The sequence below is a fragment of the Myiozetetes cayanensis genome, unplaced genomic scaffold (genome assembly GCF_022539395.1).
Source record: "Myiozetetes cayanensis isolate MyiCay16 unplaced genomic scaffold, myiCay2020 scf10, whole genome shotgun sequence".
Taxonomy (NCBI): domain Eukaryota; kingdom Metazoa; phylum Chordata; class Aves; order Passeriformes; family Tyrannidae; genus Myiozetetes; species Myiozetetes cayanensis.
The window spans coordinates 20,289,661-20,574,640 of NW_026086605.1; the positions used below are offsets into that span (position 1 = coordinate 20,289,661).

The 284,980-nt window shown below is 42.9% G+C and overlaps 7 protein-coding genes across 10 annotated transcripts in view; 5 read left to right on the top strand and 2 right to left on the bottom strand.

The window, feature by feature from the left end:
• Positions 1-1,421: 1,421 nt before the first annotated feature.
• Positions 1,422-42,678, top strand: PIK3AP1 (phosphoinositide-3-kinase adaptor protein 1). 2 transcript variants are annotated; one of them, XM_050305711.1, is made up of 17 exons: positions 1,422-1,522; positions 7,152-7,568; positions 19,064-19,212; positions 20,042-20,186; positions 21,661-21,803; positions 22,950-23,082; positions 23,472-23,668; positions 25,908-26,097; positions 31,515-31,610; positions 32,113-32,292; positions 33,082-33,144; positions 34,071-34,276; positions 35,859-35,931; positions 36,255-36,410; positions 38,139-38,209; positions 38,392-38,501; positions 39,299-42,678. In XM_050305711.1, exons 1-17 carry the CDS (start codon positions 1,510-1,512, stop codon positions 39,351-39,353), a joined length of 2,397 nt encoding a protein of 798 aa, XP_050161668.1. In that variant the 5' UTR covers positions 1,422-1,509; the 3' UTR covers positions 39,354-42,678. The 2 variants fall into 2 exon arrangements, with proteins under 2 accessions (XP_050161668.1, XP_050161669.1); XM_050305712.1 differs by lacking the exons at positions 1,422-1,522; positions 7,152-7,568 and adding an exon at positions 15,816-15,869.
• Positions 42,679-43,983: 1,305 nt separating this feature from the next.
• Positions 43,984-88,465, top strand: TM9SF3 (transmembrane 9 superfamily member 3). The gene is made up of 15 exons (XM_050338677.1): positions 43,984-44,145; positions 52,024-52,219; positions 57,249-57,371; positions 60,299-60,459; positions 63,190-63,267; positions 64,212-64,343; positions 64,871-65,037; positions 67,621-67,715; positions 69,620-69,750; positions 78,330-78,469; positions 79,996-80,064; positions 80,159-80,305; positions 80,461-80,544; positions 80,655-80,731; positions 85,192-88,465. Exons 1-15 carry the CDS (start codon positions 44,053-44,055, stop codon positions 85,257-85,259), a joined length of 1,761 nt encoding a protein of 586 aa, XP_050194634.1. The 5' UTR covers positions 43,984-44,052; the 3' UTR covers positions 85,260-88,465.
• Positions 88,466-96,578: 8,113 nt separating this feature from the next.
• Positions 96,579-184,081, top strand: TLL2 (tolloid like 2). 2 transcript variants are annotated; one of them, XM_050305322.1, is made up of 21 exons: positions 96,579-96,729; positions 128,981-129,091; positions 145,685-145,762; positions 148,329-148,499; positions 148,750-148,867; positions 149,256-149,434; positions 149,750-149,855; positions 155,190-155,314; positions 160,060-160,175; positions 162,096-162,198; positions 164,964-165,080; positions 168,281-168,426; positions 169,371-169,566; positions 172,143-172,268; positions 174,030-174,190; positions 175,519-175,699; positions 176,909-177,034; positions 177,833-177,960; positions 178,746-178,959; positions 179,995-180,245; positions 181,438-184,081. In XM_050305322.1, exons 1-21 carry the CDS (start codon positions 96,579-96,581, stop codon positions 181,570-181,572), a joined length of 3,039 nt encoding a protein of 1,012 aa, XP_050161279.1. In that variant the 3' UTR covers positions 181,573-184,081. The 2 variants fall into 2 exon arrangements, with proteins under 2 accessions (XP_050161279.1, XP_050161280.1); XM_050305323.1 differs by lacking the exons at positions 96,579-96,729; positions 128,981-129,091; positions 145,685-145,762; ... (1 more) ...; positions 148,750-148,867; positions 149,256-149,434 and having other exon boundaries at positions 149,810-149,868.
• Positions 184,082-193,604: 9,523 nt separating this feature from the next.
• Positions 193,605-199,732, bottom strand: LOC126653276 (cytochrome P450 2C9-like). The gene is made up of 9 exons (XM_050340831.1): positions 199,525-199,732; positions 199,022-199,184; positions 198,375-198,524; positions 197,934-198,094; positions 197,371-197,547; positions 196,785-196,926; positions 196,165-196,352; positions 195,008-195,149; positions 193,605-194,176 (listed from the first exon to the last, which is right to left on the bottom strand). Exons 1-9 carry the CDS (start codon positions 199,702-199,704, stop codon positions 193,995-193,997), a joined length of 1,485 nt encoding a protein of 494 aa, XP_050196788.1. The 5' UTR covers positions 199,705-199,732; the 3' UTR covers positions 193,605-193,994.
• A 3,740-nt stretch (positions 199,733-203,472) lies between these two features.
• LOC126653275 (zona pellucida sperm-binding protein 4-like) lies at positions 203,473-208,642 on the top strand. The gene is made up of 12 exons (XM_050340830.1): positions 203,473-203,671; positions 204,023-204,144; positions 204,223-204,325; positions 204,886-205,041; positions 205,363-205,550; positions 205,732-205,829; positions 206,180-206,310; positions 206,513-206,702; positions 206,777-206,924; positions 207,858-207,936; positions 208,248-208,364; positions 208,500-208,642. The coding sequence occupies exons 1-12, from the start codon at positions 203,473-203,475 to the stop codon at positions 208,640-208,642; spliced, it is 1,674 nt and encodes a 557-aa protein (XP_050196787.1).
• A 2,552-nt stretch (positions 208,643-211,194) lies between these two features.
• On the bottom strand, positions 211,195-242,894 carry LOC126634681 (uncharacterized). The gene is made up of 9 exons (XM_050305232.1): positions 242,645-242,894; positions 231,930-232,783; positions 224,682-224,843; positions 221,969-222,155; positions 220,721-220,875; positions 219,459-219,485; positions 217,836-217,954; positions 213,914-214,033; positions 211,195-213,421 (listed from the first exon to the last, which is right to left on the bottom strand). Exons 1-8 carry the CDS (start codon positions 242,688-242,690, stop codon positions 213,937-213,939), a joined length of 1,647 nt encoding a protein of 548 aa, XP_050161189.1. The 5' UTR covers positions 242,691-242,894; the 3' UTR covers positions 211,195-213,421; positions 213,914-213,936.
• Positions 242,895-264,129: 21,235 nt separating this feature from the next.
• Positions 264,130-284,980, top strand: part of HELLS (helicase, lymphoid specific) — a 21,015-nt gene continuing 164 nt past the window's right edge. The window contains exons 1-22 of one of the 2 annotated variants that reach the window (XR_007632208.1): positions 264,130-264,173; positions 264,261-264,382; positions 267,953-268,075; positions 269,314-269,373; positions 269,863-269,899; positions 269,992-270,056; positions 270,536-270,577; positions 271,314-271,538; positions 272,123-272,305; positions 272,569-272,712; positions 273,319-273,515; positions 274,191-274,287; positions 275,218-275,379; positions 275,897-276,039; positions 277,203-277,341; positions 278,780-278,863; positions 278,951-279,070; positions 280,013-280,129; positions 281,071-281,230; positions 282,233-282,294; positions 282,629-282,725; positions 282,934-283,010. Coding sequence is in view for 1 of the 2 variants with exons in the window: in XM_050340865.1 (XP_050196822.1) it covers positions 264,278-264,382; positions 267,953-268,075; positions 269,314-269,373; positions 269,863-269,899; positions 269,992-270,056; positions 270,536-270,577; positions 271,314-271,538; positions 272,123-272,305; positions 272,569-272,712; positions 273,319-273,515; positions 274,191-274,287; positions 275,218-275,379; positions 275,897-276,039; positions 277,203-277,341; positions 278,780-278,863; positions 278,951-279,070; positions 280,013-280,129; positions 281,071-281,230; positions 282,629-282,725; positions 282,934-283,010; positions 284,626-284,723 (2,475 nt within the window). In the remaining variant the exon portion in view is untranslated. Of the gene's footprint in view, positions 264,174-264,260; positions 264,383-267,952; positions 268,076-269,313; positions 269,374-269,862; positions 269,900-269,991; positions 270,057-270,535; positions 270,578-271,313; positions 271,539-272,122; positions 272,306-272,568; positions 272,713-273,318; positions 273,516-274,190; positions 274,288-275,217; positions 275,380-275,896; positions 276,040-277,202; positions 277,342-278,779; positions 278,864-278,950; positions 279,071-280,012; positions 280,130-281,070; positions 281,231-282,232; positions 282,295-282,628; positions 282,726-282,933; positions 283,011-284,625 lie in introns of those variants that run through there. The other variant, XM_050340865.1, reaches the window with a different exon arrangement.

Sequence of the window (284,980 nt, forward strand, 5' to 3'; positions counted from 1 at the left end):
TTCGTGTGATACTTCAAGGCTTTAAAGAAAGAAAGAAAGTAAAAGCTCATTTTATAAGATCACGTTGAAATCCTCATCTAACATCAGAGAGATGATTTTCTTTTTAACTTTTTATATTGGAATGTAGAAGATAAACAGCTTTACAAGTCAAATAATGTGGAACAATCAAAGTCGTACATGTGGTTATCCATCTGTTTCAATAGTTTTTAATATATGTTTTCTATTCCATAATAGTCAATTTATTTGGCTAGAGACTCTAGTTTCTGATTAGTTAACTTTTGTCCTCCAGATGAATCCCAAATGGATTCTGTGTTGGCACTTTTCTGCAGTGCCTGTGTGTTCTTTATTCTAGTGTGTGTTTTTGGGATGATTCAGATGGGAAAGTTATGGTTTCTTCTTTGCATACCAGAAGTTTCTCATAACACTGTGCTCAGAAAGTACTTTCTGTCCTAGTACTTCCTTATTGTGAGAGCAAACAGTTTGATTTTGGAAGACAGGCTGTGGCACAAGTTTGTAAGCTTAAAGTGGGTTTTGAGTAAAGAAAGATTTGGAGATAACAAGAGAGTTTGACCAACTTCTAAGAGTTGAATAGTAGAAAAGAGTTGGTTCCTTTCTGCTTGTAACCATCACAGTTCTAACATTGGTGTTGGTGACACTAAGCTGCATTCAGAATGTCCACCTGACTGCTTGCAAATGACTGCCTTGACTGGGAAAACAGATTATAAGAAGTCTGCTTTTGCTGTGCTAAGTGCATCAGTGGTGCTCAGCGAAGAAATGTTTCTGAATCCAAATCAGTGCAAATGTTTTTTCTAAGTTTGCAAAGGAATAGGCAGAATTTGTGCTTTGCCTCCAGCAACAAAATTAATAAATTGAGTCCTGCTTTCTGAACTCTAACAGTGTCCTTCCACTGCTTATTTTCTGTGTACTCAAACATGAGCATGGGCATACGGATTCTGGTAAATCTAATTTGAAAGGCAGCATCTTCTAGATCAAAACCTGTAACATCAGTCTGCTTCATTCTACATGAAACAACTTGGTTTTTCCTCTAGGAGTTTTCCTTGCTCATAGGAGACAGAAGTCAAAACGTAAGTTAGCTGTATGCATAAAGCAGGTTTCGCTTGTTCTCTTCCACGACTCTTTCTCCCAGTTTCTCATGACTGAGGGTACGGAGTTTCTGTATCACCGTAACATAACTTTTCCTCGTTGTAGCGCTGTTCCCATGGCCACCTATGGAGTATGTGCCTGGAGCCAGCTGGAAAAGGCAGCTTGGTGAAGAGTCCCGCCGAGCACCGGGAAGGCGAGGCGCGGCCGGGCGGGAGCTGCCCGTGCCCGGCTCTGCAGGGGGCGCCCCCGGCCCGGCGGGCGGAGGCGGGGCCGGGAGGAGCCCTGGGCCGTGCCGAGCCCTGTGCGAGCGGGGAACGGGGACGCGGCACCGGGCTGAGGGCTCCCCGCCGCTCCGCCGGCGATGTGAGGAAAGGGAAGCCACTCTTTCCCCGCCAGTCCCGGACCATGGCGGCCCCCGGTAGGTGCCGCGCCTGTCGCCCCGGGAGCCGGGCGGAGCGGCGGGGCTCGTCCGCCCGGTCGTGCCGCGCTGTGCCCGGCTGTGCCCCCGCGGCCGTGCGGTGCGGTCCGGGAGCGGCTGTCCCCGCTCGGTGCCGGTCCCTGGGGCACAGCGGTGCTGCTGCGCGGCTCTGCGCGTCCCGGGCGCCCCGCTGCTGGGGACAGGGGAAGGAGGGTCCGCTCCCCGAGGTCAGGGGAACCCTGGGGCTCTTCGGAGCAACGCTGGCTCCTTTGTTCGCTCTTTTCTTTTTACCTTGCCTTGCTTCACTTGGCTTGAGTTCAGGGCAGGTGCTGGCAGAGCTGTCCTGCGTCTTAAACGCACTTCGGGTTGGCAGATCGGCGAGCTCTGAGGGAGGGTATTCCGTAGAGGAATCTGTCCCTGTCCGTCTTTACTACTTATATGTTTCTCTGTGATGTTTTATAGGTAAGTCAGTTCTTCCTAAATACGGCTTTATGCCCCTACACTGCACTTCCTTTTGGGGGTATGACTTGGTACCCCTTGCGACAGTGTCTTAGGATCACGAACTGAGCTAGGTTGCCATAACTGAAAATGTTTTAGCTAACATATGTGCTGGAAAAGCTACCTAGAACGGAGCTGTAAACTCAAGGGGACAAGGGGTTTAGCCTGTATTGTGTAAGTCTTGCTAATGCCCAGTGTGCAAGTTCCTCTTCTTGCAGGGAAGTGTATGTTTTATCTAAAAAAGGAAAAACGTGCCATTCTCAGGGTGTAAAGTAACGTTTGCGTTTCACTGGCGCGTATCTCCTTGTGATGTAAAAATAAACTAAACGAAGGCCTCAGGAGACTCGTGGGCAAAACTACTTTTCTCCTTATAAACAGAAGGTGATTTCACAGACACTCTTAAAAATAGAACAACTTTAGATTAACATATCATAATGCAAATCTCATGTTCCTATCACTGAAGTTTGGTTTGCAGAAATTTTATTTGCTTTGATTTGCTATTTCCTCTTGCTTGTTTGCAGCACTTTATTTAAAATGAAGATTTTCTATTCCAGTCAAGGTAAGAAGTCTCACTAGGATGTTAATAATTATTGCAAGTGATCACTATTACTTTGCATTCCATCTATGCAAAGAATGTATTTGTTTCCTCATACATCACTTAAATACATACACTTCAGACACTGAAATATGAAAAGTGCTGAGGACTTCTCTTAATGACCCACCAATAGTTTCTATCACCTCTTGGAAGTGCTCCCTATTTTAAAAAATAAGGAGCTTGAGTTGGGTTTTATTTATACCATAGGCAATTGCCTTTCATGAAGAGAGATTATTATTTTGGACTGCAATATTTGTGTATCTTCCACACATGGGAATCTCAAACCAAACCGGAACAGGCTACATAATGCCTTTCTTATGTAGTCAGAATTGAAGGTGGATTTTTTCTAGCAGATGAAAATAGATTTGCTCCCCACTGTATGGGATCATCTGAGCTGGAGTAAAGGATTTGTGGCTCAGTTCTTTACCTGATCTCTGGGCAATGAGAAATCATGATGTACTTCTGAGAGGTATGTGAAAGATGACACAGAAAAGATGTGTATTATTACAGGCCCTGAATTTTCTTTATGGGACCTACAAGTACAGTTGAAAACTTTATGATCTGTAAATTGAAAAAGGTCAAACCCTTTGGCTTGTGGAATGAAATAGTAGATAATAACAGTTGATATTGTAAGATGTAGTCTTACCCAGAGCTGATACGCCAACTTCCCACAATATTCTTTATCTATTTCAGTGGTAATCAGAACCTTATGATATGACCATAAACCATTATCCCATGCGTGCTTTTAACTTGAAGACTGTCACCTTACTACTCTCAGACATAGTTCGAAGATGAGCCTGATTTGTTTGCTTCTCAGAGAGGGACTGTGAGGGCATGACACAGTCTATCACTATAGGATACTTCTATTCACTTGCCATGGTGATTGCCCAGTGATTTTCACTGAATTGTTTCATCCTCTTCCATTCTGCCTGCCGTTTGTAAGCTAGGGAAAGTTTGTATCATGTTCTTTGTCTGTTGTTTGGTCTGTGGGCCTTAGACCTCAGTTAGTGGTCTTAGGTATTTGTATAATACTGGCTTGTAATCTCATCACTCTGTTATCATTGGTGTATAATGGAGTGTGCACCTAAGCAGTGAAGAGGTAGTTACAGCTGGAAAGGAGTATAAAGATTATGGTTTATCACTGCAAACTGCAACAGACTGCACCTTCATGATTTTCTATGAAATAAATAAATATGCCCCGCAATATTGTTAATAGCGCTGATACTTTGTAAACAGAGGCAAAAGTAATTTTAATACCCTAAGTTCAGGAATGCAGAAATAAGGTATTGTTAAAATTTAAACTAGGTTACTTGTAAGAGTGTGAAAGATTATTGAGATGGTCGGCTGGCACAAGTCTTTCTTCATCATGCTATTTTATATAGTTTTCCTATATTTCTTACTTTATTGAAAACTTCCTTGTGTTTGTTTTTCCAAAACCGTCCTGTCAAAAGCATTGTCAAAGCATCTAAGGTCAGGGTTTAAGGAAATAAAGTAGTTAGTTTTCACCTAGGCATTTCCCTATCTGTGTACAATAGGCAGAGTATACACGGTGCTTTGAACTGTGCTCTGTGAATTTTCCTGTAACTGATGTGTGAAGAATTGTGGAAAAAAATGTTTTGTATTCTTCATTACCCTTTTCCCTGAGGACTGAACAGTAGTTGGTGCTGCAAAGGGAGCAATTTGGTTAGACAAATAATAGCAGAAAGCGAGTCCTGTGTCATCTTTCTTTTAAAAGAGAATGTTGCAATTGAAGTTATTTCTAGATTTTTCTTTTATTTGAAGCAGCTCCAGTGCTGACTTAAGCTTTTTTAGCTCTGCAAGACCCACTTCCAGTATTTTTGCTTATGAACATAGAGTGTTTCTTTGGCTGTAAAGGTGGAGTCAGTAATTTTATTTCTCAGTTCTCCTTTTAGTAGTATTGTTCCTCAGTTTGTCGTGTAAGTGTAGAAGGCTGTAGGAATTGAGGTAAGAGGGCCTGAGGAGAGCTGGCACAGCTCTGTTAAGGGGAATGGCGCACTCATAGAGCAGCATTAGCTAGGGAATCAGTACCTTTCCTGAACACTGGGTGAAATTCTTTCCTGCTGGATGCAAAGACTGCGCTGCTCTGGCAGGGAACTTGCAGTGAGTCTGTCAAGTTTGCATCTTGCGTACATATCAGAGAAGGGAGGCTCTCTCAGATACTTAGTGCCACTGCAGTGCAATGGGTTTTTAAAATCAGTGGCTCCTCCACCCTGTCTCCAAGGTCAGCTGCTTCCTTTCATGAAAGGGCTGGAGAGGGGCCTGTTGGCTAACAGGTTTAGTTGTGGAAGATGTGCACTTTTTAAAGATGAATGATAGGTGTTCCGTTTTAAGAACATTAAAATGCCTGGGAGGCCACTATTGATTTTCCCAGAGACTGGAGGTGGGACTTCTCCTAGAGAGCATTAGGGCAGGACTTTAGGAGCCTTGGACACACCTCGGAGAGACACTGTCTCCCCATCTGTCAAGAGTGGGCTTGGCTGGCCATGATGCAATGTGTGGGCTCCATTCTCAGCAGACAGTTGTGCTGTCTTTTCCCGCTGTACTGCATGTAAATCAGCATGTGACTGTGCAAGCAGAAGTCTGTGGAACATCACCCTTTCTAGAATAACACTTGAATTCTGCTTGGTTTTCTTGTTTTTGCTCATGTGATTCTGTCGTCTTTGTCAGGTGGTGTTCAGCCACCACTGTGATATTTTGGCAATAGTGGTGCACTCACTGGCGTGAAAGCCATCTTTTTTTTCACAGCAGTTCTGCACTCTTAGCTTGAAGGTCCCAAGGTTTTGAGTTCTTTTGGCTGCTTTATGAGTTTGCTGGATTCCCTCCTTTGGGAATGCTCTCTCCTGCAAGCCTCCATCTGGGGTCAGGAGCTGTGTTTGCTCAGAAACGTGCAGCTGTCCTAGTGAATACTGCAGAACTGTACTGTCCATGGTGTCCATGGCTAGGACATCATCCTTTCACTGCTAGAGACTTCCCATTTGTGCAAGTAATCATAACACTATTGAGCACAGAGCACATCTCATGCTTTACTTCTAAAGTGTATCACTTTTGTTGAACTACAGTTTAAAACTGCTAATTGTATAGGTCAGGGCAGGGGTCCCTCAGCCTAGATGTCATTTCAGCCTTAATTTCTTAATGAAAGTTCTGGAGAAGGTGGTAGAACAAAATCTTTGGAGGCTGTGAAATTTTGGTTGAATTTTTATATGCTCACTGCAAAACTGTCATCTTCAGTTCTGGTAAATTCACTCTCTGCAGGTCCTCCTTTTGGCATGCCAAATTTTAGGCACTGCCTTCAATTTTAATTAGAAAACTCTGCCTTTGCTTGCTTCTGGATGGACATGGGTTGGAAATGTTGACACTTTGAAAGAGTCAGACTGAAATTAGAAGAAGACAATTTGCTAATACGATTTAAAATGCTCAGCTCTGAAATTTACCATGGGACTAGAGCTGTAACCTCAAATTTGGGTAACTTCACAGGTAAATGGGAAAATTAAATTTAGCCTTATAGGTTTTCCTGGGATTGATGGGAGAGGACTGCATCATGTCCTGCTGGTTCAGTCTGCATCTGCTCTTCTTAGCAAGCTGGTAACAGTTTTAAAAATACTTTTGTTCCAGAGCACAGAAATGTATGAGTCTGTAGGTAGAAGCTGTCTCTAGAGAACTATGGAAGAAGTCAACTTTGGTGACGATATTTTGTACTGTGTTATGGCCCCACTATTGTATTTATTCTTTCCCTCTGAAGAGAGGGTTTGTCTTGCCAAAATTGTTGGGAAACCTTTGTATGACAGCTCTGGGGGAAGGACTCTTAACGCAGGCTTGCAAAATGCCTGAAGGCTGAGTTACAGAGTTGCTGTTCTGCGAGTGCTGGGGCTGGTGTATCCTTAGCTGCATGCATACTTTGCAGGCAGTTTGCTTTCTGCTGCAATGAGAACAAATGTCTAACACTATGGAAGCCATAGTGACTTCCTGTACGCATCGTGGGACCTCATTTAAATAAAGGGCTTTCTTATTTTAGACGTGTTGTTTAGTGTATGCTCCATTTGATCATGTAATTGATCATGTAATGAGAATGGTTGCAGTTGTGCTGCACAGACCCTTTCCTTGCCTAAAATGATTCAACTTCATACGCAAAGGTGAACTCCCCTTTTCAAGCGAGTTTGTTTTGGAGGTCTGGTTTTTGTGGTTTTTTATTTTCCATCAACATGCTTTAAATCTGTAAATCTCGACATGTAGTTTGCTTCACTTGAAACTACTCTTCTTTATAGGAGAGCCTTCTGAGAATGAAAAAACTACTTAAATTTTGGTGGAGTAGATGCAAGTAGGAGTTCATCCGCCCTTAGAATTCCTCTGTTTCTGTGAACACCTCACTGTGGATAGAACTACTGTTCTTTTGAAGTGCTTTATAGCTTCTGACACAAATTATAGAGACAGAGCTGTGGGTTTTTTGTTGGAAAGCTGTGCGTCAGTTCATGCTTTGAATTTAATCTTTTTTCCTATGATGGTCTTGCCTCTGTACAGGAACCCCTGGAGAATATGACGTGCTGATTGTGTATGCAAGTGACGCTACTGAATGGTGTCAGTACCTCCAGAACCTCTTCCTCTTTACTTGGCATATTAGAAAGCATCGGATTCTGACCTACCAGCTGGAAGGCGAGTCTGCCATCTCCCCCCAGGAGCTGGACCTGTTCAGCAGAAGTCGGAGCATCATCCTTTTGCTTTCTGCAGAGCTCGTGCACAGTTTTTATCTTCCTCACGTCCTGCAAAGCCTTCAGGAAGCTTTATGGCCTCCGTGCAAAGTAGTCAAGCTGTTCTGTGGCGTTACGGACTGTGACGACTATTTGACCTTTTTCAAGGACTGGTCTCAGTGGCAGGAACTCACAAATGATGATGACCCTGATGCTTACCTTGCAGCTGTCAAGAAGGCTATTTCAGAAGGTAAGGTGGTAGCCATGAAGTTGTGCTTTCTGGTCAGAGGTTGGAGGAGGGAGATACATTGTTCTTATTTTAACACTGTTAAAGTTCTTTACTAAAATAGAAAACAAAAGCACCTTGTGCAACCCGTGTAAACTAGGAATTTTTACACGCAGGTTTTTCTATGCCTGATTAATTGGTCCCTAATTCAGAAAAGTTTACCAAAGACTCACAGAGAACTTCTGAAGTTGAGGTTGTCGTAGGTGCCTAGTTTTGAAAGAAAATCAAAAATTAAAACTTTACCTTTAGTGTTCTGCCTGTAAATATTGTGCCCTGAAATTTATTGACCCAAATTACTGGAAAAATGTCTTCTATGTATTTAAGGAAAAGAATCATCTTTTCCTTCAGACTTACTTTTCTGTCATACCAAAACCAAAAGTAAGATTGTCTAATATGTATTCTCTAGCACCGGGCTTAAAATCAGAGATGTAACCATACGGTAACAGATCAGCTTGTTACCTATGATGGAAAGGCAGAGATTAATTTGAGAATTGCACTGATGGCCTTAAAAATAATGCAACCAATCTAAAAGTGATCACCTTGTAACTAGCACAGAAGTATTAACAGCTGGAGACTATAGAAGCCCAATGAGTTTTAATTGATTCAGAACTTTCTAAAACTCTATAAGAGCCTGTGGTGTTTCTTTCTGTTTCTCTTGAAGTGAAGATGGAGAGCTCTGGGGAGTCATGCTGGTCAAAGATGTTTTTATGACATTGCCACATGTAGGTTTGTGGTATTCTTTGTCAGTCTTAGCAAGATTGGAATCTTGCAGTTGCATCTGGGACTAAGATTTGTCTCTGTTTAGAGGCATAAATGAGGCAGTGCAGTCTTTTAGTGTGTCTAGTGTTTTGTGCATAAAGATGCTTTATGCTGGGATAACAAGTGCAATATCCACGATAACAAATTTATCACAGTAAAAATAAATTGTAAAAGTCATGATTTTGGCTTAAATGGTCCCCCTGAAAGAAGATAATTTAGGCATTGTGCTGAAGATGTCATTCTCAGATAACTAGATCACAACAGATATTTCTTAGTAAATTTTAAAAATCTGCATAAGCTGAAGTTTGCATCTCCCTTTCACACACCTCTAAACCATCTTGGATTCCCATTGTATAACCTAGAACTAAAGTAGTCTTTGCTTTTAGTCTGGAAGAAAACAAAAAACAGTGGCTGAACTTTTATACTCTGAAAAATAAAACTGAACAGAGATTAAATAGCTTTTCTGACACTTTCTAGCAAAAGTAAAAGTTTAATTATTGTATTTCTCCAAACTTGGGTCTAGAGCATGGCACCAATGTTTTATTGATTTTTAAATATGCTGTTCAAAGTTAGGAAGGTTTAAACATCTCACTGGACTATTAGTGTTAGAGTTTTTACTTAACATGTCCGAGGACTGTCAGAGTTATTTTAGGCCAGACTAGGAGTAAGTTCTCCTGTAGTTGAAGAGTATGTGAGAATACAAAGGGATGTTGATCCTGAAATCTTTCCCCAGAACCAGCTCTCACCAGTCTCTTCAGGCTTGCTGCATTTTGAGCATCAATTTAGTGAGCTGCCTGTCAGACATCTCTGTCAAAACTTTTTTAGGGAAAGGCTCTACAGTCCGACTTTTCATAGGTGGACATGGACTTCTTCTCCAGAGGTGCTGTCTGTGCTGCAAGTTAGCACGTGCTGAAAAGAACTGTGCTTTAGCTTTATGTAAATGGTGTTTTGAAAGGGAGATTGTGCTTTGGATTTTTGTTGTTGTTTCTACGTAACAAAAAAAATCAGCTTATTTTCTATTTTCTCACTTTAATAAGCATACATTGATGTCAAACTGAATTCAGCATATCCAGAAAATATTTGAATGAGAGAAAAAAATCAAACTCATTTGCCATGGAACATGCTGTAGCATGGTACAGATGGTTTGGTACACAAAGATTCAGAATTTCTGGACTTCTGTTACTGTTGTGAGAGTCCTACCTGATGAGAACTGTCATCTGTGTGCAATGTCAGGTTTTTGATCTGTGCACATCAGAGCAGTTGCAAGGCAAACCATCTGGTCTCATGCTGACTCTTGTGAAGGAAGAACCTAATTAAGATGGGCTACTTTCATGGCCAAAGTATTTGGATGAATGTATCAGATTCTACTTCTGTGGGGGGAAAAAAATGACTGTAACTTCTTCCATTGTGTGATTCTACAGACCACGTTTTGTGAATGGCCTCAAATGCAAATGTTTTGATGTTTCCTCTGAGAAGAAGTCAGTCCCAGGTGTACATAGTTCCCTTTTTGGGTGAAACTGTGAAAACTTTCTTCTTGTTTGGTAATAAAAAAAAAATTCAGTTTGGTTGCAGCCAGTCCCAGCATGAGTGACTTAAGGTACAAGTGTTTGTGACAGCAGACCTCTCCCAAAGAGAAACACAACCTAGCTCTGCTCCCAGGACTTCATTGTTAGGATTTTAGAGGAAGTCAGGAGCTCTTAGAAGGTCTTAGTTAAATCATAGCAGATTGTGAACTTTTCCTGAGTAAGGCAGCCCTCAATTTTTACAGCACTTAGCAGAGAAAGTTTATGGCCATATTTGAAATTATTTGGGTCTGGGTGTCTTTCTCTGGGAAATACTTCTCTTCACATGTGTTCACCAGTACTTCTAATGGCAGTGTCAACACACACTGAAAAACTAAGCCTGATGCTAAAATGGCTGAACTTCAGCTTCCTAATTGTTGAATCCTGGGCTAGTGGGGCGTGTGAGACATGATACAGTGAGGGCAAATTCTGCTGAGGCTGCACACTGGCCCTGCTCAGGCTGTGCTGTTGCTGCTAGCACAGCTGTTGGCTGCAGTTTGTTTAGGGCATCATGGGAACATGACACCCCCAGACATCACATGCTGAAACCTATTTTAATTTTTATTAGTTTGATATGAATTCAGAAATGAGGAAGCACTTATCTGGCCTTGTTGAAAACTGTGTGCTGACATTGACTCTTGCTGTCTTGTTGATGGGGTATTTTTACTTCTACAGTTTCTCAATTCTAGCAAAATGCAGAGGGCATGAAGGTTTGCATTTGCAGGCACTCCTGTTATCTCTGGGGAAGTTTTTCAGGTTATGCAATAGCTGTGCTAAGAACATGGAAATCATAGAATTATTAAGGTTGGAAAAGATCTCTGAGATTGAGTCCAACCATTAATCTAACATTGCTAAGTCCACCACTAAACCATGTCTGTAAACATCTACAAGTTTTTTGTAGATGTTCTACAAAAGCCACATCTACAAGTTTTTTGAACATTTCCAGGAATGGTGATTGCACCATTTCCCTGGGCAGCCTATTCCAATGCTTGACCACCCTTTCAGTGAAGAAATTTTTCCTGGTATCCAATCTAAACCTCCCCTGGCTCAACTTGAGGCTGTTTCTTCCTGTCCCATTACATGTTGTTGGGAGAAGAAATCAACCCCCACCAGTCTACAGCCTCCTTTAAGGTAGAGAGCAGTAAGGTCCCCACTGAGCCTCCTTTTCTCTAGATGAAACATCCTTGCTCAGGATGTCTCTGTACAAGCCAGCTCAGGTCTGGCAAGGTATAGTCACCAGTCAGGGTGCAGTGACCACCCTGCTACTTCATCCCTCTCGTCTGGCTTGTGATATCACACCATGCTGTGCTGTGTGCAATGAGCAGCTGGGAGTCTGTGCCATGCAGTCAAAGTCAGTGACCTTTCTCTTCTTCATGTGTTATCAAATCTCAGTTGGTGTTTCAATTGCTTCTCTTTATTTCAGCTTCATACCTATGTTGTCTTGAAACATTTCAAATTTCTTACTTTAAAAGCTGATGTTTCCAAAGCATTTATGAATTAATCAGTGACTTTGAACCTGTATCCAAGCAAACTCTTGCAGGTTGTCATCTGCCTGAGATTGCTAAGGTGATACCTGAATGTGACAGCAGCTGGGCTGAAGGAGCTGAAGGACAGGCTGAAGGACAGCAGCTGCTGAAGGACAAGTGCAGCCTTGGCTGTGCAGAGCTCTTGTGCAGTGAAACAGACAAGAAGAGGAGTACCAGCAAACTTCTTGTGGATCAGAACTGGATATAAGAAGTTATATGGTGAATATGGAGGACAGTGGGCAGTTAGTTAGAAGGAAGATGAGAATTTTTCTGGAACTCTGTAGATCAGGAAGAGATGGAATATTACTCTACCTAGTGAGGGGCTCACTGAGAGATGCCAGAGACCAAGGCAGTGAGCTTTTTTGAGAGGGAAAGGGCATAACAAAAGCCACATAAGCTGTATCATTCTCCTTCCTATTTATGTCAAAGAATTGAATTCCTGGCTTTCTTCTGTTGCACTGATGAAATAACAATGAAACTTGAGAGCACATCACAGAATCGTTCAGGTTGGAAAGGACCTTTTGAGATTGTCTAGTCCAGCCTTTCTGCTCAAGAGTGGTCAGACAAAACAGGTTGCCTGAGATCATGTCCAGTTGGGTTTTGAATCTCTCTGCAGGTGGAGACTCTGCAGGACTTTACAACCTCTCTGAGCAGCCTGTTCCAGTGTTTGACCACCCTCAAGAGTAACAAGTGTTTTCTTGTATTCAGATGGAACTTAATGTGTTTTAGCTTATGCTCATTGCCCCTTTTCCTTTCAGTGGGCACTATGGAGAAGAGTCTTTGTACCTCTTTTTCATTCTCTCCTATCTTATCAATATAAGATCCCTCTGAGTCTTCTTTTCTCTAGGCTGAAGAGTTTCAGCTCTTGCAGCCTCTCCTCTTATGAAAGATCCTGTGGTCCCATAATCATCTTTGTGGTCCTGTGCTGGAATCAAGCTGTAAAGATAAAGCAACCTTGGAATAGGCTACTTGGAATTTAAGGTCAGGTTGGACAGATGCATTAGATGTTCTCAGGTGTGTCTCAGCCCAGAGGGATGAAGTTGTAGTATGCAGGAGATTCTTTTCAGCCTGACATTTGTAATTATTTGATTGCTAACTTTTGCTAATAGCTGCCATTTAGGGCTAGAGACCTAAATTCATAAGGATTTTTTAAGTTTGGCAGGAACTGCCATTTGGTGTTTACTTCTGGCTCTTAGTGCTCTGTGGAGGAATATGTTCTGAGTAATCCTATCTCAGATAAATATATTCAGCATTTATTTCTGCAAACTTATTGCAGTGGCCTTGAAGACATGAGGTAGCATGCAGTCCTCCCTCCATTGCCCCCTTTTTATCGCTCTTTGAAGTGGAAAAAGTAAGTGAATTCTTAAAACTATATTTTTTTCTGTTGCGTTGAAGCAGAAGGATATGCTTCTCTGACCCTGCTCTTTGAAGAGGAATGGGTGAGGTATTAGTCAGCCCTCTGGGTGCAAATGAGAGTCCACTTTGTTATATGGGAGCTCAGCAGCCTGGCTGGTTCTCACTGCCTGCCAAGGAGAGGAAACTCTGACACCCTTGCACAGGAGTTAAGGCTGAGAGAACATGCTGGTAGCATGCCTCTCATTGCAGATGCTTGTGTGGGTATAAATGACTGATGCTGGAAACACAGAGACTTCAGAGATCTGGTTAAAGCAACTGGAGAACCCAAGTGATACTGAGAGAAATGTATGAAAGTCCTTATCCATCTGTAGCAAATGGGATCAAGCAGTTGAAGTAGTCTTCCCAGCTGCAGGATGGATGAACTGTGTGTCATCAAGGTGTTTCATAAAGTCCCAGTTTATGCACATCAAAAGCAGTACTTCATGGCTTGCCTTTCATGACAGAATAAAATTCAAGCAGTGCTAGCATAGGTGAACACTAGCTTTCTCAGCAGAGACCATGAAATGATAGCCCAGAAATAGTAAAGTACAGAAACTGGTGTGGTTAGGAAGTGTCAGGCTATAATAGTCTTCATGCACATCATAAATACTAGTATTTCTCTGTGGCTTGTGGTTCTGATAATCTTCTCACAAGTTGTTTTATGGTAGTGTCTAAAACCAATTCTTGGTATCTGCCAATGTGAACTGCAAGGCTTTAAAACACTTGTCCAGTGACCATCACTGATCACTTTCTCTCAAGTCTGGAACAGCTGTAGTGATTTCTGAAAAATCTTTGCAGAAATGTGTGGTCAAACCAAAGATGCTTTACTGAGCAGGTCTGAAGAGATCTGTGGAACAGAATTCAGATTGTTTCAAAGACCTTTGTTGTGCACTTGGACAGTTTCTTGTTTCCAGGACTGCATTTTGTAGAATTTTCATGGCTGTTTGTTATTACCTCAGAAAATTTTTGATGTGATTTTCAAAGGTGACTTGAGAATAACAGTGGATCTTGAGTTTCCCAGGGGAAAGTTTCATCAGTGGTGTAGGCTGACCTTATCATGGAGTGCTGCGTAAAAGTGGTCTGCCTCATTCTTCACCTTTCATCTGTCTGGAAGATTTGGTGTGGCATTGGACTACAAGGGTGGTATTCCAAGAGAGACTACATGAAGGAGAGGGAAAGTGGGACTGCCCTTTCAATAGTAAAGTGGTCTTAAATCTGCTGAAACCACTTGTAGAACCACACCTTCAGTCAAACAGTGATCTCCTCATTGAATGTTTCCAAAGCAGCTACCCAGCTCTCTGTGGTGGAATTCCAGCTTCGTAGGCTTTTACAGGGAACGTCTTTGCTGTCATTCAAGTGTTACACATTGCTCTTAAACTGAACAAAGGAGATACGACAAGATGAGATACTGAATTGGCAAGTTGGATGTTTGTGTTTCTTACCTGTGGCTGCTCAGGAAAACTTGAATCATTGGTGGATGTAATGTGAATTCTTGGCACCCTCAAAAGTCATGCATACACTTTGTCAATATGTGTTGTCTCCTTCTGGCACAGGGGATGGAAGTGAACTATTCTGGCCTCTCTTTCTTGAGATTTTGGTCATGTACTCCGTGTCTGTTTTCTGGGTGACCAGAACCCTGCTTCTTCCTCGGAAAGTCTTTCCTGCCTCTGTCCTGTTCCCATGCACCCCAGCTAGTTCTTTACGTTTATACACATTATCCTGTCATAAATTGACCACTAGACCTGTGAAACCCTCAGCAGAACTTGATATAGTAAAATATACCTTATTTCCTGATGGAGGATGAGAAATAGTTTATTGTAGTTTCCAGCTTTACACAACATATGAAACATGACCATGCTCTTTGTAGAACTGAAAATCTGTTTGTAGGTGCTGTGCTGTGCTGCTGCCTGGGATGAGGGGTTTGGAGAGAAGGGGAAGTTTTACAAAGTCTTACATTTTCCTGTGTTTTGTTCTTCTCAATTGCTTCTTTTCTGCTGTTTCTTTCCATTCTGTTGAAAGGGGAAATGTTGCTACAGTATAACCCCATTTTGAGGGCTTATCACAAGATGTTTCACTCATGAGTGCTTATCTCCTTGGTAAAGAGGTTAGCATGATGAAAGATAGCTTTCCCCGCATTCCCTGACTTTCTTTTGGGGGGAGTGCTCTGCCTGCTTCTTGCAAATGCAGCTGGAGTTGCTCTGGGAGACTGTGTCCTTGTTAACATTTGGAAAAGGAGACTGGCCAATTGCAAGCTTCAGATAAAAGCGGGAGCTCTCTTGGTGGGCCTTCTGTCTTGCTCTGGGCATACTGGGGTGAAAGTCTGAGGCCTCGTGACAGCTAGTTGTCTCACCTGCTCAGTGGACAGAGTGGGAAGTGTTCACAGATGCCAGCCGGGAGTTGGTCCACACAGGCAGCACTTAGAGACCCACTGTTGCCCAGTTGTGCCATTTGCATTACTCTCTGGATGACAAAGTGATCTGGACAGACTGCTGACTCCTTCCAAGCATTCACGTGTCCCGTGGTGTAAGGGCTGACTGTGAAAAACCACAGCTGCCGGCTCCATGCCGATAGCCTGCCAGCTTAGCCGGGAGGAAATGGATGACAGAGCGAGCTGTGCGGGCTCTACAGCAGCAGGCCAGAATAACTGGCTGCTTCATATTAGCTTTTAAAAGTGCTAAATGGCTCTTGAAGCACATGTTCATGCCTCCATTTTCCCTGGGATTTTCTCTGGGGTGAGTTTCTGCAGGGCAGCTGTGCAGTGAGCTCTGCAGGGCAGGCGAGAAGGGTGTGGGGCTGCTCTCTGCAGCTCAGCCACTGGCACTTCCCGGGGGGGACATGTTCTTCAAGGGGAAATGCGGTTGGGTTTCTTGGACCGCATCTCCTCCGCTTGCTGCTTGTTCTCACAAGTATTTCACAGACTGTCAAGTGAGGCCTGAGGTAGCCTTCGTTTAAAGGGGAACAGAAAGGCAGAGCCATGAACTGTTTTGACCTACAGCACCTGCTCATGGAGAAGCTCAATTCAGGTATTCATTACTTTTCTAATACGTCTGTTGATCTCCTTGGTGATGGCCTCTCTAGTGTAGGTATCATTATAATAATATAATCACTTAATCTTTATATGCAAATAGGTTGCGATTACTCAAGTATCTTAGTGAGTGGGAAGCCTGATCTAACAATGCTTTAGAACATGGATATTATCGAATGTAATGGGATGGTTTCCTCTTCCAGTTCTTGAGTTCATGAGTCAGTCAGTCATACATGATTGGAACTTACAAGATGAATCATAGGATCATTTCACTGCTTATGTGGTACTTTGCAATTTCAGTATTTTCTGAATGAAAAAACAGATGAGTAATTCATACCCGAAACTCTGAGTGCCTGTTCCATCAGCTGTTAATCCAATTACTGATTAACATTGCTTGCTTCTTCCTGCATTACCTAACAGCTCTGTGCTCACGAATGACCTCTGGGTAGCCACCTCTGTTACAAGAATGCAGAAGTGCAGGACAGGGTCAGGCAATGGCAGAACTTCCTAAAAGCTCTAGTTATTCTTCATCTGTTAATTTTTTTCTAGTATCAAATAACATCATTAAAGCAGAGAGAACAGGGGCTTGTTTTCTTCTTGCCCCCTGTCTTATCCTTGCTTACTGTAGATGTTGTAGCTGAGATCCACAGCTTTAGGTTTAATTTTTCTCTGAAAAGGACCACATGTTGGCCAAATGAGGTAAAAATTACCACACTAATGATTCCATATTGGGTTGGGGATGATACCTTGAGGATCAGGATATTGGCAAGTGTCCATTTATGCATATATTGCAGGAACATTAATGGTTTGTTGTAATTTGGTCATTACTGGCTCTCTCATCTGCCTTGAGCTTAGTGTTTCTGTTTTAGTCATACTGGAAGAAAGCAACAGAAATTACAGAGAGACTATTCTGGTAACAGTTGCCTTTTCTGCTCCCCAAAATACATGACATTTTGCTCTACATATGCCAAATATCTGATGTGATAACTATTGTGTAAGGGAAGGATGTGGGATCAGTGCTGTATTTTCTCCTATATGCAGCTGGGCAGCCTGGCACTTCCAGGTGGGAGTAGTGCATGTTTCTCTCAGAGAAGGGTTCCCAAAAATGTGTGTGGCTTTTGCAGCTGATGACTTTGAACAGTATAGATTAAAATATTGAGTTAAGGAATATAAAGCCTTAGTTCATTTTCTCTGATACTTGGTACCACTGTTTAAAAATCTGAAAGACCACCTTCAGTACAGCCTTTAGCCTTGTGTCAAAGTAATTGTTTAGTCAAATCTTCAGACTTGGGTTAGTGCAGTATTAAAATCTATTTGCTAAGTTACGTGCATTGTTTTAGGTTTATTTAAGAAATGTCAATATTAGTGGTGATGCCTTAGTTGAACTTTAGAGCTGTAAATTTTTGGCTCCAATCTTTCTACAGCAAACATTAAAGAAGCAATCTACGTGTACTCATGTGAGTAGGCTTAGTTGCTATGTGGAGAGATTCACATACTTAGTTAAGTGTGTGCGCACCATTGTTTGTGACAAAGATTTCAGCTGAATGATTTGCTAAAGTTTTGTGGCTTAAAACTTGTCTCTAGAAAGCAAAGTTGATTTATTATAATTCCTAAAATCCCATTTAAATGTATAGAAAATATATTTTAAAAAAGTGTGTGAAAAAGAATTTCAAATATCTTAAGTCTTTGGTAATAAAAATAATAATAATAATAATGATGAAGAAGTCTAGATTTAAATTCCTGACTGACTTCAACGTTTGAAACTAAGAGGACATGAACTCTTAGTGGTGGCCTGCTTTTACTAACTTTGGCTCTCCTGATTTGTGGAAACTTAATGTACTTGAAGATTGAGGGATTCTGAGTAAAATCTGAACTCTTGACAAGCTTGACTGGATGGATGCCACAGGTTAGACAGCATGGTTGGTCACTTAGATCTTTCTCTTCAGGACAGAGCATTTTAAATAGAACATTTTTTACTAGTATAAAAACTCTGTCAGTCCAAATCTGAGGTTCTATCTAGTAAGTAATTTGTACTTCTTTTTACAGATGTGTTTTATCCTAAGTAGTAAATGACAAATAACTTTCAAAATGTTGTCTTAAATTCTTGACTGCTCCACAGTTTTCCAAAGTTTGGGAAATTTTGGTCATGGGAGATAGTTTTAAGAATTGATGTCAGTCTTCTGACAAGGCGAAACTCAGTCACTTTCACCCCATGTTCTGGGAGACAGAGGGAAAAAACCTAGTGGGACCATGTGAATCAAAGGTAGAAACTAGCTAAAAAAGTGTTCTCTACTAAGTAGATACAAAATCGTCTTTTGTTTCTTTTCTCTAGTTGAGAAAAGTATTTCCTGGCAGGGGTAAGTAATCTATTTTAGTTCTGGCTAGGGTGGTTTCTTTTCAGTCAGTGATATCAATTCAGTTTGTTTGCACTTCCATCAATATCTGTGCTGGTTTTGGGAAATGGGAGCAAGAACATTGTTTTGTACACACTTATTTTGGGCTTACATATGTTTACTTCTACTCTTGAGACTGCTTAGGTAAAGTGCTGTTACTTTCAATGCTAAGGCTCTGGTACATTTCAATTTCACTCTTGTAAAGATACTGGAGCTTATAGTTGTTGCTCAAGGAACAGAACCCCTTCATGCTACTGCCTCATGGTGTATTCTTTGATGCAATAATAGTCTTGGGAGTTTGGGTGAGCAACATAAGCAGGGTTGAGAAAACTGAAGATGCTACTGACATGACAGAAAAGTTGGGTTTCATCATTTACTTTAGGAAAGGAACACTAAAGGCTGCTGGCCATCTTACAGTGTATCAGAGTGAAGCTGGAGTCAATTGAGTCCAGTTGCTGATCATTCTTACATTAGACATTCACATATTGATTTTCCTGTCTAACATGAGAGGGGATTTTCCATCTCAGCAAAGAGTGGCATTGTTGTTTGTTTTGTAAGCATATTCAGTGCTATTCCCCCACTTTTATGTCTTTGTGAATCTTCCCTGGAAAATCTCTTAAGGGAAAAAAAGAGGAAGCTCTGTAGTTTCCCTTTCCTCAACTAGATCCCCTTTTCTCTTTGAGAGGAATGGCAAGTTCCGCCCCACTACCTCCCTGGCCATTTCTCAGGATGGATGAGCGTGATAGGCATTTTCAGCAAAGGGGAGTGATGTAACAAGACTCTCTATGCTTTATTTTAGACTCCGGATGTGACTCTGTGACTGATACAGAAACAGAAGACGAGAAGAATCCAGCTTACTCCCACAGTCTTGCCATGAGTGAAGAACACGGATCATCCAAGAGCACTGGGGACCATCCAGTGGTGCAGCCTGACCGCATACAGTGTGGGGTACTGTATGTCCACTGTTGGGCTACGTTCTCACTGTGTGCTGGTGCAACCCATTATGTTGCTCTGTAATGGTCAGCTTAACAGGCCTGGGAATTAGTCCCAAATTCCTTTTCTGTCACTTTCGCTCTCAGCCCCCTGTCCTCAGTGTCTCTTTTACGAGCTTGGTTCCCTAGGCCCAGGAATAGCTTGGTAACATGCAGTGCTCAGTGCAGCCAAGACTGCTGTGTCGCTGGTTGACAGTCTCATTAACACAGATGCTTGGCTTGTGTGCTGCGAGGCAGGTTCACACCCTTCCCTTCCTCTGTTCTGGTGGTAAGTGGAGTAAGGTGATTGTAATGAACAAGTTAACTCCAGAGCTTGGATGCAGTCTAATATGACAATTCTGGTTTGTGCCTCATAAGTGACTCTGAAGAGCTTGAATTAGGGCTTCTTGTGTGAAAAATAGCACTTTTTAGTATGGCATCTCCTCAGATGGAAAGAGCCTAAGTTTCTTCTTTTCTTTCTATTTAAAATGTGGCTGTGCTGCTAGAGCGAAGAGATTGATAGAGTTGAAACTAAATCATTTTATAAATCTAGCTTTAATCAGTATATAAATCTATCTGAATAATCTATAGTTTTATCAGTTTAATCCATGTATCTGTGCTGGTGCAACCTGTAGCAGAAGCCACCTGCCCAGTTAGTCCATGACTGGAAGATGCTCCTGAAAACCATTCAGGACTGTGAAAATGACAGATGGTAATTCATGTGTTAGTTGCAATGATGACAAAATTCCTAGAAAATGTACTTAACTTTGTGTTGAACCTGTGTGTTGTAATGCCTTTTCTCTTAGGTGCAGACAACAGTTTATATTATCATGAAATGTAAACTAGATGGTGAAATGAAAACTGAAGTTGAATTCTCTCCAGAGAATGCATCCTCTGTGCGTGTACTGGCTGAGATGGAGAATGAGTACACAATCTCTGTGAAGGCTCCAAGTAAGCTGGACTGAGATTTTCCCCACCTCCTTCCCCCATCGCTTCCTTTCTATCTCAACCTGCCTGTCCTGAGAAGTGCCGGAGGGTAAAGGTTGCAATGCAGAAAAAATTGAGGCTAGAAAATCTTGGACTTGCATTCTCATATTTTGTTATACTTTTGTGATGAGGAGCTAAGAGAGACTGTTGCTTGGGGTCTCTGTTTTCCCCCCAGCAGCAGTAGGTTGCAGTATGGAAACACCTTGAAGCTTGTAAAGCATGTTGAACTTAACTGTGTGATGACCACCACCACATTAGCATTGGCAGGGTACCAGTGTGCTAGTTAAATAATTGCATGACTATGACAGCTTAATGTGTAATGATCTCTGTGATTAGAACTGAAACTATTCTGGCTTGCCTTTTAATTTATGTATGTTCTGTCACCCTAGATATCTACATTTACAAAATTAAAGGTTGTCTAAACTTCAGATTCACTAAACTTTAGGGGCACAATTTCAGAACCTTAAAGATTGATAGTTTCCCAGCATTATTTTATTTAATCTACTTTGGTCTGTCCTCTTGGAGAGTCATTGTTCCAGCTCTGAGAATAGAGACTAATAGTCATTATAGTAACTCCCATAAAGTCAGTGAGGTGGGTTGATTTAAAGAAGGTTACCTCACCCACATATAAAGGTTCAGTTTAATCTGTCTTAAATTTAAGACTTATAATTTAAGCAAAGACCTCAAAACTAGCTTGTATTTGAATTACAAACGTGATCTTCACATTGATGGAGTGTACGGTTGAAGTTCTGCAGTTTCTAACAGTAAGAGAAGTAATTTTTAATTCTTTTCTTGTGTGACTGTAACCATTTCATCATTTCCTGAGTTGCTAACGGGGAAAGATTAATTCAGTGGGTTTCAAAATATTTGTGTTTCAAAGAGAAAGTCCAGACTTGTGAATGCACACTAGACAAAACATCAGGAAGCTCTCAAAGTGCAGGTAGAAGAAAATCCTATGCATGGATAAAGTTGCAAAGCTGGAATTCATTTAAATTGATCTTATTTAGAGACTAATGAGGCTGACAGAGATTACAGAATTCTCAGTTACTTTTCAGATTTCTCTCCCTTCTCTTGTATTTTATGGCACGGCTTTAAAGAGAGCTCCAGAGAAAGCCAGGGATGGAGAGATGTGAGGCTTTCTAATTTGAGGTGAAGTACTGCTCACATCAATGGTCCAGTCTACTGTTAGCAGAGGACCTAGCAGGTCACAGGCTATGTGCACTGATATAGATATTAAGAAGGTAGTTACGAAGTACTTTCCTATTTAATGTTCAGACCAAGGTCATGACTCTTTTTATGACTCTTCGTGAATCAGTACAGCAGAAACTGTTTTGGTATCCATCTGGCATTATATCCAAACTCCTGTCCTCACAGTATTTGGTGCAAACTCATGGCTACTGTTTGTTCTAATGGTGATTTCTGCACTTTCTTTTCAAAGATTTAACCTCTGGGACAGTACCTCTGCAGATATATTCAGGGGACTTGATGGTGGGAGAAACAAGTGTCACTTACCACACGGACATGGAAGAAATCAGCAGTCTGTTGGCTAATGCAGCCAACCCCGTGCAGTTCATGTGCCAGGTAACGACTTTAGCAAACATAGAAACTGTGCTTTGGAAACCAGCTTCTTCAGAGGCTAAGACAAGTGGGCATAAGCAAAAGTGCTTGCCGTGAAGTAGCTCTTCTGAAATGAAGAAATGCAAGGTCATTTAGGGATTATCACATGACCTTAACACCCCCTTCTAGCGAAAGCATGGGTGCTTTTTCTGTCTCTGAAGGACATAGCTGGCTGAGTCAGGTTATCCAACTAATAAAAAAAAGTGCAGTCAATCAACACTCACATTTAGATCTTGATGACTTGAAAAGCTTGGAATTACAAAACTTGGTATAACAGAAAGTACTGTAAAGAAATAAACTGTTTGGGAATTTGTACCTAAGTGTTCTTGAAAAAGATGTGAATAGAAACAAAGGTTCATATTATCTGAAGGAAGCAGGGTAACATAAAATTATTTGTTTCCTCTTAGCACTTCTTTAACAAAGCCACTCCTCAGTTTTCATATTGTATTTTGCCCAGTTGGGGTACCTGAACCCTCTTAGAGGGGTAAAGCTTGCACAAGGCAAGCTCTCAGGTGTGTTGCCTTGCTGCCTGCCTGCATGTCCCTGGTTGGCCGGGTAGCAGAAGCCTACAGAGTAGTGCTGGTAGTCACCAGTATATCTGGGGCAAGGGAGACTGTGTTTCCTTTACTTTTTAGTTCAGCTTGTGAAGAAGTTGGTACTGGTTGATGCCTGTGCTTGGGGAATAGGCATATTTCCCAGTGGCTAAGAACCTGCTCAAAAGCCAAACCCAGAGTTTATACCAGAGTAATTAAACATGGGCTAGTGCATACTTAAAGCAGGAGGAACACTTCATTGGAACAGTTTCAGAAGTAAGATTGTACCTGTCAAGAAAGTAGGAGGCAAGAGTTTTCTATGCTTGCAGTTGAATGAGTGACTTTCTCGTTATGCTCTGTCTTCTTGTAGAGTGTATGATTCTCATCTCGTCAGTTTAATGATACTGTGTTTCTGGACCAGGAAGCTATTCATGTTCTTTGCTTGACCTGAACATTTCTACCTTCCATGTTTACACCTGCTGTTTTCTGATTGCGTTTAATAAAAGCACCATAGAAATCTCACCTTAACTGAATCTCCAAACTCCTCCAAACAAAAGCACTTTCCATTTATCTCTAGGCCTTTAAAATCGTGCCATACAGCATAGAAGCACTGGACAAACTGTTGACTGAGTCACTCAAGAAGAACATTCCTGCCAGTGGTTTACACCTGTTTGGAATCAACCAGCTGGAAGAAGAAGATATGACAGCAAGTAAGTTGAAAGATTCTTGGTTTATTTTTAAACTTTATTTGTATCCCTTGTTTTACCTTGAAGTGCCTTAACGCCGTGGAATGTGGTACCTGCATAGGCTGCCTCAAGAATCTTGGATCTCAGCCAAGAAGCTAAATTTCTGGTGATTTCTTTATTAATTTCTATAGAAAGGGGATTGCCCTTGAGTCAGCTGACCCCTTTTTAATTCTATTCAGCAGTCTCACTTCCTAAATTGTGACAGATGCAGCTGGGTAGACAGCTTCAAACACAGCCAGAGTGAAAAGATGATGGTCCCCAAATGTCTCCCATATTTTCTCCTTTGTTTCTCGCCTTTGTCTCTTTTGCTGCTAGAGAAAAACCTGCATTCTTACGGGTTCCTGTTTTCACAGATCAGAGGGATGAGGAGTTGCCAACACTGCTTCACTTCTCTGCAAGATATGGGCTGAAGAACCTCACTGCCTTGCTGCTTACATGCCCTGGAGCGCTGCAGGCCTACAGTGTAGCCAACAAGTATGGCCACTATCCAAACACCATAGCAGAAAAGCATGGCTTTAAGGATCTCCGCCAGTTCATTGATGAATATGTGGTAAGAGGAAGCAGCAGTCTTTCTGCCTTGTCCCACAGAGAGTGTGGGCAGTGGCACCGAGCTTGGCACTTAAGTGTTGCGTGAGCAGGAGTGATGAGATGATAAATTGTGCAGTGTAGTGTGTTAGGGTGTAGAACACAGACATCCAGCCACACTGAAAGCTTCCAGGCAGGAGGGCTAGGTGTGCTTCTCTGGAGCTAGGGAAATTCCTGGAGCTTTTTCACAGACCAAGTAAGATGGAAGAAGAGACTGCCATGCTGGCTTTCCTTGTCATCCATTCATCTAATGAAGTTTCTGCGGGGATGTGGTTGGGGCCTGGTGTACTCCTCTAACTTCTCATCTTTGGAAAACTACAGTCCCTTCATCCTGCTTACTTCAGGGAGTAATATGGAAACAGAATATTTTTGAGAAGATACAATTTGAGGTGTATCTGAGGTACAGTCAGATTGACGTACAGTCAGATGAGCTTATTGGCTCATTCACAGCTGATCTGTGCAGTCTACCTCCTCCACTTGATATCATTTCTTCCTGCATCAGTATAGCTGTTCGTTCCCCAGTTGCTCTATCTGGGATCCCAATTCACAATTCAGTTCTCTTTGAGCTAACCCCACCCACAGGAAGCAGCACTCTGACTTGTCCAGATTATGACATGGACCTGATTCCAGCTGCACCAAGCAATTGTTTCTGTGGGGTATGGGTTATATGGAGTTTGGGTATGCATGGAGTTTATCCTTTCTTTTCAATTCGAACTGTTTCAGGCCTGTATACTTCAAAATAACAAGAAACTCCTTGACTCACATCGTATGAATTCTATTTGCCTTTGCTTTCAGTTGAAAAGTTGTGTGTAATTGTCCTTAAAAATTGTCAGAATGGAGGGTGATAGATCTGTTAGTCTTAATGTGGTTCTGCCAGCCAATTGCAGTAGTATTTAAATCCTATTTAGGAGGTATGGGTGGTTCTTGGATTTGGGGCTTGCTTCTTGATATGAGCATGAATTTAGGATTATACATTAGAGCTAAATAAAAGTTATTGTGCGTTCTGAGATCAGGAGAGCTCAGGTAATGAGGGTAAATGAGAGATGTGCAGGAAGTCCTTCCAACCTCTTATTGCAGTACTGTGCTCCTCCTGTATTCTCTCCACCAGCACAGTGACAACTGTGTTAAGAGCAGGTCCTGCTTACTGACTGTCAAGCTGTGCAGCATAGTACCAGAGCACACAAATCATCTGCACTGGTGTGACAACTGCAAGGTAGTGACTAGAATCACTACTAGTGTGGATATCTGAAAATCCCAGTGAACCCCTTTACTCACCTTATTTTCTCTCTAGCAAAGGTTCCTCTGCACCTCTGTAGAGCATCTTATGAACTACTGGCCTGACTGATTTTGACCATGGAGGGAAGCTTGTGTAGACAGTTTTGACCCACATGCCCTGTGGATTGAGGGCCCTTGAGTTGTCATTTGTGGATGGAAGAATATCTTGTAGTATTTTGACTGGTTAAGATGGCTGTGCTTGTGACATAGCTGGAACTTGGGAGTAGGATGGGATGAAACTTTACATTTTGCTCCCTGGTGTGGTTTGGTGAAGATCTGCATTCTTCCCCTGCTCCATGTTGCAAATATGTGAAAAAGGGTTCTGCTGTCCTGTGAATTAGAAGTTGCCTGTATTATGTGAACAGCTGCCTGCTGTGAGGTTTCCTGTTAATATCACAGGAAAGGGTCTGTGTACTCCCACTCTGGGTGTTGTACATGCTGCTGCTAATGGCCAAGAAACTGAAACTGAATCTACATCAAAGCTAAAACTTCACTATCTTGCAGGTGCTCTGCATGTGGCAAGCTTTCCCCCTTATGGTTAGCTACGCTTGCCCCAAAATAGCCTTTGACAAGCGTTTGTATTTTTAGAATGAGCTATGTTTATGTTCTGGGGGTTTGCAGATATTGGGTAAGACACAAAATTTAAGGGGTAAGAGGCTGTAATGGCTATTCAGAATGTGTTAGCACCAACTTGTTTCACCTTCCTTACCTATTACTACAACATAGATCTTGAAGGCTTGGGCCCAGTCAGCTGTAGTGGGAATTTAATTCATTTGAGAAGCCTTAATCTTTGGGAATGGGCTACCTTTAGGTGTTTTTTTCCATAAGTGATGGGAGAATGAGGAGAATCATTTGCTTGCTTTGATTATCCACATTCTTTATTTAAATGAAACTTGAATTTTTTTTTTCTTGCCCTCCTTCCTCTCCAGGAAACTGCAGATATGCTGAAGAGTCACATTAAGGAAGAGCTGATGCAAGGCGAGGAGGATGAATCTATTTATGAGTCCATGGCTCATCTGTCCACAGATCTGTTAATGAAGTGTTCCTTGAATCCTGGCTCCGATGAAGAGCTTTATGAATCCATGGCTGGCTTTGTCCCTGGTGCTCCAGAAGATCTTTGTATGTATATTCATAGAATCACAGAATCATAGGATGGTTTGGGTTGGAAGGTACCTCTAAAGCTCACTTCATCCAACCTCCCTGCAATGAGCAGAGACATCTTCAAGCAGATCAGGTTGCTCAGAGCTCCTGCCTCTCATACACAGTAGCACCTCAGTTACAGCTTTTCTGCTCTCACCACAAGGAAACTAAGCTCCATCTCTAATATTGGCTGGCTGAGAAAATTGTTCTTTTTTTTTTTTTTTGATTACTAGTGTACAAGATCAAGAGCTGTTTCCTCAGTGTTTTGAGGACTCCCTGAACCTTGAGCAAGTAATGTACCATATAGAAGAGACTACATTTTCTACCATGTTCTGCTTCTCCCTCCTGAGAACCGGTGGCCTAAGGGCACTCTTGACTTACAGACTCCCACAAAAAAGATGTGATTTTACTGACAACAGGGAAACGGAAAAAACAAGGGCTGGGCTTTATTTAGCACAACTTCAAAGCAAAAGAAAGGGAGCATATAGAAATACATATACTGAAAAGATTATAACTGAAAAATCATTATTCTAATCCAGTCGGTTTATGCAGATGTTTTAACTTTTTCACCATTCCATTAATATTCAGCCAATTGCTAATATCAAGTTAAATACCTATGTTAAGCAATTGTAAATTTGCTTTTCTTACTTACCTACCTATTTGGTCTGGCTTCATCCCACTGACATATTTTATGATTCCCATGATGAGCAAAGAATCTAGCTTCTTATAATTTAAGTACCTCCATAAGGACTTCTAGTGTTTCTTCAGGTTTTAAGTGTGCTGCCTCCAGGGAAAAGTTTCCTTTCTGAAACACTTTTGCTTATAGGCTATATTGGTCCTGGGCTGTTTTTCTGCTCTTTTAGATTACATGATACTATAAAACACATTTTCCTTGATTATTGAGTCCAGAAGACTCTGTCAGTTCTTTGCCTGAACTCATAAATTCTTCTCTGCAAGTTTTGTTTGGTCGCTGCAGGGATGATTCTGCTACCAAAACCAGGATTGTTCTGCCTTCAGGTGGAGATAAGCACTAAGTCGGGTTGGACTTGTAAGAAACAAAGCTGCTCTTGTTCGCAGTAATGGGGGTGAGAGTTTCTAGATGATTGCAAGGTCTGCCTGCAAGCAGTACACAGCTGAATGGAGTTGATCGACTAAGCCTGTGCAGGGGGAAAAAGCAGGCTTAAAACTACTAAGCCGAACTTGTTTTCTTCAAAGCCTGAAATGCCCATATCTCCCAGAAACTATGCAGGGGATATTCCTTTCTTTCATGTATGCAGATCAAGCTCCCTGTGATTTATCACTTTTGAACTGGACTCTGAAAAGCCTCTCCTGCTTCTTCTGGAGTTCTAGTATATTGCCTCTGCACACAAAGCTCTGCTGCCTTTTATTCAGGAGTCTTTTACTGAAATTCTCTGTTTCTCTTATGTAGTCTGTTAGTCTTTGCCTGAAGAATATTTGCAGCTTGTCTGAACGGTGCTTAAAAACTACCTGTATTGTAACAGGTAAGTTTAAATTGGCACAGTTCTTGATGCTTAGATTGGTTCTCTCAAAGTTAAAGGTGTTTCATTATTATTTAGAACACAAGCAACACACAGGCAAACCCCCACTGAAATTAATGGGAGTGCTGGCTGGTTTAGAACTGCCATCACAAATGAAGGATGCAAGCTATTGTACTGACTTAAAGGTTTGTGAGGATGAAAAACTCACTAGGAAATCATAATTAACTACTACTGAGGTACTTTCTCTAGGAATTACTCTTATGTGAATAGATACGACCGTGGTGTGGAGGACAATACCTGGGCTGTTTTAAGTAGCCATACAGTGTGCCTATTTATTGTGGTCAAGGCAGGCTTCCACCTCAGCTTTTCAGAGACTGATCAAAGGAAGGTTAAATACCACAGGGTCAATTTGTCTGGCAGGAGGAACTGGTTTGAGAATAAGGTAACACAGGACTGGAGCCATTGTAATGAGATAAAAGCAGAAGCAAATACTTGGATACCAGAGTGTTCTGTTGTATTTTTCATACCACTTCTGATTTTTCAATGCAGTTTTACTTTTTTTTTTGTCTCTGCATGTGGTCTTGGAAAACATTTTCAGAGAAAGTGCAGAAGCTGTGGAAGGGCCCTGTTTTGCTTAAACTGACACTGCTTAAGTTGCACACACCTGTGTTGCATTACTAGCTGTGCCTTTAAGGTTTGGAATAATTGATGGAATTTAAAAAGATGGAAAAGGTTTTGTTCATCTACAGAACACTGCCTCCCCTCCTCTGAAGGGGAGCATTCTTTCCCACCTAGGTCTTAATGACCTGAGTAGTGTAGGTCATAAAGTATTCCTAACCATATCAGTGGGTCCTTACTAGCTCTTGCTGTACCCAATTTGCTGTTTTTTACTGAGTTTGAATTGCCTTCTTTAATTTTTTTATCATTAATCTAATTGTTCCTTCCCCAGAAGAGCACTTCCCTCACTCTTCACTCTTACTACACTTTTAAAATACCTGTGGAGTTAAATATAATTTTCCAGAATTTGCTTCAGGTTTGTGCAGGTTGCAGGTAAATGGCATTTAGCTGAGTAACACAGTTGCTGAACAGCAAAAAGAGAGGGTTGCCTCCATTGTATTGGGCTGGTACTATGAACTACAGTATCAGATAAAGCACTTTCCTTGTTCTGCTTTCCTTCCACCAGCACCTCCTGCTGATTTTTGCAAAACAGTATTTTGAGTAGGCTAGAGTTGAGCACAGAGGGACTTGGAGAGCAGGGCCTCTTCAAAGTGCTGCAAACCTGTTTGATTTGTGTGAAGATTAAACAGTTTGGTTTGTGTGTGGTGTTAATGCTCTTTTACTTTGGGAAAGAGTTAGGCTGAATTCTCAGTGTCCAAGGTCTGACAGTGACAGTAGCTGAGAGCTGGTTGAAACATCTGGACTCATAACACTGTTTCTATGTTTATGAACTGTGTGGACAATCAAACTCTGTATAGTGTGAGTTTCATGCAGAGATGTAATCCTTTAACCTAGAGAGTTGACTAAAGTCTATTGACTAAAGTCTAATTGACTAAAGTCTATTGTCCTGTAATTTGCAGACCTCCAACACCTAAAGAATAGATATTAGTTCATGTATGAATAAGTTGTGATGCCCTTATTCTACTCTCTTGCATATTCCTTCCCTCCTCCACCATTTTATTCTCTTGAGACCAAACTTTCAGCACTGTTCTCATTGATTTTTATTTTTGCCTTAGTTAATGCAAGAAACAGTAACCTCCTTGTCATCCTCGAGCAAGCTGAGAGAACTGTGCACAAAAATATAAATGCTTATAAAGTTCCAAGTTGTGATTTATGCCAACACATTGAATCTTTTGTCTTGCATAATGAATCTCTGTAAAGAGGTAGCTTGCTTTGTGTGCAGGAATACCTGGCATCTAGTGTTCACAAATATTTACAGAGGGAAGGGTCTTCCTACTTTCTAAAGGGTGTCCACACATGGATATTTTAGCTGTTGCGAAGGGTCTGTAGGTCATAGTTCATCTTCTGTATGTCTGTTTGCACGTTGGTTGAGCTCTCTTCTGAAGCTTTAAACCCTGCAAAGGGAAACTGACACTCTCTGAATAAATATCTTTTAGCTACTAAATTCTTACTTCTAGGAACTGCTTAACCCTCTTCCTGCTAACCCTTCAGACCAACTTTCCCCAGTAGCTTCAGGAAAATCTGGTGACCTTTCCTGTAATACCCATTTGTGTGTGCCACCTTCTTGTTTGTCACTTCTGTCTCACTAGCCGGTTTTTGCAGCAAGTGGAGCAGGTGGTGTCACTGACAAATTCGAGAACTTCTTTTCAGTTATGGTATATGAATGAGGTGTTAGGTCTCCTCTGTATGCAACAGGCCTGTGTTCAAGAAGGTAGCGAGGTGGCAATCTTGTCTTCTGAGGAGAACTAGTTAGCTGATTAATTTAACTATACTATAGAAAGCAAAACCTGCAGTACCCTGTTGCACTGATGGTTTAGTAATCCTGCAGAGCACAGCCAAAATTGGGAAGGTACTGTTTCCTACACAGAGAATGAAAGGAACTTTGCACACCTGTCATGTTCTGTTCTGCCCCCAAGCCCATAAGGAAGTGGCTTTCCTCTGGGCCTGTGTTTGCTACAGGTTCATTTCTAAAAGCTATGCTAAAAATAATCAAGGTGGCTATAAGGTGGAAAAATTCCTCTACAGAAAACTTCAGGTCTGTAGTGCTGATTCTTTAGCGTGCTCAAATGTCAAATCTGTGCTTTCATGTAATGCAGTGACACGTACGTGAACTTTGTATTTGGTTGATGGTGAGGAGATTAGTTCCAGCAGCATGCAGTGTGGCACAGACAGCAGAGCTCCTAAGAAGCTGCTGATGTGGTTAATCCACACAGCATGCAGTAGTGCTGTGACTATGTTGGAGGTATTCCTGCAAGGTTAAATCTAGGTTGAGTGCAGTCACATGACTGTCAGTGAGTCCTTTGACAATTGTTGATTTAAAAAAAAAAAAGAAAAAAAACACACCACAAAATCTTGCTGGCATATTCTTATTCCTTTTTCACAATCTCAGCTTTGCAGGAAAATGATAAGAAATATTAGAAAATATAAAAATACATTAATAAAAATATTTCATATTCTGGCATGTAACCCAAACCATCTAGTTTACATGGCAAGAGAATTATGACACAGTAATAGATATGCCTCAACAATTCACTTACTAATCAGTCTTGTTTTTAATATCATCAGGAGCATGGTTACCTAACAATTTTAGTTTTAGGATTAGTTTTAGGGTTACAGTGAGGTTGACCCTTTTTTTAAAAAATCGGAATTCTTTATGTGAAACACTGAATTAACAAAGTATCTTACTGTTTGTTGTCACTCTTTTCTCAATACTGGATTATCATCTGACCCCCTAAACACCTTCCAGTCTAACTATTTAACTCAGCCAACTGTTTCGACTTTTAGCTCAGAAACAAAACAAACACTATTTTCTGGGTCATGGGAAAATTGCCTTCAGTGTCTTGCCTTGCGAAATCGCAGGTTTCCTCTCGGGGAGCAGAGGCCAAAACTTTCATCTGGCCAAAATACTCTCAGTAGTAACCAATACTTGGTGCCTGCTTGAAGTGTTGTCAGAACTTCTCAACAGCAGTGTTAGTCATCCTCAAGTGTAAGCATCAGGCAGCTGGAAAGGATTTGTGCAGAGTGGACTGAACATGGCAACTCAGAAACCTTTTTTGAGGAAAATATCTGGTCAGTTGCCCAGCTTTTTCTTTGGTTGTCACCGCAAACCTAAGGTCCGGTCAGAAATACCACATCAGTTTATTGTATTATATTACATTGTTCCACACATTTAAGAATATAATTAACAGGTTCATCATTCTGATTTTTTTTTTTTTTCAGATGTAGAGATGCTTCAGTCCAAACCAGACACTCCAGCTGCTGGAGATGAAGTTTCACTAACTACAAAAGACTCAATGCTCCGCAGGTTTTTAGAAGGTGAGACCTGTTTGGAGGGAGGGATGGCAGCAGCACAGTTAAAGCAATTAAATAGAATTTGATATTTCTCTTAAGGATAGGAGATAGTCCACATTGTTTGCTTATTTCAGACAAAGGAACAATTCTCTTTAGTACTTTGTAGACTGTCATAAATAGGTTTTGGAAACCAGTGCTCTGCTTGATTTGTTAACTATTACAGTATTATGCCACTAACTGTTCTTCAAGTTCTTAAAAGGAGTTAGGAGGTTTTTCACTATTTCTTCACCAAAACAGGTGGTGCAGGTTTAGTGGCAAACAGTTATACACTACTAGATGTTCATGACTTTATCAAGTCAAGTTCTGTCCTGAAGGGCTTTGGCACTCTAAAGTCACTGCAAAACTGGCTGCTTTTGCCTGTGAAATGGCCAGCTTGGTAAAAATGTGGTACATAATGCATCTGGAGGGATCCAGTGTTCAGTGAAGTGACCAAGTTGTTATTCTTACAAACTGTACTCTGTTGTAGGCAGTAGCGTGGATGTGCCAGATTCAGAGGAAGGAGTTTACGAGCCGTGTGTTGAAGATGTATACTACCGGGTGGAACAAGATACTTTTCCACAGGAAATGGCCAACAGACCTCCAGTTCCTGTTCCAAGACCAGAGTCTAGTTCTCCACAGCCAGACAATGAGCTGTACATCTCCAAAAGTGAGTTGGGTACCAGTGGAAATGTAGACTAGTCAACTGTAGTATGGCATTGACATTGGCTTCAGTTGCCAAATAAATGCCAAGAAAGCCTAAACTTTTTGAGATCCCTGTATTATTTTACTCTGGAGTCGGACCACCTTTAGGATCCAATTTCATATGTTTTTCATCTTCTGTCTACTCTGAAAATACGGGGATGTTGTATCTCAAGACTGTGGCCTGAGCTTGCTCTTAATGAAATCAGCAGGATGACAGATTACCCCCAAATGGTATAAACAAATCCAACTAAATAGGAAAGATACTGATATTATAAGGACACAATCAAGCTAATAAATTGAGACATTGCTGCTCAGTAATAGTATCATTGATTCAATCACATTTATATAAGGCATGGTTTTATATCTCGAGATCTCCCTCTGATGTGGGGTTTAATTGAAACTGAAGAAGATTGTGCCTCTTAGTTTGCTAGGCAGTTTTGGAAATCTCGGTCATATTTCACACACACAACAAGAACCACAGTACCATGTGAGAGAGTAATTTCAGTGACTTTCCTTTCTCCAATGACAGGACTATGGGGAGAGCATGTCCAGATTTCTTTTAGAGGTAACTGGGCTAAATTCTTTGAGGTGAATAGAAAGGGAATTCTGCTGTACAGATCTTTGTTTTCTTCAATGGACTTAGTAGGGTAACAGAAGCTGTAATGCACTGCAGAATTGTACTTCCCATATTCATCCTTGCTATTCCTGTCTTTGTGAGATGCATTTCAGTATCTAAAGAATGTTTGTTTTGCAGTTTTTGCACAGAAAGCTCAAAGACCTGAGAATCTTTATGTCCCTAGAGGAAGGATTAAGAAAGGTAAGTCAGAAGTTCACTGAAAATCCTTCCAGTAATCCAAAAGCAGATCTGCTGAGATAGCTTCATTTGCATGAAATATGACAGAATAGACTGTTTTACAAAGTTTTGGTGATAATAGTCCTTTATGAATGACCCAACCTTTTTGACCTTATGTGACATTGGAAACTTTTATAACTATATCCTTTTATCATGTACTCTACATGTGTCCCCTGTCTTGGAGTTGATATATCCTCAGTCAGGATCATAATGGTCATTGAAATCCTTTTTTATGGTGTGAACCATATTACTTCATGCGAATGATGTCCCACTTTTAATGTTCTGTATATATCCACTCCTTGTTAATCATTATTTCCCATGATTTCACTTTTAGCGAACTGATTGCCAATGATCTTTGCAAATCCAAAACTCTGTCCTTATACTTTCATTTCTTATCCTATGCACTATTAGAGTGCCAGGTACCACATCTAAGCTTTTAGCTCATGTGTTGGGAACTTCTCTCTATGTTACAAATGAGTTACAAAATGCCAGCATCAGTAGAATGAGTTTTCAGTTTCTGGACTTACACTGTACAAATTACCTAGGAAGAGTCTAGCTTTGTGACTGCCAAGGTGAAAGCTCTGTTTTGTGGATTGCTAAGGAAGCTGAGCACTTTAAGGAATGTATTTTGTTATGTTCTCTTAAATTATGATTTTAAGAACAGATATTATGTCTGGAAAGTATTTGTGTACAAGGCTACCTCTCAGCTGGGCTTTTAGCCCTAACAAATAGCAGGATGGCCTAAGATCAAAACACTTCTTAGGAAACTTAAAGTCTGTAATATTGATTTTTTTTTTTTTCTCATCTAAGAGTGCTTGACCTCTTTGTATTCAGTGGGGAAGGCAGATACCACAAGTTCAATAATACTTTTGGTGGTGTTCTTTCTTCAGAGACAATAGTCAGGCCTGTAAGGGACCTGTCTCAATCAAGCATATATGATCCATTTGCTGGAATGAAAACCCCAGGCCAACGGCAGCTGATTACATTACAGGAGCAAGTGAAAATGGGCATACTCACTGTGGATGAAGCTGTACTTCATTTTAAGGAGTGGCAACTGAATCAGAAAAAGAGATCAGAATCATTCCGGTTCCAGCAGGTACAGACTTACTTTACTGTTTAAGAAGTACAGCTGTCTCTCTAGGTTCTATCACAAGCCGTTTCAGAGCGGGTACATTCCTTTCCCAGTTGGAGCAGGCAGACTGCTAACGCAGTCCCCCAGCTAGCACACTTCTCTCCTGACACGGAGGGGCTGTTCCCAGGCAGCAGCAAGCAGGTAGCTGTTTTACAGATCCATTTTTCTTGCAGCAATATTGTTAGTTTTTGGAGATCTGTGCACTACCAATTGGACCAAATCCAGTTGGCTAAATTACCTTTCCAGAGGTCACCTAGCAGCTACCTACTGGCAGGGGACTTCTGGCATGAGCATTTAGCTTGTCAGTTCTCATCCATTTCAGATCATTGAAGACTGTGTCCCAGATGGTGTGTTGGCTGTGAAGTCCTAGGTGGTAGATGGTCTAATCCCTCCCTGGGTGATTGTTGATGGCTCCAGGACTGTTCTTTGCAGCTGGGCAAGGTCTAGAAACAGTCATTAGTAAAAGCAGAGTGTTTGGGTGGCTTGACTGAATGAGGGGAGTCATTTTGTTGGCAGCAGCGACATAATGACTGATGTAACTAGCTTACATAGTTTAAAATTTTCATTCTCTAGTTCGAGGCTCCCGCTTTAAAACCTTGCTTGCTTCTTTTGCAGCCTTTTGCTCGTGCTGTGGCAGTCTGCTCTCACACTTGAGGTGCTGGTCTCCAGTGTGTGTGATGTTGTTTTGGAACTGTCGGAACAAAGTCGAGGCTTTTCTCATTCTCACTTGGAAGGGTTTTCTCTACCCAGAAACAGTCAGAGGAATCCCTTCTCCCATCAGTGAAGAACACAGTGCTACTTTAGCACTTGTCTGTAGAAGAGATGAAGTGGTATGCTCTGTGCCCCATCCCATGAGCAGCTTTCAAAGTCTCTGCTCCAAATCTTGCTTCATGGTACAGCAATTGCTTCACCTACTTTTCCACTGATTCCACCGTATTTCCTCTCAGATATGTACATATTTCCCTGCTGAAAAAAGTTGTCTTTTTTCTACCCACCATTTCACATGGTAAGGTGCAGTATGCTGCCATACAATGGTGAAGAGACTTTGCTCCCAGTTACACTTCCAGGTGTCCCCTCTTGCTTCACTGGGGATGTCCTGAATTCTTTGAGTTGTCCCTCACACTCTGGGATGCGTGGCAGCCTTTTCTGTCCCTGCAGTCAGAATTACCTGTTTATTAGTACAGAAGGGACTTTGCAGTTATTTGATTGTGGGTCTTGTTTCTGTGCCAGTGTCACAGTGAAAACAGAAAATAGAGGGAATTCTAAACCCAATGTGCTGCTTATCTGCAACTGCCAGCGAGTGTATGAACTGGACCTTAACATACACAGTGAACATCTAAAAAATCTTGGTTTCTGAAAGGCACACATGGATTTCTGAAGGGAGTAGATTAAAACCTGTTGATATGGTTTGGACTTCAGCCAGGTCTAGCAGGCTTTGTTACAGCTTGGCTGCAAAGTTAGATGAAATATAATATTAGTTTTGTCAGAAAGCTGCTCATCGTCTTTTAGCCAAAGCCCTGAAAAAAGTATCTTATGATGTTTCTAGGAAAATCTGAAACGTCTACGAGACAGCATAACCAGGAGGCAAATGGAGAAGCAAAAAAAACACAAAAGTGCAGGTAACAGTCTCTGATTCACACATTCTCTGGTAATGAAGCACCTAACCATTTTAATAGGCTCTTCAGGCAGGAATATGTCCGTGTATATGGTATTTCTGTGATGTTTTAACATGCACATCCATGTGCCAGTTGGCAAAAATGTAGGGAAGTTTCTTCACTCCTCAGTTTCACAGACAAGGAAAATATGCCCACATCTGTGGAGTGCATCTTGATTCATTCATGTATAGTTACGATTCTCCTTATGTGATTGTTCTTAAGTTCAAAACCTTTCTCGGAGGCTATAATTTCACAGGTCCTTCTGAGGTGTTCATTTTCCCTTCCAGATTTAGAAATTACAGTACCCATTCGACGTTCTCATAATACTTTGGGGAGACCAGAATGTGGAATATATGAATACACCCCCAGGAAAAACGTTTTTCCACCAAAAAAGGAGTTAAAGCGAGGAGACTGGAAAACAGAAAGCACATCCAGCACAACAAGTAAGCAAGCCCTGAGTGTCACCCTCTCTACAGGAAACCTGGATGGAAAACACTTCCCCAGCCTGACCCTCGAGTCAGCTCAGGGGAGAGGACTTCTGTTCCTGAATCCCAGCACTGACACTGCCACCCCAAACCCTGCATGCCTCAGGCGGGCTGTTCTCAAAACTGTAAAAGCAACTCCAGGTGTACATCAAGTGGTTTGGGCATCTTGTGTCTGCATCTCTGCAGGAGGAGTACCTGAAAGCTGAGCAGAAGATTCCTTTGAGTAGTTCTGGGGAAGGCATACCACCTGTCTGCAGTTCTTAAAAGTAGATGGCAGCTGCTCACTTACTGGGAAGGATGCTCCTGTGCTGTGACTGCCAGCAGGCTGTGTGCTCTTCTGGCCTGAAGGGCATATTTATATTTCAGGCTGGAAACCGGTCTCTACGTGTCATTTCCTCAATTGTTGTAGAAAAAGGACAGCATTTTTCATTGGTAACTGTGGGACCTCTTGAGTGACTTGAACAGTCTGCACATTTTTATTATCTTTGGTTTTCATTAGGTTTAATTTGTGCAAATTAAATCCCTGCATTCTTGCTCTTACTGCAGACTGAGCAATTCTTGCAGAGAGCATTAGGATCATTTTGGTCCTCTGAAAGGAAAACTGAGTCCCAGTGAGGTTATTACCTTTGACTCTTGGCAAGATATAGCTGGCACACATCGGGAGTAGGTGCCTGAGGCAGCCTACTGAACCATTAACTTGCATACAAGCAGTTGTGAGAGAAATGTTAAAAGTCTGCAGAGTTCTCTGTGTGCAGCTTGGTGCTCTTTCTCATGGTATGATTGTGAGAATGGACCATACTACAGTAGTTAGCACTCTTAAGTGCTGCTGTTTGTACTAGCTGATAAAGAGAGTTATGTTACCAAAGCTAGTAGGGAGGGGGACTGCGTATTAGGAGAAAACCTGTAGTTACCATTTCAGTATAGAGGTTTCTGAACATTAGTGTCCCAGTATTTCACAGTCCTATAGAACATCATCTGTCTACAGCTGAAACCAGCCATAACAGTGTAGGATATGTTTGTGAGTTGCTGTCACCTTTGGAGATGGCATGACTGATTGCAAAATAATCCCTCCTCTGAGTCCGTGACAGTTGAATGGGTTTGTATAGATGGTTACTGAAGGTTGTTTGAACAAACTTGTCATTTTAGCTTAGAAACAGACTAGGAAACATTCTTGCAATGAGTGAGGGTTGTTGTGAGAGGAGGTGGTAAGCAGCTATTTGGAACAATTACTTCTCAAGCAGTCACTTTTTCCAGTTATGAATATGTGACAGTGCTCAGAGCTGTCTACTTTCATGCAGTTGTTAAAGATATGGGGACTGATAATTTAAATATATATAAACGCTGGGTGTGTAACCCTTGTGAAAATATTTGCCTGACTTGCCTGGTGATATTGGCACCAGATCTTTTCAGTTAACTTATGGTTATGAGCATTTAACAGAAGACTGAATCTAGATAGGGCAGAAGTCTTCTAGAAAGAAAACATAATTGAATGGTGTGGCCCTGTGGTTTGTATGAAATGCTGCTGTTTGGATCCTGAACATGTGAAAAATAACAGTGGAAATAAATTAAGCAAGAATTAAATTATGTGTGCAAGACTTAAGCATGGGGTTAAAAGAGCCCTGAGTTAGTGATTTGCAGTTAAATCACCAGAATTTAATAATCAGTTTGTTTTCTCTTGCTTTCTAGGTAGTGCAAGTAACCGCTCCAGCACTCGGAGCATACTGAGTGTCAGCAGTGGGATGGAAGGGGACAGTGAGGTAAGCTCTCACCTTTGCTATATACCGCTGTTCTTAAGTACATGGCTTTCTTTTCACACAAAAAAAAAGGAGCTCAGAGATGGCACTGCACTTGCAGAAATGGAAAAATGTAGCCACTTCTGTTGTGAAGCTAGCAAGAAGCAAGTTTTGCTGGTCTGTAAAGACTTCTCTCTGTTTTGTAGGACAATGAAGTCCCAGAAACAACTCGGAGCCGCAGCCCAGTCGCCCACCAAGCAGAGAGGCTGCCTTTTCCAGAAAGGCCTCCCAGAGTGCCTCCTCGAGGTGCAAGCAGGTAAAGCTAAAAGGCAGTTCAAACATGAGTTTTCCATGAATCCATATGGAAGCCTTGGACAAAATTCGAGGCAGGCAGCAGAGCAGGAAGCAAGTATGTCTTTGAACAAAATCTACCAGACTGTTATCTGTCCAACACACACCGTTAGGAATTGTAAGATCCTTGTTTCTCATCTGTAATACCTGGACGAATCAGTTTCCTAGTTGGTAGAATTCCTACTGCAGTGCTGTCACTGAGGTTCTTGCACGGCACCACAAACTTCAGTAACTTGTAAACATTCCAAACAGTGCAAGTCTATGAAGTCCAAGCCCCAAAAAGTTATCTCAGTACAGATACTAATAAAATTCTCCAACTGCTAAAGCAGTAATTACCACTGTGTGGGTGCAGCAAGTTCTGTATGTTGGCTTGGCTCTGGCAAAGAATATAGTTGGAATTTATCTGTAGTCTGTTGGAAAAAAGATTTAGAATCTTTTAATCTGTTCTTACTGCTTTTCATATAATATTCAGGAGAAAGCTACCATACTATCAAAGTTGTACTCCAACCAACTATTATAGCATCTCTTTACAGTAATAGTAGAATTACTGCAGTTGAAGAGCAGAAGAAATAGCTTGGACAGGAACAGGCTTTGGCAGCTTGGCATCTGCTCTGTTGCTGAATCACTGATAGCCTGTTTTTCTTCCTGTATGACTATTGCTTGTACAGTATTCTCACATATGATGTTATTGCATATAATGTGTTGTTCCAGAACTCTATTTTCTACTATTTTTACATGCATTTTTATTCTGTCTTTTTATAGGCCTGTAAGCTGTGAAGACTTTTATCCTCCACCTGTACCACCAAGAGGTCGCTGAATCTCTCAACAGCTGTGGAATATGAGATTTTTTCTTTTTATACATGTGTTTGTACAGATATTTTTTTGCTGTCTTAAATTATTTATTAGCAGGACCCAAATGTTTTCATCCCCTTCCTCCTCCCTGAAGCTCTGATGACTTTCCCCATGATTTTCACTGAGACTTCTTGGCCTTCCATATCTTTTTTTAGTTGGAAGAATTTTGGTGCTTTGGGGCTTCAAGAAAAAGTGTCACGGTTGGGAAGGAGAATGCTGATGTGTGTCTTAGGAGCCCTGCACTGACATGAAGTTTCCTTTTGACCAAGAAAACACACATGTCCTTTTAAGAACTAAATGCTGATAAGCATTGTTACTAAACCCCTCAACACAGTCTGCAAGGGCTTGACTGGAAAACATACTTGAAAAACGAAAGAAAATAAGTTGTTTGAAGAATGCTCATGACAGCAGGAGCAGGTGAATATACTGCTGTTAGGCAAAACATTTTGGGCACAGATATACTGACCTTTCAGAAGGCATAGCATCCTCCTCCAGCAATCATTAAACCATGGGAGGATGAGAAATTGTCTGTCCTGAAGAATGTATTTTGCATACAGCCTTGAAAATGCCTTTTCCTTTCCCTTTCCTCCCTGAAGAGGACAGACATTAACAAGGGGGTTGTGTGTGCTGAATTTAACATGAAAATTTCCAAGGTAGTTGGTAAGGAACCTGCTGTATATCACAAACCAACTGTACTTAAACCTTTTTTTTGTGTGTAGGGGGTGGGTATGGTGTTATGAAATCGTAAGACTGGCCTCTCAGAGGAAGGAACTGGTGGCAGTACTGTGTTCTGTATCTCTTACATGTGGTCATCACAGAAGCAATATGAAGGCATTTCACTTCATGCTCAGGAATAGTACAGTGAGTCTCCAATTATCAGTGCACACACTTCACAAATACCAGCTGTGTTTTAGCTGGCTGCAGTGGAAACAGGCAGCCTGGGGGCTGGACTCTCCTTGCTCTACAGTTCCTTTCTAGCAATGTGAATCCACAACAGCTGTGTCCAGCCTTTTTTCTGCCTAAGGGCTTACAAACTTAAGGAGGCTTCCTGGTTTGGCTCTCTTCCAGACCTTGAAATCTTTTGTGCATATCCTGGCCCTTGGGCGACAAGTATAGTCTTGGTTGTCCAAGAGTGACACAGATGGGAATTCTTCAAGATAACAATCAGGGTGGAGAATTAAGCATCATTACCTACTTGGTTTTCAAGCCATTCTCCCTCTCCAGCCCTGAAAAAGACATAGATACACCTGTGTTAGGTGATCCCTCAGGTGCAGGTAGGACACATAAAGCTTCTGTCCAATCATGTCAGCTCCTCTTCATCTGTGAGAGAGCAGGTCACAGAGTTGCAGTTCCTTTCTCCTGTAGGGTGGCAAACCCAATGTGTGAAGCTGCAGGAGTGACAAGACAGCAACTCTGACTCAGCCAGTACTGAATGAAGATGGAGAAGCCCCTGCTGCTTTCAGGGGTATAGGCACATGTTAAATACCATCTATGCATTGAGCTCCCAGTGTATGACTCCAAATATCCTCTCCTTTTGATGATAGAGGGATGCGGGTGTTGTGCTGCAGACCTATAGTTACAGAGGTGTCCTTTCTGTTTAGGGTTTTTTTCTTATTTAAAGGACCTCAGTGCCTTCTCCAGTAAGTCTGGCATTATAGACTCTCAGTTACAGTTTGCTCTTTGTTCACAGTAGTCAAGGGAACAGTGAGGTGGGAGCTGCCTTCCTGTGCTCCCCTTGGAATGAAACAAGGTTTCCACCACTATTAGGTCAAATTGGAAGCAGGGAAGGAGGTTTTGGTGCTGAAATGAGGAAAACAGTAGCAAGGATAAGTGAAAGAATTAGGGATAAATGAAATAAACCAAAAGAGGAAATTCACCACCTTGATTGTTTTCAGCTGCCACATGCTTTGGTTTGCAAACTCCCTGGTTCTGTTTAAATTTCCCCATCTCCTTAGTGCTGGTTGCAGCTGTGTCCCAGAGCTTGGAGACGTGATGTGATAAGAGGAATTTATCTGCTTCCACATCTGTCAGGCACAGCATAAGGTAAAATTGTAGGATGTGGGGAAAACGGTAATAAGGCAGGAAATTAAGAGAAAAATATAAAAGCATATTATGCAGAAGATTTCCTTTCAAGGCTATTGGACTGAAGCACCCCAGGGATCCATCTTCTCAAGCTAATTTTTAATGTACCATACTTAAGCGTTTGCCTTTGCACAATCCTGATAACATGTCTGTGAACTGGAATTTTATTGTTAGTGCTGTGATGAGATGGTTTATATCTGAACTGCTGAAAAGCACCTCATAAGTAGCCTTTCAATCCCTCTCTCATTTGAAGCTCTGATACTTCCTTACTCTGACCTGACCTATCATACAAAATCTGTTTTGGAGGAGAGGTGAGCTGGGACAGGTGGAGCTGAGGCATATTATAAATGCATTCTGTTCAAGCCCCTTCTGCACTGCCTAAGGGAGGGAAATTGAAGATGCAGCTGTAGTTTCAGGCATTCCTGCCTCACTTCTGCTGGATTAATTGCGGATCTCACTGACCAGCAATCGCTGCAAAACTATCACCCTATCAAGGAGAAAAGGAACAGTGCTAAAACGGCTTCACTGTTAAATGCAGGTAAACAGCGGGGATGCAGGCATGACTTCCAAGTCTCTTGCAGGCCAGTAGAGATGCCCCTGCTTAGCCACCAAAGTGTATGTTCCACACAGGTTGGATTCATACAGTTGCTTTAAGCCTCTTACATCTCAATATATGGAGTCCTTCTATCTCTAGACTCCATTTGTGCTGGTGAGCACGTGGTGTGTGTTGCTTCCACCCAGGATGAGAAGTGTGGTGAAACTGAAGCTTAGAAGAGACCAGTGAAGAAAACTGCATGCTACCAGATTGTTGGTCACTCAAGAATATGCTTGGGGGGCAGAGTGGGAATGAAGAGAAGAGTGTTTCTGATGGACATTAGAGTTCAAGGACTGAACAGATAATAAAGTTGCTGGTAAAAGTGGCCTGGCCAGCAGTGGGGGCATCAACCAATCCACCAAACTCATCTGGCAGCTGGCTGGCCCAAGGGAACTGTTTGCTCTTTGTACAGCATGCCTTGAAAACTCTGCTGCAGCAGATAGCTCTGGCTGGCCCTGTTGCTGACTGAGACTTTAATGCTGAATAAACTGAAGATGGTGAAGCCTCCTCTCTCTGTCTCCCAAGGGTAAGCTATTCTGTTTTGGACTGAGATGCAATGACTAGAAAGAAGCATATGCTGTTACCAAAGCTGTCTAGTTTTTCTTTGTGTATGTGTGGGTAATATAATCAGGGCTTTTGCATAGGTTTTGGCAAGTATCTCTCTCTGCAGGGACCTTCTACCAAAACAGGCAAGACACAGTAGATGCTCTATCTGGAAAAGGCTTTATACAAATGCATCTTGCAAAATATGTTTGGGTTGGTAGACTGACTGTGTAAGACCGTAAGGAGAAAAGCTTCTAGTCTAAGTATGGTGGTCAGTGGTTAATAGGAACATCTGTTTTTGCATCATTCGTACAAAGCATGGATGGCAGGTACCAGCACTGAGCAGTGCCTGCCTTCTGCTCATGTCCCTCATTGTCTGTTTGTTGGCTTGTGCAATATTTGAGAAGATGGTGTAGCTCCCTTTTTTTTTTTTTTTAATATCAGATAGCCTCTGAATGTTTTTACTGTATGTGTTGTTTAAAAGTTGTCTGATGAATTAATCCTTAATACCGTGAGCTTTTTGGATTGGGGGATTTGTCTGGGGTTTTTTACTTTGGACTTTTAGCTTGATGTAGTTCCAAGTTCACAGGCAGGTTTGCAGGCTTTATCTTAGCCAGCACTGATGGAAACCTTCCCCTGGGTTGGGTCCGGTTGTGGCTGTGTCGCCTCAGTGCCCACCCTCGGCCCCTGCAGCTCCTACTGCCTGTGCGAGGGGTGTGAAGGGTGGGACCCTGTACGATACAGAATCAATTAGGCTGGAAAAGACCTGCGAGAGTCCAAGCTACGACCGAACACCACCCTGTCACCAGCAGCACGGGACTAAGTGCCGTGTTCGGTCTTTCCTGAAACACCTTCAGGTATGGTGACTCCATCACCTCCCTGGGCAGCCCATTCCAATATCTGATCACCCCTTCCGTGAAGAAATTCTTCCCAGTGTCCAACCTAAATGTCCCCTGGTGCCGCTGGAGCCCCTGTGCTCTCGTCCAGTCGCTGGCTTCCTGGGAGAAGAGCCCGACCCCCCTGGGTACAGCCTCCTTTCAGGTGTTTTTGGAGCGATTGTCTCCCGTAAGCCTCCTCCTCTCCAGGCTGCACCACCCCGGCTCCCCGAGCCGCTCCTCCCGGGACTTGTGCTCCAGCGGGGACTCCCGCACAGCCCCGCGCCGCGATGTTCCCAAATAACTGCAGATGATTGAATCGATCAGGATGTTTCGATTTTATCAGGCGTAATTAAACCGGGTAAGAGCAGACGCCGCTCTCGCCCGGCCCGCTCTGTGCCCGCAGCGCCGGCGCTCCGGTGCCGCTCCCGTGGCGCTGCCGGGCTGCCGTAGCGCCCCCGCGGTTCCGGCGGCCGGGCGGGTGACGTGGCGGGCGGGGCGGAAGTGTCGTGTGCGGCGGGCGCGGGCCGGTGCCGCGGCGGGGCCTGCTGGGTTCGCCGAGGCCCGAGATGGCGGCGCCGGGGCTGCTGCTGCCGCTCCTGCCGCTGCTGCTCCTGCCGCTGCTGCCGCTGCGCGCCCGCGCCGACGAGCACGAGCACACGGTGAGGCCGCGCCCGGCTTCCCCGGCAGCGGCGCTCGGGGAGCGCGGCCGGGCGGGCGGGACGGGGGGCGGCGGGCCGCGGCCGCGGGAGGAGCGGGCGGGTCCGGCCCCGCGGGGCTCCCCCGCGCCGCACGGGCTGTGGGGGAGCGCGGGGTCGGGCCCCGCTGGCCGGTCGGGGTGAGCGGGGCTCTCGGGGCAGGGCCGCCGGGCTCCCTGATCCGGCTTGCACATCCTTGTGCGGCCGGGCGCGGTGTCCCACCTTTTCCTGGAGCGATAAACGCCCCGGCAGGTACGCGGGCTGTGTTTGGAGAGCGCTGTTTGCCCCTCCCGGCAGGATGTTTGCTCTCGCTGCAGAGCACAGCCCCGCTGTGACAGGGGACGGGCTGCGGGGCACAGCTCGCCTTGGGAGAGGGGGGGATAGCTGGGAATGGGCTGGGGAGCGAGGGCAGGACAGGGACACTGACTCGAACCCCTCGGGAAAACGGGTGATGCGATACTGCTGACTTGAGCGTTCACCCATTGGCGTGAGCGCAGGTTAAAGTGCTTGCAGTATTGCCCAAAAAGAATCTTTAGGAAGGGCTTCCTCAGTTCCAGGTTTTTACGTCAGTGTCGTTTCCCATGGCTTTCGGTGTGGGAGGGTGGAAGACTCTGCGATGAGCTGAGATGTGATTTTGGAACGAGACCTTGCCAAAAACCATCCCTGTTTGCTCCAAGTGTAGAGTGTGGCTGTGATTAAACAGTGTCTGTCTGGCTGTCAGGACTTTCAGTGCTCTCTCGATCAGCCTGGCTGGCGAGCGCTTGCTCAGTTTCTTTAAGACAGCTTTCTCTAGATGTACTGTGGTAAGCTTAGTAAGTGTTCTTAATAAAACAGATTAACGGTATTGGTGGTTTTTGTACAAGGAGCTGTTAATTATTTGCCTCGTTCCATGCATTTTTGAGGAATTGAAAACTGCTTAGGGTTGTCTTTATTTTTTTAAAAGGAAAAGAATTTATCAGTGTTACAGTTAATGACAGAAGAGTTAAGCTAATATTGAGTATTTTCAAGGAGCAGATATTCTTTGATAGAGTTTAGGTCCTAGTTTTGTTACTGAGCCTGTGTTTTACTTTTCCACGGAGGTGAGATGGTTTTCAGTATAGCACTGTGTTTATTTTAAAGCCTGGTTGACTTAAGGGATTATTCGTTATTAATGCTGGTAATCTTCTGGGGGAACAAGAAATCATAATGCTATCATTTAATTTATTAGGTTTTGAACTCGCCCTTCAAAAGTGATTTCTGATGGTTTTTAAGTTTTCTGAATGATTACCTAAACAATTACCAGTGGAAATCACAAATTCCTTTCTAAGGGCTTGTCGCTTTTTTTCACCTAAATTACTCAAATCTGCTAGATTATAACTGTCTTTTGGTTTAGTATTCTTGTTTGCATGGTGACCAGTTTATTAATGTCATGTGATAGGTTAGGAATAGTTGATGTAGAAAGGCAGTTACCTTTTTTAGAAGGCTGTCTCCTTGCTTAGATATTTTGATACTTTAATCTTCTATGGGAGATTGGACTGGAAGCATTAGCAGCATGAATGAAACACGAAGAGAATTTTGTAGTAATATGATGATTTTGAGATCAAGAACCTGAAGGAAATATTCCTTAAACACTGCATTTTCATGAATTTCAGTTTTAAATGTGTTTATAGTTGGAAGATTAATTTTTCTATAATCAAGGTGCTTTACTACATTTCGGAGTCTCTGCTCACTTTTGGAGGAGTGGAGGGGAAATTTAGGATTTGGTAACCTCAAAGTGTAAATTTTCACTAACTTTAAGACTGGAGACCTATTTTGTGAATACACATCCGTATGTGCTACCATTTCCTTATTAACTCTCCAGTGTGTGGCTTCTTGTGCTCAAGCACTTGGGCTGTCTGGTGAAGGTGTGTCGGTGCATCTTGCCACAGTTTACTTTTAGCTGCTGATGTGCAGGACCTTATCAGTACTGAGCCTGCTGGGCATGCAGAAGTGCTCTCTTAGGTGTTTAATGCCCTGTGTTAGCAGGTTAATATTTTTAATGTGGTTGCTGCAGCTGTAATATGTAATAGTGTACCATACTTATAAAATTATACAGATGTGTGCTATAATATATTTTTAGGTCTATAAATACTATTGTTTCTGGGAGTGATAGGTATGGTAGTGTCACTGAACCAAAAGCTAAATCCTTTATCTTAAATTTTCCTTTAAAAAGCACATCTGCATTTATTTGGAGGAAGAATAGTGTAAATACAATTATAAACAAATGAATATTTAAAATCAATATTCAAGATAATTTGAATATTTCAAGAGAAATGGGGGTTTCACACAGTATTTAAAATATCCGTTGTCAAAAGGCAGTACAGTAGCATAACTTCAGACCACAGCAGAGCAGTATATCAGAAACTAACTGATAACCTGTCTGCTGATACTTTAACTTATTGTCATGCTTCAGAGTATGTCATGCACTTGCTCACTGCCTGTATTCTATAATTGCACCATTTTTTGATAGTTCTCCTTTTATTTATGGAAGTAATATTATCAGTAGGGTACTGGTGGCCTTATCACAATGTATGCTGATCCTGCAGAAGTAGGGCTGGTCTGCTTTCACATCTTCTCTTGCCAGACTTGGTGGAGTTGATGATGAAACAGACAAACCATAAAAGCATTCTGAAATATTCCGAGGGTTTTGTTGCAGGGGAATGGTCTGAGGAGTAGGTAGCATTTCAGTTTTAACGTTGCTTCAGTTTAATTGTCAGTGCTCTTGTAAGCATGGAAATACATGACAAACACTGAAAAATAAACAAAACCCAGCCTATACTGTGTAGCAAAATTCCTAATTTGTTATGTTTGAGAAAAATATTTTTATTTGACTTACATCCCATTGAAGTATATTAAAGCTCTGAACCTGTAAGGCTTGTTTAAAATTAATACATAAAATTAGGAGCTTTGTATAGTGTCTGAAAATAGTCAGTTAGAGAACCATTGTGGAAAATATTTCAGCACATGCAAAATATTTATTTGCATATGAAGTTGTGTGCAGATGAGCAGCCCGATTCCTCTTTGAAGTTCTCCTGTTTCCATTTTGAAGAGGTGAAATAAATGTTGTGGAATTGGGACGTGGCGTGCTTGAGCAATCTTGTGCATCTAGGAAGTGTAACAGTTAAAGTACTGCTTGTACAGTAGTTCATGCTGTGCTGCTGGTACAGTTCTACCCTCGTTTTGGTGAGGCCTACAATTCAGAGAGAAAGGAAGAAGTGTTACTAGAAATAACCTACTTTGTCCAAAGGAGGGCATCCACAGTTTAATAGGCTATGGATGTAACCTGCAAGCATTGAGTACTATGACAGTGTTTGATAGAGTATCTGGGAACTAGAAGCCTGGGATATTACTTGCCAGTTGAGTCTTGCTTGCTGCCCCCTCTATTTCCTGTCCTGCTTTTACAGCTTTGCTCTGCAGGTAACAGAATGTTGGTCCTTTTTTTTCTCCCTGAAAGATGTACATTGTGGAAAGCCTCATTCCAAACTTCAGTTTGAGAAAAGGACTAAAATTGCATACTTTCTGAAAGCAACTGTCTCAATTTAAATTTATTTTACTGAATCATCACATAAGATTTGGCAGTTGTAATCCTTTCCCTCTCTCCATTTTTTTTTTGCAAAGTGTTTTCATGGTTTAAAGAACATCAACAACTTGACGGTCTCATATCCTTGTCTGCAACCTTTTGTATACTGATTTAATCTAACCTTAATAGTTTTGTCGAATAAATAGTTTATTTCTAGAGTTACCATGCTAATTTCTGCAGTTGTGCAAAGAGAACATAAAGTTGCTTTCCACATCATGAGTGCCCTATTGGGCAACAGGAAAGGAAGATACATGTACTATGCTTAAGGTAGTGGAATAGTTTTTAAATCATATAGACACATGGAAGTTGTATTAAGCCCCAAAGTGGTGCACACTCCCAATTTTTCAGTAGTTTTATTGCATGGAAGAAGTCCACACTTGGCCAGACAGCACAAGCTGCATAGCAGTTCAGTGTTCTGCAGGGAACTAGAGTAGACCCATCTATTCAGGCAACAAGGCAGCACTACAGATGGGTTGGACGTGATTTTAGCTTGCACATGCACAACATCTCTACAGCCCAGTGCTCTGAACAGGCAGTGGGACCATATTGTGCTGCTTTGGAACAGATGTCCCCAGCTGTGATGAGAGTTGTAGCTGATATGTAGTTGCGCTTGAGGTGCGGGTTAGTCCTTCACCACCTAGTTGGCAATTACAGACAAAAGTTTCTAAAGGTTTATCTCCCCTTAATCAGATTGTAATAGCTATATGGTAGGTAACTTGTGTTGATGCTGGGACTTTTCAGGCTGTCCCTATAAAGAGATCATTATATACTCCATATAGTTACTGAAATTACTGAGCTGATATTAGGCTTAGTGCAGAAAAATATGGAAAGCTTACAGAATAAGTACTACTTTTTTTATAAATTACAAGTAAAATACAAATAAAATTGTGGATTGTAGTCTTCTCTCATACATGGAAGTGGTGAACTCTGTGAATTGTGGCACCGTGACCAAGTTGTTAAAAGCTGGTGTCTATGAATATAATTAGGATCTCTGAGCTATATGCTGTATATTATCCTTTTATATGAACCAAAACCAGAAGAGCGTGCTGAGTTATACCACAGTTCAGATTGCAGCATCTTGTTTGTTGACCTTCTTTGTCTTGTCATTTACTATTTTCATCTCAGCTTATTTTATGTTCTCTCTCTTGTAGTGTGACCTTTTGCTGAAAGGTGTGTTGTATGTAAGCTTTCTCTCAACCTAGAAGTTGTCATATAGAGGTTACAGTAAAGTCCTACAAGATACTCTAGTTCCTTGTCTTGCCTAAATAAGAGTTTTCCTTTATGTTGACACTGTTATTTGTTGTAGATGTTTTGATATTATGAGGGAACTAATGAAAAATAAACCCAAAAAACCCCAAACACCTCAAACTCTTTAATAGCACTGTGTTCTTGCCACCAAATTACCCTACCATTAGGCTAAGAATATAAGGATGAGATACGTCATGACAGGGAAACATGTTTAAATGTGAAAGCTCGTCTTTATAACTGAGAATGAGCAAACCCCCAAAAATGTAGGGAGAAGACAATCTGCTTGAGTTTCTACTAGACACCACCTCCAAATTTAGGCTGAAGTTCTTAAGCTGGTTTTCTTCCTACAGCCCCCTTAATTTGGGGAGGCCACTGGGAGCACCTGATGGACTGCAAATTGCTGTGACTCAGGACTGCTTAGAGTGAGGTGTAGCCTGGGCTGGCTGAGGGGCTGTGTGTGTTTATGTAGCCGTCCTGGACAGATTTCTCTTGTGCTGTTTTGGGGGGGGTGCTATGAGAAAGGAGGAAGTAATAAATGCAGACTGAATTCTTTGCTTATGTTTGATTTGGTCCCTTTTCTCTCTGGAGCAGGCTGATGGCATCTTGGAGTCACTGTGGGAAAAACTTATAAGCCCTAAAGGATGACTAAACACCACGCATATAAGAGACAAGCAAAGACCAATTTTTTTATTGCAGATGTTGTAATTACAATGTAGTTACATTATCAGATCAGAAAATGTAGCAAGATTTTGACTAGTGTGTTCGTATTGTGTTGGTTTCTGCCGCTTCTGTCACTTGTGTTATAGTTCCAAAAATGCAGCGATCCCAGCTCAGTGTAAAACAGGTCAGAAAAAAGCGGCTAAGTATAGCAGTGGTCAATGCTTTCTTTATTGAGGCACTGTCAAAGAAGAACTCACAGACCTAAGGATGCTGTCATATTCTATTACTGAAGGTTGAACAGAGACATAGCTCAGCTCACATGTAAGCTGTTCATTACAAGGAGTAGTGCTAAAGTGGGCTCTTGACAAGTAAAGACCATTTTGAGGAAGGGCTGGAAATATGTTCTGCAGCTGTTAGAGGAAGAAACAGAAGACATGCTAGACATAACAGTCTAGGAAGAGATATGGACCAACTTGTCCCGTGCTACCTTGGCAAGAGCTAGAGGCAGATTCGAAGTGCAGATTCCAGAATCTGCTGCTGCAGCTGAGGGAGTTTGAACTGTGATTTTTCTTTCTTTTTTCTTTCTTTCCCAACTTTCTTTGGATAACTACTGCATTGGTATAACCATTCTGGTTGCTGGCAGAGAGGAGTAATGTCTGCTTTCTCTTGCTGTGTTGTTTACTCTTTCTTTGATCCTTCTTTGACATGCTGTATCTGTCAGAAGTGTTCTGATGTGTGTGCACTGCAAGTGGGCAGGTTTGTGAAACTGATAAGTGTTTGGTCTCTGCTGCAGCTCAGAATGAAATAGGTAAGATTTTAAGTTTCTTATTGGAAATCACTCACATAAGAGGCTGGAATGACCCTTGTACATCTTTGTAAACAAAAAAGGTGAGGTTTGTAATAGAAATGATGTGTTAGTTTAAAGGGATTAAATTATTTTCCAAAGCATGTTTGTTTAAATCCTTGAGTTAAACTTTTAAACACCTCATCTGAAGAATTTATTGCATTCCACGTGCACCTAATTATTTGAGTTAACCTCTTGGTACAGCTGTGGTTATTCAGAATAAATGGAGTTGAAGAACCTTTGTTCATTTTTTAAAAAGGGAGATGCAGAACTGTATTCAGAATTTCAGTTGTGCACTATGAAATAGTTATGGCTAATTAACATTTGACTTTCTTTGCTTCTCCAGTGTGTTCTGTGTCTGTGGTTTGGTCTTAAAATAGTACTTTATTCTTCTGTACCTGAAAAAAAAAAATCAGAACCTATGTGATGATTGTGCTTTCATGTATATGTAGTTATAATTAGGTGTTTTGCCTTAAAAGTTATATCACTCTCCCTCCTATTCTGTTGAAGTTATAGTGGGTGAAGAAGTTGTATTGTCTGAGAGGCTTTGTGTAGTAATCAGCAAATCTGATATCTCATCTAGCTGCACACAGATATAGTGCAAGTAATTATCTGAGATCACATAATTCTCCTGAATTCATTCAGTATTTGAATTCTGATAGATTAGTGTCTTTAAATACTTTTTTGGTTGTTCAGAAGTAATAAGGGCTTGAAAAAAATTCCTGGCTCCTAGACAAGGAATAAAATTTTTCTGGCTAACAGTAACTGTGGAAAGTGAAGAGTGAATGTTCCCAGGAAGAATTTTATGGCAGCCACCAGACTGCTTGCTGTTCTGTTTTTTTCACTGTGAGAATGTTGGAAATGCATCAAAATACAGTTCTTCTGTCTGACTTCTTTGCCTCTTGGCTATAGTAGGTATCCAACAGTTTGATTTTAGTGCTTCCTGTGAGGCATTGCACTCTTCTGGGAATTTTGAATGCAGTTTATACCATCAGTAAAATGAAAGGGAGCTGCATTTTAGGAAGATACAGTATACATGTCACTGTGGGTAGATTACTTCATTTCTTTGCTAAGATCTTGTATAACAAGACATTAATTTGATTTTTCCTTTTTCTCAGTGGAGATAAGCAGAATTTTGCTTTGAACTGATGTGTTTCCACAAAATTTGTAAAAAGTTATTTATTTTTGAGACTTCTACTCTCTACATCTTCTGCTTCTCTTTTAAATTTGTATTAATCCACTTCATTTGATACTTCAGTGATAGGCTCTAAGAAACTATATGATCAGCTAAGCTTTTTCTTTGTTAGAAAGCAGGCTGAAAATCTTACCTAGAATCCCTGTCACCCAAAAGTCAAAAATACTCAATTGTCTTTATATGTCACTGTTGCCTGTGATTCAACAATCCTGCTCTCCTAGTTAACATGAATGAGAGCTTCTTGAACATTTTTATTCTGCTCAGATTCTCATCTAACTCAATAACTTTATCTTTCAGTACCAAGATAAAGAGGAAGTTGTTTTATGGATGAATACCGTAGGACCCTACCACAATCGCCAAGAAACATACAAATACTTCTCTCTTCCCTTCTGCGTGGGATCAAAAAAAAGCATCAGCCATTACCATGAAACCCTAGGGGAAGCACTTCAAGGGGTTGAATTGGAATTTAGTGGTCTCGACATCAAATTTAAAGGTAAGCAATTCACAGTGCCTTTAGTCACTTAAAAAAATACATGAACCCTTAAAACTTGGGGGTTTTAACTAGAACTGAAAATTTGTTGCTGCTAGCAACTGAGTGTATCTTGTACCCTTCAAGGTTGTCTAGCACAACTGACTTTTGAATTTACGGTGAAGGTTTCATCTGTGTGCCCTTGAAGGAAAATGCTTGCAGCAGATCCGTGCTTCTGAAGTAACTGATTACATTTTAAAAAGTACAACTAAGCTTTTTTTGCATATGAATGTTTAAATAATTACTGGAATTAATATTCTGAAATTATTCATTCTGAAGATGTCATTTTTCCTCTCATATTGAGTACTTTCAGACTCTCTGCAATTGCAAAGGAGTAGCAAGGGCTCAACATCTCAAAGTTCTACCTTCACGCAAAGTTAATTATTGTTTCCTTCTAGTTACTGTCTCATTTAAAATGCCTTTGACAACACCTTTATAGGATTGGGCCTAAGTCATCATATGCCTGTCAGGATGAAGCTGGTCTGTTTTTTTTTTCCTGTTGTTTCCTTCCCTCTCCATCTTTCCATACTGTTCCAGAGAAGACATTTAACTTCTTTTGCAAATACATTTCTTGGTATTAGGGGCATAATTTCTCTGTGTGTGTCATTTCAGATATCTGTAAGTGGTAGTTGCAGAGCTTCAAATAATAACAGGTTCTTTTTGTCTCTGTTGAATTTTAACATAAATTTCATTCAATTTATGTTTCTGTGTATATGTATCTTTTTTCCTAGAATACTACACTTCATTGCATCACTAGTGCTTAACTGGATGGAGAACTTAAGCATATTATTTCTTGTCTAAGCATTTACAATCAGATGGGATTTAGTTTCTGTAAGTTGTAAAAGTTTTATCCAAAACAGGACATCTGCAAAATAAGAGACTTGATGATGTTTTTGTTATCAGTAGGATAACAAAAATGGAATAAAAGATTTTTAGAAAGTCCGTTAATACCATAAATTCTTTATAATTTTTAAAGTTGCACAGAGGATAGCATCTCCGCATTAAAAGAATTGGTGGTTGAATCTTTCCTTTTAAGAAAGGACAAGTACCTGCAGAAACACTGGGAAATAGTCCTGTTACTGGTTTGTAACACCTTGTAACATGCTGAAAATTGTACTCAATATAGGAGAAATGGTTTTCCTGTCAAAATTCATAGAATATGCTCAGAAACACGAAGTGAGAAGAACAGAGAAGAAAGCTGGCAGTGGTTCAACACAATAAAATGTCTGTTATCCGAATATGATAAATACCTGTCTTCAGAGCTAGTTTGGTGTGTAATTTTTACTTCCTTTAGTTGCCTCAACTTTACAAAGAGATTGTTTTATTCCTATGATAAGTGTACTCTCTAGGTGCAGCACCAAATTGAAAAGACTAGGTTTGTGAGTTAATGTTTACTTCTACAAAGTATCCCATTCACAGAATTTAAAAAAAAAAATTAATTATTAACACCTTGGTGCTGAGTATAGGTTGATAATCGTTATTGGACCTGCAGTGAATTTAACTCCCAACCAAAAGTGGCTGCAGGTCAGATGTTTGGATGTTTTCTATGAAGCAGATGATACATGGTAGCTGGTTGATTATCAAGTGTGTGTACGTGTTCTGTGAAGCTGTACATGTGCACTTCTAGCTATTTTTCCCTTACAGTCTGTGTCCTCTGGATAAAAGATGAAGACCATAATCTGTTTCCTGTTAGCTGGCATCCAGCAGCTTCTGCATTTCTAGCATTGGTCCATGAAGTGAAATCTGAATGGGAGTCAACTCTGGTTTACCATCTTTAATCTGCTGTTAAAAGTATTATTTTTTTTCCTAAATTTCAGAGTAACAAGTATAAATTAATTGTAACAGTAGTTATTAGTAGTTATTTAATATGAAATTATGTAAAATTTGTGAAATCTAAATTACCTGGATATACAGGGTTTTGCAGTAAAAAAATAGAGTAGACGGTTGTGGTGTGAGATTGATTTTTTTTTTTTTTTTTTTTTTAGGCTTAAAAGCTGTCATAAAACCAGTACAGTTTATATCCAGTGCATGTTGGAAAATTTAAATTTCACAGCTAGCCCTTAAAATTTAGCATTTGTATAAAGAATTCTTTTCCAGTTTGGTTGTTAAAAGGTGATGGTAGCTCAGTTTTTTGGCGACTCTTTAATGGTAGACCTTGTTCTTTGCTGAAGCTGTCTTCACTTTTTTTTTTTTTTTTTTTTTTAAATAATAGTAACTAGATAATATCAATGAAATTTTTTTTTTAATGGATAAGTTTTATCTCAGTGTGATTGATATGTGGTCTGATCTCTGCAGCACCAGTGGTCCAGATGGAAACAGAGCTGTTGGTGGTTTTGTGGGTTGGGTTTTTCAGTCGATTTTTTTTCTTTTGGTTTTTTTTAAGGGCTAGATGCTTATGTTTTGGTACCAATAGATTCACATTGTCTTAAGAAGAAGATATGGCTTCAAGGAGTGTTGAGTATCTAAAACCTGCAGCTGAAGTAAATTGAGAGCTGCTCAAGTCCCATTCGATAATAAACTTGTACAGATTTTCTTCATAAATGTGTGAATCATATCTGAGTTAACAGGTAACCACACTTTTCCTTATGTGTGTTTGGGATTATGGCAAGACTAACAATTACAGGCATTTTTTTCTCTTGTGTTGTACGAGTTTACAAAATAAAATTATATTTGGATTTTATACTTCTAGGATTTTATCCTCTAGAGTGAGTAAAGGTGAAATAGAATTGTTCTAATAAAATAACTTCTGCAATAAAAACCAGTTCCATTCTCAACATAGTTTTACTGTACAGCAATAAACGTGAAGCTGCATGTTCATCATATTCAAAGAATTATTTAGGCTGCAGCTGTTACTAACTGAAATATTAAACTGTGTAAGTAAAACTGGCACTTGAATCACTGGGCATTGCTGGTATTTTTGAACTAGAATAAGAAAATTATGGTTCTGCAAAAATGTGTTCTTCTGAGAGTGGAAGTTACCACTTGAATTCTCATAGTGGTGACTGGTGGGGCAAATCTACAGTATATTCAAGAACCCAAAAACTAGTGTTTCTTTTTGTAGTTAAAAATGTGTCATATGAAAGGATACCTGCAATCATACAAGACAGCTGGATTTCCCTTCTATTACAATATGAATTACATTGTTCTTATATCACAGACCTCAAATCTGTATAAATATGTGTGAAGAAAGTAATGAATTATTAACATACATTGTAATATAACTTTAAGCTGGTTTAATTTACTTGTCAAGCTAAAACTAGGGTAACAATGCTTCTTAATTAATATGTCACGTTCTTTATTCAAGTGTTTGGATTGACATCCTCTGTTACACCTGAGACCTAGTAAATTATTAAATGTATTGAACATTGGTATCATAGTGACTTCAGTTAGAAAATTAATTTTTGATATTGCCATACAATGCCATTTAGACAAGATTAATTTAAAGATAAAAAGGATTTTTTAACATACTTGAATTTTGCCCTTTTTCAGAAGTGTTACTAAATGTCCATACTTTTAATGGAGAACTCTACCCAGACTTTCTTCTGCAACACCTCCTGAATATATGGCAGCCATTCAGGATAATGTTCAGTGTTGTACTAGGACGTGGTCAGATATAATGAGGTTTTATATGGTTTACATGTTTGATCTCAGTTCATAGGAAATTTGAAATTTGGCTAAGCACACTTACGTTTTTAATGAGTCATGCTTTAATGCTTTTTTAAAAATTTGCTTAATGAGCTACAGGACGTTATTGAAGCTGTATGACATAGCATGTTGCCTCTTTGACATCCCTGATGTAGACACAACACAAAACATACCTTTAACTTCACCTTCCTCTTGGATACAAACCTGCTAAGAACTCTCTAACATATGCAAAACTTTTGATCTGGTAAAGCTATAATGAAGTAGACATCAGGTTCCCCAGCCACTGAATGCTGTTCTAAGCTTCTTTCATTTAATCATTTAACACAGTGGATTTAAGCTTAACCATCTAATCCTGTCCTGTAACTAAATGACAGCTTCAGCATTCTCCGTGGCTAGAGAAAGGAGCGCTTGTCTTCATTCACTTGTTTTAGGGGGAGGTGGGAGGAACTGTACCTGTGTAGTGTGGCTGAGGGTGACATCCTGTACCATGTGATGTCATGCCTGTGTTTTGTGAGAATTGAATGAGATTGTTTCTAGTGATGCTGCTGGGGTTTTGTGTATGTGCCCTGGAGTAACTTGTAACATACTTGATTAAGATTTGACTGTACTATCTCTATGATGTCCTTTGGTATTTTATATACTAGAAATGGGTCCTCAATTCCAGTGATGACAAAAAGAGCTGAGGAGAAGCTGGAATTCTTTACATTCACTGTGTTTCACTATTTGCCAAGTGAAGAAAACTACTAAGAGGTGCATGAGGGGGGAATTGTCTGTAAATCTGTTGCTGTTTGAATTCTTATAAACATGTCTTTTTTTTACTTGAAAAAGAAATATTAGGGAAGGAAACTGTGATTTGAAAGAATGGCTGCTAACTGCATTACTTAGGGAGAAGAATAGCTTTCTGGCTCAAAGAGATTTGTTTTATTTTCAAAATAATGAGAGTTATTATACTAAACTAGAGATATAATATTGCACATAATAACAAATAGGTATTTGTTAATATTTTCATAGCTCTTGTTAAAGTAGAAGAGGTCTCATGATCTGACCAGGTAAATCTTTCATGAGCTAATGGTTCTTAATTTAGTGTGGGTGAAGTAGCAAAAGGATACTTTGAAACCTTTCCTTATCCAAGCTGTGGGAAGCTTCTGCATGTGGAAGAGTAGATTTATGAAAATAATCATGTAATTGCTTTAACGGTTCCTTTTTAAATGTCCTATTTTGTTACTTACTTGAGGATACCAAGAGGGCTTGAAGGTTTCATCAGTGTCCATTCCTCCAATTGCTTGGTTTGCCTTCGCTTTGAGCCAGCTCGCTAATAAATCTTCAACTGTGCTTTAATTTTTTGCAGACGATGTAATGCAGACTACTTACTGTGAAGTTGACTTGGACAAAGGGAGAAGAGATGCATTTGTGTATGCTATCAAAAATCACTATTGGTACCAGATGTATATTGATGACTTGCCAATATGGGGTGAGTGATATTATGTATAAATAACTGGATTACACCTACACCTACCTGAGTACTATACTAGTGGGTTTCATGGAGTTATTAATGACTAAGCTTTGTTACAAGAACATAAAACATACATGTAAACCTAATCCACAAGAATGTAAAAACAAATAATACAGCCTAGAGAAGAGGAGACTGAGGTCAGACCTCCTTGTGGTCTTCAGCATCCTCACGAGGGGCAGCGGAGGGGCAGGTGCCAATCTCTTCACTCTTGTGACCAGTGACAAGGAAGTGGCATGGAACTCAAGGAAGCGGCATGGAACTGAGTCAGGGGAGGATTAGGTTGGATATCAGGAAAAAGTTTTTCACCCAGATGGTGGTTGAGCACTGGAACAGGCTCCTCAGGGAAGTGGTCACAGCAACAAGCCTGACAAGAGTTCAGAAAGCATTTAGACAATGCTCTCAGGCCCATGATGTGACTCATGGGTCATATTGCACAGGGCCAGGAGCTGGGCTCAGTGATCCTGATGAGTCCCTTCCAACTCAGCATATTCTATGTGGCCTTTATGAACTATTTGTGTAATTGCTGGGATGCTTTTTAAAAGCATGCACGAGTGACAGTTGTTGCTGCAATATTTTTTAGGTTTTTGGCCTTTCAGCAAAAGATCAGTGAATGATTTTTCTAGGCTGGTGGCAGGTATGTAGGCTTTGGATTGCCGAAGGACGATGGATGCTAAGCTGAATTCTTTGGAATCCTATGTGGCTAACAAGTCTTGGAGGCTTTCTTTTTCAGGATTGTTTTTTCTGGTCATGCTTTATCACCTCAAATGCTGAAGAACAAATACACTTACTAAATCTTCTATATATTGACTAAATTTTATGCTCTCAGCTAAAAAAATCTGTTTTCCTGTGATTCCAGTGTTTTTAATGTTTCTCAATAGTATGCTTTGTATGCACAAGAAATCAGCTAATGAACATGTAGAATCTGGGTATCATCTTTGTGAGATATTAAGAGGCTGGGTTTGCTAGTTCTTGAGAAGGAGGACCTCAAGCTGTGACATGTAATAGATTGACTGCAGCATTATAAGAATTGGTAATATTATGCAAGGGTGTAATCTGACATCAGGTGTGAAAGCAAGCAGTGCTGACAATTTTGGTCTGTATCTGCTAGTTTTACCTAACTAGCAGAACTAGCAGATTGGTCAATCAATATTAGCCAGTTTTTTATTCAGAAAAATTAATCAGTTCTTGATGGGGGGCTGATAAAGGAGCGGATGCACCTGAACTGATCAGAAGTGTTTATCTGCAAGTCTGAATGAGTCTTTTAGATCTTTGCACTCCAAGTATAGTTTATAAAACTGTGAATATGGCTTATCTGCATTAATTGTGGCATTGAGATTTGCTGCTCTTTGAACAGTTTTTATTGTAAATATTTCTGTTATGAATGTGGCATGAGTGATACTGTACACACGGCTCTGCCATTTTGCTGCTGGTTTTGAGTGTGTTGGGTAGACTTGCCTAGTGGCACGTAAAGTGGTGGCAGATAGAGATACTAAAGACAAATATCTTTTGCTAAGTGCATTCAGATAAAATTATTCCAGTTTCTGTTGGTTCCTGAATTGCTGTCTCACAGTGGAGAGACGAGGCTTGACTGTTTTGGGACATTCCCTGAGTATATGAAGCACTGTGTTAGTTCACTCCTTCTGGGAGTGATTGATCAGAATGTCCTTTTAAGTAGTTTAGAGGTCTGTATTGCCATGGTTTTGGATAATACTCTGGGGACAGATGGTATGCCAGGTGCTAGGCTGTATGGAATAGGCACAAACTGGCACGTGTGCTGTGTGGATAGCATATACAAGGCAATCCTGACAGATGAGCATGAGTAAAAAACATGACAGAAAAACACCACTGCGCAAATTATAAAAGACAGGTGATGCACAAGTGCCATTCCTTCATATTCCTGCTGCTTTGTGATAGCCTGTTCCATATCCTTGTTACTTTTTCTCCCATTCCCCCCTGCCTTTGTATATCTTGAGTGCTGCTTTTACTGTGAGTTTCCATCTTGTACATCTTGTATGTGATCTTTGGTATGATGGTCTTGATATCTAAAGTGACACTTGTAGCCTGTGAACATGGTGACTGCTAGACTTTTTTTTTCTCTCCAGCATAGTACAGTCCCTGGAATTTTTCTGTAGTAGATGAGACATTTTGCACTAACTTACTGAAAATGAAGAACCTAAACATAAAATGGTTTGAGTTGGATGGGACCATAAAGATAATTTAGTTTCAACCCCTCTGCCATAAGCAGGGACACTTTTCACTAAATCTGAGGTTGCTCAGAGCTCCATCCAACCTGACCTTGAACAGTTCCAGGGATTGGGCATCCACAACTTCTCTGGGCAGTTTGTTCCCGTGCCTCACTACCCTCACAGTAAAGAATTTCTTGTGAATATACATTCTTGGCAAGCAATAGAAACTTATGTGCAAATGAGAGCAAGAAGCATGTGTTGGGGAGTCAGCTAAAGAGGATTACAGAGTGAAAGTAGAATTTTTAAGAGGAAGAAAAAAAAGTTAGGAGATAGATGGGAGACTGGAAATTATAGAGGTCTTGGTTAAGTTATCTTCAGGGAAATTGGATCTGTATTTAGCTAGTTGTTTATCTGGTAAGAATTGCAAATAAAGGTAGAGGAACTGTTGTTGCATCTTCTACAGTGTTTGTAGCTGCATGCTTTTTGTTTAATGCCATAATAAAATGCTTGGAGAGACCTATGGGTTGAAGGTAATCCAGGTATTAGAGTGGAAAAGAAGACCATAATGTCTTCTGTGTTCTCTTTAGTTATGTTGCTTTTTTAGCTGGCAAAACTTTCATAATGCATATTTTTAAAAAATAAATGCACAATATCTGAAAGCATACCTGTAATAGATGCTTACACTTGTTTTCTATGCAGGGATTGTTGGAGAAGCAGACGAAAATGGAGAAGATTATTACCTTTGGACTTACAAAAAACTTGAAATTGGTTACAATGGAAATAGAATTGTAGATGTCAATCTGACCAGTGAAGGAAAGGTGAAACTGGTACCAAATACAAAAATCCAGATGTCATATTCAGTAAGTAATTTGATGATGCACTTGTAATATGAAATTTTACATGGTGAAATAGCTCAGAAATAGGTACTTCTGTACTTACAATATGTACTGCTACATTGGGCTATATTAGAGGAAGATGCATCTTCACTCCTTCAAATATTTTGTTTAATTGCTGAAACACCTTGGTAGATTTATTAATAAGAAGTGTAAAATGATGATATTTGAGACCTCTAAGCAAGCTGAAGCTTCTATTATCTGCAGAAAAATGTTTTGCATCTCCATGCCGAAAAGGTATGGAGACTTGAAGTACAGAGAACCCTCAAGTGTATTCATGTTTGGACCTCTGACATTTGCATCATTTGAACTGGATTCTGAGCTAGGGCAAAATCCCACTGTTGCAAGCCTTTAGTATCAAAGCTTTTTTTTTTTCTGCAATTCCTGTAGAAATTTCTTATTTATATAACCTTATTAATGAGGTTTTAAGGTTTTTTCCTGAAGCTTTCTGCTATTGTATTGAATTGCTGTCATAAAAGTTAATGAATAAACAATATTTGCTATTGAGATAACAAATTGATTTTTCAGTTTTCCTCCTTATTTAGTTGATGTTACTTAAATCTGTAATGATTCACTTGTCATGTTCACCACATTTGTACACTGAAACTAATTCTTAAAGCATTGCTTTTCTACAATGTGTTAGCAGCAGATGTCACCATAAGATTTTATTTCAGAGGATATTCTTGCTGCTGTTACATTGGTCTTGTGCTGAGTGAGTTGTATAGTTTGAAGTGCAGATAATTAGGTTTTGTATGTGCTTTTTAGAATTACGTTTGCACTAGTCTCCCTATTTCTACTGCAAAATCAATAGTAGATATTCTGAAATTTGCTATTTCAAATTCCACCAGTGTTGTGAAGTCCATTTACTCTGAATTTTAAGTTGGACAGCACTGACTAGCTGCCAGTAATGAAAATAACATTAGATGTTCTCTTAAAATACTTTTTAGTTCTGTTGGCACCACTGGGCAATTGCTGGGGGTGTGTGCTCTTTAATTCACAGATTGTCTCTGATGGATTTGTTCTAAGCACTGCTTCATAGTGGCAGATGCTCGAATGAGAAATGTATCTGCTTAACAAAATGTTGAAAGCTATTAATGTTTTGAGCTACTAATCTTGAACAAGTTTGTAATTTGAACTGAAGAGCATTCATATCAAACCTCAAAGGGAGTAGTACTCAAGTCTTCAGGTTTTTAGTCAGTCTCAGGATGGTGGTGAGTGATTGGGGTATTTAATCTACAGTTGTATGCTTTCTTCTATACTCAGTAAAAGAACATGTGTTGGATAGTTCTTTCTCATGTGTTTCATAAAGATAGGGACTTAAAAAGGGACTGCATTTGTTTCAATATCACTGAAAATCCTGATATTTTTAAATTCCGGCATGCTTTGGAAAACAATTTTAGGGTTGACTTGTTTTAATTTTTTAATGCAATTTTGGAAATTAGATGCAATCTTGCAAAAATTCTCAAAAATTCGTTGTGCTACCATATTAGCACCACGTAGTTAATTAATACAGTTAAATTTTCCAAATCCAAAGGAGTCCTCAAGGAGCAGCTTGGGGAGTAACTGATACTGTTACCCTGTGATAGTATGCCCATAAACACATACTTTGCCAGCTGATTTGGAGTTATTTACTGGCAATTGAAGTGTCTAGATTGCAGAATCCTGTGGTCTTACAGGTTTTGGGCTGCAGCTTTTAGTTTTGTAAGCCTTTAAAATTTTGATGGCTGTCTGTTAGGGTCCAGCTTGATCTCTTTTTTCCAGTTCCTTTCCAGTGAGCTTGTATCTCAGTTCATGCTATTTTTTTCCTATTGGCATCTGTTGTAAATCTTTTCTTATATCTTCTCATTTCCCACACTTCTGCTAGACTACATCTTTTTCCTTGGGCATTGTACTCAGGGAATTTATGTACAGGTGATTTCACTGAATCCCAGTCTCAGTTCATGGTAGCCAAACAGATCTCAGTTGCCTTTGGGGGAGCAGAAGCACACGGTGTTGTTATTGCCCAGTGAACACTGGTGAGTTCTCCACAAGCCTCGCTTCATAAAATGCAGCACATGGAAATGTTGAGAAAAGGCAATGTGCTGCCAGCAAAAAAGAAAAACTGGAAAAAAAAATCAAGTGCTTTCTAACATGTCATTCTTGAACATATTTAAACATTCTTTCTTTCTTTAACCTTTGTTCTGAAATCTTGGGCAAGTTTGGGAGGATTTTTCAAAGGTTTTACAACTATCTACTGTGGGGAAAAAGCATCATCTTTGAACTATTCATTTTACAAAACTGAAAAATAAGAACTTTCGATGGATTTGGGTTTTTGTGCCTTCAGTATGAGTATCTTTACAGGCTCCTTCTGTAATCAAGAAAAAGCTTTTTTGTATTTGACAACAAGTTTGCATCTTTGGTTAGCCTCACAGAGACAGTGAGAACTGAGGCAGCGCAAGACTGATTCTTCTTTGTTTTTACACATAAGCATGTACAAGAATAGATCCATGAGGCAAGGTGGCTGATGTTCATTCTATGTTTGACCTGTGTATGCCAGTCTTTAAGAACATCATTCCATTGGTTTTGCCAAAACCTGGATTCATATTGAAAGAAACATCTTAAGTGGCTGATTTTTAATATGCCTTCTGGGTTTCTCTAGGTGATTATAATTGAACAAACTATAATGAGCTTTTAAAATGTAAACTTTTCTCTCTCTAGGTGAAATGGAAGAAATCAGATGTGAAATTCGAAGACAGATTTGACAAGTATCTTGACCCATCTTTCTTTCAGCACAGAGTATGTATTGTTCTAAGAAACCTTACAAAATAACCCTTTGAAATGGTTGCTTTAGTTCAGATGATGTCATGGAATTTTTGGATGACATCTTTGGTTTTTCAGATGTCCCAGGTGTTCTGGGGCAATGAAATGGGGATCTAGGACTAGTTTTAAGCAACAGGTTGTTGTTGCTAAAATAGGATGACTCCAGTCCTTTAGAGTGCTTCAGTAAGTATGCAGGCAAGCTACAAGCTTGCAGAATATACAAGGCAGTTCAAGGAGATATATTCACATGATGAGAAGCAATGAAGCTTCAGGGAAACTGTGCAAGCTGAATAATTGCATTTATGGCCATAGGTATGCTTCTTTCTAAAGTAAATGCAAAGAAAAAGGCATTAACCTAAACCAGTTGGTGGTATCAGTTGCGATGGGTTAAATCTGGGGTTGTGATGTCCTTATGGGTAATATACTGAGCTGTGCTACTTTCTGAAAGTAGAGATTTTGCGTTCTGTTTGGAGCCCAGTGAAAACCAGAAGTTAGGCTTGTCAGAGGAAGAATAATTGCTGCTGCAGATTTTGATCCTGTGCAAAGCAATCGTTCCTTTGGATTTTTGGCTGTGAGCGTCTCTTTTGCTTCTTAGACCTCTTCTCTAGGAAGGCAGCAGTACATTGTGTTGCCTTGTGTTTACCAAGGGAGCGTGCACAGCCAGTTGTTCAAACTTATCACAGCTTAGCTAAGCAGCAGCTAACATTGTCATGGACAAGGCTGGCTCTTGAAAAGCTTTATGGATGGTGCTTCACAGGCTAGTTTTTGAGTGACTTTCTGAAAATGTAGTCTTACAATATGGTTTATTGTTACTTAGCTAGTGTTGACAAGCTGTCCTGCTAGGCAGTGATTTATCCTTATTGGAATAATTTGAAACACATTTACAGTTCTAAACCTTAAGGGTGTGTTTTCTTTTTTAGATTCACTGGTTTTCAATTTTCAATTCTTTTATGATGGTGATCTTTCTGGTTGGCCTAGTGTCTATGATATTAATGAGAACTTTGCGAAAAGATTATGCAAGATACAGCAAGGAGGAAGAAATGGATGATATGGTAAGAACAGTGTTCATGCTTTAAAAACTTTTTTTAAGGCTTGTTGTTTTCTTGTCATTCATTCATTGTGTTAGGAGCTCTGAATGGCTTTCCTCAGTTGGACAGAAAAGTGCCTTTTGTGTGTCTTGAAAGTGTTGCTGGTTTTCTTTATAACATGCACCTAGATTGCAAGCCAAATTCTCTCCATAGTCATTGTGTTAATGTTCATATCCAGCCTTAGGTTAAATGAAGTCCATTCTGACTTGGTAGTGTACACCTGTGTATACTCCTGAATACTTCAGAGGATTTAGGGACAGGGAGGGATTCTGATAGATTTTACTGCATCGTACATTGAGGTAGTAATTTTTTGTTGTCTTCCATAAGCATCTGAAAAGTAAACTTTTCTCCTAGGTTTGATGCATTCAGAAGAGAAGACACACTTGCACTTGAAGTAGCTTTAATAAATCAGACCTTTTGTTTATATCTAGCTTGTGTGTTTGTCATTAATTGTCATGACTAGACTTAAAATTTGTTGTTGTTGTTCCCAGGACAGAGATCTAGGTGATGAGTATGGGTGGAAGCAGGTCCATGGAGATGTGTTTAGACCATCCAGTCATCCTCTAATATTTTCATCGCTTATTGGTTCTGGCTGTCAAATTTTTGCTGTGTCTCTTATAGTCATTGTTGTTGCAATGATAGAAGATTTATACACAGAGTAAGTATAATTGTGTCATGTCTTCCGTATATAAATGTTTAAATGAACAAAATAATTACAGAAATTTGATTCTAACTGGCCTGAAAAAAGTGTTTGAGAGTCTTTAGTCATTATTTGTAGATCAGATGTAATATTAAGAAGTGATCTTTTAATTTGTAATGAAACTTTGTCCTACTGTTATCACGAGTTGGTCTCCTTTGATTTTCTCTTTTAATGCTTGCTTTTTGCATTATTTATTATGAAACTAGTTTGTTGTTCTGCAGAGTCAGATGTAGATGATACAGGAAATAAATGTTAAAAGCTACATATTTCACTCTTGGTTTCATCCAGATGGACAAGATATTACTATATTTCTAACCCTATATTCCCTACCCTGTCCTGTAAAGGCTGAAGTGGGAATATATTCAGTTGTGAACAGTCCTGTTTGCTACTGACAATGCATTAAAGTCAATCTTATCCACAAGTGTTCCCAGGAATGGAGATGTAATTTGTGAAGCTCTTTTGAATACAGTGCTCAGCCTGTGTTGATGTAAAACCTCCTCCATCAATAGGTGGGCTGTGGTCCTGACTGGAGAGAATTAATTTAAAACAAATAGTACTCAAGTTTAAATTTAACACACTACTTGCAATTCAGCTGTTAGCTGTTAGAGATTTTTGGGTTACCTGTTTGTGTTTTGGTTTGCTTGGGGTTTTTTTATAGCAGGTTATTTTTTTACAAGTGCTTTGTTTTAAGCAATGACTAAACTTTCAAATCTCTATTCTTGAATTTCACCTGTAACTATTGATTTTAACAAGTTGTAATACTTCTAATGTGCCACTAGAGAGAACTCTTGGTTTTGAATTTAGCTGCCTTTTAATGCTGTGTTTAAAAAGCCCCTCTGTAGTTACCAGCATCTTGGCATATTTCCTTTTTTCATATGGTGTTAATCCCTTTCTTGTGCCCTATGGTTATATTTCTATATAGGTGTACATACACACTTCTAATTGTGCAGCATGTCAACCCTTCAGAGGAAATTAAACCATTTTAGACTGTTTATGCACTGTAGGGAAGCTGTGAGTTAGTAATGTCAATTGTGAGATGTGTCAGAGCAGTAAGTTTTAAAAGATATGTACACTTAGTCTTTTATTGTGATAGGCCTTTCTATCACTTTCAAAATGAATTTAATTCTGGTCAAATGTAATGGAAAAATTTGACCAAATCTAGTGCAGACAATTCATATGTTTAGGAAAACACTGATGTGAGTGAAGAAGGCTGTAAACCAGAATTTCAAGAATGATTGCCTGTCACTGTTCTTCAGGTCTGTTAAACACCTGGGCATCATGCAGCTGATGCCAACTTAAAGTCTCACAGTGAAATTTGGTCATGTCAGTTATTAATTTATTAATACTGGTTTGTGTTTTGAGAAGCATTTGCATTAGAGTATTTGAAATGTGAGTAAGCTTGTGAATAAGAAATTTTGAGATATTTTAGATTAACAACTCTGGTCTTTTTACCGATGGTCTGGTTTTACATGTGCCACTTAGGACTACCTGGTCTTTGGAGTTTTGCATGTGTTTCTAAATTGTGTTAAGTTAGGATAAGTTTTTAAGAAGCAAATGTTAGTAAAGCAATCTTCAGTGTGTGTGACCATCAGGAATATTTGGTCATGCAGTCATGGAAGCCTAAGTGCTAAAGATTTCTTCTTTGAGTACAGCAAGCTTCCAGTAGTGGTGCCTCAAAAACCAAAATGGCAGTAGACTAAAATCTCTCAGAACAACTACTTTGAAGAAAGTACAGCAAGCTGTCTGAAAATCTACTGCTATTTGCTGTCGAAGAATAGCAGAGGGATGTGGGGAAACAACTCTATTTTAATGAATAACATTTATATCTTACTATTCTTAGACATGAATTTAAAAAATATCTTTGGAAATGGCTTTTGTGATTTAAAATCATTAGCTTTGCCTGTGAAATTTCAGAAAAATTATGCCAAAATGAGTACTCCGACATTTAATGAGGTGATCATTTAAAAATTACTAAGTTATTCTGATTGCACTACTCAGTGCTGATGTGTGACTTCATTATAGTATTTATAGTTTCTAAATCTAATTTTCTGCAAGATGAACACTTTCTGTCTTAAAAGTTAATTTCTGAGGGATGGCAGAAACATTATTCACAGACTTAGTATATTTTTTTAATACTGGCCTTTTCACATTTTATCTGCAGTTGAATCTTAGGCTTAATGTTTGTCATGTAAATAGCTATTTATACACAAAGTACACATGTCCAAATGTCAGAATATTTTTATCAGAGGGAAGATGTTTGTACTCCAGTGAAAAATAAATGCATGTTAGAAAAGAACATAGTATGTCAAAACTCTTTTTCCCAAACAAACAAACTTGAATTAAGGTTGGACAAAAGCTTTGGATACAAACAGTTCTCATTCTTATGCAGATTTCCCAATTTAAGCACTGTTAAATTTTTGTATTACATAAAAATATTAAATAACTGCTTCTGCTAAAAATACATGCCTTGCAGTATTTTTTTTTTTGCTCTAATCATGTTTGGTTTTATATTTCATTTACCAAAAAAATCCCTTCTCGTAGGAGAGGATCAATGCTTAGTACAGCTATATTTGTTTATGCTGCGACATCGCCAGTGAATGGATATTTTGGAGGAAGCCTTTATGCTAGACAAGGAGGTAAACTGTTTTCATGTTTCAGCATTTTCATTGCATTGTTAAATGGAGAAGTTATTATTTTCTACTTTGCACCAATATAGATAAGTGTCCTTGTGGAGTTAGGTCATTCAGATGGAATCCATTGAATTCTGAATAAACAAAACCATTTTGAGTATATTTAACTTTCATATTATCTGTTCGGTATTGGCTACACTTTCTAAAGAGGTAACTGAAGTCTTAGGTTAATTTAAAAGTAACAAGAGCTAAAGAACTGTTAGCAGTTGTGACATATGAATTGCTTGTTATAGTCTTGTATATAATTGTTTGGCTCATGACATCCAGAGTTTAATAGCCTCTCCCTTTTCTGTTACACACTGTTAAACAGCTCATGTCATTTCTGGATGACTCTTACACAGTCCTCCTCTGTAGGTACTAGGGGATTATGTAAGGCTAACAGGAAAAGGATAAGTATAGATTATTTACTACTATTACCATTAATTGGGAATGGGAAACACTTTATATCATCTTTTAAAGAAGGTTATTCTACTTTCTGCTATGTGCTTGACTTTATACTTTGCAAATCACAATGAGCATCAGTAGAGAGCAGAAGCCAAATAAAATTGACACAGCAGATTTGGGCAGGCTGTCTTCAAATGCTCCCCATTGTGCCTCTGAGTTATGACTGGTTAGATCCTTGCAGTCCATTGGCTTCATCCATTCTCTCTGCTGCAATAAAAGTAATCAATATCTATTATCTTCTAGAGTACTTTAGAAAAAATAATTCTGGGAAGTTCGCAAAAGAAAATTTATATCTTTTTAGCATGATATACTTGTTAGTATTCAGTATCAGCTGTACTCTTGAGTTTGGAGGCTAGATGTTTCTTTTCACGTGGCTTGCTTATAAACCTAGCAATTTGTACAAAAACACATCTAGGCAGATTAGGGTTGCTGTTCTGATATGTACCATGCTGTATAGTTGAGCCAGATTTGCCTTTTTTTTTTTACAGATTGAACATGTATCAAGCCATGAAATGCTGACTATGTTGGCTCATGGTGAAAATACATATGATGGTCTTGGAATAAAAAAATAAGCTATATTTTTATTGTTTTTACTTACTGCATATTAATATTATGATGTATTAAATTTAATTATAGACAGTATTTAAGAGCATAAAAAGTACAGGGAATACAAACAGTGAAAATTTTTAAGGTATTGCCCCAGAGAGTTTCTTTGAGCTCCTCAGGGAGCTGTAAACTTAGTAATAACTGCTAACAAGTGTTGCTGCTCCCTTAGAAATCACTTTCCTTCTACCTTTTCTGCTGTTGAAGATGTGAGGGGTTCAGTTCTGCTGTGTGCTAAATGCCGTGGCAGTTTGTTGTATACCAGGGATAGCCAGTTCCTTAATGCGTCCTGAATGTGTGGAATCAGCTTATTTGGGTCAAGACAACATGGAGCAGGTGCTGCCAGGAGGCAGCTGTATCACTGAGTTGTCCTGGGAGCAGTGCTGAGCTCTCCTGTCTCTCGGAATGTGAGCAGGCTCTGCACAGGGCCAGCTCTGCTCTCTCTGTCTCTACTAATCTGCAGCCTACATACACACTTAGGTTTCATATCCCGGCTCCTTTGGCCAGCTTAGTCAGCATATGCTGTTCTTCAGCTGAAATGTTCTCCCGCTGTATTGCTTCTCCCGTCTTTTCACCTGGCCTACTAATTGATAATTGTGCTGCACCTTGTGAGTTACCAGGAGTCAGATGAAACTGTTAGTTCACTCTTGGCTCTTGTATTGATGTAGTATGTTGGTATTTAATTCTTTCACCTTTTTGTGGGAGAAGTTGTCTAACATCTAAATCCTGGAGAGCTTGCTAACACATTTTTAAATAAAATATACTGTATCTCACTGGTCTCATTGGAATGTCCCTTCTTACAGGAAGGCGATGGATAAAGCAGATGTTCATCGGAGCATTCCTCATTCCAGCAATGGTGTGTGGAACTGCCTTCTTCATTAACTTCATTGCCATCTATTATCACGCTTCAAGAGCTATACCATTTGGAACCATGGTGAGTCATTTTATTGGAGAATTTAAACACCACTGTAGACACAGAAAACCACCGGTTTTATTTTTTAATCTAAATACAACTGTGAGTCATAGCTTTAGCTTCCTAGTTAGAAATTTATTGTAGGAGGGGTTTAAGATGCTTCAAGTATAATTCATTTTAATCACAATAGCAACAGCCGCTGGATGCCAAAACCAGTCTTCTCTTTGCTTAAAATGATTCTTCTGCTTTGTGTTCAAGCTTAGTGTTTTAAAAACGTGGGAAGTTAGCAATGTGAATTTTCTTCTGGATGCCCAGTGCACACCAGTTGTAATCTAAAATGAAATACAGAAGGATTTCAAATGAAAGCTGCTTCCAAGTCATTGCAAGGAAGCAGAAAAATAAAAATAAATTATGAGATAAGACATTCCAAGGAAATCTGTGTTTATGAAAATGACTCACTGTTTTCACTTTGTGTAGTGCTATTGAATATCCAGTTATGGTCTGTATATTTACCCAATCACTTGAAAACCTATGCTGTTGGATTACTTTTTCATTTAACCATGATTTTGTCAGGATTTTGTTTGTTGTGTTGGCCCTTTCAAGCAACCTCAAATAATCCTGTGAATACAATGCAGGAAGTAATCACTTGCCACTTCAGCAGAATTTCTGTTTGATCTTGCAAGGGGTATTATTTTAGAGTAGAAATTTTTTTGAAATATGCATCATAAAATTGCTTTTTCTAATTTTGTGCAGTACCACTGTTAACTTATAAGAATATCTTCATACAGGGAGTCTTGTTTTCTTTTCAATATCTGTAGCAAACCTTGGAATTTAATAATTTTTATAGCTTTCTTCTTTGCATATAATTTTTTGTGATATGTTACATTGTTCAGACCATTCAGAGATGTTTGAGTGACCTCGGATTTCTTCTTAGTTTAAATCTACCACAAAAAGAAACTTAGTATCATGCGTTCTTCTTATATATTGTATTATTTGGAATATAATTGAATTCAGTATGTGACTGGAAATACTTCTTAAGAACACATTTTTAATGAATGAATGTGATAGAGATTATAACTGATAACAACAAGATAGGCAATTCTCAGTTTCAGGCAAACACTTTCAATTTTTTACTGATGGAAGAGTCGTTATATGTATCTTGCTGGATCTAGTCATCTCCTTATTAACAGTATTTTCAATGCATGCCTAAATATCAACTTTTTACACTGAATTCATTGTTACTAAACTACTAAATATAATATAAAGCTAAACATGTTTATAAACTCTTCACTTTTTTTTTTTTTCTGATTTTCTTCTTCAAGAAATTACACTAAAATTCTATCTTTGAATATGTTTGTATTAGTCGGTCAGTGCCCCAAAGCAATATTGTATTGTTTTTTCTTCCTTACACTAGCAGCCATGTACAATACTGTCATAAAAGTTTACAGCACTGATCTTTGATATGTGCGAAGAGGCTCTGTTTTAGTGCTGAGCAAGCAGTTATGCTATCGCATTTCTCACTTGTATTCCCATTTGGAGGCCAGGAATGCTGAGGGAAGGGAATTCCACCTGTGCTGAAGTTTTTCTTGTGAATTTGTTCAACTGATTTGTATTTTAAGATCATGGGAACGTGCAACCAAAAGCAAATGGATATATAAATCTTCAGGGTTCACTTAACCAGAATGTTAGGACTCTATTCACAGTGATTTTAATGTTCACAAGTTTTTATGAGAGTGTTTGAATCATTGTGACTATGGCAATAAAACTTGAGCAGAGTTAGCAGGCGAGCAGGTTATGAATCGGAAACTTCATCAGAATGAGCAACGCTCTAATGACTTCAAATCAACAAGCTGGTTTGCAGAAGGAAATAGAAATTGCTTGCAATTACCATGTTATACTTCAGGTTGAAGTCCCCAGGAAGCCCTCTGGCTTTATGGATGAGGTAGCTTTGTAGCTTTCCACCTTTGTTTTCAATGTAAAGAAGTGTCCGGAACTGTAAAATGCAAACTTGCTGCTACTGATTTCTTGGGGAAATAAAACCTCTGTAATCTAAATGTTGGACGGTGGCAAGGTGTGAAGACCTTCCCCGGATCTTCGCTCGTGAAGACTGACCATTATTATTATTATTATAATCTAAATGTACTACAATGCAGAAGTTACTTCCTTTTACCCTGGCATGTCTTGAAACCACCCTCCTTGATTTAAATTGCTGACAAGAATTGTCCCCTGTTCTTGACTGCTGCAAATCTGGAAAAAGCACAAACTGAGCTGCTGGAAAAAGTTCCTGAGCTAAAAGGTTGCTGAGGCCATTCTTGCATGTGTCATCCTGTGCTTTGCCCATTTGGCATTGCCACTTCCCAGTGAACCTAGGGAGCCTCTGTGACTTAATTCCTCCCTCCAGATAGATTTTTCTATGGAATTTAGGCAAGGGCAAGCTGATAGTATCAAAGCCAAGACACATCCAAGCTAACACCTAGTTGCTGCATCCTGCTATCTGCTCTTCTACACCTTGTCTCGAAATGCTCAAATTGATTGGGCTCTTCAGGACCTTCATGCATCTTACTGACCTTGTAGTCTGTTTTGAGCATAAGAACTTCATTCACCTTGTATAACTCACTCCTGTTGTTTGGAGTCTCCACAAAGATGTGGCAGGACCTGGGAAGATCTAGAGCTTCTTTCTGAATTCATTCTTCACTCTTGGGACTCTTCCCTTAGCCCTTTTGGAAATATGTGCAAGCTATCTTACCTCTAGAGTGACAAACCTTCTGCAGTGAAATACACCATGAGCCTGAACTCTTCCCTGGGATATCTTTCAACTGGCATTCCTTCAGAATGCAGTCTAAAATGTGATAGATTTTATTCAAATATGAGAGCTTTTTAAAACTTTTTAGTTTAAAGCTTTTCAGTCCCTAGACATATAAAGGAGATATAAAAATCTCTGCTTTTCTCACTCATCCCTTCACCTCTATAGAAATGCAATGGGTCCTGTTCAATTATTCATTCTTTTGGAGCCCAGATTTGATTTTTTGCATGTATTTTCTATATTATATCCTGTTAACTGGTGAACATCAAGTTCTGAAGTTGGTGGACACCTTGACTTACCTTCTGTTGATGTTTGTCAGTCTTTTCAGTGTATTTATCAATCATCTTTCTATTTTGTTGTGTTAGAATTATATGTAAAAAGTGGAGCATGGAACATTAAAGAAGAATTTTGAATAATGGCATGTGAAGTGACTTCTCCATATATGTTTGAGGAGCGTGGTAGTAGTTCTGTGCAGAAATACTAAGTAATGCAGATTTTCTATTGAGTACAGCATGACTGAATTTGAAGGTGCCATCTTAATTCGGGCATTTCATAAGTTGTGACTGCTTACGTTGTTCTGTGTGCAATACATAATTTAAAGATTTCCATTAAGGCTACTGTGACTAATGTAATATTCTGACTGCAGAATCCATGCAACTTCTATTAACTGTTTAAGATGTACTGGTTTTGTTTTGTTTGAGCAGTAGATTCCTTTGTGGCTAGCATTTCCAGTGTGCATTTTTAATGATTTAATTAAACAAGGTTAAGCACGCTGAATTTCTCTTGGGATTGAGACCCTGTTTGCATCTTTTATACCTTGTTTCGAAAAGAAAAAAGTGTTTCCTCTGACAGAGAGCTTAATCCAGGCTGCAGCTTTCCCTGGCAGGTTTGACTTGATATGAGTATTGACTGCCACCAAAAAAAAAGAGGACCCAGTAGTGCCAAAGATTTTCATTCCCTGAGCCAGGTAAGGAAATACACCTGGCTAAAAATAGAAAAAAATCCCATTACATACATTCAGCAGGATGCTTCCTCAAATTGCTTGGAAGTGACTGTGGAACCCTTGGTCAGAACCCTTAGTTTTGCTGAAAATAGACACAGCTTAATGCTTCTGCCTTCATTTTCAGCAGTTCAATTTATTAGCCAGAACAGCACCCTAGATTAACAACTTGTAATAAAATTAATACCACTTTATTTTGAAGCCTTCTGTTCTTTTCTTGTTCCTGTAATGTTTGGCCAGATGATATACTGAAAACTGTTGCACTGAACAAATTCAGTAACCTCTGTATGGGAGAGAATCTCATGACTGAGAGTGCAGTTTTGGTAGCTGACAGGAAAGATCAAGCTGCTGCTTTGACAGTCAATTTTTATTGCTTTTCTTCCCTGTGCATTAAGCAGTCAAGGCACCATAGCCTGCCAGTAGCTGTTTAATATTAGATATGCTCATAAAAATTTTAATTATCACCTTTGAATGAAGTTTAATCTACAGTTGTCAGAAAATATGAAACACATGACACTAGGACATAAATTATATCCCTCCTGACAATGTTTCCTTTCAAATACGGAAAACTGAGTTCTGCACATTCAGTCAAGGACAGTAGGATATTCTTTCCCCATCAAAACAAAGCAAAAAGGAATTAGAATGCAGGCTTGTTGAGGTTGACAGTCTTTTCTATGGCAACTAAAACCTGCAAACTAAATCAGGAGTTTGTGTACAAATAAGATATTTTTACAACAAAAATGCAACAGTCAAAATGGATTAAGTATTTTTTAATGTACTGGCTTGGTACAAAAACCCATGTAATTGATCTTCAGTAATATGGATTATAGAGAACCTGTGCTTGTTTGCTTGTTTAAAAATCAGCTTTGTTGGTGTAGTATATTTACCTCTTTGCATTATTTATGTTTTATGAAGTGGTAGTTAAAGTGTTTCTCTGAAATTCTCTTGGCTGATGTTACAGTAATACTTGGCTTAAAAGGGTCACAAAGACCTGACTTACTTATCTCTGCCTGTCACACAACAGCTGTTATTTGGGTTTGGGTTTTTTAGTGTGTTACTGGTGATCTCTGCAGGGAGGCTTCTGCAGGAGGGTAGGGCAGGTATGTGTCTTGGTCCTGCCTTCATTTCTGCTTACCATTTGTGATGGTGAAATGGAGGCCAGTAAGTGCCTGGACTGCTTTTACTGTTGTATTCTTGATCTCGAAAACCTTTTAGGCAGAAATCTCGTAATTTCATCATTAAGACACTTGTGTACCCCAGTGCCCTGTGTTTGCTTCATTTTGGATTTAAACTCTGTGGGTTTAGATACTGCCCAGCCTGCATCATCACTATCCTTGCCATCTGTGGCAACAGGACTACTTGCTTAGGTTGGAGGGGGGCCACTGTCTTCACCTTAGATCTGAAATTAGGAGGAATGTGCCTGAAAAGGTCGAACGGCCAGCTATCTCCAGTCATCTCTCACATCCAGAGAAGACTATTACTACCAAGAGTGAAGAAATTAATTTCACCAATTATCAATCTGAGCAGGTAGACTACCTGTGATTCAGACAGCAGGTGGAAAGCAAGAAAGAAGATGCTACTGAATTCATCATGGTGTGTACAACCAGTATCAGTTGTGTTGGTCAACCTACCAGCAAGTTGCTGTCAGCAGGGTAGGCTTATCTCAGAAGACAGAACATTCATGTCTCTTGTTTTGGACAGCTTATCAGAGGCAGGTGGGAGTAGAAGGCATTGCGGAGCCTGCACTATGGCCTATCCTTGCTTGCTCAATTGGGTCTCCTTTGCACTGCAAAGTCGTCTGAGATCATTCCATACTCCTGGATGGCTTCATGAAAAAAGGGAAGAAAACATGCTTCACTTCCCACTGTCCTCAGAACATAGCATAGTGCTGACAGGTGGCAGTTCACTGTTTAAAAAAATGGTGACTTTATCTAATGCTGCTTACTGGGTCTCACTGAAGATGCCAGCTGTTCTGTCTGAGATCAGTTCATTTTTCAGCTGATGGTTAATATAATGGAAGATGTTACATCATTATCAGTTATGCTTTGATCTGATAATGAAACCAAAAGCACTCAGATTTTCTGACAGATGCCAGTTATAAGTGTGCTGAGGACAGCTTGACTGTATTTACTGAAGCCATTATTTAAGGAACCTTGGTCTGTCTCAGCTTGTTTTAAGCAGATGAACATTTTAGATTTCAAAGCTGCTACTTAGTCATTTTTCTGGATAACACAACAGCCAAGCCCTGCTGGATCAAGTTGGGTCTTCTGCTTGCCCACCTGATTTGAAGCCATTCAGCTCTGCAATGCTTGTCATTAGAATTAGATGTTACTGCCAGCCTTTTTTCAGCTAGGAGTTTGCCAGCTAATCAGTAATTAGGCCTGAATGTTCCATGCTTGGATCCTTGTCCAGGGTTATATTCTTTCTACGTATATTCCCCATACTAGCCGTGCTTTACCAGATGGACAAATACAAGCTACTAAGTGTTGTTCCAGGTGATCTTGGAATCCAAGGCTATTCCCAGACAGTTTTTTTATGCAGTAAAGTAGTGGATTCACTTTCTACCACTGTTCACAGCTGGGAAATTTCTGAGATCAAGAAATTAAGCTACAGTCATCTTGATAGATGCAGAAGACAATTGTGACTGGATGAGCAGTACAGATGCCCTTTCACGCTGCCTGGGTCTGAGCTTTCTGCCTCAGCCAGGTATGAAACCTACCTGCTAGAACACCACAGAGCACCATGGGCAGGGGCCACTCAACACACCCAGAGGGCCTTGCTGCAGGAAGCAGAGCACACTTTTCTTGAAAATGGAAATGGTTTCAATATGTTCAACTTAGAAACTCTTTGAACCCTATCCAGATCTTAATTTTTTAACATCTTTTCTACCCACTGCACTTCAAACAAGCTGGGACTTTTTGGTGAGGATTTTAATAAAGGTAGCACTCAAGATGATGTTGTTTGATGTTTCTGATACTTTTTGACGTTTTTCTCTGAAAATTCTCATCTGCTCATTCATTTAGTCTGACCAGTTTTCAAGGGCAGAACCTGCATCCATTAATGGAGCAAGTCGTATACTTCTGTAATTTATTCTTAGGCAACCTCAGTGTCCTACCTAACATATTATGTTTTTTTGCCTGTGGTTTGTTTTGAGTAATGGAAGAAGATAAATGGGAGCTACTAAATATGAATTGATTGTGTAAAACCTGCCTTAATATTCTATTATTTATACTGCAAGTGTAAGTACTACTTAGCTTCTCCGTATTTACCATTGAAGCTTCATATTTTAGTGGCTCATGATGTAATTCTTTAATAACCTCTCCTCAAAGATATACAGAGCAGTCTGGAAAGTGCTTCTGCTTGTTGACCACCACTTTGGTTTACCCCTTCTGTGAAGCATGAAGGCTTGCTCCATCCAGCCCCAGGCAATGTTTTCCATTCCCATCTGACCTAAGCTAGTAATGATATACAAGTCATTAACAGAGGAATAACCCACTGACTGTAGTCAAATGTTGCCTTGAACTTGTGTGATTCACCTAATGTTGAGTTTGTATTGAGCTATCATAGTTCTTGCTTTTCAGCTGCTTGCAGTAGATTTCTGTAGATGTAACATACATGAACAGCTTTTATTTATCCTTGCAGTAGCTGCTTCTTAAGCAAGTCAGTGTGTGACTCTTAAACCTGTTCCTCTGTCCGTTGTTTTGCATTAATGTGCTGCCATGGTTTGCATTCTGATGGAGTGAAAGACAAATACAGCTTCTTTCTCAGGAGGCACCAGGGTGTACACAGAGCCTCAGGCAACAGTGCCATTAAAAGGCAGTATTTTCATATGTTTGCATAGAAAAGGTCACAGGGTCAGCATTCAGAACTGTGGTTATTGCATTATGGGCAACTGTTCTGTCTTTAATTATCAATATCAAAAAGTTACCGAACTGTCTAATGCTAATTCATTTTGTGCTGACGAGTTAAGAGTAGTGAATGTCTTGGTAAATACTTGAACTTTTCCTGTTTTGGGAGATAAACTATGTTGCCTTCAAGGAATAGCAAAAATAGAGCTACATAAGTATACTGGCAAAAAAAAGATGATTCATGGTAAATTTTTTGGGAGGTTGTTCCATTGGAAAGAGCTGGAACACTGGCTTGATTTTGCTGCATTGTGCATAAACTGGAATTCTCTATGTAAGTAGGGCCATTGTGCCTCTAAATAGTGTAATCTTTGCATACCAGTGGTCAGTGTTTACTTGGTCGGTCTATATTCTTAATAACCTAGTTGGTGCAGAGTGGAAAAAATTGAACCCAAAATTTTGATTGGTGACATTCTGACACGGCTTTGCAATTCTCGTGTGGGTCTTTTTTTTATTAGATTAAAATTTTTTCACCTAACAGTTGTAATTTTGTGTGCAACTGCCTAGCTGCTAGATGTTAATTCCCAGGGATAGCACTCTCTGCAAAAGTGTAAGAGACACTGATGACATTTTCTGTTATGAAGTACCATGAAGATTTCCATTTATTTTCTGTGCAGTGTATTGAGTATAATGATTAGGTGGAAACAGTAAAATGGTCTGTAATGGTTCTGTTCTCTCAACTGATTCATGAAAATATACTTAATAATGTTTATTAGAAAGTTTCTCAGGAAAATATGCTTCCATTTGATAAACTAGGTATGTTGACTAATGCTTCATAGTAGGAGTATAAGTCTACAGCAATAACTACTAAGGACTAATACTGGTGGGTTATCTTCTTTTGTTGTCTTATACGTGGTTTTTTTAATTACAACTTCAATTGTTTTGCTTACAGGTGGCAGTGTGCTGTATTTGTTTCTTTGTCATCCTTCCACTGAACCTGGTTGGTACGATTCTTGGCCGAAATCTGTCAGGACAGCCTAATTTTCCCTGTCGTGTCAATGCAGTGCCTCGTCCTATACCAGAGAAGAAATGGTAAAGATGAGCATGAATGTTAACTAGAAGTAATCACTTCTGTACATTTGAAATAACTTCTAAGGTGTTCAGTTTTTCTGGAATAACTTTTTATTTAAATTGAGTTGTGTCTAAAAGAACAGCTCAACTGATGTTTCCATAATACGATTTTTCTTTTGAATTAAAACACCATGGTTAATAGTTGTAGCAGACTTTACATCCTGGATCACTGAATCACGTTTTGCCTGAAATGCCTTTTAGCCCTTTATAGAAGGGATGGAGCCAATCCAGTTCTTGTCTAGTATCTTGAAACTAAAACCTCTCCTCTTTAGTTAATGCCTCTTACAGGTTTAGGATTTGAGTGTGCCTTGGAGGCAGAAGTGTTCCGACTAATGGTCTCTGTGTACAACCCGAGACATATTTGCAGGGTGATGGTGGGAGAAACTTGCAATGCTGTTCCCAATTCTGCACTTTTGTTGATGGCACAGAGCCTAAAATATTACAGATGTATGGTTTGAATTGTGAAGAAGCTTTCATTATTTTTGAAGTGAATGTAAAGGGGTGCCTAGTCTCAAAAAGTACATGCAAGTTTTTTTAAAAATATTAATCCAGTCATTTTTTCCTATTAATTTCATTCTGAAGCAGAAGCAGCAAGCTATGGAAATTAAAATATCCTCAAAGGATTTTTTAAATAGATTTTTCTTGCTTTCTCTGTTCAGAGGAATGGAACAGACAAAGTGAAGGGGGCACTGAAACGTGTACACCTGTGATGTCCATGAAGTGCATCACACTTAGTCTGTTTTTAGTGGTGACTTGTGCAGCTCAGAAGTGATTTATATTGTGACCTGTATCTTGGGAATCTGATGGATTTTTCTGGATCAGCATGACAGATAAAAAGAAATAAGATACTTCTCTTGAAGATGATGAAATAGCATACCATCAACTTAGACAAGTCTCCCTATAAATAATAAAAGAAGCTGCAAATTAAATCACTGGTTAGCAGTTAGAGTCAGCATCATCACAAGTACTACACAGAGGTCATCTTTAGTAAGTGACAGTATCATCTTCAGGTAGCTGAGTATTCATTTTTAGCCATATGCTCATGACTCAGTATAGCATTAAAAATAAACACTGGTTCTTAATTATATAACCATTATCTTGCAAAATTTTCTTTGTACTGTTTGTAGCCATCAACAGCACTGAGTTTTCACTGCCTTCATTCAAGGCTAGTGGATGTCATGAGGCTTGATTGCTTAGTCCCCTTTTGGGCAAGAGAGATTCTTTTTGTGGCTTTAAGGCTGGTTAGATGGTTAACCTTATCGCCTGTAGGTGATAGGTATGAGTGTTATGTTCCTGAGAATAACTCCTTCTTTTATCCCTACACATGACATTTTTGAGGGAATCTTCTTTCTAGCTGGTATGAGACAGAAATATTCTTGTTAGTATGCCTTTTAAATAATGCCCTGTGCTATATTAATTATCTGGTCTTAATATGTTTATAAATGAAAAATTAAAATTGTCCCTAACCTAATCTTAATATCTTTCAGGTTCATGGAACCAGCTGTTATTGTTTGCCTGGGTGGAATCCTCCCTTTTGGATCAATTTTTATTGAAATGTGAGCATGTCAGCTATTTGACAGTTTGATTAAAAGTTATAATAATTTAAGTTTAATTACAAGATCATCTGCATATTTTGTTTACTTTCTTCAGGTATTTCATTTTTACTTCATTCTGGGCTTACAAGATCTACTACGTTTATGGCTTTATGATGTTGGTTCTGGTTATCCTCTGCATTGTGACCGTTTGTGTGACCATCGTTTGTACGTATTTCCTGCTAAACGCAGAGGATTACAGGTGGTAAGTATTGCGTTATTTGCCTAGTGAACCACACTGAGAGTTTTGTAGAAAAGTAATGTTTCTTCAGTCTAGATGTGTCTTTTCCAAGTGCACTGTGCATCTTCTTGGGAAGCCTTTTGGCTAGATGCATGATGGACATGTGTGTTTACTTTTAGGCAATGGACGAGCTTTCTTTCTGCGGCATCAACTGCGATTTATGTTTACATGTACTCCTTTTACTACTACTTTTTCAAGACAAAGTAAGTGGTAGTTTTTTTGCTTGAGTATCGGATTACTGTAGTGCCAAGCAGGTTTATTGAAAAAAAACTGAGGAAAATACCTAGCATAAATTCCTGTCTTTCTTTTTCAGGATGTATGGCTTGTTTCAAACATCATTTTACTTTGGTTATATGGCAGTATTTAGCACAGCTTTGGGAATAATGTGTGGTAAGTTTCAGATATTTTGACATTTTTCTGACAGAATTTTTCAGACTGTCTTATTTCTGAATTTAGCTCATGCTTTTGGTGGTGGAATGTGTGTGTCTGCAAGGTCTGCTCAAAAAAGCTTAAAATCTTTCAGAAGAATCTGAAGAGTTCTCTGCTTATACTTTGTTCTGACCTAATATAAAAGATTTTTGTGGATTGTGTCTTCTGGTAGGAAGATAATTTATGAACTGTGCAGAGAATTTCACCTTCAATGCAAACTTGAAAGACTCAATATTTGGCAAGAAATTCTTCAAAATAAATTCCAAATTAAGTTGAATCCATGCTAGCATTTTGCTTCGCAGTGTTTACTATTGCCCCAAGACAAGGAGCTGGGTATATCCATTGAGGCATAAATGGTAGCACAATACTGATGACAGTGCAGTCTGTATCTTGGGCATGTGTGTATGAGGGTGACCAGAGCAGAAAGGGCTGAACCTTCAGTTTAACATTTGAGAAATAAGTATTGAAATATTCCCAGGTGAGGAGAGTGCAGAGTGCTCCTGTGTGCAGCTGGATTTCATTGCTTTTTTTAAGATACTGTTTTAATAATGTTGAGAGAAAAACATAGTTCCTGGCATGGAGGTCATCTGATAAAGTCAAACAAACTTGTTCACCTGTTAACTTTATTTTCATCCTCTTCTTCATGACTTTCAGAAAGTGCTTCTTGATTCTTTTGCACTTTTCTGTGATGTTATTTGCCTTTTATGTTTGATCTTTATTTAATGCTTCTTAGCAGTGAATGAATGGTCCTGTAGCTAACGGGAGGATTTCTTTTAGTTTATACGAGACACATGACGTCTTACAGGAACTTAATTCTGTAAAGTATAGATTTCTTGATATCTCAAGAGAGTGGGTAATATCACAATGCTTTATAGAAAGTGGAGAGAATTAATCTCTTAACTGTTGAGTACCTGTTCCCCTTTTCTCTCATACAGTCTAGTTTTGCTTCATCAGGTTCTTGGCACATTACAAGACTTCCCTGCTGTTTCAGTAGTCTTGCAGCCATTTTTTTTCTTTAATAGGCTTATACTTTTCAGCTCTAATCTTTTCTTTTTAAAGTGCTCAGGCTGGTATTGATTAAAATGTGTATGATGCAGAAGCCAAGCTTGCCCACCAGTTTCTGTAATAAAAATGTTTTTTAAAACATGGAAAAGGAAGATTGTCAAATGCTTTCTACTCATGGTAGGACACTATTTGATGGAATATTAGAGTAAAATCCAAATTTATTCAAAAACAGAAAATACTTTAGCACACTAAACTTTATTTTCATAGCACTATTGAGATTTCTTTTTGTCTTTTTAAGTGTGTTGGAAGAGAAGCTGTGAGATTCCTTTTTACTGAGAACTCCCATTTTCAGCATGTGGAGTGAAGAAAAAAAATCCCCTGTCAAAAAGCATTTGTCTAGGGAACTTGCAGCCATTGAGGTCTAACAAAGACATTTGTGTTAAGGAATTGTTCAGTGTGTGTGCTCCTGACTGTACGTGTCCTGTGAAAAGTGTGCGGAGCTGTTCTGCGGGGGCTCACGCGAATGGGCGCGCTCGCTGTCACACAGTTGGGTACGAGACCAACTCGTTAGGGCCCGAAGCAGCCGCAGGGAAACTCTGTGGGCATGTGTCATCCAGCTCTGGTTTTAATGCCCCTGACAATGCCTAGTGAACTCAAACCCCACATGTAGTGGGATGCTTTGATTCACAAAGTTTGCTGCTCTCTGCAGAGCATCTCAGTGCTGGGGCTGGACCGTAGGGAGCCCATGAGAACTTCCAAACCTTTTGAGCTCCTCATGTTTCCTCTTAGTGACAGAAAAGAATAAAACTTATTCCCCAACTTAGTGGATGGCTTAGGAGCTACATGGTATAGAAAGGCCTCTTGCAATACCACACTTCAGCATCCAAATAAATACTGTAAGTATGCCTGAAGGGCTTTTAAAAAAAATTCTGTACTTTCAAAGGCACAACTGTAGTAAGTTTTAATTGCTTTGAAGTAATAGATGGGAATTAATCTTTTTTTGTTTTGTAGTTGCTCTTCCTAAGTATTTGAATATTTTTCTTTATTTAAAAGCTTGTTCTGCTGAAATGTGATTGCAGTCTATTTCTACAAAACCTATATAGGCCATAACCAAGTTATAAATATCATCTGGTAAGGTGTTTAATACATAAATAAAATATTTCCCTTTACTCTGTTCTTTTTATTCAGATGAGCCAGCTGCCCTGCATTTGATTCAGGAGGACATTCTTTAGTCCTCATTGCCTAGGCTTTCCGCCTCCCTGCCCCATGTTTTATTCAATGCCTGTGAAGTAGCCTTGAGGCTTAACCCCTGCCTTGGGTATTGGCCACTAGTGGCCTTCATGGATAAGGCTCCTGTGATTCACAATAGGTTATGATTTGTTTATGGGGATGAGAGCTCGTGGTCTTATGTGACTGCTGCTCTCTACTCATCCCCCTCACTTCTATCTCATGCATTCTCTAGATCCCAAGTGAAACACAATTAATGCCTTGCTCTCTCTAGTCTCTGTGATACCTGGCATCACATCACTAGAGGAACTCTCAAAGAACAAGTTCTGCAGTGTATCTGAGTTTAGCAACTAAAATGGGCATTGGGTCTGTTGACAGTGTTTGCTTTAACAGGAAAAACATTACGAGTGTTAAAACCAGAGTCCAGTGCCATTATTTTGTCCATTTACTGCATAAGACAGATTAATTTCTTGACAAGCTACAGAAGAATCTGCATGTTCCTCTGTGTGATTCTAAGCTCACATCACCTCTCTTCACAGCCCGCATTTGGGTCTGTCCAAATGCTGTAGTGGTCTCCCCTTGGATGGGCAGGCTTTAAAGCAACAACCTGATCTTGTATGTGCTATATTTGTTTTAATTGAACCCTACTTCGCCCAAGTTAGTAATGCAGATCTCTCATTGGCTGCCCACCAAAATGGTTGCAATGATATTTATACAACTTGAAATGTTGTTCAGTACAAAAGCTGACTCCACAGGCTCTCTACCACTCCAGAAATATTGAAACAATGTATCAGGTCTGCCTCGTGCAGATTTCCTGATTAGGTCTGAATTTTCAGCTTTTGGGGGTCTAAAAATCAAAATCTTGTGACAGTTTAGTGGCTGACTTCATAAATTAACACGTCATCCCCAGGACTTAAAAACTCTTCAAGATCTTCAAGAATAACTCCTTAGACAGCAATGCCTGCTACAGGTCTATAGGGCTGTAATTTATAAAGGCAAAAAAAACCCTTTATGTTTGTACTGGAAAATGAAGGTTTGGCAGAAAACTTCTAGCATTGGTTAGACTTCTCTATTTAACATGTCTTCTGCAATTCTGATGCATCCTACTTCACTGCAAATGTTTCATGCTTTGCTCTCTATTGCTTCAAGGAGGGAAAATATCTTTTCTCTTTAGAGGCTGTTCTTTACCAAGCATCCAAGCATTTAGTGTTAGGAGTTCTCTGTAGTGAGTTACAGACCCTGTCTTCTCTATCCTTCCCATATTTTATGACTGTGCTGGCAGTCTGACAGCAGTAGTCTAATTCTTCTTTATTTCCAATTTCATTTCAAACATGATAGTTAGCCAAACTGACTTACTCTCATTTTGGTTGGAAGAGATGAAGACATTCCCTGTGGATAAGACCACAGTACTTACTGAGCCTGGCAAACCTGGGCTTCTGGGTTTGACCAGCTAAGTTGCTGAATCTTTTTCTGAGAAGAAGTCTTGGTCCAGTGCATTTCTTTCATTTTTCTGGATGTCCTTAGTACTGCAGTATTTTGGGTTAAGCATAAACTGTTGCCCCTATCAAAACCCAGTGACCTGTTCTTTTATTACTGCTGTGACAATGCATACTCTGCTCATGACTCTTACTAATTTAAAAACCACAGGTTGCAATTTCCTTTAACTACTAACTGCTACTTGTTTAATCTCTTTCTGCAGACCTCCTTGGAGTGTAAGACTCCTGGGATGGGGATCTATTATTATTTGTGCCTTGTGGGAGGGAAAAAGCCATCTGCCAATAAAACACTCATCCAGAAGGCATGTAACTTATAATAAAAACCTGCCCTCCCATCCACCTTCCCTGCAGAGTGGGTGATTGTATGTTTTTTACCCTCTGTTCAGAAAAAATGGACCAGGTTATTGGCAGCAGTGGGGGGGCTGCTATATTTATCGAGGCCAAGTGAGCATGGCCTCTTGGTAAGATGGCTTAATGGATTTAGATTGCTAGACTAGGGAAGTTCTTGCCAAACATTCAGGGGGAGCATGGATAATTGGAGTTAGAGAACAAGTATTGCAGGTAGATAATTTTCTGTGTGCAGGGTGCATGCTTTGTGTGACTTTCTCTATTGAAGTGCATGTGGTTTATTTTGCTGTCTTACTTTGATGATCAGCTCTCTAACATATTCAATGTTTTTGGTTTATTTTGCAGGAGCTATTGGTTACATGGGAACAAGTGCCTTTGTTCGTAAAATCTACACTAATGTGAAAATTGACTAAGGAAATAAGAAAATTGAACTATGGATCAGTTCCTCTTTTCCTGGGGATGAACTTGCACAGCAAAAAGCGAGAAGAGATTTGGGTTTTAACACTGGGCACTATATGGGTCTCCATTTTGTGGATGGCTTAAAGTAACATCTATTCCATTGATCCTAGGTTCTTACTGACTGCTTTCTCCAACTGTTCAGAGCAAATGCTTGGATTATATGCAGTAGGCATTACTACAGTACGTGGCTAATCTTCCCTGCCCACCCCCCCACCAAAAAAAAAACAACATCAAAAAACAAAAAAACCTAGCTCATTAAAGATGAATAGACTAGCTCTCTTCAGTGAAGAGGACAAACGGTTTATTTAAAGCATTTGTTCCATTCAATAAAAAGAGGGAAACTTGGCTGCTAAAACTACTTGATTAGTAGTCTTCCTGGTACTCAACATTTCTAAATTATGTAAAAATACTGTTCCAGAAAGATTACTCTTCTGATTTTTACTGCCATTGCCAGGATAGGAGGTATGTTTTATATTTTGACTCCAGGTGCTTTTTGGTTTATTTGCGATATCAACTACCCTACACTCATTTGTTTAAAAAATAATTTAAAAATATATAAAAAACCCATATGCATGTAATATATCAGCTCTTGTTCTAGTTGGACCAACTTCCCTTTATTTATCTTTAAAGTAATATCCAGCTACATCTTAAATCCATCCAAAGAAAATACAGTCTGAAGACGGGGTGTGATCTCTGCAATGCAATTTACTGTACAGTTAGAAAGCAAAATGTTAAATGAAGAGGATTGTTTGTTTTTTAATGAACACTCTGAGGTCTAGATTAAAACAAAACCAACATTTTAACTGAATGTCTAAAGTGATTCTCCTTTTTTTTTCAAGTTAGTCTTGCATTTTTTTGGGTTTGGGTTGAATGAAGATTTTCCTTTAGACATCATACAAGGGGTAATAAGTGTATATAACATTAAATAATGTAACTTAGGTGTAGATCCCAAATGTATTTGGATGTACAGATTTACTACAGAGTACTTTTCTGATGATTCGGTGTAAAAATGTGTGAATTCGGGTGGCTTTTTACATCTTGCCTGCCATTGCATGAAAAGTTGGGGTTTCTTCACAATGTGTGTATGTCATGCTTTTCTGTTTTATTTCTTTCCTCAAGCTCTTACAGGAATTAAATTTGTAATTTCGAACATTTTAATTTTTGTTAATCCTATCTGAACACTTGTGTAACATCCAAAGCACAGTTGCTTTAAAGTGTTCAGAAAACTAAAATAAACTTTTCAGACAAAAATGTATTGATTGTGAAAATAGATGAGTTTGCAATTGAAAATGTTTGAAAAGGCATTACTGCTGAACACCAGTTTCTGTATACAGTATAAGTGTGGTTTTCATCTATCCAACCCCCATGCTTTGAATTCAGAATTTGCTTACAACTATATTGTGTAATACAACTCCAAAGTGAATGACCAACCCAAAAAGATTCTTCTTGGCTGTGGAGAAACCTGTTTTGTGATACAGCCAGTGTACTGGGAAAAGTTGGGGTAAGCGTGGACTAAAATAAATGGGCAAATAAAGGTTAAGTCTTTCTAAGATTACTGTTAATTATGCACTGTATTTAGCTAGAAATATCCTGAATGTGTTTGTGACAGATTTGAGAGCCACTTGGCTTGGTTTTTTTAGTGGGTTTTTTTAGGCATCTGCCATGGAGAGATGTTTTGATCAGTGTGGCTGTCTGAAATAGAGCACCTGCCATGGAGAAGGCAACTTCCTGAATTTAAAAAATGAGCCAAGTATTTGTATTGACTAGCACTGTATTGTCTCTATATAAAAAGTACTGATAATGCAGTAGCCAAGATGAGAAACATCTGTGTTTTGGCAGCGTTAGGTTGGAGCCTGGGGGAACTGTTCAGGTAGGTAATACTGGGAAGCGATGCATCCTACTGTTAATCTGAAAAGTATTTGAGCTTTCAGCTCTGATTTCCCTGGCCAATTTTAACCAGTCAGTTAGAAAATAATTAAGTTTTGCTTCAAGTGAATCATTGGTATCTATAGGTGAACACTCTGCCATTAAATAAAATAATTTTTTATAGTTTTAAAGTAGAGGCTGATTTTAAGATGACTTTATAAACTGGGTCAACAGCTAGTTTTCCTTTGTTCCAAAACATGGAGACTTGAAGCAAAGTATTAGTACTTCTAGTGCTTACAGCTGTAGGAAACCCTCTTTTCATCCATGTTCCTCTAAATCTGAAGTGAGAAGCCATTATCTCCACACAATATATACATTAAGTACTCTGCCAAGTTACAAGTTTTTTTAAAGGGAATATTTTGATAATGGGTCTGTTTCTCTATTTAGAACACTGCTATGTGATTAGTCTATCAGAAATGTCACTAAACTGTTTGTGAATTTCATTTAATCACTTCTTAATGCCACAGAATGGTGGGCTGCCTACTTGCTTTCTCTGTCCTCTGGCATTATTAGCTTTCACATATCCAGATAGGATTGTATATCTTTTAAAGTGACATTGAAAAGATAGATAGATACTGCACAGGCATTGCTTTTGATTCTACAAGCAAGTTCCTCCGGAGAAGTACTGTGTTTAAATAATTAACATTTTTATACATCCACCCAAGCATGTAAGTTGGGGGTTAGCTTTGTTTTCCCCCTTTTGGTTTCTGAAGGAGTGCAAAATGTGACTAGTTTTCAACAGCTTGTCTTTATGGTTGCTGTTAGAGGGAAGGCTATTTGTCCTCCCCCTCACCTCCCTTGTCTCCCTCCTCCCCAAAAAACCCCGTGGGTGTAGCTTAAACCATCTTGCTTAATAGAATTTGGAAGCTCTCTGCTTAGATGATGTAGTCCTTCCTCTTTTATGGAAGAAATAAAGATCTTACAGACAATACTCCTCTTAACATGGTTGTTTCTTAGGAGTTTCTGGTTCTTGAATTCAGGCTTTTTGATAACTCTTCAATTGGCTGGTCAGTGCTTCTCTTCCCACTTCTGGTACAGAGGCCAGGGAACTGAGTAAATAGTTGCGTAAGCAATAGCCAATCTTGACCAAATGTTTTAGACAAATACAATTGTAAACCTTTTCAATCGAAGCAGAGTGCATATGGAAAGCACCTCTGGTATTTTGTGTATGAAAATTGTTGAAATCTGGATTGGAGGTAATGGAGACTGCAAATAAACATTACATTATGCTCTCTCTGATGTCTGAATGTTGTGAAGCAACAGTGTCTATTAAGTCCTCTCCAGAATTACATTCAAAACTGTGTAAAGGGCACACAATTTTTTTCTGTAGGATAGTCTTAGGTGTATTTATTTAAAAAGTTTCAGGTTAAAGAAACAAACCCCAAACCCTAATACTTTTTACTCTTTTGGTATGAAAACTGGGTAAAATTGATAGAACATTCTTATCACTGTTATTACTGCAGAGCTAACACAAGTGAGAAAATTACGTTTTACTCTGTCTTCAGTATCACCAGCATCTAGCCAAATTTGCCAACGAAGTATATATACACAGCCTCACTGAAGACAGCAAAATTCTGTAATTGTGAGTGCATCAGCAATTTTTCACTGGAATGTGTCCAGGAAGCATCAGCTCAGGAAAAGACAAGTCTCCTCTCCAATTTGTGGACAAGTAAACTGAATCTTTGGAGCTGGAGTAGAGGGGTCCTGGTGTCTTGAACGCATTCTTAACTGTGCAGCTTGTGGTTCATTTTAAGTCTATTGGAACTGTAGATTGAAGAATTTCAGTTTTGGATCCCTTGTATCTTTCCAATCTAAATGCACTGTGGTGGAGCAGCCTTGCGATAGCTGTTGGCACTGCTGCTTGCTAAAACAAGTATCTATTTACCAGGGTTAGCCATGAAGTCATGAAAGCCCCTGCTGTTGGACTTCTGTTGGAGTAAAGCCACACTTGAAGTTTTGAAGCAGTGTGTTTATGGCTTGCATTCTTCAGGAGCATCGTACCTCAGGAGGGAAAAAAGTTTTGGTGCAATTTGTTTTCCAAAGCCTCTCAAGGTAACATTTCCATTTTGCTAAATGGCTTCAGTGAAAAAATTCTCACAACTTGCAGTGGACACATCTGCATGTGAGTTCTACAAGTAGTTCCTCACAGCTTGTGCTTTTATCTGGGAGATGCTTTTTCAGTTCAGAGAAGGGGCTGTTACAGTATTTATTTTCATTACTAGTTCAGTGGTTCTGAAATTTTTCCTCCAATTTTTGAGTTATGGTTTGTGGGGTGCAGTGTGAAATTGTAAAGATGATGAGAGAACCCATGAAGCTGGAAGGCTTTGTGCAGTTCCAGGAAATTCAAGCAGTTCTTGGAGAGTATCACTTTAAAGGGCAGAAATTCACTTGGGAAAAGGATAAGAAAAAGGTTTTTTTATCTGACGGACTAACCTATTTTGAAGGCAGGCCTGGAGACAAATTTGCTGTCACAGTGTCATTGCCCCCAGTCCTGTACCAGTTTGTTTATTTTCATCAGTGTACTTGCAAAGGTGCAAGGCTTTTGCAATAAACCAAGGACTCATCTGCCGTGAACAAGGGGGATCTTATTAGCTGCTGCCAACGTGTTTGGCTTGTTGATACATTAATTTTGTCCCCAGCTCCTAGTAATACAATACAGAACAATATATCAAATCTCTGGAGGTTTTACCATGCTGAGGCTTCTTTTCTTATGAAAACCAAACCCATTGGAACTTTTCTTACATTTTAGATAGAAGATCTCCTTCAGGACCTTGGGCTTGGAGCATTCCAAAACATAACTATACAAGCTCATGCTTATCCTTCAGCTGGCATTATGTCATCACAACAGTCCAGAAAATACATGCATTTTTAGAATTGGGAGTTTATGTACAATTACATAACTGTTACGTTAGGGTTCTCCTAGTATTGTGAGGCACACCTACCCATATGATGCAGCAGTTACCTAGATAGATTCCAGTTCACCAAAGCCTAGACCTAAACCCTATAAACTGGAAATGCTGGATCTGGGGAAAAAAAGTCCAGTCTCTTGCAGTTCTGTCTAGCAAGCTGACTGACCTAGAAAAACATGCTACAGTTAGATACTACATATATGTGTAAATATTTTTTCCTGAAGACAGTGTGTCACAAGCTTTTATTTGGTTTCTGAAATGTTTTAAGATCTGTAGTAACTAACTCCTGAGAAGCTTTCAAACAGGGCAGAGAACATCATGAGAACATTATGCAATATTGAACTCAGGGAAGTTTTTGTGGATGCTCATTCTTGTTCCCCAATGGTTTGTATCAGGAATGTCAGAATGTGAGATGTATCAAAGCACTAGTCAAGGCTTTTCTAGTGCTTTCACTAGTGCTAGTAGAGATGTAATTCTCCTTTTGATTTCATTTTATGTAGCTTTTTCATTCTGAGTCACTAGTCTTACCACTTGATTGGGCTCAGAAAAGTGGGTTATGTAATTAGCTTAGTTTGAGGCTTTTCTTGCTCTGCTACAGAGGAGTAACTGCAAGAATGGGATGGAAATTTTCTCATTTCCTTATAATGTTGGCCAAAAGTTGACAGGTGAATAATGAGCATGACCTACTGTTTGTTTTACAAAGAGCTGTGACAGTTTTTCAGTCAGTTTTTCAGTTTTTTTCATTAACTTGTAAGAGTTGGAGATCTGTGTAATAAAATGTTGAAGAGATGCCATTAAGTTACTTAAAGTTCTGCGTTCAGATTCTGCAGAATCATTTCTTGTAATTTGAAATTGCTTACTGAAAGTTGATTTTTGCTGAGAATATTTTTCTATTTATTTCACTATCAGAAAGTGATCAAACCTTTGTCTGAAGTTGAAATGACAACATTTTTAAATTATATGTATAGTGAAATAAATAATGAAAAAGGAAATCACTATTCCTTTTTTCAGTGATCTCAAGAATGACTTGTAAGATGAAACTATTTTGAAGTATTGCTTATCCAACAAGAGAAAATACCTGCATATTCTGTGCCACAGCCAGGCGTGCGGTTTGGATGAAGAAATTACTATAGATAAATCTATGTACAAAAATCCTGTGCAGAAGTTGTAATTGTGAAAATTCTCCAAGGCAATTCTTCATGAAGCAACATCTTTTCTGAGAGATTCATTAAATTCTACCCCCTTGTGAGGCAGCCTAAACACAGGTAGCATATGTTATCAGCCTCTGTAAAGGAGGCCTGCCTGTGAACAGAGAAATGCAACTATCGCATCTTTGTCTAATAGCAGAAGACTGCATAAATGTTTATACTTTCCCAGATTTATTCCTCTGTATAAAGAGAAAAAAAAATGACAGAGTTTTTCCTATGGCAAAAAATACTTTGAATAAACCAGTGGATTCACCTTTTCAAAATTTGAACTGGCAGATGCTTTTCCAAAGATGTTCCCATGCCCTCCTGCTTAACCTTGCAACAGTGATCACCAAAACCACCAGCTCTGCTCGATGCTTTCCAAGCACAACTGACTCCTGTATGAACCCTGAAAATGGATTTTAAGTGAAGTAATGAAACATCAGTTTGACATGCCTCATTTTGGGAACAAGTGGTCAAGCCAAAATTCATGCTTCCAGATAAGACAGATTTCTCCTCCTTCCTCCCACAGCTTGTGCCTGTACGGCTCAAAATCACCCCAGAAGTAGCTTGATTTTTCTCACATAGTTGATGCAGTAATGATGGGAAAAATACTTGGTGCTTTTTAATATATGGGATTACTTAAAATCCTGCCTGCTGCTACTTTGTTGAACAAAAAGGAATTTTTCAACCATGGCTTACTTCTAGTTTCCTTAAGTGTCACTGCCTGTTTATGACAGGACTGTGTTAAATATATGTTGAGTTTTTGAAGCACAGGTGAATGTACCTGTGACTGCAGTGAGTTCTCTGTACAGCAGATTTCAGAACCTCTGGAACTCATTTAAGCACATCTGTGTCAGCACCTTTAAAGATTCCTTTTGGATAGCAAATCATTTTACCCTTACGGCAGGTATTTCTTGGGTGACAGTGCAATAAACTTGATAAAAAATTACTCTCCCCCAACCTATTTCAGGAGAGACTAAAATGATTGATGGAAAGAAGAGAGAGAAGGGGTCAATATTCATTCTATCACTTGGATTTGTCCATGACAATGATCAAGCTGGGAAGAAGGGATGTCCCAAGGGTGGTCAACTCCATGAGTGATAAGGGGAGTTGAGAGCAATAGGCTGCTAGATAAATCAGAGAAAAAGGAGATGTGAAAGTGAACAGGCTTCGTGAGGTTGGGAAGCCTGTAATGGTACTAACAGAGTAAATGAGCCTCTGATAGGGTGTGCTGAGGCAGAGGGTGATGGTTCTGCAGAGTGCCCCGTGGTGCCTGTAGGCAGGGATGCACAGCACATTGGGCTACACCTGCAGCAGGAGTTCTTTCCTACCATAAAAAGAAGCAATGGAAGAAGTTTAGGGAGAAGTGAGGGGTTCTGGAATGCAAAGGGAAGAAGAAAAGAATGCTTTGGGTTCAGAGGGATGTGCCCCAGCTCCATCTGCCCTTGTATAGGTGATGTAACGAGCTTGGTGTGTTTGGGTTTTTGTAAACTTGCCAAAGCTGAGGAATCAGCAGTGGGACAGGCTCCAAGCAGGAGTGGTGCTTCAGTCACTTTGTTAGATTTGGTGGACCCCAAGTGTTGGTAAGAGGGAAGAAGCAGGTCTTGTGGAAGACCTAACAAACTTTTTGTGTGTTTTGGCCTTGGGATGTGATGTGTGCAGGGATATTCCATCAGCACTAAGTAGCTCACACGTAGCTTTGCTCATTGATGCTATTCAGAAAGAGCTGTGTGCATTCTTGCTCAGTGAGGCTTGAAAGGACAGTGGATTTTGTTTGCATGTGTTGGGCAGGAGAGAATTCTGCAAAGGAAAAGGCTGCCTTTGACAGCGATGGATATGGATTGTTTTCTTTCCAGATAGTTAACTCTTGGTGTCACGAGGTGCACTGCTGATATGAGACTTCTCCGACTGTTTTAGCAGCTCAGATGAAAAAGATCTTTTCACAGGGCTTTCAACGTTCCTTATTTGCACTGATGTGGCACCTGCAAATCTGGATGGCGTAAGCCCATCTCCTGAACACCAGACAGCAGTCATTGCTCTGTGTACACTGTCTTGGCTGCCACTTGCAAACTGATATGGTTGTTACTGAGAGCCATTTCTAGAAGGTTTGAGCAGCTTTTGCATTAGAGACTGCTCTAGTGGGGCAGTCTCTCAAACTTTATTGTTTGTGTGTGGATAATAGTGATAGATTCCTCTGAACTCCCTCACAGACTCATTCTAATTGCATAATTAAGGATCCACATTTTATTTTGTTCTTTTCCTCCTTGAAAGTCCTGTAGTATGTCCTCTTGTATGTCCATTCATGTCTGTCATAGAGCTGCTGCATGCAGAAGAGGTTGGACTCCCAGCGTATATGATATCCTGGGAGAAGTTGGCAAGCAATTTCCATGCAGACAAAAGACTGTTCTTAGTGTGTGACAGCCCAGCTCTCCACAGTGATGACACAGTGTTGACCACTCTTACAAGGGTTCAAGCTTTTATTTTCCAGCTTCCCATACCCTCAGAAAGTAATGTTGCCAAGACCTTCTCTACAGAGGGAAAAGAGTGCCTATCTCATAAAAGCTGGGAGTTCTTCTGAAGCACAGAGAGGTGATCAGCTTTCTGGTTTAAAATTGGACACTGTCTGACAAAATCACAGAAAGCAGCAACCTAACACAGAAAAAATAACAGTTGTTAGTGTGGAAATGAGCAGTATAAAACTCAGGAGATGGATATAGTTACCTTACTAAGTTTGTTCTGATGTGTGTTTGTCTACGTTTCTCTTCAAAAACATACAGTGATGGAAACTCCCTGATTCTTCTGGCAATCTGCTCTAGTATTTCCCTGGTTTACCACTAGAAAGCTTGGCCTGAAACCTAAATCTTCCATGGTGCAGTTGATGCTTATTCTTCCTTTACAAATTTGAATGGACTGTCTTTTCTCTGTCCCCTGTGCAGGTCTCTGCTCAGGTCTTTGAGAGTTGTACCTAAAACCCTTGTCAAATCTTCTGAGGTATCAGGTGCTAGACTGATTTCCAAAGTTACTATTCCTTTCATTGTGTCTGTTCAGGACACTTATCAGTGGATGGGTCAGCATTTCAAATCTTCATGAGTGTGAGCCCTTCACTTAGGGATCCTGTTCAAAGTGCCTGTATTCTTCAGGCTTGATCCCAACAGCTTTATTTGGTGTTACAGCCCAAATTTGGTGACCATCAGTGAGAAGGGAAGGGTGGGGAGTTTGGAATGAATGTCATCACGGAAAGCACACAACCAGGCAGCTGTTTGCCATCCAGCATTAGCAGTAAGTCCTCGTCACAACCTTGACTCATGCATTGAAATGTGTTCTTGTTATTCCTGATTTTGCCTCATTTTGCCAAGATTGGTGCAGCAAAAGGACATTTCACTCTTCAAGTGAAAATATGAGACCTTTCCCATGCAGGTTTTCTCTTCCTACCCTTTGAGTGACAGCCTCTGGAATAGCCTAGGACTGTCCCTCATGGCTGACACAGACTTCCCCACCTGCTGATCCCTTTCCTTCAGGTTTCTCCATTGATCCTCTAGGACCTGCTTGGAAGCACAAAGTGGAGGAAATACAGTGTGTCTTCAGCTCAGCTATTGCCAGAACCACTGATGTTAGAGGCTGAATGCAGGTCTTGGACCAGCTGCTCCATTTGTTTGGACCCGTTGTAAAAAACTTCAGTGTGTTTGATTAGCAGAGCTTTTCACCATGGTCTTTGTGTCAGGATTTGATGCAGCCTTTTGGCCTCTGTGAAGGTTTAGAGAGGATTTTATTTTCCTGACTTTATCTTTTCTGGGAAGCCAATATTAAATGAGAGGCAGGAGGAACAGTCAGGAACAGTTTGCAATAGCCTGTGTTGCTGCTCAGGAGATGCCTGAATCATGTTGTGCCTTTTTATGCTCAGTTATCATTCATTGCTGTAGGCTAGAAGAGAAGTGACAAATTTATGGATAGCTGATGGCAAACTATTATCTGTCTTAGAGAAGGGAGGGTTTGCAGCCCATGCTGTAATGGCAAACGCTGCTTGAAGATCCTGCTGTGGGAACTTGGAAATACTCAGCGGAAGGAGCAGGGTTATGGCACAGGAAGATTATGGGATGTATGTTCACCCCAGGAGCCACCCACTGAGCTTGTACACTTGTCAACTCTCCTCTGCTCAGCAGTATAGCATCTGTACTGTCTCTGCCCAATGCTACATCTGCTGAGCAGCATGAGAACAGATGATCTACCCATAGCTGTTGCTCCAGACTCAGACTGTAACATCTTGTCAGACCAGGGGCTGCCCTATGCAGTGTTGAATTTATATGAAAGCACCTGGCTGGCCCTCTTCAGCTTCTGGTGAGGTGACTGGGCTTTGGGCATCTGCCCTTTCACTACAGTCACTATGCAAACAGCAGAGACATCCTGCCTGTGTAAACTACCTCCATCACAAGACAGCAGCCTTAAAAGTAGCTTTCCGATGTGTTTCCCATGCTCTGCTGTTAGAGATATCCAAAATACTGTATAGTCTCAGGCAGCTGCTGTCCACCAGCTCAGATACCACGGTGTAGATTTTGATGCAGCTGGGCATCTCGCACACGATCCATCTCCCTGACTTCCCAGGCGTTGCTGTATATGGATCATCCCAAAGCCCAAATTTCCAGTAAAACAGCCCAGTTGCCCTTGAAAACTGCTACGAAAAGCGAGCGAGAGGGATAAACGCACTCCCTGATGTTTAGCCCCATCTTTCTTAATTTCGTCCATGCTTTAGTTCGTCGGGTTTTTTCCCCATCGTCCCACATCCATGGTCTAACAACTCCACTTAGACACGGAGGCTGCGATGCGAGATACTGTTTCTCCCGGCAGCGGCTCAGCTAATTCTCTTTAGCTGCCGCTGAAGTGGGCAGCCGGTTATTTTGGGGGGAATAATAACAACAGCAGTAATTAACTATAATACTAATATTTTGTAAATTTTTACTTTCCGCGGTACCCGTGACCGGAGCTTTCCCCGCCGAGCGCGGCGGGCGGGAGCGGCTCCCCCGCCCTCGGGCTCCGCAGCGCCCCGGGCCGGGCGGGGCCGCGGGGCCCGCCGGGGGCGGGGCCGAGGCGCGGGCGCCGCTCTGATTGGCCGCCCGCGCGTTGAGTGACAGCGGCGGCGCCCCCCGCGGCCCCGGTGGCGGCGCGGCCGCTCCCGCCGCGCAGTGCCCGCACCCCGGGCAGCCGCGCCGCCCGCCCCGCTCCGCTCCGCTCCGCTCCGCAGCGCTCCGCCGACATGGGCCGCGGGGCCGCCCCGCTCCGCCGCCTGCTGCTGTCCCTGCTCATCCTACCTGCCGCGGGGACAGCCGGACCGCGAGCCTCCTTAACGCTGGGGGAGCCGGAGACGGCGGAGGAGCTGATGGAGTACCGCGATCCTTGCAAAGCCGGTAGGGAAGCGGGCTGGCTGCAACTCCGGGAGAAAGTTTGGAAGCACGGCGGTGGTGGACAGGTGTCCCTGCGGAGCGCTTCTCGGTACCGCGGGGCCGCCCGGCAGGACCGTGTCCAGGCTCACCTGGCGGCGGCGGGAGCCTCCCGGCCCGGCCGGAGCCGTCTCGGCATCCCGGTGCCTTCCCGAACCCCGCGGGCACCCGGCGAGCTCCCCCGCCGCTCCCCGGCCCGCCGGTGCGGGAGCGTTGTGGTGGTCCCAGCCTTCGCCCCGCTGTTGTGTGGGGGCTGCAGCCCCGGCTGAGAGGCTATGCCTGCCTTTTTTTTTTTTTTTAAATCTCCCCGAACTCCCACATCTCTTCGTTCCCCCACCTGTCCCCCTCCCTCCCGCGCGAGATCCCCTCTGCAAAGCCAGGGAAATGCTCGGCCGTGTTTTGCATTTCGGGGTTGCCCCTCTACTCCCCTCACACCCCCCGCCGCCCCCACTGGCTTTTCCTGTGCATTTTTGCAGCCTGTTGGCAGCTGTTCCAACTTGTCCCGAGCTCTGTCCGGCCCGAAGTTGCGGTGCGTGCCCTGGAGCGGCGGGAGCGCGGCGGGGCTCTCCGGGGCTCCCCGGCGGCAGGGAGCTGGTGCGACCCGCCTCGGGCATAGCCCAGCATCCCGGGGGATCCAGGTACTCGAGAGCTGCCTGTGTCTGCGAGTTGCCGCATCCTCTCCAGGAAGCCTCCAGCTGCTCCACTTGAAGTTTTTCGTTCCCCTGTTAAAAGTGCACTCCGTTAGTTCTGGCTCATTACAACCCTTTTTATCCATTTGATTTCTCCAAGAGCTGCCATTGTCCCTTATGTTGAATTCTATTAATTTAAAGGGAATGTGGACCCAGGTTTTCTCACTGGAAAACTGGGAGGTACTCTTGCTGAAACTGTAACTCCTTTTGGTTCCAGCTATCTGAGAATGTCACGGTCTTAAGAATTGCTTCTCTGCTGGGAAATTGGCAACTGACACCTAGATTGTCATGTTCCATTTACAAATAACTTCTGTGCAAAGTCCTGTTTTCTTAATATTGTAGGAGTCAAAAAAAAGGAGTTTCTTTGTGTGTGGTGTTCTTGGTTCTTTGGTTTAGGGTTTAGCCCCCTAAATTTGCTTCTAGCTTTTCCTTAGTGTCCCTTGGTGATAGCTTCCCTTGTTATCAGCTCTGTCCTGCCTGCTTTGGGGAGACTTGCAGCCATATCTGCTCACAGAGATGAACTCTGCCAAGGTAATGTCTGTCAGAACCCCTCTACCTAGTACAGCAAGTTTAACTGGCCTTGTATGTGGGCTGAGAGTGGTAGGTTTTCTTCCAAATTTCAGCTCAGTCCTCTCCACAGAATATTTTTTGTGCAAAACATTCCCTTGATCAGCAAGTCATCTGTCATTTGATATATAGTTTGGGCTGTACTGTATTTGTGTCTCCTTCTAAATGGTAATGAATTGATCTCTCTCTTTCCAGTGGAACTAATTGTTAATGGCACAGCTATGGTTTAGATTTAGAGAGCTACAGGTACAGTGCTTTGGCCTTCCCATCTGAAAATGTTTCCTTGCTTTCTCCTCCAAATTATAGCAGCATCTCTGGTGTGCCTCACTTGCACTTGTGACTCTTGGGTGTTGCTGTCAGGTCAAGTATGCGAAGGATGAGGAATGCTCTTTTAAGGACCACATAGAGAACATTTACTTTATTTGATTTCCCTACATCTGACAGGGAACCTGTGGCAGAAGAGGGAAAAAAAAGTATCTTCTCAACCTTCCATTTACCTGCCTTTGCTGCAGGACCCATTTTTTTTTCCTCCTGAAGTACCCCTCCTTTCCCAAGCACTTTCCCTCTTGCTTCTGCATGCACACAGAGAAGACCGTGGACTGCCAACAACAGCCTCCCTTTGTTGTATATCAACACTTCCTCTCTTGGTGGGCAGAAAAATTTTGTGTGTTATTCCTGTTAATTCAATTCAGGCGGGATCAATGGCAGAAATGATCTTTATTTTCTGACTTCTTACTGTTTGCTTCTCATGCTTTTCCAATCATTTCTTTTTGATAGAAAGGGAGGAATGAACAAGACCTGTGGAGGTCACACAGGTGGTTCCTTTTCTGGAACTCAGGACCGGGCTGGTGTTTCTGATGGTGTTGGCACACAGCTGTCTGTGGTGGGGGCTGCCAGGCAGCCTAGCCCAGGATTGCTTTGGCTTCCTTGTTGTCTGACCTGAGGCTCCAGCACTGTAGTTTGAGCCTGCCTTTCTCACCCAGTCTGTGTGCGTGTGGAGGACACTGCTTTGCTGCAGCCTCCTGTACCGGTGAGCACTGTTACTGGCTTTCTCAAGTTTCAGTCGTATTTTCTGTGGAAGAAAGAGACTCTGGTTCTTTCAGTCTGTCCTGACTGGCTGTGCTTCCAGGCTCTCTGATCCAGTTTCTCTCCATGTGGCTGTATCAACCTAAAGTGCAGAGCACTTAAGGAACAGGACACTCCTTACATGCCATGTACCTATTTCTGTGCACTGAATGGTTCCAGTTTTTAAAGTGACCCCAAGACAAACCAAACAAGACTTGTACCATGTGGACCTGTGTTAGACCCTGCGTTGCATTCACAGCCTTTTTCCTCTTCCAATCCTAGACTATCAGTGGAGCTAGGCAGGTGTTCCCTGCTGCAAACGCCTCAAAGGGTTAGTTCAGCTAAGATTAATAAGTGAAGAGATCTGTTTCTGCAAGTGAGACAAGGTGAAGACACCATTAATGGAGTTGTCCCTCCAAGAGGGCCTGTCAGGGCTGTTGTGTAATGTCTATTTGGGAAGTCTGTCACACTCTATTCCTGATGAGCTATAATTGTGACAAGTTTTCTTAACTTTCTTGGGCCCGAGTTCTTTTACTCGTGGGACAGTGTCAGTATCTGTCGAGAAGCATGACTGGAGAGAGGGCAGTGGGTGCAGACCTACTGTGAAAAGCTCAGGTGCCCAGTATGTTTTGTGAGGGAGAGTTTTTGCTGATCTGTGGAAACAGAGTTGGAACTGTGAGACTTTTGGTGATGTTTCCATCACTGCTGCAGGCACAGGCTTCTGTGCATGGTCTTGTGGCTGCAGATTGAATGCAGGCTCTTAGCCCATTGCAAAGACAAAAAACTTACATGATTTCCAAAGCTGTTAAAACTATAGTGCTTTACATTTATTTTTTTTTTTCCTGTGGGCTAATGGCTCTGACCCAGAGGCTGTGATGGATGTAGAACTGGCAGGTTATGACATGAAAGCTTGGCAGTTCCTCACCCCTGCAGCTCATGCCCTGAGGTTGAGTGCAGACTGGCGATGGTTGATCTGCTAGACTAGGAGTGAAAAGCCTGGAACATGCTCTTCTCTGTTGCATTAGCAAAGGATATAATGGTCTCCTGCAGCAAGGCAGGAGGGACAGCACAGGGCAGTAACCTCCTAAATCACTGCAACCACTGAGGTATTGGTATCAACACATGCCCAGTCACCAGGGCTCAGCTGATGGACTGTCACTCCACTGCTGCTCAAGCTCTTAACTCCAGCCAACCAGGATTTTCTTTTCCTAATGTGGCTGCTTTCCTGCCTTTTTATAGGGCAGAAAGAAAGGTGTAGATTCCTGAACAGCTGATCAAAGGGCATCTGAGACGGGGCTGCACTGTCAGGCTGAGTTGCCAGGGAAGGTGGCAGTGCTGACTCTGAGGTGGGTTTTGCTGAGCGTTGCAGCAGGTCACTGGAGCTTTGCAAATGGAACGGTACAAAGGTTCTGCCCAGATCTGCTCTGTAATAGATGGAAAAATGTCATAAGCCTGACATGTGCTTTGGATGGATCTGCTGCTCAGGGGATCCAATTAAGGATACCCTGCCCAGTGTGCAGGTCTGAGTGAGGCTGCGTGACAGGCAGGCAGCAGGAGGAACTATGGATGCCTTCTAAACAAAACAAGCATGTCCTTCTGGGGCTCCTCAGGCAAACTGGAACCAAAGGAATTAAATAGGCTGTAATTTGTTCTAGTAGTTATTTTGGTGCGAGCTTATACAAACTTTAATTTGAGGTGAAGAGCAGAATCCTTGAGGTTCAAAGTGACCTCTGGGGATGATATCGTCCAAGTTATGTCAACAAGGGGAGGTGGGAGGTGTAAATAGGAAGGAGAGCTGGGCACTGAGTAACTGAATGTGTACAGGCTCGATGACCCCTTCCCTCCAGCTCAAAGCCCTGAGGCTCTTTGCCACTTGCCAAATCAGCAGGGGAGGAGAAAGAATTGCAGTTTGATCTCAGCATCTTGGTTCCTGGGTACTTTGGCTCCTAGCATCGTACCTCCCGCCCTTTGTGAGCTGGAGGTGCAGTGTTGCTTTCCAAGGCCTGATGTTTCTCCCAGTAGCTTGCCTTCCAGGGTCAATTGAGGGTGTTCTGTGTTGGAGTCCCACTTCTCTCTGCTCTGGGCAGTTTATTCTGGTGTGACATGTCTTGACTACAGGCTGACTGAGTCCAGACACAGGCCAACCCACATGTCTTGACTCCCAGGCCAAATGCAGTCTTTCTCTGTGCATGTCTTTGTGTTAGGAGACTGGCAGAGCTGCCTGCCCAGCCATATGCTCCTGAGGCACAGGCCAAAAGGGTCTTGGGCTCCTGCTGCTTGTGCACGTCTCAAGAGCCCTTCAGGAGGGTTCGTGTTGCTGAGGAAAGCCAGACCAAGGAGGAATTGCATATAGGTACAAATGAGCCTTGCAAGCAAGCTCTGTTTCTTTCTATGAGACTTTGATCTCTCGATGGCTTTTGCTTGCAGTGCTCTGAGCGGGCAGAGCCTGGCCTGGGGAGACTACAAAACAGAGCAGGGCTCTGGCAGGAAGATAGCCCCTAGAAAGGGAGTTACTCCCTAAGGATTTTGTGGAGTACTTACGATGTGAGCTCAGAAGGGGAAGAAGTGAGGCAAGAGGTATGAGCGAGCACCAACTGAGTAGTGGTCCCATATCTCCTTTTTTTTCATACTATAACTAGAAAAGTTATTAGAGAAGTGGCTTGGCAATGATAGTACATCTTTTCCTGCAAGCCACTGCTCCTTCAAGTGTGGATACTGCTTGTCCAATCACAAGGTGTTCCTGTGCATCCGTGTTCCTGTTCCACCTGCTGATTTGATCCACCAGCTTCTAAATGCCCCATACATTTAGAGGTCTCACACTGAGTCCTGTCCTGAGAGACGTAAATTGTGCTTCACTGTCTTTTCCTTGCAGCTCTTCCTCTGCACAGGCACAGTGACTTTTGTTCTGAGATAGCACATTTTCACTGGGGCTGTGGTGCAGACATCTGAAGTTGGGTGCAGACATTTCTGTGGGCAGCTGAGGAATTTGCTATTAGGAACTGAAAGCCTTGAGGGGGTAATCAAATGAGAACGAGGAGAGAGGATCTGTAAAGTCAGGGTCATTTGAACATTGCTTGGGTTTTGAGTGGGATGCAGATGCTGCTTTCCCTGTTGGAAGCACAGATCCATAGCAGGGCAGGGCAACTTGAAAGCTCTTTGCAGGCTGTGCTATGGATCCAGCCCACTTGCCTCTTGACAAGAACCTTCCTGCAATCTCTCAAGTGGTCCTGTGTGGTTTGGCAATGTTGGGAGAACTGGCAGAGTGTGTGCCAACCTGCCCTTTGCTTAGGAATCATAGAAGCCTGTGGAGAAATCTCATTTGCATCTTACAAATTTTCTATAAAGCTTTGAAGCCTCTGGGCTGACATGGAAAGCAGTAGTGCAGCTGTGGTTGAGGTACAAGTGCCTTTGGTGGAGGGTTTGAGTTGTAGATGGTGTGGTGGGAGCTATAGACTTACCCAAGGGCAGTCACTGTGGTGGTGGCAGTGCTGGGTGCTGAATCCTGGTCTCCTGACATTAGAAGACATGTGGCCTTCCAGAAAAGAAAGTTTTCTCTCTTAGCTACCAATGTTACAGGAGTGCTTTGAAAGAAGAGTCTGGGACATGACTCAGTCTGTGGATTCCTTGTTTACTGAGCTGATGCAAACTTTTATAGCAGAAGGAGAAAGGTCACACAGGCAATCATTCCCCTTATATTTTTTTCATGGTACATTGCAGGAAGGGTTAAATACTCAAAGAGGAAGTTGACTTAGTCTTTTTGGGTGGTCTGGGAAAGAATGAGAGACCAGACTGTTCAGTCTTTAATTTACCTGCTTTGGGGAGGTGACAGCAGTTACGGAACAGAAAACAGGTGGGTGAAAACTACTGGAGTCACACTTCAATGATGCAGCTGTTTGCCATTGGGGAGGTGTTTTGCAGTGAGGTAGTGCTGCAGCAGAAGCTTTCTCCTCAAAATGAAGGTTTAAGGTGACTTTTATTATAATTCTGGCCAAACATAAGCTCATGGCTGTGGCTTAAAGAAATAATAACCACCAACCCTTTTATTGCACCTGAGATTCCCGAGTAGAGAAGCCACTGGCCTGGGAAATTTGAGAGCAAAACCTCATAATCACTGGGACTTGAGATCTGAGTCTGAAGTCCTTCCAGTATTCATCCATCTTCTTGGAATCTGACTAAATCATGGTTAATCTTTGACACTTTTTTGGGGTGTGTTGGATCTGCTTGTCCTGCATGAGGTGTAATCCTCAGTGTTATACCTCACTTTGGGATTTAGCAGTGGACAGAACAAGGGATGGGCAAATTTAAGACAGAGGACTTTTATTGTTTTGTTTTGTTTCCTTAAAAAGGCTTGTAGGATGGGGAAGAGGTTTTGGAGTTGTCATGGATACTTCTCCAGAGCTTTTATTGAACTTTGTACTCTGGGTGCAGTTCACAGGTGTCTGCCCTTAACCATAGCCTGCACAGGTGGGATCAATGAAGGTGGCTTCTTCTTCAGCTGTTCTGTGGCATAAGATTAGTAGGTCACAGAGTCCCAGACAAAGGCATTTAGAAACTGTGCTGTAAGTCTTCCAGGACTCAAAAGTCCACAAAACCAAGGGTTTTGGTTGGAGGCACCTTCTACTTATATAATTACATTATACCTTTGAAGTTGCTTTTGGAGCTTTTATTCTCTTCCTGCCCTAACCTCCTGTGTAGTGTGCCTGTGCCTCGCTGGATGACTAACACAAGAGGTAGGTGCATTTTACTGGTAAGCCACCTCTTTCTTCCTGCTAAAACCGTGCCCGTGGGTGTCTCCCAGGTGAGTCGCTGCTGCCCCACTCTGGGGAAGAGCTGTGTGACTATAGATAACCATTGCAACATGTTCAGGCTCACACGTTAGTTCTTGGGAAATTGCCGGTGCTGTGTGCCTCATACACTGATACATTTTAGCCTGCTTTCTCTAATATTTTATTTTCCTTCTTTTTTTTTCCCTGTGGCCTTTGCTGCAGAGACCTTTGCGCTCTCTGCCTGCTTCCCTCTGTGTTTCCTACCGATCCATTTCAGATGCTCCCCCATCTGCCTTTTGCTGGAGCCCTCTCCAGACCCTGCCTGGAGGATTGCTCAGATCCATCTCTGCTTTCTGCCTCAGGTGTTCTGCAGTGCTTTCTCCCCCAGGCTGTGGGGTGCTCCATCTCCTCTCCCACCCTAGCAGTAACTCCCAGAGGTCAGTAGGTTCTTCTGTCCTTGCTAACCCAACAGCAGCCCCTGTTGTGAATCTACCTGCTGTGCTGTGCTTGATCAGCTGGTTCTGTGCAACGCACTGTTTGCTGTAATAGGTGTGCTGCTGTGCCCACCTCCCCTTCCCTTTGAGGAACAGGAGGGGAAGGGTAGGGCTGGCTTCTGACTCAGAGTCCAGAGCTGTCTGTGCTGAGCAGGCGGTGCTGGGACTGGGGGGACACTGACCTGACAGGGCAGGATGGTGGTTTGGAGATGGGCAACCTTGGAAGGAAAGAGATACCTCTGACACTGAACGACCTGGTTTTCCTGCATCGTGAATATTGCAGCTCTTAATCTGCAACAAAATTGCTTTCAACCAGCGCTGAAATGTGTTTTCAGTACTCAGAAGAGACAGATGATTGAGCAGAAACTGGCTGTTGTTTTGATTCAGCTATTAGGTCTTCTGGGTTTGTTTTTGTGGTGGTTTTTTTTCTTTTTTTTTTTTTTTCTTCTTTGTTGTAGCTGAGCTCCCAGAAATGCTGATCTCCAAGGGCACCTGTACTTTGATGTTCAGACCCGCTCTAGCACTTCCTGCACAGGAAGGTTCCCTGCCAATAGAAACTGCTTAAATGTGCAAGGAAGCCCTTGATTAAAGAACTCTCAATGATTGATTGTTCTTTCTTGGCCAGTTTGTGTCAGCCTGGCTTGTAATGGAGAGAAGTCTCTAACTGCATGATGAGAAGTAAGCCCACAGGAAATCTGAGGCATTGGTAAATCTTGGTTTCTCGAGCCTCTGGTTTGAGTGGTACAAATAGTCAGAGACCTGCAGCTGCTGCTGGTCCATGAGTCAGATCAGCTTTGGATCCAAATGGAAATTCACATCCCCTCAAGTCATTTTGTGTTCATGTAAATGTCAGCACTCAAGCAAAAAGCATCTGTTAAACTTCTCCATCCACAAACCCCAAAGCTGTTTGCAGAGCAAACCATACCACTGTGTTAAAAGACAGAAGTTCAAGTTTGCTGAGTGCTTTCTCTCTTCCTGTTGAAAGCTGGTGTTGGAGTACAGTTGAATCCCTCAGTCTCTTTATTTAGAAGAAGCTGGTTGATACAGTACTGGGTGCTGAGAATTTCCTTTCTCCACTCTTCATGTCATAGCTGTAGGTCTTCCCAGTGTCACACTCTTTGTCAGTGTGACTGTGAACTTAAATAGGATTGCCTGCAAATAGCATTGCCTAATCAGCAGTGCTTTCAATTGCTCAGAACTTGGACAAAATTGGCTGTTTTGTCTGGCATTTTGCATGCTGAATTTCAGGTGAGAATTTCAGGTGCTCATTTCAGAGAGCTGACTTTGAAGGAGATGTAATTACAAACTGTGCCCTGCTTCCCACTTACAGTGGCTGTATGTGGCAGAAGGGCCTGTCCCTGCTCCGGGGGCAGACATCTGCTGTGGAAGTGGAGGTCTGCCCACAATGCTGCGTGTGTTGGCAGGATGCTGTGTGATGAAGGTATTGGTTCAGTAAGGTATTGTTTTTGCTTTGAAATTCCTCAGATATAAAAATCCTTAAACTCACCAGACTTGCAAAGTCAACACACTCTCACAGAAATGCCAGCATTAGGTCTGCTTTGGAGCTTGTGATATAGTTTCTCAGGCAAATGATGTGACATGGAACTCTGACTCAAACTGCTACCCTGTGCAATGAGTCTGCTCTACGACCACATCAAATAGGAGTAACAAAGGGGATTTCTGGCTGTATTATCCATGTCTGTGACAACAATTTCTGTGACAGAAATTGGGCAGTGGGTAGCAAACAAGACAACTGCTGTAAGAGGAGCTTGTACAAGGGCTGTGTGGCAGAGGTGTTTGAGCTATGCTGGAGTCAAGAGGCCCCAGGCTGAGAAACATTCATTGGTAAATGATTCTTGCAGGCAGTGGGGGAATGTAATATAGTGACCTACGAGTTCAGTGCCTTTGAAAAGGGATGGAAGTCTTGCACCTGTATTTTCTTCACTGAGTGCCTTGGACCTAAGTAGATCTATTCCTTGGGTTGCTTATTGTCAGTGGCTCAAATTAGAAGTGGGCAGGGGAGTGATAAAGCAACAAGAGTCTGTGCTTCTTTTATGGGGCCTGTCAATAGGGCTCCAGTCAGAAGAAACTGCAGTTCAAAGTTGTATGCATCTGGCTTTGGATGCATTGGATATTCCAGAGGTCTAGTTCAGCCTTCTGTGATCACCAGAGCTTGTACCCTGCCAGATGCTTCTTTGTTGGTTTGTCTGCCTGTGTGTTCCCAACAAAGTTAAGGCACAGCTCTTTATATAAGAGTGACTTTTGAGAAGTTTTGGCCACTGATCCCAGAGCTTTCTGAGTTATTTGCACATTGTGATTTCTGGTGCAGTCTGTTTTCTGTGTTTCTATTGCAGTTACTCACATCAGAGACACATAGACTATTTTGTTTCATCTGTGCTGGTACTGCTGACCCGGGCAGGCAGAGATGCTCTGGCTTTTAGGGCTGACCCTTTAAGGGGGTAGGGATGGCCTGCCAGTCTGGTTTTGCCCTGGAATAGAGGCCTGTTATTTGCTATGCTGTTGATGTTGGAAGTGTGTTTTGCTCAGTGAGGCTCTGAGCTGCAGCTGGCCCCTGTATCAAGCTGCTGATGTGTTGTGCAGTTGACCGCTGCCTGGATTTAATCTCTAACCTTTGATTGTTCTTGAAAGCATGTTCTAGGGATTGCATTCCCACCCACACTGCTCCTGTGACCCCTTCCATTTCCTGGGTGTCTAAGTACAGAACAGAAAAGATTCATTAACCTGGTAAGTAACCTCTTTTTATGGGGGAAGTGATTTTCCGTCACGCTCTGTTAGATCCTATTGATTTCTGTTTTTCCCCTTGTTGGCCTCTTCTGCCATATATTCTCCTCTTTGTCATGCTTCAGTAGGAAGGTGATATGTGATATGCTGGTTGGGTGTTGGTTTTTTCTTTTTTCTTTTTTTTTTTTTTTTTTTTTTTTTTTTTTTTTTTGTTGTTTTGTTTTGTTTTGGGTTTTTTTGCTGTTTCCTGGGCAAAGAGCTGGTCTCCTAAGGCCATTGCTCAAGTGCCCAAGTCTCTGCCTTTTCTTGGAAAGCTTTGTTGTCAAGGCAAACTGCTGGTTGGTAATAGGATGTTGACATGAGGAATAAAACCTCCTGGCTGCCCTCTTTTGTTTTGATGCTGAAAAGAACATTTTCTGTCTTTTGCTCTCTTTGCCCATTGTACAATCCCTCATCTCCTGGCAGAGGTGTGATGTATTTGCCATGTGGTTTACAAGCATGCATGAAATGGAGACCCTCAAACCATCATATGTGCCTGCTCTTTCTGTCCTCCTGGGTTGTGGCAGTGGCTGGATGCCCATGCTTTTGTGGTGATATGGAAGGACCTGCTAGGTCTGGGTTGTCCCACTGGCTTGTCATCAGGGAGGTACATTATGGCAAGTGTGAGGGGAAGAGGCATGTCCTTGGAGCTGAGTGGAAGAGCATGGGCATGGCCCCTGTTTCAGCATTCAGTGCAAAATTCCATGCAGGGAACGGGGAAAGTGTTTGCTTCCCAACCAGTTCCCCTCCTACTGTGCACTTCTGTGTATTTCTCCCTCTGGACAGCCATCTCTGTGCTAGTGCAGCCATTGCAAAGATAAAATATTAGAAACCTAAATGCTAACTGCATGCGCTCTCAGGAAGATACCTTGATTTTGAGAAGAATGTTGCTGTTTACTAATGTATTTGATTATTATAGAGAGCCTTTCTATGATTCAAGGCAGATATTTCAGTAGCTGGAGAAATAGTTTTTCTTCCAAAGTACACTTTCAACTTTTGTATTAAATTCTCAACTTTCGTGGCTCTTGCTAAATTCCTCCTTTGATGCAATTGAAGCATCAAATGCTGAAAATCTAGGGGAGCATTGTTGTTTCTCTTAGACTTCTGTATTGTTACAAGGAGGTGTATTCTGAAGCAGTATCTGGCCTTTGCACTGCCTGTCCTAAGTGCTGGTGAGGTTCAGCCAATCACAATGATGAGCTCTGCCCAAAGGAGAAACAGAGGTTGCTGTGGCAAGGGTTGTCATCTAGATTGTTCTAAAGGAAGATGCACGAAGAACAGATCCAATTTATTTATAAATCCTAGGCTTCACTTTCCCTAAAACAGGCAATTAAACCCCGAGGGGTCTGTGAAGGGGTATGAGCTCTGTTTGCAGACCAAGCAGACAGATCCACAGTGGTGCAGTGTGGAGAGCTGTGCTCCCAGCTCTCAGCAAGACACGCTCTTTGGTACCAGACTGTTTAAAGGCTTGCTTTCATGGTTCACTACATTATGTAGGAAAAGAGGGAAAAGCTAATGGGAAGGTTTTATAGGTAGAGAGGGTGGATACTTTGGTGTGTTGGATATACTAGAAACCTCCTGAAGACCTTACTGGTTCATAGTCTTTGCTTTTAGTTGTGAGCAGATATGAGGAAAAAACCACAACAAGCTCAAATGTCTTAAAATGCATTTGATCAAGCATTTAAAGTTGTTTTCCTCTTATCGCTTTCAAGGTTTTGAACTTTGAGTTTATACGTGGTGGTTTTTGTTTAGGTGTTTGGTTTTTGTTTGTTTGTTGCTGGGTTTTGTTTTGGAGTTTCTTATTTGTTTGTTTTTGAAGTTTCTTCATGTCCTTCATTAACCGCAGAGGCTCCTGACATACCCTGAAAGGGGGAATGGAAATCTGTACATATTTATGCAAGTTGGAGTAGAGATGTTGGAAGGTCTCATAGCAGAATTGGGAAGGCTGGTAATTTGCTGTCACCAGAAGGTGGCACCATCAAAGGAGCAACTGGATGCAGGGCTGGCTAGGGGGCCTTGTGACTCCTGAAAATATGCTTTGGAATGACGTTTGCTCTCTGGTGTGAATGAAGGGCTGGATCTTAACAACCTCTCCCTGCAGGACTGTTTTCAGAATGCCAAAGTGTCCTTCCAGTTAATGTGAAGCCTCAAGGGATTGTGTTTAGGGGCATGCAGGTCTTCCACTTCTTACATGGGAAGTACCTCTCCTCTGCTCCGTGGTGCTGCTGTGCGATGCCATCAGCTGCTGCTTCCTTTAGGGCTGGCCTGAGGATGCCATTGTACTCTGGAGAGAGAAACTCTGGAATGAGCCATGTCCTGAAGGGGCTAGAGGTGAAGGATGGAGTTATGTTGCAGGTGGTGCCTCTTCTCTGCCTCGTTTTGCTGGTGCTGAGGCAGAGAGGATGATGGATAAATCATCTGTGCATCCTGGAGCTCTTGTTACTCATTATCAAAAACGGCAGCAAACTCCGTTACACTGTCACAAGCCGGTCCTGGCGTTGTCTCTATCCCCCTGCCTTGCCGAGAATTTTGCTAACATGCATGAATACAGAGTCCTGAAATTCAGGTTCATGGTTCCAAAGTTCATGGTCTTGAGAATAAACAAAAAACTATTGTGGTGTCTGAGAGCTGTGTACCCCATTAACCCAGAATCATGAATATTTATCGTTCTGGATTACAAAAGAACATAGAGACTATATTGTATTTCCTATAACTTTATTTCCATGGCGTCTTTTCTTGGTGGGTCACTTTAATGTAAGCTTTGCTTATTTAGTTGCACACTTTAAGCCGATTAACTTTTTACTAATAAAATGTGTGTTGCCTCCTTTTGTCCCAGCTACTGTTTGTTTGTACCTACACTCCAGTGACAAAGTCGCAGAGAACTGCTTTAAGCTCTGGGTAAATCCCACTGCTGGAGGCTTTGGCCAAGCTGAATGTGTCTGGGCTGATTTTAGCCATGCATTTTCTCTCTCCTCCTCTTGCTGCCTAGAAGTTGGGCCCTCAAGGCGAGGTCTTCTGAACACCTTTCCACTTTTGAAACCATTTGTGGTGCTCCGGGGTTTGGCAGGTCCCTCTCTGAGCTGGGCAAAAATAAAACCGCAAGTGACGGGAATTTGAATTTTCCAACCATGAGGAGTGGTCTGTGGCTGTGCATCTTCAGTAGTTTCCCAGATGGTAACCACATTATTATTCCCTGCTTATAAAACTTACCCTGTCATTCAGTGTCCAACATAGTGCATGCCTTACTGTGACTTCTCTCTAAGAAAAGTATCATCCCAGAGAGATGGTTACATCCTGCCATTTTATTTAAGTCCCCCTAGAAAAATTATCCTTTTCCACCAAAGTTAGTTCAGACCAGAATTTTAATATTAGTTGGGAGCCAAAAGGTAAGAATAAGCACTCAGAAAATACTTTCTAAAGGCCTTTTATAAATCTGTTCTATTATATCTGGAGCTTTGCTAAAGCTAAAATGATCCCTTAGAAATGTACTGTTAATACTAAAGAATGACTGATCTGCCTCAAAACAAACTCAGTAACTTATATCCATTGGGTAGCAGTAAATGCCAATGGAGATGTAGAAAAGCAGGGTAAAACGGAGTGGTACATCTAAAAAGTCTGACTGCAGTAGACTCCACAATCCCCAGTCCAGAGATGGCTCATTGTCTTTAGTGATCTTGGATAGCTTTGTCTTCCATCTGCTTGCTTTTTGAACCTGTATAAGCTTTTAGCATCTGTAGCCTGCTGGGATGAGAAGTGCCAGAGCTTAACTGCAGCATCCCTTTGCTCTTCCCTTATTCACTTGTGAGTCAGTGCATCTGGTGTCTCAGAGGTTTCGTTAGTGTTGCCTACCCGTTTTCATTCTTGTTTCCTTTTATACCAAGGCTTCCCACATGTTATCTCTTTTTCTGGGGAGATTCAGAGGACCTCAGCTGTTTTTAATAGCAGAAAATGCTCATCCTTTGCTATTGCAGGAAAATCTTTAAGAACTCTGAGATCACACTGGCTGTGGAAAAGGAGGGTAAAGACTTGGGGCAGTAGCAGGCAGTCGTGCTCCACACCTTGTAGAAATTGCTTAGTGCTTCTCTGCAGCAGATCATATGAGCTTATAACTGGCTTTCAGCTGGTTTGGAATTCTTCTTAGAAGCTAGAGGTGACCCAGAAAGACCAGCTTTAAAGGCAGTTGATAGGAGCACTTCCTAGATTGTGAAAGTTCACAACTTGCCCTCATTCTGATGGCACCTGGCAAGAATGCAGAGGCAGAGCACCTCCATCAGGTACTTTCTACTCAGTATTCTCTGCTAATGGCAGATGCATGTGTATTTATGCATGGAGTGCATTGAATAGGTGGAAATGCTTTTTAATGGGGCAGTCCTTCTGGAAAGTGTCTGCATTTTGCATTCCACTGATCCAGAGCTGGCTCTGAGCAGGTGAGCCAGAGGCAAATCTCTTTGCTCATCCTTTCTGCTAATGGTGGGAGGGAAAGGGGTTTGCTACTGCACCCTCAGGCTCCCCTGCTGAGCTAATCCCCTGTCCATGGCATCTTCTGGAGAAGCAGGAGAGACTGAAAACCAGCAGCCACTGGAGGAAAGGCCTGAGCGATGAGTTCTCCTTCTAACCCAGCACAAGTCTCTTGCAGTGAACAAGCCACTTTCTATTTTGGTGCCTTCCTTCTTTTCCAGTGGGACTGGTGACCCTGTCTTGTGCTGATGCCCTGGGTTGCTCACGATAAGGCCTGGCCTAAGGCCGTGGAAGAGGAACTAGTTTGTAGTTTGCATTTCTTTGGGCTGGAGTTTTCTCTGACACTGGTCTGCCATTGGTGGCTGGGATGTGTTTTTAGAGCCTGAGCCAAAAAAGGGCTTCACTGTCTCAGAGCAAGGCTAATACAGGGAGGCCTTACTGGCACTGTTAAATCCTGGCAACTGCTTTAAAGCAGCTCTGTCCCCTCTTGCCTTTGCTTCCTGCTTTTGTCAAACTGCAATCTCCCACTTCAAAGGCAGGCACACTCCTGACACAAGACTGTTTGCTATCCAGAGGGCATAAACAGCTTGTCGGAGGAAGAAGTTGTCTTCATTCCCTGTGTAAAGACTTTTTAATAAGGCTGAGAAATGTCAGAATTGAGGTTTGCTTTTATACCTTCAATCCAACCCTGCTTACGTGTTGTGATAGTCAATAATTACATGATTGCATGACACTGCTTCAGGAATAGATACAGCAGAGTGCAGGGACTGATGACGACAGAGATCCTTTCTCTTCTCTTGCAGAACCAGGGAGGTACACACTGAGCAAGGATGGAAAAAGCTCCTTGTTACCTTTGTGCTTTTCTGGGTGTTTGGCATATGGATCACTTGCAGAAGTGCCAAGTACTTGCTGCTGCAAGTGGGGAGCAGAGCTCTGACACAGACCAGAGTAAAGCACAGGGTGCAGCTGAGGTGTTTCAGAGAGGGATGGCCAGCAGAAGCAGTTATGGTGTATATTTATATATTTGCATAGTTCATATTTATAATGTAATCTTGTTAATGTTTGTGAAGGTCCAGTATCTCTGGGCCAAGTATCTCTGACTGGTGCTTTGTTTTTGGGACAAAGCTGGAGAGGAAGGGATGGGCATACTCAGGTAGAAGTCCATCCACTGCCTCAGAAGGGCTGCTTCTGCTCTCTGAGCCAGCCATGTCCACTGATGCTGCAGTCATGGCCACTTTATTCTGGCTTAAAACTGGGCTGCTGCTGAGGAAGACAGTCTTTCCTTCCATCTTCCTTCTCCCAGTGTCAGTGAGCTGTGGGAAGTGAGCACAGAGGGACTGATCTGGTTGAGAACAAACCGGTTTTTACTAAGAACCAAGTCTTTTTTTACTGTGTTGCTTTCCAGTCATGTGAAGGCTTGTGGTAGCACAGGAGAGACCATAGGAACAAGTGACTGGAAAGGAAGAAGAGAAGCAGAGGTAAACCCAGCTGCCTCTGGGAGTATAATCTACAATTCTGCTAGTTGCATGCTATCTACAGTGAGATGATATTTCTGTTGTGCATGTGTTTGTCTCATCCTGCTTGCTTGTCTGGACAGTTGTTTGTAGTTAATCTTCCCTGAGAGACCCTCCAGTTTCCTTGAAGTTGTAAGAGATTTCCCATATTGACAATCAAATGTGACTGGAAAGCACCGAGTTAGCAGTTTATGGAGATGTGAAAGGTAGATCATATTTACATATGTATGAAAGATGAGCCTTATTAAATATCATCTGCTGGATGCCTGAAGGAGTGGAGCTCAGACTGGTCTCTCTTTCTGGCCTTCCCTGCAAGATGAAGGTTTAACAATGCTTCCTTCAAATTACTGAACACTATATTTTTTTGCTGGCTTTTCACATATTCTGTGATGTGATACAGTGCTGAATGCCATGAAGGGTCTTGAAATGGCAAGTAGCTTCCACCTGAGATCCTCCTGACTTAAGAGCACTTGATTCTGGTCTGGACCTGGATCTACTAGCAGTTATATTTTGTATGAATTCCACCATCTTGCCTTTGGAGATGGCAGTGTGTTGATTTTTCTACTATACCCAATCTCCAGTGTACTGACTTCTGTTCATGAGAGGACTTGTATATTCTACTGTTGTACCCCGAAAAGCAAGGAAGACTGTGATGGAGAACCTTGATACATTCCTAGCACTTTCTGAGGGCAGCCTTCCATTACTGTAGCCTCACACTCGCATGTGCGCCAGGCTTCCTGCGGAGTTCAGAGCATGAAATAACTCCTGAAATTTGGACCCATGGGAAGAGGCTGAACTGGAGAGGACCCTGCACTAATGGTGGAGGAAGCAGAGGTGGCTGCTGTTACCATGCTGAATCACACAACATTTCCATTCAATCCAGCTGTTTAACAGGATTACATGAAGAGTGGCTTCTGCCTGCAGACATTTAGTGCCTATGGAAATCTGCAGCTGTCTGAGTCGGTTATGTGCAAATCCAATGTCTCCCCTTTATGCATAGGAATTTATGAATGATGGAAACCGTGTGAATCAATTGCATGAGTAATTTCTCATGTGGTTCACTCGATGTCAGATTTGAGGAAGATTTTCAGTTAACTGTGTCTCTGGTCCTTGACAACTTCCCCATAGAGGCAGGAGATGCTGCTGGATGGCCACTAGGTGTAGGAGTAGGATAGCTCTGGTGAGTGTGGATCCCCTTGCCTTGGGCAGGGGGAGGCAGTTCTGTGTGCCAGACAATGTGGAGCTGGATGCTTTCATCTCTCACTTGGTCTGACTGCCCTTTCTTAGTATGCCTGTCTTGTGAAGTGGCAAGGAGTAGAAACCCTTCAGCCTCTAGAGAGGGAAGGGAACCCTGGCACCCTGATGCTGGGCAGCAGTAGATGGTCTAATGGTGGAGCATGGGATGGGGACCTGGGATATCCAACTCTATCCTGGATTCTGTGAACAAAAAAAAGTTGCTTCACTTCTTCAGGACAAGCTGAGGACCGTATCTTTGGATGGCTCTTTGGGACACCTTTTTGGTGCCTGCTCCAAGAAACTCTGCCTGAAGAGATGAGGCGGGTTTTACTGTGCAAGGCCAGTTCCAGAAGCTCTGCACTGCACTCCCCTGGAGTGCAGGGAAGCCATTGTTGACAAGGAAAATAGTGGCATCTGTGTACTTTCCCCTTTGAATTTTGAAATCCTTCTAATAGCCTCCCCTGGATTTCCAAATAGAGTTATTTGTTGTCTGCTTCCCTGACTAGATCTACCTTTTGGAGTGAAGACCTTATTGACAGTCCTTCCATCTACAAAATCATTAATTTGGACATGGTCCATCTCTGATATAGCAAGTGACCTGTTGTCGGGCTGGAACAGAGCAGGAAGCCACTGTGGGTACTTTAAAAGTGAGATGTTAACTTCAGGTGGCACAGCAAAATGTGGAAACCTGAAATTATAGCTTATATGAAGCCACAGAGCTTCATTTATGCTTTGAGGAGTTCCAACAGTTACAGCCTGGTGCCCGATGGAAGTATCTGGATAAGGGCTGAGCAAAAAGCATGGCTGTCCTATGAGTAAGTAACTTTTCTGTAACAAGGAGCAGGAGGTGGTTGCACTGCCTGACCTGATAATAGGGTGATGAAACACTGCAACAGATTGCCCAGGGAGCTGGTAGATGCCTCCCCACTGGAAGCATTCAAGGTCAGGTTGGACAGAGCTCTGAACAACCTGATCTAGTTGAAAATACCCCTGTTCGTTGCAGGGGGGTAGAACTAGATGACCTTTAGAAGTTCCTTCCAGCTCAAACCATTCTGTGATTCTGTGATCTGCACGTGTTGAGGTGTTCATTACAGGTCTTTTCCAAAGTCTGCCCATTGTGGTCCATAAAGTGTGTTGCTGCAGTGGCATGATCCCAGGAGGAGGCAGCATTTGGACCAGTCAGCAGCATCCAGCTGTGGAAGGGGCAGAGGAAGCCCAGGCAGACTTGGGAACAAGGGAGCTGTTGCTTCAAGATGAAACTTTTCTCTGTGGAAGTCAGACAATCTCCTCAGTTTTTTGCAAGTAGCAGTTGGTCACAGCCCTTTGGCAACATATGGAAACTGTTTAAATTATCTCTATGAGCCATACGTGAAACAGATGCGTATTCTTGAGCAGGCTTTTATCACTGATGTTTAAGCGAGTGGACAGTGCAGCTGGCTCAGTTGGAAAGTAGGAGCATTTCCTCACCCAGATGTATTTAAGTGCTTAAAGTGAAACAGGCAACCAGCATGTTAGAGGATGTATCGATAAAGACCAACTTCTCATGTGCACCTACTACATAAATAAAATGAACGGATGTAATGACACAACTTTTAACTGCTTTCCTGGCTGCTCACTGCTGGTGCAGGATCACTTGTGTCAAAAGAAGAGTAGGTCCGTGACTTTCTTGCTAGTGTCTTTCATGTGTTATGCTGGTATATCAGTATCCTACTTTAAAGCTCTGAGGTGTGATCAGAGCACAATTCTGCACAATTCTCAGAAATCTTAGTAAACAGAGCGTAATGAGAGAAGTGTGACTGCTGTGATTTTTGGGTGTGAATCTTGAGAGGAATTTTGTATGGGGAGAAATTGCACCCAAAACTGATGCTTCTATAAGAAGCTGCGACAGCCTCTGAAGTTTGAAGCCTTAGAGCTCTGCACACTGGGAGGATTGTGTTGCTACGTGGTCCTAGATGCTCACTGTAGTGTGTGTGGCTGGGACAATAAAAAATGGTCTTGAATATTGAGAACATTGGCTTTATACACGCCAACTGCTATGGGATAGACCAGGGTGGGAGTCACTGAGAATGCAGTGATTGTTGATGTTTGGGTGACTGAGTGTAGCCAATGGGGGACAGTAACACTGAAAGTCAAGAACAGAACATTTATGGCAGTGGTATTCAGAAAAGGGTGAGGAAGCAGTGAAGACAGAGTGCTGTGAGCACTTCAGATAGGGCTGACAGGAAAAAAAGAGGGTTTTTTGGGACATCAGAAAGAACGACCTAAAGGAATCATAGAATGTGCTCAGTTGGAAGGGACCCACAAGGATCATTGAGTCCAGTGCTTAGCCCTGCACAGAGCCATCCCCAAAAGTCACACCATGGCAGAATGCAAATCTCTCCTATGAGGGCAGCAGTGTGATTTTGTGTGCTGCACAGGGATGTCTGCACAGTGCAGTATTCACAGAGGGGTGTGCTGCTGCTGGAATTGTAATCTCACCATTGTGAAGCAGACTTGAAGAGTGCTGGCTGGAGCAGGCAGGCTGGCTCTGTCCTCTGCCGTGCGTCTAGCAGTGCAAATCCAGAGAGGTATTTGAACAGGCTGCTGGCACGCCTTATGAGTCATAGAAGGGGAAGCAAGATGTTCTGTTTACTCTGTATAAATGATAAGGCAATCACTTTTTTCAGGTTTTCTTGCAGGAGTTTAAAATAGACAGGGAATTACCAGAGGGGCATGTGGTGTTTCAGGGGCTCTGGAACCAAGTGCCCTTTCAGCAACCTGTGCTTTGGGCTGTGTTGTGCTGAGCTACCAGCACAGTACCCATCTAGGGCATCACTGTATCCTGCAGGATTGTCCCTTTCTGGGAAAGCCAGCTCTTTGGATTACATGACATTAGAGAGCAGGTTTCAGTGACCGAGGTAAGTTACTTGCTAAATGCCTGTTTCTGGGCAAGGTGGTGGTCCGGGGAGTTTCCTTGAGGTGCATATACAGGTGTGAGTGCCCTTTCTCAGACACTGGTGGGCTGAGCCCTTCTCAGGCTTGAGGACAGCAGCAGCCACCCGACGAGCACAAACAGCCCTTGTGTGGCAGGGATTCCCATGGCTGTAGCATCAAAGGCTTCAAATGTAAAACCAGTGCATCTTCAAACTGACGAAGTGAAACAAACAGCTGTTTGTGATGACAAATACTGGTACTTTGGTTTATGGATGAACCTGTGTGAAACATCTTTTGGGATTTGTTTTGACCTCTCCTTATTTTCTCCATTTTTTTTTTTTGCTTGTTTGTTTTAGTCATGTGTTTCTTTGCTGACAGTGAGACTCACCTGGAAGCATCCTTGTCGCAGGTGTTATTCTAGCAATGTTCTGTGTACTGCAGAAGGTCGAGCACTTAATTTTGCAAGGTTGTTTTTAACTCCTAAATGTTTGTGGTGAGGCCAGTCCAAGATGGTGGCTGGATCCCTTGCAAAGAAGGGCCGTGCTTCGGTGCCAAGAGTGAGTGATTTCCACTCCTCTCGCTCAGGGTGCTTCTGTACTTTTCCATGTGTAGTATCTCCCTCTGCAGAGTGTTTGTAAAGTTAGGTTTTTAGAGAGAAGAGGGAGAAAGGAGATAAAATCTGATGGTCTCCTTTTGTTTTGTTTTTGGTTGTTGGTTTGGTGTTGGGATTTTTTTTTGTTGGGAGGGAAAAAATACATTTTTGTATTTTGCCCCTTATTAACACAACATGAATGCCATGTTTCAGACTGCATCACACCTCAGCATTTGCCTGGGACAGTTCCCTCCAAATTTGTAGTTATCTACTGCTTTGCTGTGTTATGCTATGAGGTGCACTCATCTGTTTCTTTTACTGTCGGTCACCTCTTGCTTTTCCTTGATGCTGTGATTTTGCAGCTTGTGAGGGTCTCAGTCCTGTGGGTTGCTGAACCCTTTGTTCTCTGGAGTGAGCTGTGGCCCTTGCTGGTGTGCAGAGCAGGAATGCAGCATTTGCCTTGCTCCTGAGATCTCGTGCAAAGATGGCTTTTTTCATTTGTTCTGCTGTGACACCTGTGCCTGGCTTAAGGCATGAACTCCACTGTAACCTGGGGGTGCCTTTGGTTACATCCCATGCCCCCACCATGCTGTCAGTGCTGCAGCCATTCTGGCTACTAATCTCATTCTGATCTCTTCATTGTTGTGTTTTTGGCAATCCAAATTCCCCACCCAGGCCTGAGAATTTAGCATCAGCACATTTGCATGACTGATCAGATTTGTCTCGCTTCTATGACGACATTGTTTCTATGGAAAATTAATGGATTCTCACGTTGTATTTTTAATGGCTGAAACCACCTCTCTGCCCACCCTCCCATACCCGAGCTTTCAGAGGGGAAGTCTGTAAACAGCTCAGATTAGCTATCCTCCATAAATAGCTCCTATTTCTTTCCTGCCTGCTGTCCATTTCTTTTTTCTCTTCCAACAGCGCTGCAACACTCCTCTCCTGGTGTTGGTGGAAGAAGAACAATGAGTAAAATGAGCCTATGTTTGCTTTCCTTGTCTGGCCCTTGAATAGATGTGATCTATCATGAACTGCCCCCTTTCATCCAGGACCATGTGGTTTTAAATTGTCAGCCTGCCTTAAAGTTTGCTCCAAGCAGGCCTGGGTTGCTACCTTCCTTTTTTGAGGATGCAGCTCAGTTAATGGCTCTGCTTCTTGTTCATTTTTGCTTTGAGCCTATTGCTTCTGTGGGTGGGCAGGTGGCAGTGAATTTCCTGCCTCTTTGGGGTCACCCATTCCCCTACTGCAGTGCTTGGGGTGAGAACAGTGAGGTTTTGAAACCTGGTGTGTCTGGCCACCTGAAGGAAAAGCATCTCTCCCCAAATGATGCAATTAAATAAGCAGTAATGGTTCGCTTTGCATTGTGAGCATGGCCAGTGAAATGTCATGAGTGGGGGGACAGAGCTTAACCACTGAACTGTTCCATGTGAAGTTAGAACAGTTTTAGTCTTAAATTTTCTTCTGTCATCTCTAAGGTTACATTTCTCAGCTTAATTTTGAGGAATAAATCCAGGGCAAGTCCCATGGTATGGGAATTACCTGAGGAGAAGGTCTGACCTGGATGTCTTCTCTCAGAAGGCTGAAGCTGGTGACCATAAAGCTCACAAAGTCTTGTGGGACAGCTGCTGAAGGGTGTGCAGTATTTTAGGTCAAGGTCTTCTAACTCATGGTATCAAAACCAGTAGTGTTGAACAAGAACCTGAATGCCTGAGACAGAAACTGCTGGCAGCCAGTTCCTGTGGCTGTCCTTCAGGTGATTATGGAGTAAGGTGATCCCTAACCACCCTAACCCTTAAATGGTTGACAGCTGAAAATCAGGGCCTGGGTTCCCTACAAAGCAAAGGGGAAGTTCCTTTGATAAGAGCTTGTTCTATTGCTGCATGGCTGGTTTCCCTTATTTTCCTGCCTTCCCCAGTCTTGGCCTTTGCTCTGGGGGTGTGCTTCCAGCTAAGGATCCTGCTTTCAGCCCCACAAGCCTAAGGTGGGGTGCTGTCTCTTGCTGAGAATAGGTCAATTATTTGGGACCTCAACTGAGCTTTGTATTCCTATCTCCTTCTTTTAGGTCCAGATACCTGGAGTACCAAACCAAACTGGTACCTCAGCCAGGAAGTGGTGTTTGCCAGTGGAATAGGCTTCATATTAATGTTTTGGTAATTGGGATGCATTACTACAAATGGCAGACAGGAAACTATAGGGATTTGATCACTTTATTATTTAGGACAAAAACATTTTCAATTTTTTAAGCAAAAATGATGAAAGTAGGGAAACAAAGTGATTGCTTTGAATTTTCATGGTGGGGGAGGAAAGGGGGCAAGAGAGAATCTGCTCTGTGCTAGCAGAGACTGGGCTGAAGCAATGGACTGTGCAAAGTGTTACTTCTCTGGATGTGATTGTTGCTTGGGGCTTTGGATTATATTAGCGTGGAAAAAATGCCTCCAAGGGAAGGGGCACAAATCACAGCTGGGCCAATAGGGAGGGAAAGAGGACTATAAAACAGGAAATCAATTTAATACTCAGTGGGTGTTTGCATTGTGCTCACCCTTCCTTCAAATTGCCAAAGGAAAGATTAATTAAAGTTATATTGAGCAGCAAAAATGATGGAGGGGGTGAGATGGGGCTTGTGTGGTTCGACTTTCTCCATAATTAATTGACAAAGGCATTCTTGGATTTCATTACCCAGAACTTTGCTGTCTCCAGCTCTTAAAGGGCAGCTGAAGCAATGCTGGATTTCTAAGTCATCATTGCTGCCTTGCAGGTTGAGCTAACAAGGGTCACTTCATAGGCACTTGGAGAAGAGGTTTCCTCTGTCACTGTGCTATTTATGGGTCCTATCTTTTTGGATCAGATCACAAAATGCTTTCATCTGCTTATGGTTTTGTTTCCTGGTTCCCACTTCTGTTAAGATTGAGAGATGTATGCACTGCAAGGTGGAGGTGTTGGCAGGGGTGCTGGTGCCTAGGTCTCTTCTCTATCTGTTGCCTTTATTTAATCAGAATAACTTCTTAGCAGGGTGTGGCAAAAGCTGTTGGAGGCCAGGGCTTGTCTGGACCACTTGCTAACTGTCAAAAAGGGAGAGAATTGTATGTGACTTCACTTTTCCCTGTGTCATGATCCAGCTGCCATCTGTGTCCTTTCTGTACTTTTTGTGAAAAACTGCACCTGATCGGTGCTGTCTTTGTGAGAGGCTTTTCCTTCTTGCACCAGCTGCTTTTCTGGGCTATTGTGTAGTACTTTCCCTCTCTGAGGTAAACTTCAGAGACACTGGGGATTTGTCTTTGTGATGGAGTTTCAGAAGCCAACTCCCATAAGCTGAGATGCAGCTCAACCTGCCAAGGTCTACCTATCTGTGACTAAGAGCACTTCCTCCCAAAATTTCCCTTGAAGACCTTTATTTGGTTTGATGCTGGAGCTTCCCTTAATCCTGGCTGAATATGAAGCTTTCTGTTCTTGTCCTTCTGAAAAGGAGCTGTGGCTGTCCTCTCTGATGCTGTTGAAATAATCAGGGCAAGAGGAATTCTCTACATACTATACTATCACAAGAGAAAAGCTTTGCTGTCTGCTTAGTGGTCCAAGGTCTGGCAGTCCTGGAAGTTTGTTTCCTCTGTTGATTTCCATAATAGATGGCTGGATATGCTCACTAGGCAGGATGGGGACATGTAGATCAGGCTGAGAGAGATTGTTGCTTCACAGTCCACTAGCTAAGTGCAATAAAAGAGTTGTGTTTTCTAGCCTGCCTTATGTGCAGACTCTTTCCTCAAACACTAAACAATTACAAAGGGAGAGAAGTCCATGGAAGGATGAGAGGATGGGAGGGGGTGGTATCGAGTTGAGGGCTAGACATTAGGGTGGAGAGGAAAAAATGCTGAGCTGGCATAAGTTACAAGGAAAGAATCTCACTTTGAAGTGGTGGCACAGAGTGGGGAGACATGCTGCTTGTACTTGGGAAGAAGCTGTATCTGACAGCCCTTCCTGGCTTTTGAGAAAATAAAGTGCTGAAATCGAGCCCCTGCTTCAGCAGAGCATCCTGGCTGTGGTGGATTGGACAGGAATCAGGAAATATACCTGTGTCCTTCAGGCAGCAGGAAGGGGCCAAGGTTGCCTGGTCAGGACAGCTGAGTGAGTTGCAGAGCTTGGTTTCACTTCCATTTGAGTGAGGTCTCCAAGTGAATTTACCTGCCTGCGGGGTGTCTTTGTGGATGTCTGTCTGTCTTGAGGGATAGAGCTCAAGCTACATGCATTTGTGTGTCCATGATAGCTTCTTCCTAAAGTCTGTTTTCTGCCTACATGTAAAATGTGGCCAAGAGGCACCATGCAAACTGCATATTGCTTTCAGGGAGAAAAATTCAGAGATGCACAGCCAGATCCCTATCTCATGTCAGCATTGCCATGGAACATACACTGTCACCTGGAGCAGAAAAGAGAGCAAAAGTGTTATGAAGCTCCCACAGCTCAGTTTAGTTCCCATGGAAGCAGGAGGGATTAAGCCAGTCTCTTGGGTTTTGCACACCATGTTACAGGGGAGCTGCCTCCTTAAACATCTAAGGTGGTCTGAAGTATTGGGCAGCAGAGATCCATCCCCCTGCAGCGCTCTCTTATGACGCTGCAGGTGTTTAACCATTTCAGAGCCCATAGAGGGAGCTGCTTTGCTGCCTGTGGCATGGATTTCCAGGACTGAGTGTTCACATATGCTGTCCTGCATTGCTCATCCTACCAGGAATGGGTTCACAGATCATCCAACTGGAGTGACTGCCATGTCAAAGTGGAAAAGATGAAGACCTTGACCGAAGAAGTAACCAGCAGCAAGAGAGTTATGAATTTTGAAATGAAAATATCTTTCTCCTGACCTAATTATGGCAAGCACTATTGCTCAGTTCCTGGTTAAAATAACATGGTATTCAGCCCAGGCAGAGCAAAGCAGGGCATTGTGTGGGCTCATGTGTATGTTTGCAGTTTTGGACAAACTCAGGCCCAAAGTATTTCTTAGTTCCTGCATTGTCACCTTCCAGGAAAGGAAATGCATTGAACATGAATCAGAATTCCTGGCTTAATTCGGTCTCCACCAGATTACTTCCCAAGAGAGGGTGCTGTGGGAGCACTACACATGATAATTTAGGCGATTTAGGTTTCTACAGAAGTCTGAACAGGGTTGTGGACTCTAATTCCCAAGAAATTTTAATGATTTTGAAATATTTGTTGCCACTTAGAAGTAGACCATCTTCGTAGACATTCCTATACAAACTGAGTCTAATTTCTGAAACAATGTGCTCCCTGGGCAGGGAAACTTCCCACTGAAAGACTGAATCAAGTCCCTATTGCCAGGTATCCCCACTGATGCCAACTCTAGTTTGAAACACCCTTGCTGACTGGAAGGATTTGCCAGCAGAACCTTCAAGACAGCTTATCCCCAAAGCTGGCCAGTGGGAAATTTCTGATCATTCCTACTGAGGAGAAACCAACTGATCTGGCTAAAAATGAAATGGCTGACTGTAGCAATCGTGATCCTTTTCTTTCACTCATTGCTACCACTTGTTTCCCATCTTTCTTTGGCTTGAGTGTGCAGTGCTCAGGACTTGCCTCTATTTCCAAAGTGTTGGTCTGAGCCTTTTCTCTCTCTTCTTGCACTGGTTTCTGACTTATTTTGAGGCTTTGTTTTCCCCTCTGACATAGTTGTTACTTTGCCTTGGGGAATGAGTTGAATTTTTTTCTTGAAGGTATAAATCTTAGCATACTTCAGAATACTGTTCTTCTGCTTCCTGTGCCAGCAGGCAGTTCAGCAACAGGCCTGCCTTGCTGTGAGGAAAGAAATATGGAGGTGCTGGGAACTTTGATCTGTTGATTTATTTTCTTATTGTTAAGACTGCAGAGTGTTAGCCCTAATGAGAGTGTGGCCAGCCCTGAAAATTAAATCACCCAGACTAGTCAGGTTGGGAAGCATCAGAAAATAGTCAAAAATAACTTGGTGTGGTTTTACCAGTGCATGAATAGTCATATTGCTGTTTACCAGGAGGTGGCATGTGTTACTGTGTCCACATATGACCAACACTCCTTGCCAGTAGCTCATGTTGCTCAGGTGGGAGGGACATTGTTTTTCCCTTATACTGTTTGGATATGGCACAGTCAGCTCTGGAACAAAAGGAACTGACTGGTGTCCTAGGATCATCTCATAATGTAGATGATGGAGAGCAGAGAGCTGGGTGGTGACAGATGTTGTGCCTTACAAATACATATGAGACTGATCTCATGGGTGGGTTCAGAACACATCCTTCGATTGCACTGTGAGACCCAAAGAGGCAGTGTGGCTCATCACTTGGGTGACACGGCTGGGTCTGAGGCAGGCAGGCTGTATTGGTTGCCTGATAGTGGCATCTGTTGGTGCTTACGGAACTGGAAATGTCAAGGTTAATTGTGCAAACACTTCTTCCTTGTGTATTTTTGTATCGGGTTTCTGTGGCCAGGTTTTTGGTAGCAGGGGGGCTACAGAAGTGGCTTCTGTGAGAAGCTGCCAGAAGCTTTGCCCATTTCTGGTAGAGCCAGTGCCAGCCAGAGCCTGGAGGGACCTGCTGCTGGCCAAGGCCGAGCCAATGAGGAATGACAGTAACACCTCTGTGATAACGTACTTAAAAAGGGGGAAAAAAGCTATTGTGCAGATAAAAATTGCAGCCAGAGAAGAGCAGCAGCAGAAGCAACCTGTGATGAACTGACCGTAACCCCCGTTCCCCTTCTCCCTGTGCTGCTGGGGGGAGGAGGTAGAACTTGGGAAAGAGGGAGGGGTTGGAGGAAGGTGTTTTCAAGATTTATTTTACTTCTCATTATCCTACTCTGATTTTTGTCAGTAATAAATTTAATTAATATTCCCAATTCGAGTCTGTTTTGCCTGTGACAGTAATCAGTGACTAGTCTCTCCTGGTCCTTATCTCAACCTATGAACCCTTTGTTATATTTTCTCTCCTTTGTCCAGTTGCAGAGGGGAGTGAGGGAGCAGCTTTGGTGGGTGCCTGATGTCCAGACAGGGTCAACCCACTACGGTCTGTACTGGTACAAGTAGTCATGAGGTACCTCTGCTTGAGGACCCAGCTATCATCTACACACAGAGGTTGTGAACACAAGCGAAAACTGAATTTAAGTTGTGAGTACTGATGAAACAATTCTGAAGCATCTACTTAGGTTCACATTGCTCTTTGTTTTCCATGCCTTTTGCTGTACTGCACTGTGGGACACCTGCTCAGCAAGAGCAGCAGAACTGTGTTAGAGCTGTGCTAGAAGAACTGAAAGGAAGTCTGTCAGTGTGAGCTGTGCCAGCCAGCTGCAAATTCAGGCAAGGTCCTTGAGCTGGTGACATACACAACTTAGAAAGAGGGCCCCTTTGGCTCAGTTTGGAAAACATAGTCTTCAATCCAGGTTCAGATCCCATTGAGCACCTAAACCCTGCCATTTCTTAATAAAAGCTTCAGTGAGTGAAAGAGTCTGTGTTTGAGGTGGAGTGGGATGGAGGGAGCTTTCCTGGCAGGCAGTGTATACCTGTTTCCAAGGCCTCTCTTTCTAATCAGTCTCTGTCACAGATGGTCCTGATGGGTGCTACAGGGAAAACTGCAGTGGTCTTCCACAGCATGCAGAGGGTGACTGCTTTGTTGATCCCTGTCATCAGAGGAAATCTGTAGTCTATACTCATGTTGGAATAGGGGCTTCCTGGCAAGAGGTCATGGCAGGCAAACGGATGAAAATTTTGCTCCTGCTGGTGGCTGGAATAGGAGAAGGGAATTGTTTGGGGGTGTTGGTGGGGTGGGGGGAAACAGATTGGATATGATTTGCAGGGAAGAGCAGTGACGTTTTTAGAGAGAAGACACTGTGTGCTGTCACATTGCTGGGGACTCCCCAAAATGCTACTGTGGAAGATGAGGACTGTGAAGACATTGGTGGTTTTGGGCCCTACGTGGTGGAAGCACCTGGAGAAACTGTTGAGCCTGTCCTCTGCCCAGAAGGAAGTGTCCTTCCCAATGCCATCTGCCATACTCCCCTGGCATCGTGCAACCTCTGTGCTCAGCACACAGTTCAGACATCAGCATGTGGACTGTTTTCCAGGGGGAGAAATGTGCTGAAAACACAGACAGCTTTCCAGGCTGCTTTTTTCATTTGGGTGCAGAATTTATTTGTCAAACACAGTCATCCTTCCCCTTTGCCCCAGCAGACAAACACTGTCCAGTTGCATGTCCTGGGAGATGGTGAGGTTAAGCATTCAGGTGGTTGGTGCAGGTTACTAGTCCAGCATAGAAGCAAACTCTCTCACGTTGGCTCTATCAGCCTCAGTAAGAGCTGCTCTGTACTTACTATCCAGAGCAATTAAAGCATCTTCTCAAAGAAAAGCTGGCATGCTATTGCACTGTGTCTTAAGAGTTTGCACCTGGGTGTACACTGCAGAGCTCTGCCAAGAGAAACACTGGTTTCCAAGCTTGTTAGCCTGCTGTTGGGAGATTTAAATTTTTTTGTTTTGTTGGTTTTTGTTTTTTCTTTTTGGAAATCCTCCCACATTAAATTAAAAAGGAGACCTTGGTAAAGGAAATCAGAAGGGAAGGTTTGAGATGCTTCATTTGCCAGCAGTCTCTGAACTTGTGACCTTTTAAAATAAAGTACTTGTGCTTTCCTGTGGGACGGCTCCGTCGGGATGGAGGCAGGCTTTCAGGCTTGTGTCTTTAGGAAGGGGCCTTTGACAGCATAGGAGAAGTTGCAGTGCAGCATTCTCAGCCGGGACTTCCAGTATGGAAAGTTGTTCAGCTGGTTGGGGACTGTGATAAATCATGGTTCCCCTGGAGCACTCTGGGACTGCAGAGAGCTGGAAATAAATGCTAGGGAAATGCAGCTTTTGTAGTGGGCTATCTTTCAGGATGATGTATGGCTTTGTAACAGAAAGAGAATCTTTTGCTAGGGCTGGGAGAAAACTACTGCCTTCCATTGGAAGGAAAATGTAACAATTCTGTTGATGTAAATCCACGCTGCAGGCTTGCCCTGAAAGATGTGCTTTGGCACAGGCTGCCTTGGCCTGAGAAACAGATTGTGTGGTACTAATGGAAAAGAGCCACAGAGAGCCCAGGGTAGTGGCAATTACTTTGGGGCTGTAAGGGATTGGTAGGTTTGGCAGGAGGGTAGGGAATGGGGGTGGTAGTTGGCTGGTATAGTAATGACTTAGCAAACATGGCTGGGGAGAGGACTGGATGGCATGGGATGCCGTTTGCATCTCTGCCTCTTGCCTGTCACATTGAGGAAGTAATTTCTCTGGATGAATAAAATGTCCTCTCTTCAAATTGCAGTTACAGGAGCCTATGCCACTGCTTTCCTCCACTGACAATTCCCAATCAGCTTGGGATGTTTGGCTGTGCTCATAGACTTGTTGCCTGATGGAGATCTGACAGTGTTTTAGGTTCCCTTCACCGAGTGAGGGCTTGAATTGTCCAGAAGTTGGGGAGAGCCTGAGTTCTGTGTTTGTGTAGCAAACAGAGCTTCTCCCCTAGTTATAACTGATGTCAGTCTGTGTATAGGTTTGTCTGCACTAACTGTGCCCTCTTCTGGAACTGAGTTTTGGTAGCACTGTTAAGGAGACCCAGCCAAAAAGCTGGAGCCGACCTCTTCTGAGGATGTCTCCCATCCCCCTGCCATGGCCAGGTATCCAGGGGATAGCTTTGTCCCAGGGAAAGGGAGAAGCAGCAGAGTCACCCTCTGCTCATGCCAGGACTCTGCTGCTTGTAGTAGGCAGCAGGCAAAGAATTCGTACCATGCCCACATCCCAGATCAGTGACACTGGCAAATGTTGTTGTGCTGACTGAGGTGCTGAGAGGCAGAATAGAGGAAGCAAGTGCCACATCAGAACCAGCACCACACTGTGTCAAAGAAAACTCTGAGTTAACTTTTCATTATTCAATTGCCACAGAACTGATTGCAGGTTTCTGATATTCAGGCAAAGGTCTGTATTCCATTTGGTCTTGGCAATAAAAATGAGATGATCAGTAAAACGCATTGGTTTCTCAGGCCTAACGGGCTTTGATCAGTGATGTTGCTCGTGTAGCAATGGGATGTTTTTTCCCGTCAAGTAATGTAAATGTTTTTTTACTTAACAAGAGAAGAAAAAAGCAATTTCATCAAATTTGGTCACTGTTGCAGACAGTGACTTAGTATTGTTCCTTGTCTGAGTTCTCTTGAACTGTATAATCAGTTAATTTACTCTTATTTTTCTTATTTCTCATCAGCCTACACAGACTTCTTTTATGAGTTTTAACAGCTCTCTTTGTGATCTGTTTGTTATCTCTCAAAGATCTGTTATGCTTGGTCAACTGCCTCATTGCCTGTGTTTATTTTGTTCAAATTCCCAAAATGGTAACTATACACTGTGCAGCAGCAACTCAGTCAGGATACTCCAGGGGTATAATTTTTTCCACTCAAATGGTTTCTAGTCTGTTTCTCTGAGCTGTGAATGTCAAGTTATCCGTTTGTTTACCTTATTTTCCTGACTTTTGGCTGAAATTCAAAGATTGTTACAAAATTAAAAACTCTACAAACTTAAATCTAGGTAACTGATCCACAAGGGGGCAAATAACTGGTGTTTCTCCAGCAAAGTGGAAATGGTAGGCTGGCTCTCAGCTTGGATTGAGACCAGTGCAGTGTGTCTGGGTGCTAACTGCGAGTGTGAGGTCCTGAAGGCTGTAGCTTTTACATATACACTGCTGAGCTTGAGTGCTTCACTGCTCTCCTCCCATCTTACGCGTGTTGTTAGCGAGGGGATGGTGCGGATGCAACATCTCAGTCAAGATCTGAGGTGTGACTTAGCTAGTTCCTTCACAGGAGTGAGGACAATGCCCATGACAAACCTTCTTCAGGCTTTAATGACGAGTGAACACCACCACCTGGCTGAGAGTCAGACCAGTGGCACAAGGAATCTCAGCTAATCTTCTCATCTTGGTGGATTTACACTGTAAGTGAAGTGCTGTCACTTGGCTGCCACCAATGTCCACTCTGTACTTTTAAAACTACAGCAGTGCGTGACCTTTTTCTGGCCCATGAAGTCATTGCCTTTTAGGTGTGTTATAGACCCCCTGGGAATTGTACTTTCCTTCCAAAATAAAAGCTAAACTAATTGCGCTTTTTTTCTCTCCAGCTGCCTTTTGGGGAGATATCGCTTTAGATGAAGATGATCTGAAGCTGTTTCAAGTAGACAGAGCTGTTGACTTAACAAAGCACTCAGATGGCAACGCAAGACACACTTCAGGTAAGGGCAGCCCTGGGGTGATGCCTTCTTTCACCCTGTTTAGTCCTTAGGGAGGGAAGAGTTCCATTTCACTTGTGATGCCTGTTCCCACAGCCAGGGTGGTGCATGCAGAGCTTCGTTATGGCTCTGACGGTGACATCTTCTGAACTTTGTTAAATAAAACACAAGTCACAATTTGATGTAGCCAAATCCTATCTTGTCTGTGGGAGAAGATTTTCAAATTTACAGCACTAGTCTCTTTCTGTGAGGAACTACCTTTTGCCAGTTTGGAAGGGACTGTGTTCGAAGTTGGTCCACACAGTGTGGCAGGAGTTTTGACTTTTACTGTGCTCTTCCTTTTTCTTTCACTGTATGATCTTAATGGAATAACACATTTTTCAGCTATCTACCTAGCAAAACCCACTGCAGTCTAGTGTACAGTCTACCCTTGAAGTGGTATGCTAATTGAGATAGGTAAACAGTTGTGTTGATTCTCTGTAAAGTATATGCTTATGTTGCCCCCTTACACAGCTCTTATGTATGCTCAGCCTTATGCCAGACCAAACTTGTTTCTTGACTCAGGAGCTCTGACTGGACTCCAGCTCTAACAGTCTCTGAAATGTTCTGCAGTGGGTTCAGAGGGCTGCCCACAATGTTGTTGCCTCTACTCCACTTAACGGTGCAAGATAGAAATTTCTGGGAATCTGATCTCTGAGAGATACCAGAGGGACTGGAGGCAGAGCAGGTCAGGACAAACTTCTCTCTTTGCTGTTCTACCTCTAGGTTAGCAACTAGGGTGAAAGCTTGGGTAGAGGCAGAAATCAGTGAAACTGTGTGTTCACCTGTCCCCCGTGCAACTTGGCTCATGTATCATTTGAAAGCACTGGTGGCTGGTTCTTTTTCCTTGTGACTGCCTATCATTGGCTGCAGAGCATCTAAGCACTGTGTAGGTCCTGTTGTGGGGATGAGTGCTCCAGCTTCCTGTTGGGATGAATGTGAAAGATGACACATCTGACACAGGCATACTTTAGATGCTGATGTAACTGATTAAATTCATGCAGGTGCTGAAATTATGGGTAGAGGAAACCTGTCCAGTTCTTCAGATTATGGATAGCTCCCTGGAAATGCCATTTTCCTGCATTGTCATGTCACTTAGCCCACTCATGTCATGGTTTGGGCTGTGACACATTGTCAGGTGATAGGTTAGTAGGAGTAGGTTGCCTTCAGAGCAGAAGATCAATCAGAAAATGAGGACAAAGTAAGTGGAACAGGCAGCATTTATCTCTTCCACATCCCTTTGTCACTTCCTGAAGTTAGATGGGGACACTTGTGGGGAAGCAAAGCCAGATGATGTCTGACTGTTTTGGTTTTCTCTGGTAACTTTTTTAGTTGTCATATCAAGCACATTTCTTTTACTTGGCACTGGTGCCAGACCCGTACCATCTGGAAAATGAACTGAATTTTAGAACTCACATCTGTATCATGTAATGCAGCCACTGGTCTCTTACAACCATGGCTCATGTTGTGTGTTGGACTAGACTCTTCTTCAGACTTTTTACTGGTGCATCATACAGTGCTTTGCATTAGATGAATGGAGATGTCATGTCACTCACTTGCCCTGTCCTCATCTCTGGCAGGCTTCATTTGTACCCTGGGAGTGCAAGCTGACAAATGGACAGCCCCTGTGACCGTGATGCTTTCTGCAGAGCACGCACAGAGGGATCTCTGTGTTCATCTGCCCTGTGAGGGGCTCTCTGCAGGGGCAGGAAGGGCTGATTCTTCTCTTATGGGGCTTGCTTGACACTCATGTGAATTGTAAGAGGGTGGTCTACTTTAGCATGGTGGGGATTGGGATTCATTCTTCCCTGGGAGAAAATCCTGCTCTCTGCTTTATTTCCAGTGGGAAGAATGCAACCTCTGTACAAGAAACAGCTTAAGACCTTTTATGAATGGAACCCCTTGAATTATAACATTTCAGAGTTTCCTAAAGCTGTTAATCGGATTAGTTGTATAGTGGAGGAAGTACTTAATACGTAGATACAGACACACAGGCACTTCGCATCTGGGAGTTGCAGTTCTGAACGTGCTATTAGCCAGGCATTCTTCTTGCCCTGTGTTGTTTCCTTGTTCTCAGAAAATGATGTTCAACTGGGAGGAGGAGTAAAAATTGTGCCATTTGACACTGTTGGTTTATAGGTATAACCCTACCTGTTTACAGGTATACACCCTAATAGCTTGTGTGGAGGATCTGCAACTGTCAGGCTCTGGAGGAAAAACAAGGTTCCCATGTATTTAGGGGTAACGGGGCACATGGTTCTTTTCTGGATCCAACTGATGTGCATCTGCCTTGGTGAAAGCTTTGCCTTGCCTGGTAAGGGCTGAGACTGGCAGATGTTTCAAGTTTTCCCCTTCTTCACCTTCTTTTGAGTCGTTATCTAGAAAATAGCTAGGTACTTTCCTGGGCCCTTGAGAGAGAGGAGCAGGGAATCTGAGAAGTGTTTGGATTTTGCCACAGAACTCCATTGTGAGCTTCACAGCCTGAGTGTGCTCCAGGCTTGTTTTCTCCATTAATTTCCTGCTTGCAGAAATGCTGTAGTTGCTTTTCAGACCCTGAAAATTTGTGAGGCTGCTTGTGAGTGGGATGCCTTGAAGTTGAGTGTTTCCAAGCATTTTCTCAGCAAATATTGGCTCTAGTGTTTTATTCCTGATATCTAAGAGCAATGGACTAAAAACACTTTCTTCCTGGGGAAGTCATAGAGCAGGGTCATGGTTCCTTCCCTCTGAGGGATGCTGGCTCAGAGCTCTCTGGCAATCCCCTCGAAGACTGCTCATGTAGATTTTATGGTTAGGGGTGGCTGTCTCCTTGGTACCTTGCTTCAGTGCTTAGCAATGATGTTCTTCTTTGGCGTTGGCTGGATGTCTCTGTCTGGTATGTCTTGATTCTTTTGTGTGAGTGGTCACATAGGGAATTGACACTGCACAGGGAATTTCATCATTTGTGTTATGTACTTAAAGCCTTCTGGAGTGTGGCATGTGACCTGATAGTCCTTATTCACATCAGCAGTCTCATCTTCTCCAAAGAAGCTTCCTTTCCAAGAACTTATATGGAAGAGTACAGGTTAAGTAGCTGAAAACTGCAGAAGGCTTGGCAATAGCATCTTGTGTGCAAACATCTTTCTCTGGTGCAGTTATAAAAGTGGAGTTTTCTTCCGATCCTGTTGAAGGAAAGGCAGGCATGGCAGTGGTCTATATCTCAGTGTAGCCCATTTAATCCGAGTAGTTTCTTGATTTTCATGTTAAAACCCTGAGCTGTGTGAGAAGAGAGTATTTGCATGCAGTGCAAAGTAATTTTGAGTCAATGCCAGGAGAGGTGCTCTTCTGCAGTGCTACAGGCTGGGCACAGAGTGGCTGGAGAGCAGCCAGGTGGAAAGGGACCTGGGGGTGCTGATCAACAGGAAGCTGAACATGAGCCAGCAGTGTGCCCAGGTGGCCAAGAAGGCCAATGGCATCCTGGCCTGCATCAGGAACAGTGTGGCCAGCAAGAGCAGGGAAGTGATCCTTCCCCTGTACTCAGCACAGGTGAGGCCGCACCTTGAGTATTGTGTCCAGTTCTGGGCCCCTCAGTTCAGGAAGGATATTGAAGGTGCTGGAGCGGGTCCAGAGAAGAGCAACCAGGCTGGTGAAGGGACTTGAGCACAAGTCCTATGAGGAGAGGCTGAGGGAGCTGGGGTTGTTTAGTCTGGAGAAGAGGAGGCTCAGGGGTGACCTCATCACTCTCTACAGCTCCCTGAAAGGAGGTTGTAGCCAGGTGGGAGTCGGCCTCTTCTCCCAGGCAATCAGCAGTAGGACAAGAGTGCACAAACTTAAGCTATGCCAGGGGAGGTTTAGGTTGGATATTAGAAAGAAGTTCTTTACAGAGAGAGTGATCAGGCATTGGAATGGCCTGCCCAGAGAGGTGGTGGATTCACCGTCCCTGGAGGTTTTTAAGATGAGGCTGGATGTGGCACTGAGTGCCATGATCTGGTAATCACAGTGGTTGGATCAAGCCTTGGACTGGATGATCTAAAAGGCCTCTTCCAACCCAGTTAATTCTATGATTCTAAGAGGGCTCAGAGCTATCAATTAGTTTATTTCTTGTCCAGACCCTTTCATGATTTCTCTGAAAGTTTATTCCAAAGTGCTGTCCTCCAGTTTTAGATCATTCCAATTATATGTTCTGTACTCCTTTCCACAGGTCTCTCAATCTCAGCTCTGTTTTACCTGAGGCTTAGCTTTACAGTCATCAGTGATCTGGCAGAAGAACTGTTTCAAAGCTGCACATTTGAGCTTTCATTGAGATAAGATTGATCTAATTTCCTAAACCAGGAATATTTTTCCCCTCATTGACTGTTCTCCTTTGAATCTCCTAAACTCAGAGAATTCCCTGTGATCTTTTTATGTGTAGATTTATATTATGAGAGATTCTGCAGACCAAACTATCCCCTACAGTTCACTTGCTCATCCTGTTATTACCGTCTGTAATGCCATATAAAATCTGCCAAACAGGGAATTTCTCCTCCCCCCTTAAAAATGTTTTGCCACTAGAAGGGACAAACAATGAGGGATATTGTTAAAATGAAAGTCTTACTTTGCATTTAAAATGTTGAAGTTAGCTGCCTTCCTATCTCTATTTCTGTGGGATTAAGTTTAGATGTTATGTTTACTATGAAAATCAGGTGTTCTCATGCAGTGGTGTTGAAATGGATACTTTTAGGATTTGGCCCCACAGAGAAACAGTAATGGTTCAAAACATAATGAAATGGATCCAGTACCTGGAGATCTGCCAGTGAGTGCTATCTCAGCAAGCCCATGCATCACCAACTCCTAATCACTTTGATGAAAGGTTTTTCAAAATCTTTCAGTTTTGAAAAGTTTCTCATAGATTTATTTTTCTAAAATGCTAGTAAAAATATTTACTTTTACAATATAATTTTAGTTTAGAAGAAACCTCACTGAAAGCTTTGAGGATTCCTCTACTGCAATGGGAAAAAGAGAATCCACAGACAGGGTGGAAAACTGAACAGTGTCACCTTTCTTTTGGACCCAGATGAGTCCACTGGTGCATGTTTTTATCTGCTGAAGCATTAGCCACAGAGGAAGAAGACCTTATTTCTTGCCATGCCTGTGGGAAGTGTGTGCCTGTTTAATACTAACTGACTTCATTTAAGTCTTTATGGGCATTTTATGGGTTAAGAGGACTTTTCTGATATATTACCTCTTTTCCTGATTTTTTTGTATCATGGACACAGTTTATAGTCCTGAAAGGCACCTCTGTGAGTGAGAAAGGCAAGTTTGTCTCTTCAGGGTTTGGCAGCAGCAGATCAGAAGCCAGGGGAGTCTGGCTGCCCTCACTGATGCCATGCTGTGCTGGGCTTGCTGCTGAGGAGCTGACTCTGCATACCACTGCCGCCAAGAATGCTTTTCAAGAACAGTCAAAACAGGTTTTCTTTACTTCTCATCCAGAGAGCTTTTTAGACTCATGGCTTGAAGGCCTTGATGAGGCTTTCACACTGCCACAAATGACTGGCAGAATAGATTTACAGAGTACCTATGCTAGCTAGAGTGAGTAATACTTCAGATAACAGTGCAGCTGGGAGTGGAATATATGTGAACCCAGGCTTTCTACTGAAATCAGGAGACTGGAGACTCTGATGGCAAATTCATGCAAATAATTCTCTGGCAAATGAGATAGACCAGAGTTCCACATTAAACCTAGTCCTAATAAGAAAAGGGAGTTGCTTTGTTGGCAACAGCTTCGCTGTTCTTGAGCGTACTGCGAAAATGCGGGCAGCTACTCTGCTGCTTCACCACACCTGCACAAGGGCCCTTCTGCAACAGGATGCTTTGCTTTTGCTTGCTTTAAGATGCCTAAGATCACTGACTCTGGTTGCATTATTGAGGCAAGGCACTGATTCCCATGTAAACTGGGATTACTTGCAGGACAGGTGGCTGGAGTGCAGCTCTCCTGCGAAGAGTTGTGCTGCTTCGCTTTGGTGGAGAGTAAGACTTCTCTAGTGGAATAGTTAAGGTGCTAGTGGCAGTCACAGGCAGGGCTTCTGCTATTTCACTTGGTGAGTAGTTGCTCAGTGTAGGGGCTGTAGTCAGTAGTAGTGTTGCACGTTACATTTGAGTCCTCTTTGATGCTCCTGAAGTGTTTCTAATGAAATTTAATTTAGTGCAAAATCCAGGGATTTTTAGACCATGACTGACTGAGATTCCAGGGATGATCTGATTTATGGATTCAAAGGCAGTACTCTTTTAAATTCAGCTGATTTGGCACTTGCATGCCAAACTCAGCTGGTTTTCCTCTTGTAACTCCTTTTTGGTGCTCTACTGTAGTGTCAGCTGGTTCAGAGTAGAAGTGGTGGACTTCAGCATTGGTGGATTTCACAGAATTGTAGAATCATAAAATTTAGGGCTGCTTGGGGCCCAACCTTTAATTCATTTAGGCTTAGAGCAAATCTATGGATTGTACTAACTTAATCTGAGCTGTATTGGTTATAATTGGCCAGGAGCAACACAAATAACTATGTACGTGAGGTAACATAACCCACATCTGTGAACTCTCTGCAGGGGTCTCCTCTTCCACTGGGAAATCTTAAGTGAAGGTTACTTCCTCCTATGTGAGTAGAGGAACATCTTTGTTCCAACAGACCTGTCTGAGGGCTCTGTCCATCTGTTTCCATACTTCCTTTCAGTTTTCCACAACATGTGATGTGCGCTCTAGGGATATCTCTTTGCAATCCGTGCAGCTTCTTAACAGGAAGAGGGGCCTCAAGAGTGGAAAGGTAGGTGCCTAATGCCTGGCCTGATACTGAGGTTTTGCTGCTGCGCCGAATGATTTTCCTCTGACTAGCCCAAATGTTTACCTTTTTGAGTCCATTCAATCAGGGGTTTTACTAGAGCAGACAACCATGAAATGAATTTCCCACAGTTCTGTAGTTTGCTAAGGCAAGGCAGGAGCTCCCCTTTGGAAGAACTGAGTAAGTCCTTTAGGGTTGAGAGTGCTCTTGTTCACATTGCTTTTCTGAGTTACTCTGTCCCAAATGCACATTTCTGTGCAATGAAAGCCTTCTGCAACGAATCTTCTTTGTAGAAAACCAGATACTGTGCTTATTTAATCCCAGCCCAGAGTCTTACAATCCTATTTGCAACCTTTTCAGACCTGCCTGATTTTCTCCAGCATAAAGATAGCTGTCTAGAAGTCCCATGACCCTGGGCTGATGAACCTTCTAATTCCCCCTGTAGTTAAGGCTTTCCTGCTAGGAAATGCTAATCTTTAGGTCTGATGTTTTCACTAAAAATGCTTTTCTTTTTGGATTCCTGAGTGACAGCTTGAAGTCCTTTCTGGAAAATATTGAGAGGGATTTTTCTCTCTAATTGCTGATCTTAGGGATGCACTTTTGCTAGTCACAGGAATAGAATCTGCCAGTCTGGTGCCTGACAGTAGGAGAGGAGAGAAGGTGATCAAGTCAAGATGCCATAGTGTGGGATATGTATGTGCAAAGAGGACAGACCTCATTGCAGTATTCCTTCACACAGTTGGCTGTGGTGTTCCAGACTTGGCTTGTGACAAGCAGGGAGATGAAGTCTATCTCCTTTTTCCCATTTGCTTATGATAAAGGTCCTGCAGGTCAGGGTAAAGACAGTCCCAAGCTAAATACATCTGAATAGGCAGAGCACAACCTGAATGACACGGCCCTACTACTTGCTCTGCATTCCCCATGGAGTAAGATGTTCTTTTTCTCTTGCCTAGGTTCCCTATGAAAGCTGGTCACATGCATCACAACGTTTGTTTTCTAAATGCACTGTTCCCTGAAATCAAGTTTTCTGGATGATGGCCTTCCACCTGTCAAAATAAGTGGTTTGATTTCTACTGTGCAGTCAACGTTCAGCCTTACATAGGGTTTTTAAAATGGTTTTATGAGCTCTGCAATATTGCTCAAATTAATCCATCCAAGCAATAAAGCTTTTTCTATTGTAACAAAAATCCCCAACTATTTCAAACTCTGCCGCTTACTCATCCTTAGTGGAAACTTTAGTTGTGTTTATCTTGCGAGTCCAATTCATATGCTTCTTTCAGAAATCAGCCAGGAATGCAAGTAACTCAGCATCACTCTTGTCAAATGCTGCACTTCAGAAATTAAACAGTACGGTTTTTATTAATGAGCAATTAACATTCTCTAATCACCCAAAGACATCTGCAGAAACGATATCCTTTGATGCCATGGTTGAAGCTGCTTCCAAACAGCCTGTGCCTAGTTTCTTCCCATTCAGTGTGGTGCCACCATCAGCTTTGGGCATAGCTGCAGCAGTGTTGCTGCACAGACGATGCCGAATCCCTGCTGCTCCCTGTCTGACTTTGCCTGGGTTTGGCTCCCAGCCCCACCACTCTCCCCATCCCCACAGTTGTCTTTTAGGCATATCTCAACCACCTGGAAACTGGTGCTGGATGGCATTATTAACCCTTTCAGGAGCTGGGGTAGTCACCATGTATCATTTATAACATCTGATTTCTGTTTGCAACTGTCGTGCTCTTGATCGCTCTTAATTAAATTTTCTTTCGCTCTTGTATACAGCTGGTGTAACACACTTGGAGGCTGTTCCTTTTACTGATGCCAGAAGAGTCTGAATGGTCTTTTGTGTTTAAGTGGAGGTTATTAAATAGCTTTATATTAATTAACTGTGATGCAGGGAACACATGGGCAAATGTACTTGAGGAGATCAGTTTATCCATATGGAAATTACACTGAAAGTTTAATCCATTACCCTAATTGTAAAATTTGACAGTTAGTTAGTCAGTAACTGTGGAATTCACTAAACCATGCGTTTCCTTCAGGGCTGGTCAAAGGCCTAATTTCCTTGAATATTTTCTTAAATGAAAGATTGAATTTGCCTCAACTGCATAAGCTGTCTTGTCATTTCTGAGAGTGTTTTAGGCAAATGAATTTGGAGACAGAAATGGTCAGTGAAAGAGTAGGATCTAGTAAGTTCTGAGAGCAGCCATTGCAGGAGGTCACTCAGCAAGACTGGCTGGGATGCCTTGATCCTCAGGCTCTCTCCTTTCAAGCAGGAATGTTGCTGTGCCCACAAAATAAAAGTAGCTTTCCCCAGTCAGAAAAATGACTGGAAGTTCCAAGAAGCAACTAGTTGCCAAAATGGCTTGATGGACAATAGCAAACAACAAATAAATTAGAAGTTGTAAACTGTTCGAGGTTGATTCTGAACAGAAAGGGGTTACGTTTGTGGAATAAATGTGTTCACTTTGAGCCTGCTTGTTCAGGCCTAATTTGGAGAGAAGGCTGATGCTTGTAGCTGCAGTGGACAAAAACCCTTTGCTGCAGCTCCCCTTTTCAAATGGTGAGGACAAAGTATTTATTCAGCTGTCAAGTGGGGAAAGAAAGCAAATTAGTTTTAGGTTGGAACACTGGACTGTGTTTGCTGTTGTAGTTCTGAGGCCAGATGGTGACTTGGACAGCCCCGGGGAATGGGTAACAAGTTTCTCCAGGGCAAAGATCAGAAGCAAAAGGAAATATTCAGATTATCTTGCTGTTCCACTCCTAGAGAGGAAAAGGGATCGCGAGATGCATCAGGCTCTGTTAGGGAGGAGATTAGCCAATCTTTTTCTTCAGTTGTTGATGTTGCTGAATCTTGGAGTCAGTTTGGGGCAGGTTTTGAGACCTGAGTGCCCCACAGACTGCAGCTGTCCCTAGGATGGACAGGGCAGTGTCTCTGCCAGCAGCTGTCAGGAGGCAGTTCACTGCAGTGAGGAAAGTGCATCTACCACTTACTCCCCAGCTCCCCTGGGCTCTTTTAATGACAGCAAATGATTTGGGCACCTGTTTCGTCAAGGAGTCGGGACCTTGGGAAAGGTGATGGCCTAAGGTTACCTAACAGTGGCTACATTTGTCTTGTGCTCCCAAAGCTTTTCAAGTTGCACTTGTCCTGCCTCAGTGCTGGCTCATGCCTCAGCTTCCCTGATTTGGCAGTTGTTTTGAGGTGCCCTTTAAAAGAGCTGTGATGAAGCTGATAGGTAACCAAGCAGATGGAATGCCTCAGCTATATCTACATAGGCAGCTCAACTACTTATTAAGCCTGGTGCAGGATCCTGAGGTGTAAGAAGGCACGAAAAATTCTCCAAGAAGCTCCAGGACTGTGAGTGTCTGAATATCTAGGCAGAAAGCGAACTGGAAAAAAGGTCTCTATTCTGGCACAACACACTCTCCATGGAAGGAGTTTTAATTGCATTCAAATGCAATTTAGCTTCCAGTGTAGTGTTTTCATTTTGACTTAATTTTTATCCAGTATAAACAAGGCTAGGGGAAAACAAGAGGATTAGGAAGGCTGAATGGGAGGAGCAATCTGGCTGGGCTGCACAGAGCCCACAGCTGGAGTGGGGCAGGGGGCTGCAGCGAGGCAGCACAGGGAGCAGTGCATGGCCCTGTCCAGAGGGGCCCGGGGTGAGCTGAGGCTGAAGCAATTAGACTGTGCAGGTCAGAAATAAAGGGATGTCAGCTGAGGGGGGCCGGGACGCTGGTGCTGCCTGCTAGGACGGTAATGGGCAAAACTAAGCCAGCTCTTACAGTTTCTTTATTGCCTGCAAGTTCACTTGTTTTTCTTTCTTTTCAGAAGAGAGACAGGAAGCAGAGATGATTATTGTGAATTGAGAGTAATGTAGTGGTGGGGCAGACACCTCTTAGGAATAGATCTCAATCCATCGGATTGACAAGAAGTGAAGTGCAAGGGGCTGGGGATAGTTGGTGCTATGCGTTACTCGTTTGATATGCTGGGAGGGGAAGAGTCTTACACTGTGTGTGAGGACCTGGCCAAACAGTAGAGACATGCACATGGCCAAAGTACTTGTGTACTCAGTTTAGCTTTTGATTTTCCCTTGCCTCAGTACAAGTGCTGTACTTGAAGGACTCTCACAGAAAAAATCACTGTGGTGACACAGGTTGTGGGTAACTTTTTTCTTTCTTTTATCTCTCATTTATCTGTCTTTGTACCCTAGGGAGCAGACGTGCTTGTTACAGCCCAGAGGAAAAAACCCCTTTTGGTCTTCTCAGTCCTTCCTTGTCTCAAGAGCATTGCTCCCCTTAAGCATTAACTCTCAGTTAAAAGGTTGGTGGACAGGTTGTCCTCTTTCTTGGAGTGCCTTCTTCAAAACAAGATGCATCACAGTGTAAAAGCGATGCTGCCACTTCCAGAGGAGTAGGGAGTGCCCAGAGAAAACACAGCATGTTGGGAAATGGTGCTTCCTGCACTTCTGCTCTGCCTGCTGTGCCGCTCCAAATACGGCTGGCCAGCAGAAGGGCCTGGTCCACTGAGTGCTTTACAGCTCATGTCTGTGGCAGCCCTGCATTTGCTTAGCTGTGTTCACCTTCCTCTTCTCATGAACTTCCCTAGGAGGCCAGTGTCCTTTCCTGCATGAACATTTGCAGCTGATGTGGAGATGACACATCTGCCTGTCAAACCTCTGGACCTTGGGACTCTCCTGAGTTATTGCAGCCAGTCAACTTACTCTGCATATGAAAAACAGATTCCTGCAGGGAATTTGGGGTTCTGAATTATTCCCTTCTTTAATTTATTTTTCTTTAAGTAAATTGAGGGAACTTCAGCTATTCCACTGACAGGAAATGCTGAAGGATATATCTCAAATAATTTGCTCAGATCTCCAGGGCCCGGGGGTTTATGAAAGGTTTTTGCTATAGACTCTCCACCAGCTCTGTGAAACATCTGTTCTGCATTCTGAATGCATATTCCCAGAAGAACTTGTTTTAATAAAATCATCACTTTTTCTGTGGTTAGAAAAATCCAGTGCAATAAAGTTTTTTCTGTGCTAAACAGTTTTTGACCACTGGTTAATGAGGAAGTTAAAAAGCTGTATGTAACATCGTTTGACTTATCATGTTCTTCCAGAAGCTTTTCTGATGGTCACAATATGACAGAGTTCACCAGAACTGAAACTGAAAATGAGTGTTTAATGTTACCTGCACTACTTTGTTTTGTTGATGCTTCATTGTAGACTCTGAAATCTGGTCTCTAAGCTGTGGCTTGTGACTAACATATATATTGGATGAAACTATGAAAGCAGGGTGTTCTAAAGCATAGGTAGGAGAGGTGAAATTGTTAACAATTTTTAAAATGTATTTTTTTATCACTGGGTTGTGTCCCAGCTCTGAAATGGCCTTTTGTCCACAATAAGATATGGTAGAAAAAATCCTGTGGTTTGATCTACCTGAGAGCGAATAATTATGTGCACAGCCAAGTTATTCTCTGCTAAATAAGAAAAATGGGAAAATCTGGCAAAGTCCCAGTGCTCGCTGTGAACTCCTTTGTACTCGGCAAAGGTGATGAATGTATGGGTGGTAGCTACCTCCAAAGTTCAGCTGTGGAGCCATTTCCATGTGTGGACAGGAACCACGGAAAGGAAAACCCAGTGAACATGAAGAGATTCTTCTGCCCTATGTTAGTGGGGTACAAGGGAACTGAAAACAGCACAGTTTTGATGGGATGCTTTGTGCACTCTCTCTTAACGTGTTGTCCTTTATTTTGGTTTCAGCTGAACAACTTGTGCTTCTTTTAACAAAATTGGATTTTCATTTTCCTCTCCTGGAAGAGTGGGATAAACTGCTTTCTTCCCAACAATGCCCCAGCCTGCTGATTTCTGCTTCACTGGACCCTTATTTACCACCTCAGGCTGCCTCTCTAGTTCCTGAAAACAACTTTTCTTTTTTTTTTTGAAAAGCACCTGTTCTTCAGCCATGGTTGCAGGCATGGTGGATTTATCTCATATTTGTGGTGCATTTAAGCTACTGGACTTTTCTTTCAGTCAGCCAAGCTCCCTTGGCAGTGCTGGTCTGTGAGAAACAGAAAAACAAGTTGTTTTACAAGTGCACTCTAGGTAGAAGATGAAATATTCCCAGCCTGGGTAGAGAATCTATTGTGTGTCTCTGCCAGGTCATGTACAGAAACTTAAGTTATCTAGTTAGGGAGTCAAGGAGTCAACCCCTTACTGGGGTTGTTAAGCAGGACAAATTATTGGGAAGAATTAAATTGCAAAAATGTGGAGGTTAAAAGAATGTAGGAGATCTAGTACAACTCTCTGCGTGGAAGTCTGATCTACCAAATTCTGTATCACCCCTAGTAGTGGGAGAAGCAGACAGTGAGGCTGAAGAAAGGTGAGGACTAGTCTAGCACAGCAGCCCATGGGAAGTACTAAGGATGAAAGTGATTTTGGGGGGCTTGTTAATTGCTGGATATCCATTAAAACAGAAAGGTCAATCCTATTTTGCTCATCTCATTGCAGATTGCTGTAAGCGGTAGACCAAGCCTGCTTTTACTGGCTTTCCACAGAGCACAGTGTCAAACTGAAAGTCTCCCTTCTCCTCTTCAGTGTTTCCAATGATAATGGGCTTCAATACATGCATGGGCATTTCATGCTCTGGATCACTAACACTTGAATGTGCTCTGTTCTTGAATGTGACAGAGTAGTCCAACAGAGAGGTATAACTTCAGGAATGTGTTAAGGGGGCAACAGGATCTGCACATTGTCTGCAACCTATATTATTTATTGATTATGGCATATCAGTTACTTATCTTTGTTTTTCTAGGATCCTGCACTAGCCCTCTCTTGGAAAAAGTCAGAATAGGGCTAAATGTCTGTAAAGTCACTTTAATCTTTGGATTATGTTTAGGCATCATGATGATAAGAAACAACTAAAAGCTCAAGTGAATCAGAACAGGATCTTCCAAACTTTTCATGTTTGATTCCAAAACACCCATGTGGGAGAGACGGCTATGGGTGCTCCCTGTCTGTATGAGTGAGATTAGTAATGTTTGAAAATATCCGGTATATCTGCACACCCATATCTGGCCTTTGTGTAGTGCTCTCCCTTTTCATCAGCTACAATAAGACAAAATATGCAAAGATGTTGTAGATTTCATTAGTCACACTAGTTTATTCAAACTTCTTCTTTGCATAAGAAACCAAGGCCTGCACTGATCTCTGGGAAAGAATGTGCTCCCAGCTTGGAAAAGCAGTGTGCGCAAATGGCACTGCGGCACGGCAGAGGTCAGCAGCTCGGGCACAGGAGAGGGGCCCGGCTCTAGGGTTTGGTGCCATCATTTGCAATTCAATCCCATACAGCTCCTTCTTAGGAGAACAATTCACTAAATACAGAGTTGTTCTTTTTCCCTAATTCACCATATAATTCACCTCCCAAGTTCAATTAAGAAGCAATCTGTTTGTGACTGGAAGCAAACTGCATTTATTTAGAAATACAAAATTATCCTTTGCCTCAGCAAAGACTGCATGCCTTAATAATTCTGGTGATGAATGGCTAGTTGGGGTTTCCTTTAAATGGAATGGGATATTGTGTGAAGAATAGCATACTTGCCGGGGGGTGGGGGTGATGAGAAGTCCTGGGGATGTAAAATTTAACTGAGAAGAGGAACTTTTGTTGAGCTTGGGCTTAAGGAAGTGACGAGGTCTGGGCATGAAAGAAAACAAAGGGAAATCTTAGGATGGGACATTGAGGCTGGAAAGGAGTGATAGAGTTCAGAGCAATCCATCTTGTTGAATCAGGCTTGTTTCTGTTCACACATCTAGTGGCTTTTGTCCAGTCAAGCTCTGTTAAACTATAGCACTTCCTTTGGGAGACAATCCCCTGATTTACTATGTCTCTGGGACCAGGAAGCCTTAACCTATAGCCAGCTGACAGTCTGGGCATTTTATTTTATTCTGGTTCATTTTGTTGCCGTCTTTCATCATCACTTTCCTGGTATTCTAATTAGTTATAATAGTATAATGTTGCAGATTTGATCCTTTCAGTCCTTCTCCAAGGTGTCATGCATGTACATTTTGCCCTTGGAGTGGCTGGAGAAGGATTTGCAAGAAGCCAATTCCACAGCAAAGACAAGTTTTCTAGCTGGCAAAGCAAGACTGGTTCAGTGCCTGGAAGGTGTCCAGCTGTCTTGAAAGTGAGACATCCTCTTGGAAGTGTCCACACCACATCCAGCAGCGCTGGGTAACAGTATCTTCCTTTCTGCATGTGGTGGTTTATCATGCTCTTTGTGCTTTACCTTGCCACCAAGACTGCATAAACTTGCCTTGCATTTAATACCTCTACAGAGATCAGCTCATTCAGCCTCCCTTCTGATCACAGAGGTCCCAGGATACCAAGATAGGGAAGGAGGAAGAGAGATAACAGTGGTCGTATCAGCACCACCTTCTTAAGGCTGCAAATGTAGTCAGTGCAAGTTTTATTTATCTGTTATACATCTTACTGTTTCATGTGTTTGCTCACTCACCTTAGGCATCATTTTTGAGTTTTCCTTCCTACTACAGTCACCATGGAGAGCTTCCCTGCCAAAGAGATTGTAGTTGGTTTTCCATGGTGGGTCTGTGACTGTCCAGTGGCTTGCTGCCCAGGTTTCCTTTGAAATAGAAGTGTGAACAAGTTATTATTTGTTCTACTCAGTTTCTGGAAGGGGATGACATTTTAAATCTTCTTCTGTGGCAGAATGGGTGCAGTATTAATGGAAGATCCTGTTTTTACATCATAAAATCTGAAAAACTAAAATCAAATACTGGTCTATTGACAAGTACTGCAGTACCTTAGTGGTTAAAAGACTGGTAGGGGCTATAGACAGGGGACCCTGTCTCCCTTGTCTAGCAGTGTGATTTCACTGGTGGGGAGAGGAAGCAGCAGTGCTCTCTGGAGGAAAGGAGAAGGTTGGGCACAGTGCTGGTACAAAGATGCCATGGAACTGATGTGGTTTCTGTGCCCAATAGCTGTAACATCAAGCAGTCAGATCCCTCCCTCAGCTTGTTTGTGTCTTGTGCATCACGGTGACATCATGAGTTGGTTTTTCATGGGGACATGGGAAAGCCAGGCAGGAAGGCAGTCAGTGTGGGACAAACCAGTTTTGTTTTGGTGACTGAGCTGGAGGAAAGAATGTCCATGGACAAGCTGGGGACCTCTGTGTGCCTGGCAGGGCTGTTGCAAAAGAGAGGGGTATTTGATGCTGGATGAAGGACAAGAAATATCCAGGGACTAATAATGCAGTTCTTGCTGCTTTGGTAGCCAGTATGTATTAACGTCACAGAGAAAGACTTTTCAGATTAAAATTAATTCAGGCCAGATGTACTGAGTTGATAAGAGTGTATTTGTATGAATGTAGATCATTCTTTGCCTTGACAGTGTACCTTTTTTAATTTGAAATTTAATAGCGGTAATTACTATTGCTACCATCCTTGTATAGTTCCTGTTCTCAGTAAATCTCCGTGAAATTAGCCTTCCCTAGAAGAGACTTTCTGTCTATTCAGCATATGCAGAAACTAATGAATGGGATGGTAATGAGTTGCAAGGTGTCACTGCTGGCTAGAAACAAATCCAGGAAAAGAGCACAGCCTTATGAGGCATTTAATCCCTGCTCCCTGTACAGGGAAAGCAGAAAATTTCTGTGGCCAGCAAACCCCCACATGGCATCACTGATAGCTGCTGTCCTTTCCACATCACAGCTCTGCCAGCCAACTCACCAGAGATATCTCTGCTCTTTTTTCCTTTTCAGGAGGCCTGGAAGAACAGTCTCTTGTGTCAAGTGAGAATGCCAGTTCAACCGATCATAGTAACAAGGCAGTTAAAAAGGGTAATGTGGTACCCCACCCAGACCTTTGGGTATCTTTTATTTACTTTTTTACCCCCTCTAAAAACATATTTTGTCCTGTTATTTACATGTGTGCGCCTCTGTGCCTGGAAGAACAGCCCTACTCAGGCATCTGCATTTGTTGCTGTTGGTGGACTCTCTGAAAGGGTGGGTTTGCCTTGTATAGTGTGGTGGCTTGACCCCAGCCAGAAGCCAAGCACCCAGTCACTATTCCCTTCCTTCAGCAGGATAGATGAGAGAGCAGGAAAAGCAAAAGTGAGAAAACCCATTGGCTGAGATAAAGACAGTTTAATAAGTGAATGAAAGAGAAAAAAATAACCAAACCAAGTGATATAAAGACAACTACTCATGCCCATCCACAAGCAGCTCCTGCTAGAAGGACATGTCAGGCCTCTCCAAGGACCACTGCAAATTGATGTTGTTAAAGGCTGAAAATTTTATCAGGAATTTGGAGCAGTCAAGAGCTGTTGCAGGACTGCTACAGAGAGTTTGCTCAAGAAGGTGTGTTACTGGCAAGGGATGGAAGCATTGGTGATACAGAAATGTGGACCCAGGGTCCTTTGTGCAGAGCTCCTGATGCCCCAGGCACGGGAGAGCGTGGGGCAGATAACTCCTCGTTTGGCTTTGCTGGCAGGAGCTGTCTGTGTGCAAATCCATTGAGATTTTGGGCAGCCCCAGGAGCAGCTTGTGAATGGAAGACAAGACTCCTTCTGTCTTGAGATCCTCTCTCTTCTTCTAACTGTAGCCCTCGTAATGCCAGTGCCTGGTACCAGCAGGACCAGATGTATGCGAAAAAGGGGAAGGTGGTTCTTTTGCTGGGAGAACCCCCAGCCTCAGAGCATCTGCCTTCCAGGATCCAGCAGCTGGCTTAGGGATGGGGCAGCTTCTGAAATGCCAGGTACGGATGGCATGCCAGGGAGATGCTCAAGTGGAAGAGGAACAAAAGGCAAATTCCCATCTTTGTCCTGCAGCTCAGAGCAAGATCTTCAGCAGGAAGGGTTGGACTTGGTAAAGCAGGAGAGAGGGTTTAAAGTTCATTCTTTTCATCTCCCTGCACTGCCTGAATTTCCTTCCCATTGTTTTGATCCCCTCAGCCTTGACAGTAGTGATTTGCTTACCGCTGCTTCAGCTGGAGGGATGAATGGGAGAAGAGGCTCTCAGCCGGGCCTCTAGTCACTAGAGGAAGGTCTTAGCAGGACTTGTGCTTTTTCATAATCCAGCAGCCCATGTCCCTGACTTTGGAGGCAAAGCTGTAGCCAGTCTTTCTGATTTACATACAAATCACAAGACCACAACAAGAGCTTGGATCTTGGGCTTCAGAGAGGTTCACCAGCACTGGGGAGCCACCATCAGCAGTGCTGCCCCTCAGGGTGACAGGAAGTTCACCTTCGTGTGACCCTTTAGGCCAGCACTCTCTCAAGGCATAGCAACCCCTGTGCTCTGTTATTCCTTTGCCCACATCCAGATAATGCGTTGGCTGTGCAATACAGGCAGCTCTTCTAAGAAGTGGTGTGTCTACACAGTCCTTACACATGCTAGTAAAGCCCAGCTGGACTATGGCTGCTTTGAGGGTTTGAGTTGCCCATGGCACAGGGGGCAAACAGCCAGGAAGGGTGGGGGGTGAACAGCCAGGAAGCTTTGAGTAGAGGATATTTTCTTTGGGTCAGACCTACGTCACATTAAAGGTGCAACTCACGCAGGCACAACTCTATGTAAGCAGAGCTGCAGCAGCACAGATGCAGGGCAAGGTACAAGGTCTGCCTAGAAGCCTGTGTGAATCCTCTTTAAGGCTTTAAGACGAGCACTGAACACCACACAGCCAGGGCTCCTCTACCCTTTATGAAAAGAAATGAGGCATGTTCTGCTTTCCCTTTTGTATTTTTGCTCCTTTTCATTACAATGAAGAGAATCAGCATGGATGGAGATTTGTGCCTCAGCTTTTCCATCCTGAGCATCCCTCCTCCAGCAGAGACTGTCTGATCTTTGCAGATTTCCAAACCACCTGAGACCTGCTATGTGAAACCAAAGTAATGCTTTGAGTACAGGTTTCAGTGTAAGAGGTCTGTCACCTTCTTCCAAGGCCAACTCAAGTGAGTAGTTGTTGCTGTTGTGAAGTCAGCCGTAATAGAACAAATCTCTGCAGATCTGGGTGAGTAGGGCATGTTGAGAATGTACAGTGATGCCTGGGCTTGTTTGATCCCTACCTCCTGTTCTCCTTGTTTAAGTACTGTGTCCCCATATAAGAAGTTGCTGTTGCAGAGAGAGTGAGTGGCTAGAGACAGGAAAGGATGTCCTTTTACACCTTTATGGGAGAATGGGTTTGGCATAGTGCATATGGAGGCTCAAAGACAAGAAGGGTCAGTTTTCTACAGATTAACTGTCTCTAAGTCCCAAAGAAATCACTGGAAAATCTGGCTATCACTTCTGGTTTGGTTTAACACCTTGCTTTTTCTTTTTATATTTTTTCTGAAGCTCCAGGGTACTACCTGAGGGCTACAGGTGGAACTAAAGAGAATTTAAATGGTATTGCCATTTAAATGTCTTGCAGACAGCAGGCAAAACACAACGCTTGCAAGGAGCCCGAAGAGGAAGGAATATGAAGATGAGTCTGGGATGGATACACACTCGTCTCCCAGAGTGCGCAGGGCAACCACATCCAGGGCTGAGAGAATCTGGCCAGGCGGGGTCATCCCCTATGTGATCGGGGGAAATTTCACTGGTCAGTAGTGAAAATATTTTTCCCTGTTTGCTCAGGGGTGTGTGTCTCCAAATGTGTGGGAAATCGCTGGAGCAGTTTTCCCACAAATTACTTGGATCCTTGGGAATCTCTGTCCTGAGGTAGAAGGGGCATGTGGTTGCACAAGGAACTGTTGGAAAACTTGGCTGTTCCCATATCCAGATTGAAGTCCATTAGAGATTTTCCTGAAAGGCAGGCCTTCACTGTTTACTCTTCTTGATTTCTATTTCAGGAACCCAAAGAGCTATCTTTAAGCAGGCAATGAGGCACTGGGAGAAGCACACTTGTGTGACGTTTGTGGAGAGGACTGATGAAGAGAGCTTCATTGTGTTCACGTACAGAACATGTGGGTAAGTGATGAATGCGTTCCCTGCAGCTGTCTGTATTGCCAGCAGTGACAAATGGCTTTGACCAATGGCTACATTAGAGAATCTATCACAAAGATGCAGTTGGTCACTTCCAGTAAGGATTGCTAGGATTTTTTTAGTATTTGCTCAGAAAGTGCTACATCTTTCTGGGTTCTTTTTCCTGGTATAACATTTAAGAGTGTATATGCATTTTTATAGATATACACTCTTTTCTTTATGTTTTCGTTATGCATACGTGTAAGTATGTGAGTACAGTGTATGCAGCTGCTGGCCTGTCCTGAACCCTGCCAGATGCCACCCTGTGTTCCTGTGTTTCAAACTTCCTCAATTCGCTGATGTGCTGCATGGGTTTGTGTGTTCTCTTTTCCAGATGTTGCTCATATGTGGGTCGACGAGGAGGGGGCCCTCAGGCTATATCCATTGGAAAGAACTGTGACAAGTTTGGCATTGTGGCTCATGAGCTGGGTCATGTGGTAGGATTCTGGCATGAACACACACGACCTGACAGAGACCAGCATGTCACAATCATCAGAGAGAACATACAGCAAGGTGAAATTGCACTTCAGGTTATTCCACCTGGCTTTTGGGTGGGTAGAAACGTTTCTTGCTAGACCAGGGTGGAAAACCCTGGTGGTCTCTGAGCTGGGATGGAGAAAAACAAATATTGCTAGCCATTGTCTAGAATAAGGGTCAAAATAGCTGGATGACTAGACATTTTGGACCTCCATTTGGAATTGCTAGAACATAGGACCATATCCTTTTCATTTCAGGCTCCCAGAGGTAGAAGTGTTTTGGTTTTGTTTTTGTTATTTTTAACCTCTCTTAAAGTGATTTGTTTCTGTTCCTTTTTGTTTGTCATCACAGGTCAAGAGTACAACTTTTTAAAGATGGAAGCTGGGGAAGTGAACTCACTAGGAGAGACCTATGACTTTGACAGCATCATGCACTATGCTAGGAACACATTCTCCAGGTGATAATCCAAGGTTACATGTCTTTAGGACTACTTTTGGTAGTTGTGGTTGACTCTAAGGGATAAGTAGAGCTTAGAATCTCTATGATCTATTGTAGAGATATGTGGCAGTAGAGGTATGCAGCAGTGAGCTCTGATGCATTGCAAAGCATGAAAAATATTTGAAAAAGCAAGGTGGGTGCAGTATTGTGGACTCTTGTTTTTCTCTTCCCACTATATTCACTCAGTAATAATACTGGTAATCTCAGAGATCTTCCAAAACCAAGTTAACATTCTTTGCAACATTTCCAGGCAGCAGATGTGTATCTGTGTGTGTGCCTGCCCACGTGCAAGGTGGGTAATGCTAAAACAAGCTTTGAATGTCTTGGTTGTCCAGCTTATGATTTGGAGTTGCAGTATTGCCTTCAGAGTCTCCAGTGGCTGTGCCAAGGGAAAATCTAATTCTAGATCATGATCTTTAATGATTTAGGGTTTTGTTGTTGGTGGGGGTTTTTTTTGTTTGTTTGTTTTTGTTGTTTTGGTTTGGTTTTTGTTTTGTTTTTGGTTTTTTGTTTTGTTTGTTTGTTTGTTTTTTGTGTGTGTGGGGTGTGTGTTTTGTTGTTTTTTTTTTTTTTTTTTTTACCATTTATGCATGTTCTTTAGATCATGGCCTCTGCAGCTGTGTGGTTCTCTGTGACTGGGTTTTTCATGGAGAAGTTATCAGTACTGTCCCAACTAACTGTCTAACTTCTGCAGAGACTTATTTGCCCTTGACTACCATCTCATTCCTCCAGACGAAGCCCATTTTCTGATCAGACTGCTCTACTGGATAGAGAGGTGAAATAAACATAGTTATTTATGCCCTCGATTTGAAATTAGAGGTACTGGATGATCAGCTTCATTTTGCTGCATTATTTGGAGTTTTTTTTCAAAAATCCCTCTATTGTTCTTTTCTAAGAGCTCTCTAACACTACATACTATGAGTAAAAGGATTGGAAGGCAGAGTGGAAATATTCACATTCTTGACAACTTTTGTTTCAAAAAATAAAAGGTGTCTTTGGGACTTTTTAAATTTTCTTGCTTCCCAGTTGTATGAAAGGGCAAAGCCTGTTGTTTGGTTCTTTTCTTTCTGGAGCTTCACATCAACCAGAAAATTATCACTGCTACTTGTTCTGGCAGGAGGAGATGGTGACTGGGCAAGGGTGTCTTGCAGCCTCCAGAGATTTCTTTGGATCAGACATCCAAAGCAAACAATTTTTCTTCCCTTGAGTCATCTGCTGGACCCTTCCAGCATTTGCTAAACTCTAAATGGTTAGAATTGTCTTGCACAAAAGCAGGATTAAGTTATTACCCCCATTTATATTGTGGATGTCTTTGAGGCTGTGTCTGCTGAAAACCAGGGTCCTTCAGAGCACTGCTGGGCCAAAATGGGATAAAAATGGCAAGAGACCTTCTAAATTTAAATTGGTGCTTGATAGGATTTTTCAGTCTGTTTTCTTTAAGTCCTTTGTTTCTGTGACCCACCCTCACCCCAGTAGCAGTCTTTGTGCCGTAATTGAACTGAGCACTAAGTCCCTCTGTGGGCTAATTGTGCTCTCACCAGAAATAGGCAATGCTGGGAACAGGCTTTTACTTTACCAAGACCTGCCTTGACATCTGCTCCCGTAAGGGAACAACACTTTGACCAGTCAGTAGAGATTGGTGGGTGTATGCACATCTCCTACCCACCTTACTGAACTCTGTGAGTGCTGGCCAGTTGCAACCCAAGCTGACAAAAGCACAGAGCCCATAAAGATATTAAGCTCCAGCAAGATTCGTTAAGATCAGTGGGTAGGAGAAACTCCCTGTGTGACCCTGCAAGGGAGGGGCTGCAGTGGGAGTGTTAATACATTAGGACATCAGGAAGCCCACGTCAGAAGATGGTATGAGCACCTGACCAGCAAAGATGGGATGCGTGAGTGAGGAGCAGGGGAAGGGCACAGAGCCATGTCTGTGACTTACTCTCTTGTAGCAATTCTTACCTGACATTTAGCACAACCTTGTTGGTTTTGACTTCTGCCAGTATTGATAGCAAATCATACAGTGTTTGCCATGGGCAAATGCTGCTGTAACTCCTGAGCCTTTTTGTTCTAAACTTTGTTGCTAGGACAGAAAAGTACAGTTTTTCTGAGACACAGTCAGTCCTAGCAGTGGAAATTATTTCCAGGCATACTTTTGAGAATTGCTGTAGGAGTCAATCCTCCTTCTCATTTCAACAGCAAAACACTTTCCTCATTTGCGTCTGTGGCTGAAAGGAATAGGAGTGTGGCACGAGAGACTGTAATGACAGCAGTAATAGGAGTGTGGCACGAGAGACTGTAATGACAGCAGTAATAGGAGTGTGGCACGAGAGACTGTAATGACAGCAGTAACAAGTTTTTACCATGGGAATTTCTGTTCTTATCTGTATCAAAAAGTTGCCTGTTTTGCAGAATGTGGCTGCAGGCTTTTATTTCCTAGTGCATTCCTTACAGACGTGGCAGCAATCTAAACTGAATATTGCTGTCTCATTAAACAATTTCTTTTACAGCTGTCAAGGTCCATAAATGGCAGCTTAGCAAGAAGAAAGTTTAAACCTCCACAGAGCCCTAAGCAAATAGTAGGTTACCTTAATTTACTAAGCTGCTTGCCAGTAGAAATGGCAGCACGTCTGGAGTTACAAAACAGGACACAGGTAGCACTGCCTGCATGTCAAGGAACATCTTCTTGATGTATTTGCAAAGCACCATCCTGATCCTGCACAAGATGTATATATACACATCCTCCAGGTTTTACTGCATTGCCTCTCTTCTGCACATGGGGTATAAATAGAGAGTTTGAACAAAAGGTAGCTGTCTGCAACTAGGTCCTTGAATATCTGCTTCCTTGAGTGTTGTTTAAGCACTTGTATCTATTGCCCTGTCTATTGGGGCATGAATGTTTAGCATTTATTGAGATCAGTTGATAATTTCATAACATTAGCATGGCACTTTACACATTCAGAGTACTAATGACTAATGCTAATGACTCTTCTGAGTCTCTTCTCAAGCTCTGTTGTTCTTAGCTGGCAGGAATGGTGGGGTTGTCATGCTTGACTTACCACTGCATAGGGCAGCTAATACATGTGCTGCCCATGCCTGGACAGCAGGAGAATGGGGCACCAGGATTCCTGTGTTCTTTTCCTGCCTCTGGGAGGGGAGGTTAGGTATCGTATTCAAGAGTGATTCTGGTGGTAGACTTCCTGAGCTGCTCTGTTTAATATCTGCTTGGTGTTTCTTAATTTGTGAGTCAAAGTATTTGTTCTTTTAGAGACATTCACCAAATGTGCAACTTAACATTCTCTAAGTGTTGTTAAACAGATAGGGTTTGGGTGGACAGCATGGGACTTCTAGAACATGTGTGGTTTGGCCAGACAGACTCTCTCTCCTCTGTTCTCGGTTCTTCTAATGGTAAAATGAGAAGAACTGTATTTACTGCTTCATAATTGGGAGTCACGTTCAGCAATACTTGTGAAGGGAGTCCAAAATTCAGTTGGAGAAAAAAGCAAACCAAAAAATCTTACTGCCCCAGCCTAGAATACAGCCTTCTGAAAGAAAATGGCAGGTAATAAGGGTAATTTGAGGTTGTGAGTTGTTTGCACTGTGTGAGCAATGCCCTAGGTGTATGCTATGTGCAGAAAGCTGAGGGCTGTGAGTAAACAGTTGTGAGGGCTGGAATGGGAAAAAGAATTAAAAGTTTGTGTGTGCAAGCAGTGTTTTTTCTGTTAAACTCTGTCGTTCTTCCCTGGGTTGACCTTGGAAATCTGCAGAAATCATTTCAGAGGCCACACAAGTATGTCCCTGCCAAATGCCAAGTTCTTCTGTGAACTCCTGAGGAGGCTTGAAAATGTACTTTGAGCAAACTGACCTGTTTCTCTGTTTGTGGTGTTTCTGGAATTAGAAGATTTATTTTTAATACATAACCTTCAGTAAATTCAGCCCAAGGTATGTAGCTGGCATGTAGAATACCAGGCTGAATTTATAAATCAAAATTTGATGGACTCACCTCAGATCTTGTAAGTACCAATTTTGGTGCTTATCAGGAATTTTTCTATTTTGGGAAAAAACCAACATCTCCCATGCAAGAATTGATTCCAGTTTTTAAAACTCCCCCCTCTTTCCTACCCAGGACAAGTATGTTTCATAGAATGATATTTTCTGTTCAATAATACTGACTGCAGATCTGGATAGCTGTGATCCAAATACTCTGCATGCAGTATTTACTTAAAATTAAACCAATGTGAAAAAACTCCTCTAAAACTCCTTCTCAGGGCTCTTACACAGCTGAGCAGCCCAATGAACAGAATTAACTGTACTTAGTGCATAACCCATACTTGAAAACTCTTGTATCAGGATTAGGCAGCACTAAAATTATTGCTTCTGCCCTGATTTCCCGTTGGACTCTACAGGCAGTTGTATCCTGTCCTTCAGAAAGAACAGTCTGCCTCACTGAAGCTGATGCTGCAGTTTAAGCTCACTGTTAGCTTTGGTAGCCCCAAGCCTGTTAGTCATTCAGGGGTGCAGTGAAAGTGTTCCTGTGGACTGGATAGCCTGCCTGCAAGAGCTTGGACTTCACCAACCTGGAGTTTGGGTTTCTGTCTCACTCCCTCCCTGAAGTCCTAATTCTCCCTTGGGGAGTCTCTCTTGCATGCATGCTCTTGCTTGGATGCATGGAGTGCATTTTGATAGAAGTGAGGGCTGAGCTTAAATCCTTCACTGGACTGAGATCAGAAGTAAAGAGTTCCTGAGTATGAAGCACATGGAAGAAATAGTAGCAAGTAAAAAGAGGCAGACACAAGTGGAGTTACTAGCTTGGAAACTTGTGCAGAACAAGGGTAGAGCACTTGATCTTTTTCTCTTGTTTGTGGCAGGCCCAGTCACTGCCAGCCCAACCTCATCTGCTACTAACTCCCCTTTCCCCTCCTCCTTTGGCTTAAACATCCAATCTGTGCTTGTGCTGAGCCAGATGTGCCATGAACCTTCTGCAAGAGTATTTAATTGCTTTTTCTGATTTATGGCAAGGAATGTGTCCATACTCAAACAGAGGCAGCAGCAATCTTGGGAGATCAAAGAGGAATTTACTGGCTTGGCAGACTTGGCTGTACATTTGGAAGCTGTCTGCTGTAGTGAAAAGGCTGTCTCGAGACATGCAGTTATCACAAGTTGTATCACTCTTACTTTTTAGTGTGGGATAGAGGGTCAGGGGGATGGGGTGTGGAAGGCCTGCTAGGATTATGTTCTGTGCATCGTGTCATTGTCCCTACTTCACTGCTCTGTGTCTCTCTGTTCTTCCCTTTAGAGGGGTTTTCCTCGACACCATCCTCCCCCGTCGTGACGATAATGGGGTCCGGCCAACTATTGGGCAGCGTATTCGCTTGAGTCAGGGAGACATCGCTCAGGCAAGGAAGTTGTACAAATGCCCAGGTAAATATGGCTTGTGGAGATGGCTCCAGCTTTATTGTGGACATATGGTTTATCTGGAAGGCATTGTAGTTCAAGAGCACCTTAATGATCCCTTTGAGGAAAGAGACTCTGGAAACGTAGACTATCAAATGCTTCAGGCTGAAGTTCTGGGAGAAGTGAACTTGCCTAACATGTGTCTCCTATTCGTACTTTGCCAGTATTCTTGTTTGGTTTAGAGCTTCAGGTTCTTCTGTTCATAGAAAATTATATCAGTGCACAAGACCACAGAGTGGGGACTAGGAGTTATCAAAGTGGCAGAAGGATATCTGGTAGACTGGGGTCTCTACACACCAATCATCAAATATCTGTTGTAGTTTATATAGTTGTTGTCCCAGAAATGAGCCTTAAGGAAACCATGTGTGTCTCTGTGATTATGGCATGTTGCTTGGGAGATAACATGGCTCAAAGATGCTGATTTGTGAAACATCCAGTTGGGTGCTGGAAGCTGGGTGCTTTGGGCTACTCAGGAGTGGGCTGTATCCCTCTTTCTGCTGCCAAAGGGTTGATAGACTGGGAACAGCTTTGATAGAGAACCCATCTATGTAAGTGTGACATACTATAGACCAATACCAAGGTCCTACTTTGTACAGGAACTGGAAGGATGGACAAAAACAACATTGGGGTCACAGATGTGACTGGGAGATTAGATTAATCCATCAGAACAAGAGAATGCTTTTTAACTGGAGATGTTAGCCAATGAAAGTTTATGCCACTGTTTTAGCTGAATATTTTAATAGAAAAAAACGGATTTCAGAGAAGCAATGTGCCAGACTTAAGGACAGGTTGAGCATGAGGATGCAAACAGAGGCTTCAAGCAAAGATGGCACCCAGTCTGGTGTCTGTGACATGGACTTCAGTGACTGGGAAGGGACTGGAAGAGGTGTGATGCTTGGAGGTGGAAAATTTAACAAGCTCTGTTGAATTTCTGCAGGTTATCGAGATCCATGAGAAGATAGTGGAGAATGAGAGAATTGCCCTAGTTTTGCAGAATTACTCTGTAACTTTTGTAATAATGCAGGGAAGAAAAAAAAGACTTTTGCAAGCACAGCCTAGAAGGTTATCTAAATGGCTTGGTCTGGCCAGCAAGTAGTTCAGTTGAGAGTGGCTTTGATCATAAACCTAATATGATTATAAGTGATTACTCCTCTAGAAATAAACATATCACAAAGAGAGGGGAGAAGGTGAGAAGGATGAGGGCTAAGTTTTACCAGTATACAGAGTCACATCTTAAGTGAGTAGGTGACTAGCACTACTCTGTAAACCATTTTTGAGGCCATGGAGAGTGGTGGATAGCTGATGTGCAAATCTGCTGCTTCTCTTTATCCATATACAGGTCAGAAAGTATGGGTTCATAAGGATCTAGAATGAATTCTGAGGACTTCAGAGTCCAAATGTTTGGGGAACACTGCTTTTAGCTTACAGTGGGTGGTATAACTTTCTTAGGTGTGTTAGTTCTAATTAACTTTTTTTTTTCTTTTTACCACTCATAATTATCTCTAAATTGCTTTTAGTAGAACAAAATATTGTTCTTGAAAAATTATCTCATGGGTTAGTTTAAGGGTTGATTTGTTTCGCACTATCTTTTTTGATTGAGTCAGAATTAATCCAAGCAGGCTTTTCATTCCCATAGCTACAAGAATCAACTACAGATTTAGATTTCTTGAGGCAAGCTGAAAAGCCACTTTGGCCTGAGGTTAAAGTTAAACTAAAAGCTACAAAGCAACATTCTTTAAAATGAGGACCCTTCTGAGTCTCAGGTTTTCCACTTGCGAAGTCGAACTTTCCTACTTATTTTTTTCCACAAAGCTTTAGCAGAGGTTATTGCAGTTCAGAACGTATTTGGCAGCAAAATGATTAGAGCTTTAAGCCTACTAAACAAAATTTTTTCAAATATCTGTTCTTCTGGTTTGGTTTTCTTTTTCTCTTTGCATCAAAAATTATAATCAGGTTGCATCTGAAAGGAGGTGCAGTATATTTAATGACATTAACATCTTCATCTGCTATTTGAATCTGTAGCTTGAAAAGTTCTGTACCTACGCAAAATACAAAGGAGGCGAAGTTCAAAACCCAAGGACTTCAACTGCGTGTTTCAAGCAGGGTCTGAATGAGACTTTAAGTTGAGGACACTTTGTTCAGTAGTCAAGCTGAGGATTTTTAGGTAAAGTGCAGAAACATCATTCAGAAGTTGAATGGCAGATGGCTTCCCTTTTAGAAAGGGAGTCTCCATCTGAGAATGCCTAATAATATCTCCCCCAAAAAAGACCTAGTATGATGGAGGATGAGTTACAAGTATGCACTGGTATAAGCCAGAACAACTGCTGTGTCTGTTGTAAGAAACAGGGCTCTCCAACTTCATTAGATTGGAGCTCATGTGGCTGCTACAGTTAGGGCTTGCTTAGCTTGTCCATTCTAAAACCCTGCTGTTTTAAATTGCTCTTAATTCCCCAAAGCTTGTACCTGCTGGGTTAAAGTTAGTGCCAAGCCAGGTGAAACAATATGAAATTTGCTGAAGGAATTTCTGGAAGGCAAGATGCAGTCTGCTACATAGTAGTTAATGCTAGATTTGTTATGGCTGCATGGCTGAGGATTTGATGAATATAGTCTCTACAAAAGGCTTTTTAAAAACTCATCCTGCTATCTCATGCTCAGCTAAAGGAAAGAGGTTTGTGTGTCTGTGCAGGAATGGTTAAAATATAAATTGAGAATGTCCTGCATTATAACATCTCCTCCAATCCTCTGGGCATTTTCAAATAGATGTAGTGTACCAGTAACCAGCTGATGAGCTGTAAGTGCCTGTCACTCGGCTACTTCATTTGCAAATGAGTTCTGAAGCATTCACCTTTCTGCTCTGCTTTTCACTTCTGTTGCTTTCTAGCTGCTCAGTTTCTTGGATCCCAGAAGTACCAAACAGTGGCCTTATTGGACCTGCTGGCTTCTTTGCTACTAAGTGGAGTACAGTTGTATCACTTCCTGAGATACTCTGTGAGAGACTGTGCTCTACACACAAACCTGCATTGCTTATTATCATCCTTCCCCCTGCACGTGCAAGGAAGCACTTTTCCTCCATGCTGAAAGGGCAGCCTCTCCCAGTGTGTCTGGGGAGTTTCCTCTGCAAGGGTTAGATAGTTAGATAGGTCTCCTTTCATGATATTTGAACAGACCACTCTTTGGAAATAGATGCAATAGTACCTGTTCCATAATTATGCGGTCTTGCCAGGAGCTGTGTAATTACACTTATGAGAATTAAGTCTGGACTGTTGGAAACCTTCACTGTGGTTCAGCTGAGGGAGATAATCCCCTATGTCACTATGGTTATGGTGTATGTGTTTCCCATGATTTAGAACACTCTTTATAAATTCATATTGGTTTAAATAGATTTTTGAGCAGATAAAAAGAACATTCATTTATCTCAGTGAGTTATGGATTGGAATTCCCTCTTTATTTAAAAAAAAAAAATATTAAAACCACCCTTTTTGTGTCCCCACCTATTGTTCACCTAATCAAACTATGTATCAGACTTCTTTAGGGAAATTAAGAAATTCTGGGTAGGTAACTCCTTCTCCCCTGTTTGAAGATATCAAACTTTTTGAATGAGATCAGTCTCTTTTCACCTCCAACTTCCAACCCGCCCATCTAAATGTAATCAGGGCTGCAAAATTAGCGTGTGATAGCATCAAGCAGAGGAACAACCTCTGGCATTTCCATGAGAAAAGGAAGGCCTTGTCGGATCTTTCAAAGCACTGCTGCTTAATCAGGGATTTTTGGGGACTGCCTTACCGTCTCTGAGGAAACCAAGTTGCAGATCAAGGGCAGCTTGTGTGTTATGAAATTGGAAAAAGGACTGGGAAGCAGGCAAGCCAATGTCCCTGCTCCTTGCAGTACGTACTTGGATGTGTGTAGTGGGCACTCTGAAGGAAATGGGAGCTTTGATATTTGTGATCCTCCCACTTAGCCAGTCAGCTGCTCTGTGGATGTAGATGGTCACTCTTTGTTCTGGCTTGGAGAGCAGGAACTACAGTAGTCACAGCTTTCCCAGATGTTGGAAGCTGTGGTTCCCTAAAGGAGCATATGCATGTGCATGTTCCTTGCTTCCTGAAAATCACTGTGGGATCTACATTTCATCAACTGCAGCGGCCACAAAATGGGAAGTTGGAGAGCAATGGGCTGCCGTGCTCACGTTTTGTCCTGTGCAGTGTGATGGCAGGATAGGTGCAGGGCAGCCAAAGCATGAGGCACTGGGGCTTGCCCTGCTTTTGTTAGGATGTTTCAGCCCAAAAAAAGACACTTAACAATGGTAACTAAGGAGAACTTCATTGAGCAGCTTGTAATGAAGGGAAAACAGATTTGCTAGCAGCAATTGTGGGGTTGTGAGGTAGGGTGGAGTTAATACTTTGCATTTGGTTAGTGGAAACCTGAAAGTGCTGGCACGTGGAAGGAAGATGAATTAAGAAGGGTGGCCTCTTTAAAAGTTGTTTCCCCTATGTCCTTGCACTGATCATCTTCTATCCTAGAAATTCTGACAAGTTTCACGTCACCCCTTTGGCAAGGTCTCAGGTGCTCAATGACCTTTGCCCAGTACCATGAACGAGCATCATTAGAGTATCTACCACCAACCCACACACTGCAGCCATGAGCAAAGATTTTGGTAGACACTGATATCTTTCAGAGTCACTCCTTTTTGACAGGTTTTTTCCCCTCTCCTGCAGCTTGTGGAGAGACCTTGCAAGACTCAACAGGTAATTTCTCAGCCCCTGGCTTTCCAAATGGCTACCCCTCCTATTCCCACTGTGTCTGGAGGATCTCGGTGACCCCAGGGGAGAAGGTAGGTGCCACACCAGGACAAAGTGTACTCTGCATTTCCCTCATGTGTGGTTTTGCCTGTGATGACAGTGTTAGTGGCTGCCAGGAGATCTCTGTATGCCTGGGGTGCAGGGATGGAGCCTGGAAACGCTCCTGAGCACCAGTGCTGTCCTCCCAGAGATGGAGTCAGGGATACACGGTCCTGCGGAGAGAAGTACTTCTGGAGCAGAGCCGCCTCCCAGGTCTGGACTGTGTGTTGATCTTTGATCCTCGCTGTCAATTCGAGGCTGAAACCTGCATGGACATCTCCTGTCACCTGCTACCTCCATCTGAGCTCACCTTCCAAAGCCAGGTGCCAGTCAGATGAGTTAGATAAAATGTGCCTGCCATCTGGGGTCCTTAAGGGAGCCGAGGAGCCATGAGTGACATCTGTGGCCTGCCCCTATCACGCAGGCATAATATGCCTGTCAGGGAACTCCCAGTTCCCGCCCTGAAACGCCAAGCCCCGCTGCGCATCAATCACCCACCCTGTCTACCTTCTTCTCAGCTTTTTTTGTTCTATTGATCTTCCTATAGAAATGAAATCTTTCCTTAATCCAGTAACACCAGCCCTTCAGGCCTTTCATGCCATACCAGGCTGCAGGAATGCGCAGTCCAGCTTGGGAGCTCCTTGGCAGAGTGACTTTGCTGAGGACCACCCTCAACACATGCTTAAGACTTGGACAAAGAGAAGTGCAGAGTTCATTCGTTTTGCAACAGCTACCTGGCTCCAGGACCTGGTTCTGTCACCTGCAAGCCCAGTTCCATGCCATGCTGAGCTCCTGCCATCAGCTGCAGGGAGAGCATCGCTGGGGCAGGAGGGCCAAGAGCCATCCAGGTTTGGAAACTGTGGCACTGGGAGTTTTTTGGTGTGGAATCTTATTGTAAACTCTCCCTTTGCTTCTCAGCCTCATCAGAAGAGTTGTGGTGGTTTGGATGCTGAGGCACTAATGTTAAAAAAAGAAAATAAATCATCGATTTCAGATTGAATGCTTCAATTTACCTGTTTAATCAAATGCAGTGATTGGTACAAAGTAGAATTGTAGCACTGAGGTGTTAGCTCAGAATAGGTATTGGGCTTGTAGCATTCATCTGCACAGAAGCAGATAAATCTCCTTTTGCTGTCCAAAGTCAGAAAACTGCAAAAGCGTGAAAAAAGTGAGTGACATCATTGCAGACTGCCTTCTGGACTGCCAGTCAGGACTTTGGGAGAGAACACCTATTTTAGTCTAATGACATTTCTGTGGCAGACTATGGATGTAAATGAATACATGGGTCAAATCTTGTGAGGAAAAAGATACAAGTACACCCCATTGATGACCTCCATAGGCCTGGACCATGGCCTGTGATCCATGTGACAGAGGAAGGAGACCAAAGTAATAACATTTTAGTGCTAAACTGTGCTTGGTAAAGCCACTGAACCTAATTGCATCGTGATGGTGTGAGTCTGATTGTCAGAATGTGGAACCTAATCAGCAAAATTATATTTTTCCTACAAGTGTCATTTATGTGAAGGTGTAGACCCCAAAAGTGTGTTTTGTGACACTGTCTTTCTCTGTAATGTTCACACTGCTGAAAACCAAAGATTCAGTTTTTAATTTTAAAAATCCAAACTGGGCTTTTTTTAAGTAGCATTTTAGTAACTGAGGAGCATTGACTTTTAATTACAGAGTTGATTGTAAAGAGTTATCTGCTGTCATGTACTGTCATGGTTTCATTAAAATACCTTGAGAAACCTTTCATTTTTGAGGAAAGCTGATGTACAAATCCCACCAACTGCCCGACTGTCTTTTCCTGCATACTCACTTAGGCAGCACTGTAGCAAAGATGAAATACAACCTGTAGGATCTTCTTTTTAAAGTAACTCCCTCTCCAAAGAGAAATGTGTACTCTCTCCTTTCAGATTATGTTAAATTTCACATCAATGGACCTGTTTAAAAGCCGCCTTTGCTGGTATGATTATGTGGAGGTGCGTGATGGCTACTGGAGGAAGGCTCCGTTGTTGGGCGAGTACCTGTTTCATTTTAATTGCATTTTGTGTATTGTTCTTGATGCTTTGGGGAAGGGGGGAGGGGGAGCAAACAGAAACAAACCTTCCATTACCTGGAAAGACCCTATGTCTGGCCAGTGGACTGGCCATCCCTTAATGTCTCTTGTGTACTGTATTCATTCCAAATGATCCATACTCCAAGGCCTTTGGTAACAAAGATTTTATTCCTTCCTTTTCCAGCTTGAGAAAGGATGCAAGGAGGGAAGTGAGTCAGGGCCCTGGCTGGGACTAAAAATGTGGTCTCTGGAGTTTTATTATTGCTCTTTCCCAAGTCTGAGGTGGAACTGTCAGGCAGTCAGAACAAAGCAGCTGTACTTCAGCTCCTGACCCAAACTCCTGCCATTATTTTTCAAGTATTTGTGTTTACAAATGCACAGTACTCTGTACTTTGAGCAGGGAACTTGCTAGACCGTGCCTAGGGTGTCACACTGTGCAAGGACTCTGCTCTGCTCCTGTTCCCACTCCCAAAGAGGTTGTGTTGTTCTCTGAGAAGTGCAGCCCCTCTGTATCCTGCCTATTACTCTGCCTCCTGCTATTGTAACTGCAGGTCTTCTGAGTGGTTTGGGAATCCCACCTACTTTTCCACTGGCTCTGATCCTGACTTCATCCCCTAACCTCGGTGTCCCAAACATGTAAAATGCTGCACTGCAAACAGCCCCTTCTGCCTGAAAGGAAAGAAGCAATCAGGTTGTGTATCATCCCCAGCTGTATTAGAGTAGCTGTGCCCCATGCTGCAGCACAGGGCTAGGACAGTCAGCATTGGGTCAGAGGGATTAGAGAGCTTTGGGTACTCTCCTTGGCCCCACTGGACTTCCTAGCCCTGGTACCAGGTAAGGTGCTGAGGCTGAAGCCGTGCTGGTCTCCAGGTTTCTGTGGGCCTACCTTTCACTGCAGTTGGCAGCTTTACTGCTTCCTGCCTGTTTTGGATTTGGCAGCATTTATTGCTGTTCTCTGCTGCACGTGCGTCAGGTAACATTGCTCCAGCAGCTGCAACTTAGCTCCTCGTTATTTTTTTTTTCTGCAGAGTAATTTAAAGGTATTTCAGAAGCCAAGTACCTCCCCGTCCCCCTAGTGCAGGTGGACTTGGGAGTGTTTCCATCTGGAAGGAAACGCTGCATGAGTGGCCACGGCTCCCGCATGGGGCTGAGCCCATGAAATTAGCTCGGAAGAGGCAGACAGACGGCAATTCAGCAGGGGGTGGGGAGGGGGATTAGTGTGACTTGTGAAAGCACAGGCTTCTTGCGGAGAGAAAAAATACATGTGTGCTGCATATTTTCCCAGGGAAGTGTGTGAAAACCCAGCCTTTAAATGGTGTATAACTTTTTATGAATGGGCCCTTTATCACACTCCGAGGAGCTTGCTCATTCTTGTTCCTCATCTGCTTTTCCTCTTCTTGACACCCTTGTTAAACTCCAAGTCTAAATCCAGGAGGCAGTTGCTGAGTGACCCTAGAGGAAGAAGCTTTGCAGCACTGATGCTGTTTTTAGCATCCCCTTTGGGAGTGGAGATGGGAGATGCTATTGGTACATTGCAGGGCTGTCACGCTACCCCAACAGTACTGGGCAGCTTGAGGGCACAGTAGTAGCTGAGTAAAGCTGGGTTTAAGATAATATTTGGATGGGGGATTCTGCAAGGGAAAAAAGTTGGCAGTGAAACTGCCATTCCCAGCCAGGTAATGGGAACTAAAAGGCTGTCTTGCAGGTAAGGCATTAACCAGGTTTTTACCCAGTGGAGGTTGTTCAAAGCTGCCAAGATCCCTCTCACCACTGTCCTGACTGAATTCAACCTGAAGAAGTGTTCTCTGCCTCTGTCAAAATCCCAGTGGGATTCAGTTGGACAGGGTGCCAAGACCATGTTGAATTCATTGTATAGCCCTGCTGATGTCAGCTGAAGTGAAAAACCATGTTTGCGTTGTGCAAGCTCCTGACCCAAGTGCAGGTTCCTGATTATCAGGACATACTTGGTGCTTACTCTGTTTCTGTGAGGAGCATCTGGCTTGAATAGGTAGAGAAGCACCAAATTGGGGTTGTTGAGGTTGTTTGGGCTGAAGATGCATCTGCAGCTGTTCTGTTTCAGGATTCATCCTTGACTGCAGAATTTGGGTATTTGCCAGTGCTGGTGCATGCCAGAGAGAGCTTATTGCTGGGGGAACCATGGAGCAAAAAGGTCTCTTTCTCTTGACAGCAATTAAGTGACTGCAGAAGCTTAACTGGGAGAAGTTGAGCAGAGAATAAGAGTTTTTTCCTCACCAGTGTGGCCATGCTTTGCCCTTGGTTTGACTTAGACAATTTTTTCTTGGGTGCAAAATGCTGAAGGAGTTTCCAAGGCCTAGCAGGTGGAAAGAACGTTCCCTAATGTCGCATCTCTGGAAGGACTGCAGATAGTTCATTGAAGCTCATTTGCCCAGTTATGTGATCAAAGCATGAGCCCTTTTGAATTTACCAGGGTAACAGCAGGCTTCATCTGTGACTACTGGATTCTGCTCCCAGCTGAAGAGAACTTTCATTCATTTAATAATTGAAAAGAATATGAATTAATGGAGGGGGGACACAGAAACTTATTTAAAAGCACAAGTGATGGGAATGAAAGGGTGTTTTCCACAAGCACAGCTCCTTTAACCACAGATTCTTTGCTTCCTGGAGCCACAGGTGCCTGTTACACCTGCCTGCCCATCAGCCAGGAGATCACAGAGATCCTGATTGTCTCTTTCCTGCCTTGTAGGTAGATTTTGTGGTGACAAGATTCCTGAACCAGTAATATCCACGGACAGCAGGCTGTGGATCGAGTTCCGGAGCAGCAGTAACATCCTGGGGAAAGGCTTCTTTGTGGTCTATGAAGGTACAGCCCTTAGCTAGAAGTCTGTCACATTGTATGGAACAGGCAGAACAGGATGCAGAGGGTTTATGGGTTCAGCAGGAGTTCTGCTGCACTGGGGGTTTAGATACAGCCATGCTCTTGTTGTCATGGGAATTGGCAGATTTTGTGCATTGTTTCAGTAGACAAGTCATGGATCTTCCAACAAGATCCTCACGTTTTGGGGGGCACAATAGGAGAGCAACACAAAGCAATAGCTTCTGTACATAGGCCAGGTTCTGTTTGCTCTAATCACTCCTTGCAAGCAGCAGTGTGGGGTGTAGCAGGAGTTTCTTTCACTATTTCAGTAGGCAAAGTTGTGTTTGGGGCCATACATTTTGTATCACTTAATACAGCTTGTCTTGGTGTGGGTTTTTTTTGTTCTTTTTTTTCTTTTTTTTCTCAAGTGCAAAGATTGTTCTTTTGTTTCTCCCTTGTATGTTTTACTTACAGAAGATTGGAAATTAGCTAGCATGTCAGATCTTCTACAGGTCAGGTACTTTAGAAACTTCCTTTACACTGGGATGATGAAATGACTTTAGAGGAGGAGCAATACTGCCACAGTTACTACAAATCAGTAACATCCCTTTTCCATATATGCCGTTTTTTTTTTTACAATAATGATTCCATTATTCTCTGGGCAACAGGCATTTTCTTAGAAGTACCAGCGTTGTCAGCAGTGTTGAGGTTGACTGTATTGGTACCAACATTGCATCATCATCTTTCTTCAGCCACAGGAACAAGTATGAAGCTGGAAGCCCAGTGCCCAAGTGTCCAATAAACTCATGAATAATGATACTAACAGAGGGAAGTGAAGCAAACATGGGACTGTCAGGGAAGTGCAAATAAAGCACATGAGGATTTCACAGCAGTAAGGGGCTAATAAATCTGTTTCACAGGAGAAATATCTGGTTTCTGCAGGAATTGTTGCCCCTGAGACAGAGGTAGCTTGCCTGATTTCATTTTTTTTTCTTTTTTAATATTTCTTCTGAAAAGCAGCTGTTGCTTGGACCATGTGGTTTGTAACACCCCTTAATGGTAGTTTGCTGGAATTAGAAGTGATCAAACTAGGGTATGTGGCATCATGCTTAATATTGCCAAATGGTATTGGAAGAAAAAAAATTTACATTGGCTACATTCCAAAGTCACTTTTCTCTTGATAATTTCCCATGTTTCCTGTTGATTGATAACTGATCCCTAAAGGTTCAGTAAATATGAGCAATGCTTGCTTCACTTAACTTTTGAATAGAGCAATTGGAAGTGGAATGTGCATCTAGTGGTCAAACAAACTCCAACTGTTCATATTTCCCTGCCTCTTCAAGATTGTTTTTTTATGTAACCCTTTCCTGCAAGAAATTTCCCATTGGAAAGGTATGAAATCTATGGCTATGCCTGAGAGCAAGCACAGAGTGTGACCAGTGGAAACCAGCTTGTACTACAGGAATAGTGCTGGCACATTGCATAGTTCTTTTCTTAACTCAAGCTCCTCCTGTCAGAGCAGCAGGTAGTAAGATTATCTGCATCTCTCTCCATAATTTATTTGCTGAAATAGGAGATTTTCTAAAATACTTCCTTAATCTCTATTTCCCTCTAAAGCAAGCTCTGGTTTTAGCACTGCTTCTCTGTTTTCTGCTTTAGTGAGAGTGCATGTAAATGTTCATGCATCTGAACTTTACTGGAAGCTCTGTGGGTGAGGACTGATTTTTGGATTTGGATTCCTCCGAGTCTTGGACCGAGAGTTTTCAGACGATGGGAGGAAAGAGGCAGAAGCATTGTAGCCACATTATGGTAGAATTACTTGATACTAAATGACAGATAATGTAGGGAAAGTGTCCTCTTAGTTCAGTCATTCTGTACCCTTTCTTTCATAAGATTCAAGATGGGAAGATGTTGGTGGTTTTGCCCTACAGCATTGCTGGCAACCCCAAATTTGTCATCATTATTGCCTTCTCAGGCTCTGTCAGCAGATGTTTTATCCATTTTGCAGTAACTCTTTTCCAAGTATAGTTGTCTGAACTACTGCAGTGGATGGAGAAAATATTATTTGTTGGCTGTCAGTTTTATGGCTTTTAAAAAAAAGGTCAGTTCTCTGTTCTTGTGGTCCTCTTTCTGTTAGGTGGGGGAGACAGTTCTTTAAAGAGCCCCGTAGAGCTTCTCTCAAGCACCACTTGTAGCTCTGAATGTATGAACTCAAACTGCAATCTAAATTGTGCTCTGCAGCTGAATTTTTTGGTACAACTGTTTAGTGGTGCTTTAGCACTAATTCTCTAAGAAAGACTAGCACTGCACTAATAAAACAGTGCTTTCAACTAGGTTACATTATCAGCTTACAATGCAAAACCAAGACCCAACGCAAGCAATTTCCAGGACGCTATAGGGAGACTCACATGCACTGTGGAGAGAACCCAGTGGTGAGGATGGTTGATGTCTGGCAGGTGTCATTGCAGTACCACGTCTCTCATACTTACTTCTGGTGCTTTTTGCTTGCTTGGCTCTGAACACAACCAAAACATTCATATGTCTTTTGTAGATATGTGTATTGTGCATCATGGGGTAACACAGGTTTTAGCCTGTGATCTTACTTTTATTTATTATGTAGTCTTGCAGACAATTTTGTTGAACTGTTATTGTCTTTATATATAATGTTATTGTCTGATGTCTCTACCAGTTTTTTATTAAACTAGATTTTCACTGAATGTTCTGTTCTTGGTCTTTAAACTTATTCATTCTCACATTTGACACTGAAACTCAATTTTTCATGCACAACCGTCATTCTGGTGGTGAACAGCTCAACTTGTGCTTGTTAATATTGCCATCATGTGGCTGGATTAGATTTGCAGCTTTGTTTTTTATTTTTGGGTTTTGTTGCTGGGGTTTTTTGCCAACTTTTCTTGGTTCATAGTGCTGTTAGCAGGTTTCAAGCAGATATGAAGGCAATCAGAAGTATGAAACCCACAAATTCATAAGAAGTTCTCTGTCCCAGTGAGTTCACCTTCTAAGAAAGTTGGCACAGCAAGACAAGAGACACTGTCACTAAGGCAAGATGTTAGATTTGTAAAAACCTCCATGACTTGTGTCTTGCCTTTGTATAACAGGTGATATTGATACAGATATGAATTAGGAGCAGGCTTTACCTATGGAAAAACCTGCAATCTCATGGTTTTGCTGTTTCTTTTTTTATGAAGCTATTTGTGGTGGAGAAATTCAGAAAGATGCTGGCCAGATCCAGTCTCCCAATTACCCAGATGACTACAGACCTTCCAAAGAGTGCATCTGGAAGATCACAGTTTCTGAGGGTTTTCACATAGGAATCACATTCCAAGCCTTTGAGGTGAGAAATGTCATTGTATATTATATTACAGATACTATTTTGCCTTCGTAGGTCCTTTAAAATTAAGAAGAAAGTGGTATAAATAATAATTTTTTAAAAAATCTTTTGACTACTTCAGAATATCATTTATTCTCACCAGAAATTTGCTCAGAGATTTTGAAGCCAGGTTTTAAATATAATGAGTTTTCAAAAACAGTTGCTTTAGACAAATGTAATTAGAAGGTACTCAGAAGTGTTGATGATGTTAAATAAGGGCTCATGAGTCCTTAAATGTTCATCTAGTAAAATGAAAGTAAATGGTCACAATCCAGGTGAAAATCTCTTTCTTATGTCACTGGGACTTCGCAGATTGAAGGATGTGACTCCCCAAAGAAACATCATGTTCCCAGATGGCAAACAGGCTTTGAAGAGCTCACAGGTTTTCTCCTACTGGTTATAGGATATCTTACACTCTTTAGTTAGGTTCCCAGTGGTCTGTCTTTGACAACTGATGTATATGTCATAGACAGGAGTGGACAGGACCTTAGCTGCTGCATAAATCCCATCTATCCCACAGGCTGTTGTAGCTTGGGTACACTTACCATGTGTGTCCTGTAAAGGGCTGATACCACTAGCTCCTAGCTGTGACCCTGCAGCTGTTTCCTGAACCTTTTTGTTTGCAGTTGTTCTGCTCTGTTTCTTACAGCTTCTCATGAAAAAGCAGTCTTTAGATAGTCAGGGCCTGGGTTTCACCAGATGATAGCCAGAATATGGTGGTAGAACTGAGATGTGCCTAGGCTTGAGTGCAGTTCCAACTGCAGGAAAGCTCAGTGGCAGCCATGAGGCAAGTACCTTGTAGCCAGTTGTTTGGGGAGCTGATCTCTGGCCAAAGTCTATCTGGGGAGCAAACCTGGCTTGAAGAACCCATACTAGCGAGGTACAGGCACACACTTTTCCTGTTGCAGATTGAATGGCACGACGCATGCTCTTATGACTACCTGGAGATCCGGGATGGCCTCACTGAACACAGCCCACTGATCGGCCACTTCTGTGGCTACGAGAAGCCAGAAGACATCAAATCCAGTTCAAACAAAGTGTGGATGAAGTTTGCATCTGATGCAACCATCAATAAAGCAGGCTTTGCAGCAAATTTCTTTAAAGGTATGTGATTTAGTACCTTTCACAGTCAAAACTGGGTACGATTCATCCCTTAAACTACTGCCATCCCCAAATGAACAATTATCATGGTATCTACTAGTAGTTAAGAGCTGTAATATTTTTCTGTGCAACTGCAAATATCAAATTTACATACAAATTGCTTGATACTGAGGCATGAACACCACCTCTCTGATTAGGGCAGAAAGAAAGCCTGCTGGGCCAGTATCAGCAGAGGTACTAATACCTGGTGTGGCACAGCTGGACAGAATGTCACCTCCATTTAGCCATGCCAGGGGACACTGACATTTTCAAATATGGTACTAATACTGCACCAAGAGTATTAAAAACAGCTCTATGCTTAAGTTCTATTCCAAAAGAAGCCTCTGAAGAGATGATAAATCTGAATGCAAGTAGAGTCCCAGAAAAAAAATCTGAGTGCTTTCAGAGACAAATATGTTCCTAAACTGAGATTCTCTTCAGGAAGATGTGAGTAAGACTGATTTTTTGTGGGTTGTTTTTGTTTTGTGGTTTTTTGTTTGGTTGGTTTTTTTGTTTGTTTGTGGGGGTTTTTTGTTTGTTGGGGTTTTTTTTGTTTTGTTTTTTGTTTTTTTCTTGTTTTTTTTAAGAGATAGTCCTTTACCAGCATCCTGGTGACTTGACAGAAGCAAGAACTAAATACCTAACTGCTTGGGAAAATACCTGCAGAACTGCTGCAAGGTAGACAGTCATGTTTCTCTTAGGTTCAGTGACAGTTGTACAGAAATAATAGCTGCAGTGCCAATATTTGGATTGCAAAAGTCCTTTATTTATTTCTACTTTAACTTTTGTCTTGTGTTAAGGGTGTCATGGTCCACTTAGATTTCTCAAATTTGCAGGAGAATGTACTCTGTGAATTAAAATTTAGTTCATGAGCTCATTAAGAAATATAGCAAACAAACCTGTTAGGGCTCAATCCCCTTTGCTCAGATTAGTCTATCACATGAATTCACTTCTTCACCATTCAAGTCATAAGATTTCATAATCTATAACCCATAATTCTTAAGCCATGCACTTATGTGCAGAAAAAAAGAAATAGTTAAATAAAGTTTAATTCACAGAGTACATTGTCCTGTACATTTGAGAGATCCTAATGGACTGTGACAAAGGGTGATTGCAAATACTGTGATGTTTAATTCAGTCCCTGAACAACTCTCATAGTGTCTAGACTTCCTTGTTTAAATTTTTCATGTTCCATAAAGACATAGAGGGTACTTCTTCCTAAAGACATTTTGGCTTCTTTCAGGAGTGAACAGTGCAGGCTGACTGTGGCAGAATGTCTTTCAGGGATTAGCACTACATGGAGACACAGCAAGTCATTCTCTAGAATCTGAGGTTCTCCTGCAAGTTTGTAGGGGAAGAAAGTTACACACCTGAACCTGGAGTTCTTTCTTTGTATGTAGGTATTTTCTGTGTAGTTTTTGCTGGCAGACTAGATCTTCCAGCGTCTGCTCAGATTTCACGTATTTGAACCAGAAACCGTGTAGCTCTTGGATGGGTAGGTTGTTTCTAAGTCCATGGCAGTAACTTCAGCTGAGGAGCAGAGTGTATGTGCTTGGACCAAGCATCACAGTAGACACAGCTGCACAGCTTCTAGCCAGCTAGCATTGTGGGCAGAGTTGATGTCAGTGTGCAAAAGCTGGGTAGACACACCTGCAGGCTACCTGTGGAGTTTCAAGGTGGGATCTGAAGGCTGCAATCTGTATACCAATACCAAAACCAGTATGCAAATATTTATATTAATTGTCAATAAATGAAATTACATTCCCCAAAGTTGAGTCTGTTTGGCCCACAACAGTAATCGGTAGGTAATTTGCCTGTCTCAACCCAGGAGCTTGCTTCTTTTCATTCTGTCTTCTCCCTTGTTTCACTGGAGTGGGAGGGGGTGGGGAGTGAACCAGCAGCTGAGTGGGAGTTTGGCTGCTAGCTGAGGCCAACCCACCCCATGTTAATAAAACCATCTATTCAGAGATGCATGTGGAATCAGGGGTCAGGGTGAAAAGCCAGTACATCGGGCTATCTGTATATTAAAATGTCAGTTCAAGTTGTTGAGAAGTGATTGAAGAGCCTGACTTCAAAGCCCAGGATAGCAAGACTTTATACATCTGTAAAAAGGCAGAACTACTTGGGTATCCTCCCAGCTCCTCAGCTGCACCCTGTTCAGTGGGGTATAACCTCCCTCAGCTCCATTACTGTGGGCACCATAATGGGCTGGTTCTGTCACTCAAGAGCATAAGGAACTTAAAACAAACAGAACAAAAAAACAGGCAGATGAGAACAAAAGGCAGTCAAGTCTTCACAGGAGCCTCTGCTTCCCTCCTCTTGTCTAGAAAAAGCACTAGTGGGTATTAGCAGTGATTGTAGTCCCTTATGTTTTCATGTTTAGGAGTGCTTTAGCACTTGTGAGTTTTGCTGCAGTGCCCACTCCCATGGGGTCAGATGAGCAGCTATTGCTCTGTTCCTTCTGTCCAGAAGGGTTGCATGAGGAATATCAGGTTTGGGTGGTCAAGAAAGTGTGACTTGTTCTGGTTTTCTCCTGCCAGAGATGGATGAATGTTCTCTGCCGGACAATGGTGGTTGTGAGCAGCACTGTGAGAACACACTGGGCAGTTACAAATGCACCTGTGAGCCTGGCTATGAGTTGACAGCTGATAAAAAGACCTGTGAAGGTAAGTAAACTACAGATTGGGGCATATAGGATGGGTACTGCTACTAATAATTAAATGTAACCGCCTTTGGAGATTATTTTCCTTGCCCCTGCATCCTCTTTGTTTCAGTTTATTTTCCCCCACCTAAAAAATTTCTTTTTGTCAACATCTTCAATTTAAAAACAAGTTTTGGTTAAAAAACTGAAAATACTCTGCTTCTCTACTGCTAAACATCGCTAAAACCAGTTGTCCTTCATGGCCAGAGATTGCTGTTCAGACCAGATCTCCCACAGTACAGCATAAGGGAAGGTAGGCATTACAACCTAACCATTGAGTGGCCCAAAAGTATATAAATCTAAAGCTGATTTTTTTTTCCTGAAAAATATTTACTTCATATAATAAAATATCAATGTTTCATCTGCATGCAAAACAGACATTCTCTATACTGAGGAGTAAATTCCCTTGCTCTGTTATGGAGGAAAAAGTCCCACACCTTCAATAGAAACTGTTTATGTCAACTTTCTATTTATAATGTTAATCTGTTCAACAAGTGTTTGCTCCTACCAACAATACAGCTGTTGATGTGCTGAAAATCCACCCATTGTTCTTGTCTCATAGCTGTACCTGTCAGCTGAGACATGAAGGGAGCTCCACACCCTGTGAGTGGTGCTCTCAAAGTCATCCAGGTTGCCCTGACTTCTGCTTTTGTCAAACTTTTTGGGGAAGAGTGCTGTTGACGTGCTGAGGGCAGAGTTAGGTGTGTGCAAAAGGCTTTTGGAAGCTTTACCTTATTTTTTTTTTAATAATTTCTTGCAATTTTGAGCAAACCAATATAACGTGGTCAAGCCAGTATAACTAGGGCAAACCACTATAACTTGGCAAGTGTTTTTTGAACTTCACTCTTAACCTCCTGCTTTAAACTTCATTTGTGGGCAATACAGAAAGGATAGTCTTTGAAAACATAGCAATATACCACAGAGTAAGTTGCTTTTGTTTCTCCAGACATGCTTGCTACACTATTTATATTGAAGCTGCTCCCTTGGGTTAGTTCTCTTAATGCAAAATGGTGCTGAGAACAACACACAGAAAGCTTTTGTCCGTGTAGGTTTTGAAGATGTGGCCATATCTCATTACTCTCAAGAAAAAGCAAGAAAAAATAGAAAAAAAATTGCTTCATTGCAAACAGAATTTTGCAGCAAAAGAGCAAATTGAAGTTGACTCCTTTGAGGTAAAGCCCTACCCTCCCACAAGAGGATGAAGCTGAGATGACCTAAATTTTTTTTAAATGGGATAATAAAGCTAAGTCTTTGACTGTTATTTATTTTCCCTAGAGAAGAAGCAGTCCACATTTAATAAGCCCCTGAAGACTTGACAGGGGTGTCTTCCCTAGGATTCCATTATCTTGTAATTGTTCTGTAACTGATAAACTTGAAATAGTAAGGTTTATAGCACTGAATGTAGGTGAATTTACTGAGCTGGCCTTTAGAACTGTGTTGTGCATGTCGAGTCAACTGATTCACAGTAAGCCCAAGAAGAGAGATTAAAAACGAGATCAGTCTTATGTGGTGCCTCTTGGGGATATAGCCTAACTCTGTGTTTCACTGGTGATTTACAGCAGGTGAGGTTTCTGTCTTCTTCGCAGTTGCCAGCATTTTAAACCTGTTCTGGAGGCTGGGATTTGAACCATCCTGGTTCTGATTCATCTCCTAGTTAACACTGTGGCCCAATCTGTGTGTCTGAACAGAACCAAGTAAACCTTGTGTTCATTTATTGCCTCTCCAGCTGCCTGTGGGGGCTTCATCACCAAGCTCAATGGGACCATTACTAGCCCTGGATGGCCCAAGGAATATCCTACTAACAAAAACTGCGTCTGGCAGGTGGTAGCTCCAGCCCAGTACCGGATCTCTCTGCAGTTCGAAGTGTTTGATCTGGAAGGCAATGATGTACGTAACCAGTCCCTGCATCTCAGAGGTGGGACTATTGGCTAACTCAGAACTAGATAAGTCCTTGGGGTACAGGGAAGAGGAGGCTCTGTCTTACTGGTAGAGCTTCTGGTTGTTTTCCTGCCTTTGATATAATGACACCAGTAACAGTGATTGTTGTCCTTGAAGTCTGAATCTGCTTTCTCTATAGAGTGGAAGGATTAAAGCTGTTCTGTTATAAATACGTGGAATAGTTTAACCCCATCTGGCAACTAAACACCACACAACTGCTCACTCCCTTCCCCCCAGTGGAATGGGGGAAGAATTGGAAGGGTAAAAGTGAGAAAAGCTATTGAGTTGAGATAAACAATTTAATAGATAAAGCAAAAGCCACACAAGCAAGCAAAGAAAAACAAGGAATTAATTTATACTTCCAATGGGCAGGCAGGTGTTTAGCCATCCCCAGCAAAACAAGGCTCCATCACATATAATGGTTATTTGGGGAGACAAACACTGTCACTCTGAATGTTTCCCCTTCCTCCTTCTTCCCTCCACTTTATATACTGAGCATAATGTTATATGGTTTGGAATATCCCTTTGGTCAGTTAGGATCAGTTGTCCTGCCTATCTCCTCCCAACTCCTTGCACACCCCCAGCCTCCTTGCTGGTGGAACAGTATGAGAAGCAGAAAAGGCCTTGACTTGGAAGTGCTGCTCAGAAATAACAAAAACATCTTTATATTATCAACCCTGTTTTCAGCAAAAATCCAAAACACAACCCCATACTAGCCACTGTGAAGAAAAATAAATCTACCCCAGCCAAAACCCGCACAATGGGCTTCTTTTCTCTACCAGTTTTGCATAATTGTAGGTGTTTTCCATCCCTGATAGGTGTACCATCCCCCACTTCCCTAGTGCTGCCTTTGCAAGAAAATAATTGAAAATGAACAATGAAGTAGAGTTCTTCAAGGATAAATTAAATAACCAGTAAAAGAGTCTGTTCTCTGTCCTGCCAAGGGCAGGGTGGAGTTTGAACAAAGCATTCAGGTCTCATTTTCCCCACTGTAAATGGGAGCAGTGGCACTTCAGCAGCCTACTGAATTAAGGAAGGTCATTCAACACAAGCTAAATTATTTTAGCTAAATTAAATGGAAGCATGGCTGTTCTGATAAACACAATCCAGGGCAACAAGGGAAGGGATGAGAAAACTGACAGAGGAGATTTTGGGGAAGTTAGGAGTGTGTTTGAGTACAAGACTGTTTCTATTCCTTCTCAATGAAGCCTTTGTCCCCTTCTTCTGAAATTCTCTGTTCCAAGTCCACAGAACTGAGAAATCTTCTCTCTTGTCAGGTCTGTAAATACGACTATGTTGAGGTTCGTAGTGAACTGGCTTCTGACTCCAAGCTACATGGCAGATTCTGTGGCTCAGAGAAGCCTGAAGTGATCACATCCTATGGCAACAACATGAGATTGGAGTTCAAATCAGACAACACAGTCTCCAAGAAAGGCTTTAAAGTTCACTATTTCTCTGGTACGTGGCTGTATCCTTTCACTTGCTTAACTGTCTCTTCTGACCAAACCTCTTGGTTTTGATGAATTTTCTTCAACCTCCTGTTAGATCAGGCAGAGCCTGACATGGTTACATTTCAAAGCATGGATTGCATCGATGTCTCTAGTCTTTCCACAGCAGAAAACAATGGGGAACCCAATCCTAGAAGTTATCTCTGTCCCTAGAGTCACTAAAGGAAAGCTTTTTCCTCTGAAACTAGAAGATTTGGAAAACTTCCAGTAGTGTTCTATACAGCAATTATTCCCATCAAAGCAGTGTGTGCTAGTCGAAGTTCTTCATCCTCTGTTCTGAATACCTTGTGTCAGTGATGGACCTTGCTGGCAGGCAGTTCTGGAAGTTAATTGTATGTCATTTGGAAGTAGAAATTCAATTTCATGCTGTCTTTTCAGCAGAGATCAAAGGCTATTAATGAATTCTGCAGAGGATGATCAGGCAAAACGGCCTTGAATTAAGACAGGTACAGAGTAGAATCAGGGCTAGGGGTTTGACTTATTAAATCTAACAGGAGGAAAGATGAAGTGGGTATGTTTCATCTGGTAGTATGTTTGTGAGTGAGAAGACAGATGGGTTAATGAGATCTAGGGAGGGCATTGTCCCAAGAAAAAATAACTGCTCATAAGTTAAGTTGAATTGGAAACTACGAGCAGATCCTATGCTCAGAACAGTGAGACTGAAGAACGTAGAGTCCTGAACATCCACTGGGGCATATTTCAGCTTCAGAGATCAGGTCATACCTTAGATCTTCTTCCTATCTGGCTGTTTGTGCTTTCAGACAGAGCATGTTTAAAAATAGAGGCTCATCAGAGCACAAAGGAACTTGAAAGTATTAAGGCTGTCCAGTACATTTTTGCCTAGGCTAGTGAATTTATGTGATACTTTTCCTAGACTCTATTTTAAAAGTATGAGACATGGCTATAGGTTTCTTTTAGGCAGGGGTCTTTAACTATTAAACTTACATTATAAAATAAAATACATTTGGGATGTATTTTATTAAATGATAGACAATTGAAGAAAATAATATCTGGGCTAAAAAGCTGACTGCACTAATCCAGCAGTAGAGGTTGAAGGTTTGCACTGCTATCTGCCAGCCTGGGAATGGGGCTGCCAGTTGGTGACTGTGGTAGTCTGTCTCACTGTCAACTCAGTGTTTGTTGTTTTGATCCTGCCCAGACAAGGATGAATGCTCCAAAGACAATGGTGGTTGCCAGCACGAATGTATCAACACCTTCGGGAGCTATATATGCCAGTGTAGAAATGGCTTCGTGCTGCATGAAAATGGCCATGACTGTAAAGAAGGTAAGGTCCCCACTTCCTGCCCTCAGGAAAGCCAAGGTACTTCCAACATGGCTTGATTCAGGGTCCTTTCTGCCCTGTGGTGGAAGGAAGTTTGTACAATGTACCAGGCTGGGGCACCAAAAAGCCCCAACTGAAAAACTGTCCAAGAAAAAGGGATAGGGGACTGACCCATTCCCCAGTCTTGCCCTCTACATTGCTGTAGGGGAGACAGGATGGGAATAAGAAGTTGGGCTAGCAAAAGCAGTAGCTGTGGGACATCACCATTAGACTGGTCACTGCTGCTTCATTTAATTATTGTGTTTGAGTCAGAAGAAAAACAATGGGCTGATCTAACCATTTGCTGGTGCCAAAATTACCTTTCTTCCTGTACCACTAACCCTGCTGTGTGCTGCCATAGCCTTTCTGTGTATAGTGTCTGGTCCTTGTCTGATCTCTCCATGATTCAGCTTCCCAAGTTGGCAAAACAATGCAAGGCTGAGATAGCACCAGAGTCAACATGGTGCAGGGGTTGACACCATCGCCCTGGGAGCAGGAGAATAATTAGGGAGTGAGGATGTAAATGAGGTTAATGAGGCCCAGAGGAATGAGATGGTCTGTTTCACTAGCTGCCAGGTTAGTTCAAAAAAGTATAGGACAAACCCACCAGAACTATGCAGTAATTCTAAAAGGTCTTGTTTGGTGACTGAAGCCTTCCCTGTCTCTGCCCTGCTGAGGGGTCTCAGATGGCAGAGAGGAGCATGTAGGACATTAGAGGGTTCCCATGTGAGACTTGCCTCAATGTGCTCTCACTCTCTCAAGCTGGTTGTGAGCACAAGCTGAGTGGTGCAGAGGGAATGATGAGCAGTCCCAACTGGCCTGACAAGTATCCCAGCCGGAAAGAGTGCACCTGGGACATCTCTGCAACACCTGGCCACCGAGTGAAAGTGGTGAGTAACCAGAGAGCGGGATTGATGGGAGAAGCAGGCTGGGTTTGTGAGGAGCTCAAGTGACTTCCTGCTACCACTGTGTGGCAGGTTGATGCCCACAGGTCCTGTTTGGGCCTCTTGGAGGAGAGTGTTGTGGGAGGCTGCCCTGGCTTGCAAAAGGGCAGAAGGTCTCAAGAGAGACACCAAGAGGGGAGAGGCAGCTTAGAGGAGACTCCAGCAGATGACAACTGCAGAGTATTGCCCTCTGTTTACAGGCAATAACAAGCCCTCCCTCCCACCTCTCCTTGTGAACCACTTTGTTGGGCAGTATCTAAATAAGGTGGTGGCTGAGCTGGTCCCCAGCCCCGATGAGGGAGGGACATCAGGATCATTTTACGACATGGCCTTATGGAAATGACAGGACATGCCCAAATCTGTGCAGATGGCCCATGCATTACTTCCACTGTGCTCAGTGGAAGCAATATTGAAGTAATATTGAAGAACAGCCCATTTGGTGTGCTGGGCAGGGTTCCCAGTGGAAAAAATAAATGCTTATAAGGCTTGCAGTTGATAACTGTTGTCATGCACCTATGTGAGGCAGAAAAGCTAAGGCAACATGGCACATTGATATGGAATTCTGGGCTCTGCCACCCTGAGAACTTTCTTGTCTAAAAGCCCACTGCTCTGTGGGAGGAGTGGGACAGATGCACTGTTTGATCTGTTTCTCACTTGGCATTTTGTCCTCTGCTAAATCACATACTCAGATTTACAGATGTCTGTCTTAATTCTCCGAATTCTTGCTGTAGACCTTCAATGAGTTTGAGATTGAACAGCACCAAGAATGTGCCTATGACCACCTAGAAATGTATGATGGACCCAACAGCAAGTCACCTATCCTTGGCCGCTTCTGTGGCAGCAAGAAACCAGCCCCTGTAGTGGCTTCTACCAACAAGATGTTCCTCAGGTTTTACTCTGATGCTTCTGTGCAAAGGAGAGGTTTCCAGGCAAAGCATAGCACAGGTAAGCTGGTTGCCTGCCAATACCCCAGTGCCATAAGATATCATCAAGTCTCAATACATTTTTTTACTAGGCAAAACCAGACACACTTTTCTCCCAAATAAGCTTAGTCTGAACTTTAACTGGTTGTATATTCAGTTCTCAGACCACTGCTGGCACAATCTCATAAATACCAGCTTCCATAACAACTCAAAAGTCTCTTGGTATTGGACATTCCTACTCACGCTCTTTTGTTTAAATTGGAGGTGTTTGATTGAGCAACAATCCCTGCTGTTCCACGTCAACCATCGGAAAAGGAGGTGGTGCAGTTTAGCCCACATACTGGCCCCCACACAAAACAGGCCCACATTAAATTGATTATGGTAGAAGCAGAGCTGTGCTGTGGACAGACACAGCTTGATCCTCTTATCTGTGGCAGCCCAGAGGTGGGCGTGTTGTACCAACATTCACTTCTTTGAAATCCCTGCCACTGTAAACAGGTGAAATGTGCTCTGAGTGGCAGTGCATGAGAGACTGGTGAACAGGCATCTTCCTCATCGGCCGCAGGAAAACTCTATGTTAAAGTACACCTTCTGCACAAACACAGGGCTACTTTTGTGTATTGTCTGGGCAGAAAAGGATTGTTTTGCTCCCCATTTTTTTTTATGTGCTTCAACTTCCTGCTGACAAAATACTTGGGGTCAGAATTTCAGCTACAGGACAAGTGCAAAGAACAAAGCAATTGCTTTCTAAAGCAATACATTTTCCCAGAGTATAATGTGTCAAGAACCCCATCCTGCCAGTTTAAACTGGTCACCTCTTTCCATGCGTGTTCTGTACCAAAAGAACCAAGCTCCTCTTAGCTCTGTGGGTCTATGGATTCATGGGTGACTGAAGAATTCACTGTTTTATGGTAGTTTGGTGCAGTGTTTAATTACCTTCCCTACTGTACTTCAAGCTGGAGGTCTTCTCTGCTCATGACCGGCCCAAAAGTGGGATGAGTCTTTGTTGTGAGGTAAGGCCTTTGAGAGATTGTTTTGTGCCCTTTTCTTCCTTCAGAGTGTGGTGGGCTCTTAAAGGCTGAAGTACAAACTAAGGAGCTATATTCCCATGCTCAGTTTGGGGACAACAACTACCCAGGTCAAGCCAACTGTGAATGGGTGATTGTAGCTGAAGATGGTTATGGGGTGGAGCTAATATTCCAGATATTCGAGATTGAGGAGGAGGCGGACTGTGGGTACGACTACATGGAGATTTATGATGGTTACGACAGCACTGCACCCCGTCTGGGACGCTTCTGTGGCTCAGGGGTAAGCCATGATGGTGGTGATTTCTTAGGGATCACTGGGGGTGGCAAGGAAGAATACTGTCCTACCATTTTTGGAGAGGGGCACCTGTCACAAACCTGGTAATGAGAATGCTTTGTGACTGGGTTTTGCTTCTTCCTCTTTGGCTGGAGATCACAGCCATTTTATCTGATGCACGGAGGTGGCTGGAAAATGGTGCTGACGGACAGTCCTTTTTAGCCCAGGGCCATGTACAGCAGCATGAGACTGCTGCACCACTGTGCTCCAGCCCTGCCTCAAAAGTGATGTGTAAATGTGAGAAACAGCTTCCAAAGGACAGTTTCATTCTCAGTCACTTCCTGCCTGAAACCAGGTTATGTTGTGGCCATGCTAGGGCAAGGGTGAATGGTGGAGGGACTTACAGAGCTGCTTGTTGACTCTAGAATGGCGTGCTGTCTCTTAAACTGCTACCTGAAACCCCATTAACAGGAGTGACTCTAGCATGAGTGACGGTGTGTGGTTTTTAAAATCAGAGGGTCTGTGTTTGACTTAGGCAATTAAATGGAGAAGGTTCTTACTGAATTTAAAGAGAGACAATCAGGGAGTAGATGTGGAAGAAGTCCTCACAAACTGGGAAAATGGTCTGGAAAATAAACAAAGGCACAGCAGCTCAGTGTGAAAAAGTTCAGGGCAGCAGAATAGTAATGTACCTACCTGCACCCTGACAAATGAAGAATGGCTGGGAAAGTGTTGGTCCTGCAGAGAAGCACAAGGATGTTGTAGCAGCTCACATCAGTGTGGGAGGTAACCAGAGTTGTCATGTAAGATAAGTACCTAAGTCGTTGTGCTGCTAGTGAACCCTGGGAGAGCCTCAGCTGCTAAACAGGGTCCTGTTTGTATTGTGTCATTTCCTGAAAAGATAATGGCAAATTAGAGTAAACCTGAAGACTGGAACAAGAAAATCCAGGAAGTCCTGTGAAAAAGATAACTGGAAGAACCGGGATTGTAGATCGGACTGGCATCAGTCTTCAAACATAAAGAGCAAGGACAATATGCTTAGGAAGGCAGATCAGGGCAGGAGGTACTGAGCACTCAGTCTACACGTTTATTGGCCAATCTGTCTTCACTGTGAGCTTAAACTCTACCATCATAGTGCAGACAGTTATTTAATATGTAGACCTGACCACTATGTACTGTCTTCTTTCCTTTTCTGCAGCCTCTGGAAGAAATCTACTCTGCAGGGGATTCCATCATGATTCGATTCCATACAGATGACACCATCAACAAGAAAGGCTTTCATGCCCGATACATAAGTACCAAATTTCAGGATGCATTGCACATGAGAAAGTAGTTTGACTGCTCCTCACAGACATTGCCCATATGAAGATTGAGACATTTAACTGTGATCTTTGTCCCTTTTTTTTTTCAAAGCTTCTGTGCACCTGGCCAAAAGCAGTGTACAGTATTTTCTGTAACTAAAACTAAATCCAGTCTCAAAGGTTTGCCTCTGCAATTATTAGCATGACCCTTTCTTGTTAACATACCCAGGACCAAAAAATTGTCTTCTAATCATACCTGCCAGGGCATAAACGTTGTATTTTGCACAACTTGCCATGAGGCTGAGTGAAACCTGAACTTGAATTGAGAAAAGCCTTCATCTCTTGCATATCTTGTTTCTAGGTGATATTTTCCAAGCATCCACATGAGCTGTCTGAACATATTTTCTGGTGCAGGTGATGTGGACAGATGCCCAGTAGGATTTTTTCAAAGGACTTTTTGAGCCATTCACTCTCCCCTACCAGCCCAAAGTACTCTGTGCAATAAGAGAACAACCAGATGGCTGGACATCCATCACTCCTTCTGTCCCTTCTATTTATCATCTTGCTTATTGTTGAGTGGAGAGCAAGGCAGGGGACGGGGACAGTCTCTTTAGGGCTTCTAGCTACTTGGATCCCAGTAAATAAGAAAGGCCTAGTGTCTGATTAGCAGTAAGTGTCATGATGTACATTGAATGGAGGTACTTTGATGCAGTGCGCAAGGGAAAGGTGGTGGTTGATATGGAAATGTGGTGGTGGATTCAAAGCATGATTCTGTGATGGTGGCAAAGCTTAGCAACAGGAACGCTGACAGCATGCTCCAGTTACTCCACCAAGCAAGGCAGCTCAGAGGACTGTGGCAACAGTCCAGGCCTTATCTTAAATAAGGAATCTCTCCTTCTCACTCCACCCATGCCTGCTTTCTCAACCTTCTTTTCACTGCTTCCTTTGCTCACTACCATTTCCCTGTGAGCCCTTCCTTTTCACAGCTGAGCTGCTCTCCCCAGGGCTGCCCACCACAACATAGGAGTGCTCTGCAACATCAGCTAGCTGGAGCATTTCACCGAAGGGAGTGCTGGGGCAGAGGGAATCTGGGTGTCCCTGAGGGAGAGGGACGCAGGCCATGCTATGGGTCAGCTCAGGTGAGCTGTGGGAACCTGTCAAACATGTGCAACCTGCAGGCATGGGACTAGGAACAGAAGAGCTCTTCTGGTTTCTGCTTCTTCCCCATTTGTCACTGGTGCATGGCCCAGTCTCTTAATGTCATGGCAAGGGGGCAAGTGAGATGGTGACTTAGAGCACTTTGGGCTATAAGGCTCAGACATGCTCTTGTTTGCTCATGGAAGCTACCAAGCCACAGGCTTGAAGAATTAGCAGGTAGCTTGACATTTCTTTGGGAAAAAGTAGGGAAAACTGCGCTTTTGGGGGAACCACTGTAATTGAACTGTTGATATGGGAGTTTAAAAAAAGACTTTATTCTGAATGTTTCATTAAGGCACTCATGGGCAATTATGAGCTAAAAGCTGAGGTGTGCTAGCTTTAATAAAGTATTTATAATCCAAGGATTATTATGTTTACATAACCAATGTGCTGTCAGGCTCTGGGGTGACACCTTCTCTCTGGGGTATGACTGTGGAGAAGTATGGGGCCAGCGCCACTGTCAGGCACAAACGACATTCCTGGAGATGAGAGCATTTTCAGATGGCTAATAAATAGACATAGCCCTCTCCAGAAATCCTTGAATAGGATATGGTCCAAGTATTGTGAATACTAGGAGAAGCAAATGCATGAAAGTATTTTCTTGCTTAGAACAAGAAAAGTAAAGTAATTTATACACACACACACACACAGAAGATTATATGTATATAAAATGTGCATGTAGAAGACCAGTAGTCAAAGCCTTAATAAATGTAAAGTGAACAATACTGTACCATTGACTATAGCTTTATTGCAGGCTGTATAAAATCATGTTATCTCTGGTTTTTTTTGTTTTGTTTTGTGTTTGGGGGGTTTTTTAGCTCTGCTTTGTTTCTTTTTTCAAATTTTGAGGCCTTCTTACAGGTAAGACCTCTGATCTCAAGCTGTTTGACCATGCAGGTCTGGGGAAGTGAGCACTGCTAGACGAGGTGTATGTTTGTCCTTCTTTTTCTTGCTCCAGTTCAAGCAAAATTACAGTGACTCAGGTCTGGAAATAACATGTGACATCAATGCCTGTGAAACAGAAGCAAAGTTTCAGGTGGCAAGCAGCAGTTCAAGTTTCCTGACCCTCTAGTGGCAGCAGTGGCTCTAGGGAAAAGTTACTAGCAGCTGTAGACATGTAGTTTAACATCTCTGTTCCTTGTTCTGGTAATTTCCCATCTACCCCAGACTGGTGTGTTTCAGATACTTGCAATGTGGTTTGACAGATGTACTACACTCATTAGCATTCATCCAGATGTCTCTTGTGGCAGTGTGCTCACAACTGTTGTACTGTGCATTTCAGCCAATGATCTATGTAGAATATTTCTGCTGTACTGACTGGACCTAGCAGTCAATAATTCTACAAGTGTGACATTTTCTTAAGAAAAAAAAATAGTCAGACCTTCTGATGTGTGTGTATGTATTCTGGTATTTGTGTGGTTTTTACATTTCACTAACTAAACCAATTTTTTAGAGGGGAGGAGAGGAGGGTGTGGGGGCAATCATAAATGTACCTGTGCCCAGAATGAGTAAGTGAGTCTCTGCATTTATTAAAGACTGGGGATTCAGTTGCACATTCTGTTGTATGCATGCATTTTCCACTTCTTCAAGGGGAGGAAATTTCTTGTTATATTCCTTGTTCTGCCAACTGTTGTTTGTGTCTTCTGCTAATACCGGGTGAGATATACTCTCTGCAGGAAGCGCTTTCTTGTGAGCCTTTAGGCTTGTCTTGCTTTTGCAATCAAGAGAGCATTAATAAGTGGGGCAGAGAAACAAGCTGGTCAGCCAAAGGGCTACATCATTGTTTCATGTTCTGCACTCACACTTTAGTGGGCTGAGAGGCAGATCTGCAGTGATAAACATTAGGGATCTGGGAATTAGTCTGTAAGTATACCTCAGAGGATGAATCTCATTTGCTACAGGCTATGGCTTTCATCAGCAGGTCCCAAAGACATGAGACATGAAACTCCTGTGAAAAGGATAGCAGGATGAGCATGAGGCAGATGTTCCTTACTGCGAAGTTGTGGTCCACGCACTGTGGCAGCCAAATGCTGATAGGCAGAACCTAAAATGCCTTTCTTCCTCTTTCTGTCTAATTCTTGATGTCTACCCTGTTTGCTAAGAACCATGTCTGTGTTCTTTCCCCAATGCATACCTAGTTCATCTGTGTCCACCACCCAAAACATTTCCTGTGGTGTGTCAAAGCTACCCAAACTGTCATGGTGACTGAATTTCCTTCCAGCTGTTCCCAAAGGCAAAGCAGCAACCAAGGTGATGTAAGGAATAAGCATCCCCATGTAGCCTCCTGCATCAGAGTACCATGGCACAGTATGACCCTAGAGGGGAATGAACCTAGAGGCTGACAGTCAAGACAGCAGGTAGACATGACTTCCAAAATGACACCCATGAGTCACATGGATAGTTACAGTCCAAAGCAATGTTGAAACAATAGAAATGATGCAGCCCAAGTGAAGCTGGTGGGAAATGGGAGGTAAAATAGAAGGTGGGATATGAACTGGAGTCACAGCTGTTAAAGAAACACATAGACATTTGTGGTTGCAGCAAGATAGGTTCTTACTGTATGCACGGTCTATCTATTGTGTGTGTAAAGATCTTTTGCAGTTTTGTAGTTTCTCTACTGTTCAGCTATCATATTGCCTTAATATCTCTTTCCACACTGTGTGCCATCAGTGCTGTGTGACAGGGCTGGTCCTTTTTTTCTCTACTTAAAGAAACAGGACGTAATTTTCCAGAAAGTGTCCAAAGACCATCCAGTCGCCATGTGTGAGTTGATTGAAGGGAATATCCATCGTCTGCAAGAAGATTCTTCATCCTTTAAAAATACAAGTATGCAGTGGCACAACTCATTTCAGACAAAGAACTACGCCTCAGACCAGACAGGCTTGTTGGTCTCAGCATCAAGCCAGAAGAAATCCTTCACTGGCATTTCCAGCAGGTACTCTGGCAGACGAGGTGCTAGCCTTAGAAAGCAAAAGCAGGATTCCCCTCAGTCTGATCTGTGGCTCACCCTAAGCATGCTCTTGGAGCCAGGAGCTGTCTTATTTCCCCTGCATCTGGCAGAGAAGAGGTGGAGTCTCCAGTGCCCTGAAGCCCAGCTTCCCAGGTGCATGCTAGACCCTGCCCCTGGCAGGGATCTGGCTCTGTCAGGTGTGCTGGGACCCAGCCAGGTTGTCTGAGTCAGCCCAAGAGAAATGCCATCATCTCTTCCTCTTTGCAGGACAGCAGTTCATGTATTAGAAGGAAGAGAAACTCATCCTAAAACGAACACTAACCCAGGCACTGGGCAGTCTGCTGTTACTGCTTGCAGGGATTTCTCGGAGAGAAGAGCGAAATGGTGAGTAGGAGCCGGTTGGCTTTGTTTGGATGGAAGTAGTGAAAGGAGGTCAGAGAGGAGGGGAGGTGAGGCCCCTGGACTGCTTATCTATTGGTTGAAAAGCTCCCTGGAGTGTTTAATCCTCCCATTCTCTGCTCTGACCAGATCAGTCAAGCTGGTCCTCAGCTGTGCATTTCCTTATGATGCAACAGATATGTTCAGATATCTGCTTGGATTTTAGCATCTGCCCCAGCTTTTCTGTCCTGGAGGTATTTCCTGGTCTTAGGGCAGTTGGAGCAAAGAAGAGACTGGTGCCCTGGATCATGAAGTGGACCCCTGAGGAGATTTCTTGTCCTGGGAGCTGAAACGTACTGGTATCTGTTTAAAAATGGCCAGGTGAGAGTGGCTGAGAGTGAAACCTCCCTCCTCCCAGCAGCTAGCTGAGTCTGAGGCTAAAGCAACATTCTCCTCTGAAATGTAATAATGAACTAATTCCATGAGAATTCACTGATCAACAGAAGACTTATGGGAGTGCAGCACAGTTACTTGTTAACGGCATACAAACAGAAATAATATATTAATGGCTTTGATGTCTCTAACTTCTGTTGATCTTCTCTCACTTCCCCATACTGGTCCCCTTGGGATCTCCCTTTGTCTCTCTTCCTCAGCCCTACCCAGTGAATGGCCTGTGCCAGCTCCATCCCGGAACTGGTGAGTTGTTACCCATGGAGCTGTATAGGCACCAAAGAGGGAGTGGTCCCTGCCCATCAGCAATCACAGTTTGAGCAAGCGCAAGGAAAGCTAGGGGAAAGCTATGTTGGAGAGCTGATGCTGAGAGGTGGAAGCATCTGTGCTAAAACTGAGAAGTAAATCCAGAGCACCTGATTGTCGGATGTGTGTTAATGGCATTCACCTAACTCCCCTCCCTTCTGGGGCAGGTGCTCTGCACTGAGATGCAGGATCCAGTGATGTGGGTTTGGCTGGGTAAGAAGTCTGTCTCCTTGTGGTCTCTTCTTCTGTTTCCAGGTTTGCAGGAGGCTTTGAGTTACTGAATGGCAAGAAGGGAGAGGGAAGGGTTGCAACGTTTGGTTTTTCTCTCAGCTGCAGTAAAAGGCTTTCTCTCACCCAAGATGTGCTCTTGGCATGCAGTCAGTGCTGTAGGGAAACCTACCTGACTCATATCAGAGTAACTGGTACTCAGAGCCCCTTAAAAATTTTGTAATTAAAGTCAGAAGAGGGCACAAATACCCACTGCCCTGCAAGTCACCTGTTAGAGATTTAACGGCAGAACTAGGTTTTTCCTTTAAGTAAGAAGTTATATGGTCTGTATTCTTGTGTCCCAACTAAGTATTTAACCCTGGTCTGGTACTGTGACGGAATAAGCTAGGAAAAATATTTCCTCTCAAATCAAGGGCTACCAATCAGGTTATTGTGAGTAAGAGACCTATTCCATTGCATACACAAATGTAATTTTGCAAAGAACTTGACCTGTGAAAGGTGATCATATGTAAATATATTATTGATGTGACTCCTTCTGTTCAAACTCTCACTTAACCTGCATGCACAGCCCTAGAAATAATAATGAAGTTCCTTAAGTGCACTGTCTTTAGTCAAGAAGAAAGAAATAAATTTACAGCTTCAAAGAAGGGGCAGGTATGAAAATCCAAGCTCAAATTAACAAGTCAGCTATTCACAAAGCTGTGTTTTAATGAGTAAGTCCAAGGAAGGCACAGTATGAAAGTTGGGTGAGAAATGTCTGTTATATTTCATTCCCAGCTGGCAGCCTGGATGCAGCGGTACCTGCATCTCTAAGGAGTTTAAAAGAGATCCTTTTCACTCAGTGGCTGATTGCTAGCTGTGTCTGCATGCCAAGAGGGATTTCACAACATCTGCAGTCCCACAGCTAAGCTGTTCAAAGTTAAACTTCCAGTACAGTATTCATTGCTTGCATATAAAGGCTACATTTCTAAACAAACCTCCAGCTGGTATCTGTAATGGGAGGATAAATTCTGGATTTTTTGACTTTGTTGTGGATTATGGTCCTCAGCGCGTAGTGCTGTGCCCCACTTCTAGACTACAGGACTTGAACTGATCCAAATCTCTCATGACTCGCATCTTGAGCCTTCCTTCTCCACAACCTGCTACTGACAAGCTTTCACTGCACTGACTTCCTGCTTTGAAGAACCAGGCTCTCCCTCCTCAGTGCACGGCAGCAGAACTTCTGCATGCAGAAAAAGGGCAGCTTTCTGCGAGCTCCCTCTCTACTGGCTTTTTGTGGATGCAAAGCAAAGCTCTTTTGCCCTTTTCCTGACATGTTGCAGAGCATCAGTTTCAGCTGGAAGGGAGACCTCAGCAGCTTTGCTCTTTCGCTTCTGTTAATGTAATTCTTACACATTTCTTGGACTGACTGGTGTTCACACCTAAGTGTCTTAAAAGAGCTGTTTCATACAGAAGTGAATATTAATTGCCTCTGGATTGTAGGAGAGCAACTGCTTGTCCTGGTAACCCATGTCTGAAGCTAAGCTTCTTCTCAGTACTATTCCCAACACTGTCACAAGCACTAATCCCTGCAGGCAGCCCCAGCTGCCCACAGAGCTCCCCATATAATGTGCCCAGTATTGCTTCCAGCAGTAATGCTCCACCAGCAAAAGAGGCTAAGAGCACCCTTCAGCTGTCTCCAAGCATCTTTCTACATTCCTACCGGATGGCAGAGTCTTTATATCCCATCTGACTGACAGACAGCACATCTAACAGAGACTTCTGAATACTTCCCATTCTATGTGTGGGAACAATCTGGTCAGTGAGGAGTTAATGTGTTTCTGTCATTTTCATCTGTCCTTGAATCTCCAGAAGCAGGCACGTGAGATTAGTTTGGGACTCAAAGGTTGCAGGTGCAAGTCCTTGCTGATTTACAAGCTACTGTTGTACTCCAGCTCCCAAACTGTAGTGGAGTTACACAGCCTTACCCTTTCTCATTCGGGAGCTGTCGGTGTAAATGCCGGCATAATTAAACAATAAGGCCATGACTACTCAGAGGCCTTACATGGTATAAACAATTCAGGCAAACAAGTTCATGTTTCCTCATATCTTCAACAGCATGACAGAGTTTTTATTTTCTCTGGGGTAACTAGCATGCCTGACCTGTTCTGCTCAAATTACTATATTCTCATGTTATCATTTCCAGTCACTTCAGAAGCACTCCTCCCCATTCCACACTTGGCCAGAAGCATCTCCAAATTGCTAATATTAAGTTCTGATTTTCTTTCTCCCCCCCCCCTTTTTTTTTTGTTCAGTTTAGTTTGTTTTTGTTGTTTGCTTTGGTTTGTTTCTTTGTTTTGTTTTGTTTTCTTTTGTTTTGGGGTTTTGGTTTATTTCTCTATAGGAACCATCAAAGTTCTTCTCATGGTTTTACAATCCAACAGTAAATTCAGTCCATCACATGTCCTGACACTCAATTAAGATACGTGTCATAGCCAATTCTTTGATAGAAAACACGAGGTTCTTCTCTCCCGCACCAAAAGTTGGGGGCCTGCAGAGAACTGATATTTCTAATCCTACCTTCCTGCTTGTTACACTGTGAAATGTAGTCTCTGTTCTGGTTTTGCGTCTTCCCAGTCAGGGTTCAATGGCATTTCACTCTTTGTTATCCAGCCAGGAATGAGTCGGTTGCTTTTTTCTGCTGAATCACAGTCATTGTGTGCAATCAGTCCAGCCACAGCCTCCCTCAGAATGGGGAAGGGCAATTTTCTGGCTGCTGAGTTGCTGAAAGATGGCTGTAGATGTGGGTATTGATCGTGGCTGTTCTTTGTTAAACAGAACATCCCTTATCTGCGGGGGTCCAGAGAAGACCCATCTGGCCTATGGCCTTTGAGGAGACATGTTCAGCTCTCGAGCTCTGGCCTGTTCCCAGAGTCCTCTCCCCAGGGCTGTCTGGGGGGCATGCTGGGTCCTGCAGCTCTCAGCTGTAGCAATGTCAGCTTGAGATGGTGGGTCGGTCTGGGAGAGGGGAGAAGAGAGGCACCTGCTGTCATAACTGCCTGTGTGGTGGACTTCCTCTTTGCTGGACTGCCTCATAATTTGGAGCTGAGTGTGACATTTTGCAATGGCTAGAAAATGCCAGAAGGTTTTGTGTTAGGGCACATGAGGTTTGCTAGAGCCCTGCACACACATCCAGGCAAGGTCACTTACAGCGTCGTGGGAAGAACAGAGAGCAGACTGTTGCAAAAACACATCTTTTCTGGGTCTTCCCACTCCCCTTTGTGCTGTTTTTCCTTCTGAGTCCAACTTTCTCTGGGATATATTTGTGATTATCTCTTGTATAAGCTTTGTATATGCTTTTTTTTCAGCCTCAAGCCCCTTTTTGAGGAAAAACATATATTCCTTCCCTTCAGTCAGAGACTCTGTTGGAAGGAGGAGAATTTGGGTTCTTGCTTATGACTGGCAAGTCCCTTGGAGTGCAGCTGGGTGCTCCATGTGTTACTGACCACATGCTGTTGTTGGAGTCTTGCAGCTGCTCGCTCTCCCCTTGCTTGCTTTGTATGAAACACTCTTTTGTGTATGTTCTGTAACCATCTATTTCTAGACTTCTGCGCAGACATCTGGAAATGCAACTGTCCAGCCAGATTGCTCTTCTGGGGTAAGAGTATATTTCATTGTTTAATGCAATTGATGACATGGAATTTTTTCTCTCTGCAATCAAACCTCTGCTTCCCCTCTCCACCCCAGTTCACAGTGCAGCTGGCCTGGAAGCTACTGTTTTGATCCAGGGCTTGAGGTTTATTCCTCATACTGGCTTTTCTTGCTGTTCTATGGTAGCCACTCACTCAGCTACTAACTCTGTGTTAGAGGACCACACTGCATGCATGTGACTGGACTGTCTTTCTTTGTGAGTTAGTATGAACCCTGGGTGGTTGGAGTAGCTGCAGGAATACCCAGCATTCTGGCCTTGGTCCTTGCTATCATCTTGGCGGTGGTCTGTATTCTCCAGTGGAAGAACTACAGCTGGAATCAGGTGACTACCTTCCATCTCCTTGCTGCTTCTGAGCCTAGATCTCCATATCAGAAACCTGATTCAACACCCTTTTGAGCTCTTGGGAAGTTCAGGACCACATCCCTTGACTCTCCAATTGTCTCTGCTCTGTCTCTCACAGGCTGGACCTCAGCCTAGAATTTGAAGGGTTCATAAGGATAAAAGATAAATTCATGTTAAAATAGTGAAAGGGTACTGCCAAGTGGTCTGTTTAAATAGCAGGAAATTAAAAACCCACAAACTATCACCATTGTTCTTCAGTGGATTTCTCTCTCATTTCCTACAGGAAATCATCCTCTCACTAAAATGGTGTTATTTGACTCCAGAAACATTGCCAAGGTGTTTTTTAGTATGTTTAGTTTGACCACTTGCTTCCTCTGTTCCAGGCCATGGGGTGGGTCTTCATGCTCTGCCTACATCCCCAGTGCTGGGGTTTCCAGAGTTAGGAGTTTCTGTAGCATCATGGTTTTTTCCTCTGAGGTGAAAAAAACCATCTGCACCACCAAAGGGATAGTCAACCAGCCCACAGAGAGAATGCCATGAAACATTCTGGCATCCAGACATTGACAGTTCCACTTAAAAGGCCCTTTTTCTATCCCTACCAGTTTACAGATGTTTTTGACCAGCTTTTTTTGCATTGTTGGATCTTTGTAACAATACTGAGGGAGACAATTTCCCTGTAGTTGTTGTTGAGCATCTTCCTTTTTCCTTTTTCCTTTTTCTTTTCCTTTCCCTTTTCCTTCCCCTCCCCTGCCCTTCTCCTTCCCTTTTTCCTTTCCTTTTTTATTCCCTTCCCCTCCTCTCTTTTCTCAAGTGTAATGTGAAAGCAAAGGTTTTCCCCTCTGTTAAAAGACCAGATGCATTTTGGATGTTCTTATAAGAGTAGCTGTCAGGCAACATGTTTCCCCTCCACAAGGTCATTCTCGTGGGCAGGTATCAAGTGGACCCTATGGTTGTTCCAAATGAAAGAGTGTTTTGGCATCCAGCTTAAAATATATTGGATATTATGCCAAATAAACACACCCTGTGGTTATTTATCCCCCGAGTATGCCCTGTGTTCTGGAGCTGTTTAGTAACAGAACATTTTCTCACTGCCCTGTGCTTTTCATGCAGTTGTTTGTGACTTGTTGATAGATGTTGTTTGTCACTGTTTTGTTCATTGCTTCAGAAGAATCAACATCCCAACTGGCAGGAAGGACACGAATATGAGTCATCTCCTCCCAGACCTCCCGACGTAAGGCATCTATTAATTTGTCAACATAGCACACGTGCTGCTGAGTTACTGATCACAGGACTGGCTTTAAGGGTAGCCCTAGACTAATAGAAAGCTCATCGTAACCTCCTCCCCGTGCTTGCTTATGTCCCCTACATGACTGCTGTTTCTGGTTGCATGTCTGTCCATTTGATGCAATCCCAGATGAGAGGTCAGCAATGCTTTGCCATTGTTTCAGTGTACGTGGGCATTAGCCCTGCAGCCTTCATGGGCAAAAAGGGGAGGAGAAGGAGGGATGGACCTGAGATGTGGGCAAATAGGATATTTCCTTCAAAATAATGCTAAACGTTTCCCAAGGGAGGTGGGAATTCTTGCACACCATATTCTCTGCAGCAGTCACTTAGTTTTCAAGTACCTTGTGACAAGCAATCACAGAAATTATATTTTGCCTCTAGGACTTTTATATGACCATGATGCAGGGGACAACAAGTATCTATGTAAATGGAGATCAAGACAAACACCTCAGACTGAACATGCAGACACAACTGAGGCCCATGAGAACAAAGGAGCCCAGAAGAGAGTCACCTGTGGTGGAATATTTTTATGAAAACCATCCAGCCTCTCACTGAAGGAGAAGCACCAAATTGTATCTGGGGACAGAAATAACAAGTAGAACTAACAACAAGACACAGCCCTTTCCCTTGACACCAGGGGTCACACGGTTGCAGTTGATGAACAAGAGAGTTTTCTCTTTGTGCCTACGTGAAATTCTATAGAGACCAAGACGAAAAGTAATTGGATGGGGAAAGAACTTGTTTGCAATCATGCCTCTGAGATGTAGAAGTAAAATCAGATTCCCTTGGAGTACCCCAAGTTCTCTGAAAGAGATGGTTCTGCTGTTCTCCCACATTAATTCATTTTAATAAAGAACCTCTAAATCCCTGCTGTGATACTGGTGGTAGAGAAGACCAGCCTGAGGGGTGGTTGCAGTCCCAACTGCTCAGGTACCTGAGTTCCTTTGCATCAACCTTGAGAAAACAGGAATACTTTCTTTTCCTTTGGAAGAAAGCCCCCAGGCTGCAGTACCCCCTTCCCCTCCAACACCATAAGCCTTCCACACTGGGGCTGTGTTGCAGCTGCTCCGATCCTTGCAGGCAGCAGCAGTGAGCGCAGTGGATGAAGAAGGAAGGACCCTTGCTCAGGAGGAACAGCCCTTCCCACAGGGCCCTGGCCACAGGCACTGCAGACCTACTCTGCAGTGTAGCAGCAGATGTGGGCACTGCCCCAACCCAAATTAAATACAGCTCCAATGCTCATAAATAGATTTTTCTTTATTGGGTTGTTAATGTACACACAGGTAGCGCTATCCATCTGCAAAGCATGGTCTTGGTGGGACATGAGCTGCAGGAGCAGCCCCGGGATCTGTGTTAGTGAGAAAACCAGCTGATTGATGCAGCCACTGTGCTCAAGGATCCCGTGCCAGAGCATCAGTGCAAGGGGCTGCAGTGTCACCCAGAGCCTCCTGTGATGGGGTGGAGTTCTGGGAGGCTTCAAAGCTGTCTACTCTGTGCACATATCTATGTTTGGACTGCCTTCCTGGAATGTGGGAAAGGTGAGCCAATGCTGCTGCTGTTGGTTTCAGTCAAGGAGCTGTAAAGGAATAGCCAGGCAGAGGAGACTGGAGAGAGCAGTTTAGTGCTTTTCAGCGGGGAAAAGCACAGAGCTGGTAGGCAGGAGGTAAATTGCCTGTCCCACTCAGTGTTGGGGTTATGTTGAGCTCCTGGGGGTCGACAACAGACTTCAAGTTAAAGTTCTGCAAGATGGTGGCTATGAGCAGGAATATCTCCATTCGTGCCAAGCCCTCTCCAGGGCATATTCGCTTTCCTGAAAGTGGAAGCACAAAATAGCACTCAGTAGGTGTTTCTGAGAAAATGTCCCAGGTTGGACTTGGCTCCCAGCCAAGTGCCTGGACCACAGGGAAAAAAATCTTCCCCTCTCCCTCTCTTTGGACAGAACAAAAAAACTATAGAAAATCAAAGGAACCCAAATCAAATTCCAAGTAACACGCACTTATATATATAAATAGTATTATACAAAAGATATCATCCACAAGGAACCCCCCAAAAGGGGAAAAAAGGGAAAAGGGGACAAATACCAAATACATTCCTTGAGTTTCCAGAGTTTGTACTAAGCAGATGTGTTGCACACATTTTCGAGAGAAGAATTTGTGGGAGACGTTTGGATGGGTGTATGAAGGAAGAAAAAGGAATAGGAGAAGTCTCAAACATGGAGAGAACGTCACAGGAGTCAAGATGGCAGAGAGCAAGGGCACCTAAAGCACAGATGAAAAAGTGGAAGGTTGGGGCTATTTTTAGGTGAGTGGCTGCATGTAGAGGTGTTGGGAAAAAGCAGAGCTACCACAGAAAGACAGGTTGGTTCAGGATGACTTTGGTGGTTGTATAGGAAGGTGACAGGTATTTTAGAAAGCGTCCGTGCATCCCGTTCACGTCCTTACATTGGCAACTCCTAGTAGGAGATTGGAGAAGCCTTCAGGCCTGAACAAGGTGGGACATGCCACTGGAGATGGGAGCAGCAGGGAAGAGTTATCCAGAGAGCAGTGAGGCCCAAGGAAGCACCAGTGGGACCATGTTGGGAAGAGGCAGGGTAGTCACCAGAGGAGAAGGCTGACAGACAGAGAGAAAGCCTGTGCTTTACCTGCTGAGAAGGGCATGAAGAAGTCGCTCTTCTTAAAGGTGCCATTCTTGTTCAAGAAATGTTCAGGGTTGAACTCATGTGGATTTGCAAACTCTTTACTGTCATGGAGGACAGAACTGAGGACAGGAAAAATTGTGGTTCCCTGAAGTAACACAAGAAGAGCAGAACATGAAGGGGAGGTAACTTAGTTTTAACTTGGCAGGCAATCCAATTGAGTGATCTGAGATTCCTAGTGTAGCCCTAAGAGTGCCTTTGGTCTCCCTTTGGTCCCCAAAGGGACAGGCAGCTTTAGGGAGACCCTGGTGGATGCCACAGCAGTGACAGTTTTTGGCTGTTCTTCCATAATGCTCCTTCTCACCTCCAGAACATTTATCCTCACCTGCTCTGGTCATCAGGGGATACCCCAGCTAAGTCTTCCTCTTTCTTAGTGTTTCACAAGAATGAACTTGTAGATGCACCATGGCCCTTCTTTTCTGTGAGCCTCAAAAAGTGAAAGTACACGAAGTTGTGGAAATGAAGCTCACTTCCCCTCTGCTGACAAATTTCTCCAGCCACGGAAATCACAACACCAACAGCCCAGGTGCTGCTGTTGCCCTGCTGCCCACAGCCACCCAGAAAAGCAATGAGCATTGCTGCACTGGGTCAGGTCAAGCCAGGGGCTGCTCTAATCCACCAGCCTGCCTCTGGCAGTGGCCAGCAGAGACTGCCTCAGGAAGTAGGTGAGAACAGAGTAAACAGGTTTTGCTTGTTCCACTGAATGGAAGCATACCCTCCAGCACTTTGTGGCTCAGGGGCTTTCTGTGCTCCATAACCAGCAACTAACTTTGCTTCCAAGCATGTGCATAGGCTGTCCTGGCTGGTAGTGAGCAGCTCCATGACTTTGCTGCTCTGGGTTTTTGTGAACCCACTGTGCTTCTGCAGATAGGTAAAGCAAGGGAACAGATGTGTTGGTCAGCGCTACTCTTCTAGTCTTGGCCCATGGAGTGTCAACGAGGCAGTGAAAATGAGCTACAGAAGCCTGAGGATAAAACCCTCATGAAGATCTGGGTGAAAACAAGGTCAGGCCACAACAGTTCTGGCTTCTGGCTGTAACTGACAGCCTTAGGGCAAATGTGCTGCCACCTCATCCTTGAGCTTAAGGGAGCTTGCCCACTAACCTTAGGAATGACGTAATCTCTGAAGGAGGTGTCTTTGGTCACAGTGTGAGGGACAGACAGGGGGAGAAGAGAGATGAAGCGCTGGATTTCATGGACCACTGCATCTGTGTAGGGCATCTGGATCCGGTCAGCCACACACGGTTTTCGTGATCGTCCTATGACCTGGTCAATCTCTTCTTGAACTTTCTCTGTCATGAGAGGCACAAACCATAAAATGGGTAAATAGAACCAAACCTGCATTCATAGGTTGCCCTAAGCTCTTTACAAATCAGAGATGGCAGGAGCATTGATGTTGGTTTTGGTGTGACTAGAACACAGTTCCACTGCTGCCCATGCAAAGAAAGTTCTCCTTTTGACCTGGCTAAACAGGAGTACTGGGAGATAAAGGTGAGGACACAGTCAGGTGCCAGGTGTGAGGGGACTATAGCTGATGATGATGCCAGTGAAGCTGAGGGGCCTCCATTGGCCACCATAAGGAATGACAGTGCAAGGACTTTGTCCATTTGGGTAAAATATGAGAGAGAAACAGAGAGAGAAGAAAAGCAGGGAGAAGGATGTGGTGTTAGGCACATGCCCAGCTCAGGGAAAATGCTAGAAAGGAAGAGATCACAAACTGGTACCTTGTATCTTTGGATGTTTGAGAAGCAGCAGAAGCCCATAGCGTACAGTGGTGCTAGTTGTCTCAGTTCCAGCAATAAACAAGTCAAAGGTGCTCGTTATCAGGTTCTTCAGGTGGAAACTGGAATTGGGACGATCTTTCTCCTAGGGAAAAGACTGGGTTGTTTCTCTGGCTGAGCTGAGAAAAGTGGCCCTTTCTCATATCATCCCAGGCCTTCCTTTTCACCTAGAGCTGTTCCATTTCTTTGCTAAAGTGCAGCACCATCTGGGGCATTGCAATGCTACCTTGAGCAGTAAACTCCAACCGCCTTGAGCAACCTTCTTTCAAGCTGTGCTCTGAATGGTACTCAAGTGCTTGTTTGCCTTGCTATACCAACTGCTTTCCAGTGAAAAACCGCCAGACGAGAGTGCTGGGGAACACGCAGACCCAGAACTATAAGTTCTAGCACAGGCAGTATCTGGGATATGTCTTCCCATTGCACAGCTGACGGGGAAGGGGTCATCCCAATGTCTGTGTCACTTATGAGAGGGAACGGACTCAGCATGGGTGTGTTTGAGGATGAGCTGGGGCTGCTGCTGTCTCCTTACCTCCTGCATTTTGCTGAGGAAACAGTCAATGAAATCCTGAGGGGAGTTGGGATCTAGGGAGGCTTGGTGCAACTTCACCTCCTCTGCCACAAAGGCTTTGAGAGCATCAAATTCTGCAAATATTTGGTTGTGTGGGCCAGGCAAGTAATCCATGATCTTTGGGAACATCTGGTAGAGCTGGAAGGAAAGAAACAGGAAGGTTGCTAGTATGACCATTAACCCATCCTTTGATATTAACAAAAAAAAAAAAAAAAGGAATGCCACAATTGAGCCAAGCAGAAGGACTATGAATGTGGGCAGTCTGGCAGGGCTGTAGGGGCTTGGTTAGTAGCACTAGGAACCTTAGAGCTGGAGAAGAAGGGTGTTCAGGACTATTGGGAAGCTGCACTTAGCAAAGCCAATTCCATTGGTGAAGGTGCTTCCTGCTCTCAAATGTAATCCCTTCTGTGCAGCAGAGAATTGATGGGCTCCTTATTAAAAGACTGAAATGGAACTTCATTGGGAGGGAGGCCTCCTGCTCCTCTGGGAGAATGTTGCCACTGTGAAATGGCTACTGAATGTACCTGTCCCCAGTGGGAGTTCATCAGCTCAAAGATGTTGTTCATGTTGTTCATCAGACCCAGGAACTTCTTGTCTTTATAATCATACCGCTTCCCAAAGACGATGGAGCATATGACATTGGAGACAGAACAGCTCAGCATGAAGGTTGGGTCAAAAGGTTTTCCTGTGATTCCAGAAAAGTTACAGACTATAAAAAAACCTTGCAAAACTATGGCTACTTATGGCTACTGTGGGTAATCTGACCTCTGGTTGTTAGTGGAAATATCAGATCACAGAAGGGTCTTCCGAAGAGAAGAGTACATGAAATTACTTACACCTTTGTAACGAGGGGTATCTGATGCATGGACCAAATCCACAGGAATTTCAGTTCTTTGCTAAAGACATGAGCTCCCTTAAAACAGGAAATGTTTTCAAATGTAAGATATATTAAAAATGGACCATACCCTTTGTTTTGTTGATCTCTTCCAGCAAGTAGTCAGATTCCTCCTGTATCCTCTCTTCAATGCTCCTCTTCCCCATTCCAAAGTTCCGCAGAGTGGTGAGAGCAAACCGCCGGACCTGTATCCACGGCTCGTTGTTGCTAAAAACAATCCCTGCAGAAGAGAGAAGGAAGAGGGAAGACTTGGCTTGGGCATGCTGGGTGTGGGATGAACAGTGGCTCACAGTGACAGAGAATCTTGTTCCTGGAGAGCACTGTCATGGTAGTGTCACAGAGTCCTGTGATTTGGAGGCAACCTCTGGAGGTTCTGTAGTCCAACTGTCTGATTCTGGCCTTCTCCACTGCACATGCAACCTCCTTGGGAATAATTGATCACTCACATCCACTCACAATTTCTCTTGCTGCAGCTGGTGGCTGTTGCCCCTTGTCCTTTCCCAGCCCATCTCTGAGAACAACTGGCTCCACGTCTCTGCTACGTCCCCCTTTGGGTGATGGAAGCCAGGAATTACAGCCCACTCTGCCTTCCCTTCTCCAGGTGGGACACTCCTCTCCCCTGCAGTGTTCCTTCCTGCATGGGACATTCCAGCTCTACTCTGCTGAACACACCCTCAGCCCTTCCCTTCTCAGAAGGAGCTCAGCCAGCAAACATACCTAATCCATTGTTGGCCCTGTCTCCTACTGGCATGCGTCCTCTGGCAGCAAACTCATCCGCACGATCAATCAAAGCTTCTTTCACCACACTATGTCCATGCAGCACCACCACTGGGTAAGAGCCCAGGTGCACTGTGAACACTGGTCCATACTCTTCACTGAGCTGTAAAAATGCAAGAGAGAACATGGCCATGTAGCAAATAGAGAGGAAGAGTTGAAAAGTCTCCTTGCTGCAGCATCCCACTGCAGGCAGTGAGCCTCACACACCGGCAACATCAAGATTTGGTCCTCTCATGATAAGTGTGGCTATGGAGAGGAGTCCCAGCTATCCGGCCCTGAACAACAAAGGCAACAGCAACAAGGGGGAGCAGCCGCAATCCCCGTGACTCTGCTGCTCCTCTGGCATTGCAATTCATCAAGCTCTAGCCAGAGGTTGTCCCCATGCATAGGTGCCACACGTGTCTCACCCCCAGAAGAAAGAGAGAAAAAGAAAGTGGCATTACCTTGTCGAGGGTTTTGGACAAGTTACTTGGTTTCACCTGTAGCAAGTTACCTAGAATGGGAAGGGGAGCTGGTCCTGGAGGCATCTTCCCCTTTCCAGACTTCCCTTTCCATGCTGCAAAGGAGAGCAGGCAAGCAAAGCAAATCAGGAGGACAACAGTGGCTGCTCCCAGGAGCTCCATTTGTTTCTGCAGTTCAGGAGAAAGTGACTCTGGCTGCCAGAGTCCAAGTTTATATACTGAAGGGCTGTGTTAGCTCAAGAGCGTGTTTTGGCTCGCATGGCTGAGTCAGTCAGTGTTACTAGTCAATCATTTGTTAGATTGCCCTGTGTTATGAAACTAAGATTTTATTGCTTTTAATTGGTCATTGAAGACACACCTTATCTCAAACAACTGCAGAGGCCAACAGAGGCCAAGAAATTTATAACATGCTCATAAATCTTGTTTTGTTTAACCTACAGTTAATTGTTAAAGAGATCACACTAAGGGTGTACTCTTATACTGAGGCACTCACAGTAATTCCCTCTCACAGGAGCATCTTCAGTGCCATTTGGGATTTCAGTTCTTCAGTATCAGTTATGCAAACTCCCAGTGATGTCAGCCATCCTTGATTGTTCCTGAAATCTTCCTGACATTGATAGACTTTGCACTGCATGTGATGTGCCAAAGGACATATAGACATGTTCTCCTCGGTGTACAGCAATTAAATGCCTCAGTCTCTCTGCCTAGGAGTGTCTGGCCTCACAAGAGAGGAAAGTATAAAATATCCATCTAGCAAGGGCAGAAAGGTCTCCAGACATCACAGTAGACAAGAAAGCACTTGCTGGGTGAGAGAAAATAAAGACATAAGAAAAGTGGATGAGACCTTGGGACTCTGACCTCTTCAAGGTCTCCTAGAGGACAAAACGATTGGCAAAAGCAGGCAGAGAAGAGAGAAATGAAGAACTTGAGAGGATCTCTGGGGAATAGCTTCCAATACTGTGCCAGAGATGCACTTGGCAGAGGCTGGGTATAGGTTAGTGCCACCTGGCAACTAGTCCTTGCACTTGTAATGACCAAAGAAGCTCCCCCAGACTACTGCTGGAAGTTGGCACGTAGAAGTTGTTGTTTTGCTATGTCTGATTCCAGTATGAGGAACTGCTGCCCTGGAAGGTCCTTAGGTGCTCTAGAGACAGCAGAGCATGTCTGGTGAAAGGACCCTCAAGGTTGTTCTCAGCTTGCTCAGTCTGGCCTTCTGCCTCTGTCTCTCCTGAACTGTGACCCATCTGCAGGCAGACAGATCCAACTGATCAGGAGTTGCGAGGGTAGGGGACGTAGGACTTGGTGGGAATTAGCGAGAGGCCTGGGTGAACTGAGTGCTTAGTTGGAGTGTGCTAATGTGAGTTTCCCCTTTCACTCAGAGGTGCTAGTGAAGGTCTCCATCCCTTGCAAAAGTTTCTGTACCTTCCCTCCCCTACGCGTTCTTAAGTCACCCTCGCTCTCTTGCATAGGTACAGTAATTTGCTAGTTGTTCTTTTTAAATCTCATTTCACTTCGTAAAGGCCCACACTAGATATTTTGGTGGGAAAACTGAATTACCAACAACTTTTGGCAAGTTGCTGATCTGCTGGCCTAAATTGCTGCATCAGTTCAGATGGCAGGGAAGTTCATGGAAGTTCATGTAGGTTTATGGACTTTTGCCTGATGAAAGTAAAGTTCATGAGAGTTTGCACTGCTACATGAGGTAGCTGCCAGATAACAGCAGTCATGGACTTTCCACGTTGTCTGTAAAGTTCCCTTCTTCCTACCCTCATTGATCAGCTTCAGGCTAGTGGACCACAGAGACATTTGCCTTCACCTGCCTTCATCCTCTGCATGTCCTGTTTGTGGTGGTCCTGGGTGCTGTCTAAACTGGTGCTTACAGCTGGGTCATTGTAATGCAGGAGAACTATCAAATGGGTGAGGAAAAGATTTATGAGGAAGGAGAAACCTGCCCGTTTTATCTCAGCCAGGCTGCTTCCCACTTTCTATAGCAACTTCTTTCAAACAAAGCATTTCATTTCCATGAATTTCAGGCTCATTTCAAGTGCCTCTCATCCCTGTCCAGTGTGTGTGGGTATTAGGAAAGGGCAGTTAGCTGAAACTGTTTGCAACACAGATATTGCTTGGTGGATCTACAGCTCTCCCAGTGTTGTTTCACATAGAATTATTTGTCAACTCCATGCAGCCTTTTTTGCTGTCAGCATAAACAGAATATTGATGGGTTATAGTGTAATTAAAGCTACCTCTCTGTAGCTCCAAACTACTTTGTTTGTTATGTTTTACCCAATTATCAGCAGGTAATGCAGTCAAATGAAGCATTCGGGAGTCAAGCAGTGGTGGTGAGATCTGAGCAAGCACAAGACTCAGCTTCTACAGAGATAAAGCCTCCCTCCCTGCCAAAGTCCAGATGTTTTCCCTGGCTGCCTCTCCATCGTGGCTGCCCAGTGCCCACTTGGTTCATGTGTGCTGCTCAAACCACAGCCCGTCGAGATCCATTTGCTTGGGTTCCTGCTGTGCAGAGCAGCTCAAAAGGTCTTGTACTTTGTGGAACAGCCATCCTGACTGGTGCATGAAATTAGCCATGTGCAGGGTAGGCACAGTGACATTCTTCACCCAGCTGGGATCATGGCAGCCCGTACACCTGCAGAGCAAAGACGGGCTGTGGGCTGAGGTGGAAGAGCAGAGGAAATGGCTCCCTCAGACTCAGCTACGATCCACAATGCCTGTGGGGAGGACTGGCTGGAGGGACAAGTGTGCTGGGACTGCTGCACAGTGCTGTGCAGACATCCAGGAGCTGGAGGGTCTGATGAGGGCACAAGCATGAATGGCTACCAGTGGAAGTGCATTATCAAGGGACAAGATTAGAAATCCCACACATCTAATGCACACACCATGCTGGGATGTGTGTGTGTTGATCTACTGCCAAAGAAATATGCAGAGTACAAAAGAACATGGGTGGCTCAGGCTATGCCAGCACTCCCACAAAAAGGCATGCACAGACACAAATGTGTGCATCACCTCTGCAACAGTGTAAAAACATTCACACCTCCACTGCAGGAATGCAGACACATCTGTATGGAAAGATGGACAATGAGGCGTTCACTCAGTGTGACTGCCTGGTGCGTGGCTAGGGAGAAGGATCTACATGAGACACACTGCAGTTATAGACAGGCAATGGTTGCTGGAAAGGCACAGTTTTCTCTGGGATCACAGAGACTCCCCTTAGGTGTGTTTTAAGCCCATCTGAGGGAACCCCTGTAAGTTTTTGGGAGTGGGGTTCCAACAGAGCACACAGTCCTGCCACCTGTCAGCCACGCCTAGACCAGTCCTGCAGCTTATCCCTGCACAACCACACTGCAAACAGGGCTGTAAGTCCATAGCCAAGAGTGTTTATAGGGAATCACCACCTTTTAAGTGTGCAAAGCCTCCTGAGCTCCATAGTTTCCCACAGATTTCATGTGAAGGGCTATTTTTGTGCTTTCATGTCAGCACCCTATGTCTGGCATTTGAAGCAGTGTCAGCTTTAAAAGAATAAAAGAGCAAAGGAGCGTTGTCACTCAGTTTCTGGCACTCTTGCCTTGTAATGAGTAATTAGAGCAGCAATAGGGCACCTGGGGAAAAGCAGCCAGATGTCCTGCATGTCTCGGCCATTGGAAGGACTCAGAGTGACAGAAAGGATCTGAAGACCCTGCTGGGGCTGTACAGTATGAATACAGATCCACCTCTTCACATTAGCTCAGCTTTTGCCCTGTGGTTTTCTTCAAAGGATGCAAGCAGACTGCTGGGTTCAGGTGAGGGCAATGGAAGGTGCTAAAACTGCTGGGCTGGGCCCACCTGGACACTTCAGGGATTTCTGATCCCAGCTGGCTCCACAATTTAAAAGGGCTAGGCTAAGGAGAGCTACCTCATGGTCCTTGGCAAGAGAGCAGGATGAGTGTTGTAGGACAGTCTGGGGCTGTATTGGGTGCTATGCTTTTCTGGGTGTTTCTTGGTTCCCTGTCTTTGTTTGTGGGTGCTAGTGGTAATGTTTTTTCTGATCCTACCCTGTTGACTTGTGGCCAAGAAAGCTTACAGCTCACCTTACCTCTGGGCTGGGAAGGGAATGCTTCATTGTTGCTGACTACTTGGGGTAGGTGAAGGCGGTGTCCAGAGGCATTTGTAGCCCAATCTTTGCACACTGCAGAGGAATGCCTGGATGAGGAGGAAGGAAGGGGTTTTGATGGGAAGTGCTGCTGAACAGCTTTCAATGCATTTTGTATAACTAGGGGGATGTTTATGTCACCCATCAGTCAAGGGTTTTGGTGAAGTAGTGGGCCTGGATCTAGATGGTCTTGGCTGCTGGATTCTCTCACATGCCCCCTGCTTTTCCAGACCCTAATGCTGGCTAGGACCCTGTTTCCTACAGAAAGGTAGGGTTGCAGTGGACCCTATGTGTAATGTGGGATGTTAAAGCCACTGCTGCTGTCTTCTCTTTCTGTAGATACTGAGGGGAAGGCACATGCTCTGCAGAATGACTCTGACTGTGGGCTGTTGGTATCTGGGACTCCAGATGGCTCCAGGAAAGTACAGGTTTCTTATAGTGGCTGTTATATCTTTGAATGGGTGAGTGGCCTTATGGATTCTGCTGGGACTGTGGCTACTGCTGCTCTGGCTGCCCTGACTGGTGTGGTTTTCCCCTAGGATGGCCATTACCTTCTGCTGCTTGGACTTGAAGGAACAGATGCTGCTGGGCGAAAGGTTCTTCATGAAGAGACACTGCTCAGGTGCCCTGTGGACCTTCCTGGTAAGATTGTGACAGCTGCTTGTATCTTGTGGGGATGAGTGCTATTCCTTTTCGTTGGCTGTTCCTAGTCAGTCTAGGGGCTAGGAAAGGGGATTTATTGCTATGCAGAAAACTGCCTGGAAAAGGGTTTGGACATAGGAACCACCAACTTGCTGGGAACTTGCATGTCTTTGCAAGATCAGCAGGTGAACATGTTCATTGTGTCTCCTAACCATGTTCTGGCTGCTTGGGTCCCTGCAAGTTCAGAGACTGAGCCAGAGACTAGGTACAATGATTTTTGTAACTACCAAGAGTTGACCCAAAACATTTATCTTGACAGCTCTCATACAAGTCCAGTCTCCTATACGTGGCTTCTGGGGGACACTCTTTTGCAGGGAAATGCATGTCCCTTCTGAGGAGGCTTCCATGCTACTTCCAGGCCATGTGTTTAACCCTCACCTGACTCTAATTTCCCTTCATTTGTATGCAGAGTCAGCAGGACACCTTCCACCAGAGTCCTTTGTGTCTTTTGTCCCCCTGCTTTTGTGCTTTAGGTGCCAACTCCTGCTGATTTTTTCTAGCCCTAGATGCTCCAAGCAGTGGTTTCTGTTCGGCTGTTCCCAGCCAGGACCGGCTGCCGTGTGCCTCCTTGCCTGTCAGCCAGGGAAACTGTGAAGCGCAAGGCTGCTGCTATGACCCTAGAGACAGGATAAATCCTTGCTACTTTGGAAACACAGGTAAGCCTGAGCAGCTGTCCCTCCCTCCTATTGAGTTGCCTCAAAACAGGATTGCTCACTCTTTTTGCCTGTCAGGAATACCACGTTCTGTTGAGGTGTCCAGCCTTTTCAGGTGTATTGCAGCGGTCCTGGGTTTATGGCCAGAATCGATGTTGCTGTTAGAGCTGGTTGCACTTGTCTTGCTCTGCTTAGCAATTGTTTCAGGGCTTAAAGGCAGGAGAACTCATAAAACTTTCTGGCCTCATCTTTGCTGTAATGTTTGAGTCTCTTTTCCATCCTCCTTCTCCCTGAGCTTAAGACTGATTATATCTTTTCCTCCAGTGACAGCTCATTGCACAGCAGATGGCCAGTTTTCCATTGCTGTTTCTCGGGATGTGACCCTGCCACCCATTGTCCTGGACTCGGTGCAACTGGCCAGTGGACACAGTACTGGCTGTGTTCCTACTGTGAAAAACAATGCATTTGTTGTGTACCGGTTCCCACTCTCTGCCTGTGGCACCACTTTTCAGGTAAGAGCTGCAGCTGTCTCTAGGCTGCAACAGCAGAAGCTTGCAGACCTGGAACAACCTGATGTGGCTTTGGCCACTTAATGGACACCCTAGAGACTTCCAGAGGCTAAGTACTCTTCTCCAGCCTCGTAGTGATCCAGCCTGACTTTACCACAGTGATGGTGCCTGTCTGTCATTGCAGGTGACTGGAGACCAGGCCATATATGAGAATGAGTTGGTGGCATCCAGGGATGTGAAGACTGCAAGCCTCGGCTCTGTCACTAGGGATAGCACTTTCAGGTATTACCCCGGGGCTGGTGTTGCTGCGTGCCATTGTGCTCAGTGTTACTGCAGAAATTCCTGCTTGTCACAAGCTCTGCATTCACAACAGCACACTGGAGGAACTAAGGACTGGTATGTCTCTAGTTAGTGGGAATAAAGCTGGTGCTGATCAGTGACCCTCTGGAGATTCTCAAATCCAAAGTCCAAAGAGAATGTCAAGAATTTCCTAAAAGGAAGTGTTGTGAGGAAGATTAGGAATACTAGGAGCGTAGCTAATTAAAGTAGGTACTGTGTTGCCGTATTGGGAAAAGGACATATCAGAGTGACTTTTCTTATCTGCCTGATTTGGAGCTTTCCTGTCCTACCAGGTTACATGTGCGATGTAGTTATTCCATCAGTGGGAGCTCCATTCCCTTGAGTGTTCAGGTCTTCACATTGCCACCACTCCCTGCTGTGTCCCAGCCAGGTCCTCTGTCCTTGGAGCTGCGTGTTGCCTCAGGTAGGAGAGGTCTGCAGGACTTACTCAAGCCTCTTGGTGCAGGCTCTGGTCTCTGAGTAATAAGGGAGTACAGACTGGTTAATCCAGCACTACTTCCCAGCCATGGTGGGAACTTACAGATATGGCTATAAAGGATATTCTTGGGATGCCTCTTGCTGTTTCTTCCTGCTCTAAAATGGCTCTTTGGTTTCTTCTGCTCCAGATGGAAGCTATACTTCCTACTACAGTGACAGTGACTATCCTGTTGTGAAGACTCTGAGAGACCCTGTTTATGCAGAAGTCAAGGTCCTTCAGAGAACAGACCCAGACCTGATTTTAGTTCTGCACCACTGCTGGGCCACGCCAAGTACCAATCCCCAGCAACAGCTGCAGTGGCCTGTTTTGGTGGATGGGTAAGTTCCTTGTCAACAACTTTGGGTCAGGGGAATAACTTGCTCTTTTTTGACTGCTTGCCTCTCCTCCTCAGGTGCCCTTATGCAGGGGACAACTATCAGACACAACTGGTGCCTCTGAGTTTTGCCTCAGGACTACAGTTCCCCTCTCACTACCAGCGTTTCACCCTCTACACGTTCACCTTTGTGGACTCTGCTTCCCAAGAGAAGCTCTCTGGGCTGGTAAGATCCTGTCCTGGCTGCCTAGTTTCCTATTGAGGACAAGTAAAATGTGAGCAATAAGAACCATTTGATAACTATGAAGGGCTTGGCCTTCTTGTGAGGGAGACAAGGGGGCAAGGTGGTGGCAGGAGCAAAGACTAGGAAAATCCCCTCCTGAAACAAAAGGGGATAGGTTGATGCAAACTTAATTCCCTGAGATGAATGTGGTAGAGGTAAGATTCGTCACTGGAGGGGTGGGACAGAATATGAGCCTATGAGGAGGTAGCCCTTAAGCAAGGGCTATTTTGTTGCCTAAACTGTTCTGCTGAATTAGTTTAGGTTGTGTGCTCTAGCTATGCTGATCATTAGTCTCTAAACCAAATTTCTTAGTCAAAATGACTTGAAATAGCTTTGTGTATCTGTGAAGCATCTGGGCTCTGAATATTGTGAGTTTCTGCACAGTTAAGTCATATGAAGTTTACCCTGCCTTGTGCTGCTTGCTCAGCACTCCTGGAACCACTTAATACTCAAAAGAGGTCACAGCTGTATCCAGCATTGGTCGCAGTGTAGTGGTGCTTGGGCAGCTGTATCCCAGGTGGGTGGGAGAAGTGCTGTAATGCCGGATTTCACCGAGTTTGAAGGTGTATGGTAAAGATACTGAAGGTGCCTTGCAGCAGACAGCAGAGGGCTCCAAGGCTACAGCCTGGATTTGAAACAAGCGAAAACCACCTGCCTGCCTTCTTTCTGTCACCAGGTGTGCATGATCTGGCTGGTATGGAATTAACTCTTCTCATAGCAGTCCACATGTTGCTGTGTTTTTGGATTTGTGTCTAAAACTGTGTTGAAAGCATTCCGATTGTTCTCGCTGTTTGCGGAATAGTGCTTGCACAGTACCAAGGCTCTTTCTCCTCTCTGCTGCCTGAGTGATTCCAGGCTGTGTTCCATTCTTTCTAGGTGTACCTTCACTGCAGTGCTTCAGTGTGCCACCGGTCTGTACAGGAGTCCTGCACCTCCCCTTGTCCTGCTAGAGCCAGTAAGCGTCCTGCCCTTCTGCTTCACTATCCAAAGGGGCAACAAGGGTCTTGCTTCCAAGGTGCAGGGGTAGGGGACACACAGAGACCATGGACTAATTGCCTTGAGCCATGGACAGCTTGCCAAGGCATTTCCTGCTCCTTTCCACTGACTAAAGGCCCTTGCTCTTATGCCAGAAGGGCAGAGGTCTTTGTGGGCTCCTAATTCTGTGTGGACTCACATGGAAACTTTGGCCTTCAGAGCTTTGTGTGTGTTGAGAAGCTGACCTTGAGGGCCATCCATCTCAACTACAGCCTTCCCATTGCTCTGTAGGGGGTAAAAGGAGCACTGAGCATCACTTTCAGGAGGGTGCCTCCCATGTCTCCAGCAAAGGCCCTGTGATTTTCCTCCCGGATGAGTTTAGATGGGACACAGCAAAGGATGGCCTTGGTAAGTGTGGCAGCCCAGCATAGCCAGTCTGGGGAAGAGGGCTGGTCTAAGGCTTTTCTGCAGAAAGACAGAACCCCAGAGGAAGCATCTCTGTGCCTCACTGGGAGCATTAATTGGGTTGTCTCTCCCCCACAGGAGCAGCTGTGCACGCTGCAGCCCCCTGGGCTCTGGCCTTTGCTGCTGTGGGAAGTGGGGCAGTTCTGTGCATGGTCCTTGTAGCTGTTGTGCTGTGGCAAAGGAAGGTGTCAGCAACGTGTGAAATCAATGGATTGCAATAAAGTGGCCTGTAAAACCACTTGATCTGTGGTACTGCTTCTCCTAGAGACCATGGCTGTAAGACTTTATTGGCAAGGCAAAAATTTTTGTCTGTGGCTGTGAAAGCTTTCCAAATGCTCCCTTTCTGGAATTCTTCTGCTCTGGGTTTGGTGTTCACTGTCTGCTGGTTACAAGAGAGAGCTGTTGTCATGGCCTGGTCTGCAGACTCTGAGGCAGGAGTGATGCTGGTGGGTGGTGTCTGCATTTGCCTCAGTGATTGAGGTAGCCTTCAAAATTACTGTCCTCTGCTGCCTTCCAACACTGAGTAGAAGTGCAGCAAAACTAACTAAAAGTGGATCCTGCACCTACTGCTCCTTTGGGCATGCAGAGCAGACACTGTGACTGTGCAGAAGAGCTGGAGACTGCCTGCTTGCCTGAGTCACTAGGTAAGTCAGGGTTGTCCTTATGTGCCAGGACTAGAAAGCAAGGATGCCAAAGCACTGCACAAATGGACCTTTCTAGCGATTCTGAATGTGTGAACTTACATCTCTTGCCCTAGAAACAGAAGGTGGCACGTGGAATTTTTCTGGGGAATGAGAACAAGGAAATATCATTCTAACTGGGAGAAAATACCCAAAGGGCCTACCTAGGTGGTTTGAACTCAAACCTTCAGGTGAGAGCAGGCAGTTAGGAGTCTTCAAAGCTCTTGGGTTAAAGCTTCTTTGACATCACTGTGGGCAGGAGAAGAGTCTCAATTGAACTGCTTTGGAGCCTTTAAAAGGGAAGAGTAGCTCTTAGACATGGAAGCAAAGAACTGATCAGTAGCTTGCTTGAGGTAGCAGATATTGTTCTTTTGAATTAGGTTCCATTCCAGGCTGGGTGATTAGAGGGTGTTAAGGTGCTGGAATCTGCTTTTGAATTCCTTTCCTACTCCAAGAAACTTCAGGAATCGTGTTCTTATTTTTCCAGCAGAACTACTCTCCCCTGGTACTTTCCAGATAATCAGTGACTTAGTCTTGCCTGCTTTTAATCGAATCAGAAGAAAAGACTGTTCCGAGTTGTACGGTGGGAGGGTGAAGGAGCTCATAGGCTGGAAACAATCTTCAGCTGAAGATAGGTCAAGCAGCCTCCTTCTTTAGGGAGTGCCTCTACAAATTAAATGATCTTGGTACAGGTGGAGCTCTGTCTGAGAAAGCCGAGTGAAAACTCATAATGTGCCTTATGACAAGTCTTTAGCAGCTGTTTGTAGTGTTAATGAACTGGGCAATTAGAGGAGTACTATAAAGCACACCTTTTCAGCCCACCAGGCAGGGTGCTTTGGCACTGGTCTTAATTAAGTGGTCAAGGGGAGACTTTAAAGCCTCCCTGGCTGCTTCTCCCTCAGTAAGGGAGACAGAAATACTTGCTTGGAGAGCTTGGATGCTGTGTGGACGCTGAAGGGGCTAGGAGAGCCAAGTCTCTGCTGCCCCTCCATGGTGTTGCTAAGCCATCCTGCAGTGGCAGGAAGCTCTGTGTCAGTGGCCTCTGGGAATTGGACAGATTTCCCTGCAGGGACTGTCCCTTCTGGTGCACAGCTGGGTCTTACTGTAATGGACCTGCTGCTTAGTGTAGGGTACATGCAGTGCCAAGTGTGTAAACAGAGAAGTGCACTTAATTTTCTGGGAGTCTTCTGTGTTTAAGGCTTGCTACTTGGTCAGGAGGACAGGGCAGGAGCGGTAGAGAGATGCAAGCTGTTTCTGTGAAACCCTGGCACAGGGTGAAAGGCTCTGTGGAGGTTTCCTCCTGTGGTGCATTGGCCCCATCTTCTTTGCTTGTTCTCCAAGTCCCCTGTGGTGTTAGTGGCTCTCGTGACTCCTGCTGTGCAATCTTTCCTTCTGTGAAAGTGTATTTTCCTTCTCCCTTCACAGATGTGTTTCTGGCTTATTTTTTTTCTAGGCCTTTAGTTGGGTCTCACTGACTTTTGAGGTCCCTGCATGTGACTTCTCATGTCAGCACCCTCTTCAGCTCCACTCTGCGCCACCTGGTTGTACTATTGAACTCAAGATGTTGTGATGGGCTATAGACAGTGGCTGAGACTCCTGCAGGTGAAGGAAAGCTGCTCTGTCCAGGAGGGTGCTGCTGGCTGGGAATGAAGGAGCTGAGGAAAAGCAGCCCTGAGGCCATCTGTTAGTTGAGGCTGTTGTGCAGTGCTGCCACTGAACCCAGATTTACAGAAAGAAAACCCTGGTGCTGAGCATCAGCACACTTTGCCCCAGTGCCTTCGTTGGTTCTTCTTGCGGGCTGCCTGTGGCTGCCCGCTCTGTGGCTTTGGAAGCAAAGCCCAGCAACAGCACCTAATACAGGGCTGCTCAAAGTTAACACCTCCACTTTGCTCTATCTGAATTTTCCAAAGGCTCTCTTTGCCCTGTAGATCTTTAAGCACAGCATCTGCTTCAAAAGAGCAAACTGGTTTCTTTGCCAGAGTTCAAATTCTTTAGAAGCTTGGAGGTAACAATTCTTTTCCTGACCAGCTATGCTCACCTGAAACCCTAAAGGTGTGGCAGTTGCTATACTACAAGCCAGGTGCTCATTAATAAAATCTGAAGACAATTATCATAATAGTCATGCTTTTATTAAATTTCTTATGCTTGTATTACAATGCATCCTGAAGTAGAGAACTATACAGTATGTTACACATTATAAATACATTTAATTCTGAAAATACATGAATTTTGTATAATGCTATAATAAAAAAGAGTGCTAGCTCATATGAGTTAAAAAAAATCCAAACCACCAAACTTATACGATGAATGGAGGTGGTGCTAGGAAATGCCAGTTCATGATGCTACATCTTAAAGCACATTAAATTCAGTTTGCACTGATTCACATTCCTTACAGTCTCTGTAAAGCTGGAGAGATAATGGAGGGTGTAAATGCAGGATTTTTGTTCCCTGTATTTATGGAGATATATAGATTATTCACAGAATAATCAAGTAATAAATCTGACTAGCTTTGCATGAAGCTAGCAAGATACACAGTGAATAACCAAGTCCTGCAGCAGCAGCAGCTCTAACTGAAACATTAAACACAGCACCTACTTCAGGCTGCTAACTCTTAGTCAGCACAGACCTGTTTCTTTTTAATTGGGGTTTGGTTATTTTGTTTGGTTTTTTCGTGGTTTTTTTTTGAGGTGCTACCTAACAACAGTAGTAACCCTTCTGAGTACTTGGAGAAGCAGGTGTGGGCTACTGCCTTCACTCACACCTGCAAACCACAGCTGCCCTGGGAGAGCATGGCTGAGCTGCCCTAAATTCCAGAGAAGATCCTGCTCTGGTTTGGAGGACTCCAAGGGCTCCAGCTGATCTGGGTGAGCAGTGGAGAAGCATCTCCTACTGAAAGACTAAGTCTGTTAAAGCTTCTTAAATCTTGGTTCCCAGGCTACTTTGGGTTGGGTAGAGTTTTTAAACACCAATTGCTTTACTTGTAATTCTATTGTAATTAGGGGGTAGAATGATGCTTTATCAAGCGGCAAGGTTAGTTTACTTATCTTTACTCCATGTGCATTAGTTATTTTGCTAGTACCAATGAGAGCTGGTGTGCAGGGACCACTGCAACCATGGGACTTTCCGAAGCGTGCCCTGTCTGTTCCTTGAGCCTGGAATCAGTGCACACGTGGCAATAAGGCAGCCACCAACTACACTCAGGGTGTTACACCGTTCTTAATGTATCCCAAAAGAGCAGCAGTTGATAAGGGTGTATTTGAAGAACTGCCTTGCAGCTCTGCTCTCCCTCTCACCTTTTCCCATCAGAGACTGCTGGCTGAGCCACCCAGCAGCATGACTGCTCCACCTACAGCCTCAGGCCCCCACCTGCATAGACAGAGGACTTAAATGTAGCTTAAAAGTAGGAATTCAAGCCTGGTGTCCAACCTTACTCCTCCCCCCCCCAAATAATAATAAAAAAACCCCCCACACAAAAAAAAGAAACAAACACCAAAAAGACAGAAACATTAAAAGACTGATAGCACAAGAGCTGGGCTGCCCAGTGAAGCAGAGGCACATTGCCCTGCGTGCACCCTCCAGTCTCTGGAAAGGCTGATTCCTGCAGTACCTCTCCCACTGGTCTCTGCAATGAGCACGCACGATGCTGACTTCTGTGTGGGGTAGTACTGGAGTCTGGGGACCTCTGCAGAAGGAGTAGGCTCACAGGATGGGAAGCTAGTTATGGATTCAGGAATGACTTCAGCTTTACAAACTTGGTTTTCTTGCTGGATTCCAGTGAAATGGCACAGCTGGACATATGCTGCTCTGAAGGGAGGAGCTGTGCTGGGAACAAACAGAGACTGCAATTGAGGCCCCCGGTGGGAGGAGGCTGTCCTTTCAACAGCCACTTCTGCACTGGGCAAGGAGTCCCTGGCACTCCTTTAGATGATGCTGTGTCCCATAAAGCTTACATTTATTTGGGCTGGAGAAGGTCTCCAGAAAGCAGTGACAGTCAGTTTAAAAGTTTCAGTGTTTCAGGTAATTTTGTTCCAGACTGAAGGAAGAAATTCTGATTCTTAAAAGTCTCTGTTGGTTATGTTGCCACGATGCAAATAGCAATTTCTCATCCATGACTTTTGTAAGTACACTTAATGTTCAGGAGAGAAGCCATAAATAGCTGAGGATGCATCTGCTTACAGACCTTTCTCAACCTCCCCCTTCCCTCTTTCCCTTTCCATGCTCAAATCAGAGTTGCTCTATTGACAACTGTAGAATGCAGATTGCACAAAGTAACCCCGGGGTTCTTGGGTTTGTGTCCTTTGGTGTTCTCACATTGCCTTTCTGAAACAGACACACACAATGAATGTGAGATTAGAGAGAGATTCTCTGCATTTAACCTGAGTTGCGAAGGTGGGAGATGAACCGAGGCTGGTTCTCATTTAATTTTTATTATGGACAGATTGTCTCTTTCTCAAGACATTTGGTTGGCTTATTATTTGGGAATCTTTTTGACTGACTGCAGATAAATGAATTTGCTCCTGTATTTTTTTTGTAAAAAGGCTGCATGATGTAGCCCGTATGACTATAGTTGCCTTTAAATTGTGGGTTAAAATGAAAAAAAAATACAACAAACCAAAAACTGGAAGACTATTAAATGAATATATATGGGGTGTAAGCCCATATAATCTGAACTTCAAAAATCAGACCTGTTGCTGTCTTTGCATGCTGAAGTATGTATGGATGAAGGAACAGGACTACCTCATTTCTGTTCTGAGAAGGGGCAAAAAAAACCCCCAACCCACAAAGAAACACATGCTGGTTTACTTATTTTACCTTGTTCCATTTGACTTGGGTTATCAGAAAGGCCACATGTTTTCATTCTTTGTATTTTGTCCCAGAATGATCATGGAGTTCCTCTCAGTTTTCTTCAGCTCCGAAGACATAATATCTGGCCTTAACAAATGGAAAAATACAATTTGAATTTGACAGGGGTCGGAATGCATGGCTGTGTTTTTAACATTAATATGCTGTGCATATGTACCCAACATCCAAGCTATACCAAAACAGCTTCCCTTTCTCTAGTCTGAAATTCCAAAACAGATGCTGTCCAAATATTTGTGGCAGCATGGAAAAAGAGAGCCACAAAATGCAGCGCTTGGCATGGAGTCACACTGTAATGGGTGGACACAAACATCATATTGTTGAGAGCAACTGGTATTTTCTACCTAGCTGGCAGCCAGGGCATAGACTCATAGTTGAATGTCACAGGGAAGTTAAAAATTCTGGCTTGAAGTACTAAACAGGAAATTTAGTGTTTTGAAGACCAACACTAAGCTAGCTGCTGTGGACTGTCTTCAGCCTATTTTTTTGTTCATTATTTATTACACATGATTGAAATAAGTGTAATACATCCTGTTTGGTTGAAATGACTTAGCTCAGGTCTCCAGGACTTATGAGAGACAAACCTTTTAAAACACCTTCTAAACATTTCTTTAAAATAGCTTCTGTTTAAGAAAGAAAAGATCTAGTTTAGTTTTTTTAAAAAGCAATATTTGAAAGTTATTTGCAGAAAATACATGGCTATTTACTTCAAATATTTAATTTGAAAAATTTTCAACTCTGAGTCCTGACTGATGCAGTACACTCTTTTTCTTGCCAGCTACTGCTTTGTTTTTTACCTAAATGTTGTATGTTTTTTTTTTTTTTTGTTCAGCTCTTAGTTCTTTTGCAATGGGATGGTCAAACCTCTGCATTGATGTTGTTTTTTAATTCTTTGTCTGTTTCTCAACTCTGAGCACAGGAATCTCCCTTAGTAGTAATTTCCCAAGTAAAGAGCAGTGTTTAGATTTGGGTCTGAGGTTCTAGGGACCTTTTCAACCTTTGCTATACAGTATTGAAGATGGGGTTTTGTAATATTAGAGCTGTACTGTCTTTCCTTAATTACTTCACCCTAACCACAAAGTAGGTGTCATACAGCAGCAAGCTTTTGATGGCTTTAAACTGAAACTATTATCTTTGCCATGAAAAATACTGTATTTGAGGTTAGCTCATGCCCATGCAGCTGCATTAAAGCTACAGCTCCCACAGATAGCCAGCTGGATATGTCTGCACAGGAATGTCAAGAGGGGATCACTCAAAGCTGCTCACATTAGATCCTGTCCTGGAAAGCTGGGTCCATGTGCTGCCTAAGTTCATAACACCATGCTCAAGTCAGTCATCAGCCTGTTCTGCCCCTTTGCACAAAATAGATGTTGCTTTGTAGGAGTAAAAGTACTAGCAGGAAAAAGAAAATGAAATGAAAACCTGAGCCCGTTTAGAACAATGTCTGACAAATCAGAGTCTTGTGCCAGTATGTTTACCTTGGCAGGCTAGAAGAACCAAGTTCCCTCTCTACTATGAGAATTCTTTTGTGGATGTTTTTAAAAAAAAAAAAAAAAGGAGAGAGACAGAAAAGAAAAACAAAACAACCGCCCTGGAGGAGATCATTCATCATACACAGAGTGGGAGCGTAAAAGGGGATTTGCTTTGACCTAGTTACAAAAACAAAAACAAAGAGACTTTCTCTAATTGCCCAAATGACTCAAGTGGGACTGGGTGTCAAAAGCAACAAGCTCTGCTTCCTTTGGAGCTGTATGTTAATATAGGGCACCGGGATCCAGCCTGTTCCAGTTCGAGACCTGGAGCCCAAGGAAGCCGGGTAAGCAAAAGCCAGCCAGCTCCATATGCCTGCATGTACAAACAGGACTGGGAGCCAGGACAAACATGTTTCATAAATTGTAACAAAGACAGTGGCTTTAATGGCTGAAAGTATCAGGCCTTCAAGGGTTGCTTTGCCAAGAGCTGCAGATGAGTGAGACTTTCTTGCTTTACAAAAGGTCTATCTTTCTGTCCAGCAGCATTTGCTGGCCTGTCATTGATCTGGTCTGTTCACTGATCCATTAAACTTAACTTTTTATTTCACAGGAGCCTGAAGGCAACTGCATATCCAAATGCCACATGAGCAAGGTGCCCAAATTTTCCAGGGCAATGTCAGTACATTGTTATTGCTGGGTTTGGGGTAAAAAGAGCAAAATCAAATACAGACAGGGCTAGGGAATAAGGAAATGGAGGCAGATAAAGGGGCATGAGTAGAGGCAAGGGGTCTATGTAGATATAGACGAGAAGAAAGTTAGTAAAAGAAAAGGCCATTCATCAGCTACAGAAAGCAGCCTGGAAAAATAAGTGTACAAGATATCTGGGGCTGCCTGGTTACAACCAGGTAAAAAATTGTCCATTTGACATCTCATTGTATAGCATTTCCATGACAGCCATAGTTGTCCAGTCTAGGAGACTAATTTCTAGGGAGTTAGAATTGCTATTAGGAGCTATTGGGCTGGCCCTTTTTTTGGAAGTAGATCAGTTTAGGCACTCGAGGATCTAGCTTTCAATTCTCATGCAGAAAAGACTGGCACTGTCCTCTGTGCTGCAGAGAAAGAACCAAGCAGGAGATTAAAGAGACAGAACTTTTCTGAAACCCAAATAAAGTCCTAGTTCTATTGAGGTTTAGAGGAAAGGTTCACAGGAGTTTGTATTTTTTCCCCAGATGGTTCACCATCTATTTTAGATGGAACTGTTTGATCTCTTTCTGCTTTGTGTTTCTTTCAGTTTCTCAAACAATAGGAGGAAGTTTGCCTGTTACGTGTGCTTGGGCCCCAACTAAGCTTTTCCCAGCTGGAAAAGTGACTCCATGAACTACAGAGGTTTTTTTCTAGCTGTAATTACAAGATTCCCAGTTCCCTTATGTATTTTGTAAGGTAGGTACAGGCTGTCTTAAGGGGAACAATAGGACATTCCTGAGTGCTTAAACAACTGCTGTTTCCCCACCGTCACCCCCTCTAAAACCTGAGGAGGGCTTAAGCACATTTGAGCTGTTCTGCTCAAGGTTACTGAGTCCTCAGCTGAAAAAACATACAGGGAGGTGCACAGCTCCATGTAATGCTCCTGCTTTGGTGAGTAAGATACCCAGGCTCTTCCTGTTACCTGATTATATACACAAACACTCCAAACTCATCAGACTAGCTGGGAGAACTTGGCAAGCACACCGGGAATATCTGTACAAGGGGTAGCTGGCAGCGCTGTCAGATAGACATGCACCACACAGTATAGCTCAGAGGCCAGCCTGTAACTAGCCTGGTAGACAAACTTGTCTAAGGGACCAGCATGGAACTCTTATTTCTATTAAGACCTCATGCTTGACCCAAATATTCATCTACAGCAACAAGCAAGTCCCACTCATGACCACATACACAGTAAACTTCATCTCCCTTCCTCTGACAGGAAACCATCTAGCTGATCCTGACTGTCCCATCCCATCACACACCATGTGCAATATTCGTTACTGTTCCACTGGATGAAAGGTGGGAAAGTGGACAAAGGAGAGCATTAACCTTGACTGTAATGCTTGGGAGGGAGCAGAAAGACAAATAATTAGACTATAGAGTGGCTCTGGGTAATTGTCATCATCCCCTTGTCCTACTGGGGGTAAGCACTGTCTTTTAGGGACCCTAATGTTTCCGTTATTCTCACACAGGTAACATCCAGTTGGGATATTAGAGCATCTGGGCACTATGGAAGCAAATGGCACTGCTGTCCAGGACCAGCATATGCAATGGAGGGAAGGTAAGGAATGGTCTTCTCCAGGCATCAACAACCAGAGGTGAATCTTCTACCACCTCCTGCCAACACTAAGTGAAAATCTCCCATAGCATTGCCTCACCTGTACAACTGTGGGCAGGACCTCTTCAAAGCAGCAGAGGTCAGTCCCAGCTTGTTCTGATTTCTCAACCGTGTCTTTCTCATAAGATCTCTCATTCTGCCCCAAGCATGGCTCTCTCCCTAGGGAGCAAAAAGAAACCACAACTTGAAGGACCAGTGGCAAGTTGCTGGCAGACTTCATCTGGCCAACATATGATACTTTGGGGGAGTCCAGGGTGGTGAGAAGAGGGTAATGTCTTTCAGACAGATAGGGGTCAGGTTCCACAAAAGAATTTTTAACACTATGCAATGATACCTAGTGGCCAGCCTGTACCTTTATAGGGCACAGGGAGACAGGATGGAAGAATTGTGACTAACACCATCCTTTTTTTGTATTTTGTTTGGTAACATTTTCCTGTCTAGGACGCTGCTATTCTATCTGACTTAAGGGTTCAGAGAGTGAGGGCACCTCACTGGTGAGTGCTGAGTAGCTGCCTAAGGGCAGTTTTACCCTATTGTTACACTGTACTAAAGGAAAAGATTGGTTTGGTTTCCTACCTACTCACATGCGCCCGGGGGCCTTTACAACAGGACCCAAAAAAGCAGTTTGACTCTCTTATCCTTTCTATTAGGCCAGGTGCACTGTTATCAGCCCTTTTCAAGGTGACAACTTTTGTGGACCATGAATTAGAAGAGATCAAGCCTTTGTTTCCCTGTCACTTCTGCAAGACACAGCTATTGGGCCCTTACATTTGAAATGCTAATAGAGATTATCAGAAGGTCAGGGAGTCTCAGGAGGCCATCCCTAATGTTTATTCTCTCCAGGCTGAGGTCATCTGGACTTGTGAACTAAAAGGAGCTAAGCGTCAAAAATGTTAATTTTTTTTCTATATTGTTTTAAATTTCCTAAAGCCATGGCTGGAAAACCTAGGGAACAGAACAAAAATGACCATGCCCCAGAACTAGCATAATGGGTAGAAACGATTCCCATTTCAGTAAAGTTCTCAAACCATTATCACAGTCAGAGCATTGTTCTGCCCTGTCCCGAGGTTCCTGCCCACTGTACCACCAGCAGAGCCATTACTACAGGAGTTGTGGCCACCTTGAGAGCATAACCTGGCAGCTGCCCAGCCACACGTACCAGCCCCAGCAGTGCCTATTGCAGTAACTTCCTGGGACTCTGCAAAGTTTTCGGTTCAAAACTTCAGATGAGGTCACAGGCTCAGCTGAGAACTGCAACACAGGATTCTGTGCTATTGAGTTAATTGTCTGTAAGCGAGACTGTTTACTCGTGGAAATAGCAAACCTTTGTGTTTACTGCTAGGATTAATGTGTGCTGTGACAGGATTTTGGAGGCCTCGGCAGTTAGTCCCTCGTTGTGCTGGTGTTGTCTCAGAAAAGCAAGCACAGGTGATACTGCAGAAAGCCTGAGCAGTTGCCTGCTCCTTAGGGCTGTCGTCTGCAGTGGGGGTGGCAGAACAAGGGACCACAAGGGTAAGTCATAATACCTGTGTGTGTTACTTTGATAGTAAACTTTGGGGGTCAACAAACCTCTTTTGTTCATGTACAGTGCTGTGCAGTACAGAAGCCTGGTCCCTGATAATGCAGGCACAAGTTAAAAATATTCTGCAAAGACAGTACGTACCAAGATGTTCTTGCTGACATCCAGACCCTAAAAACAAAAAGCAAATACAATGATAAATAACAAGCCCGTGAGACCATCTCCCATTGTTGGCAAAAGACTAGGCTTTGTTCTCAGCTCTGCCCTGGCATACACCCATAGCCTTGGTCAAGTCCTTTATCTCTTTACTGTTCAGTCTCTCACATGTGTGACAATCCCTTCTTTCTTTTACCACCTCTCATCTCTCTTTGGTATTTAGACTGCTAGTTCATGTTTATAGTACCTAGTACGCTTAGGAAGAGTGTAGCAGTCAGAATTCCCATACAGTAAGTTCACTGTAGGAATAAACGGGGCATTTCATGTTCAGGTTACAAAACCTAATACTAAGTGACAATACTAAGGTGTGATGTATGAAGAGAGCACAAGGATTCAGTTTAAAGAGCATGGATCTTGGTTTTCCAGTCCTGTGAAGTCATCAGGACTTCCCATGTGCTTAAAATAGTCTGGAAGCTGGCTGGACACAAGCCAGAACATGGAACATTTTTCAGAATTCAGCCTTAATTCGATTTCTGAAGTTCATCGAAGTGTTTGTGACCTATTTACAACTTCGGGGTGGAAATTTCAGGAGAAGGTCTTTCCCGTGAGAGACCTACTATTTCCTCTTTCCTGTTGGGCTGGGAATATTCTGATTAGAGTCTCTGCGCTGGCATTTCAGCACTTCTGATCCCCACCGGAACATGAAAATGCTGAGGCAGCCACAAACAATGGGAAAGAAAGGGAGAGGAAAGCACTCATCCTGGCTCCCTTGAACTTCTGAGACATGGATTCCCTAAAACATCCTTTAGGGACTGGAGCTAATTACATTGATATGCTGCTAGTCTGGTAGTAAGTGTGGCCAGCTAAGGATTGATCCACTAAAATTTTTGTATGTGGTAATGAATGCTTGGTTTAATCTCACTATCATCAGTAGCAAAGATACTTATGACAGAGTCCACACATTGAGCTATTTGGAGTTGGTGAGGGCTAAAACCCATGCTGGTCTCTGCAGTGTTCCTCTCCCCTGCACCAGTGATCCATTTGTGCCTTTCTCGACATAAACACAGTCCTTCTTCCTTTAGATCTGGGAGTAGAAAGACACACCCTGGCCCTCACTGTCCCAGCCCTGGTTGATAGCAGACAGGGTTGGTTTGTTCCCCTGGCACCTCACACTCACCTGCCTGAGCAGAACTTCTCTCTGCTTCTCCCACAGGTCCCACTCAGGGTCTGCCTTGAAGCTTAACACTCACCTTTCTTACTGCAGGGTCCTTTGATGGAAAAGCTTGTCCCTCGGCCATACTACTAGCTTCTCTGAACTCATTCTCCTTGTTGTTCCTATTGTTTGATGACTTCCTGAGCCCCACCATCAGCTGGCTCTTTCCTGATTCCGGGTATCTCTCGCTTCCTGCAATAAAATGCAAGGACTTGCTCACTTTTCTTAGCAGTGTCCTGCTAGGATGGCCTCTGGGCAGTGCTACCAGCAAGTTACAACTCCAGATGGGATGAGAATGCTAAGGACTTAAAGATGGGATGAAACCATATGTGTCTTCATGCCACACTGCAGTGGAGAAAAGGTTAATGCTCCAATAAAGTGCCTGACCATGGCAGGACTTTCTAAGGGTTTCTTCATGGTCTTCTTTTCCTTCCAAGCCTGCTCTGAAAATGCCCGGAGAGGGTATTTTTGAGCCTCAGCACCAGAGATCCCTAAGGCCAGTTACACCCTCGCTCAGTCCTCCTAGGAGGCGTGCTGATGTTCTGTGTTTCATCAGGTATTAGAGATAGGCTGAAATCCAAGGTTTGAAAGAAACTCATTATCCTCACTTAGTGAGCTAGTTTATATCTAATATTGGATCCAGACTTTTCATCTGGCTTTACCATCTGGCCCAGTCTTTCTCAGCCTTCTAGAAAAGTTGGTCTCTGATCCAAGCTTTGCAGCTGGGGCTTATTTCCACTTGGTCTTTAGAACAAGTCATCTTCCAGGAATGTGTTCTGTGCCTACTTGAGAGGGTAGGAGACTAACAACAGGTTAAGGCTTTCTATCTTAGATCAAATCCTACCTTGCCTGGGAAGATTTTAAAGCCACACAGAGGGGCTCCACTAATGGACCCATTTGGGCACGCTAAGTTTCCAACAGAAAGACCCATTTTATAATGAATTTATCCTAATCTTCATAGCCACAGCTGCAGAGCAAAAAGCCCTGATTTGCACAAGTGAAGCAGCCAGTGTTAAAATCCCATGTACAGGCAAAGTATTTTAAATTGCTTCTCTTGGATTTCCAGCTAAGGTTTAGTTCTGCTAACACCTTGCTCTGTTCCCATTGTAATGGTTTGGTTTTAGGCCTCTTCCTGGTAACCAGGTCGAACCTAAGGAAGTACCCATATCCCAATATTCCATTCTATTCTTTACATAAGCCAAAATAGGGAAAAGAAAGTGGCTGGTCAGCTTATTTGACCAAGTGGTGGCAAACAGGAGGGCAGATTAGACGTATCTGAACTCACCATTGCAGCTGCTCAGCTTTTCAGTGTTCGCTCCTATTTCTGGGATGATGGAAAGATCAGATGGGTTTCCAGTCTGAACCAAGAGGCTGTGAGGTCTGCTCCTCCCAGCAAAAATTGTTTTCATGTCTTGATGTGAGTTGAAGAAGATGCTGGCAGCTCCACAGGAGCAATGTTGCAAAAGGTAGTCCTATACCAAACAAAAAGAAAGTGTGCAGGCTTTCAGCCCAAGGTAACTGGACAGTGCAATAGCACAGACAAATTGCCATCATTCCAGCCCAGGGATGTCCATCCTTGTCCTGAAACCCACCAGAACCCAGACAAACTACTTAATTTTCTAAAAGGCTGAGTAGCCTGGAGTTGGTAATAGAGTTTTCATGGATTCATTAGCATTTAACTTAAATTGCCTGACACTAAGCATCTTTTTGGTTTGTTTCCTAGGAAGAACTGAGTACAAGTGTCTAAACACAGAGCTGTGCGGCTAAGGCATTAGTGTAAATAAACAGATCTGTTAAAACAATGACTCAAATTTTAAGATAATGTTATTTGTTTTGGAACATGCACAGACAACAATATCTTGTATTTTTGTTGGTGGGATGCCACAGTTCTCTTGCATGTTACCAGTCAGATTGACTGTATGTGGTATTTCAGCTGGTGTACTTCCTCTGTAGCTCCTGGGGTGCAAAGCGGAGATTTTCTACCTTACATGACCATGTTGCACAAGAATTTAGTAAGGCAGGAAGCAAGAAGCGTTTTAACCAGTTGAAGCAGAAAGGGAACCAAACTGTTTATTGGTTTTGGAATCAGGACAGGCCAACACCAGTTTAGCACCTCTGGAGACAAGCAATTGACAGTTTCAATGTCACTTTTCATCTGGATATGTTGTCACAACACCGTGGCGCTTTACATTACCTTTACCTTTGGGAGGTGCTTTGAAAAGCTGATGAAAGATGCTGGGTTTGGCCAATAGTATTATAGATTTCCCTGTAAAGCAAAGGATGGGGAGCAACAGTGTTCCCTTTGTGTCCCAGGATCCAAGTGTCATCAGTCTCTGTGGTGATGATGTCTGTACTACTCTCAAGAACAGCATTGAGAGCACTGGTTATCTACAATCCTCGTGGCCACCTCTTAATACTACACTAACCAATCTCTGCTTTGGGGTTTGTGTCTTCCCTAGCCATATCTGGGACATGGAAACCTTTCTATGCTCATGAAGAGTGAGTGTGGTTTGTAAAGGAGCCTCTGGACACCCTCCAAAAATATGATGTGGACAGCAGTCTTCACGTCTCACGGCAAATGGGGTAGTAGTGTTCCTCTTCTATGTAGTCATATGTAGTCTATGTAGTCATAAGAACAAAATGGCAGAGAGCTGCTCAAATATAGGAGATGCAGGCACCACAGAGATACCTGGGAGAGTATCCAGTTTTGTAGAGCACACTGCAAGAGCTGAATGTTACAACTGGGGATCGAGTTCCCCACTGAACAGTATGGGACAAACGCATCTCCAGGGGCACTGCTGAGAAATCTTGAGTACCAAAAAGATCAAGGTTTCAAATATTTTAATGAAAGCACAGTGCCTTTCATTTCAGTGGGAGCTGGGGAGGGGGCACATACACCAGATGAGTTTGCAGCTTGGAAGAGTTACTTTGAGCAATGACTCACCGTTGTAAAGCTCCAGGAAATGTGTTAACAATTCCCAGGCTCTATGTAGGAGGCTGCATTCCTCTGAGTATGAGATGGGTACATGGAAATTACGAGCTACTTTGCTCTGCAACTTGACTCAGAACTTGGCTTTGGCTCTGAGGAGGAGTCAGTCACCTACTGCAGACCCAGTCCCAGCAGGTGGGAGAGCAGCACCAGGGGAAGAATGACGCTATCAGGAGAATAAAAGACTCGCCACGGCACAGCTGGGAAGAAACAGCTGAGTGTGACAAACGCCTTTTGTTCCTTTGCGGAGTGATAAAATAAACAAAAAGGCAGGGGAGGAAAAAGACTAGAAACCTTGTGTGATGACTGAAGAAAAAGAGAAGTAGAGGTGGGGTAGAGCTGAACAAAATATGCAGGGGCAAAAAAATGCTGCTTAGGTGGACACTGAAATGATTTGCAAATTTCAGTCGAATTCCCCAGCTAGCTCTGGCTGATAAAAATGACAAATGGGAACACTGAGATGTTTTGTGTCAGAGATTCTTCATCTGGCAGCTCAGAAGCACAGGAAGGGAAAGACAGCATGGAGTTGGGTAGTAGCACCACTACTTCTCTTTCCCATTGTGTTGTTTTGTGAGAAATTCTGGGATTTCGACATTTGAAACCAAGAAGTTTCAAATGAAGTAACTCTTAATTCAAAATACAATTGCTAAGGAGGTTTGTGGATTTCATTTTGATAGCATTGAGGAGAGGAGATGTGTTCCTGGGAAGTTTACAACTGTAGAGAAGTAAAAGCTAATGACTTAGACCTGGCCATCGCATGAGGTGAGAGGGGTGCTTTTTAACTCAACAGAAGCAAGCACATCTGGGAAGCAAAACTGAAGAGGAACAGAAACCCAAGCCCACCCTCAGGAAACTAAGCCCATTGTGGTGAGCAAGGGCTCCCTGAAGTCCAGAGTACCCAGCCCAGGTGGGTGATGGATCTGGTAAATTAGCATCTTCCCTCACACAGAACTTTCTATCTGGGCCATGACTATATAATTTAATGGAAGATACTATAGTGTCTGCTTACCTCTTTTAACTGGCACATCTTCTGCTCTTTCTGCAAGCTGCACACTTGTTTTTGGAGACGCAGGTTGTGCTCCTGCAGCTGCCCGATCTTTTCAATCAGTTGGCAAATGTGTTCTAGGTATCCCAGGCCAGATCCCAGGGCTTTGCTGTTACCTTGGTTCACCTGCAAAGACAATGCATCTTGGACCATAGAGTAACAACAGAGCAATTCTAACTAGCAGCTAAGGGCCCTAAACACTCCTTACAGTCACGTGTGCTTCCTCTTGCAAGAGGCTTCGGTCATAGACAGATTTGAGCTAAAGTATTGCTTGCTGGAGCTCTTTTCTGGATCACTCAGCAATATCCACAATCAGAGGGACTCTTCTGACTGATCACAGGCTGACACAGAGGAAAACCTCATGACAACTTGTTTCTAGTTCCACCTTTCAGGCTAATTTTTGTCTTTTAGTACCCACAGGACCTTTACAAACAATTATGGTTCTACTGTATGGTATAGATGGCTGGGGCTAGTATGGCTCACTTAGCCCATAGTCCTCAGTGCAAATCACGCTTATGCATACTGAGGCTGAGCTTGGCTCCTACTCAAAGGCACACATCTGCAGGTTGCATTGATTTGCTGTGTTGTGGCCAACCCGAGGGCACATTTTGTCTGAGGTACTCAGACTGATACATCACTAGTGAGTTTCTGAGAGAGATGTGTGTATGAATCAAGCCACCAAAGAGAAAGAACGTCTTTCCACTGGTCTTTAGCAGATCCCAACTTACATCCTGTTGCTAATTTCTCAGTCTTCGAGAGATGCTCAAAGAAAGTCTGCAAGATCAACTTTGCTGTCTAGCTGTAGTAGGATAATCTCCACTACCAATCTCTCTTCACCCAGGACTTGCCAGTCTCACTGCTGCTCAGCCAAGGGCAGTGCCAGAGACAGAAATCCTGTGGCAGAGGAAAGGCAACGATGCTTCCCAGCCCCCTGCTCTGCACCTCACCATTTCTGGTCCCAGGACTTCCCTGTGCACAGCAAGTGTCCTCCCCTGTGCCGTGAGCAGGCTGTGTCGGACGTGATGCAAACAAACACATGCAGAGGCTCACTTCCACCTTGGCGCTGCCTGCTGATGTGCGTGTGATATTGGTAAGTAAAATAAGCCTCGATCTTTACAAAAGCAGTGCTCTAAGTTTATCTTACTTCAAAAAATAAGTTCCCTCTACAAAAGCAGGAAACTTACTCTGTCTCCTTTCCCACAACAATCTACATTTTTGGGGAAATGCCAGCCTTGGGACTCTTCCTGTCTTTTCATTATGTCAGAAAGCTCATGGTGTGTTCAAAAATAATCAACATTAGGATTTACTTCTTTTTAAACAAATGATGATACAATGTTATTTATAAACAGGTATTATTATATCCAGATGGTTTTGTGTCTGAGGTTGGGGCAGAGGTTGTTGACTCCAAGCCAACGAGTCATCCACATTCGTGATTTTTCTTTTCCTCTCAGGCAGAGCCTGCAGAAGTGATAGCAAGACAAGAGTTACTCAGCCATGAAACTGAGTACTCAGTGTGGTTGTGCAGTGGGAAGAGGTACAGCCCTGGGACCCAAAGGGAGACCAAAGCCTGTGTGGTGTCTGGTGAGAAAAGCTTGAATCAAAAGCACTATAACCAACATATCTGAAAGCAGCTAGGGAGTTGGGGGTGCCTAGCTTCAGAAGCATGATTTTCAGAAAGTACATGAGTAACAGCTTCTGAAAATTTGGCCATTTTGAGCAGTCCTGAAATGAATAGTAATTTTTTTGTATGCTGTCCCAATGGGTTGTCAGATGTTCCTCATTATCCTTGAAAATATAAGTTTTCTGCCACAGTCTTTTTGCACTCCCACATCCCCTTCCTGCCGGTTTGCTGTTGCATGACTGTTGGCATGTGTATTGCCCTAAGGAGACACCGAGCCAAATCTAACCCCTTATATCTGTGGAAACAAAAGGGGAGGGTACAAGGGACAGAGGAGGTCTTGGAGAAGAGTATGATATAAAATATTTGATTCTAAACTTAGATTGCAGAAAAAGCATGAAGCATTTATGGCCTCTTTCAGTTAGAGACACTCTGTTTGTTTGTCCTGTACTTAACGCTGTACAGTCCTGCTTCATGTCCACACTTGCTACGTTTGTAGGGCAAAATGGGCAGGGGAAAGAAAAGAGAAGGTGGCCCTGATTTCTAGTGCTCTGTGTCTAGGGCTGAAGGCACTGGAAAGAAAAGGTGTGTTTGGGGCAGGCGTGGAGAAAATCTGGCTTTTAGCAAAAGTTAGACAGAACTTCTAACTCCTGAGAGTAAATAAAGGTGCCCAGAAAATGAGAGGGAAAAGGTGAAGAGTAGTTGCTCCAGGTCTTAGGTGGATCTACCCCTGCAGAGGACCTAAACTAGACTGAAGGTTGGACTTAATATGCTGAAGACCCCTGTTTTACAGCCAGCCTTCAGAGGCTGCTTAGGGCAGGCAGTTTGGCTTATTTGATAGGAAATTTATCTGCATTTTATTGAAGTGATCCCAGAAAGCACAAATGAACAAGAGGCAAATCAGGCAGGGCCTCCTGTGCCCACACATTCTTGCATGGTCAACTCAGTGGTCAGCATGCAAGAGTAGAAACTTTTGCGGGGGGGAGTTGCTTCACCTGGCTTGCCCTGCCACAGGGCCTGTTAGCATCAGAATTGCTCAGATACGGTAGGTGTTTGATACAGAAAATTTGTTAAATGTAGCTGGTTTCCCCCAAAACAATTACACAGAGAGGGCCTCTCTAGGAACCCTTCAAGGACTTTGTTTTTTTCATAGACTGGAAATACCTAAACAGCCCTTTCTGTCTTCTGGTGATACCAAGTGCATAGAACCTGATCTGTCCTATTCTGGTCTAAATATTTTCCTTTCAGCACCTGAGACAGTTTTATGCTAGTAGTGAAGAGTGAGCAACCATAGAAAAACTGCAAACATTTTCCAGGATGAGTCTCTTCCAGTCTCTGTCCTTCCAGTTGAAACTTCCCAAAACATTCACCTAACAAGACTGAATTTTTTCCCACTTCGCACATGGGAATTGTCAAATAGTGTTGGAACAAAAGCTGTATGCCCATTTCTGAGTTGATGAAACCCATGAAGAAGGAAAAACACCTTGCCTACTTTTTTGTAAGGTAAAGATGAGAAGGATCAGACAGATACAATTTATGAATCAAATGGTTGAAGTTGCTCTAGGAAAGTAACAACATAATGTATAAGTAGGTGCTAGACTTTGCTTTTAGGTACATGAGACTGAGTCAGACCCTCATCTGGAAGAAAAGGAGTCAAAGGTTCTCCGCTGTGCTGTTCTGAGTTACTCCCATTATGGTTTTGACCCTGCAGAGTTGAGGTTCACTAAACTGACTTTATACATGTGTGACTAAAAAGAGATCTCTGCCCCTGTCAGTGCTCACCTGAATAAGTTTTGGGGACAGCTTTTCGATACATGTGTCTCTGGTAATAAATCACTACAGTTGTGCTGGCCCACAGATTTCTTAGGAAGTTTAAAAACACAGGATCACTACCTGCACTGGGAACTATGGCTAATCCAGAGCCCTCGAGGCAATATTTTGACTAGTGTAAAATCACTTTTCCTCTGAGGCTACCTGAGTTGCAGAGGCGGAAACCTGTCCCTCTTGTCTCTGTGTAACATTGTGCTCCCTGCAGCATCTGAGAGCTACGAAGATTTGAAGTTCAGTGGGAGCTGCAAGAATGACAGTTACTTTCAAGCCCCTTGTCCAACTGATCTATAATCAAAATCTGCATTTCTGGTCACCTAAGCAGCAGTTTGTCCTGCCTCATTTCAGCCATTATCTGTTACTTGGATACATCTGGTGTGCTTTTCATCAGTTGGGCTCAATGGAAAACTGTCCTGGGCTGGACCTGGCAGCAGGAGCTGAAGGTGATGGGCAGCTTGCAGGAGAAAATTTTCTTCCTTCAGACAAGAGCTCATTGGTGGATTTTGCACTGCCTTAGGTTTCTGCGCTTCACGCAATGCTCTTCACTTTCTCTTATGGATAGCTTTGAGTTATACTGTGCTCCATCCGCCCATAAATCCCTCATTGCATGCTCTTGCCACGTGAGCACGGCCAGTACAGGGGCAGCGCAGTCACTGCACCGACCGCCACCAAGGAACATAACTACGAGCCTCCCATCATGGACTCAGAGTGCCTGGTTCGTGACGCCACAGGTTGAGCGGGAAGCATTTGTCACTGGAAGCTGACAGCACCATGAGCCTTGTGAATAACAGGAAAGAGAGGGATCGTGCTGTATATTTCTGAGTGCTCCACCCTGCTGTCCAGGAGGGGCTGTGCTTGCCGATAGCATCTGGTTTCCTCTGAGCAGCATGCACAGGCTATGGGGATGACCATCACAGGTTGCTCTATTCTTCCCCTGAACCATACCACTCTGTAGAGAAGCATTTTGACTGCTTTGGCCCAGGATAAATTGCACTGCATGAATAATGAGGGGTTTTTCATTTAATGATGACTATGTTCCCACCCTCTCTCTTCTTCTAGGATATGGGCTGACTTTAAATGTAAACTTTATGAAGTGCGAGGAAGTGTTTGTAAAGCAAAAGCATCAAAAGCTATATATCTTCAAACTGACCCCGAACATTTAATTTTGATTAAAAGGAAATGCTTTTATTTAGGCTTCAAAGTTCTTTCTCTTGTTGTTTGACAGCTTCCACTTTCTTTCATCTTTCCAAATGCAGGCAAATTTCAAAATAACAACAGTTCAAAACAAAAGATCAGAAAGCTTTGTTTAAGAAATGCCAGACTGAAATTATTTGATGTATATTTTCAGCCAAAGCCATTCACCAACTGAATCCAAATGGTCAAAACATTTGGTTGTTTCCAGTCTCTCTTTTTCAGTATTTTCTTTCCTGTTCTCTTGGAAGTGGCCCTAGCAGTGAGGGAGATCAGGAGGACATCAAGGGGCAACCTCATCCAGAGACTGAATCCTTGCTTGGCTGTGGTGAGCCAGTAAGCGCAGTGCTGTTGGCATTGCCACAGCCAGCTGGGCTAGGGAAATTCAACTGCTCTCCTCTTACTTGAAAGTTGTGTTCCCAAAACAAGCAACAGAACTGAGGAAGTTGCTGTCACCTATAATTAAATAATGCTGTCACTTAGCATTAAATATAAGCCAGTGTAAGCACTCTTGCATGTCTATCAACATTATTGCAGCAGGAATTGATTTGATGGAGCAATTTGGTTTGCCACATTCTTGCCAAGCAGGGCGGGAATACCCTGTACTGGCCGGCTTGCTTTCAGACAACACTGATTGCATTTCTAGGGGTATCTGAATCCCTTGGAAGACATCAGGCCATAGAAGAGATTGGCTTCTAAGTACCACGTTGTGACTTGGACAGGTTACAGGCAAATGTGAAAACCACGGAGTACACCTGAAGCAGAACCTCCAAGATGGATCCACCAGCTGTATGGACAGGTGATCATCTGGACAGTGCTTCTGAGCAAGTGTCACTGTGTCCCGCCTCTGTTATATGACAGTGAAGACAGGTCAGCCTTGTGCAGATTTGGTGAGGGCAGAAGGCTCTGCAGCTGTAAGAGGCTGTCCTGGTGCTCTGAGGCACACAGAGCAGCACTAGCACAGGGCTGTGCAGCAGCCAGTGGGCATTTCTTGTCCCAGTCAGCTTGGGTGCTACTTGGCATCCCAGCAGTTTGAAGAGTGCTGCTCTTGAGATACAGCAGCCTGGAGGTGCTCTGTGAAGAGGGCCAAACTTCCTCAGCATCTAGGTCACAGCTGTATTTATACAGCTCAAAAAACAAAGACAGAAAAGTGCTCTGGGGCACAGAGCTTTAGCACTCAGTCAGTGAGGATATTAAAAAGGAGGGGAGATAAGCCACCAAGAGCTTCATTTCCTCTTCAGCTTCTTTCTAATTTATTCTCTTGTTTATTTAAATGCTCTGCTTTGGGAAACTGAGGCTCCATTTCACAAAGGATTTAAAAGAATTTCACGGGCATAAAGAGCTGTCAGACAAGACCAATCTGGCTGCAAACCCTCCAGAGTGCAACAGAGATTTTAGGTAACTTTTTATGAAGTCTCCTTATGGTCAAACTCTGCTGCTCTGATCCTTTCCTGAACTCTCTGCCAAACGAACAGATCGCTGACTGTTTCGCATCTGTGAGAAATAGGCATCTGTCTTCTGCCATGTGTGAGACAGCTCTGGGGAGGAAGAGGCTGCTCAGATGGATTGTGTGTTGCTTGTACTGCCTTGGTATGCAATGTTAACAGAAATGGGACATCTCTGACCTTCCTTGCTGCTTGAGAGGGTTTGGCATGCTGGAGAGGAAGTCCAGCGCCTGATAGTTCATGGCTGGGGTAGAGAGGTCATGGTTAAATTGTATGCACGGCACACATCACTTGTTACTTGGCTTCCTCCTACCCATCTCCCATTCCAATTCGTCGCTATTACTGCAATGAATGCCCTAAAAAGAAATCCCCACTATGCACGGTTTGATGCTGGTTCTTGGAATCACTGCAGTGGATTTGTCACCACTTCAGCAGCATGAGGCTTCAGGCAAAGCATGAGGGTGAGTGTTTGCCAGCATTTGCTACAAGAGAAGATGCACAGAAGAGCTTTTTTTCTCCTGTCAGTGGCACAGTGTCCCCAGCAATGGGGAATAGAGGAATTATGGAATGGGACAACCTGCTGAAATTATGTCTTTGCAGTTTGGTCCATCACAGCTGTGCTGGTGAGTTAAAATGGCATCTCCAGCTCCAGCCCTGCAAAGATCCGAATCTGTGCATTAGCTACCTGCTCATATATTATTTAGGAGAGCTGGCTCAACACGACACAACAGGCCTGGACAGAAATGTAATATCCCTTAGACAAGTTCTGTCCAAATTTCAGTGCCCTAACAGCAGTCCAGTTGTTCCCAGGTATGATGACTAACTTCACAATCTTCATTTCGAGACCAGAATCAAGACCATCTTCTACTCTGGGGCTTTTTGAAACATCACATCTCCAAGAGCCATTTGTCATCCTTACCCAGACTTGATATTTATGAATTACTTCAGAATTTTACTGCTGTGAAAAGACATCTTAAAAATCAATTACCATTATTTACAGCTTACAACAGTTTCAGGGGAGATACTCTAAACTCACTCAGATATGTTCTAGTTTGTGACGAAGAGGACTTGAACCTTGACTGGGGTGTTTGGACAGGCCTAGATCTAATATTCAGTTTAGGTGTTTCTTACCTCACTCAGTCTACAGCATTCATCCATGTATTCATTCAGACTGTCACTTGTGGGGTACTTCTTCAGAGGATGTTCGTGGATCTGAAGGTCTTGCACGCTGCCAAAATTCTCTGGGATATTGTCAGCAATTGTCTTTGGCTCTTCTATGGGACCTGGGGTGGAAAGAGTGCTTTCCCTGGAAAGGTCCATCTCTGGGGTAGGTTCCTTTTCTGGAAACTGCTTGTCACTCTGGTCGAAATGTTCATCAGGACTTTCTTCCTGAGGGACGCTGAAGTCTTCAAGGGAAGCTGAAGGATCCTGCACAGCATCTGCCTCCTGGCTGTAGTAATCATCTTGCTTTTTGCTCTCTGGATCTTGGAGGCTGACTTCTCTGGCATGTTCTTTACATGTTCTCATTAGCTGATGGTCAATTTCTGGAGAAGACGATGTGCTAAGCACACCCGAGTCACAAAAGGAGTCTCTGCTGTGAAGCACAAAGCTCTTCTCTGAGCCAGTCGGCGTTGATGGAGAATTAGCCCCACTCGGCAATTCAACCCCCGAGTCCTCAGATTCAAATTTGGAGAATCTATGAAGCCGGCACTTGGACTCGAAGGTGCTGAGGTCAGGCAGGGTGGGTACATAGTCAGTGTTTGCCAGGCCATCTGCACAGTCTGGATCTGCCGGTGCGGCTGCTGCATTTGGATTTCCCAGGCAGTCTGGTGGGAGGCTGGCGCCGGGAAGAGGGGACTCTTCTGTGCAGGCTGTGTCTGCTGGAGCCTCTGGGATTAACCCTGGGTTTTGAATTCCTTCATTGCTCAATATCTTCATGTGTGTTAACACAACTTTGTCCTCAGCAGGTGGGCTCTTCTTACCTGCTTAAAAGAAAACAAATAGAAGGTCACAGAAGGTAACAAAACTCAGTGTCTAATGCATCCCCTGAGGGATGTGGAATGTATATTAACTGCCTATACTAGGGTGATAGAAGGGGGCAGCCCTAATTTGTTTTTCTTGAGCTATATGAAGCTTTCTTGTAAGCTTTGCTACAACAAAAGCATTGTGTTTCATAGCCCTTGAGTCCTTTAGGGGACTCATAAATGCATACAGAGTTCTGGTTTAGTAGATAGGTAGAAAACAACACATGTACCCAGATGACTTTTTAGTGATTACCTGCATATAGATGCAGAGAAGTACGTGTTCTTTTAGTATGACTGACATTAATTTAAGGCAAATATTTTCTCTGATTTAAATGCATTCTGAACCAGCAGAAAAAAGAGTAAAACAAAATCTGTCTTTCCACATGCTTGAGTGAATTTTGGGTTGCAATAACCAATTTGCAAACTGTTTGGTAATCCCTGCAGTATTCTCTGCACACATACAGGTGACAAAAAGCAAGTACTGACAGGAAAAGCAAATGAGGCACTTTTACACTCCCTGTATGGTTTTAGCTATGAAGTAATTTCTTTAAAGGAAGTCCGACATATTTGTAAAGAGTAAGGAGATGGGGGCAGCTTTGTTCAAGAGCTTTTTGCACATAGACAAAGACGATTTGTTTTCAAATCACAATTATTTTACACAGTAATGTGGTAGAACAATCTCTGGATGAAAAGCTGATCTTCAGCAGATGAAGATCTGCCCCCAGGTTTACTTACAGTTTTTATTAATATAATATTTCATAGTGCAGACTTCTGGATCACAATGGTATGAGAGCCGTTTAGCAAACTGCAAATCTCAGTTCCAAATCCAAAGATTGTGGATTTGGAACCAGGAATTACTGCAGTACAAAATTTCAGCTTCTCTAGTATCTTTTCCCTTATTAGTGCCTAACCCAGAGCACCTCAGAGGGCTACAATGCATACACTTTTCTGGATGTGTTACTTCCTACTTCATTTCCTATCATTCTCCCCTCCTCTTTCCTTTCTTTTCGCCTGAACCAAACCAGTAGCAGCTTCACAAACTCACTCCCAGTAGTGTAAATGCGCCTCGGATCCACACTACCAGTGGTGGAGCAGGGAAAGCTCTGCTGTGCAGCTCTCCTTCATGGTAACCCAGAAAACTCCCGGTTTCAGCAATAACCCATTTTCCAGCCTTCCCTCCTCCAGCTCACATTCTGCAATATACACAGACAAGGCAGACTTTTACTCATTAAGGCCAAGTGAACTAGTACATGGACATTTTCTACTTTATTTAAATTTCCTTTATTTGATCTTGTGAATTTCCTGGGATACCACTGAAACATGCCCTTTGCATAGACACCCACAGATTTAATATTTACACTGGATTTTCATAAAGGGCAGTCAGTGATAAATAATCCTATCTGATGGGCTTTTTTGTGGCATTTGGGCACATAGTGCTTATAACACCTTATATAAGATCTTGTTTATCATATAGAGAACTGCACTGCCTCCCTTAGCAGGATTGACAGGTATCTCTCCAGTACAAAGAGTCACATTTGGGACAGTCAGCACCAGACCTCAGCAATACAACACCAGTACATTGCTGTGGTGAGGCACAAGAAAAAGACATTGCCCACAGAAATGCCCAGGGAAGCTCACTGGGAGCTGCCTGTGCTGGGCTATGTTGTCCCTTCTACTTTTTGGATAAGCATCCTCATGCTGAACTGAGGACAAAGAACAGGGTGGCTGGTTTGCAGCTTCACACACAGCAAAACATCAGCTATAAGAGAGAGCTGGGTGCCAGGTCTTGGAAGGAGGTGGAGCTGAGTCACTTCTGATTTGGAGTGAAGAGGATCTACCTGCTCAGCTGCAAACACCTCTTGGCAGCGAGAGGCAAAGCATGTATCTGCATGAAAAAATACAAGGCTTACAGGCTCTCCTGATGGCATCACCACTCCAGCTGGCCAACAAAACCACTGAGAGTCAGGAGGAGAGCAGTTGCATTCCTGCACTTACTTTTAAGAACAAACCATACAAGTGTCACTCTTACCAGGAATTACTATATGCAATAGTAGTTCCTTCCCACAGACTCTGATTGCCTTCACTTATTAATCATGCCATGCTTTCCTTTGACTGGATTTTCTCACTTCTTTCAATCTGCCCCTTTTTTTTCTTGCTTAACTGGTTTTGCCCTGGCCTACACAAACATTTCTTTGTCTGAAATCAGGAAGCAGCATGTTAAAATGAGGTCTTGCTACTTACAGAAAGAGATGTCAGACACTTTAATTCATATCTTTTATGACTACAAAAGCTGCAATGTGTACCAAAAAGTTTGGCTGCAGTAGAAAAAAAACAGAAAATGAGATGAAATCTCTGACCCTCTGTGTGAGGATTGCCTTGATGCCAACAACAAAGTCCTTTGCTCTCCCCCTACTGTGGTCACTAGCAACATCACATGGTTTCACAGAAATTTCTTGTTTATCTCTTCCAGGCTGCAAACCATTGATCTCAGCATTGTCATATCCTGTTAACTACAGTGTTGAGTATTTCTTATTTATCCTCCCAACCCTTTGTGATGATGCAAAATATTATCATCCCCCTACCACAAGACCAGAACAGAGGCAAAGGATGGCAGGATTTTGCACCACACTTAGGCACCTCATCCTCATTCATTCAATTATACATTCCCACGGTCACTGAGGTCATCTTTGCTACAGCAGAGATCTCCCATGATTAAGGCAGTGACCTGAAACTCAAGTTATTCTTGTTGCACCTCAGTGTCAGAACAGTCTCTCTTCCTCTGTGTTAACTGAGTTATGGAATCTAAACCATGGGGCTTCCAACAAGCAGATTTTTTCTGCTATGTATCTTGAAAGAGGCGTACAAAAGTGCTCAGCTCTTTCAAGCACATTGCTAACAAACACCAGAATGGTGCAAATAAAGCTCATCTGTGCAAGTAAAAAAAAAGAAAAAAAAAAAATTGAGCCAGAACCTCAGCTGCTATAAATTTACTAATTTCCAGAGCCCTTAACAGAACTGTGTTAGCTAGCTAATTTTGGCTGATGACTTGGCCTGTAAGTGCTTTGTTAGGAGCCCTAAGCAAAGCAAGCAAGGGAGATGAACCTCTGCCTGGCACCGGAGGGAGCATGCTGCAGGGGTATGGTTACAATCCTGCTCGGAGACTTCTGAAAGGAGGTGTGAAGAACTTCCCAAAGCTGAACGGTGGCATTAACGATGGTAAGATGTATTTAATTGTGCTGGAGGCCAGCCAGGTTTGACACTGCTGCTCCTGGGAATTCAGCCAAGATTTTTTTGGGGTTTTTTTGTTTCTTTTCCCCTGGACTGGTTTTCCACACCCCTCTGGGGTGGGGGTAAGGTATCAAACGCTGCAGCTTTTAGGCAGCTGGCTGGTACACTGGTATGGCAGCCAGGGAAGGAGTGGAGTTTTGTGTGCATGTTTCAGAATAAGTATAGCTTCTTGAAGTATCTCGGCATGCATGCCCAGGCCAAACGTTGACTCAGGTGAGCTTATGCTACTTGCCTAGTAGCCCTCTCAAAGGGTTGTATGGCTCTGTAATAACCCTAGAGATAAACAGGGTTCCCTGGATTGAAATATGTGCTGTAACTGATGGTGATGGATTATGCGTAACCTTGGGAAAGTTGCTGGGTTTCCTGTGCCTGTACAGCTGGAGAATAAGATTGCTTCCCAACTCAGGGGAAGGTGGTAACACTGAACTAGCTATTCTCTGAAGGTAGTTAGTAGGGAGTGAAAGGAATGGATGTGTCCCAGCTAAGTCTCTAGAACTTTGCTTTGCATCATTTCCAGATTGTATTCTAGGATATTTCTCTGTTGGCAGTTAGCATAGCCTAATAGGGAAACATAAGTCTTTCAAAGGTGAATATCCTCCCATCAGCTCCTGTCCCAGGGCTTCCCTTTTTTGGAGTTTTAAGTCCAAGTGTATTTTTCCAGTTGCATAATAACTAGCAGCTGCCACAGCTCAGCTTGGTGCATTAATACAGAGATTTCTGACCAGGAGAAAGAGGGTGGATATCTAAACATGAAATTGCTTTCAAGCATTTTCTTTATCCCAAGTAACTTGCATGCAAGAGATGAACTCCCAACAACTGCCCAGGCAAAACTCCTGTCCTGCTCAGGCCCAATTCCTGCAAAAGCTCTCATCTTTCTAGTAAACCAATCCAAAGTCTGTATCCAAATCCCTATGCCCTAAAGCACTGGAACCCATGCCTGTTTTTTTTTTCCTTTTTTTTGCATCTATGCCTGTGGCTCAAAGCTGTGTTTCACTGGCAATTCCTTCAGTGCAAGCCTCATTAAGCTACATCCCTGAGAGAGCCCTTGGCCTCTGACTTAAGTACCATAGCATATGGTCTTTGGATGTATCAGGCTAACTACTGGATGGGAAGAGGCCAGGCTGGCAGTGGGATGAGTGCTGCTAGTGGCAGTAAAGAGCTATACTATACAGCACTGCCCTTTGCTGCCCTCCTCCCTTCCAGTCTCTGTCCACGTGTCTTCTCAAAATGTTCATCCTCATTTGTAAGGTACTTGGCAGAGGAGGATCTCTGTTAAACATAGGCAGAGTGACTGGCACAACTGGAACTAAAGCTCTCCTTGTCTTCATCTGCTGCTGGAGCAGCACTGGACCCATGGCAGCCTTCTGCTTGTCCACAGAGCTGATGCAAGGTCCGTGTGCACAGTAAACCCATCCACAGTGGGTGGTGCTGGAAGGGTTGTGCAGGGTGAACAGTCCGAAGATACTCAGAGAATCTATTCCTCCCCCTACTAGTGTCTGCCACAAGACATGCAACACCCTCTACATTGTAGTTCACATGGCCAGTACTTTTCAGCTGTACTGTGCCAAAGGAAGAGAACACCAAAAATAAAGGGCATCCCCAGTGACTTGGGTTGTTAGAGAGAGGGACTTTGCATAGCTGCCCTGCAAAGGAAGACCAAAGTCAAACCCCAGCACTCCTACCAATCTGCTTAGCCCTGAGTACAGGAGTAAGATGCACACGCAAAGCCCCAGAAAAGGTTTTTCATCATCCCATAGAGTACGCACACAGCTTGCCTAGCAGCTCCTCTCTAGGCCCAGCTTAAAACCCTGTGCCATGCAACACTGGTTCTGTGATGGGCTTGTGGCCTTCAAGTAACAAACTAAGAGATGATCATCGGCTTTTGAAGAATCATTAGGTAGTAGTGACTAGTGAGCTGGAGTCAAGCTCATGACCTAGAAATGAAAGGCTGCCTCTCCCATTAAGTCTTTGCATTCCCTCATTTTCCTTCCTTCCTTCCTTTACAAAAAGTCTCCCTTTAGTTCTGTCACTGTGCCACATTCTCTAACACTGCTGGCAGTACAGCTCAGGTGGTATTTCCCTTTAACTTGCAAGAGGTGATTTTTTTTCTCACCAGTGATGAGGTCTCAATTTCCCAGCATTTAAGAGAAAAGGGGTCACTTCCTTTCTGAAACAATAGGCATTTTTTGCTGCTGACTCTTCCCCCATATGTGCTGAGGGGTGGGGCTGGGTGCTGGGGCATGCTGGTACCTCCTCGCCACCAGTGGCCCCCACACAGGGCCTGCGGGAGTTGTGGTACTTTCCTGGCTGGGCAAGGGCTGTCCCTTACAGAGAGCCCTGTGGGCAAAGGGAAGCACTGCTTGGACAGGACCTCAGTACTCACAAGAAATGGATTACTCTTATGCTGCCAAAAAACTAAACCCAAACAAAACAACCCAATAAACAAAAAAAATCCCCACCCCCCAAAAAAATGCAATTACTACCAATTGACGCTCTATCGAAAATCTATCTCTATGGAGCTTTGCCATGGATTTCCATGGGGCAGGGATCTCCCCAGCTATCCAGTGCTTTAATGGACTGTTGAAGACCAGATCCCAGTCCAGGCAATGGCAGGGGTGCTGCTTGGCACTAAGGGTCTGCAATCTGCCTTCCCAATGCCTTTTAAGCAAAGCATGCTGTGTGTGCTGCTGGATCTTGGGCTGCCCAATCTGAGCAAAGGCTTCTCCTAAACAATTTGGACAATCATGAGACTAAGAATTTCTAAGAAGAGCTTATCAGAAGGCCTTATGTCTGCAGTGTACCAGTTACAGCTTCTATCTACAACAGCAGAAACTTGTGAAGGCACTTTTTTTTTTTTTTTTTTTCCCCCCAACCAGAGCTGTGACTGGAAAGTTCACATTTGCAGAATGTGGTAGCTGAATATTTGCACCATAGACCAAATTCTTGAAACTTCAGTTTATCCAGCTAGGAAACTAAAATGCATGTGGATTTCATGAGAGTACATATACAATTTGATTGCTTGAAATGTTGAATGTAAGGGCATAGTTATGACAAAGCTGAGATTTTAGACAGTCCTTGGAAAAAGCACAAATTTCTTGGTTCCTTTGGCTCCAAGGTGGTCTCTAGTCTCACTGTTAGATAAGTGTGTGAAGTTCCTTTGGATCCTAGTTTGGTAATATAATGTGACCAGAAATTTTATAGGTCCCCACAGCTGCATCTGGTAATGATAAATCCATATAAAGTAGATGCTGAGAGAAAGATAACAGGGTTCAAGGACTCTGACTGAGGAGGCATTCATTACTTTAGTACATATGTTTTAGAAGAGGAGGAGATAATTATAGCTCTTTGCAAGCATTTGAGGAGGAATGAGGAGGAGATTGATTGTTTACTGATTGATACAGTTGGGTGAACTAAAGAGGAAATGGATTTCCAAGTAGAGAGGCCACTTGACACTTTTACAGCTTGCTTCTATTCATTCCAAGTGACCTGCGAAGTTTTTGAAACCTAAGGACAGGTCTGATAGATTAGTGACCTCTGGTAGAAAATCCTGGGGCACAGCAGGTCCCCACAGACCACCTGGTTTACCAGTTATTTGTGTAGGCTGTCAGTGTTCAGTTTTTAGACCAACACCTGACCCTGTGCATAGCGCCAGCTGAAGAGCCTGTCCCACTCATTACTGCATTTACCCTGGAACTTATTTCTTTATATATTATATATATGTGTGTGTGTTATATATATATATTAATATTTATATATTATATATGGTCCAGTGGGAAAACTGGTACAAGGATAATTTCAGTGCACAAGGCTCAGTGCCCAAGTCCTCTCCACTCTGCGATGTAAACACTCCTGGTTTTGGGGGGTAGGTTCAGCTCCCACAGTGACCCATGGTGCTTATTTGTGAGATTTTGTCAGGGAGATGACAGCTGTCACTAAAATCCTTCTCCTTGGAAATTCCCATGTGCTCCTTCAGGAGAAAGGTTCAAAACCTTAACTAAAGGAAACAGTGTTTTCAGGATTAGCCCTGTTTAAGAGCAAAAGATTGTTTAGCACACAGGTCACAGATGTGTCTGACCAGAAAATGAAAACAACGGAAACAAATATACCACAAATTGGCAAAAACTGTCTAATTTAGGACATCTTTTCCATGTTCATCTGATCTGCAGGCTGCCTCATATCATGGAGGATTATTCAGCCAGAAATGAACTGGGAGACAGGAGGCCCTTTGCAAGGATGGAACATGTCCCCCAGGGATGACAGGTATGTAGTAATTCAGGTTTTATTGCCTATAATAAGCTTGGATAAACAACTGTTCAATAGCCCCAGACACCAAGGCCATTTAGACACCAGTGCTTCAACTGAAGCCAAAGTAACTCGTGAATTGTATTAGAAAGGTCACTGTTAACTCATTCTTCATGTGCAGTCATTGCTGTCCTTAGGCAAAACCCCAGAGAGCCGCTTCTGCTCAAACAAGGTAGCAGTGGACAGGTGTAACCATATTCTTGCGTGTCTGAAATCTTTTATGGTTGCAGTGAGAGCAGTGACAGTGTTTTGGGGTTTGTTGTTCATGCTGAGGCCACAAAAGGACCTTGTGGAAATTAGGAGGAGGTGGTGGTGATGCAGAGTGATTCTGTAGCTGCAGTGAACTGAACTTGCAGGTACGGGAGGTCCTGCCACACTGACACTTCTGCTCTGTTAGACTCAGCCCCCTCAGGAGAGTGGAGGGGGTGGCAAAATCCAACCTATATCTCTGTTACTGAGCTGCCACTTAAAAAAAAAAAAGTTTTATTTGGTTTAAGTTCTCTATCTTAAGCCTCAGTTGGAGATACAACTTTTAAGTCCCTGCGACAAAGCTTGCAAGAAAGAGCATTTTTGCTTCTTTCTGAGTAGAGATGGGGCCAGGACACATACACATTTGGTACCTCCTTCTAGCTGAGGTGATTAGGGAGCACTGTCTCTGTTTATTATTTGAGAAATTCTAGCTGAATCTCTCTTTGATTCCTCAGTTCTCTGTGTGATAAGTCTGTTCCTCCACCAAAGCTTTCACCTATCCTGCCAGCAATACTGCTGTGTCTGGGTGATGTGGGACACTTCTGGAAGAGCAAGCTTCCTTTCCCCTCCTAATCCTACCATTAGGTTTGCACTATATGTCTTGGAGGAAATGAGTTCATGGACAAATTACATCCAGGGAAAAAAGGAGCAGTTTCTACCATACTGTGAAACGACACCTCTTCAAACACTCCCCACATCTTAAGGCGATGCTGGCATGCTCTCCCAGCAGCACTACTCTAGAGCCTTTGTGTCCTTGGGTAGCAGACTCCAGACCAAACCCAGGCAGAGCAATGTGCTGGCAACAGTGCCCAGCAGTTACCTGCTAGGGCACCTCAGAGAGGCTCCAGTTCCCACTGAGCTCTGAGTAGCTGCCCCAGACCAGGATAGCTGGGAAACACAATCCAAGCAGTGAGTATCTGAGTGGATGCCCATGGACTTGGCATCTCTGGTGACTCCGTGGGAACTGCCTGTGCTGCAGCAGTCCAAGGAGATAGGAGTTTGGCATAAAGATGGGAAATCAGGACTCCAGGAGGCAAACCCACCCCCAAACACAGTATTTTGCAACATCTTTACCATCTTGCTGTTGCACAGCAGGCTACATTTAGACTCCGGCAAACACTCTCTGGGGCCACTTCCATGCCAAGCAAACCAACCCAGTGCAGTGATGCTAACGGGACAGAAGCTGCCGATCTCGTTTACAGCTGACACAAGCCAAGCTGAGGGGTGAACAGGGGTGTTAAAAGAATTCTGCTACCTGGGGCTTGCGATCTCAAAGCCTACAGCTCTGGCTAAGGAATAAGATATATTGGACCCGCTACGCCTGAAAAAGACATACTGAGACCACATCATTTGTTTTCACAACAAACTTTACAAAGTTACAAAGTGATCAGCTGCAGAACCATAGCTGCCTTCCCTGCCAGGGTCACCTCCTCTGCACAGAACCGGAGGGAGCAAGTAGAACATTTCGAACCCGCGATAGAGTTATCTATCTGCTGGATGGGGATGTACCAGCCTAGAAAGCGACCCGCGTGGGGCCGGGGGCAGCGTGTGCCCAGCCGCTCCGATGAGTGCCGGTCCCTGGGCAGCGCGGACCGCTCGGAGCCTCAGCGCTCCCGCCTCTCCTGCTCCTCTCTCTCGAGCTTTGCCGCGCTTACCAAGGCGAAATAAACCCATTTAAAGAGGAAATCAAACCGGTTCCTGAAGCGCGATCCTAGTCCCCGCCAGCCGCGGGGCAGGAGCGGAGCGGCCGGGGCTGAGGCGAGAGGGGACGCGCTCACGGCAGACTCACCTGCGTGGGGACAGAGGCAGCCGGAGAGCAGGGAGCGCAGCATGGGGCCGGGGCGGCCCAGGAGCCAGGCGGGCCGGGACGGGCTTGCCCTAAGTACCGTCTGCGCGGCCGCTGAGGGGAAGGAAGGGGGTGGCGAAGCGGCTTTGGGGAGGCGTTGGCAGCCGCGGGGGCCCCGGGGAGGGCGGCGGACTCACCTCTCCAGGGCGCTCCCAGGGTGAAGCTTCGGTGCCAGCTGAACATCCCGGCAGCAGCCGCCCTCAGGGGCGGGCGGGGCACGGGAACGGGGGTGCCATCGCTGCTGGCTCTCCCCGAGCTCTGCGCGTCCCTCGGCAGGCGAGCGGGACAGGGCACCGGGCTTAGGGCATGGCCGGGCAGCGGGGGCAGCGCGGAGCGGGCAGCGCTGCCGGCGCGGAGGCTGCGGAGCGGAGGGCGGGCGGGCGCACGGCCAGCAGTGACTTATAAAGGGAGCAGCCCAGAGGAATGCATCTCCTGCGTCTGATAAGCCGAGATGACTGGAGGGGTTTGAACTACCTTTGCAACCCCCGGAGGAGAGGGGGGAGAGAGAGGAAAAAAAGGACGGGAGAGAAGAAAAAGAAAAATATTTCACTACTTGCATAATGTCAATAAACAACTCCCCTCTCTAGTGGCAGGAAAGGCTGGAATGTTTTGGGTGGGGAGGAGAGAGTAAAGTGGGTTTGGTGTTTTGTTTTTGTTTTGTTTTCAGGTTTTTTTCTTGTTCTCTATTTAAATCGCGTGTTAGTTGTTCGTAATGCAAAGGTGCCTTGGTTGTCCCTGGGGCTGCAGGCTATGGGTAAGAAGAGTGAGGAGGAAGTGGAAGTACTGTCGCGGGTGCAAAATCTCAGGGGCAGGTTTGTGGTGTCACCCCACTGGAGTGAACTGGGAATATGCAAGCTAGGCATGAAGAGTTCTGGGATGCCCTGGGCATGGCTAAGCCACCTGGAGTGCTGCCTTGGGAAACATGGAGGAAATTACTCCTAGGCTAGGCTTAAGCAGTACAAGTTCGCTACAACCAGCACCCCCATAACCTATTTGGGGTCTCTGCTTGCTAAGAGAGCACCAGTCCCTGCATTACTCTCCCATCCAGACTTCTGCTGACACAAGCACTCTCAGAAGAAAATGTCCTGCTCCACCGGTTAAACCGGCCTAATTCTGTGGGCTTCAGCTGTCCATTGGATCAGTGGCCCCAAGGAGATCACACAGAGGCAGTGGTGCTACAAATACCATGAGAAAGTGAGGCTGGGGGAGATCAATCCAGTTGCCCCCTTGCCCTGTAGGTGCCGGTCCTCCTGTGCCTCTGCAACACTCACCTCAGGACAGGTATCAACTGAAGTAAATAGACTTTTTGCTGTAGCAGTCACTGAAGTTTGCAGATTAGCACCAGTTACAATCTGAAGACAGGGTGTTTAATTGCCCCTTTTCTCCACCACATTGCTTTATTAATTGTTCCCAAACCTGTGTCATCCAACAAAGGGCATCCTTCCTCCCCAGGCTGGGAGATTCTTTATACTGCTCCCCCTTGCCTCCCACTACAGTGGGATAGAGTTTTTGTGGGCTGCGTCTGATTTTCTTGCAACACTCCTGGCACTCAGTGCATCCAGTGCCTGCTCACGTTTTTCTGAGAAACCAAAGAGTGTGGTTTTTTGTGTGGACAGAACCAGGTTTTCCACACTCTTTGGGCTGGTGAGAAGGAAAGCTGTAGGTTCCCTCGGGGATGGAGGTCCCTGTTTCCTGCAGTGAAACAGTCCCAGGCCAGGGAGGTGTGCAGGACTGTGGTTAGTGCTGTGTGCTTGGTGTGAGACGTGCTGCCATGCTCTACCCGTGCAACCAGCCCAGGCTCACCCTCTCAACTCCCAGCTGCAGTGGGCAGACTTAAATTATTAGAGCAGCAGAGGAATAATTTACAGATGCCTTAGCATGAATTCAGTAGCATTGTTAGCAGCCAAAGGAATTCTGGAGACCAAGTATTACTTTCTCACGTTCAGCTCTGCTGCCCATAAACCATTTCATCTCCTTTCTTTCTGCCCCCTTGTTGCATTGTTTTGTACACTGCTGAGCACATCACACTCCTACATTACCCAGAAACTTTTTTTTCTTAGTAGTTGTTTTGGAGAAGGAAAAAAGCTACAGCGATGATATCTGTAAAGAGCTGCAACCCAAAGTGCTCTGAAATGTATATCATTTATAGTAAGCAAAATGTTTTATGCTGTCAGAAACTTAGATTTCTAAGGAAAGTCTCAAGCTGGCTGTTTCTAAGCTCAGTTTACCGCCTTGTGCTCAACAAATGCTTGAGGCCAACAGAAATTACCATGTTACCAAATATAATAAGTAAAAGAATCCACTGACAGTAAGCTTTTGAACAAGAATAAAACATCCCTTGGAATGTGCACAAGATAAGTACTCTAGCCCTGGGCTAGGGCAAATATGGAATGAAAATGGCTGGCAATGAGCACAAGATTTTAATGCTCCAGGTATTCTCACAAGAGGGGGTGTTTGTGTGTATGAAACTGGTAATTAAATTGGAAATGCCCTGTGTTGATATAATATGGGACAGCAACAAAGTTGTTATTAGTTGTTGTACAGGGTTATTTTTGTCTACACTTAAAAAGTGTTAGTAGCATAACTGTGTTTTTTGTATTTTTTGAACTCAGGTTTATTTACTGTATTAGCAACAAAATGTTTTACACTTGAATAGCTTAGCACTGAATCAGGAAAAAGCATTAGATTGCTTCAAACTTTTATTTCAGTTTAAATGCATCTACCTGGAGGGAGATTTTACCATTTTGTTCTTGTATTATTAGTAACAGTGAAACCTTCCAAAGGGTGGACACCACTGATTGCAGCCCTCATCAGAAACAGCCCACAAGCAAGAAATGAAAGTGATGCCTGGTTTTGGTGTCTAGACTTGAAAAAAGTGCAGAAAAGGGAAACTGATTATTAATGTGCTTTTGTCTAAACCTTGTGAACACCCTTGACATGGGAAAGGTCATATCCCCTGTTTACAGAAATACATTGAACCCTGTTGCTGTTGTAGTACAAGAAAGAAAGGATGCCTCTATCCTGCAGCTTCATCTCTTGTCTGGCAGTGAGAGTATTGCCGGATCTTGCTATTTAATTGGGAGTTTTGAGATAGATCGGCTCGTTTTCCTTAAAGTCCAGCTGGTTAGTGAGGGTGCTGTGGGGCGCTGGGGCTGAGCTGTACGGTGCTGTGCTGGAACTGAGCACAAGAATGGGAAGGAACCCACCTCAGCCTCAGGGACAGCCTGGTCTGAGGACTGGGGACACATTACCAGGTGCCCTGTGGTTTTTGGCACATGCTACATCTGCCGCTTCCCTGCAGTCGCCGGTCCTTTTGCCGTGTCTCCTTCCCATTCACCCGGGTACTGAGAGTGTGGGATAGGTTCTCTGAATTGTAACTGGGCAGGAAATTCCCTCTTGAGCTGCACAGGATGTAACAGGAAGAGGAAAAACCTCTTAGTCAGCATCGACTTCATTTCTGATGGATGCATCAATTTCCTCAGTCATAAGAAAACCCTCCACCCAAAGAAGTCCCCAGTTGTGGAAAGCTGTTCTGTCTCTGGATCCCCTGGGCATACAGCTGCATCCTATCTTTCTCATCATCTTTGTCAACTTGGGGCTTCTGGGAAGCATCTTCAGAGCAGAGGGCACTTCCCTACCGTGGAGAAGTCAGGCACAGGCTCGCAGGGAGATGCTCACACCAAGGACAGTGGGTGAGGGTGTTGGACAAGGTCTGTTTATAGTGCAATTCCCAAGTTAGGCACCTGGAAAGCAGGAGAGATAAAAAGATTTAGTGGTGCCACATAAAACAATGTGGACCATTGTGTTGTTCCCTCATGCCCCAGTTAGTACTGTGCAATCCCAAATCTTCCATAAAAATGATTGCCACTGAGATGTTCTGCAGTTGCAAAGAAGGGTGCCTGTCAAATGTGAACCATGCTTCAAAAAACTCCCCAGGAGCCAAATTATGCAGTAACAGGACAGAACCCTGAGCAGGTGGAGCTCTGCATGGGTGAGCATTCCTGGTTGGGACAGGTGTTCCTCTACTGTTTGGCTTTAGGCATGTCTCATGTGCAAATAACTTCATCTCCTTCTGCTGCAGTTTGTCTGGGAGAACAGGATTTTTCTAAGTAGTTTCAAGACCCATCTTCTTTAAGCTGTATGGCCCCCAAATCACAGGATTTCTCATGCATGTAAAAAACCTCTCCACCTGGCGTGAAGTATTTGTGGTGACGAAAAACACATTCCAGTGTCATTGTCACTGTGGTTTTCGCACTAAAGCACATAATGAAATAACTGTCAACCTTTCATCATATGTATATATTAGACCTTGTTTTCCATCTCATTCCCCGAGTGCTTAGTTAAAGGCTGGATCTGGACAGGTTGCTTGACTAGCTCCTGGTTTGTTTTGTACACCTGCAGTGTGGCACAAAAGGACCCTGTGCAATTCAATCACCTCCTTGACTTGAATATGTTTTCTTTCATTCTGATACAAGCAAGGTTTTGGGATGTAGCTGGCAAAAGGACATTGGATCTGTGTGACAGTCTGGGAAAAAGGGATGGATTTAATGTGGTGTTATGGGTAGGCTCCCTAGCAGCAGAGAAAGGACAGGGAGGACATGGTCTGTGCAGCATCTATCAGGGTTGGCTTGGACCTGTTCCTGATGGGTGACTGTAAGGGGTTGCTCTCTGTCTTAAGTTTCAGCTACTTTTGCTATGCCAGATCAGCCATGCCAGCAGTGCTGTACTGATGTCACTTAAGTGAGCACTCGCAGCACCTTCTGCATGAGGGTGTCAGTGCCATCCCAGGGTAGCCTGGTGCCGTGGGGCTGTTGCCTTGCACTGCACCTGTGTGCACGGCTCGGAGGAGCCCTTACTGCCTCAGCCAGGAGCCCCTCGCAGGAGGGCCAGGTCAAGGGATAAAAAAGAGGTATGGGTTCAAAGAGAAATGGCATTATATTTGCATTCCTGTAAACGGAAGTTTCCAGAACACTCCAGCTTCCTGTGAAATGGTTCTCTTGCTAACTTGGCAGTGGCCTGCATGTGTACAGCTTGTGCAGGTGAAGGTTTGGGATCACAAAAGAGGAAGTTGTTTTACTGCAATGCACTTATGGTGCAAAAAATAGATTGCTGGGGTAGTGAGCAGCTCTCAAATCTGTTAGCAGTAGTGTGTTAACCCTTACAAATCTTGTGTCATGCTCCAGACACTTGTTTTAGTCTAAATAAATTTCAGTTTTTGCTCTTCCCTCAGGGAATCAGATATGCTTAATTAACACTTATTAACCCTTAATACTCAAAATGAGAAAACCCTGTCTGAACAAGCAAAACCCCTCTGCACCTTCTCTGCATCTCTCATGGATGCTGCTGCCCCAAGCCATTCCCCAAACCAAGCAGGGAGAAATCTGCCGCCTAGCTCAGCACCAATTCTGCTTGCTGGTGTGTCCACCAGTGTTTTCAGAGCAGAGAAGGCTCAAATGCCAGGTATGTTTGGATCCTGGAGCAGGTGTGTGGTGCCCAATCCACCCTGCTGGGAAAGGAGCCCTGGTAACCACAAGGAAAGCAGCTGCTCAGCACTCTGCCCTGGGAAGTCAGGGCCAGTGGTTTGCCAGGCACACTGCTTCCTCTGGTACACAATGGAAGCACCTTTGTGCTCATTGAGCTGGGCTGAAGGGACCCTGACTTCCAAAGCTGTTGCAACAAGTGCTTAAGCTCAGGTTGCTGCTCTCTAAGGCTCCGGAGCCAGGACAGTCCCCTTCACTTTCCTAGGGACTACCTGCCCTGAGCATCCACACCTTTCCCAGCCAAGGGACTTACTGGCATACCTCATCAACACCACCCAAAGGCAGGCTGAACTGCATTGTACTGTACTGCGCTGATTATTTTTCCACTGGGACCTCAGTATCCTGGGGGTGCCAGCGGGTTGCTTCTGTGGCCGTGACAAAGGACAAGGCATAGTCAGAGACACTCTGCTCCTGGGCTCCCTGGGGACAGTGAGCTTGGGCTCTGCCATCAGTCCAGCTCACAGCTCTCTCCAGAGCTGGGCCAAGCTGTGTGCTTGCTCCCATAAGTCCTTTCACAAAGACAGCAGTGAGTGGCACTGAGTCCAACCTCACATCCAGTGTGCATACGCTGGCCTGAAAACACTGGGGGGTCATGGCACAGCAGGGCTGGGTGCACGGCAGCAGGAGCTCTTCCCCTCTGCACAGCCCTGGCTGAGCACACTGGAAGAGTGGCATACTTTCATTGTTCTGCTTTGTCAAGAGGAGACTGGTAAAATGAGATAGTAATCCATGGGATCCTGACAGAAAAGTCAGAAGGCATGAGGGAAGAATTGAGGAGTTTTGCACCATGAAATCATATGAAAAGGTAATGAGGAGGAACTCAGAAGAGGGCTGTTGTTGACCTGGGTCTCTCTTTTTACCCTCTGAGGTGTCTGCAGCCCTGCAAACCTTCAGCCAGGTCTGGGCTTGGCCTGTTTCTCTATCCCCATCATGATGCTGCCCAGTCCAGAAAAATGGGTGTCCTCTGCCCTCACTTGGTCTGCTGCTGGGAGGCAGCCAGGCTGGGCAGGGTCTGCTAGGCATGTGCCAACACCGTGTCCTGGGCCAGAGCTGAGGAGTGAGAGTATCAAGAGCATCCCTCAGACTCTTTGTTTCTTTGCTTTTAATGCCTGGAGAATCCCAGCAGCTGTGAAAGTGCTGCTTAAACCTTGCAATTAGTGGGGCTGAGAGTGTGGAGATCTCTGCCTCATTTACCTTGTTGCAAATGCTTTGGTGTTTTAAATGCTGAAATTGCTTTAGTTTGGAAATACTCACTCTCAGTACTGGAGTACAACAGAAGAGTTGCTAAAACATCACAAGAGTTTAAAGCAGTAGCAGTAGCAATTAATGAAATCCTGGGCAATTTGCATTGCTTTTCTCTGAGTATATGTGCAGTCATCAGTAGAACTAAATATTTTTCTTGTATAACAATTTAATTAGAACTGATTAAAGTAAACATGTCTTGAAAGTTTGAATATAATAGCAGTGCTGCATTATAAATGTCATTTTGATTAAATAATGGCTTCTTTGCTTGAACAGGATAACTACCCACCCGAAACACAGAGGTGAAACTTTAGTTAATAATAAAACTCCCACCAACTTCACTAGAGTTATATTTCACCTTAATTGTACTCATAATTATGCTTTCACAATTTGATTACAGAATTTACTCTTTCCTACTTGGAGGGGGTATACATTGTTGTACACCTTCTACAAAAAAAAATGGGAATGGAGGACTGTTGACATGCAGTACATGAGCCAGGATTTCCCCCATTCAGTGAAATGATGGAGCTTCCTTGTCCCAGGATTCAACAGGAGCACTGAAAGTTGCCACACAGGCTCTCACTAAAAAAGATACCATAAGATTATCCTGGAGCAGTGGTTGCCAGTTCCTGTGGATCTGGCTGCTCCGGTATTGGGGATAAGTAACTGAGGAAAGCAGGCTGACTTAGCAGTCATACACTGCATGAGACCTGACCTCCACTGGTAAAGTATACAGGGGCTTCCCAGGCTGAAAAATTTTGAAAACAACTGTCCTTGATGAGCAGATAGTGTTCAGTAGTCAAGGACCTGTCTGGATGACCCCAGGACATACTTTACAAATAGCATCTGTTTCTGCAAACCTGCTATTTAAAAAATCTTTTGCTGAAGCCAAATCAATGCTCTTTCATTTGTGTACAACTCTGCTATCCAGTTCTTGGGTGTGTATTTCCTCTGGACATCCTGGAGGATATCTGTGGCTCCACTGTTTGTGAACTGAAGTTTGTAACGTGACTGTGGATCTTACACCACGGTCTGTGTTCATGACTGTGTGCATGACTGTGGCCCCACAGCTGGCACCTCTTCATGCAGTGGAATAGGCACAGGAACTCAGATTTAGCACCAGCACTGAGGTGCTCTGCTTCCTGGTTGGTTCAGTGCTCTGTGTTTTTCATCTCCCTAGCAGAAAAAAGGAGGTGAACCCTTTCTCCTTTGGAAAGCTGGCTGGGCATTAAAGCTGTGAGTCTGTATTAAACTGTCTGTTTCTATAAACATTAAGTGACCACGGCTGCCCAGAGTAACAAAAACAAGTTCACCATTAAGAGACATTTTTCCCTTCCAAACCAACCCCAAAGCAGGGCTCTTCTAGGTCTAAATGGGAAATGTCAGTGATATATTCATATTCCCTCTGTTCAGGTCTGATTTAAGCCCACCACAGAAAATTAAATACTACCAAGGACTTTCAGGGGTTGGGACCCTTGTGATTTTTATATTAGCAGTACTATTTGTGCTTTTATCTATAAAATTCTTCTTCTCTTTGTATGCTTGTTTAGTGGGGGATGAATGGAGAGAGTCTGGTTTTTTACTGCAGACTTCCCTGAGCTTACTAATTTAAGAGTGCCATTCAGATTGAAATTTCCCGGTTGGCTGATGATGAATCTGTAGTCTATGTGCAGCTCTTGGGAGATATTTCCATATCCTGAAACAACAGGAGGCTTGTGATACATCATTACATGACTGAAGTGCTCTGCGATCTCATGAGAGGGAGGACAGATGTCACCAAACTGTTGTACACCAAAACAGTCACTGCCCAACCATCCTTCACTGAAAGCCAATATGATTGAACTGACACAAAGGCTTCCATGACGAGTAAAAATAATGGGAATATGTCCTTTTTGTGGATTTGTATAATGAAAGCTTTCTTTAGTACCTTCCACTGGTAGTACTCTTAAAAAAAAAAAAAAAAAAAAAAAAAAAGAGAGAGAATACTGACCTCTAGATGACCCAGCTTTGAAACTTCTTGATTTGAAGCCTGGTAGCACAATTTGCTTGCTCCCAAGATAGTTTTAATGTGAATGAACAGGCAAAGACACAAAAAAGTATTGTCCCAAGTTTGCAAACTAAATCAATCAAGATCCAGTCTGTCAAAATCAGCAGTAGGTAGGGGCCAGCCTTACCCTTGCCCCAATAACCTGCATTGTGCAGGCTGAGGAGGTAGCAGGAAACAAGGGCTAGGGAGGGTTGCAAAGCGCTGCAGAGCAGGTTTCAGGTGAGCTTGACTGCCAGGGAGGCACTGAGGTACAGTCTGATTTTTCAGAAAAATCTCCACATCTAACTGTTTCAGGGATATTTCAAGTAATGTTTTTAAATCACACCATTAGAGAGAGCCCTCTGGGAAGCACTGGCTGGTGATTTTAGTGCCCAAAAATGCAGGCTAAGCTGTTCTGAAGATCTACTTCTGTTTGTGGCTGCTGAACCGTTTTAAAAGCCAAACCTTTTTTTTTATATAAACACCAAACTGCCTGATGTCGAGTCAGGTTTGAAAGATAAGATAAGAGTGCTTCAGTGAGGAATAAATGGAGGAGAGTTTATGGAAACCAAGTTATTGTAAATAGATAGCATCAAGAAGGGGGGTTTATGTGGTGCTGTGCAGAGCAGAGGTGGATAGGGAGTGAATACATATTTTTTAGAGCTGTGGCAAAAGAAAATGAGTGGGAGGCCAGGGTTTCCCACCCCTCTCATTCCAGTGGCCAGGAACCCCATGGCACAGGTCTAAGGAAGGGGATCTAGAAGCTGGTGTGCTGCAGCAGCGCAGGTCAGTGTTTCAGAGGCAAGCTCAGAGGGTGATGAGAGGAATGGAGGGAATGTGATAAGGCCAGGGGAGGATTCAGTCAGGGAATGAGCAGGGAAAAGGAGAGGGTGTGGGGAGTGCCCCTTTCCACTGTGTCCCAGTTTCCTCATGCTGAAGGCAGGTTTGGGTCCCTCAGCTGAAACAACAGGGAACTGCTGTACTGAGGGGTGTCCCTGATCCTCTTATGGATGAAGCAGATACCCTGACTAGTGTCTTTTCAGCCAACCCTGGTGTCAGGAACAGTGGACAGTGTGCTGCTAGCAACCAGCAACTAGGCAATAGCAACCTCAGAAATAACAAGCCTTTGTTTTCATTGTCCTTGTGTTTTAGATGACTTGGCCTAAGCAAAGATGAAAACCAGTGGAAATCTCTAAGCTCCTGTGGATGTTCCTGTGTAGACAGAACAGATTTGGAGGATCATAACTTAGAGGGTTTTTTTTAACAGAGAGCTTTTGTTTTTTGAAAAGGTGGAGCAGTGTAATTCCACAGCACAGAAAAAAGCTCAGGGGATCACAAGTGGTTATGCTGCCAGGCTCTGGGAAGCTGCTGAGCTGAGCTATGTGACCGTGGTGTTCCTGAATGCTGAAGGCAGAGCAGACACAGTGGTGCACGGTCACTCCCCATCAGATTTGGTGTAACGTTCCTGGCTCCAGCACCAACCCAAGTGTCTGCACATTTTTATCAGCAAGACTTGCAGGTAACATTACCTGTTTGTCCAGTCAGAATAGAAATAATCCTTAACTCTGAACATCCCTGGCCTCTCTCTTCATATACTAGTCTCTCTGGGTGGACAGTAGATTGATATATTTATATTTAACATTTCTGGCTATATAAATTCATGCCTGCAATGGCAAATGTATGATTGAGTTTGTAAGTCACTTGCTATCCCAACATATGAGAGCTAATGACCTGAAAATTTTGATACATGAACATATAAGCCCTATATCTGAACAACTGGACATTTTCAGAGATTTAATACAGACTTAGATTGGGTAGCTCATTAACACTTTGAGAAAGCTCTAGGAGAAGGAGAGGTAATCTTTAAAGCCATGGGTGGAGGAAGACAGAGGGATATAAGACAGACACAGCTAGACAAGCTGGACAGCTCTAGTTAACGCTTGACTGTGATTTTTTTAGGAGATTATTTGGCATAGATACAAAACCTTTAGGGTTAATTGATCAGCTTTAACTGTCAGTTTGTTGCAAGCCATCATACTTTTAGCTGAAAGCACTAGAAGGATGGTGCTGGCCTTCCAGGGCAGATCAGACTTCTGGCACAGAAAATACTATGTGGAAAGGATTGTGGTAAGCAAGATTTCACAATGTTAGTAGTACCCCAAGGGAGGACAAGGTGGAGCTCTCTGTGAGTAATATGAGGTTTGGTACCAGCAGGTATAAGTATTTCAGATAAAATTTGTGATTTCATCCTGATATTTTGGTGAAGACCTGGCCACCCTGCTTTCCCCTCACAAAAAAAAAAAAAAAAAAAAAAAAAAAAAAAAAAAAAAAAAAAAAAAAAAAAAGGAATAATCTTCCCTCCATTGTTATCAACATGCTGGCCTCCTGCAAGGGAGAGTGCTATATCCCTGTTCTCAGTCCATCCCACAAACCAGGCAGCACAACAGCCTCCTGATCTTTGCAGTGGTGCTTCCCAGACATGTCTTCCTCTATTGAGTGGGCATATCTTAGGCAACCTTTACCTCTTCAAAACCATCCTACTTTTCCCCAAACCAGATGCTGTTTTCTCACCACTACACATACTAACCATGATCTCTGCTACAAAACACACCAACGAGGGTTTACGTCAATGTCAGGTGGGTCCTGAAATGTAACACCGCTCTGAGAATCAGGCAGCTGAATTCTGTTTGTGCTGCAGCAAAGGGCCATGGAGATGTTTCTCAGTGGGATATTTTGATCTCAGTTAGACAATGTGCTGCTGTGTGATTGGTGTGCTGTCATTTTTAGTTGAAGAAGAAAATGGGGAGGAGCCGGCATTAATTAGTATTAAACCGCACTTGGCAGACGCTAACTCCTCCACAAAGCATCTGTCGCTAGAGGGCACGAAAATATACCTGTTGAGTTGGAATGGGTGAAGTGCAGAGATAGTGCCAGGAAGCAGGACTTACACCAAGCTGGTGCAGAAACCAGCATGATATTCTTGGGTGAAAAATCACTTAAAAGCAAGTAGTGATGTCCATAAATTACACCCCCCTTTTCACTTGGGCACTGAAGTCAGCAGCTATTAGGAAGAAAATGGATGGCCTGTTCTAGGCAGGAAAATGTGACTGTGATGCTGAATGTCTGAGAACTCTTGGAAAAAATATCCCAGGACGTGGAAGTGACAATGTGTTTCTACCGGTATTTCACCAGTAGATCTCAAGGTGTTTTGCAGCAGAAGTCTCTAAGGTTATTTTTCTGTGGGGAATACAAAGTTCAGGTACCTGGGTCACAGGGAAGGGAGGATAGTCAGGCACTGTAGTAAACCTGCATAAACTGTTACCCTCTTTAGCAACATGATAATTAAAGCAACTTATAGAGAGCCTTTGGCTGGCACAAAGTCTCAGCAAACTAAAATCAAGGTACCTGCTAATTCATTGCGTCAATTTTGTGACAGTCATTCAAGTGTAAGAATAAGTCTTGCACAGGAGTTGGAAATTTTAATTTTCCTGTTTACCACTTTCCAGCAGCTCAAAACTAGAGTTTCCAATAAAAAAAAAAAAAAAAAGACAAGGTACCAGCATAGCTGACAAAGGCAATAACTCCCTAGGCTCTCAGGTTGGTCTCCCTCTACCAGTGACCTCTTCCTCAGTCAGTCATGTGGGTGTATTCAATGTTCCTATTCACATTCTCATGAGTTTCAGGGGAAAAGAAGTGTCACTTCATTTTTTTTCCCCCCACAAATCTTTGGTTTTACCACCACCACCCTAACAAACACTGAACACAATAGATCATTAAACATAAATTGATGTGTTCAGTATTACTGTAACACAAATAAAGAAAATTTCAATAAAGGATTAAAAATACATCACCTTCACTGTAGCATTGTATGGGAACAGACAAGATTTCTTATTTTATTTGCCCATGGAAAGGAACTGTCATTTTTATTGCTAAAATATTTGTCCATTGGATGGAAATAATTACAAGTGGAACAAAACAAAATGCTTTGATTAAATACAGGGCTGGTCTTGTTTTTTCCAGTAAATGTTTCATGTTTTCAATTCTCTTCCCCCTCTGCTGTGGATAATATAATGGACAGTTAGAGATCACCTCTCCATCTCAGAAAAGCCTAGATTGCATAGGGATCCCTTCCTTTGCCACTGAAATTTTGGTACCCAGGGAGTAAACACCAGTGAGCAATTTATTCCCATAGAGTACCACAGTGAAGGTGAGTCATTTGCTGCAGAGCAGGGGAGTTTTCAGGAGACAGACTGCAGTTCACAATTCATGCCAAACCCAAGGGTTAACACTGCAGTGTCAGATCTGACTAGCCCATGGCTGAGGAATGAAAACCAGCAGCTGTCTGAATTCCAGGGATGGTGCTGGGAATAGCTGCTATGAAACAAAGTCCCACCAACTTTGATCTTGGATCTCCTGCACGGGATTAAAGGAGTAACTGAGTTTAGGCCTGAGGCACAGACATTTGGGGAAGCAGCAGGGGGAATTCACCAAGTTTTCATGGGAGTTTATTAAGCATATGTTGGTAAAGCAAAGATAACTCTTTTATCATTGCAATCCATTTCTTTTAACTGTGAGTGCTTTGAGGCCCCAGCACGATCACAGCAGACTTGTAGTGCTCCCTGCATAGTGCTGCTTTGTTTGGATTGAAGAGGTGACGTTTTGTCCTGGATCAACCTTATAAATAAGAATGGAGCAAAACAAGATTTGTTTGTGCAGATCCAAATACTTGCATCATTTCTTCTGCTTTCTCCCAAGTTTGATGTGATCAGTTCATATACCTGCCACTTCCCTAGTATATGAGCAGCTTCCAGAACCCTCTGTGATTGCTGTCACTCTGGCTCAGGGCATCTTTGCAGGAGTAGCTCCAAGAGAAGAGAATGTGGTCCATGCAGATACAGCATTTGATCTCCACCACTGTCAGAGCAAGGAATCATATTTCCCTCACCCCTGCCCTCTGGGTAAGAAAGGGCAAACTTATCATAAAGGTACTATAATAAGTCTGCGAGAGATGTCTTTGCAACCTCTTTCTCCTCCCCAAACTGGAATGTGCCTAAGCTCCTTCTGGTCTGCTTGTGTCTTTTTTCTAGCAGCCCTTGGGGAAGGCACCAAATACCATTTCGCAAACATTATTTGTGGACTCAGAATGCCAGAAATGTGTCTTTACAAATAGTCTGTACGGTATGTCCTGAGCCCTCCTGTCTGGCACCTACTTATGTCAGTCCACAATGTGCAGATTTCTTTGGCTTTTTGCTGTAAGCCAAACTGACTGATGCGGGGTTGTTTCCACATGAGCAGAGTACTGTAGTGACTGATGAGCTGCACTCATGTGACTTGCACAGTAGCAAGTCCTGATTGTTCATAGTTCCTGGTGATTCCTGCTTAGGTCCTAGGGCTGATGTTTAGTGTTTCAGGAAAAGAGAAAGGTCAGTGCTAGCCCTGCAGTGCCAGTGTTACATTGCACAGCACTCTAGGAAGTTTCACAGAGCCTGCTTGATCTAGGTAAGTGGACCACCTTCTACCTAGCACCACTCCTTTCTGCCATGTCTATATTAATTAGATTCATGTGGGTGCTCTGCCTATGTACCCAGCGCTAAGGTTAAAGAGCAGGTTCACAACAGAGAGCCAGCTGTATGTATACTTTTTATCAAAACCACCTAAAAACCTTCCTTTGGATTAATATCACTGGCTTTGTTAGTATTTCTGCCTTTTCAGGATCAAAACCACAGTATAAAAGTCTTCTGAAAGAAGCTTAGTGGGTTTTTCCTCTTCTCTTACCTAAAATGAAGAGGAAAAGGCTGCCCTTTCACACTTTTATAGCATTTCCCATTCCCTGCGAATCTGGAATACTTTATAAATGAGGTAGATCTTGGTCTCAGTGTAAGAGCATTAAAGGAAATGCCTCACTTCCAGTCAAGAGTTTAAGACAAAATGGAAAGCTGTATCCAATTGAAACCATAGGGCAAGAACTGATCTGAGCAAGAATTTTATCTGTGTGCAAATATTAACATCTCTATTATTCAGTGAATACTGTGTGACTCTTAATGACTGCAGTTGCATGAAAACTTCAGTTTTACTTTTAAATTCAAGTGCTGTATCTCCACCAGCACAGGTCTTGTAGGTTATCCTGTGTTGTTTTCACGTGCAGTTTGTACTGGAATGCCTTCTGTGACTTGGGGGTTAAAAAAGCAGAGCATCACTAGGCTACCATTTATAATGGCTTGTCTTCTTCTTGTTCGTTATGTTGAGTCATTAATTCTTGGACTGTACAGTCTCACAGAAGAAGCTTTCATCAATAGCAGACTCTAGAGGTGCAGAAAATTTCTGGTGAAATCCTGAGAATTTTGACAGAAATTTGGTGAGGAGAGAATATACTCTGACAGTGCAAAATAGCCAGTGGGTTCACTGAGGCTGAGATTCCTTCCAGTTACCCTTGGATATTTGGCTGGTCATCTCAGTCCCTCTCCAAGGCCTCACCTACACCTACTCCTGAACCACTGCACTCCTTGGTTCATCTTTAAGGAAGGCTCTGTTTTCTAGACCAGTGTTTTCTGAATGCTGGCAGAATGGATGTGACTTGATGACTTCAGACAAGGTGCCAAAGCATGCAGAGGGTACTCTACTGTAAACAATCTCTTAGAATTCATTTTAAAATGAGAAAGGGATGAGGGGAGGAAAAACAAAATACTTAGAGATGCTGACTTGCCATCTACAGGCATCCTCCCTTGCTGGTGATTAATCATCTCTCCCTTTGAGCCCAACGGACCAGATACACACATTCCTCATTCTCTCTGTTGATGGAAAAATTTGATTTTTTGCATGCCTTTTGTAGGATTCAAAATACCTTTGTGCTGTGGTGAGTATGAGGGAAGGGAGTTTCACTTCTTAGCAGATATGCTTAAAAGCATGTATTAAAGGCTGGGCTCTCCACCCCACCAGGGTGCCATTTGTGGCTGCCTGATCCCACAGCTCTGGTACATGCTGGACTTACCAGGCTGGAGTTCTGCATGTGTGTATGTTGCTGCCTGCTGCTGGAGATCAACATACTTTTGCATAGTGGAAGGAATGGGATTTTAAATGAGATAAGTAAATGTCTTTGCTGCCGGCATGCTGTGAACTAAGTGAATTTCAGGTCCTATATTACAAAACATAAATAAATCACATGAGTAAGTACAGTTGCAGGCAAACCATGTACCAAATAGATTCGCCTGGAGAAAATCTAAGCTTAGTAATGGTGTCGACGAAGCACTGGGAAAAAAAATTTTAGTGGCACTGACAGGTCCCCTGCTGCCATGGCTGTGGTTCCAGGGGTGATAAAGGTTGTAGCTAACCCAGTTCTGAAGGAGTTACCAAAAGAGAAGGCTGATTATCTCATACAAACCAGCTGTCATCCATTGCAGCTGAATCACCATGACCAAAAGCCACAAAAGAAGGAGCCAATTTATTACCTGTGGACAGAGTTTTGTGAACATTGTGATGCTTGGACCACTCTCATATGTCATCAGTGCTGGGTTTGCCCTGTACATTAAGTGTCTCTCCAGTCTATGTTCTCAACTTGTAGTAAAATTTCAGCATACATGTTTGGTATACATTGAGCTAACAGATGTTCGTGCTCCCCCTTTGCCTGCCAGCAAAAATTTCACAAGAGGGTTTTTTTTTAGCGTGACTTAGTAGCAGTCATTAGAGGTCATTGTCTCACGTGACACTGAAAAATGTAATCATTCCTGGTTGGAACTGACTCTGACCATGGGGAGAAGCAGGGAGTTGGCATGTTCAAACCTAGGTGAAGACTCACTGAGTCCACACCTCTGTGGGTTGCTGTGCAGCACAGGCAAAGCTGCACCTGTGATCAGCTTTTCCAGATCCCTTAGAAATAGTCTGTGAATTCCCAGCATCCAGTAGGACACAAGCTGCAGTTGGTAGGATGTTGGGACCCCCAGGCTTCACTGGCAAATTGGCAAGAGTGATGGACAGGCAGCAAACTGCAGCACAGCAGGATTTCTGTGCTCTTCCTTATTGCCTCACCCGTAACAGTTTAATTTCTTGCAGCCAAAAGCAAAGAGGTGGTTTAGGGACCAGGAGCTTTGTCCAACATGGCTGGATGCCTTCCAGGGTTTGGTTCCACCTTGCCTACCTGGGGTGCCTGGAAATGAAGCCATAAGCATTGATCCTAGTACATATACACATGACAGCGGAATGGAGTTTTGAAGCAGAAGGTTATCGGGATGGGCACTGTTTCTTACTGTGCATGAAACTGGTGTCTGTGTGAATGCATAGCCACAATTCATTGTGAAGAGCTAAACTGTTATGGGCAGAGGAACTAGAAGGGGGTTTCATTACAGTTACCCAAATGTAAGAGAGGAAACACATAGCCAACAGAACTTAGGCTTGGAAGATTTGAACCAGGTGATGAGCTGGATAAAACTAATTTGTATTCTCAGTTACAAGCAGAAGTGCTGAAACATCCAGACCTAATCATAGTGAAAAATCACAAGCAATCTTTAACACAAGCTGTGTATTCAAACACCAGGTTAAGAGCTCACTGAAACTGTCAGACTTATGTGGTTATTATTTTGTCACTTTTGCAGCAGCAAGGAAGAATCCTGTCCCCCAAGGGAACTGATTACCTGCTGAAGAGTAACATCACACTATCAATCCTTTCCCCTGACAACCCTAATCTTGCTCTGTCTTGTCTGGGCTGCATGCTACAGCAGGAACTAGAAAACTGAGAGCTGTATCCTGAAAAACCTTGAGATGTTGATGTATAGAATGGTGGGTGGTGTTACTTAGATGTCCTCACAAACAAACAAATACGGCTGATTAAGGCTGGATGGCCACAGAGGTTTCTGCCTCCCTCTGCACACCCCACCCTTTGCCTGGCAGTCACGGGTGTATCAGGTTTCTCAAAAGGCCAGATTGGAAATGAGTGTCTCAGGAGTTGCTTCACATGTGGTTCAGCTCCCACGGACAGAGACATAGCAAATCTGGAGGTAGGCTGCCTCACCATAGCATGATATTCTAGTTATCTGGTGGGATGCTTAAGTCCAGCTGTCAGCAAATGCCATTCCTGCAGCTTACAGGAGAACTCGATTGCTTACTAACACAGAGGTGCTGGCACACAAACATGTTTCGCTGATCAGCACATCTTACCGTATCTATTTCAGTGCCACAAGCTACACAAACTTGCAGACAACAGCAGTTTCTTGGAGACTGTGCAGCCATCTAGCGTTATTGTATATATAGCATGCTGGTTACCTGCCCAGACCCAGGCCCTTCGGTATTTTTTTCCTACACATCTCCCAGCTAGATGTATAACTTTTAGTCACAGGAGATTTAGTTAAACTTGCTGATCCACTGGACTTGATCTTTGAAATTTCTGACCACCTGAAGGTTGTGTTTGTGGATGGAGAAGAGAATCCTGCTATAGTATATCTTATAGCCATAGCAAGTGTTGTTAATATGAAGAAGAGCAACCAGTCTCCTTGCCTGCTACTGCTGTGTTTTAACAGTCATTGATCCTCGAGGAAGCAAAAAAAAAAAAAAGAAAAAAAGAAAAAAAGAAAAAACTAAATTTACATTTGAACATCCATACATGTTATTTGGTAACATCAGGGATGCTACTGCTATCTGCCAGAGTGCTTTGGAGACTTTCTCATTTTCTCAGAAAGAAGAAAGTCTCATACATATATTGTGAATGAGTAAGACAAGGATCAAATAGCCTGAATTTATATATCTCATTTTTCTCATCTAAAGAAAACCATTTTATTTCAGAGTCCCAGCTTCCTCTTTGGTCATTCGGCAGACAGGGCAATGAGTAAAAGAAACTACTTTTACAGTCTGTAGTAAATAAATTAGATAACTTGTGCAGGCATGGTGCATGATGAAACAACACACATTCTTGTATTGCATACCAGAGTGACAAGTAAATCTCATAGGTGACAACCCAGGGTTACTGTGACTTAGCAGCAGCCACTTGGCCAACCTGAGAACAGAACTGTCTTTGTTTACAATCTGCATTTTTCTAACTCTTATCTGCTCTCTTGCACTGTAACTTCCCCCAGCCCCCTCTTTCTCTGCACCTTGCATTACACTGTAGATGCATCCAGGTGTGTTATGAGGGACTTTCATCTTCTGAAACAAAAGGTGATGGACTGAAGACTTTCTGTACTGCAGTGATAAGTCACTGATTAATGAGGTAAAATTAATTGCTTCTGCATAAAAGCTACGTTACAACTTCTTTGCTCGGGCTAAGCAGTGAATGGAGATTCATTCCATGGAGACACAAAATTGTTTGGATCCTGCTACACTTATGGAAAGTGCTCCCATCTCTGCCTGCTTAACAATGAAACAGCCATATTCCCAATCCCTTAGAATCTACCCCATGAGCAATTTACATAAACACTGCCTTATTCTTCTTGTTACCTCAGACTTTTAATATCCAATACTGATATCTCAGTCTTAAGAGCCGTTGGAGAGGAGCAGTGAGAAGCAGCACATACCCATTCAACAGTAATAGCTGGGTCTGGAGGAGGATGTTTGTTGACATCAGCTTACTCACGTGTACTAAGCCAGGCTGATTGCCCTTGTCTGCAAGACTGGACATGAATCTTTTGCACACTCCCTTTTAAAGTGTCTGTCTGTCTGTCTATGGGATGTTAAAAACAGACACTGGTATGTGTCCAACAGGTTTCAACCACAACTGACTGACCTGGTAGCATATACCTGGACTATTTTTTTTAAAGACATGTTTTACAAAGCTTTCACTGCATCAAGTTTGTGGATGTTGGATATAAGAATGTAATCAAAGAGATGGCTAATTAATTACCATTCTGTCATTTATTTCTGATGACTTTTACCAATAAACGGGGAAAATAATATTCTATCCCTAAATTACAACTGGTTGAACACAGAAACACACTGCACACACAAAGGCAAATAAATACTCTTCTAGAAGCTAACAGAGCCCCTCTCCTGCTGCAGGGCATAGCAAGGGGTCCATGGGCACATGGACGTGGATGCAGCCACGGCAGCTGTGGTGGGAGGGAGGATGAGGGTCGCTGCACAGCAGCACAGTCTCTTCCTGCCAAAATGAATGAGAGTTGTGATGCTGAGCCATCCACAGGGAACCACAACTCCACTACGCACATGCAAATCCCTTCCTCCCCAGAAAGCTGGCAGACAAAGGTGCTGGGCAGAGCAGGAAATGGCTGACACAAAGTTGTCTGATTTAAATGATAATCTGAGGTAAGGTGGAGTACCTCTGTCTCAGAATTCTAAAAATTATTGTAATGATGTTACCAAATAACATGAATGGATGCAAGAATGAGATGGAACGTTTGTATTCTATTATGTATTTTACTGAGAGGCTTATTTTTTTCTTTGGATAAGAGCCATATATTTGTTCCTCACAATTTCTGGGCAGCAAAAATTTTATGTTTTTTTTTTTTGTTTTGTTTTGGGTTCTTTTTAAGTAGTAGAGGTGTTAACATTCATATCTCAGACAAAATCTTTGCAAGTGCTCAGGTTTTAGGTACATCTTTGGAATCCCTGTTTCCTGCCTGCAACTGATGTTCAGAGCCACCGAAGCCATATTCCAGCTTGGATGCCTCTCTGTTGTCATCTAGGTGATTTTTCGACTTTAATGGTATAGTTTGGAAAGCAACTTAGGTCTCACAGAATTAAAGGTGCTTTAGAAAATAAAGGTTTTCTTTGTTTATTCGCTGTGATGCCTTGAGAATACTTGCTAGTGAAACAGAAGCTTGAAAAAGCCTGCATTCAATTGCCACAATGCCAATAAAATAACTTTATTAGGGGTTAATAACATTCCTCCCTGCTAACATTCCCTCAAATGGATGCAGCGCTGTCTCCAGTTAACCTCTAAACTATGCCTTGGAGAGCAGAATCACTTTGCCATAAACCATATTATGACATCCAGAATCGGCCTGTCAGGCTTTGGGAATGAGAAGAATGCCATCCACCTAAGTTATTACTAGACTTGTGCTTCTGTTTCTTCTTTCCTCCCCCTTCCCAGGTCTCTTTTTAGAACCAGGAGCGCTGGTCACCGTGTGCGTGGAGCAGCATTAAAACAGCCATTTGACAGGCGCGAACAATTACCAGCACAGCACTCGAAGTGATAAGCCCGGTTATTTTGACAGCTTGTGAGTTATTTAGGTGAAGCGAAAGCATTTGTTTTCGGAACACTGGAAATATTTATATTAACGCAGTGCCTGTTTGGGGAAAGAGGGTTTTCCGTCGGCTGAGGAAGCGCAGCTCCCACCCGGGTTTCCAGCGTTCCGCTGCCCTCTCGTGGCACAGCCAGCAGTGCCCAAGGAAGTCCCCAGGCCCGTGCACTGACGGAGCCGACCAGGAGGGGCCATGTCCCGGTGTCCAGGTGCCGATGGGCACCGGCGCCGCTCCTGCAGGCGGAGGGGCTCCGGACAGGATCACGGCTTGGAGGAGAGCCCGGAGATCTTCGAGTCCAGCCTGTGACCGAAGACCACCGCGCCAACTAGACCATGACACTCAACGCCACGTGCAGTGTCTCCTCAAACCCCCCCAGGGGCGGTGACTCCTCCCCCGTCCCCGGGCAGCCCATTCCCGCGGGACCGGAGCCCCCCAGGCGGCTCCTCCCGCCGCGTCCGCCCGTGCCAGGAGCCTGCCAGGACCCAAGATGGCCCCCGCGGGGGGGCAGGGGGCATCGCGAGAGCGGATGCAGTCTCTCGCGCGGCTTGTGCAGCGCGCGGTTTTTGCTCTCGCGAGGCGGGCGCTGAGGCGGCGCGCGCGGGAGCGGCGGAGCCGGAGCGGGGGTGATGCCCGCCAGGAACGGGGAGGACGGCGGCGGCAGCAGCAGCAGCACTGAGGGTGAGGGTGAGGGTGAGGGGCGGCCGGGGGGGATCGGCCCGGGGGACCGGCCCGGGGTCACCTCGGGTAACCGTGCGCTCGTTGCAGAACCGCCGGGAGCCGAGATGGGGGAGCAGGCAGAGGCGGCGGTGATCACGCCGGCCATGCTGAAGGAAGAGGAGCAGCTGGAGGCGGCGGGGCTGGAGCAGGAGCGGCAGATGCTGGAGAAGGTGAGGGCAGCCCTGCGGGCGTGCGGCTCCTTGGGTTTCAAAACAAACAAGCGTGGGCGGCTGCGAAGGGCGGGCGGTGACTGGCGCACTAGCGCCTTTTTCTCATCCACCGGAGGCTTTCATTTTTATGTTTATTTTTTAAAGGCTAGCGGCAAGAAGCTTGCTGCGTTTTGTACGCATTGATATTTACATTGAGAAGATTGCCACTTTGCTTTTGTCGTTCTGAGCCAAAAAATGTATCATGCCCTCAAAGTGAGCCGATTTCCTAAAGGGTAGTAAGTTTATATTCTTCTGAATTTATCTGAAACGTGAAAGACAATTTTTTTCTGTTCGTGTTCCTGTATGTGTACATAACCATTCTTTTCCTCCTTGTGGTCCCTATTTAGTTGAAAAGGCCCCACCAAACAAGGTACTTGAGTAGAACTCTGCAGCACAGTTGTATAAATTCCATTTATCCTTTCCAGAAATAAGCCCCGTTATGTGTTTCTTAGGGTAGCAGGTATAGTTTATGCAGAACTGCATCGAGGAAGTAGCCTAGCTTACAAAGCCCAGCTGAAACGATCGGGTTTATGCCAGTCACTGTTGGTCTGCACTCCTGCCTTTCCCTGCACACAGCTGTCCAGGAGCTGCTCCTGACCTGGCGCTGCTGCCAGGAGAAGCGTACATGTGATCATCCTGGGAGACCGTGTTTGGTTTGCATACCTCGGTTTGCTTATGATACAGGAAATACAGGCTGCTTCAGGGAAATGGTACATCCCCAACGCCAGTGGTGTATGCTTCATTTCTCTCTTGCTGTGAGTGTTTTCATATGTTAGTGTTAAGCACTGATTGATATTGACCAGTCTGTTTTGGAGAGAGAACATGAAAGCTCCCAGACCTTTGTGCAGATAAAAATTATCAAGGTATCAGAATACAAGCTTGAAAGAACTATCCTCTTAAATGCTCTTTTGGGGAATTGTGTTCTAAGGGACCATAGAATGGTTTGAGTTGGAAGGGACCTTAAGGATCTTCTAGTTCAAGGAAGTAGTACTATTACTCAGTATACTTGAGAAGTCAGGTGGGTATGTTTTTTTCACTGTCTTAAAAATTGAAGCCTTATTTTAAGGGCATGAAAAATACCAGTCTCTTAAGGCCTGGAACTAATTTTGATTACTCTTTTTCCTTTCCCTACAAATAGTTGGAATTTATAAGGACACACATCCTTATAGGATGCTGTATTTTGTGCTATTGTAGTTAGAAAATAGTACCAGTTTTCCCAGAAGTGTCATGATATTCTTTGTTGCAAACAGTAAATGATGATACAGCCTGTCTGAACTTCAAATATTTCTTGGTCAGACTAGGGACTAAAAATTTGCAGGCAATACGGAGGAAAGAAGGAGGAAACCCTTGTAGAGCAAATTATCCCATTGCACAGGAAGTATTGAGAAAAGGACTTAAAATTTAATTTCTTTCACAACCAACCACTCCTGTAGCAATGCTATAATGTGATAGTGTTGTGGGTTTTTTGTGTTGTCTCCATTTCTTGAGAATCCACAGAACTTCCTTCCAGCAAGGGTTATTGGTCCATTGTCCTTTGTGCTTCTGTCAGTCTTTCTCTGTGCAGTCTGGGACCAGTCAGAACGAGGGGAATTACTCATGTAGTTGACTCTGGCTTACAGGCATTTTGGGGGGAGTTTGTGTGTTTCTTATGCTTGTCACTTCATCAAACCCCCAGCCAGGTGATTTGTACAGCAGGTCAACAAAGGAGTTGCTAGTCCTTTTTGAGGGCTAATGGCAAAATACCGCGCTGTGCAAATACGTATGAATGTAGAGTGATGAAAAAGAGTGGCAAGTTTTTGACCTTTTCAGTCAAAGGGGAAAAAAGTCCCACTTTCATGAGGCTTGAAGGTTTGACTCAAAGTGAGATACCATGAGTTCGGTGCTGTGCATCTTTGAGTTTTCTTTTTTCCCCTTGAAATTTTTGCAGCCGGTCAAGGGAACAGTCTTTCAGTTTGACCAGTTAATGGAAAAATGCTGTGTTCACTGCAGTAAAAAGTGAGCAATAGCAATTTGCTGAATAAGTAGTTTAGTTTTAATTGTATCCTCTCTTGGCATTGCCATCAAGAGTTGATCTTTCTGAGCTCAGGTATTTGTCATCTGAAGGTGAAAACCTGGACTGGGAGAGCAGAAGGAAATAAAAACTGGATGGAGAATCATGAGAATGCAGTCTTTCCCCTCAGAGAAATTGTGGAGATAGATCTTTCTCACATAAAAGAATGAGGTGATAGCTGCTGATTAGAATGACTTGTGGCAAATGAAGATTTGATTTCTGAGGGGAGAAACGTGCTCCACCTTTTCAGTGTCACACAATTTGTCCCATGATTCAGGAAATACCCCATTTCCCTGCCTATTTGTATATTTAGTTTCAGAAGATGCCCTTGTCTTTCTCTCTTAGCGGGCCCTTCCCCCAGTTTCTTCCAAAGGCTATGGCATAGATAAGCATCTTTAAAGCTCTGCATTTTACCTCTCTGGGATTTCTCTTGGAGATGCTAATTTATACCTTTTTGCACTCTTCAACCAGCTGAAGGAGGCTGTAGATAGATGGGGAGTCGATCTCTTCTCCAGGTAACAAGCAGTAAGATAAGAGGAAACGTCCCCAGGTTGAGCCAGGGGAGATTTAGAGAGGATATTCTGAAAAAATTCTTCACTGAAAGGCTGGTCCAGCATTGGTACAGTCTGCCCGGGGAAGCAGTGATTCCACCATCCCTGGAAATGGCGTTCAAAGAGCGCACAGACTTTGTGCTTACAGACATGGTTCAGTGATGAACTTGGCAGTGATGGTTAATGGTAGGACTCGATGGCATTAGGTCTGTTCCAAACTAAATCATTCTATCACTTGTTTGATATTTCAATTTAACAGGCAACGTTAGATGAATGTGTAAAGGTGCATGCTTTTTTACTTTAGGGGGAGTTTTGGGCTGAGTTTTGAAGAGTAATTTGCAAACTTCTAAATTACTAATTCAGCAGAAGTTACTTTGAAAAGTGTGCTTTAGATTTTGTAAGTGAAGCGAGCAGAAGTTATTGTTTTCACCCTAGGAGTTATCTTGAACTCTGTAAACTGGGTGTGATGGTTTCATAGCTACCTGAATATTTTGTTCTTAATGAGAAACTGTAACTTTGTGTGAATGACACATGGAGGAGTCCCAACTAATACTTGGAAAGCTGTACTGAAGTTTGCCAGGTAGGGTTTTTTCCCTCAGAAATTTGGAGGCTGCAAATAAACTTAATTTTAGTTTTGCTCTAAATCTATAAATTGGAGTTAAATTATCTTTGACCCTTGAATGCCATGTGCTGCTTTACTGGCTGTTTGTATGGTGCATATGCAAGTGAATGCAACCCTCAGTTACTTTCATTTTGCAGCACTTCATAGCTGCGTGTGAGTCCATACAGTCATGAATCATAGATGTATAATGGCTGGAAGGAAAAAGGGAGTGTGTGTATGAGACACAATTGTAGTTATCCTAAAGAACCGTTTATATTAAAAACATTAGCTCTGAAGTATCTATAAATACGTCTCTTTTTGTTGGCCAGGCTCGCTCTTCTTGGGACAGGGAGTCAAGTGAAATGCGCTATAAGAGGCTTCAACATTTGCTTGAAAAAAGCAACATCTATTCCAAATTCTTGCTAACCAAAATGGAGCAGCAGCAACTAGAGGTAGGTATATTTTTGTCTTCAGTGGGGATTTTTAGGGTGATGCCTGTTTGGGTTTTTTTTGCCATCCAGTAGTTTGAAGTAAAATGCATTCAAGATTTCATTTGTAATGTTAAAATCTACTGGACCCTACTGCACAGGAATGAAGTGGTGCTTTACATTGTATTCAGAATTTGTTCTATAAATTAATTGATGAATCAGACTGGGAAGAGCGTGAATTATAATTTTCAAGTCACAGAGTAAAGGTGGAACTGATGCCTTCACAATTCTTCTGTTGGCCTTACTGCTAGGAAAACAAGTATTTCGAATAAGAAATGAAGTTTAAGGGAGCTAGAAGACCTGGAGGGAGGATAGAAGATGCAAACAATTGCAAAGTAGGAAGTTTTGTAACCTGTTAGTATTATTTAAGGCAAGCTGAGGATGAGGCGTCCCTTCAAGATGCTAATGTAGGCCTCCCTCAAACAAATGTATAAATTACAGTGATCTGAGGCCATGCTGTTCCCAAACAAGAGCTTCCATAAAACAGTTTTATTAGTTGTTTTTTTTTTTAATCCGTGGGCTTCTGAGTTCATATGAAGCTTTATCTTTACTTTCTTAACTGTACCTTTATGGGCAAGCTTATAAGAATTTATGCCTGAGAGAGGGGGAGAAACTTAGGAAAAGATTGAGGACAATGTTCTCCAAAAAGGGAAATTGCCAGACCACAGGAACTTCCTTTCCAGAATGATTCAGTACTAAGTCTTGCTGCATCTGATAAATACCAAGGTCTCTTATCTCTTTCTCCAGGATCCTTTTGCTTTCAGCAAGTAGAAATAGTAGATGGAGTGAAAATCTTAAGTTCTTCAAGACATAGAAGCACTTCTTTGTTAAAGGCATTCTAGGCTACTTACATTGCTGTCTGTTCTGCAAGGAACACAAGTGGTGACACAAGAAATTAAAGGGAACACAAGGAACACAAGAAATTTTTATTGGAGTCTTCCTAAATTACTGTATTTAAGTGTTCAAAGTATTTACTGACAAGCAATTCAGAACAGTTGCACTTTCTTGTCCAAATTTTGCTTTATCATTTTAAACTGTGTCAGAACAGAGACTTTTAGTGAGATTGCAAAAACAAAGTCTGTAGAATACATGGAACTCTGTATTAGCAATGTAATCTATGCCTGTTATTTCTATAATGGATAGTACTCTTGTGGGTGTTATGAAAAGATAAAAATTGCACGTGTGCTTTTTATTTTGTTTAGGAACAGAGGAGGAAGGAGAAGTTAGAAAAAAAGAGAGAGATGATGTTAAAATCTGCCAAGGTAAGATTAGGTAGCTATTTTATGCAACTTTCTGAATAAAAGGCTGAGAAATTCCAATGTTAGTTTTGATCAAGGTAGGTAAAATAAGTAAGTTTGATTAGCCAGTATTTGACTTGTAGAATCTGTATAACATACCATCTATATTTTAACCATAATAAGATTGTTTCAAAGTGCTTAAAAATTGCGTACCATGTCAGTAATTTTAAAAGAATGTTTCTACTCTAATTAGTGTTACAGAAAATGATTTCACTTTGTTTTGAGGAGTTCTTTTGTTTTAGCAATGGTTTTGTGTTCAACCAAGATACTGAATAAGAAGTAAAAAAGATAAGTGGAGCCTTTTTTTGCTTTATTTTTGAAAACTGCTTAATAGTGGAAGTGTTTCAAGAAGCTTTCAAAGGCAATGATTTGAGTCTGATTACATATTTTATCTCTGTCATGATAGTTAGAGATGCATAAGATGATGAACCTTTTCCTATGTTTATTTTCTAGGGCCAAAACCCAGTTGATGGCAAAGAGGACAAATCAGGTAATGCATTAAGCTTTGCCTTTTTTCAGTATGGGTGTTTTTGGTGTCTTTAATGTTAGATACATTGTATAACTCAAATATTATCTTTATAGGTACAAAAAAGAAGAGAGGGAGGGAAGATGGAACATATAACATCTCAGAAATTATGTCCAAAGAGGTAGGCCTTAACTATAAATAGCCTGTCTGGATTTTTGTTGCACAACTTTTAATGGGTAAGGCAACTGCTATGACATCTCTATTTTAGAGCAATCTTTTCTCTCATACATTGCTACCAGAGATTATCAGCCATCTTTAGTCTGTCTGTGAGATATGACTTTCTTCCAGCAAAGATCCATGTAACAAGCAATCTTTTGGCACCTGTAGAATTTGGATGCTCTTTCGTTTTTTCAAGTCTTGAGGGAGGCAAACTGTGAAGAGTCTGCATTGCCAGTTGAATTTTCAGCTACCCTTTGTAATTGAGATGTATTCTCTGGTGTGTGGTCTGGTTTGTTATGATTGATGGTGTTGCATGGAAAGCTTTTAAAGTATGTTCAGATTGCAGAATAAATGAAAAGATCACATGAAATACAAATTATAGTAGCCTTTAAGGTTGAAAAGCTTATAAGCATGTATTTTTTTCCCCTCCTTTGTTTCCAGGAAATACTATCAGTGGCAAAAAAGAGTAAAGTGGAAAATCAGGTATGTCAGCACATGTTACTGCAGTTAAAGTGCATTAAGCCCAAAGGGAGGGAGGACTTTTTATACTTTGTAGCTCTAAACTTGCCTGTAAATAAACATCTCTGCTAGTAAATGAGGTCCTGAATTAAAGTTTAAAAAGGTAGTGTAAGTGAATGCACTTAAATACTTATTTCAGAAATCAAAGGTGGAAACTCTACTTTATTTTTAAAGAATTGAATTTGAATGTTTTTATACTTCATAGAATGCCTGTAGTTACAAAAATGAAAGAAGTAGGAACTTACTAAAAAGTATTTGTACTGGTGTTTAAGACCTTAAGACAGTAATTTTTAAGCATTCAAGTGTGGAGATAACAAGTGAGGTCTCTTTTGCTTTTGCAGCAGTTCAAATGCTACATGTTTAGTTGAATTGCTTCCCAACATTCTTTAGAACCCACTTACAGAAGGAAAATAGCTGCATTAAGTGCCTGGTGTTGTGAGGAAGGTTTTAAGTCTGCTTGCTTTGTGGGTAGAAAATTATAAACCAGATAGCTTCAATAGGTCTCACTGCTCTTCAGTTCTAAAGGAGTAAATAATCTAAAAAGTGCTCTTGAGTGAACAGATACTGAAAAGAAGCCTTTCTGTCAGGGGCTGACTTATTCCACTGTACATTAAGGCTGGTGTAAATTCGGGAAACGTATCTTAGTTGAGCTTGGATGTGCATTCCACTTGTCATGTGTTCCTTGAACTTCCTTCTATAGGATGAAAGCTCTTCTGACAACCTGCGTCCAGAAGACCTGCAGAAAAATGGAGACTCAAATAGTGTCATTAAGGATAGATTGTGTCAAGCTGTACGACACACTGCCAAGCAATTTCTTGATCCAGTACGGAAATTTAATGGACAGCCAGTGCCTTTTCAGCAGCCAAAGATTTTTACTGGCGGTGTAATGAGGTGGTACCAAGTGGAAGGCATGGAGTGGCTAAGGGTATGGAGCAATTGTTGATGAGATTGAACTTCTGTGTCTTCCTTTCTGTTCTTTTGTGAGAGGTTACTCTGTCACTTGGCAGAACGGGCAGTGTCTGCACAAAGAACTTTGGCTGGAGCAGGTGGCTGTGTTGGCCAGGAGGTGCACCTTTTCCCTGTGGGTGAGGTAGCTATGCCCACAGAAGATACTTGATTATATAAAACTTGAACATCAGCACAGTAACTTGGTCTTTCAGAGAGGGGAACTAAGTAAATTTTTTGGAGTGGCATGAGTAAAACCTGGAATAATGTGAGCTGTACTTGAATTTAAAGCCTTTTGATATAACACTAAGTTACATACTTTTGATACTCTTCTGTTTTTTGCACCATAGTCAGGCATACGGTACTGGAATGCATACATTTACATGAGAGTATTGGGGGTTTACCAGATGCTTGTGTTTATTCATAATAGAGAGAATCCTCATTTGTAATATAAAATGGGTCTAGTGGAGAGTTTCCACGGGTGTTACATTCCTAAAGATCTTTGTCTTTTCCAACGGTGTGTTGATTAATTTGCATTTATTTTTTTTTTTTTTGCATATGCAGATGCTTTGGGAAAATGGCATTAATGGCATTTTAGCTGATGAAATGGGGTTGGGGAAGACAATCCAGTGTATTGCAACAATAGCCCTGATGGTGGAGCGAGGAGTCCCTGGTCCATTCTTAGTATGTGGTCCTTTGTCTACTCTTCCAAATTGGATGTCTGAATTCAAGAGATTTACTCCAGAGGTAAAGGAAATTAAGACTTTTCTTTTACTTCCTTAGGTTTAAAAGCACAAATTACTTAATTTTTCTTCTAATTCTTTGCCTTGAAACTTTCTCTACAGAACATCAATTTATTTAATTGTGGTGTTTATGTGGTTACTACACTCTGCTGTGGCTTGCTATGTATGTATTTACAGCCTTCTTGTCAGAGATCTCCTAATATCTACTGTCTTCTCTTTAGGTTAATATGAGCTTAGTTTCCCTGACTTGTAACCTGTCTTTTACAGATTCCACTGATGCTCTATCATGGAGCTCAGCAGGAGCGTCGGAAGCTGGTTCGTAAAATTCACGGACGACAAGGATCACTCCAAATCCATCCTGTGGTCATTACTTCCTTTGAAATAGCAATGCGAGACAGGAATGCCCTGCAGGTATCTAAGTTCTCCTGGAAGCTCTAGGACAGTGCTGTGCCTCATCGCTGGCAGCAGTGCTTTTGAATACAGTAAAACAACTCGCGTGCTGCCTGTACAGCAAGTGTCATACTGTAGCATGTGTGCTGGCATTCGCTTCTGCTTCCTTGGTAGAGTAGTGCTGGAATTTAATGCTTAAGAAGTTCTTCAAACAGATTATCCAAATTTATTAATTTATCAAAATTATCCAAAAATTAAGCAGATAGTTATAGCATACCTGCTCTTTTCATTATCTTTCTATAGGTGGTGGTTAGGGAGGCTTGGAGTAAAAACTGTACTTAGCATATAAATACTGTGGTTAACATCAAAATGGTTCCTTCAGCAAGATGAGTTTCTTGTAGAAATTTTATTTTAACCCCTAAGCTTACTAAATGCAGTCACCATGAAGCAGATGAGCGGCATTAACTGTTTGGACTCAGCTCTAGGAGTGTGGCACCGGTGAATTACAGTAAATAATAGAATCTTTGTAGCAGGCAGTATCAGTCTCATTATTGCTGCTTAATTCATCTTGCCCCTGTTTTGATGGAATAAAGCTAAAATTTACTGAAATACCCTTCCTTTTTGTAGCAGTGCTACTGGAAATACCTGATAGTAGATGAAGGTCACAGGATTAAAAATATGAACTGCCGCCTTATCAGAGAACTGAAACGTTTTAATGCAGACAATAAACTCCTGTTGACTGGTACTCCCCTGCAGAACAACTTGGCAGAGCTTTGGTCATTGCTTAACTTCCTGCTACCAGATGTGTTTGATGATTTGAAAAGGTAGGTTGCAATCTGATAATGGAAACTATCTCTGTTTTTTTTCTGTTTGAGCATTAGTGTGACTCTTTAATAATTAAACATATATCAGCTTGTGAAGAGCTGTTTTATGGTATGGTTGTAATTTCGTGTGATTATTTGGTGGTAAAGGCTTTGAAATGTCTCTTGCCTCACACTTAGTTGTTTCAGGAAGGAAGGAATTAATTGTCATCTCCATGATAGCAGAAGCTCAACTCTGAGCAAAGACATGAGCATTTGCGGTGAGAGATGTTTGTCTTACCATAAGTGCCTGGTGCTGCTTTGAGATTCTCCTAAGGTGCTGGAGAAAGCTGTGTGAGGCTGGCAGACACAAGACCCACATCTCCTTTTCTGCAGCAGTAGGGGGTCAGGTGGAAGAACACTACCAAGACAGCCTTCAGACTAATTCTGGAAAAAGTTACAGACTAGATTGAATATAATAGATCACAGTGAATATTTCAACTAATACAAGTATTTTTACAAATCGCTTACAGCCTCAAGCGTCTGAATTGCCAGGTGTATTTCGGAAATTCCTTCTGTACACCTTGTATTCATGATGGATATTAGGGCTTTATTTTTCTTAAATCACAGGATAAGAGAAGAATAGTATACTTAATAGCTGTGAAGTAACCAATTTTTTCCGTTCTTTTATTTTTATAGCTTTGAATCCTGGTTTGATATTACCAGCATTACAGAAACTGCTGAAGATATTATTGCTAAAGAAAGGGAGCAAAACATCTTGCATATGCTGCACCAGGTTTTCACTTATCCTTTGTGTTGTATTTTTCACAGTTTATTTTTGACATTAACCATTATTATGAAGTGTATCAAAATCTTGTTTGTGGAGCTGAATTTTGGGTCTGAGGTTTTTGTTGTGACACTTCTGGATTTCCTTAGACTTGTGTGGGTTTCTTCAATCTTTACAACACTTAAAAATGCTGAAGAAACAATATAACTCTTTGATAATGACTCATTTTTATTCTGGAACTGAGTTGAGTTTAATCATACTTAATTACAGTTTATAGGCTTCTCTTTGCCAAAAGATTTAATTAGTATATTTATTTTGTTGAAAGATAACTTTGAGGGAATTTATGTAACTTTGAGGTGTCAAACAGAGTACCTTTTGACAAACTAATGTGCCTGTCTTCAGACTAGCACTCAAAGCTTTTTTTTTTTAATTTAAGAGGGTGTGTGGAAGTAAACGCTTACAGACCAATCATTTTCCCGTGATAAACTGATGGTGAGAGATGTAAACTGTGTCTTCTATATATAATAGTTGATGACTTTATTTATTTTGATTACATGTTTGGAACTTTTCCAGAATAACTTGATTTAGGAAATATAACAAGCAAAAAGAGCTGTTTCATAATAACATTACTTTCAGTTGTTGGAATTTATATGAAAGGTCTGTAATGTAGTTACTACTACACCCTTACTAAACACTTCAAAATTTCTAAAATGTCAGTGGATGTGTTGTTTCAACACGTTATTACCAGCATGCGAGTGACAGTTTAGGAGTAGGCATCCATATTAAAAAATCAAATATATATGCAGATTAACTCCCTTGCTTTAAATTGGCAAAATAGCATTACATTAGTAGACCTGTTTGCGTCTTGTTGTCTTGTTTTTCTTTTAAACTAGCCATGTTGAGAGTCTGAGCAGTTGCAATATCTGCTCACCATTTCAGATTCTGACACCTTTCTTACTGAGAAGATTGAAATCCGATGTTGCTCTGGAGGTTCCTCCTAAACGAGAAGTTGTGGTATACGCACCACTGACAAAGAAGCAAGAAACTTTCTATACTGCCATTGTGAATCGCACCATCAGGAAACTGCTTGGAAATAATGAGGTATCTGCTGATATGGATGTAAGAAATGTGCTTGCTTTTAGTAGTTTGTAGGCAAAACCACATTGGTATTGCTTCTTTACTGTTGTAACTAGACCCTCTTTTTGCTTAAATTTTTAGTCTGATCCTTTTGTTATTTATTTCGGTGGCAGTTCCTGTGATAGGCCTGTGGGCACAGAACTAAAACAAATATAAATATGTTCTTGATTACTTGTAGCTGGAGGGGGAAAAGAACACAGTTTTCATAGAATTGACAGTTTCAGCTTAAAAGGTATTAATGTGGCTTTTTAAAATCAAACAAACTTTCAAAACCTAAAGTTAAAAAATTTACAATCAAAAATCTGCAATTTAAAATTTGTGCTACATTTTCTACTTAGCCAAACTTCAAGCTGCTGAGTCTGAGTAAGGATTGCATGAGGTACATCACTGAAGGCCTCTATTCTTGAGAGTTCTTGGATCAGCATAGACCTTCTAGACTGAAGCTAACTGCTGCTGATGGAAACGTTTTCATTTCCCACAGGAAGAAGTAGTCGAGTTGAGTCCTACAGGCCGACCAAAACGCCGTAGTCGAAAAGTGGTTGATTATTGTGAAGAACATAATGGTTCACCTGATGACTTGGAAAGATTGATCAGCAAAATGCAAGAGGAAGTAGAAAAAGAAAGGTGCCTGCCCCAGAAGATTCTTTATTGTACTGTCTGTTTCCTTCTTAATTTGCTTCCAGAGCTTTGCTTGTTGAAATTGACCAAGAAGAATGTGTTTAGTTATTCACTATCCTGGAAGCTTTATGCTTTGTTTCTTTGATTTTACCTAGTATTCATTGAGCTATGATAGCAATGGTTAGGTTGTACCATCACTCACTGACTCATTATAGTTAACTTCAGGACATTGTTGTGGTTTAACCCCAAACAGCAGCCAAGCCCCACACAGCCACTCACTCACTCCTCCACCAGCAGGATCGAGGAAAGAATCAGAAGAGTAAAAGCTAGAAAACTTGTGGTTTGAGATAAAGACAGTTTAACAAGGAAATCAAAAGCTGCTCACACAAGCAAAGCAAAATAAGGAATTAATTCACTGCTTCCCATGGGCAGGCAGATGTTCAGCCATCTCCAGGAGAACAGGGACCCATCACATGTAACAGTTACTTGGGAAGGCAAATGCCATCACTCCAAGTGTCCTCCACTCCAAGCGTCTTCCTTCTGTTGGTGGCTCATAATTGGTTGAAAGTCCCTCGGGTATCAGAAAAACTATGTTAATCTTCAGGGTTGAAACACATTTATTCTGCTAGTTTTTTACTGTAGTCCAGTGTGGCTTGCAAGAAGAGACAATGAAATATGTTTGTATTAGTTTTATGCTATGTATGGATCTATGTCAGAGACAGTACTTAGATGTAGAAGAACTCAATAGCTATATTAATTGTGAATCCTGGAATGTCTATGTGTGACCAAAATGGGATAGGCAGAGAGCTGATTCTGGAATATCTTATGTGTTGATCCACAGGAGGTCTCACCATGTGATCTGGAGAGGGCTTGGTTCTGTTCCATTTTGTGCTGGGTGACTTGCACAAGCTAAATTCTTGCTAATTACTACTGACTGCCCTTTTGTATTTTAAACTAGTAATGGCAAATTGTTGTGCCTTCGTTGCCAAGTGTGGCACTGTAAGAAGTTTTGTTTGGTAATAGCTTTACTATCTCTGAGGGATTTTGAGGACATTTGATGCAGCATGTGAATCCATTGCTTGATTTTGTTGTGTTTTTTTTCTTTTTAAATATTTGTAGCATAATAAGGTGACACTTTCAATACTAATAAGATGATGTATGTTTTCAAGGCCAGTTGTAGAAGTGAGCATTCCCATGGATTCTGAGGTGAACCTTAAACTGCAGAATATTATGATGTTACTGAGGAAGTGTTGTAATCACCCCTATCTCATTGAATATCCGTTGGATCCTGCTACACAACAATTCAAGGTACATATTTTAAAAGCACTAGAGGAAATTTATTCCAGGCATTAAAAAGCAATAGACTGTGAGCTGATGGCAGTAAAAGAATGACCTTTTCAATGTATTTGGCATATGCCTCCCTGCTGAGTTCCAGCATTATATTGCTTTGTTATTTGAAACTTCCTGCAGCAGCAGTTGCAGAGGCCCATTTAGCCTCTGTGCTCATTCAGTCTTTGCACAGTTATGCCATAGTGTCCTGTATGTACTGTGGCAGTGCTCCTCCTCTGCTGGGAAGGTTGTGGAATGCAGTCGCTGGGTTCTGTTGACTCCAGGTGCTTTAGGGTCTGACTCAAGGTCTCCTCACGAGGGTTATGTTTTGAAACGTGCTGACCTTGGTGAACTGTTCATGACATAAGTTGTACACTCTGCAGGAGGTGCAGCCGTAACATTTAAGTGTGAGTTGTTAAAGGACCGAACAAAGTACAACAGTCATCAGCTTAGAGAATACAGCATCCCTTTTCTTCCTCAACGTGGGAAAAATCCAAGTTATATCACAAAGGCCAGATGGCAGTTTAATCGACACAAAACAGTTGGCAATATAGGAAAGTATGAAGTAATTTAAATTGAAAGAATCTTGGAACAACTAGATGTTGCCTGCACATTCTAAATGTAGGTTTGTGGGCATGTGTGGTCATGTTTTCGTGTTTACTTGTGATAACAGGTTCAGCTGCACTCAGGAGCAAGCTGTTGAAGTTTATCAGTGTAAAGTTAGTGTATAGAAAGCAGATACCCCAGTCTGGGGTGGTGAGGGAAAATTAGTTAATGTATAGAAAATGGAGACTGACAGTTGACAGCACCTGCAGGCATTACTACCTGCTTAGCCAAATATAATCAGAATTATTCAAGGTGGTATGGTTCAAACCTTAGTTTGTGTCTATATCCCTACTCTTGGCCCATAGCAAGAATTAGATCTAACAAACTCTTGAGCAGAAGAGGGGTTTAAGGCAGCAGTGTGGGAACTTGTGCTGTGAACTTCTACCTCTTGGCTGATGCGTACTAACTTGCTCTGCAGTGCCTCCTTGTGTCCAGAAGGTGGAAGCCTTGTGCCTTAGTTACAAGCAGGGAAAGAAACATCAGTGCTTTTCCATGAGGAAAAATTACCAACATCAGGGTTTCTCCTTCTAGAAATGGGATGAAAACTACTTAGTTGTTTTTTTTTTTTTAATTATTTGGGCATGTGAAGTGCCCAGTTTTGGGTTAAATTTAATTTTATCATGATTTAACTGGTTCAAGGTTGTTTGCTGAAATTAGTGTTACTTCCAGTCTTAGACTTTTAGTTAAAAAGATGGTATGCATTTGTTTCAGTGAGAGGCTTTCAGACAGCTTTTTTTGATGCTTCTGAGTTAGGGAAGCCCTCGGTATCCTGCCCTCCTAAAATATATGATCCCCTCTTCCCTGTTCCAAGGTTGATGAAGATCTAGTAAAGAATTCAGGCAAGTTTCTACTCTTGGACCGAATGCTTCCAGAACTGAAAAAGAGAGGACATAAGGTAAAGCTAAAGGGGGTGGGGGAGGGAGGAGATACACTTCTCTTTATGAACAAAAAATTGTATTGAGGAATCTTTCTGGTTTTGTAGGTCTTGTTGTTCTCACAAATGACTATGATGCTTGACATTTTGATGGATTACTGTTATCTGAGAGACTTCAAATTCAGTCGATTGGATGGCTCTATGTCCTACTCAGAGAGAGAAGAAAATGTAAGTAGATGTACATGCTCTTCAAGAGTGTTAGCAAATTCTGCTTGTCCCTGTGACACTGGAACATGATTTTGCACGGCATTTAACCTTTAAAGGGAAAACACATCTATGTTGAAAACTGTCTTTACTTCTGCTTTGATACCTGCAGCACAGAAATACTGAAGCAATAAGGTGTGCTACTAACCTGGGGTATGCCTGGATTGGTGGGTACTCATATACTCTTGTTTCCCCATTTTTTTATGTGCCACTGATGTGGCTGAGGAAAACTAAACCCCTAACCACTGAGGTTGCTACTGTTAAACCTGATTCTTAAAGAGGAAGGGCTAACATGTCAGCAAGCTGTAATGACTTCTTTAAGCCGGTAGAATTTTGTACTACAAGTTCAACAAGGCTCTTCTCAGTTCTGTGATTTGCTTCTGGTGCTGCAGATGCTGGTGTCCAGGAGATCCAGGAGAGGTTATGGGTCTTTTAGAGAGCTTGGGTGTGGGGTGATGGTTTCTTTTTTTTCTTCTGTGGTCGAAGTCCTGAAAATTATATACACTCAGTTTTCTACCAGGGTGGTTGAAAGCTACAGTCATGCTGGCATCAGTGTTTTAGACTGTCATTGTATCTAGAAGTAACTACGTTTTTAGACTTTGCCAGCTTGGACTGTGGACACCTTGCTTGTCACTGGATGGTAGATCATGCAAAGGTGAATGTGATTTGGAGTCATCTCCACTTTGAGTGTAGCTGTCTCATTGACTGGAATCATAAAATAAGAAAACACAGTTGTTTCACTTCTTGGTCTTGTCCTGTCCCAGGTGCATGCAATGTTTCTTAAAGGTTCTGACAGCTTGTGCTGTATTTTATCTGTGTTCATCTTTTTAAACGTAGGTCTCTCAAAAGATAAGCTATGGTGTGTTTGATCCATCTGTTTTTTTTAATGGATGAATTCTCTTCCAGATGCATCAATTTAATACTGACCCTGAAGTCTTCCTGTTCCTAGTGAGTACAAGAGCTGGAGGCTTGGGCATTAACTTAACGGCGGCAGACACAGTTATCATATATGACAGTGACTGGGTATGTTGACAGATTGTTGAACCTCGTGATATGTGTCATACAGTTCTTTCTCTTGCTGCTTTTGACAATCGTTTATGAACCCCTTACAGCATAGACCATTTCTATAACTTTAAAGAGGTGTTACATGAAGATAATAGTATGTAGTGTGTGTGCAAACATTTTGTGAGATAATGCAGCCTCATTTGAGAAGTCCTACATTATGGAATACAACATTAAAAGTTGGTTTCTAAAACTAGCCTGTTTACCTCCGAGTTACCAAAAGCAGGAGGGTTTTTCTGTTGCAGATACATTTCCTTCTTTTGATTTATTACTTAAGTTTGAATGTATCTGGACTTTCTGTGGGTTCGGTGTTTACAACAGCTGCCATATTAGTCCCAGTCCCTTGAATTTCCTCCTGTGGCTTGCCACGTGTGTTTCAGCTAGCTAGGACTGTGCTGCTCCTGTATGTCTGGAGGCTGTGAAGAAGAGAGCTATGGAAGTAAATGACTGAGGACCTCTTCATTTTGTTTTAGTAGACAGTGTTGCTGTTTGCATGACTATTCAGCTTCAGAAGAGCTAAAGCTCCTTTAGAAATGCCTGAAAACTTTTTAAATACTTTTTTTATTGTCCTCAAAAAAATTTCTACAAACCTACACCTAAAACTCATCTAAATCTATCATTAAACACATCTGTATGTTGCAAACTGCAGCACATGGTGCAGAAGCATCCAAGGTGATGGGTTCCTCTGCCTGTGCAGCTACAGCAGCAGAGCTTGTCATGGATGAGATTGAGTCAAAAGATTCAAGAGTCAAGTAGAGTTCTGTTACAGTGTCTCTCTCCTGCCTGCTGCTTCTGCTCTGACTCTGAGCTCACCATTGAAAATGCTGCTTGTGATGTGTCCCTCTAAAAAAAGGATAATGACCTAGCTGAATTGTTTTTAACTTGTTTCTTTGTCTGCTCAGAATCCCCAGTCAGACTTGCAGGCCCAAGACAGGTGTCACAGAATTGGCCAGACAAAGCCAGTAGTTGTTTACCGTCTTGTGACAGCAAATACCATTGACCAGAAGATTGTGGAGAGAGCTGCTGCCAAGAGGAAGCTGGAGAAGCTGATAATCCACAAAAGTTAGTATCTTTCTCTTATGATGTGTTGCTTGTCGTGTCAGCATGCGTTGCTTCTTCAGATCTCAAGCTGTAACAAATTTCAGCATCCTGTTTGCACCTGTCTGGTACATTATAACTACAACAGAGAAGTTCTGTTTGAATGATGAAATAGTGCTGAATAGAACAATAGTCCTTGTTATCATGGATGGAGCAACAGTGATTCTTGATTATATAGCTGGTCATACTTGAAAGTCTTTAGAATGTGATTGGTTTGACATGTCTCAGGGATAAATTTTCTTGTATAGAATCTATAGGAATTCTGCTTTGCTTCTGCATCTTATTCTGTTTGTGACATTTGGATGGTAGTTCTGTATATATAGTGGTTTCAAACATGAAGCTCACTTGAAAAATTACAATTCTTGTGACTTGGTGTGGGCTTCTGAACAGTAACTAGTCTTATATTATGAGGTTAAAAACTTCTCATAGTTCTTATATTCCCATATTAAGGGGAAAAAAAAAGGCATTTTCATGAGGGCATAAAGGGGCAGAAAGGCCATGCCTGTAACTGTCCACTGCATGGTGCACTGCTTTTCAAGCCTAAGCTGTGGTTTGTCTCTGGTTTTGGATGATGTTAGCTAATCTTTGTTAGATGCTTACTCTGTCCTAGCATTAGCCTTCTTCTTTGTAATCCCTTTGCCACTGCTATCCTGGTGTGACTGCCGGGACTGCCATCTGACCAAAAACCAAAGTGGCAAGATTAGCACACAACAGCACATGAGCAAGATGAGCACAGAATGGGCTCTAATAGTAGATTCCTGCCATATACTAAAGTATGTATTTTATATGGGTTTTATCCAGATTTGTTGTAAATAACTACTAGCATAGTCTCCAAGAAACCAGCCTGTGTCAGGGTATTATTTTGTCATGTCTGTTCCATTAAACTGAGGGCTGGTGTCTGCAAACCACGTACCTTTCACAGATTTCCTGTCTTGCGGTTAATACTACTTACTTTGTTTCAACCAGCTTACAATACAAAGGGAACAAACTTCAGCATCCACCATAACTTTATTTACAATGTTTTTGCTGTAAGTAGAACTAATGGCTTTTCTGCTCTGCGTGTGCGTGTGTGCATGTTGAATTGGCGTTTCAATCAGTTCTTCTGCATACTATATATATATACACATACATACACATCATAGAAAGTGAAAGACCTGCATGTAAACCTTCATGTACTCTGAGTTTTTCACCACTTAGACTGTTGGTGTAAGGTGTGTTTATCTGAGGGCTAATGCAATGAAACATAGCATTAATTCTGATTTGCAAGAGTAATTTAGTCAGTATATGCATCCAGCATTGATTTAACTATTTACATAATTTGTTCCAGTCTCTGTACTTTCTTAAAATTTCTTCTTTCTACAGATCAGTTTAAAGGTGGCAAATCTGGCCTAGCACAGTCAAAGAGCTGCCTGGACCCTCAGGAATTAATAGAATTACTGCAATCCAGAGACTATGAGAGGTATGCAGATTTCATGTTTTCTTGGACCATGAGTTTGTAACTTGTAGCTTTCAAGCAGCTGTCAATAGCTCTTTTGTCTTAGGAAGTGGTATGTGGATCTTTCTAGTGGAAAGAATGTCTTAGGGATTCTTCTGTGTGGGAAAACTGACTTCATGCAATACTAACATGCTTTTATGTGTATTAAGAAAAATTATTTCTTCTTCAACAGGGAGGTAAAAGGATCTAAAGAAAAAGTAATAAGTGATAAAGATCTAGAGTTACTTTTGGATAGAAGTGATCTTATTGGTAAGTCTGAGTTTTCATCTGTCTTCTTTATGCAACAGTAAATTCATATTTTGTAAGAGTCTTTGTATATAGAAAGCTACCATAACTTCACTTCCCTACAGCTGTGTTGTCCATCTGGAAAAGGACATTTGGTCTCTTTGCTGACATTTTCAGTTTGGTTTGCTGAAGAAAAACTTAAAAGTACTCCAGAAAACCGCATTCAGGCATAGTGTGCCCTGAGCATACTGTGAATGAAAAGCATAGATTAGGAGGTGTTTAGCAAAGCAGCTTTCAAGGAAAATTGTTCTAATTGATCAAAATAGAAATTATTCTCAGTAAAGGTTTATTTCAGCAAACTTGTTTAAAAACCTTTTTTGATATGACTGTAATTCAAAATATAATCTAACTTTTTTTGGGAAAATAAATGGAGCTTTTCAGAGTTACCATGGCTTACCAGTGGATCAGCTATTTAACAAAAAGCCCAACCAAACCACAGCTTTTTTTCTGAGGTTGTCTGCAAATTCTAGTGCTTCATCAGGCCAAGATACTATTAAAAAAGCCTTAAGTTTCCTGAGAGAGCAAAAATTCTTGTCCATTTCATAGATTTAACATACTTTTCTAAGATTAATAGATTTAGTATGCCTTGTTTCCTTCAGCATCTTTAGCAGAACAATCCTCAAAGCACAGATACAGAAAAAAACCCCAGTCATTACAGAACTTAGAAGTAAAAATTACAGCCTTAAATAAGTGTGCTATGTATAGTTTGCATAAAATAAATTTGTCTTAGGAAACTTCTGCTGAATTTCAGATAATTTAGGAAAAAAGTTTAAGACATTGTTCTATAAAACTGCTTCTGTCAGTTAACTGAGTGCTAATATAGACTATTATTCTTGGTGCATGGATAATATGGTCTACCTCTATCTTTACAAGTTCAGACTTTGAAACAATCTGATTGCTCTTTTCAAGAAAGTGCCATTTATTTTGTGTTATTAGTGTGGAATGTATTCATCATGGTTGTTTTTTTCTTGGCTATACTAAGCAAAATAACTAATAAAGTTGTCAAAAAATGTTAATACAAAGACATTAGTCTAGCATTATGTACTGAATATTTACTGATGCTAACTGCAGTTAATGCTTTAGAAACGGAAAACCACCTCCCACCCTGGTAAGCCATAAGTATTTTATATGACTAAAATAGCTTTTTATTAGCTTTAAATTTACTGGAAGGGCAATAATAGTGATTGCAAGTGCTGGGAAAACAAGTTGCAGGTCTTTGAATTTTAGAAAGAGAATATTACTTATCAGAGCTGTAACTTTCTGTGTTTCTCCTAGTAACTTCATTAAATAGGTTTACTGCATTCTGGACTTTTTTCTCTGGAAAATGAGACCAGTTCAGGCAGCTTTTAGAACTGTTTATCTCCACTCAGATTTAGCCAGAGATGTTGGAATTTTTTTCTAGAAGTATACAACTGAAAAATATTTTCAAACACAAACTTTCAATAGCAAACTCTTGATGAAGGACCAAAATGGTTTTATCAACTTGTTTTCCAAATCCCATGGGAAAAATGTGTCTGCTATTGTAAGGCTGCAGACACTTCTCTTGTTATTGTTGACCTTTGTTTTGTTTTAATCTTAGATCAAATGAAGACCTCTGAAAAAATGAAAAAGGAAAAAATGGGTGTCTTCAAAGTCCTCGAAGAGTCATCAGAGTCCAATGGAGAATGTGTGTTTTAATGTGCAAATGTGGCCTCTGGGTACTCTTGCAGATCTTCCAGAGATGTCACTTACACATACTGATCCTTGATGCTGACTTTGTTTACAGCCTCGTTCAAATCCCTTGTGTTCTTCCAGTGAATTTTAGCATGTTCTAGAGTATAATGCAGGTGATAGTTTGTTGTAGCTTTAGTAGGCTCTCACAAAGAACTAAGAAAATGAGCATATTTCACGTTTGCAGCTAGTTCTTGTGCTCAGTGGTAAAACCTGGCAGTTTG

What these genes read in the sequence shown, in the direction of transcription:
- TM9SF3 (XM_050338677.1), top strand. Translation starts at nt 44,053, where the DNA reads ATGGCGGCGCCGGGGCTGCTGCTGCCGCTCCTGCCGCTGCTGCTCCTG. An exon ending in AGGAAGAAATGGATGATATG is followed by an intron (nt 64,344 to 64,870) that starts GTAAGAACAGTG and finishes TGTTGTTCCCAG; the next exon opens with GACAGAGATCTAGGTGATGA. An exon ending in CTATACCATTTGGAACCATG is followed by an intron (nt 69,751 to 78,329) that starts GTGAGTCATTTT and finishes TTTTGCTTACAG; the next exon opens with GTGGCAGTGTGCTGTATTTG.
- LOC126653276 (XM_050340831.1), bottom strand. Translation starts at nt 199,704, where the DNA reads ATGGAGCTCCTGGGAGCAGCCACTGTTGTCCTCCTGATTTGCTTTGCT. An exon ending in CAGGGCCAACAATGGATTAG is followed by an intron (nt 198,525 to 199,021) that starts GTATGTTTGCTG and finishes TCTCTTCTGCAG; the next exon opens with GGATTGTTTTTAGCAACAAC. An exon ending in TGAACTCCCACTGGGGACAG is followed by an intron (nt 197,548 to 197,933) that starts GTACATTCAGTA and finishes CTTTCCTTCCAG; the next exon opens with CTCTACCAGATGTTCCCAAA.
- TLL2 (XM_050305322.1), top strand. Translation starts at nt 96,579, where the DNA reads ATGGGCCGCGGGGCCGCCCCGCTCCGCCGCCTGCTGCTGTCCCTGCTC. An exon ending in CCGCGATCCTTGCAAAGCCG is followed by an intron (nt 96,730 to 128,980) that starts GTAGGGAAGCGG and finishes TTTTCTCTCCAG; the next exon opens with CTGCCTTTTGGGGAGATATC. An exon ending in TGCAGCAAATTTCTTTAAAG is followed by an intron (nt 169,567 to 172,142) that starts GTATGTGATTTA and finishes TTCTCCTGCCAG; the next exon opens with AGATGGATGAATGTTCTCTG.
- PIK3AP1 (XM_050305711.1), top strand. An exon ending in TGGTGCTCCAGAAGATCTTT is followed by an intron (nt 26,098 to 31,514) that starts GTATGTATATTC and finishes TTTTTTTTTCAG; the next exon opens with ATGTAGAGATGCTTCAGTCC. An exon ending in AAAAAAACACAAAAGTGCAG is followed by an intron (nt 35,932 to 36,254) that starts GTAACAGTCTCT and finishes TTTCCCTTCCAG; the next exon opens with ATTTAGAAATTACAGTACCC.
- LOC126634681 (XM_050305232.1), bottom strand. Translation starts at nt 242,690, where the DNA reads ATGTTCAGCTGGCACCGAAGCTTCACCCTGGGAGCGCCCTGGAGAG. An exon ending in CCTGGGAGCGCCCTGGAGAG is followed by an intron (nt 232,784 to 242,644) that starts GTGAGTCCGCCG and finishes TTTTCTTTTAAG; the next exon opens with CAGGTAAGAAGAGCCCACCT. An exon ending in TCCTGCCCACAGTTGTACAG is followed by an intron (nt 214,034 to 217,835) that starts GTGAGGCAATGC and finishes CCATTTGTTAAG; the next exon opens with GCCAGATATTATGTCTTCGG.
- LOC126653275 (XM_050340830.1), top strand. Translation starts at nt 203,473, where the DNA reads ATGAGTGTTGTAGGACAGTCTGGGGCTGTATTGGGTGCTATGCTTTTC. An exon ending in ATTGTTGCTGACTACTTGGG is followed by an intron (nt 203,672 to 204,022) that starts GTAGGTGAAGGC and finishes CTCTTTCTGTAG; the next exon opens with ATACTGAGGGGAAGGCACAT. An exon ending in GGAGCTGCGTGTTGCCTCAG is followed by an intron (nt 206,311 to 206,512) that starts GTAGGAGAGGTC and finishes CTTCTGCTCCAG; the next exon opens with ATGGAAGCTATACTTCCTAC.